This window comes from Mesoplodon densirostris, chromosome 15 (genome assembly GCF_025265405.1).
Source record: "Mesoplodon densirostris isolate mMesDen1 chromosome 15, mMesDen1 primary haplotype, whole genome shotgun sequence".
NCBI lineage: Eukaryota > Metazoa > Chordata > Mammalia > Artiodactyla > Ziphiidae > Mesoplodon > Mesoplodon densirostris.
Window position 1 is genome coordinate 19,822,932 of NC_082675.1, and position 287,075 is coordinate 20,110,006.

Here is a 287,075-nt window from a genome sequence, read left to right on the forward strand (position 1 = left end):
AGAACACTTGCTTAAATTAAGGCTTGACAAAGCCACCCCAGTAGGATTGGCTCCTGGCCCTGGGTCAGTGGGGCTGGCCTGGTGCCTTTGAGGGGCAAGACAGGAGGAGGAAAGGGCTGAGACTGAGCTCTCTCATTTCCCCCATGTGCTCTGGACCCCTGGGCCTGCCAGCAGCCCGGTTGAGGACAACCCAGACCGTCAGCCAGGATCCCCCCTAGAGCCTTGAAGCTGAGGGAGATTCTTGGGAAGCAGCCACTGACCTGGGCGGGCCTGAGCCAGATGGGAAGTGTTGCAGGGAGGGCAGTGGCCAGGGCAGCAACCTCAGGTCAGGCCTATTCATAACCTGGGCTCCTGTGCCCAGGCGTGTAGCAGAGTGAATTCTGGCTGTGAGTCACTCGGGTCCTCTCCAGTGTCTCCTAAGGGGATGAGTGGGGAGGGGGTCTTCTGCCCCCTTCTCTCCCACAGACCCTCTCCCCAGAGATCTGGCCTCCTGCTTATTCTCCAGCTTTATTCACCTCTTGTGCCTCTGCAACCTGGAGAGCCCACATTATGGGGCCTTCTTCTTAAGGCAAAGACTTGGCTGTTTTCACTCGAACATGTTTTAAGGGTCTCCCGTGGGCACGTAACCTCATCAGAGCTAAAATATCCCTTCTTGGGTCTTCGGATCTTGTGATTTCATCGTTGCCAGGCCCTGCAGGAGCGCTGCAGTGTCAGCCAGCGCTGTGCTGGTCAGTGTTTAACGCCCGGCTCGGGAGCAAAAGCCCTGCTTTGTGGTATTTGCCAGTTTCTGTGGTGTAAACACTCCCTTGGCTGATTTCAAACTATCATGTGACAGCACCCCATGTGGAATTGGAAAGCGAGGGCCACAATGGGCTCTCGCGAAATGATGAGAGTCACTTGACATCACCTCACGTGGGGGTTGAAAAGCGAAGTCACGGTGGGCTCTCGCGAGATGATGGGAGCGGCTTGACCTTGCTCCACGCGGAGCTGGAAAGTGAGGGCCAGAGTGGGCTCTCGCGAGATGATGGGAGCGGCTTGACCTCGCTCCACGCGGAGCTGGAAAGTGAGGGCCACAGTGGGCTCTCGCGAGATGATGGGCGTGGCTTGACCTCGCTCCACACGGAGCTGGAAAGTGAGGGCCACAGTGGGCTCTCGCGAGATGATGGGAGTGGCTTGACCTCGCTCTACGCGGAGTTGGAAAACAAGGGCTGTGGTGGCGTCCGGCGAGATGGGTTCAGGTCAGCACCACCCCGTGAGGTTTGTCTTATCAGCTTCCAGGATGTGCAGTTGTCTCTGCGTGGGGCAGGGTTTCCGGGAATGCTGCCCAAGCCGTCTTCTATGGATAAGTCCCTGAAGGCAGCTCTTTACAGGCCAAGGGGACCTCCGAAAATTCGTGAGCCATGGCAACTCTTTGAGTGTTGAGGATGGGGTTATCTTCCAGGAGGGGGCTGGGAGGGGTCAGTGAGGGATTCTGCTCAGAGACAAAAGTGAGAAAAGCCGAAGGGGGAAGAAAGAGGCTCCTTCCTCCCCTCTTGACCCCCTTCACTAAGATCTTGCTGTATAGTCGTCCCTCGGTATCCCTGGGGGATTGGTTCCAAGAACCCTCCACAGATACCGAAATCCATGAATGCTCATGTCTCTTATATAAAATGGTGTAATATTTGCACATAACCCAGCACAGCCTCCTTCATGTACTTTAAGTCATCTCTAATGCACTGTAAATGCTATGTTAGAAGTTATAAATACAATGTAAATGCTATGTAAAAACAATGTAAATGTAAATACAACGTAAATAGTTGCCAGGGCACAGCAAATTCAAGTTTTGCTTTTTGGAACTTTCTGGAATTTTTTTTCCCCAAGTTTTTTCGATTCACCCTTGGTTGAATTCGCAGATGCAGAACCTGGGCATATAGGAGGGCTCTTCATTTTCTGTGGGGTGCTTTCTTAATTGCCTATTTTGGGTAGTCTTTGTGTGTGTGTGTGTGTGTGCACGCGCATGTGCCATGTTGCCCTCTGCCTCCTTTACCTCACAAGCTAATTGGTGCACCTTCCAGTGTGATTGCAAATGCTTCCCAAATGGGCCTGAGACACTGCAGGCAGGATGGGAAATGACTGCAGCCACTTTGGAAGACAGTTGGGCCAGTTCTTAAAAAGTCAAACATAAAGTTAGCAGACAGCCCAGCAGTGCGACCTCCTGTGAATCTCCCTAAGAGAAGTGAAAACACATGGGCACACCAAGGCTTACAGGACTATTCATAGCAGTATTATTCATCAGGGCCCAAAGTGGAAACAACCCAAATGTCCGTCAGCCGGTGAATGGATAAAGAGGATGTGGTTTATCCATACAGTGGAACGCTGATATACGCAACGATGCAGACAAACCTCAAAAACAGTATGCAAAATGAAAAAGGACACACGTAAAAGAGTGCATTCTCTAGGATTCCATTTATATCAAAAGCCCAGAAAAGGCAACCTATAGAGGTTAGAAAGTAAATTAGTGGTTGCCTGGGGCTGAGGGTGGGAACAGCTAGCGAGGCAAATAGGCATGAAGGCCCTTTTGGGGGTGATGGGATTCTGGTGAGGGTTGCAAAACTCTATAAATTTATTTAAAAAACTAAATTTATCAAAAAGCATCAAAGTGTATGCTCACAATGGGTGAAGCTTACGGCTGGCATAGAAATTATACCTCAGAGAAAGCAGTTTTTTATTTTTACTTTAACAATTTAATCTTTTATCACTGACACCTGGATATGAGGCTGACAGGTTCTTTCCACTTTGGGCTTGCTCATTTACATTCCCCCCCAACACTTCTATTTATAATACACGAATAAAGGAGACCAGAAAACTCTCTTGAGCAGGTTTGTACAGACACTGGCCTTCTAGAAGATCTGACGTGGGATGAATCAAGCTGTTTTAAAATGTTTCCTAAGCATCCTTTTCAATGGGTTCATACTATTCCTTTAAGTCCGACATGCTCTCATTTATTCAACTTCTCTAGTTATCGGAGACTTAGGTATTTTAGTCGTACAAGCAACACAGTGGTGACGTTTTCTGGTTGAGGATCACTTCCTCAAATTTGTTTTCCAGAAGAGGGCTTTCTAGGTCAGAAGTTATGTAAAGGCTTTCAAAATGATGCTAAAAATGCTTAATCTTTTCCCCAAAGCTCTGGGTCAGTTAATAGTCAAGGTGTCCTACCCTTCATTTTCACGGTCAAACTGTGGAGCCAACCGCTACCTCACAAAAGAAACACACACTCTTCTGTGGTTTTAGAAGTCAGGAGAGTGGCTGTCCTCAGGGGAATAGTTACTAGAAGCGGGCATGAGGGATTGTCAAGGGGCTGGTAATGTTTTATTGTTTGAATGGAGATATTTAATACAGTAAAATTTTCAAGCTTAATTGTACAGCTGGATGAATTTTTACACGTGCTATACTAGTGTAACCAGCACTCTGTCAACCTAAATAAACTTAGAAGGCAGTAATCCAACAAAAATTTTATTTGGGATTAAAGAGTTGTAATTTGGGCACACAGATTTCGGTAGCAACGACAACAGTGTCCTGCTAGGGAGTAAAATTCAGAGGCTTTTAAAGGCAAAGGGGGGGAGGTTTGCATTACAAAGAATTTTAATTGGAGTTGGAGGTCGAAGTTGGTCTTCGATTAACGTGATTGAGCGCTAAGGCTATCACTAGAGGGAAGTAACATTTCCTCACTGGGACAAATCTCAGGTGTTCTTGCAGAGTCCTTGGAATCTTTGTGGTTTGGACCAGTTCCGAAGTGCGTGGTTGCACCGGGGGAGGATGTGTGTAAGGTCCCCCTCCTTGATGGCCTGCCGGCCCCGTTGTAAAACCCCTGACATAAGTGACTCCATTTTATTTCACATTTCACAGCTTGCATCAAGATACGGGACATTTCCATTGCCTTAGAAAGTTCCACTCGTGGTGCTCCCACCTCCATCACTATAGATTAGATTAGATTTTGCCTGTTTATTATTATTATTATTTTTTTTTTTGCGGTACGCGGTCCTCTCACTGCTGTGGCCTCTCCCGTTGCGGAGCACAGGCTCCGGACGCGCAGGCTCAGCGGCCACGGTCCCAGCCGCTCCGCGGCATGTGGGATCTTCCCGGACCGGGGCATGAACCCGTGTCCCCTGCCTCGGCAGGCAGACTCTCAACCACTGCACCACCAGGGAAGCCCTTGCCTGTTTATTATTTTATTTATGTTATTTATGTATTTATATAATATGTTTACAATTTTATATACTATAATATAAATAAAAGAATATTTCAAATTAAATTCAAACGTACCTTTAATAATTTTAATTAAAAGTGTTATAATTTTAAGATTAAAATTTAATTTTAATAATACTTCAAATTCAGTATACTTTTAAATAAAATCATGTTTTTATTTTAAAAGTTTAATAGTTTTAATTTGGTCAGGGTGCTAGTTATATAGTTGTGTTCTTTATGTGAGAGCTACTGAGCTGTACACTTACTAGTATGTACTTTTCTGACTGTGTACATCAAGAGAAAGTTAAAGTGCGGGGTCAGGGGGCAAGGATATCAGGGCACTGTCCACTCCATGGCCAGCACCTCCCTGCTGACCGCATTCCTCCCAGATGTAACTGACAGTGAGTTGTGCCCGGCTTTGTGGTCTTGGTTCGTGGCATTGGTGGGGGTTAGAGCTGGGCAGTACCCACAAGCTAACCTGTCCCTCTCTTCTCTCCCCTCTGTGTCTCCGTGGGTCAGTCTCGTGTCCATCACCTCATGCGCTGCGTGTGTCCATAAAGCCGTATTCCGTGCTGCCCGGCAGAGAGCTTCAACCCATCCCATCTCATCTCATCTCATCTCACGGTTCTGGCACTGCCTCAGCATGGCCATCTCATCACGCCTTGCCCTGTGGGAGCAGAAGGAAAGTAACGGTCAGGGCTCGGGCTGCAGCCACCTGGGCCAACTGGACCCTCCAAGGACAAGTCATAGCCCCAGTGGCCCAGGCTGCCCCCTCCCACCTGGGGCCACCTGGGGCAGGGATTCTGACATCCAGAGCCTCCCTGGGGCATGTCCAGTCCCCCTTCAGTCTTCTGCCTCGGTTAGCCAAGGCCTCTCCAGCCCAGCCAGGCATTAGTGACCATGCCCTTGACTCCTCCCATTTCTGCCTGGTCTCCGTCTGTTCCACAGTAGGTGGCGGGGGAACAAGGGTAGACCAGCTGTCCAGTCTCCATCCTAATGGCAGATCTGATGAGCATGAGGGTTGTGTGGGAGAAGTATGGGTGGGGAAGCGGGGGGTGAGGGGGCAGAGGCAGGGCTGTTGGCTGCCAGGTTTATGCCATGGGGATGGGGTTCTGAGGTCCCAGCCTTGTGTCACCATGGAGAACTGGAAACGGGCCCTTCTTCCCAGTGATTCTGCTTTTCCCTTTTGTGTTTCTCATAAGATTCAGTGAAGGGCCGCCTCTTTCTTTGATGCTTGTTTTCTCCTCCTCACCTCATCCCACCCTGTGGACACGATTTAATGAATTGGAGGCTGAAGGGTGGGGTGGTCGAGAAGCTTCTTTCTGGCCGCCTCTGCCCCTCCCAGACTGATCTGGGTGTAGCATAGAATAATGCTGGAGGGAGTGGAGGTTGACACCTGCTGAGTGTACCTTTCACTCAGGTTTCAGTCCACGTGAGTGTGGTGTAAACGTGAGCCCACTCTCCGTGTGTCTCTGGCTTCTCTCTTCCTAGGCAGAAGTCTGCCTTATCTCCTGGCCTCTGCTTTGCCTCCTGGCCTTTCCTATCTCCTTTAGATTCCCTTTTATCAGCAGGGCTGCAGAGATCAAGTCTTTGCCACCCTCTTGAAGAGGACCTTGATAAGGAGCTTATTTTAAACCAGTGTGTAGCTCTGCCACAAGAAGCGCTGGAGATTTTTCTCTTTTTTAAACTCACAAGCAGTCACAGTGATGCTGGTTAAAGACGCACCCCAGTCGGTCACAGCCAGGCCCAGGTCTCAGGCTCCAAGTTCTCTGTGGCGAGTCTCAGCCGCAATCCAAGTCCAGCGAGCTGGCTTAGACCACATTTCTGGGGTAAAATGCAGGCTTTAAAGCCCAGTATTGGGGAGCCCCTGGCTGTCCAGATTCTGGCTTAAGGACCATCAAGAAGTCACGGCACTGGGTCAGCGGAGCAGGCTGTAGCCATAGGGCTGGATCCTTATATAAACCATGGCTTCCTGCCCTTCTCTCCCTTACCATCCTCCTGGCACAGAAAGTGATTAAAGTGATGAATTAATTCCTTAATCTATTAGCTACAAGCTGAGATGGGACAGGAGAGTGTGGATGGTTCCCTGTGATCCATCCCCTTCTGGAAACCTGGAAAAGCTCCTTCTGAAACAGGTCTTCCCAGAGATGGGTCTTTCCCACACCAAGGAAGGGAACCAGTGGCCTTGTTCATGCAAATTCGTATTATGAGGAAACTAGGTCCAGGCAGAGACCGCACCAACTGGAGTAACCTCTGAAGCGCGTGCATTCCATTTTCATACGCTGTCTCGAGGCTTCCCAGAGCCTCGCCGAGCCTCTCCTGCTTTGCTGTGGCGTCTTGTACATGAGCTTGGTTGTGTATGTCCTCTTTGGGCTCCTCCCTGGCTCTGTTGCAGATTCTTTAAAGGGCAGCTTGCCTCCACTGGTTCATTCACTGAGCTTTCTCCTTCCTTGCTTCTGCAAAACAGATTCGGGAAGAGGACAGGAGCCCTCCACCATCCTCGCCCCCTCCCCTTTTCTCTGTCATCCCAGGGGGCTTCATTAGGCAACTGGTCCGGGAGACTGAGAAAGAGTCGAAGGAAGCAAGACGGAAGAAACAGGCAGCGCTTGCCTCCCCGGAACGCGAGGTAAGTGGCCCCACAGGAAGGGGACCAGGCGACTTTCAGTACCTACCATTCTGGGGACTTCCCTGGTGGTCCGGTGGCTAAGACTCTGCACTTGCACTGCAGGGGGGCCCGGGGTTCAATCCCTGGTCAGGGAGCTAGATCACATGTGCATGCTGCAACTAAAGATCCCGCATGCTGCAATGAAGACCTGGCACAGCCTAAATAAATAACTTAAAAAATACCCACCATCCTGTCCTGTGAGCATCCTTTGAGTCACTTGCCAGCCTTTGTTCCTGCAGTCCCCACTTCAGCTTGATCTGTTGAACTCCTACACCTCTGTCAAAACCCAGTTCAAATAGTACATCTCTGGAAAGCTCTCCCATTGCCTTCCTTTAATTCCCACTCCACCCTCTCTGCCTGTCTTAATTGTGGTCAGCATAGTAATTAGTTGATCATGTGACTTATTTGACTAGGCGTTCCTTGAGAGTAACAACTCTCTCTCTCATTCGACTCTTTATCTTGAGCGGCTCTCATAGAACTTGACCCATAGTGAATGCTCAAAAATTTTTGTTCACTGAGTGAATGGATGGTAACAGTTGATGTACGAGGGGATCATTTTGCCACTACTTTTGTAAAAAGGGAAACCTAAATATTAACTGAGGATGTATAGATAGTTTGCTTTCATTTAAGCAGAAAAGATGTTCAGTTGGTGTTCTCTGATTATTGCTGTATTGGTTGTTAAAATTCTAAAACCCATAGCAGGTGGTAAATGGCCACGGCCCCAAGTGCCCCAAGTGCCCCCCAGCTGCCATGCTCACCTAGGCCCCTATCCTGAGTCCCTCAGAGTGGCCACAGCCAATGATGAAGGGTTCACTGCTTGGCACAGGAGGGACCTCAGGGCCCTGCTCCAGCTGGCGTCCCTTCTGACTGGTGGGTGTCCACTTACACGTTCTGAGCAGCACTGCTGGATGGAAGCAGTAGGTGGACGAGGTGCAGTCCCTGTGCTTTAAGGACTTGCAGGTTGATCCCTGATGGCGCCCAGTGCTGCCTCCCTCCTTTCCCCCAGCTCTTCCGCCAGGGAACCCTGGCAGGATGATGAGGCTGGACACCAGGGAGGCAGGATGATGAGGCTGGACACCAGGGAGGCAGGATGATGAGGCTGGACACCAGGGAAGCAGGCTTGGGGTGCTTGCACCTTGGGCGTATCACAGTGTTAGCAGAAAGGGCATCTCCTTGCATCTCTGCTACGCCCTCTTGAGGCTGGGTGGATGCTGCAGCGATTGGGCTGAGAGATCTGGTGGCCTCAGGGCCTGGAGTTGGCTTGAGCCCAGTGGCCACCCTGGCTTTGCCTCCCATGCCCCTTCAGCTGTTGTTTGCCTGGCTGGTCCCCCACGTGCCTGCACCTGTCCAGTCACAGTGACTCTGATGCATCAGCGAAGTCCTCTAGCAACTGAACGGCAGCAGCTGCTGAAACCCCCCTGCTGAGCCTTTGTAGGGGTGATGACAGGGAGGGCAGGCTCTGTCCCCAGCCCTGGCTGACACAGGCGTAAGTGGGGGCCAAAGTCCACCCCCACAGACCGCTGTTAGGTCGTGATGCAGTGTTACTGTGTGCCGTTTATCACTCGACAAGGTTCACTGTCTGCTCAGGGTCTCATTTGATACCCTGTACAGCAAGGGGGTGGATGGGATTATACCCACTTATCAGAGGTGGAGACTGAGATTCAGAGAGGTCAAGGCACTTGCTCAAGGTCATGAGGCCAGATAGAGGCAGACCAGGACCGGAGGCTGTGTGTCCTCTGCTCTGGCACGCTACCTGGGAAAGGGCCAGTCTGGGGAGTGAGGTGGCTGGTATGGTGGCCACAGAGGCCTGGGGAGGAAAGGGTCCCAGGAGCCTGCAGGCTGTGCTGGCTTTGCTGCACACAAGTTGAGAAGCAGAGCTAAGCAGAGGACAGGGATAAGCTGTCACTGCAGGGCATGGATGGAGCTCTGAGTATGATGGATGGATAGGCCTAAGATGACAACAGGTGTCTGGACCATGGGCCAAGATGTTCCCAGGGCTGGAGCAGGGCAGCCTCAGGACATGCTCCTGTGAGGCAGCAAGCCCTTGCTGGGTCCTGCCAGTTTAATTTTCTTGCCCTGATCACTAAATAACTTTGGCCTCTCTCTCCTCGCCCCAGCACAGCCATTTCATTGGAGCCTCATATAATCCTTGCAGGGAGCCATTAGAATCCATCACCATTTTGCAGAAGTGGAAAACGAGACTTTGGGAGTGACTTGGTTTTCCTAAGGCCACCCAGCCAGTGAGGGACGGGGAGAGACTGGAATAACATAGGGGCAGAAAGAGATCCATATCGAATGTCAGGAGAATTGGGTTCTAGCTCTGGCCCCATCACTCTGTGTGTTCCAGGCCAAATCCCATCCCTTCTCTTGGCCTTAGTTTGTACATTTTTGTACATAAAATGGTTGGGCTGTGAGTTTCCTCTCAGCACCAGTGATTCTAGATGTTCTTCTTCCCCCTTGTACTAAGAAGGCTGCAGATGGGATCTGAGGGTTTTGGTGACTGAGAAAATCTGAAGGAAGAGAGTACACAGAGCAGAGGGGAGGGAGGTTGAGATGGGTTGTCTTGCTTGGCCCACCCCTGGGTTACTGTCTCCTCTACGGGAGTTTGGTTAAAAATAAGGCACTGACTCACTGTTCAAAATGGTATGGACAGTGGTGAGATTTGCCAGCTGCAGCCAATCCCCTTTCGAAGGCGGTGTCCTTCCTGGTCCCAGAAGGTCAGACTGAGCTGCCGGGCTCTGGCGTTCTCAGCCCCGGTTGCATGTTGCAGTCCCCTGGGGGGCCACCACCCAGACCAGCTGCATCAGACTCCCTGGGAGTGGAGCCGAAGCGACAGAATTTTTTTTTTCTATTTTTTTTATTAGTTTCTGCTTTATAACAAAGTGAATCAGTCATACATATACATCTGTTCCCACATCCCCTCCCTCATGCATCTCCCTCCCTCCCACCCTCCCCATCCCTCCCCTCCAGGCGGTCACAAGAGAGGCATGGACATATATACACTTCCAAACGTAGGGTAGATAGATAGTGGGAAGCAGCCGCAGAGCACAGGGAGATCAGCTCGGTGCGACAGAATTTTTTTTTTTTTTTTTTTTTTGCGTTACGCGGGCCTCTCACTGCTGTGGCCTCTCCCGCTGCGGAGCACAGGCTCCGGACGCGCAGGCTCAACAGCCATGGCTCACGGGCCCAGCCGCTCCGCGGCATGTGGGATCCTCCCAGACCGGGGCACGAACCCGTGTCCCCTGCATTGGCAGGCGGACCCCCAACCGCTGCGCCACCAGCGACAGAATTTTTTAAAGCTCCCAGGAGATTCCAGTGAATCCCAGGAAGACAAGCAAGGCTGTCAGTACTCGACAGTTAAGGGCACTGGCTTCAGACTCAGAGAGAGGCCTGTGTGACTTTCCTTTCTGGGTTTGTCTCTTGGGCCCCCTACATGTCTGTGTTTGCTCCCTTATCTATAGAATGGGGAGAAGTTCAGAACCTACTTCACTGGGTTCTTTATTAGGTTAAGAAGGATATTGCATTATGGCAATGTAGGGCCCATTGCAAGATCTATAAATGATAGCCATTATTATTATTATTATTATTATTATTATTATTATTGTCATTTTTACAAAGATGAAGATTGAGACTGTGCTCTGGAGGCATCCATCACCTAAAACAGGAGAGCAGCACAAATCAGAGCTAGAACGGGACGCAGAATGTGGTCATGGTGCAGATGGTGCACGAACAGACAGGGCTCTGGGACTCTGGGGGTCTATGAGGCAGTTTCTGATTGAGGTCTTCAGGCACAGGTTTGTGGAGGAGGGGGCATTTGAACTGGGTATAGAAATACGAGTAGAATGTGGACGAGTGGAGAGGGCAAGGGCATTCCGGGCAGCAAGCTCAACATGAACGAACGCATGGAAGCTGGGAAGTGTCAGGTGTGGCAGGAGATGATGCCAGGTGTGGCTGAAGCATGGAGACGAGCAGGGACAGTGAGACCAGGTGGAGGTGGAGGCTCCTCTTCAAGAACTTTGAATGGCAGATGGCTGTGCTGAATGGCTTTCCTGGAGGCTCTGGGCAGCTTCCAGAATCTTTTGATGAGGTTTTAAATGACTGGCAGCAAATTGACAGGACATTAGCTCAGCGGCTTGGCCATGGCCCAGGTGAGAGAGAGTGGCCCTGGGTTTGGGAAAGGAGACTCAGGTGTGAAGCTTTGCAGGTGGAATCAACGCAATCCTGGGACTGTTCTGGATGCAAAAGGATCAGAACCCCAGGGCTTCCCTGATGGCGCAGTGGTTGAGAGTCTGCCTGCCGATGCAGGGGACACGGGTTTGTGCCCCGGTCTGCGAAGATCCCACATGCCGTGGAGCGGCTGGGCCCGTGAGCCATGGCCACTGAGCCTGCGCGTCCGGAGCCTGTGCTCCGCAACGGGAGAGGCCACAACAGTGAGAGGCCCGCGTACAGCAAAAAAAGAAAAAAAAAAAGGATCAGAACCCCAGATGCTCAGGCACAGGTGTGTGGGAGGCTGGTGTTAGCAGGGTCCAAAGTGGCAGAACCCAGACTAGGGCAGATGGTGCAGCCAGGCATCAGGGTAGAACTCCCTCCGTGGTCTCCTTCTGCAGAGGCAGAGGCAAAGTTGGCTCTGTGAGCAGTTCAGGCCACGGCCAGGCTGGTTTAAGGATGGAGGGCAGGGCGGGGCTTGCATCACAAGGCAGTAGAAAGACATGGGAGAGGAACAGGCAGTGGAGACCCCTGAGTGTCGGGTACCCAGATGTCTCGGCCAAGCGAAAGTGGAAGACCTCAGGGCAGATCCAGAGCCCTCACCTGGTGTGCAGGTGTGGTCTGGGGACCAGGGTGGTGAAAGTAGCAGCCGATCACTTTGTTCAGTTCTCTGCAATGTCCACATCTCAGCCTACAAAAAATCTGGATGGTCAGGTGGTATCTGCCTGCACTGAGGGAAAACCAAAGCTCAGAGAGGATAAGCGATGTCGTCTAAGGTCACCGAGCTGGAAAGCATCGGAGCCAAGGCTAGAACAGGTCCTCTGATGACAGGCTCCATGTCCTTTCCCCATCCCTTCCTGGCCCAGCAGGAAGAATCAGGCATAAATAATAGTAAGAGCAGTGACAGCAGCTCCAGTGAGAGCAGCAGCAATAGCTCCTGTTACTGAGGACATACCAGGTGCTGGGCTCAGCTTCCATACGCCACTGGGAAGCCTCACGCCCACCTGGTGAGGTAGGACATGATGCTTCTCATTTTATTGGTAAGGAAACTGACTCAGAGAGGGGAAGTTGTTTTGTGTTTTGTTTTTGTTTTGGCTGTGCTGCACGGCATGTGGGATCTTAGTTCCCTGACCAGGGATCGAACCTGTGTCCCCTGCAGTGGAAGCGCAGAGTCTTAACCACTGGACTGCCAGGGAAGTCCCAAGGGGAAGTAATTTATCTAAGGCCACACAGCTAGTGAGTGGCAGAGTTCGGAAGTGAATTTGGGTCTGTTGGGCTCCAAAGTCCACTCTCCTTTCATAACGTCACTTGGCCTTGAGGTTCTGAGCCAAAGCCTAGGGTGTAGGGTGCTGGGGTTTGGCCCATTGCCCGTAGATGTTTGAGGGTCTTTGGATGAATGGATGGCTGGCTGAACAAATGAGTGAATGAATGAGTGAATAACAAAGCTGTCTGGTCAGCAAGCAGCTAAGTATGGTTGTGGTGTCTCTTCTAGACCCCAGAGATTTCCACCAGCCAACCCAACAGTGGCACCAAATCTGGAAGCCAGCCCATCTCCCAGGACGACCAGTCGAGCTCTCCTCAGAGCTCAGACATTCTGGGCAAGAAGAGTGAGGGGGCTGGCACCATGGACCCGGTGCTGATGAACAGTATCAATGGCGAGAAGCCCCAGGAGTCGGGCCCCAGCGTGACACCAGCCAAAAAAAGCCTGCCCTTCAAGAGAGGGACGAGGAGGGGTGATGTGTTGCTGATGGTGGCCAAGCTGGACCCGGACTCAGCCAAGCCAGAGCAGAGGACCCAGCCCCGGGATGGCCCCGCTTGCAAGACCCCAGCCACAGACCCTGGAGGGGAAAAAAAGGGGGAGACCCCAGGGACTCCTTGCGGCCCCCAGGCCAGCACCAAGGATGCAGCTCTGAAGGCTGAGAGGACCCAAACTGGGGATCTTGGGAACCCAGGAACTGTGCTACTGACCAAAGGCGAGAAGGATCAAGGCACAGTGGGGAAAGGGGGCGGGGCCCCCCAGACCAAAGGGGCAAAAGGGGGTGAGCCCCAGGGCAAAGAGGGGCTGGGTGAGGGGGGGCAACCGGGGGCAGCGGAGAAAGGGAGAGGGGACCCCCCAAACAAGGGAGCAAAGTGGAATTTCTCCAAGGATGCAGCAGGTGAAGGGAAGTGGGCTGGGGCCCAAGCCCAGGTGAGAAAGTGGGGAGGTTCCCTGGGCAGAAGGAGCAAGTGGGACGGTCCCCAGAGTAAGAAGGACAAAGAAGGTGTGCTCCTAAGTAGGGCGGACAAGACAGACGGACCTCAGACAGAGGTGGAGAAGACGGGCACAGTGCAGGGGAATGAGGGGGAAGCTCCTGGAGTGATGGAGAAAGCAGGCGAGCCTTGGAGTGTGACTGGAAAGGCAGGTGAGCCCCAGGGGAAGGTGAAAACGGTAGGACAACCTCAGAGCGAGTCTGGGGAGGCAGGTAAAGCCGGGAGTAAGACAGAGAAGGACTCTAAAGCCCCCAAGGAGGTGGATGCACATGGAGAGACCCCAGTTACAGCTGGGAAGGAGGACCAGCCTGAGAGCAGAGGGCGGAAAGCAGAGGAGACCTGCGCTAGAGCAGGTGATGGGGCTGGGGCCCTGGAGATGGAGCCGCAAGGACCCGGACAGCCTGCTCTGGAGAACCGTGAGGAAAGGCCTCAGAGGCAGGAGAGCCAAGAGGGTCCAGCCCTGCAGGAGGGGAGCAGAGGAGGCCAGAGTGGAGTCTCAGACCAGGTGAGGGGGCTGCGGCCCTGGGGGCGGGGAGGGGCAGGCCAGGGAAGGAGGGGTGGGAAAGACCTGCCTCCTGGAGGTGGACAAGGCAGGGACCGGAGACGGACCGGGAGTGGAGGGCATGGCCGGCCTAGAGAAGGGAACAGGCACTCCCCCGACCACAAGCAGGGGTCTTGAGGACCCTGCAGCACCTGTCCCGGGGTGAGATTCTCCACAGAGTGAGGGAACGTCCCAACCACGTGAAGTGCCCTCTCGAGCCTGAGCTTACGTTGTCATACAACAGTTCTTCGTGCTGGGTAAACAGCAGATGGTTCGAAATGCAGATTCCAGGTCCCCACCTTGGAGCTTACCATTCAGAAAGCTGGGGTGGGACTGTGGCTTCTGCATTTAAATAAGCACCCTCACCCGCACCGGGAGATTCTGATTTCGCTGGTGCCAGACGCACTGTGAGAAGTGCCCACGTAAGGGGTCTGCCCCTCACACGGGTTGAGGGAGGCAGCGTCATCTTGGCCTAATTTATGTGATCTTTACCCTCAGGCTCCTGAGGACAGATGGTATGAAGCGGAGAAAGTCTGGCTGGTTCAGAAGGATGGATTTACTCTTGGTAATGAGGGGTGTTAGCACACCTGGGGGCTCAGCCTCTCCCTCTTACACCCTCTCCTGCTACCAGCTGTATTTGCCAGGTCCTGATCACAGTAGTCTTCGGAGTAAGGGGAGGGAAAGGGTAAGGGGCAGCTGGGACTGGGATGAGGACATGTGGCTTTGGGGTGGGAAGAGGTGGATGTCATTTCACCCTTGGCAGCTGGTCTGTTGGGTGCTGTTTTCAAAGGCATTTATTCCTTGGTAATTAAGTAATTTAATTTATTAAAGCAGCAAGCATTGTTTGGTTCCTACAGTGTTGCTCAAGGAACTTGGAGTCTAGTGCAAGTGGGTAAATGGATTTCATCTCAATGGATTTCCTTTCATTTCATCTTTTGCTGGTGATTTGGGACTAGTGACCAAACGCTACTGAGAAGTTACTCTGAGTCCCATTCAGAACACGGCTGGGAAGAGTGATTGATTAGTGATGTCTGTCATGGGCCCTGGAAAGAAAACCAGCAGCCTGTATGCCATTATCTGCCGTCCCAGGTCTATATATGCATTGGGTCAGAGCACACAACCATCTGGGTGCCTGACATTGTGCCAGCTGATAAAAGCCCCAAATGACTCAGACCCAGCCTCTCTCCTCAAAGAGTTCGGGGTCACAATTCAGAACCCTCCCTGTAAATAGGCTCCAAGGGGAGGTGATGCTACCCATTTCTGACATGTCTCAGACCTCTCCACGTCCTTGGCCTGGCTCAGCAACTCAGAATCAATCTCTCTTCTCCTTTCTTTTCCTCTCCTCCCCACCTGCCCCCGTCTTCTACCCTCCCCTCCTTCCCTGCTCCTCTTTTTCTCTCCCCGCACCGCCCTCCCCTTCTCTCTCCGCCCCCCCCCGCCGCCCTCCCCTTCTCTCTCTCCCACTGGGTTGTCTACCAGCAACGGTGCTGAAGCCAGATGAGGGAACAGCCGACCTGCCGGCAGGAAGGGTGCGACTGTGCATTGATGCCGACAGAAGCATCACTGAGGTGGATGAGGGTCACGTCCACCGGGTGAGCCCCCTGTCCCCTCCCTGCCTGCTCTGTACCCCCTTTCCCCACCCCTGGGAGAGACTCCTCGTGCTGGACTGCACATGATACTTCGGCCTGACGCCCTGGGGGGCGGGGATTATAGGGAAGATCACCATTGAAGTCATTACTCTGCTGGAGGTGTATTGTTAAGGGCTCATTGCTGTGTCCCATGGTGTCCCCTTTATGAGGACACATTAAGAGATGTGTTTGTCAGGTCTTGGGACTGGGAGTTCTGCTTGATCCGAGAAAGGGATTGTTTTCCTTTTTATGGACATTGCAAATCATGCTACAAAGCATGCTTCCTTTTTCACCCTGGCTGCCAGGGAATTCAGAGCCAGATGAGCGGTTTGCCATTAACCATAGCATAGGTTCCAGTGGCCTACCTTTTGGGCATCAACCTTTTGTTTTTTTTGTTGTTTTGCATAATTTTTGCACTACACCATGACTCTACTTGCGGATAAGTCGGAGTCTGATGATACAAATAAAAGGTCCCATCTTGATCCTTTCCCACCCCTCACAGCCTACTAATTGAGAAGGCGTTTCCTCCAGGAGTTGCATGTGGGCCTCGTTCGTCTTCATCCCTCTTTGCTCCTTCTCTGCCCACCTGGGGCCTCTACTCCCACCAGTGTTGGGAGTTTGCGAAGGCCAGTGTCCTCAGAAGAAAAACTGACCCGTAAAAGAGCTGAGGGTTGACCCAAACGCCAGAGCATTAGGCCCCCAAAACTCCTTGAAGCTGGAAAGAATGGTAGGAAGGTTTTTAGAGTGGATGCCCTAAGGAGAGGCTGCAGTCATCCCTTGCTTCTAGAAGGGTTTGGGCATATTTCCAAGCGGTCAGTGTACGACGGGCTGTCAGAAACGGGGCAGCTAGGGCATTGGCCTCCACCCTCAGCGTCACAGAGCACACGCAGAGCTCCCCGGCAAGACCCAGAAGAGGAGGAAACAGCAGAGGACACCTCCTCACTCTAGAGCACCACCCATCTTCCGTGTCTGAGAGACAGAAGGTGCTTGAGTCTTGCTGTGTCGTCCTGAGAGCATCCCCCCTCCCAGTGCCATGAGCTCAGGGAGGAAGGACCATGCGGGGAGGGGGCGGCTGCACAAAGAGCGAAGAAGAGGTGCCCTTGTTTTGTTTGTAGGGTGTCCTCACTCTTTCCACAGTCCTTGTGTTCTGTTCTGGTCTTTGGCACAGAGTGCTCCAGGGACAGGATCACCAGGGCTGTGTGTGTGTGTGTTTGGGGGGGGGCGGGGCCCAGGAGGCCAGAGAACACTGTGATGGTTCACAGGCCAATCCGCCGGAGCTGGACCAGGCCGAGGACCTGGCCTCCCTGGTCAGTGTCAACGAGTCCAGCGTGCTGAACACGCTTCTGCACCGCCGCCGGGCTCGGCTGCTGCACACCCGCGCTGGGCCCGACCTGATCGTCCTTCAGCCCCAGGGACCCACGGTGCCCTCTGCGGCCAAGGTGAGGGGGGACCGTGGGGCCAGGGCTGGGGGACTGCGCAAGAGGGGTGGGGTGGAGGGGTTCCTCTGCATCTCAGGGGAGAGCAGGGCAGCCAAAGCCCCCTGCAAACGTGTCTGTGGGCAGCATCCTGCAGACGTGGATTCTGGGGCACCGTGGGGACCACATGAACCCCCCTCCTTAGAGGGGAAGGATGAGTAACTGATAGAGACAGCAACAGGAGCGTGAAAGACAGTAATAATAAGAGAGAATATTGACTGGCTATCAACTGTGTACCAGGCACTGCTGCAGGCACCTTCGCTTGCATCTCCTCAATTCTCAGGCCCACCTGACAGGACAGGGCCCATGACCAGCCCCGTTCCATGGATGAGAAGCTGGGCCACCTGCCAAATGAGCTGGGGTGAAACCCATGCCGCCGGCCTCTCTGTGCTCTGGGCACCACCCTGGACCCGTGGGAGTCCCAGACACCCATGTGAACCGGCAAACAGAAGCCTCGGTTCCGCCTTTATTTATTTTTCCCTGTGGAGTGTAAAATGGCCCATTTTTTGTTAAGACAACAGTCAAAGCAAAGGAAACCTGTCAGCGCCACCTCATGGAGAGGTCTGCAGCTACAGCCGAGTCATTTGCACCCCATCCCCTCCATTCACTCAGTGGCTCTTGATTGAGGTATCGATTGAGGGTCCCGTATGCCAGGCTTGGAGGGAGGAGCAGGCAAGAAGGTGGGCAGATAAATCTGCCTTCATGGAGCTTCCATCCTTCGTGGGGGAAGACGGGCCCAACGTGACAGAGAAACGTGTGGAGGAGACAGCAAGGTGGAGGTCAGGAGGAGCGGGGACGGGTCGTGCTAGGCCTCATGCGTGGTCATAGTGACTCCGCTTCTCTGAGCATGATGGAGATTTTCAGCAGAGCAGTGATGTGGTCTGATTCTGTAAAAGGACCCTCCTGGCTGCTCAGTGGAGGTTAGATAGAGGTGGGCAAAAGTGGAGGCAGGGAGACCCACCGGAGGTCAAAAGTCTTACCTGTGCTCCATTCTGAGGGCTTGCTGGTGGGAAGGTTCAATGCGCCGCAGGTACCTTGGAGAGATGAGGACACCTCTCTGGCCTGGGTGTTCTCTCATCTGTCAATGGAGGATGGAAAGCTGCACCTTGCCCTTTGGCGTCCCGTGGGACAAAGCCATTCTAGCCCCCGAATGATGCTAAGTCCATTAAAGAGGGGACAGTGGCCCTGCACCCCCTCCCCAGGGCTTCTCTTCTCCTGGACGCCCTGCCCCCCACCCTTAGGTCGCCCTCCAGGCCCCTCCCCAGCCTGGCTGTTCTGGCCAGGGGCTTGGAAGGGCGACACTGCACTCTCCCCTCCCTTGCCAGGCAGGCTGTGCTTCTGTTACTGCAGCCCAAGGCCCCGAGAGCCTGCTCTGGTTCCTTAGGGGCCCCTGGGAGGGGTGTTCGTCACAGGTCTCTCTGCAAGCCCAGTTCTCAAGACTGTGACTGTCCTTGATTGCGGTGTCTGCTACACGGCCTGGGTCAAAGAGCCTAAAAGTGCGGGGATTGGGACCCACCCTGGTAGGAGGAACTTGAGTCCCGTGACCCCCCTAAGCCCCTGTAACCCTGCGGTGCGTGTGGGTCCCCCTCAAGTCACGCTGCCTCCCACACCCACAGCTGCCTTCTGTCTTTGGCTGAGTCTCCTTTGGTTCCTCAAATGGCCACCAGGTGGGAGCAGAGTCCTGCGGTGAGGCTGGGACTGAGGCCACCTTGAAGATGGGCAAGGAGGGGTCCAGGCAGGGCTGGGGGCCTCTCTGGCTGGGGGTCTGGGCCTGCCGGGTGGTTGGGAGCTGGGTGTGTGCCTGGGGGTGCAGGCCTCTTTTGGGGTGAGTGTGCTGTGACTGCGTGGGGTGTAGATGGGCACACCTGTGTGCAGAGGCCTCTGCAGCTGTTGGGTGCGTGTGCCCTTGAGCGTGCCCGTGTGCAAGCATGCAGGGGTACCTGTGTGTGACTGCGGGGCCTGGGTCTGCAGAATCCTTCCTGTTCCCCTGCAAGCCTGAGAAGGCTGACAATTGGGATAGCCTTGCCCTTGAACTTTATGTTTCCAAAGCGGGAGATGGCTCCGAGGCTGAGACCTCAGGCCCCTCTGCCTGCTGCGTTGCCTTAGGCTGTGTCCCGCCAGTGTGGCAGCTTGTCCTACTTTGCCAGCTTTGGGGTCCTGCTGAGCCTTTTGATTTGTGTCAGGATGGGGACTCATTGCTGTTCCTGGGGGTCTCGGGGTAGGAAAGGCCAACAGTGCACTGGGGGTGCTCCTTAGCCCCAGGCTGGGGGTTTGGGGAGGGGGAGGGCCGCCCCACCAGAGTCTGTGCCCCTGGTCCTGCCAAGCCACTGGGAGGGCGGACGTTAGCCCACTTGTCACCCACTTAGCATCCTGGGCTTCCAAGGTCCTCCTCCAGCCAGGCCCGTTTCCCTGCTCCCTTTGGTGCTTTTCCACTGCCCTCACTACCTCCACCGCCCTCTTCCGTTCTCCCTGAAAACCACGCTAAGCAGACATTTGTCAAAGTTACAGTGACCTCCATGCTGCCCAGTGGACAATTCTCGGGTCTCCTCTGACTTGACCCTCAGCAGCACTTCAGGGGCTGGTCCTTCCCTCCTCCTGCCATCACTCCCTTCCTTAGCTCCGGGATTCCGCTCTCCTGGTTTTCCTTCTGTCCCGCTGGCCCTCCCTCTCAGCCTCCTTTGCTGGTCCCTGATCTCTCCAAGTCAGGGTGCCCCGTCCCTACGCCTCTTCTCTCTCCCTCTTTAAACGCCCACTTCCTTGGTGATCTCATCCAAGCTCATGGCTTTAAAATGACTCCCCGTTCAGTATAATTTAATTAGTTGGTTTTTTTTTATCATCTGTCTTCTCCCAAATGAAAGCAAGCTCTACAGGCAGGGCTTTTTTGTCTTAAGTCAGGTTTATTAAGGTATAATTTACATACAGTTAATGTCACCTTTTTTAGTGTTGACTTCTGTAGGTTTTTGACAAACACGTATATTTGTGAAACTGTCTCCACCATCAATTACAGGACAGTTCCCATCACCCCCAAAAGTTCTCCATACCCTTGTGGCCAACCCTTCCCCCATGTCCCGCCCTTGGCAGCCACTAATCTGTTCTTTTGTCCCTTTTCCCTAGTTTTGCCTTTTCTCAAAAGTCATATAAATGGAATTGTACAGCGTGTAACCTTTGGAATCGGCTTCTTCCGCTTGTCACAATGCACAGCGCATTTGAGATTCACCCATATTGTTGCAGCTGTGAGCCCTTAGTTCTTTTATTCTATTGTATTTTATTGCACAGCTTTGTTTATCTGTTGGGAGGGGGACCAGTTGTCCTGGTTTCTGTGGGAGGGAATGGTTTTTCTGGGACAAGGGACTTTTCAGTGCTAAAACCAGGGTGGTTGGTTATCTTTGTTCTTTAGTTGAGGGACATTTGGGTTGTTTCTAGTTTGTTGATGATTTTGAATACATACTCAATATAACCAGTGACAGAGAGGGTTTTCTGGTGAACACAAATGTTCATTTCTCTTGGGTAAATACCTAGGAGTGGGATTGCTCAGTTGTGTGACGAGTGCACGTATCACTGTAAAAAAGGCTGCCAAGCTGTTCTCCAGAGTGGCTGTATTGTGTAGCATTGTGGGAGAATTCCACTTGCTCTGCATCTTAACCAGAACTTGGTAGTGTGTCAAAAAAATTAAAAACAGGTTTTTTAGCCATCTTAATAGGTGTATAATGACATCTCCTCACGGTTGGCAGAGACTTCCTGTATTCGCCTTGAGTAGTGTTGTGCCCCCAGTGCCTGGGAGAGTGCCTGCTATGTAGTAGACACTCAATGAATGTTTTTTTTTTTATTGAGTGAATGAATGTGTGGATGGATGAATGAATGAAGTCAAAGGGGCTTCCGGTATTTAAATCTGTTACAGCAAATACATAGCACACGTACCGCCAATTCCCCCATGCCCCATTCTGTTTCCATGGCAGACGTCACTAATCAGTTGAGCCATTTTATCCACCTGCTTCATTTCAGACAGGTAAGATCCAGTCCTTTGTGTAGCAAGTAAGATGAGCCCCATGAGCTAATGCAGCTCTAGTTCCAGCCTCTTCATTGGCGGAAGAAGAGGCCAGGCTCAGAGCAGGGTCCGAGGCTGCCCAAGGGCTCACAGCGAGCCAGTGGCAGGACTAGATCTCCAGGCTGGGCTCTCCCCAGAAAAATGCATGACGTCTCTGACAAGGCTGGAGTAGGATGGGAGGCATGGACGTGGATCTGGGCTTGAGGCCGGGTTGGAGCACTGTGGAGTGCCCCCTGGGCCCCGGCTGGGTGGGAAAGCTGATGCTGGCGATCTTCCTGCAGGTGCCCAGGAGCTGCCGGGATGACCTACCTGCCCACATTGGCTCCCTGGCCCAGCGGGCGTACTGGGCTCTGCTGAGCCAGCAGAGGGACCAGAGCATTGTGGCCCTGGGCCGGAGCGGTGCTGGCAAGACCACCTGCTGCGAGCAGGTCCTGGAGCACCTGGTGGGGATGGCAGGCAGTGTGGATGGCAGGGTCTCAGGTACAGTGGTCTCCAGGTGACGTGCAGCTGGGACGTGGCAGGGGCAGTGGTGTGGGGGAAGGGAAGGGAGAGTCGGAGGGAGTGCTGGGCGGCTCTTTCTTATATCCGCTCAGCTAGCGTTCACTGAGCACCTGTGTGCAGACCCTGTGCTGGCTTCTCAGCAGGGCCACCCCTAGTCTGTTGGGTACTTTTGTGTGAATTAGAAACAGGTACTCCTTGCCTAAGACACTCACTGCCATATGTGGAAAAGTCATCACACATTGACATTGTTAGAACCAAACGCTTGACCGCCACGTTCTGGGCCATCATCCTAATAAGCATACAGGCCTATGACTATCTGATAGAAATGCTGTGCCCTTAGGTGTGGCGTCCTTCTGCAACGCACAGACCACTGGACTGTGTGGAGGACCTGATAACTAAAAGACAAGGAGGCGCTGACAGCCAGAAGGGAGACTCGGCTGCACATCTGTGCCAGACTCCAATGCTCTGGACTGCTTGCTGGCCGAGCTGGGGAGGGGAGAGGCAGAGGGAGCACAGAGAAGGGGCTGGGGGGCTTCCTTGAGGAAATGATGTTTGAGCTGGGCATTAAAGAAAGAGTGTCAACATTGTAAATCAACTATACTTCTATAAAAAAGAGTGTCAATTGATGATGATAATTACAATATTGATGGTGATCGTGGTAAATGCTTGCTGAGGACTTATGCGCCACGCTCTATTCCAAGTGGGTTAACTTATTTATTATTTAAAATATCCCTATAAGGTAGACATTATTATTATTTGCATTTTATAGATGAGGCCATTAAAACGCAGGGAGGTTAACCAGCTTGCGCAAGGCCACACAGCTCATACATCCTAGCACCGAGATTCAAACACAGACAGTTTGGCTCCAGAGCTGTTACCCCTGGGCCAGTGTTCTCAATGTATTGTTGCCCCTCTGAGGAGCCTTTTTAGTTGTTCTTTCTCGTAGTCGTCTCCCACCATGAAAATTTAACGCCATAGATTCACCATATATTTGTTTATGCAGTGTGTGTGTATATACATACAGACACACACATATATATATATATGTATCTGCTCTAATTTATACATAAGAAAGGAAAACTGCCCCCATTCTCAAGAATCAGTTTCTGCCCCCTGCTGAGAATATATGGCCCAGGCAGTATTGCTTTTCTAATAATAACAAACATAATACCACCACCACATTTGGAGCATGTTCTGAGCACTTTACATTATTAAATCTTTTCATCTTTGTGGCAACCACATGAGGTAGGTAAGTACTGTTATTACCCCCATCTTATAGATGGGGTATCTGAGACACAGGGAGGTTAATTAATGCGCTCCAAATCAGGTGACTAACAACGGGGAGAGGCCATATTCAAGCTTGTTTAACCATTGTACTATCCTGCTTCTCCACTGGGGTTATTCCAATGCTTTATTGATCACCTGTTCTGCACCTGGCCCAGGTTAGAGCCCTGTTAGGAGCTGGGAGTACAGCAGGGAGAGACACCAGTCTTGGCCCTCCCAGAATGTAGTTCTGCTGAAAGTGTGTGTTGGGGGTGTGGGAGTCAGGCTAGGCTGTATCCAGGTGCCTAGCACATAGTGGGTGCTCGTTAAATAGTTGTGTGGGGACTGCAGGGCTTTTTGAGCCTGCTGTGATGGAGTGTTCCTGAGAGCAGGTCCAAGAACGTTAATGCCCTGCCCTCCTCCTAGACTCCACCAGGCCAAGGAGGCCCTAGGGCAGCCCTTATCACTCAGATCGTACCAATCCTAGGTGTGTGTATCTCCCCTTCTGGGCTCACTCTTGCTCCCCCCGCGCCCCTGCTTGCAGCACAGGGCCGGCCCAGCAGCGGAAGAGGTGTGGCTTAGAGCTGAGTTGGGGGAGTGGAGGGGGCCCCTCTGGGGCCTGGGGCCGGATTGGGGTCCCGTGAGAGGTGGGGATGGCAGCACCCGGGCCACGGGTGATGCCCTGTCCATGCCCCACCAGTGGAGAAGATTCGAGCCACCTTCACTGTCCTCCGGGCCTTTGGCTCTGTGTTCACCGGCCACAGCCGCTGTGCCACCCGGTTCTCCATGGTGATGTCACTGGACTTCAACGCCACAGGCCGAGTCACGGCCGCCCAGCTCCAGGTGAGGCCTCTGGGTGGGAGAGAGAGGGGGCTCTTTGGGGCTGCAGTAGCCTCAGCCCCACTCAGCAGGGCCCATGTCTCCAGCTGGAACCCTGGAATGTCTAAATGGTCATCGCTCCCCAGGCCAAGGCCAGCTCCTCCCCACCTCGCTCAGTGCCCAGGCATCTCCTCCCCGAGCAAGCGGGCTCGTCTGTGCCTCGGAGTATCCCAGGGATGAAATATTCACGAGTAGATACATAATTCAGTTGCTCATTAGCTGGACCTTAAAAGCGTAAGCTGAAATTAAACAGACGCTCACTGGCCTGCCGCGGCAGCCCGTGTGTGACAGGCACATGGCCTGTTTGTTCCTCTCTCTGAAATCACCCGGCCCCTACCCTTCCCCCCCCCACCCCGCAAACATTCTGTTTGAACAGAAAATAGGATTAGGTTATTAGAAGGGTTGTTTGTATGTGGAGCTGGGAGAATATCCAGACTCGCTGGTGCCCGATAAATCCCTTTCTGTCCCGGTCCTGAAAGTCTACCGTGCATCACCATGTGGGTCAAGTTATTAAGGGCTTCGGTTGCGTACGAGTGCGTTGGAGGGTGGCTGTAGGCTAATTGTTAGTACCCTTGGATTCCTTCATTGGAATGAGCCTGTTGGCATTCATTGATTCCCTGTGTGGACTCTGAATCAGTGAGACAAAGGCCTGGCATGTTTTGATTTGGAGGCGTCCAGCCAAGTTGGGGCCTGAGGTGCTGCCTCGAAGAGTTGGCCTGGGGGTTGGTGGGGGTGTGCGGGCAGCCTAGCGTGGCCTCGTGCTGACCGGGTGCCTGTCCTCTCCCCTGGCAGACGATGCTGTTGGAGAAGAGCCAGGTGGCCCGGCAGCTGGAAGGGGAAGGCAATTTCGAGGTTTTCTCCCAGATGCTAGCCGGATTGGACTTGGATCTCAGGTGAGCGACTGGGCTGAGCAGGGACGGCTGAGGGTAGTGAGACAAAGGGCCCCCGCTCTCCAAGGCCCCAGCCCTACCTCTGCCTAGAGCTGAGGGGTAGTGGAGTCCAGTGGTTAGGAATCTGGCCTCTGATTCCAGCTGCCTGGTACTGCTCCTGGGCTGGGTGAACCTGGCCAGGTGTCACCTGCTCTGAACCTCCGTTTCTTCCTCTGTAAAGTGGAAATAGTACCTTGACTGACCTTACAGGATTAAGTGAGATGATTCACATATGGCTCTTTATACACGTTGGGGGGTGGTGGAGGATGTCTACTGTGACGGTGACATTTCAGTACAGGTTCTGACAGCAGCGTGGGAGGTGGGCAAGGAACAGCAGACCCCAAATCTTCCAGAAGCTCCTAAACTCTGTGAGAGCCTTGGGTGCACCTGAGGTAGCTCAGGGTGACGAGGCACCAGGTGGAACAGCAGAGAAGCCAGAAGACTCATCTGGGAGGGCCTTCTGGGGGAGGTGGCCCAGGGAGTCATCTCTGCCCCTCGCTGACTCCTGGGAATTCTTGGACATGTGGCTCCCTGTTTCTGAGCCTTGGTTTCCTCATCTGTTGAACGAATGCGTAAGGTTCTATCTAGTGAAGTTCCAGGGAGTGCTCACCCCAGGTGAGGGATGATAATTTTCAACTTCCCTCTGCGTCCCCCATCATTTGTCTCCTGCCTTCCACCCCAGTCTGAAGGGCAGGCCCAAGCTGTCCTGAGCCTCCTGGCTAAGGCCAGAGGGGCACCTTACCCTTTGGAGAGAGGGCAGATTAGAGAGGAAACTCCCAGTTTTCAGAGCAGGGTAACAGAGGAGTAAGGAAGCTTTTGGAAGGCCTTCACTTAAGAAGGGCCCAGTGAGGGCAGCAAGTGAGGAATATTCGGGAGGTAGGGCCAGGGCCTGAGGCAGACCCTGGGGCACTGTGTGGAGCCCCATGCCATGATGACCACCTGCCCTGCCAGGCCACTGGTGTGGGTGGGTCCTCCCTTACTTCTGGTCCCTTCTCTGTTTCCAGGACAGAACTGTACCTGCACCAGCTGGCAGACAGCAGCTCCTTCGGCATGGGCGTGTGGCCTAAGGTAAAGAGGAGGTCCTTCTGGGTGTGAGTGGGTGTCTGTGTCCCCGTGGCCAAGATGGGAGGGTCCCCTGTGACTCGTCCCTCTGCCACTGGAGTGAGTAGTTGGCAAGGGCTGGTCATGTGGGGGAGTCAGGGTTGCCTTTATGGGGCCTGAGCTTGTCAGGGAAATGAGTTTTGTGCAAATAAAGGGAACCAGGAGGTGGTTTGTGTAGAGGTAGGGATGCGGACTCCGGGACAGGCTGTCTGGGTTCAAACCCCGGCTCTGACACTTACTGGATATGAGATCTCAGGCATGGACCCTAGCCTCTCTGAATGTCTGTGTCCTCTTCGGTAAAATAACAATAGTAGCAGTATCTGCCTCATGGACCTGTTGTCAGGATTAAATGAAACGACGTGCAGAAAGCAGCTAGCACTGGGCTTGGATTACATCAGTCAGTGGCGGTTTTCTTAGGAAATATTGTGGCTTCCTGGAAGATGGGCCCTGTGAGTAGGGCCTTGTGAGGTGGTATTCAGTTGTTTAAAAAAAGCACATTGTTCACTTGTTTATTTTATTTATTTTTTTATATTTTAAAAATTGTTTTGAGTCACCCACCCCCACCCCCACCCCCACTCCTACCATTACCCCCTGTGCCAGGCCTGTGCTGAGTGCTGGGATTATGGTCCTCATACCTGAATTTTCATCCTATCAAGAGAGAGAGACTTGGGAATTAATGCAATCATGTGGGATAAGAGAAATGCCAGAGTTTGTACAACATTCTGTACACCAGTGGATAGATGAAAGCTACTTGGCCTCAGTCAGGGAAGGCTTCTTAGCCAAGGGGACATCTGACCTGGGTTTTGAAGGATGAGTAGGAGTTAACCAGGCAGAGGGGAGTGAATCATTTCTACTCTGAAGCCCTTTTCCAAACATACATGTCGGGGAAACAAATGGCACTGGAATAATTTGGTATCATCATGCAAAAAAAAAGAATTTCAGTCCACAGATTCACACCATGTACAAAAATTGACCCAAAAAATGGATCATAGACCTTAATGTAAAACTTAAAATTATAAAATTTCTAGAAGAAAACAGGAGGAAAATTTTTGTAACTTTGGATCGGGCAAAGGCTTCATAGATATGACCCCAAAAGCACAGTCCATGAGAGAACAAATTGATGAATTGCACTGTGTTGAAATTAAGAACTTCTGCTCTTTGAGTGTCACTGTTAATATGAAAATACAAGCCACAGACTGGGAGAAAATACTTGCAAATCACATATCTGATAAAGTCTTTGAATGCAGAATTTATAAATGACTCTCAGAACTCATAAATAACCCAACAAAAAAGATGGGCAAGAAATTTCAACATAGACTTCCCCAAAGAAGGTACATAGGTGGCATGTGAAAGTATATTAAACATCCTTAGTCATTAAAGAAATTGAAACTTGAACCACGATGAAATACTACTACACAATTACTGAGTGTCTACACTTGAAAAGATTGATCATACCAATGCTGGTGAGAATGTGGGGTAACTGGAACTCTCATACCCTGCTGATGGGAGTGGAAAATAGTGCACCATGTTGGAAAACGGTCTCTTACAAAGTTAAACATACACCTCCCACGTGGCATGCTAGTCTACTCCTAGGTATTTATGCAGGAGAATGGAAGTGTACATCCATGCAAAATTTATTTTACATGAAAGTTCATTAGCAGTTTTATGTGTAAGAGCCAAAACCTAGAAACTACCCAAAATGTCTATTAACAGGTGAATGGATGAATTCATCGTAGAAAACCATAAAGGTAGTATACTACCTTAATAACTAGTATAATACCTTAATAACTAAAGGTAGTTATTACTACTAAAGGTAGTAATAATGATGAACTGCTGATAAATCCAAGAACATGATGGCTCTCAAAATAATTGTGCTGAGTGAAAAATCTGATGAAAGAGTACAACCATATAACCCCATGTATTTGAAACTCTAGAAAATGCAAACAAATCTGCTGTGACAGCAAACATGTCAGTGGTTGCCTGGGGTTTTGGTTGCAGGAGGAGGGGAGAGAGGATTATGAAAGGGAACTCTTGCGGGTGATGGATGTGTCTATTGTCTTGAGTGCTGATGCTTTCACGGGTGTATATGTCAAAGCTTATCACGGTGTGCTTGTTAAAGATGAGTGGTTTATTTTTGCTGATTACACCTCAGTAAGGCTGTCTCACACACACTCTCTCTCTCTGCTGGGTACTATCCACAGAGTGACTGATTAAGTAGGTCTGGGCTAGGGCCTGAGAATCTGCACTTCTCACAAGTCCCCAGGTGATGCTGAAGCTGTGGGTCCAGGGACCCCATTTTGAGAACCACTGTAGGTGAGTCTGTTTCGCCAGTGAGTGGAGTGGGATGGAGTGAGGTGATGCGGCTCCCCCAGCTTCACCTGCCTGACAACCCCCTCCACTGGGGGGACTCGCAGTATGTTCTTCTTTCATGCCTCTTCTCCCACTGGTTTCCTGCCGCTAGGAGCCCAGACTGGCCCCAGGATGGCAGGGGATGCGAGGCCATCCCAGTGCTGGGTTTTCTTTAATGAGGTTGGGCCACATGTATCCATTTGAATCAGCGAGAGCGTTGTTGTTTGTTTTCTTGGTTTTGAGGAGGAGGAGGGCTCAGGCCAGGCCCTCGTGAGCGTCCCCGCCTGACCTGTTTGTTCACAGTCTGCACACAGGGACGGGGCACAGTGTGAACCCAGTCAAGGAGGTGTTTGAAGTGGCTTTCTTTTTTTGTGTGTTTCTGGGGGTTGTTTTTTTTAGACCAGTTGGTCTGTGGGAACGGGTAGGGTATTTCTTTGTTCTCACCCTGCTACCTGGCAGGTATGGAGAGTGTTTTCTTTGTTCTCTAAGAGCAAAACTACAAGCTGGAAATGTGTCGGTCTTTGATACAAGCCTGGGCTAGTTTTCTGGGATTGGACCATCAGGTACTGGCTCAGTGAAGGAATTCGGTGGTCAGGAAATCACCCCAAGAATGAGAGTTGCTAAGTACAAGCCCCTGAAGTCGCCAGAGTCAGCAAATAAAAATACAGGATACCTACACCATATCCACCTTGTAACTCATCTGGCAGCATGGTGACGGTAGTTAATAACCCTGGACTTACTGTACCTGTGAAATATCCTGGGAGAGTAGAACGTACGTGTTCTTACCACACACCAAGAAATGGTAACTATGTGAGGTGATGGGTGTATTAATTAACTTCATTGCAGTAATAATTTTACAACGTTTATGTACATCAAATCCTCACATTGCACACCTAAAAATACACAATTTTTATTTGTCAATTATAATTCAGTAAAGCTGGAAAAAATACACGATGCCCGGTTAAATTCGAGTTTCACATAAACATCAAATACTTTTTTTTAACTTAAGTCCCAAATATTATATGGGCAGGCCTGGAGGGTTGAAGTTGTATCAGAGAGGGCTGCCTGGAGGAGGTAAGTACAAGCTGGTCTTGGACTGTGAGAGAAGTTAGGCAGGTGCAGTGAGGCCAGCCTTCCTGCGGCACGGAGCTCCCGATGCAGAGGCAACGGCAGGGGAGAGCCAGCAGTGCAGTGGTTGCAGAGCACAGGGTGAGGGTGTGGGCCCGGGGAGCCGTCAGCTGGAGTGGGTCCAGGCTGTGGGGAAGCCGGTCCTCGGGGGCCAGGCTGTGGGGAAGCCGGCCCTCGGGGTGGTGCTGGCCCTCCATGGCCACCTTCGCTCGCTGATGGCCAGCTTCCCCTCCTGGTCCCTGAGCTGCGTCCTCCCTGCCTGCCACGTTTCAGCTTTTACTTATTTATTTATAAAATTTATTTATTTTATTTTTGGCTGCATTGGGTCTTCATTGCAGCGCGCGGGCTTCTCACTGCGGTGGCTTCTCTTGTTGCGGAGCACGGGCTCCAGAGCGCAGGCTCAGCAGTTGTGGCGCACGGGCTTAGTTGCTCCGCGGCAGGTGGGATCTTCTCTTCCCGGACCAGGGCTCGAACCTGTGTCCCCTGCGTTGGCAGGCGGATTCTTAACCACTGCGCCGCCAGGGAAACCCCACATTTCAGCTTTAAATGGAACTTATTTGAGATCTGTTAGGGCACCAGGACACATTTGAAATCACAAAGCTTTCATATTATTTTCTTCTCTATAATTTATTTTTCCGCAACCTAGACTGATGTTTTAAAAAAGTACCAGCAGCAGTGGTCATAATAATAATAATAATCCTTGCCTCCCAGCAGTTTGCTTCTGGCTGGCAGCAGCCAGGCTTTGGCCCGAGACACATTAATTTTTTATGACCCAGGCATCAACTGTGGAGGAATGGGCTCCAGACAGAAGGATGGGGGATCAGGCACTCCTGCCAGGGGCTCTGCCAGGAGCTTTCTCTTACTTAATTCTCCTAAGGACCCTTTGACAGAAGGGATTGTTATCACATCTCTTGGTTGGGAGGAGTGATCAGGCTCAGAGAGGTGAAACTACTTGCTTAAGGGCACAGAGCTTTTAAGTGGCAGAAGCAGGGAATCCAGGTTGGCCTGACTCCAAATGGTCTCTCTTGTTCGTCCCTCGCTGTCATCTCAGGTCTGTGCCCTGGCTGAAGACCGCGTGCTCTGGGATGTGCCCCAGTGTGCACCCTTGGGTCACTTCTTCTCTCTCAGCTTCAGTTTTTCCCCCGTGGAATGGGTGGAGCAACACCCTGATCCTCGGTCTGCTCCTAGGGTAGGGGCTCAGTAAAGAATCTGGCGTATAGTGACTCTGTCCCTCCCCACCTGGGTGGCCTTGGGCAAGTGCCTTAGCCTCTCTGAGCCTCAATTTCTCCTCTGACAATTGGAGAGACTCACAGCTGCCTTACAAGGTCAAAGCACCTAGTGCAGCATTGTAGGTGCTCAGTTAACCCTTCTCTTCTCCCTCCTTAAATGGACTTGAGTGCCCGGAGAGAACGTGGACCCATCAGTGTTGAGGTAAAGGGAGCCCTTGGCTCTGGCTGGACACCTGTCCTGCCCTCCCCATGGTCTCCATCAAGTTCACCCACCTGTGCAGGCACCCACGTTTCTTTTGCTGATGAATAGAGTCAGTGTTCTGCATTTCCCTCCCAGATCCGGCTCCAGATCCAGGGGCTGGAACTGTGGGAATCCTTCCAGCTCTGGGTTAGTTGGTTGTAGAGACACGGGGGACCCCACCCTGGCCCTGGAGGAGGGGGTGTGGTTTACATCCCCGTGAAGCAGAGTGTGACCCTGGGCCTGAACTGTGCTTATAACCGGGGCAGAACTCCAGGGGCTGGTTCCCTCGGCCAGGGAGGCCCCGGTGCTGTGCCCTCCACCAGAGAGCAGCGCCCAGCTGCAGACCGTGGCTCCCTGCGGCCCTGCACCCTGTGAGAGAGGCCTGCACATGCCCCCTCAGGGGGCTTGGCACCTGACACACCATGTCTTCCAGCCCCATGCTCTTCTGCTAGGAGACCCTGCCTGCCTGCCTGCCCAGCACCCGCTTCTCCTGTTCATGCTGGTGGCTTCATACAGTGCTTCTTCCCAGAATCGCCTCCTTATCCCTCCCCAGAGGCCCCCAGGCCCAGCACTCACCCTGTGCTGTCAGTGTCTGTCTGCACATCTGTCCCCCTTATTGGACTGGGAGCCCCTCAAGGATGGGCCACACCTGATTCACTTGCCAGGGACTGCTGTGCAGCAGCAGGGAAGGTGTCCCTGGAAGGCCTGACAGCCTGGGCAAAGGCATGGGGTCGAGCCCAGCATTAACTGAGTGCCACTGTGTGCCGGGCACTGTGCTGGTGCTTTACACACTTCAACTCATTTAATCCTCACAGTGGCCTGGGAGGAGGTTTGGCTGCTATTTTCATTCTACAGTGGTGGAAACTGAGCCTCCAGCGTGAGGGCAAGAGACTTGTGCAGTCACACCGCAGGGACGCAGAGCCGAGAGAACACGCAGTTCTGTCTGCCTCCAGATCCAAACCTGGCCCTTCTCTGCATTGTGGGAATCTCCTGGGTGCTCTCAATGCAGCCCGGTTGAATGTGGAGAGAACAGTTTGGATTTTAGTTTTTGCACTAAATTACATGCCATCTTGGGGTTAACCTTGAGTCTTTAATTGCATCAGACAAAGCCTGGGCATCTTCTGAGTCAGCTTTTACTTTTTTCACTTTTTGTTTTCAATTCAGTTGAGACATACAGTCAAATGTTTATGAAAGCACTAATTTTAAGTGTACAACTCAGTGATGATTATATTCTTACATGCACCTGCGACCCCACACCAGCTCAACATCTAGAACATTCCTCATTCCAGTAAAGACTCCCTTGAGTCCCCACCCCATCAGAGGTATCCCTCCCACCTGAGTCATCATTTTAACTTCTCTTCCCATAGGGTAGTTTTGCCCACATCTGGACTTCATGTAACCAGAATCCACAGTGCGTGGTCTTTTGTACATGGCTCCTTTGTCTCACGTGGAATTTTTGGGGTTCATACACGTGCTTGCAAGATCAGTGACGTGATCTTTTTCATTGCTGTGTGGTACCCCATCACTGTGCCCTGGCTGGACCACCCACTGTTTATCCATTCTCCTCTTGGTAGACATTTCGGCCGTGAGTTGATTTATCCCACTGATCTGATTTCTGTTTTCGTGATTTTGAGGCAAGGACTGGCTTTTGTCAGGGCATTATGCAGAGCTGTCTGGCTCCCTAGAAGTTTAGGGAACTGTAAACATCCTCGTGATTCTAATTGCTTTAGATCAGAAGCATATATATTCATCCCTCCCTGTCTTCTGTTACAGCAGAGACCGGGGGAGGCAGGGAGGAGAGAAAAAGAAGCAAACGAGCTTTAGTGGAAGTTTTCTAATTCTTCTGTTCGTATGAGCTAAGTGGCAGATTATGGAGTCTGCCTGTAATTTAAAGTCAAATGCTCATGGCTGACAGTGGGAGCCATAATAAATGTGTTGCCACTGTCCTTTTGGTGTCCTTTCTCTGCTACTTTGAAATCTCATAAATAACCAAGAGCATGTTGGTAAGATGCCTTCCTCTCCTCCGTTTGCTCCAGCGGAGCAGCTGCAGTTGCTAGGTTGAGCTCCTTGTTGCTAGGGTTTTTGTGGTCCTGTGGTGCCCCAGAAATATGATGGATCAGTGGAACATGTCTTTGCTATTAATTGAAATGTTTCCACAGCGAATCTCTCAATGTCACTGCGTGCTTTGACGTTGTCCCAATAGGTCGATGATCCTTGCAGGTTTCTTTCCCAGTTAGAAGAAGTGGCTTGAGTGGAGAGGACAAGTGGCCTGGACGGGGAGTCAGAAAGCCTGATTCTAATCCTGTATCTGATACTAACTTGCTGTGTGACCTTGGGCAAGCGTTGTCCCCTCTCTAAGCATTGGACTCCATAAAATTCAAGGACCTTCCAGCTTTGACAGCTTACAGTTCATCACCCAAGCTCTGTAAACAGGCCAAGTGCAGATCAGGTCCTCATTATCTGTTGGAGGATTATTGACAAAAGAATTCTCATCGCCAGCTCACTTCCTCTCAACCCAGCAGGCTTCTGGGTCACGTCTCCTTGGCCAGATGGCGTGTGTGGAGTTAGGAGTTTCAGACTAATTTTAATATTCAATCAGACATAATTGGGGGAACTTCCCTGGTGGCACAGTGGTTGAGAATCCGCCTGCCAGTGCAGGGGATGCGGGTTTGAGCCCTGGTCCAGGAAGATCCCACATGTCGCAGAGCAACTAAGCCCATGCGCCATAACTACTGAGCCTGTGCTCTAGAGCCCATGAGCCACAACTACGGAGCCTACGTGCCACAACTACTGAAGCCCATGCGCCTAGAGCCCGTGCTCTGCAACAAAAGAGGCCACCGCAATGAGAAGCCTGCGCACCACAACGAAGAGTAGCCCCCGCTCGCCGCAACTAGAGGAGGCCCGTGCACAGCAACGAAGACCCAAGGCAGCCAAAAATAGATAGATAAATAAATATATAAATTTATTAAAAAAACAAAAAGCAAACATAATTGGGATCATAAATCTGAAAAAGGAAAAGTGACACCCTACAACCCATAAACATCTGCTCATACTATTTTCTCTTTCCTCCTGCTTAAAAATCTTTGGCAGTTTCCCTCTGCATGCCCCGGGGATGGCAGACAGGGTCTGTTTCAGTTGCTGAGGCAGATCATTGGGTGGGGCTGCAAGGGGGGACATCCTGAAAAGAATCTGGACTCGCTGGTTTGCTGTGGGATCTTCATCGATTGGTGGTGTCCGCCACGGGTCCAGGAGTGTAAACAGGGATGCGTGTTTGTCCATCGTGGCTGGAGTTTTAAGCCTACGCCCTTTAATATTGTGTTTGAGGCCTTCTCCATGGCACTGGCCAGCTTCTCTTGCTGATTTCCTCCCCCACTCTGTCTGCCCCACCTCCAGAAATACCTGTTTCTCTGTCCACGTTCAGTTGAGCACCTGTTGTCGCCAAAGATGTCCTTTGTTCCCTCTGCCCGTCAGGCCTTTTCTTCCATCCGGTTGGTCAGCTCTGCCTATTTGTCTTTCAGACTTCAATCACAATCTTGTCTCATCTTCTGCGACATTCTCTTTGACTCTCTCGAGCGGGATTAATTGGCCAGGCCCTCCTCTGAGATCCCACAGTCCCCCACTTAGCCTGTTTTGCACTTAGTTGTTTTTAAGTCTCTCTCCACTTCTAGCTTGAGAGGTCCTCAAAGTCAAGTTCTGGATTTCGCTCACCTCTGTCTCTCCAGAGCCCAGCATGGTGCAGAGCCTCAATAAATCTACTGAATGAATACACAAATCAATAAAAATCCTGTCGCCTTCCAAAGTCAGATAGAAATGATTTTTATAACTTTCCCAGCAGCCTGAGTTCTATGTGTCAGTACCCCCCAGCTTACTCGTGGGTAATTTACCATGGTCATAAAATGACCACACATTTCCCCGAGACCGAGCCCTGCTTCCACTTGCAAGTTTGCATTTCCTCCACCGTGACGGCCTGTTTGTCTTCCTCTCTCCCCTTGCTCTCAGCCTGAAGACAAGCAGAGGGCGGCGGCTGCCTTCGCCCAGCTCCAGGGCGCCATGGAGACGCTGGGCATTTTGGAGAGCGAGCAGAGGGCCATTTGGCGGGTGTTGGCGGCCATCTACCACCTGGGCGCGGCGGGGGCCTGCAAAGGTACGTGCTTGCCACCGGGCTCACCTGGGCTGCCGGCTGTCTCCACCAGCAGGTGCCTGACAAGGCCCTTCTTTCCGTGAGGTGGGACAGGGTCAGCCTGTCATCTTCCACATCTCTGGGACTGCTCTCGGGGAGGCTGCCGAACCAGGCGTGCCGAGAAGGAAGCGGGCTGGGTGTTTCAAGCAAACCGCGTAACCCAGCACTGTCCAGTGGAACTTTCTGTGATGATAGGGAGAGGTTCTCTGTCCAGTAGCGTGGCCGCTAGCTGTACTTGGCTGTCGAGCTTTTGACATGCAGCTGGTGCAACCGAGGCGTTGAATTTTTCATTGCATTAAATTCTAATTAACATACATTTAAATAGCCACATGTAGCTAGTGGTTACTGTGCTCAGAAGAGACACCCTGAAACGGGTGAGAGGAGGCTGGGTCCACGCACTGAAGGTGATGTTTTCCTGTCTAGACATCTTGGAGATGCTCACACCATGTGGGCTGGAGCTCACCCAGCTCTCCTTCTCCTCCCTAACCTGCTCCCCAGCCTTAACTGTCTGTTTGCTTATTGTCCCTACTTCAGGTTGGTCTCCCTCCCCCATCCCTATCCAGTCATTGACCTTGCCCTGTAGATACTTTCTGTGACAGCATTTCTGTCTTGACTTCTCTATTCTTACTATTATCACCTTAGACTAAGTATTTGCTAGTCCTTTTTTTGTTTGGACTATTGCGGTAGCGTCATTGCATATGGCTTGGCTCCACCCTCGTTGTGGCCACTGGGCTCCTTTCTAAAATGTAGACCTGTTGTACCATTCCCTGCTTAGACTCCTCCCGAGGCTCTCTCTTGTCTGCTACATCAAGTAAAATTCCTTGACTTGGCATTCAAGGCTCCTCGCTTCCCTAACCAGACTCTTGTGCCATTGCTTTTGGCACTATGAAAGGTCCCAGGGAGACGGTCAATATCAAGGGCAGTGTGGCTCCACCTTCATGGGGCTTATGGTACCTTATACTCTGATTGTGTCTTTGTCTAGCTGTTTCCTGTAGAGAGTGGCTTCCTTTGGGCCCAGAACATAGAGTTGGCATTTACTGTTTGAATGGATACACATGTGCATGGAGGTCTGTCCTCTAGAGCTATGGGTTGACTCTGGCTGACATTCTGGGCCACTCCTCTGTGGGGCAGCAGACTTCTTTGGAATATGCTGGCATGTTATTCCTGCCATTCCCATACCCGTGGGCCTTGTGGCCTGTTCTTTTGATTTTCATACACTTGAGCTGCACTGGTCCACCGATTTGATTTTGGACATTTCTAGAAGTTATGCTGAGTCAGAAATAGGTAGGGTAGAGAGTCCACAGTTGGTCCAAGCCAAGGGCAGACATGCTTAACTGGGCAAACATGGAAAAATCAAATGCCACTTGCCTTTTCCAAAAATCAGCCAAGGATCATGCTTAACGCCCTGACCATTTGGAAATCAGCCAGCTTTGTAAATGTATTGGGATTGGGGATGTCATTGCACAGTTCAGATGAGAAAAGCTGTTGAAGGTTTAGAGTTAGGGCACAGGCATCTATAGATGGCGGATGTGTGGAAGGAAGCAAACCTGTTTTACAGAATAGAAAACTGAGGTTCAGAAGGTCTAGGTGCAGTAAACTCCAGTCTGGGGCTTCCCTGGTGGCACAGTCGTTGAGAATCTACCTGCCAATGCAGGGGACACGGGTTCGAGCCCTGGTTCGGAAAGATCCCACATGCCACAGAGCAGCTAAGCCCGTGCACCACAACTGCTGAGCCTGCACTCTAGAGCCCGTGCTCCGCAACAGGAGAAGCCACCACAGTGAGAATCCTGTGCACTGCAACAAAGAGTAGCCCCTGCTCCCCGCACCTGGAGAAAAGCCCACGCAGCAACGAAGGCCCAACACAGCCCCCCAAAATAACTCCAGGCTATGGGCGCTTGAGGGAGGCAGATTTGAGTTCAAAACCAAACTTCTCTGAGCTTCAGAGAGGCCTTCTGTTTCATTGGGCCAAGACTGGGGTTGGTGTGAGGATTAAATGGAGTAAAGAAGAGAAAGCTGAATTAAGCTGCTTTCCCCGGAGGCACACCCTGAGACCAAAATTGCATGTAGGCTTTGGGGGAGGGGGTATCAGGAGGAACCAATAGGGAAGAAAGGCAGGTGATGCTGGAGCCTTAAGGAGTGGATTAGCTCTGGGAAGTGGGGGGCCAGTATCTCTGGGGACCTCTGGGAGACTCTGAAGAACATGTCTCTCATCGAGTATTATCCGAGGGGCGAGGGAGCCGGGATATTGATCTATACCGCCTCCTGCTTCTCCCTGGTTGAAGGTTGCTCCTGGGAGCATTCCCCCGTGCCCTTCCAGCCTGCCCAGTGCATGAGCTGAGCATGTTCTGGCAGCCAGGAAAGCAGAGAGGTGCAGACAGGTACCTGCAGTGACGGGCCAGGGACACGTGTGGGGTGGTATGTACGGAATGGCCAGGGCGGGGGGTGGTGGACAGATCATGCTTCTAGCTCAGGGCAGTCCCCCAGTAGATTGTGTTGTTGAGCCTGGGTTAGGTGACCCTCCCAGGGTGTCTCAGCCACATGCCTCTCTGCTTTGCTCAACTCTATAAATAGTCTTGCTCCCTCCCGGCACTCAGCAAAGCCTAGGGAGAGAACAAGGCGGTTGGGACCTACCTTCCGATTTCCATTGTCACACTTGAACCCTCTCTGCCTCTGATGTGACAAAACAGAGGCTAAGGGAGCCCCTAGTCTATTGACCTGTCACCAGAGAAGTTTGATGCCTGACTTTCTTCTCCTGAGGCTCAGGGGGCACCCCCTCTGATGTGGGCTTAGGACTCATACCTGTAGCTGCCTGTAATGATAAAAGAGAAAGGCACATTTATAAATATTTTATTAATACATGATTATGGCAATAATTCCTCCCAGCCTCCTCCCATCCCACCTTATAAATTACTTTAAGAGGAGCTGCTGTCAGTCTGCCTGAGAGGCCTGCTTGATGATTTACTTACTATATATTCTGCTTTGGAAGATTTCATAATAGGTTGCTCTAAAATCAGCTATTAAGAATTTCAAAGTCATATATAAATGTCTTTGCTTTGTGTCATAACAGATCATTTCGAAATATATTAAGAATCATTTCCGTTAATCAGGTGTTTTTTCATTAAAACAATGCTCTCCTCGCAGCGCACCCAGCTTCCTTAACTTATTTTGAAAGTCCTGATCCTGTTTTTAAAAACCAATATCAGGGGGCTTCCCTGGTGGCGCAGTGGTTGAGAGTCCGCCTGCCGATGCAGGGGACACGGGTTCGTGCCCCGGTCCGGGAGGATCCCGCATGCCGCGGAGCGGCTGGGCCCGTGAGCCATGGCCGCTGGGCCTGCGTGTCCGGAGCCTGTGCTCCGCAACGAGAGAGGCCACAACAGTGAGAGGCCCGCGTACCACAAAAAAAACCAAAAAAAACAATATCAGTCCCTGTGGGTAGATTTCAGGCCTTATAACTGGACTTGGGATTTTTGAACTGTTTCAGCAGTAACGACAACCACCACTAATATTGGTTTAGGGTTTGATGGTTTCAAAAGCACTTGTACCTGTCTTGTGCCTTTTGATCTGATTGGATTCATACAGTAACCTGGTGAGGAAGGATAGTGCCATGGGCAAGAGTCAGCCTCCGGGCTTGGCTTCTCTGAACCTCAGTTTCCTCCTCTGTAAAATGGGGCTAATGATGGCACCCACTTTTTAGGCTTGTCATGAGGATTAAATAAGTCAGGGCCAAACGTGTGGAGCACAGGACTTGGCTCACGGCTTTATACGAGGAGGAATGCGGTTTACCTGACGTCGCACAGCTAGCATGTTCCAGAGTGAGGTTTGGAACCACGGCTGGTCTCCCTGCAAAGATCACTCCCCTTCCCTAGACTTTGCAGAGGGCTGTTAGGGTCACTCCTTGCTGGAGAATTGGCCTGTTTTCCTGGGCCCTGTGCTGAGTTCTTATAGACGTGATGTCACTGCACTGCCTTAGACTAGCCCAGGAGGAGCGAGCACTATTAGATGCCCATTTTACAGATGAGGAGGCTGAGGCCTGCCAGAGCGGTTCATCCTCATCCCCAAGGGCACACAGCTAAAGCCAGAGTTGGGATTTGGACCCAGGTCTGCCCAGGCACTGAGCCTGACCTCTGAGACGACACCTCTGGTCTCCCTGGCCCTGTGTGCTGCTGCTTCTGGCCTCACAGGCTCCAAGGGCTGGTGATGTCACTTTTTCACTGGGGTGCCCTGCTTTTACTCATGACACTTCTGACACCAGATGTGTGGGGTTTTCCTTACACCAGCCAGTCCTCTGGTCCTCCGGACACCAGCTGGGTGTCCTACAATTTAGTCCGCTCCTGATACTACTTGGAGTTAGTGCAGGTTACGGGCTCGGTCCCACAAGACTGCACCACTTCAGACATTGTTCATAAGTTTGGGCCACCTGTACTTCTGATGGACCAGCTATAAAGTTGGGCTCCCACAGACCCCTCCTTGGTTTGATAATTTGCTAGAATGACTCACAGAACTTAGGAGGGCTTGGACTTACCAGTGCCTGTTTATCGTAAGGCATACAACTCAGGAACAGCCAGACGGAAGAGATGTGCGGGGCAAGTTATAGAGCAAGGGGCTTCCCTGCCTTCACTGTGCGACCCTCCCGGCACCTCATTGTGTTCAGTGACCCGGAAGCTTTCTGAGCCCCATTGTTCGGGGTTTATGGAGGTTTCATTACACAGGCATGATTGATGAAATCATTTTAATCAATCACGGCCCCAGCACACTCCTGGGGGCCCCTGAGTCTCCTCTCTTGGGGGAGTGGCATTAGGTCCCCACTGACCCCTGAGTTCCTGCAGGGCGCTGCCACTGTGGCCTTCCCCCACCACCTTCTGGGTCCCTCCAGCCCGTATGACTTGGTGTTCTTGACCCCAGGAGTCTGGCTGCCTGTGGGGCTCTGGATCACCCTGTCATCAGCAGTGCCCTGGGCAGCGTCGGAGTCAGAGAGGGCACCCCCCCTAGAATGTGGCAGAGCAGCGACACGGGCACCTCAAAGTCAGCCAGTCCTGGGTTCAGGGCTCAGCTTGGGCTCTTACTTAGCTGTGTGTGACCTCGGCCAAGTTCTGGGGCTCGCCCGAGCCTCCTCTGGGAGAGGGAGAAAGGGCGGCAGAGAGCCGTCTGGGGTGTCACGCATGGCTGCGGTGCTAGTAATGCTCTCGCTCTGGGCTGCCTCCCATGGGCAGGCCTGGTGGCTCCTGGCTTGGCCGGTCGGTCATAAAGAGGCTGTGTTCTTCCCTCTCCCTGCACTGCCTCCACCTCCTTTCCGTTTCTCAGGCTCACTGTCCCTGCTGGGTTCCTTGGGAAGGCCGTGGGAGGGGGCACTGGGGGCTGCTTCGGTATGGCAGGCAGAAACCCCTGGGTGATTTGACGCGGGATGGTTTGCTGTGAACGAAGACTCATGGCCTGGGCCGTCCCTCAGGAGCCATCAGGGAACCATTTATCCAGCCTCGTGTTTCTTTCCTTTGGCAAAATGTGGCCCATGGAACAGTCAGCTGGCACCCATGTGTTTTGAATGGCAGCAAACAGATGTTCTCTGGAGCTCACTCGACAAGGAGAGGATGGGGGAGGAGGGACACGCTGGGCCTTGCAGTGGGCGGAGCCGGCCTTGAGTTCAGGCTCCTCCACCTCCTGGCTGTGTGATTTAACCTGTGCAAGAGACTTCACCTCTCTGGACCGCAGCTTCCATGCCTGTAAAATGGTAAAACCCTGTCTACCTTCTACATCGTTAGTCAGGTGATGGCTGCATCCTGCCCACCTGGCACATGGGTGGGGTTCAGCAAGCCCTGACTCCCTTCTCTTTGCAAAGTGCTTTTTGTCATCTGTTGGCATCAAAGCCTGCCCTGACGTGGGCCGGGTCGGGGTGGAGAACTCAAGCCCCCAGGGAATGCAGCTCATTGCTTAAGGACACATGGTGAAACCTCTGTGCTAGTGAACGGCAGCTTCAGAACCGGGGTCCAGTTCCGGACTCTCAGTCCAGTGCTCTTTCCACAGCTTCGAGGAAGGTTCTGAGGGCCAGGGAGACTGTGGGGTAGTGGTCAGAGCAGTCAGGAGTGACACAGTCTTGTGCTCAAGTGGAAGTGAGGATTCCAGCACTTGCTAGCTTTGGGACTGGTCACGTGACCTTGCTGCATAATAAATCAGCCCATGTTGTTCCGTGGCTTGAACAATGATCATTTTATTATCTCCCCAAGCTCCTGGGGATCTGCAGTTTGGAAGGGCTTGGCTGGGCTGCGGTCAGAGGGTGGCTGACCCGGAAACAGTGGGGCTGAAGTTGCCGGGACTAGCTGGGCACCTCCGTCTCTCCGAGTCTCAGGTCTCGGGTCCCCAGCGTGGGCCTCTTCGGGCTTCCTTGTGGCTTGGCGGCTTCAGGGCTCCAAGGAAACGTCCAGAGAGCAGCATGGAAACTGCATCACCTCTTCTGAGCTCTCATGCAGTATCACTGCTGCCGTGCTCTGCGTCACAGCTTCAGGGGCCAGGCAGTCTAGACTCTAACCCTGGATGGGGGAGCGACGAGGTTCGAGAACACGTAGGGTGAGAGACACTGGTGTGGCAATATGTTGGTCTTGAGCAAGGAACTTAAGCTTCCTGAGACTCAGTTTTCCGACCTGTAAGATGGGATTGGAGACAGTAGTGACTTCACAGGTCTGCTGAGCAGATGAAGTGAAATGTATGTCAAGGGCTAAGCTCCGTGCCAGGCACTTGTCAGAGCTGCTGTTGTGAATTAGGGCATCACAAAGCTTGGAGATAACTTCCTGGCTCCCTGCTGGGATGGCAGGAGGATGCTCCTGGGATTTCTGCTCCTACTTTTATTACCAGTGCCCCCCAGTATCCTCTGATGCCCCTAAAGACCCTTTTCCCACAGGAGAGTAAATCAGGGAGGAACTCGGAGCCCTTTTTGCAGCAAGAAACAATTCTCTGTCTCAGGACCTCTTGGCTGTGTGAGATTAAAACCAGTCACGACCCTCTTCTCAGGAATGTTCCCTGAACAAAATGCTCCCACGGTCTTGCTGTCCTGCACGTCAGCCCAAGGGTGGGAGTCACTTACCTGTGTTCTCTCCTTTAATTCCCACAGCAACCATGACAGGTAGGTAGGGAGGGAATTCCCACTTGGCAGTTCAGGCTGCTGAGGCTCAGAGAGGTTATGTAACTTTGCCGAGGCCAAACGGCACCGCGCGGTGGAGCCAAGGTTAGAATCAGTGCCTGTCTGCCTCCAAAGCTAGTGTCCTTCTCCTCTATGAGGCCGCTCATCTGGCCCAGTCCTTGGGTGCATTTTGGGTGCTCGGACCTCCACCTCCCCTCTAAGAGCAGCTTCTCAGCTCCATCCCCAGTCTCCAGTCTCCTCCATTCCCTCATCTGGAAAGGCATCCGCTAAGCAGAACCGAGGCAGGAGAGCTCGGAATCGAGGCTAACAGCATGGGCTCTGGGGCCAGGCAGACCTGTGTTTCACCCCAGTTCTCCTGCGTGATCTGTGACTCTCTTCACCTCTGAGGCTCCGTGTCCTCATCTGCAGAATGGGGATAGCAGTCCTTGGGAGGCTTAAGTTATTCAGTTTGAATGTGTAAAGCTCGGCCACCCTTGTGTTATTGCTATTATTATTGTTAATGGAAAACCTGCCCACCATCCAGGCATTTCCCTGGCAAAGCTTGAGTCTACAAAGATGTCTCGGGCTGGTCTTTAATCCTCTCCAATCCCTGTGGTCCCGTGGCTGTAAGAGATGTACACCCTCCCTAGAAAGTCTGAGACTCTTTGTCACTCTGCCCGCTGTCCCTCATTACTCCATAAAAATGACAGTACTGCTCAGAATCCAAAATAACAAGGATGTGTTATCTGCCTTGATGGCCGAGTTGCTTTGCTTTCCTTTGGCTCTGAAGGCTGATGGGAGGTTTAATTTATTTGTCTTTTACTAAATTTGCCAGTCTACTTGTTGCTGACCCCATTGCCTAATATATGATGCAGTCGGGCCCATGTGTAACCCGGGGGGGGCCCTGTAATGGAGTGATGGAGGGAGGCTGCCAGTCGGCCACCACTCCGCGCCTGTCCTAGTAAAGACATCAGTTCCTGAATGGATAGGACCGTGACTCGGGGGGCGCCGAGGGGCCTGCAGGAAGAAGAGACGATTGTAATGATGACAGGGACCCAGCCCCCTACCTTCTGCTGGGACCCCGCCCGACATCTAGCAGCCAGGGGAGTCCGTCCAAGGATAGGAAGAGGTGGCCTGATGCTTCCCAAGCCCGGATAAGACCCTGAGCACAGAAGGCCACGGGGAGTAGTAACAGTGATGCTGTCAATGCAAAGCAATCACCATATATTCAAGCACTTGGTGAGTGTTTTACTCTTTTTATTGTTTTAAAACAACTGCACAAATAATACTGTAAAGTTGTCTTCCTATGAAAAATGGAAACAATACAGACGAACACAGAATGTCGAAAGCAGGTCCCCCCTGACTCCCTTGATCCTCCTGACCTTAAAGGTGACCGTTGTTAAGGTGCCAAGATGACATTTATTACAACTGATGAGCCAATACTGATGCACAGTTACTAACCGAAGTCCTCGGTTTACCTTGGGGGTTGCCCTTGGTGGTTACATTCTCTGGGATTTGACAGATGTGTCATGTCCTGTCCTGTGTCCACCGTGACCGTGTGATCCAGGCTAGTTCCACTACCCTAACAGGCTGGCTTTGTTTTTTCCTCTTAAGCTTTTTAATTTGGAATCATCATAGATTCATAAGTAGCTGGAACAGTAACACATCGAGTCCCTGACGCCTTCCCCCAGTTGTGGCTGCGGACATGGCTGCAGTCCCTCTCAAAAGCAGAGAGTGGCCGTGGCTGTGTCACTGTGTCCCCAGTGTAGGCCTCACCCTCAGGCCTTGCAGACTGAGCATGAGCTACGCCTGTGCACATGACAACTACGGGGGTGGCTGGCTGTCGCTGTTACAATATAAACAAGTTCACACCGGCTCCATTTCCACGTGCTCTGCTTCTCCGCGTGCCGGGGCCTCTCTGCCCGTGGCTCACAGCAGCGCCCCTGTTCTCTCCCCTAACTACAGGGCTTGCCCGGCGAGGGGGCCTCAGTCGGTGTCGCACTTCTCCAGTTGATGAGCGTTTGGGCAGTCTCCTGCTTTGGGGGGCATACATCCCTGTATGTAGAGGCGGTGCAGGGGTGAGCGTTCTGGAGCCGTGGTGGCCTGGGCCTGGGCCTGCTGGACCAGGGGGCGTGTTTGAGGTTGAACATTTCCATGGACACAGCTCGATTCCCCTGCCTGTATTCACAAGAGTCGGCTCACTGCAGCCTCACAAGCCTGGGGGGGATGTGGGACTGGAGTCTGGGTCTCTGAACACCTGGGCCGTGTCTGCATTCATGCTGCTCCGTCTTCCCCACCCGCCCCCCGTGGCCTCCTTTTCTCCATCCTTTACCTCCTCCCCCACTCCTCCTCCCCCACTCGCCCTCTTCCCCCTCCGCTCCCCCCTTACTGCTCTCCTTCCTCTCTCTCCTCTTCCTCCTCTCCCTCTTTCTCTCTTCCTTTTCTTCTTCTCCTCTATGCCTATTGGATGGTAGGCCCTCGGCAACGCCATTCTTATATTCCAAGACGAAATTTCCATCTGATCAAGGGAGGGAGACCCAGACAGGTGCGTTGGAGACGCCAGAAGAAAATTCTAGGCAGGAGACACCCAAAGTTCAGAGGGGTCAGCCCCACCCAAGGGGTCCTAGGGCCTGGGACCCTTGAACCAAATCTCCCAAACAGAGCGGAAATCAGGGAGGATGCTCCAGACAGAAGAGCCTCGGTGAGCAGAGGTGTGGTGGCCCGAGCAAGGCCTGGGGCCTCCGTGTCCCCGTCTGCGAGGCGCTAATCCCTGGCACCGGTGCTGCGGGATTGAGAGAGGATTACCATGTGGCCCTAGAGCAGGCCCCACACCCCCGAGGCTGGTCCCCGCCTGGACCCTGTCCTCCGCCTGCCTTCCCATGCCCACAGGCCCCCAGCTGGTGGCTTGGCTCTCTGCCCGACAGCTGCCACAGCTGGGCCTATTCTGGGCCACAGGCAAGGATTGAGTCTGCATTTTCTAAGCATATTGAATTCATTTGTTAAGCTGGAATGGCGGCTGTGGGATGTAAACAGTTATATTATAAAAGCCACAAGTCCCTGAAGTGGCTGATGCTAGAAGGCTTCCCTGCCGGCAGTCCCGGGCTTCAGGGGGGCAGGGGGAGGAGGATGGAACCCCTGAGAGACCCGACTTCAGGTTGGCTTAGCCACTCTTGCTGGGTGGCCCTGCAAAAGCCCCTCCCCTCTTTCTGGCCTCTGTTTCCCATAAGAAATAACAGCAGCTGACATTTATCCAGTGCTTACAAGGTGCAGGTACTATTCTAAGAGCTTTGGCCATCTCAATGATCCCCTGGAGTAGGCACCATTACCCCATTTTACAGATGAGGAAACTGAGGCTCAGAGAGGGGAAAAGACTTGCCCAATGGGGATGTATGGATACTCTCTGGCGTCTCTTATAGTCTTGCTTATCAGAGACTCCAGGAGGCTGTGGCTCAGTGAGGACCTCACCGTACATGCATGTCTCACCCTTCAGTGACAGAGCATAACAATACTGCTGACAGCAATGATGACGATGCTAATGATGGGGTTAGTAAGCGTTACTGTTTACTGAGAATCTGCTCTCTGCCAGGCATGATCTAAGTGCTGTGCATGGTTATTCCATTTAATCCTTGTAACCCTATATGGTGGGTTATACCCATCTTATGGGTGAGTCAGTGGAGGCTCAGAGAGATAAAGGCAGTTATCTAAGGTCCTGGACTCAGGAAAGGGAGGAGCTCAATTTGGGACTGAGGAGTTCTGTCTTTGAAGCCTTTCTCCCTATTCTTCATGCCACGTTCTGCCGGGTGGTCCACAGTGTCATCAATAAATGGGGAATTAGTAATCATACCTTTTCATATGGTTCTTGCACTGATGAAATTAAGTGCCAGGCATGTGATGAGTACTCTGGAAACACCAGCTGTTATTCCTGGGCTTCCCTTGGGCCCCAGCTTCAAAGGAGACAGTGTGATAAGTTGAGGGGGACCCCTGCTCAGTCTACCTTGGTGAGGGACCCTTGAACATGGAAAGAGCATTGGACTGGGGGCCAGCCAGAGCCGGGTTTAATCCTGGCTTCTGCCTCACTAGCTGTGTGACCTCACACAGGTCACTCACCGGCTGTTGGTTCCACCCCTGAGCCTTTGCTCCTGCAGTTCCCCCAGCTGATGAGTGATGCCTTCGACTGAGGTCTCCCTGGTGACTCTGCTTCTCAAGTCGGATTACCTGCTCTAGGGACACTCCCAGGCAGTTTCACACCCAGTGTCTTGTTTCATCCTTATAATGACCCATTGGGAGAGGAGCCATCCCATTGTACAGATGTGGAAACTGAGCCTCAGAGAGGTGAGTTTTCCTGTTTGAGATCTTGCAGCCAGGTGGAAACTGCCTTTGGATGCCCAGCCTCTGGTTCTTTCCACAACTGCCCAACATCCCAAAGATGCCACGCCTTTCCCCTTAAGCCTCTTGATCAAATTAGTCCAGGAGACCCCTACCCATGCTCCCCTTCTCCTGTCAGCTCCCGATGCACGTTGGCATACTCAAGATTAGAGCAGTCCTGCAGGGAAGCAGCCCATTTTGGTTGGTTTAATTGGATGCTGCCCCAGCTGATTTGTCCAGCAAGCAAGCCCTCTTTGTCCAGAATGCTAGAGCATCAGGGGTGGTCCACGTGTTGTCTTTCCAGTTGATAGGGCGTGAGCAGTGATTTATGTTGGATTATGAGTGACTGAGCAGTGATTTATTGACGGCTTGTTGGCCAGGCCTTACGGGGTGCGCTGACTGCAGATGGACAGGTGATTTTCTCTAAGGTCTGTCCAGGTTTGCAGGGCTGTGTGGCACCCGGGAACAGCAGGAACAGGTGGGAGCCCTAAGAAGCAGGAAGAGACTCAAAGTTTTGGCCTTTAAGACAGTCCCATTTTCCAGGATCCCAGCAATTGAACTTGACCTGACGTCCCTGGGCAGAATTCTCAGAGTGTGATCATAATTCTAGACATTTATCCAGCAGATCCTGTGCTAAGCGATCTGCATCTGGAACCACGCTGACGCTTCACAAGGACTCCATGGGGTAGATTCCCATTTTACAGGGGAGGAAACTGAGGCACAAAGAGGTGACACGGTTTCCCCAACATCACGTGGCTTTTGGCAGCGGAGGTGGGATTTGAACCTGTGCAGTCTGTTTCTGGAGCGCTGCCTTTTCTCGTAGCACCCACAGCCTTTTAGGCTTATCTGTTCCCTGCAGGTGGCCTCCTCCTTCACAGGCCTCCGAACTGTAAACCTCTGTGTGAGGAAATGTGAACCGGGTGCGCCGGCGTTATAACTAAGTCACATAACATTCAGTAGTTCAGCAGCAGCATGGCTACTGTTGGAAGGAGAGATAACTTGGTTATTCACGAATGTAGGAGGTCACAGTAATTGATAGCAATTGAACTCACGGTGCATGAGGGAAGAACGGTCATGTTATTTTTTCCTCTTTCTCTCTTTCTCGTTTTTTTTTTTTTTTTTTTGTATTGAGCATAAACAGAAAAACCTGCCTTTGCAGGTGGATCTGAGCAGTTCAGAAACTACAGTTGCATAACTTTCCCTTACTCCTTCCTTTTTTTCTTTTTCTCGTTTCTCCTTTATTCATTCTTCTATTCAAACCCCCGCCTGCCTCTTACCAGCAGAGTGATCTTGGGCAAGTGACTGAGGTAAAGCAGATTGCCCGCAGTCACCTGGTTGATGGAGGGCTCTCTCAGCTAAGCCAGTATTTCCTAAACCGGTGTCTCCTGGGACATTAGATCAAGATACTGTATAAAAGCATTCCAAGGCCAAATAAGTCTGAACAGAACATCCGCTTCTTGGAACGTCGTATGATATACTTTAAAGGCTCTGAGATGGCCCAAAGTTAAGAAACTTGTTTCACCAAAGCAATGACCAAATTGGTATAATACAGAATTCATTTTTCCCTAGTGACACTGATGAACTATGGAGCAACCGCTATGAGGAGCCCCTTTGGGAAACTCGGAACCCCAGCCGCGTGGCTTCTGTGCCCCGCTCCATATCCCTTTGGCCACCCGGGGAGTTTCTGACTCAGCCCTGCCCTTGGTAGCACATTGGCTGGGGCCAGGCCTCACCTCAGATGTGCAAATGGCTTCTGAATGACACATAAAGTCGCACACACAACAGAGCAACGTGCCAAGAACTTGGCTCCCTTTCAGAGAACCTTCTGAGGCCCTCTCTGAGCCTTGGCACTTTAAATGGGTGCAGCTGCTGAGACAAGGGTTCAAGGGATAGACTTGCATGTGGGAGGTGATCCCAGGAAGTACTGGGAGGGGCGTGAGGAAGGGAAGTAGGGAAGGAAGGCAGCCAAAAAGAGTGTCACCAGGGCTTCCCTGGTGGTGCAGTGGTTGAGAGTCTGCCTGCTGATGCAGGGGACACGGGTTCGTGCCCCGGTCTGGGAAGATCCCACATGCCGCGGAGTGGCTGGGCCCGTGAGCCATGGCCGCTGAGCCTGCGCGTCCGGAGCCTGTGCTCCGCAATGGGAGAGGCCACAACAGTGAGAGGCCCGCGTATCACACACACACACACAAAAGAGTGTCACCAAAACCAGCTGCCGCTGTGAGCAACTGGGGCTCTTCCCACTAGGGACCTCTGGGGGGCAGCGTAGAGCACGCACCCGAGTTACCGCACTCAGAGGGCCTTACCTTTGTCACTGCTTGAAGGCTGGGAATGTTAATTCCGTGCCACATCCCATGCCCTGTGCTTCAGCAAATGCCAGTACAAGAGAAGGCCCTCAGCTGTAGGGAGCACAGGAAGCCCCAGGGGACACTGTGGGGCACAGCAGCTCTGCTCTGGTCCACCCACCACGTTGCCTTCTGAAGTCTGCCCCCGTTTCCTTTTGACCTGACCTACAGCCCACGTGTGTGCTCACGCTAGGTCTAACATGGGATGTTGGGAGTACCAGAGCCGTCCTTAACCCCATGCCGTGACCTGGGGGTCCGGGGACCTAGACTCAAGTTCTAGCTCAGCCGTTTACCAGCTGTGTGACTCAGGGCAGGGCGGTATCCCTTGCTGGGTCTTGGTGGCCTCGACTATAAATCAGGCCTAAGAGTATTCAGCCTGCAGACCTCGCAAGGCAGTTGGGAGATCAGCCAAGGTCATACAAGCGTCCTCCCGCCCCGTGTAGACCTGTCCAGGTGTGCATCCTCCAGGCCATGGCGAGATGCATGGGCCATTTGTCGCTGAGCACAATAATAGAGCTGGTATTTGCAAGTAGTTCTTTAATATAGAACTGTTTCAAGGGTGGGCGGTCCTATCAGACATGCATTGTATTTATGTAAATCCAGCCATGCAAAGGCAAATGTGAGGCCAGTGGTTACAGATACATACTTTTTTCATATGTCATGGGCCCTAAAGGCAAGCGACCCATTTCCTTTGGTGTTCCACTGGAGGGGAAGCTGGCAGTGTTGGACTTAGGGAAATATGCTACAGTACTGTACGTTATGGGCAATTTAAGAGACCCTCAGGGTAATTTTAAGGGTACTTGATATTTCACCTTAGACTCTGGTTTCGGAACAGTACCCCCTTATGAGAGAAAGCTCCTCTGCACGGACCCATGCTTAGCATATTGAGAGCTGGAGTGAGAAGGCTTGAGTTCAAATCCTGCCTCTGCCACTTACCAGGTGCATGACCTTGGAAGGTCACCCTCTCTGCGGCTCAGTGTTCTCATAAGTCAAGGGGCGATGTTAGCATTGACCTCGTAGGGCTGCAGGACGGGTTAAATGAGGCGGCGGTGTCCAGTGCTCAAGCCCAGTGCCTGGCCCTGGGAAGGGGTACTGTAGGTGCTGCTGTCTGATGCTGTGATGTTAAGGTCGCCTTTGTAATACTGTTGGGCATTTGCGTTCTGAATCTTTTTCTTGGATGGGTGAGACAGAGGGTGGGTGACGGGTGGGGCACCAGGGAGCATTTCCTGCGGTTCACCATCACATGTCCTTGTGTGATGTTTGCAGAAGAAGAGGCCGAGGATTCCTAGATGGTGTGCATGAAAGCCCATCGCAGAGCCGAACCCTGGGCCCGCCTGCCATGGGGTCCTGTTTCCCACCAGTGACCAGCAGAATGGCTGCAGCCAAACGCACATGCCTGAAATGATCTCTGCACTTGGCATTGGGATCATTCTGGGCACAGCCTCCTCGCCTCCTGCTGTATGGCAAGAAAGCATCCTAATAGAGTGTGTGATCCCCTACGGGGTGGGCTACGAGGCGGGGAAAAATCCACAGACCCTCCCCTGCAAAATTTTTTTGGTCCTGTCTGTCTGTTTCCATCTCTGGCTCGTTGCCTTTCCCTCTCTGTGTCTCTCTGCCTCTCTCCCTTTTGTTGTATCTTCTATTTGATCTTTCCTGTTAGAGAAGGCGGCTCTAAGGTTCAGATGGGCTGGTTTGTGGGGGAGAGGGAAACAGTGTTTCTATCTCCCAAGTCTTGGAGATCTGCCACTTTGGGCAGGGCTGGCCATCAGTAAGAAATGTTCATTTCGTCGTTGACTCCTTGTTTCATTTCATCACTCACCATATTAATGTTTATTGAACGCTTCCTCGTGCCAACTCTCTTAAGCCAGAGCAGTGACCACACAGACCTCTGCTGGCACAGAACAGCGGGCGGCTGCACACGGTGTGACATCAGCACGGGAGGGTGGGAATCCCCCTCTGCCCCTCACTCCTGGAACCACCTTGGACAGGAAACGAGACCTGACCTCCTCCGTTCCATATCTGGATGATCTCAGGGGCTTAGAAGAGGAAAGCGATGAGGCGGGGGGCGTGCTAGCACAGTGCCTGGCACACGGCACACGCTCCCTGCTTGGTGGCTGTCCTCGCTCGTTTGGTGATGGCTTCACGGGGGCTGGAGCCCTCTGTATACTGGCTTCTCCAACCTCGGTGGCATTCCGAGGATAGCTCTGTCCCCGGCTTTGGGTAGGTTGGTGGGAAGTGCTGAGCCCAGCGTGTGTCCGCCTTTCCTTGGAGGAGAAATGACCTCGGTGGGCTTGGAGTCCCTGGGCGTGACCAGCATCCGGAGTTCACCAGTTCACTATCCCTTCCACACATGCTCTCGGTGAAGCAACAGACAGATCTTGTGGAGGAGTCCCTGCAGCCCCACGACGGGGCAATCCGGGTTGGGGTGAATGGTGCCCTCTTTAGTTTTGCAGGTGGAGGAGGAAATTCAAATTTGTCCAGCACCTTCTCAGGGCCAGGTGCTCTGCTGAGAGCCTCACGTGCCACCATCTCGCCCAGTCCTTGCAGCCCAGTGAAGAGGTGTTTGAGGTTTTATGACTCCATTTTGCAGATGAAGAAACTGAGGCTCAAAAAGGCTGTGAGACTGGTCCAAGGGCTGACAGCTGGGAATGACGGGAACAGGACCCAGACCCTGTCTGCTCTGGCGCCTGTGTTCCTGTCCAGTCCCCTTTCTCCTCACCGCAGGTGCTGCCCCAGAGTTCTCAGCCTCCACCTAGGTGTGGACGAAGACAGAGGGGCCCACGGGGTTGGATTTGGTGCCTGGCCAGCCTTCGGGAGCTGGAAGCAGAAATACATTTTCCCAGCAGAGCTCCCATATGCCTCCTGGGTTTCACCAGCGGGATGCTGCTCAGCACACTTGGAAATATGCCCCTTAAGTTAGGCGGGACCTAAGGAGTCCTGCCCAGTCCATTTCCTGCTCCTCTTTTCAGAAACAACCATTGCTGAACCCCTTCATGAGCTCTCCCCAGCTCAGTGAGGCTATAGGTCACTGTGGGCAGAGTGTGGGAGACTGTTTGAGAGGGTGGTAGTGGAGATGATGGGGCAGGAGAGGGACAGGATGTTGCCCACCTAGACAGTCATCTCCTGTTTAATTCACTTTCAACCCCATCACAGGAAGAAGGAAATCTCATTCAGGGCCAGTAGCCTTTAACTCCTCTCTGTAATACTTGCTAATCTCTCTTTTTCAACAAAGAGAAAGCAGACCTTGGACTCCCAGGTAACTGTATCTAATTAGAATCTAATGGTATTTCTGTACGCGTATTGTATTTATTTCTATTTTCTATCTGTGACAAGTGATAACAGTGTTGGTTCAGAAACTGGCCCCCACTGTGGTGGAGGGCAGGGAGAGACTGAAGAAAGAGGCAGCCACTCCAGATTGGTGGGTGGCAGGTGTAATGTGCAAGGGAACTGACATACAAGGCTTGTCTTGGATGCTGCAAGAAGGGTAGGTCTCCACCCCCGCCCGCCAGAGTCGTAAAGTTTATAGAGGCCTGAACTGGGCTCAGTCACGGAGACCTTCTGGATGGTCTCAGTAACACCTCGCTCTCTCAAGGCTGTGTCCTTGTAACAGCTGCCACCGTGGGAGTCGGGGAGGGGCTGAATGTATATTCCAAGGGCAGGGGAAGGGCTGAGGAGCTTCCAGTTGCCCAGGGCCAGCTCGCAGGTCACCTGGTGGTCATATCCTCTCAATGACCTCCTTCAACAAATGGGTTCTTGTTTAAGTTAGTGCTATAACATTTCCTTTCACAAGGTATTTATGTACGTGAAAAAGATTAGTGAGTCCATTTAAAAGAAAGTCCTACCTGGGGACACAAGGATTTGACAAACTTCCTAAAGGTGACATTGCAAGGATTGATTTTGGGGAAATAGTTCTTCCACTTAGTTTGATTTCTGGTGACTTTTCCGAATCAGTTTTCTCATCTGTAAAATGGGAATAATACTGCTTTCGAGGACTTTTGTGAAGATTCAATAATAGTAATGATAATAAGTAATTACAACTTGCATGTATTGAGTTTTTTTCTGTGTCACACCTGGAACTCCAAGACAGGCTTTCTGACTCCAAAAGCCATGAGCTGAACAAAGATGACATGTTGAATAAAATGGGGTCACTGAGTGGTAACTACTATCATCACGATCATCTTATCTCCACCATCACCTCCACCATCACCACGTCATCACCACCATCGTTGTTACCTTCCTCACCATTTTTTAAAGTGGCAGGGGACTTTGCTGGTGGCTCAGTGGTTAAGAATCCACCTGCCAATGCAGGGGACATGGGTTTGATCCCTGGTCCGGGAAGATCCCACATGCCACAGAGCAGCTAAGCCCATGTGCCACAACTACTGAGTATGTGCTCTAGAGCCCGTGAGCCACAACTACTGAAGCCCACGCACTCTAGGGCCCACGTGCTGCAACTACTGAGCACATGCGCCGCAACTACTGAAGCCTGCATGCTCTAGGGCGCGTGTGCCGCGACTACTGAACCCACACGCTACAACTACTGAAGCCCATGTGCCTAGAGCCCATGCTCCGCAACAAGAGAAGCCACTGCAATGAGAAGTCCGAGCACTGCAACGAAGAGTAGGCCCCGCTCACTGCAACTAGAGAAAGCCCGCACGCAGCAACGAAGACCCTATGCAGCGCCCCCCCCAAATCAATTAATTAAAAAAAATAAAAATAAAGTGGCAGGACTTTTTTACTAGCCATGTAACCTCTCTGATAAAGCTGAGATTTAGTCTCTAAAATGGAGGTAATAAAATGCTGTTCTTGAGATAATCAATGCTGAATAACTGGCATGTAGGAGGACCTCGATAAGCAGTGGCCAGAACTCCTTCTTCCTGGGTATTGTCAAGTCCCCAGATAAAGTCTTTTTCCAAATTTCCAAATTTTTCTTAAACCAGGAATCTAGATTCTTTAAGATGTCTGTTTGAGGAATTGGGCCCTTAAGATCTCTTTCTGATGGATTGAGAAATCTCTGTTGGTACCTGTGATTCTTATTTCAAAGAACGAAACACATTTATGGGAAGATAGGAGTTGGGAGAAAATTACTTAAGGATGGAGCTAGTGTTTGCTTTAATAAGTCTTTTTTTTTTTTTTTTTTTTTGCTGTACACGGGCCTCTCACTGTTGTGGCCTCTCCCGTTGCGGAGCACAGGCTCCGGACGCGCAGGCTCAGCGGCCATGGCTTACGGGCCCAGCCGCTCCACGGCATGTGGGATCTTCCCGGACCGGGGCACGAACCTGTGTCCCCTGCATCAGCAGGCGGGCTCTCAACCACTGCGCCACCAGGGAAGCCCCTAAGTCATTATTTTTTAAAATTTGGATTACAAAGTTAGTGCAGAACCACTTCAGAAAGTTTGGAAAATAAAAAATTCCCCTACCCTGTGATTGTTCGTATTTGGATATATTTCCTTTTCGTTATTTGTTTTTATAGCAGTTTAGAGTGATTTACACAATTGATGTCATACTGTGGTGTGATTTTCTAGTCCATTTCATTTAACATTTTGAAAATAAGAATTGACCATGTTGTACGGTCTTTGTTGCTGATGTTAAGTGGCATTATAATAGTCCATAGAGAGGTTCCCCATTGCTTCTCCAGCCTCGTCTGGTTACTCCCCTCCCCGCTTACATCCCAGCCATGCTGACCTTCTTGGCACTTCCCTAACACATCATGCTCATTCCTGCCTCAGGGCCTTTGCACCACCTCCTCCTTCTGCCTCTAAAGCGTTTCCCTGGTTCTTTGTGTGGCCAGCTCCGTCTTATCTTTACCCCCAGTCCACCTATCACATCCTCATATAGAGCCGCCTCTGACCACCTTGCATCCAAAGCCACTCCCTCAGTTTCTCTTGACTCCATCACCCTGTTTTATTTTCTCCTTAGAGGGAAAAAATAACTTTATAATTTCATCACCTGAAATATTTATTTGCTTACTTGTTTATTGTCTCCCTCTCTCAAAAGACTGTAAGCTCCGTGAGGGCAGACACTTTGTCTTGCTCATCACCGATTTCCCAGAGGCTGACACAGTGCCTGTCCCATAGTAAGAGCTCCAGAAATATCTGTTGAATAAAGGGGAGGGTGGTTAGATTGTTGGATATGTGGCTGGGTGGGTAGCTGAGTGGCTAGGTCAGTGGGTGGCGGGGTGGTGGATGGATAGGTAAGTGGATATTTGGGTGGGTAAGTCATACTCTTACCATTCCCCAGTCCCACGTTTAGAGTGTTCCCCATGGTATTTTTAATTGCTTTGGGAAAGTGAGCAATGCAGATGGCAGGGAAATGGGACAAACATGTCTCTTGGGAAAGCGTCTCCTGCCCAGGGCCATCAGCTGGGGTCCCAGGCCTGGGCAGTTGTTCAGGCTCTTGCTGAGGGTGGGAGGTGGCGAGATTCTCCGAGGTGTTCTTGGATGCCCGCCCACCACCCGCCCAGGACCTCACCACCCTCCTCCTGCTCTGTCCCCTGCACAGTGGGCCGGAAGCAGTTCATGCGCTTCGAGTCGGCCAGCCACGCGGCAGAGGCCCTGGGCTGCGAGTACGAGGAGCTGAACACGGCCACCTTCAAGCACCACCTGCGGCAGATCATCGAGCGCATGACGTCTGGGCCGAGCCGCCGGGACCCGGAGGGTGAGGAGGCCGGCTCAGGTACCACGCTGCTGCCCCTCTGGGTGGGCTGCATCCCCGCGGGGCCGGCCCCTGGGGACACACCAGCACCCTTTCACCATCCATCGAGGACTTCCTGAGGGTCTGCAGTGTGCAGACCTTCTAGGTGCAAGGGAAGCCACCCCCCTGGAAATGGACTTGGCTCCTTCTGGCGCGGTGCTTATGGTCAGATAGGTAGCTCTGCTCAGGGTTCAAAGGCTGCTGAAACCCAGGAGGGGGCCCTATGCTGCAAAGAGGGGACGTTGTGGATGGTGCCAAGGGACCAGCGCGCTTCCAGTGGATGTTGTATTTGCTGAGCCCCTACGCTGTAGGCAGAAGACTCACCTTCCAGTTTGAGGAACAGAAATAAGGGCAGGATGGTTGGCCCAGCTGGGAGGACAGTAGATAAGGTTGGAGAGCTCACTGGGGTCAGCTCACACAATAGTCTGTAAACTAGGGGTTTTCTGCTCAGACCAAGGGAAGCCATGGAGGCACACAGGCAGGGGCATGGCATGATTTGTTGTATTCTTCATGAAGCTCAGCCTGGAGGAAGATGAGGGAATGAGTGGGAATGGGTACAAGTCACCTTGGTGAGGTGATGGAGGTGGGAACAGATGGGATGAGGTGGACCAGTTCAAGGTCTAGTTTACAGTTAGAGCTGATGGCATGGGCCCTAGGTGGAAGCAGGGGGCCAGGACACCTTATAGGACTTTGGCATGAGCAGCAGGAGGAATGGGGGTGCTTGAAAAGACCCGGGGGAAAAACAGGAGCTTTGTACTGCACCTGTTAGAGTGAGGTCTGCTGAGTCCCAAGTCTGCAGCCTCTGCAGCCAGGTGCTTTGGCTGCAGAAGGTGAGGGCAGAGGGACCCCTTGGAGCCCCAGGGTTCACTGAAAACTCTCTAAGAGAAGCTCTCCCAGAGACCACAGAGTCTGGGCTTAGTGGGTAGCACTGTTTGGAACTGTGGTTTGAGGGTCCTTCTCTTAGAGGCCCCTCGGATCCCCGTGGCTGCTCCACCTGCCAGGGACTTCAGCTTGATGGCTGATGTCACTGAGACTCCACTGCCTTCCAGGTCTGTGCTCTGGTGTAAGCTGGGGTCTGCTTAATGGTTATACCTCCTCTCAGACACAGGCACACACATACAGGCACACACACATACCATGCACAGGCATGCGCATACATGCATGTGCGTGCACCATCACATGCACACAATGCACATATACACACACACACACAAAAGCACAGATGTGTGCACACGCTGCTTGGTGAAGCTGAGTCACCCTCTCAGGCTGAGGTCTCAAGGGTAGACATTAAGCAGGCAGGGGACTGGCAAGCTTTTGAGAGATGCTGGGAGGCTGTGGGTTGCCTAGCAACGACCCAGGTTGGGGGCAGAGTTAAAGCAGGGATGGGAAATGCTTTGGGGTTGCAGTGGGCTGCCTGGAATGTACAAGCAGAACTGTTTCTCTAGACACTAGTGTGTGCAGATTTGGAAATTGTGTTTCCAATTCTGTGGATGGAACCAAAACCTAAGGGTCAGTATTTATGATCTGAGCCCTCCACTCATCCCGCTTTGCTCAGTGACCCCTAATCAAGGCTGGCTGTTCTAATGGGACCAGCGTGTGTGTTTATACAAAATTGGGGCTGCCATTATAATAATTTTCTAAGCTTTTTTTATTCCTCCTAATACTATAGGCAGGCACTTTTCCATCTCATTCAATATTCTTCTAGACCTGACTTTAAGTATTCCTTTGTATGGATGGACTACAAATTATCTAACCCATTTCCTATTGTTGGATGTTCAGGTTGTCTCAAAAAAGTGATTTTTTTTGGCCAATTTAAGCAACAATTGGGAGAACATACATACTTAGAAGTCTTTGTTTCTCTGAATTATTTCATTAGAATAAAATCCTAAGAGTGAAGTTATTAAGTCCAAGTATATGAATATGTTATGGCTTCTACTATAAAATTGTCAAATTTCCCTCTAGAAAGAGAGAACAACAGATATTTACTGAGTAACTACTACGTGTCAGGAATTGGGGATTTGGAGCCAGCAAACCCAGAGGTAGTCCTCATCCTCAGGGCGCTCCCTGCCTGGGTGGCGGGGTGGGGGAGACGCAGGTTAACGAAATAACCACGAAGTGCAGGTGTGCTGTGGTCAGTGCTGTAAAATCAGCGTAGATCTGTCCACCTGTGTCCGGTTTACTTCACTTGGCATGACGTCCTCCAAGTTCATCCGTGTTGTAGCAAATGGCAGGATTTCCTTCTTTTTTTTTTTTTTTTTTTACTATTGAATAATACACTACTCACATCAGAAATCTCAAAAAGTCAAACTCATAGAGGCAGAGAGTAGAATGGTGGTTACCAGGGCGGTGGAAGGAGGGGGAAACGGGACATTTTGATCAAAGGGCACATAGTTTTATTTATGCAAGATGAATAAATCCTAGAGGGTAGATGAATAAAATGATCAGTAGATGAATATCTCTACTGTACAGCAAAGTCCCTGTAATTAACAATACCATATTCTATACTTAAAAATTTGTTGAGGGCCTCCCTGGTGGCGCAAGTGGTTGAGAGTCCGCCTGCCGATGCAGGGGATACGGGTTCGTGCCCCGGTCTGGGAGGATCCCATATGCCGCGGAGCGGCTGGGCCCGTGAGCCATGGCCGCTGAGCCTGCGCGTCTGGAGCCTGCGCGTCCGGAGCCTGTGCTCCGCGACGGGGGAGGCCACAACAGTGAGAGGCCCGCATACCGCAAAAAAAAAAAAAAAAAATTTGTTGGGCTTCCCTGGTGGCGCAGTGGTTGGGCATCCGCCTGCCGATGCAGGGAACACGGGTTTGTGCCCCGGTCCGGGAAGATCCCACATGCTGCGGAGCGGCTGGGCCCGTGAGCCATGGCCACTGAGCCTGCGCGTCCGGAGCCTGTGCTCCGCAATGGGAGAGGCCACAGCAGTGAGAGGCCCGCATACTGCAAAAAAAAAAAAAAAAAATGTTGTTAATCTTATGTTAAAAGTGCCTATCTCACGCGTGCGCACGCACAGACATGCACACACACACACACAAAGGGAGGGAAGAAAATTTTAGAGGTGATGGTTATGTTTGTGGTGTGTTTATGGTGATGGTGTCATGGGTGTATACTTCAAACTCATCGGGATGTATACGTTAAAAATGTACAGGTTCTTTCGTATGTCAATCATTACTTCAGTGTGAAAAATAAATAAAATTTTCAAAAAAACAAGGTAGACCTGGGAATTGGCTTAATGGGGTGGTGTTGGTGGTCAAGGCAGGCTTCCCTGAGGAGGTGATGTTGGGTTGAGCCCTGAGGGTTGAGCAGGAGATCACAATGGAGGTTAGGGAGGTAGGGCCAGGTTACACAGGACCCTGGAAGACTTGGTAGGACACTTGAACTTGATCCTAAGAACGTAAGTAATTTCAGCAGTAGGGGGACGTGTGTGTGCGTGGTTGGGGAAGATGTGCTAAGGCCAGTAGTGATGGCATTGGAGCAACGACCCTGGCCCCAGGCATGGTCCTGACCACGGGATGCCAACCTGCCCCTCTTCCCCACTGTAGGGCTCAAGATGACAGGAGTGGAGTGTGTGGAGGGCATGGCCTCGGGCCTGTACCAAGAGGTCTTTGCCGCCGTGGTCTCACTCATCAACAGGTAATGGCAACCTTTTCTCAGTTACAGAGGTGGCCTGTTTGCAGTGTATGAACGAGCCCAAACCCGGGGAGTCTGGGGAGTTTAGGAGTGGGCTTTTGTTGAGCTGGAGAGGGGCTTGTTGAGCCGTGTCTTATGGTGCTGGGTTTAAATTCCACCTTGGCCACCCGTGGGCTGTGTGACTTCGGCACATCAGTTCACCTCTCTGACCTCCCCTTCTGCATCTGTAAAAATGGCTCTTTCCTCAGGGTCACTGTAAGGATTAAAAGAAATCAATAAAAAATTAAACAAAGTAAAAAAGAAATAGTGTCTGTAAGCAACTCTTCCTAATCGTGATCATAAAATACTGCAGGTATCTGCAGGTAGTACCGCCGGGAAATCTTTAAGCAGTTCCAGTGAGGCCAAACCAGAGCTGGGGCAAGGGCTTCCCTCCCTCCTCTGTGAAAGCAGGAGGCGTAATTAGGCTTCTGACATCCTGTTAAGGGGATGAGGCTGATGTGTAGCAACAGTGCAAGTGGGGTTCTCCACAGACACAGAATCGGCTCCCTCTCATGCTGCTGGAGTAATTACCCTCTGAGACCACAGACACATTATCTAGAAACCAGGGGGATCATGCGTGCTTAGGGGAAGAAGGATTTATTGGGGACCTGCCAGTGGAGGGCGGCTGCTTCAGCCTGCAGAGGGTGGCTGCTGCCTGGTTGGTTCTGGGAGCCCGCCTCCATAAAATGGGTGTATTGGGGATAACGATACCCACTATCCTTACGTTTATGAGTACCTAGCAGGCGTCTGGCTTTCTGAACATTAACTGATTTAATCTTCATGCATGTCTATGTGGTGGCTGATCTTATTGGCACCATTTTACAGATGGAAAACCTCAGCAAATAACAGCAAAGAGCTCAGGTTCAAACTAAGGGCCCTCCAAAGTGTATAGCTGGTCACGCTAAGGACAATAATAGCAGAAAACACTTACCGCTTTACCACGTTCAGAGCCGTGGATATCTTATCACATCCAACCCTCCCAACAGCCTTCTAAGTTCATCTCCATCATTAGCCCTTTCACAGCTGAGTTTCAGAGAGGTCAGGCAACTCTCCCAAGACACACAGCCCCTCCGTGGCTGAGCAGGGGTTGGAGCCCCCATGTGACTTTCTCCAGAGTCTCTTAACTCCTGCATTTTGATGTGAATAATCCCTTCTCTGTACCCCTGATAGATTTGTCAAGAGGCTCCAAGGAGGTGATGACTTGAGAGATCTTTGTAAACTGAGGCAGGCACTGAACGAAATTGTTTTTCTATAGCAGCATATCACTAAGCAAAAAAAGGAGACTCTAGTCCTAACTTTATAGCCAATTTGTGGTGCGACTTTAAGCAAGTCATTTCTCCACTCTGGGCCTGGTAGAGAGCACGTTTCCTGAAGACCTGCGGTGTCCATGGGAGGCACTTTCCATACTTCAACTCCTTCTCTTCTTACTGCATCCCCTGGGGTCATCCTACTCATTCCTACCACCATTTGACAGTGGGGGGAACCCACGCTCAGAGAGGTTAAGTAACTTTCCCAAGGTCACACAGCCTGCAAGTGGTGAGATCTGCTGGATTTGCAGACCCGCCCAGTGTGCTGCTCCGGTTTCTCCATCTCTGTGATGCAGGGGTGTGGGAGGCTTGGACCAGCGGGGTTTTAAGAGTCCATATCCTCTCAGGGCCCCTCTCCTTTCCCCCCAGATCCTTCTCCTCCCACCACCTCTCCATGGCCTCCATCATGGTGGTGGACTCCCCAGGCTTTCAGAACCCCCGACACCAGGGCAAAGACCGGGCCGCCACCTTTGAGGAGCTGTGCCACAATTACGCTCATGAGCGCTTGCAGCTGCTTTTCTACCAGCGGACCTTTGTCTCAACGCTGGAGCGATTCCGGGAGGTATGGCTGGGCTGGGGCGGGGCCTTCGAAGGGGCTCAGTGAGGGCGTGAGGCTGGGCGGGGCAGGGGAGGGGGTGGTCGACTGGTCCTCTGGTAGGTTTTATTTTTTATTTTTTTATTTTTTTGTTTTCATAAATGTGCTTATATTTCTTTTAAAAACTGGACGTTTTGATATACCCTTATCCACCCCCCGCCAAAAAAAATGTGTCACTCTGTAAAATACAAATACATAACCACTTCCTAATTTGCGTTACTCACTTAAAACATACCAGTTCACACCCCAAAGATCTTTGGACTCCAAGAACTCAAGATAATTCATGGTGAAGGGACTTTGGTAGGACAATGGCCTAGAGCCCTTTTTTCCCCTATAATTCAATTTAATCTCACTATTCCTATGTGAATAGTTTCCCCTACTGTAAACTACTTGGGGAGGGACAGTTAAGTGTTGTTAATTATTATTTTCCAACAAGGTTGCAGTTACCTTGATATATCTGTAGGACTCTTAAGTTTCCGAGTCCAGGACTGAGTCATTGCTCTGCTGATAGCACTCATGCACACAGTTAGCTCTCTTGCCCATACCACTGGGGACTGATGTTCATCACTTTCACATAATTGTCTCATAGTTTCATACAGTTGTCATTTAGTCGTCTCATTTTTAAATGAGGGCACATAAAAATTTATTCACTGCCTATAACACAAAATACTGTTCATTTGAATCATAGATCTGTTATTATCTATATTTTGAAAGCATTCAATTTGTATATCATTTTTAGTGGTCAGAGGGAAGGTAAAAAGTAAGTATGGAAGATAAAATCAATAAATAGTTATAATCAGTCTTTCAGTGATCACTACTGAATTTGCTTTAAGTGATTTTCTTTGAATGAGTTTTTCATGATTACTGATAGTTTTCTTCTTTTTTTTTCTTCTTCAGCAAATATTTTTATTATTATTATTACTTTCACAGCTTACCCTTCCCCCTCCCCATATCCTCAAGTCCATTCTCTAGTAGGTCTGTGTCTATTCCTGTCTTACTCCTATGTTCTTCATGACATTTTTTTTTCTTAAATTCCATATATATGTGTCAGCATACAGTATTTGTCTTTCTCTTTCTGACTTACTTCACTCTGTATGACAGACTCTAGGTCCATCCACCTCATTACAAATAGCTCAATTTTGTTGCTTTTTATGGCTGAGTAATATTCCATTGTATATATGTGCCACATCTTCTTTATCCATTCATCCGATGATGGACACTTAGGTTGTTTCCATCTCCAGGCTATTGTAAATAGGACTGCTATGAACATTTTGGTACATGACTCTTTTTGAATTATGGTTTTCTCAGGGTATATGCCCAGTAGTGGGATTGCTGGGTCATATGGTAGTTCTATTTGTAGTTTTTTAAGAAACCTCCATACCGTTCTCCATAGTGGCTGTACCAATTCACATTCCCACCAGCAGTGCAAAAGTGTTTCCTTTTTTCCACACCCTCTCCAGCATTTATTGTTTCTACATTTTTTGATGATGGCCATTCTGACTGGTGTGAGATGATATCTCATTGTAGTTTTGATTTACATTTCTCTAATGAGTAAAGATGTTGAGCATCCTTTCATGTGTTTGTTGGCAATCTGTATATCTTCTGTGGAGAAATGTCTATTTAGGTCTTCTGCCCATTTTTGGATTGGGTTGTTTGTTTTTTTGTTATTGAGCTGCATGAGCTGCTTATAAATTTTGGAGATGAATCCTTTGTCAGTTGCTTCATTTGCAAATATTTTCTCCCATTCTGAGGCTTGTCTTTTGGTCTTGTTTATGGTTTCCTTTGTTGTGCAAAAGCTTTTAAGTTTCATTAGGTCCCATGTGTTTATTTTTGTCTTTATTTCCATTTCTCTAGGAGGTGGGTCAAAAAGGATCTTGCTGTGATTTATGTCATAGAGTGTTCTGCCTATGTTTTCCTCGAAGAGTTTGATAGTGTCTGGCCTTACATTTAGGTCTTTAATCCATTTTGAGCTGGGGCGGGGCCTTCGCAGGGGCTCAGTGAGGGCGTGAGGCTGGGCGGGGCAGGGGAGGGGGTGGTCGACTGGTCCTCTGGTAGGTTTTAGCTTCATCCTGTCTGGTCCGTCGATGATTAAAACCCAAACTGCAGGCCTGGCTCCTGGGCCTCTGCTGCTCCCCCGTCTCTCTCTACAGCCCAGCCTCCAGCCACGGCCCCTGCCCCTTACAGTCCAGAACTTGGGGTTCCCCAGGCCTCGCTCCCACTGCTGTCCCTTGTTTGCGCTGACCTCTTCCTCCTCGCCCACGTACCCAAGCTGAATCCTCTTCCAACAGTTAGTTTGCATCTTCCCCGTGGAAGGGCCTTCGTGCCCACTTGTGGGTGAAAATAGTGGGTTTGCACACCTTTTGGATCATAATGTGGGAGCATCTAGGAAAGGTGAAGATACAGTTCCTTTTCTAGGAGGCCCCCTGCAGAAACTCTGTATATGTGAACCAGGAAACCTGTACAGGCACGTCCCTGCCTGCCCTCCTTTACTTATACTTAAAAAAATTTTTTTGAACTATAACATTTACACAAATAAGTGCCTGACTCAGAAGTGTACAGCTTAGTGAATTTGTCCAACCATGCACACTCATTGCAGCTACCACCCAGGATAAAAGGAGAGAACATCGCCAGCACCCCAGACGCCCACTAGCATCTGCTCCCTCCTTCCTCCCTGAAGGGGACCCCTTTGGCTCCAGCAAGTGCTAATGGCAAAATACGAGAAATGATCATATTGTTTATTAGTAGGATAATGGGTATTAAAATTATGGTCATTTCTTTGGTTGGAGCCCACACAGCAATAAATATGAAAACATCAATATGAATAAATCTTAAACACATGGCATTGCTGAGACCTAGGTTCTCACCCTAACTCTGTCATTTATTGGCTGTGTGGCCTTAGGAAAGTCACTCACCCTCTCTGAACCTCAATTTCATCACATGTAAAATAGAAATAACAATACTCCTGTATCAGTTACCATTTCCCACAATAATTCTGCATAATAAACTATCCCAACACATAGTAGCTTAAAAAATAACCTTTTGTTATGGCTTGCAGGTCTCTGGGTTGCCTAGGTAGCTCTTCTGGTCTTGGCTGGGAGAGCATGTGCCTGTGGTCAGAGGCAGGTTGGGTAGATGGCTCTTGGCTGGCTCTCCCCTGTGTCTGGAGGTCAGCTGGCCATGAGCTGATCCAGGCAGCCCTTTGGCTAGGATGACTCACCTGTGCTCCAGGAGTGCCCTGTCCTCCAGCAGGTTAGCTCAGGCTGTTCTCATGGCGCTGGGCAGGGGTCCAAGAGAGCAAGCAGGAGTGCTCAGGGCCCCTTGGGACCGAGACTTGAAACTGGCAACGTCACCTCTGCTGTAATCAGTTAGTCACAGCAAGTCCAAGGCTGAGCCCTGACTCACAGGGCTGGGAAATGGCGTCCACTTCTTGATGGGAGAAACTTCCATATCTGTACAGAGAGTGTGGATACGGGGAAGGGGAGAGGTGGCGCTTATTTTCACAATCATTTTTACCGTACTGCCTAAAGGCGCTGTTGGAGCATTTGATGAAGTGGGATAAAGAAATGCATAATCTGTATTAGGCATGCCACATATAGTAGCAGCCATCATATTTCTTTTTCCCATAGTATTTCACATATTTCTGATGATCAAAGTAAAACATGTTTTTTATTTAAAAACTGGAAAGTGCGTATAAGTGTCAAGAAGCAGAAAACACAATCTCTTTTAGCCCCACCACCCAGAGGCAACCACTGTTACCACTGTCTGTATCTTATACCAGCCATTTTTCCATATATGGTCTTCTCTATGGATTTCCCATCCATCTGTACACACGAGTTTATAGTCTTTTTCCTCATAGCATTATGTTATTCACATTTCCTCACTCCATTCATAGCTCTTAGTAAGGATGCATGTTTGTGGTTATGTCTGATTCTGTCTGAACTCTCTTTTGGCCATCTGGGTTATTTCCACGTTTATGCTGTTATAAACAACACTGTGATGAACATCTTTGAGCATAGCATTATCTGGACATTTCTGGTTACTTTTATATGCCAACTGTTACTATCCATAGTTTTTTTGCTCCATCCAGCACCCAGTACTCAGCCCAGCACTTATTAGGTATTCAGTAAATATTAGAAAAGTTTGCCCTGAATTATCAGTTCCTGGTAAAGCTCTCACCATGATTGCTGACCACCCTGAGGATGAACAATATTAGGATGTTATTGGGATGCTGGTCTGTATCCTTCTCACACAAAGGCTAAGGGGTGATGATAAAAAACAAAACAAAGAACCCGATTAAAAATGGGCAAAGGAGTTCAATAGATATTTCTCCAAAGAAGATATACAGATGGTCCATAAACACACAAAAAGATGTTCCGCATCACTAGTTCAGGGAAATGCAAATCAGAACTACATTGAGATACCATTTCACACCCACTAGACTAAAAATGTAAGAAGTGTTGGGGAGGATGTAGAGAAGCTGGAACCCTTGTGCACAATAAAAATGGTGCAGCTGCTGTGGAATACGGTATGGTGTTTTCTCAAAAAATTAAAAATAGAACTATCATTAGATCCAGCAATTCCACTTCTGGGTATCTACCCAAAAGAATTTCAAGCAAGGTCTCGAAGAGATATTTGTATGCCCATGTTCACAGCTGTATTGTTTGTAATAGCCAAAAGGTAGAGGCAACCCAAGTGTCCATCACTGGATGAATGGATAAAGAAATGTGATCTCTTCACACAGGGGGCTATTATTCAACCATAAAAAGGAAGGAAATTCTGACACATGCTACGACTGGATGAACCTTGAGGACATTACGCTAAGTGTGCAATAACCCAGTCACAAAAGGACAAATCCTGTATGATTCTCTTCATATGAGATATTTATAGTAGTCAGATTCATAGACACAGAAATACGGAGAGGGAAATGGGGAGTTGGTGTTTAATGGGTGCAGAGTTTGAGTTTTGCAAGGTGAGAAACGTTTTGTAGATGGATGGTGGTGACAGTTACACAACAGTGTGAATGTACTTTACACCAATGAACCGTGCACTTAAAAATGATTTAAATGTTAAATTTTATGCCACCTCTACTCTTACCATAATTAAAAAAAATAATAAAAAATGGCCAAGGTGTGACGATGGAAGTCCTCACTTTTCTTTGCTCCTTCAGAAGTTTCTTCTCCTTCAGCTCATGGGAAGAGCTAATGCTGAACTTCTGTGACTTTCTAGGAAGATGTTCCTGTGCAGTTTGACCTCCCGGAGCCGTCCCTGGGGACCACGGTGGCTGCTGTGGATCAGAGTCCTTCGCAGGTAACACGGCCTCTCAGATGCCGCACAGCCTTTTTAGAAATCCTGGCAGATTTGAGCCTTTGAGCTACTAGATCTCAAAGCTGCCTGTACCTAGCATGACCCAGGGATTGTTAAATACACTGACGCCTGGGACCCACTCCCCAGTTCTGCATTGATTGGTCTGGGGGGTGTGGCCTGGGCAAAGAATATTTAAATCCCATCAGGTTGAGAATCTGAGTCTGCATCTTAGAACACGCCCACACCTGGACTGTGGTCTGAGCTGAGTGGAGTCCAGGGCCAGTGACCAGTGGTCTCCAGCCACTGTCACCTGGAAAGATGGGGTGTTCAGATGAAGGTGCTGTGCCCAGCAGAGACTGGGACAGTAGGGGCCCCTGGGGGATGGAGAGCGGGGGCGATGGTGGATCCAGGCCCTTGAGCTTCTTGGAGGCAGACAGGCTTCAGTTTGGGGGATACCTGAGTCGTTATCTCCCTTTCCCCAGCCCCAGAACCCACTGTGCTGACCCCAGATCTGCACCTATGCTCAACCGTCTCGCAGAGCTGCCCTCGGCCATTGCGCATCTTGGTGTGAAAGTGCTTGGGCCATGGAACTTGCTGGGCTCCGGTCCAATCTTGGTGACCTTGGGCACGTCACTTAACCTCTCCAAGCCTCAGCTTCCTCATCACCCAAGTGGAAACGATAGATGGTATCCCCGGGTTGTCGTGAACGCCCGTGGTATCTGGCACCTAAAGCCCCTACAGGGTGTGTGGCACACAGTAGGTGTCCCGCAGGTTGCGTTTCTCCTGCACTTGGACACCTTGTCCTGGTCCCTTGGCTTATCTGGGCTCACAGCGGGCTGTACCTGCCCCTGCAAAGCTCTCTCAGTCTGTGAGCCCAGCCGGCCCTTCACACCTGCTGCTACTTCTTGCTGGCACCTCTCGGGCTGGTTCCCCGTCCCTGTCCTGCTTCCTCACCTGGGAGGGGCAGGCCTGAAGGGACCACCCGGGCAGTGCAAGGGGGGAAGGACCATGGCATCCCCGGGACGCCTGGGCAGTGGCTGGAACAACTACCTTCTGGGGATGGGCTGACTGTAGGTTTCAACCCCAGCAAATAAGGCCAAGGTAAAGATCCAGGATACCAGGGACCCAGGTCCACTTCAGCCCCTGGGCCTCTCCATGTGACCCTGGACGTGTCCCTTCCCCTCTCTGGACCCCTCTCAGTGGGGCGTGGACTAATACTCCTGAATTAGGGTGACCAACTGTGCTGGTTTGCCAGGGACTTTGCTGGCCTCAGCACTGAAATCCTTACGTCCTGGGAAGCCCCTGGCCCCAGGCACAGTGGCACCGTTGGCCATCATATGCATCACATTCCCACTTTAACCACTTGGCACCATTTTCAGATGTGTCAGCCCACTGTGGGCCCTCAGATAAGTCCCGCAGACTCTCCAGGCCTCTTTCAATTTCCCGTATGCAAAGCTTCAGGGTCGCCTGGATGGTCTCTGATGCTGGGGGCTAGATTTAGAATTCCGCGTCTGTGCCCCTGAACCAACTTCACCTCTACCATGTGCTTTGGGAACTTTCTTTTTTTTCCCTCAAGATTTTAGTTTAAAAAATACAAAGACGGGCTTCCCTGGTGGCGCAGTGGTCGAGAGTCCGCCTGCCGATGCAGGGGATGCGGGTTCGTGCCCCGGTCCGGGAAGATCCCACATGCCGCGGAGCGGCTAGGCCCGTGAGCCATGGCCGCTGAGCCTGCACGTCCGGAGCCTGTGCTTCGCAATGGGAGAGGCCACAACAGTGAGAGGCCCGCATACCGCAAAAAAAAAAAAAAAAAAAATACAAAGACTTCTAAGAGGAAGTGATGTGGATGGGATTAATCCTTTCATGTTTGGCTGTGCACGAATAGACCAGCTGCCTGTGTGGAGCCAGAGATGTGTAGTTTACAGAGTGCTTGCCCTTATTAAACCCTCACGACGGCCCTCAGAGGAAAGTATTACCACTCTCCATCTTGCAAAAGAGGAAAAATGAGGCTCAGAGAGGTGCAGTTAAGTTGCCCAAGGTCACCCTGGAAATGAAGACAGAGTCAGGATCTGGACCTCTGGTAACCAAGAGGCTGTTAGTTTTGTGGCTTCGACCCTGAGAGTCTTGCAGTGAGTGGGAGTGTGGGGTGTAGAGAGTGTGGATCTAGGCCTGTGATGCCTGGGAGGCAGGCCCCCCCGACTCTCACGGGTGGGAAGGGAAACCCGGGCCTGGCCTCCATCAGGGAATCAGGACTCCTCAGTGTATCCTGATCTCCTGCCAGGTCCGCTTGTCAGCCGGAGGAGGTGCTGAGGATGCCAGGGGCCTCTTCTGGGTCCTGGATGAGGAGGTCCGGGTGGAGGGCTCCGGGGACGGCGTGGTGCTCGAGCGCCTCTCTGCCGCCTTTGAGAAGAAAGGTGCTGAAGCTGAAGGTGAGGGAGCAAGTCAGGGGCGGGGTGCTGAGTCCAGCCTGGGGTTAGAATCTGTCTTTGTCAAAGTCCCGACAAAGCCTGCACAGCAGGGTTGGGGAGTCTGAGTGCAGAAACGTCTGTGCATATGCCTGGGTGTGCTTTCATTCACTTGTGTGTTCATTTGTTCATGTATTCCTCAAGCGTCCTGAGCAGCTACCACGTGCTGGGTACCATTCTATGTGGCGGCAAACGCACTGATGGGATCCATGTCCTTGCTGGGGGGAGTCGGGGGCAGGGGGAGATGACAGGCTAACACATAAGCACAAGTGTGGCCGCTGAGCCTGAGATGGCAGACTGGGGTTTGGTGGTAGGCAGCAGGCAGACCTCATTTCTCTGGGAGCCGGGGGCCCTCAGCGGGAGAGGTGTGCAGGTAAATCTGACAGAGAGCAGGGAGCGCAGTACAGGACAAGGCAGGAGATGTCCTCTGGGCTCAGACCTCAAGCCCTTGCAGGCCTCACAGAAAACGTTGGTCTTAACCCAAGAGCAATGAGAAGCGATGAAGGATTCTAGGCAGCGGGGGGTATGGTCAGATTGCTGTCCTAGGAAGTTCACCCAGACTGCAGTGTGGAGACACGATAGGAAGGAGGCCAGGGAGGTGAGAGCGGAGCTGCCTGCCTCGGGGAGGTGGGCAGACTATGGATGTACCAAGCAGGCAGCGTCCCCAGCACTGGGTGATGGGCTGGATTGGCAGGAGGAAAAGTGCGAGGCGAGATGGACACTTCGAGCTGGGACAGCGAGATCAGAGACCACAGGGTTTAGCACGTGTCAGCGTCAAGTTCAAGTCTGGCTATTCGTACTTTCACCAACGTGGCACCGAACAAATGTCATGTAGTCTTGAACAGTGGGGTTGGAGCTCGCCCTGGCCTCCCTTTCACCAGAATTTCCACTGCTGTGACTGGGTGAGAGGATGTACCTGAGGAGCTGTGTCATCAGCGGCCAGGTGTGATGTCATTGATGAGGCTGAGGCTGTTGATGTGACGAAGAATATCATCCCCGTCGTTCCACGGGTTGGAGGAATGCTGTCCGCATGCCATGCAGGGCCCGTGCTCTGAGCTTTGTGCAGTGTCTGGTAGAATTCTGTCACGTATTTGGAGGTCGATATTCTTACCCCCCAGGATGAGGAAAGTGAGCTCCAGAGAGAGGCTTGTAGAGACGCTTGTCTGAGATCACGCAGAGGGTGAGTGTCAGAAGGCAGATTCAACACGGGCCTTGTCTGGATCTAAACCTCTGTGAGCCCCCCTCACCTGGACGGCCCCAGGCACATAAGAAGACAAATACACTCTGAGGTCTTTTAGGTCCTAAGTGACATGGTGGTCAGGATGTGGGCTCATTCATTCACTGGTTCATTCAACAGATATTTCAGGAGCACCTAAAATGTGGTGGCCACTGCCCTAGGCCAGGAAATACATCTGTGAACAAAAGAAAAATCTCCACCCCAAGGGACTGACATTGTAGCAGAGGAGATGTATGATAAAGCAAAAAAAAAAAAATCTGTTAAGATGTTGAGGACCACAGTTCTGGTTTAGATCACTAAAGGAATGAGGGTTGGCAGTGAAAATAGCCAGGGATTCAGCCCTGGGACGTTCCAGGGTCAAGGGGCCAGGGACAAAGCTTGTGTCCAGCAAAGGCGGCTGGGGAGGAGTGGCCGGGGCTGGAGGAGGGGAGTGGGAGGATGTGGCACTCTGGAAGCCGCAGGAGGAGGGACGGACCAACCGAGTTGAATGCTCCTGAAAGGTCAAGTGAGGCATGGCTGAGGAATGGCACTGGCTTGGCCTGCGTGGAGGTCACTGACCACCAAGACAAGTACAACTGCAATGGGAGCGTTGGGGGTGACTGTCTGACTGGAGTGGCTTATGAGAAATTGGGAGCAAGAGTTGGAGAAAGACGTGTGACAGCTCTCAGTGCCGCTGGGCTGGGGCCTCTGTCCAGGATACACCGCCAGCACTCCTGCGCTGGATTTGCTGACAGTAGCAGAAACAGCAGTACCACCTGCTGGCTCCAGCCGCTCTCCCTGGACCGTGCCCAGAGCGTTAATACCCTGATGGCTCCTGGAGAGCTTAGGTCTGCGGCGAATTGCCCAGGGCCGACTCCTCCACCAGGCAAGAGGGGCAGTGCCTGGGGCCCGCGGTACCCTTAGCGGCCCGTGAAAGTCTTTTGACTTCTGTTAAAAGTAGAAGAAAAAAATGAACGTTTAGGTTAAGTACATTATTTTAAGTATATGTTATGGACTGAATTATATTCCCCCGCAAAAAAATTTATATATTGAATTCCTAACCCCTAGCACCCCAGAATATGACTTTATGTAGATACAGCATCTTCAAAGAGGTAATAATGGTTAAATAAGGTCATTGAGCTGGGTCCTAATTTCATGTGACTGGTCCTTAGGAGGAGAGATTAGGACACAGACATACATAGAGGAAAGATGCAGGGAGAAGGCAGCCATCTCCAAGCCAAGGAGAGAGGCCTCAATGAAACCAACCCTGCTGACAAGCCCTTGATCTTGGACTTCCAGCTTCCAGCCTCCAGAACTGTGGGAAAAGTAATTTCTGTTGTTTAAGCCACCCAGTCTGTGGTACTTTGTTATGGCAGCTGTAGTGAGCTAATATAAGACACTTATATATTACTAATATTAATCTATTTGCTTTCATACCAACAGTCGTGAAATGTAATTTTGTGTGTATGTATACGTATGTATTTGTATACACACATATATATACACACACACGATACATATCTATCTATATCTATATCTATATCTACATCTATATCTATATTTATATATATGGAAAGAGAGAGAGGAAGGGGGTCATGAAAGCAAAGTGCCCGGGGCCTGGGGAAGTCATAGTGCAGCCCTGGACTGTCCTCCCCCGGGGCGGGGAGGGGGCCCTAATGCTCCATGTGATGCTGCCAATGATCACCTCTGTTCCTGAAGGTCACCTCTGTTCCTGAAGGTCATCTCTGTTTGCTGAGGTACGTCCGCCTCTGCCAGCCAGTGAACGGGGATGGAGGGGCAGATGAAACTGCTGTTTGTGGAGCCCTTAGTCTGAGCTGGGCATTGTGGGCTCCACTACACTCCACCTCCCGGGGGCATCTGGGGCCTTGGAGAACCCATGTGGCTGACCGGGGCCCCGTAGGCACAGAGAACGGAGCTGGCGCTGCGCCCGGGAGGCCTCACTCAGAGAGCCAGCCAGACCCCTGACTTCTCCAGGCTATGAAAGGAGCCTCTGTCTGCAGGAAATGTCTCCAGGGTTCTGGAATGGTTTTTATTTTTCCGGGGGACGGTAGACCCACAGGAAGCCAGGAGGCAGATCTGTTAAAAGCCCACCCAGGCTTTGGACCCCCGAGACCTGGGTTGGACCCTTGCTCCACTAGTTAGTTGCAATACGTGTGAGTTCTGGGAAATCGCCTCCCTCTCCCGTCTGTAAGGTGGTGATAACCCTGGGGGCCGGTGTGAGAACGGAGGAGCTTGTGTGCGCCTAGAAGCGTTCGTACATGCTCCCTCAGCTCCCTGACCCCTGTCTGTAGCTGTCCCCTCTTCAGCCACGTTGTCCCATCACAAGATGCCCTGCTTATTTCCTTCAGGGCCCCTTTTGGGCTCTGGGATGTTTGGTGACCCGTTTGCTTTGCTTGCTTCTCGTCAATCCCCCGACCGCCCTGTACGCCCCGAGGGTGCGGGGTGCCCCTGTCTCGTTCTGTGCAGTCTCCCCGGTGCCCGGAGCGTAGCCGGGCCCCGTGGACACCTGCCGTCTTCCCTTCCCCACCCCTCGCTTGCTCCGCTCCAGTCACACTGGTGATCCAGAATCAAATGAAGTGCAGTTCTCGAATGGAATGGTTTCGTCCTGATGTTTCGGCTGAAGACAGAGAGTAGGGTCAGAAGTGGAAAGTGGCCTGTAGGGTGTGGCTGGGGCAGGACCCTCGGCCCCTCTCCTTTCCCTGTGAGGCCTGACCATGCCGGTCCCGGACACCCCGAGCAGGATGCTGCAAGGCTCTCGGTTCCCAGGGGAGAGATTCTTGTCTAGACCGACTGAGATAGACACATTAACTCAGACATTTTGGTAATAAAATATATATATATATATATATATATATATATATATATATATATATTTTGCCTCTAGGGCTTTCTGATGAGCTCTTATCATTGTTCCAATGTTTAATGGGAACGTTCACTCAAGCAGAACACATGGGGCTTTCTGGCTGACCCAACTCGCTGTTTGTTGCCTCTCACCTAAGGTGCATACTGGGCGCCAGTGACGCTTACATCACAGACCAGAGTGAGGACTGAGTGATGGAGGGTGGCCAGGGCTTAGCACACATGAGCAGCCTTTCTTCACTCTGGGCCTCCTCCCCCTCCCCAGATTCCCTTGGGGTCATCATTCAAAGCAAACTCTGTGCTAGCTGCTGGACATCATGCTGAATGGACACGACCTTTGCCCTCATGTTGCTTCCAGGGCAGGGAGGCAGCCTTGCAAACAGACACCTGTGGCGTTGCAGGGCATCGGGGACATATGTCCCAGGGCCGAGTGTCTGCTCTGTCCCTTGCTCTTCTCTCTCTCTCATTTTTTAATCTTTTGGCTGCACTGCATGGCATGTGGGATCTTAGTTCCCCAACCAGGGATTGAACCCGGGTCCCCTGCATTGGAAGCACGGAGTCTTAGCCACTGGACTGCCAGGGAAGTCCCTTGCTCTTCTCTCAATGGAAGGGCAGGGACTGCACGGCTCTGAAGGGCTCATGGGTCGCTCTTGACGCAGTGATACTTCACTTAACCAGAAATGTGCCTTTCTGGTAACTTTAATGATCCAGAACGTAGAGGAGATCCAGGAAGTGAGCACAAAGGATTTCCAAGCAGCCAAACAGACGGCAGAATCCATGCCCCTTACTTATCAGAACCTGAAGACTGTCGGACTTTATTTTGTGCAGAGTTCTGAGAAACGCAGGTCCTTCGTTTCTTAGATCAGTGAAGTGTAGAGGAAACAAATTAAGATTTAAGGGAGGCAGTCGAGATCCTAGATACATGTTGGCCCATTGACAATCACGGGATGAGAAAATGTAGAAAGATCGTTCAGAGTAGATACAAGAACCGAGATGGTACTACACCTTCTGATGATAATTGGTCTGGAGCCAGTACTCAGCCTGAGAGCATCACTGCAATGAGAGTGATATGAAAAATGATCAGGAATTCATTCATTCATTCATCCATCCATCCATTCATTCATTCCACAAGCACTTCCAGACTCCAGTCATGTGCCAACCATGATGCTGGGCTCTGGGGATGTGAAGGTCAACCTTTTGTGATTCCAGAACATCAGCAAAAGTTTCAGTGCAGGAAATGGCAGTGACACCCACTTCTGCTGCTTCCTGAGTGACTGCTCTGGCACCCCACCAAAGTACATCCCACACCTTGTCTCCTTCAGACCTTATGCCACCCTGGGAGACATGTATTATTTAATCCACATTTTGGAGAGGAGGAGACTGAGGCTCAGAAAGGTAGGTGGCTTGGCCCCTGTCCCACTGTAATAAATGGTCAAGTCAGGATTGGAACACAGGTCTTCTCAACTCCAAGCCCATTTGTTTCTCCCACTCTGTCCCTTGGAACTAGGTGTCCGCCAGCATCTCCCAAGAATATGCTGTGCATTTATTTGGTAGCTGGTATTCAAGACAATTTCAGGTGGTACACATATTTTCAAAATATTTAATGTGTATTTATTTCCACAAATATTAGAAAATAAATATGGCTGGCACACCAAATCTGCAGTATAATGCTTCTGTATAAATACATTTTACTGGTAAAAATGTGAGTCGATTGAAAGAAAACATTAAGTGAATAGCCCAGGTGATAACATGGGTATGGCAAAAATCATGGAGACTGTGTGTGCTGATGGTAGTTGGGAAAAACAGGTATCCTGCATTTAAGAAAGCAAGGAGGAACAGAATTGAGGTTGGATGTAATGCACATAAATGCACAAAGCAGGAGAAATATGGGTGCCCAGAACTGGTAGCTTCAGCTAGGTTGGAACATATTAAAATGGGAAAAGCGTGTTCTCAGTGATGCCAAGTGATGACAGAGTGTCCCCACCAGGTCCCAAGACTCATGCCCTGTATCTGCTTTCAGGGACCTCTGCCCTCCGGACCTGTGAGCAGCCCCTGCAGTGTGAGATCGCCCACCAGCTGGGACATGACCCCGTGCGCTATGACCTCACGGGCTGGCTTCACAGGGCCAAGCCTAATCTTTCAGCCCTGGACGCCCCCCAGGTCCTGCAGCAGTCGAAGAGGTGAGCCTGGCCAGGGCTGGGGACGGGCCGGGGCATTCGAGGTGCTGGGGCCGTGAAGTCACAGCAACCCAGTGATGGAGAGCAGTACAGGAACCCCTCCTTAATGACTCAAAGACCCGTACTCAAATAGAAGTAGTTAAGTGTCTCCCAGGGCCAGCCTGAGTCCAGCTGAGGAGAAAAGCCGGCCTTCTGGGGAAGTGGAACAAAAGCTAGGAAGCTGTGACTTCTTATTTTGGCTTCTGGCCTTTCATTAAGTATTTGGTAGATGATGTGACCGGAAGGACTTTTATGGACATCTTCAAACTAGGGGGTCGTAAAACCAAAGTGATAATGTCTTGTAGCATTAAAAACAGCTCACTGCATTTCTTGACTGCTCTGCTCAGAAGTGCTAGCAGAGGGCTGCTTTGACTTCAAAGAGCTATTGGGAAATGTTTTTTGTGTGTGTGCGTGCATGCACGCATGTGTGTGAGTGAAGCTCAGACCACAACATTTACTAACCGCCTGCTATGCATCTGGCATCAGGGTGAACGCTTTATAAGCATCTTGTAAATTCTTAAAACAACTGTATCCCTGGGCCCATTTTATAGATGAGAAGACTGAGGCCCCAGGAGACCAAGTGGTTTGCCTTTGATCACATAGCAAAAAAAAAAAAAAGTGGCAGAGCCAGGATACAATTTGGGTCTAGGTGGTCAGAGTTGATTGGAAAGCCTGTATCTGGGGGGGCTCAGGGGCGCACAGCTCCTGGAGAGACATCAAGTCGGGATGGGGCAGAAGGAAGGGTAACGAGCACATGGAGGGCTGTGTGGGGAGCCAGCAGACCTGGGTCAAGTCCCAGCCCTGCCCCGTGTCACCTGGGTGACTGGGGGCAGTCGCTTTCCCTCCTCTGGGTTTCTCGCTTTCTCCACCATGACATAAGGGGTTGTTGGGCAAGGCCATGTTGCACAGCTCTGGAGTCAGGCACATGTACAAATGCTGCTTTTCCCTTTTTTCAAACTGCGTGAGCTGGGTCACAGTTTCACAATCTGAGAAATGGGAATGATGCTGCCAAGCTTACACGTGTGCTGTCAGGCTTTGGTGATGGTCACATAACAGATGGCTTATTAAGGAGCCTGGTTCATAGCTGGCCCTCAACACACGTCTTGTGGCCTTGTAAGTTTCCTTTCTGCTCTAAAATCCCATGGCTCAAGCTGAGTGAGGGGTGTAGGGTTAGGGAAGGGTGGGCACACCTTGGTTGATCAGATGGCCTGGTGAGTGGGGGACTTTCTGGGAAAAAAAGAGCAGCGTGTGCCTGGAGGTGAGAGAGCACGGCAGGTTGGAGGTAAATCCCAGCAGGGTGTCTTGCAGGCTTGAGAGCCAAGCGTTGGTGATTTTGAGAGCAAACGGTGCTTCTTCTGAGCATGTGGTTCTGCAGCCAAGGTTGCTGATGCACCAGGACTGCTGGTGTCGCTTTCTCATTCCTGGGCCCACCTAGTCTCTCAGGTGGGGCTTCCCAGGAGGTTCTCATGCCCACTCAGCTTTCGCTTTATATATACGGAGTGGAGGTCCACAGAGGACACGTGACTGCCCAAGGCACAAAGTGAATTGGAGACCAGAAGTCAGGTCTCCCAACCCCACAGATGGGGCAGTCCTCGTGCAGGGGTCAGGGCTGTGGGCCCGACCTTCTCTCCCTGTACCAGGGCTTGGTGCCGACATCCTTCTCTCTCAGGGCTGCTGCTTCCAGGGGCTGCATGCCCCCCACTGCTCCCTCCCCAGATTTTTATTTCAACGTGAGTGTTTTCAAGCCATTGTTAGTCTGTGCACTCTGCCATGCATCTAACCACTCTCAGCACCCTTGGTGCATCTGGCAAGACTCTTTTCCTTAATATTGGACAGTGGGGTAGGCGTAGAGGCGGGTGGATAATGGGTCTTGAGGGCTGGGACCGGGGTGGGGCCTGGACTTGCAGGGAGCGATGGAAGGTGCCTGCAGGTGTCCACTGGAGGGGATGGGCTGGTGCGACCAGAGAGGCACGGGTCCTCCTCTGGGCCCCCGCTTCCTCCTGGGGCGCAGTAGGGTCTGCCTGGTGCTCAGGCTGTCTGTTCGACAACAAGCACAGTAAGTGCCTGCTGTGTACTGGACCTGTTCTCGGGAGAACCGAGATGATTTTGCCCTCTGAGGAAGTGCAGGCGGGGTAGAATTCCTGCAGGTACGTAAGTGATGGAAATGTCCAGTAGAAGGAAAGCTGCTCTGAGGTCAGGGGAGGGAGAGAGGCCTGGAGGAAGGGGCTGACATTTGTCATCGAGCAAAGGCTCATGTGGCAGAAGGGACCATGAATAGAGTACGCAGTTAGGGTATGATTCGAGGGGAGGGCTCAGGAGGCAGATTAGCAGGAAGCAAGGGGGGTCCCCTTTGCTCCACCCTGTGAGCCCCCTGAAGCACCTCTCTCTTCCCCTCCTACCTGCCAGGGAGGAGCTGAGGGGCCTGTTCCAGTCCCGGGCCAAGCTGTCCCCTGTGTGCCGGGCTGTGGCCGGCCTGGAGGGCACCTCCCAGCAGGCCCAGCAGAGGAGCAGCACGGTGAGGAGGACGTTTGCCAGCAGCTTGGCCGCGGTGAAGAGGAAGGCCCCGTGCTCCCAGATCAAGCTGCAGATGGTGAGTGGGGGCCCTGTCCCCGAGGAGTCATGGCCTCGCTGCCCGCCTCCAGGGTGGCTTACCCACCCACATCATCTCTGAGCTCCCCAGCGAGCCTGAAGGGGCGGGCAACACCCACGTTTCACCAAGGAAGAGACCAAGGCTCAGGGAAGCAAAGAAACTTGGTGGAAAGTGATCCGTCCAAGTCTGAGGCCAAAGCCTCAGCTTCTTGGTTTATTTAACTTAAGCAGCTTCAGGAAGTTTGCAGGAACCACAGTTGCCCTCTTGACCAAGGTGACAAATGTCACAGCCAGACCAGCCCCGCCTGCGTTCCACACCTCTCTCAGGCCTGCATGTTTACCTCTAGGCTCTCCATAGCGGAGGCGGCAGGACCCAGCACTGGCTGTAGAGATGTTACCTGGACACCTTGATCCGAAAACAAGTGGTCAGGCTGAGTCAGGCTGAGCTCAGGAGGGTGGGATGTGGGAAGGATTGGTTTGAAGAAATGACTCATAGCGTATTATACTGGAAAAGCCCGTGGACCAGGTCCTGGGTTCTAGTCTTCCTTTTTGGCTAGTGGTCCATGCGGCCTTAGGCCGCTCGCTTGTCCTCTCCATGTCCCAATTTCTCCATCTGTTACAATAAGGGTTGTTATAAAGGTCCTTTATTTCTTGTGAGTACAAATCAGGCCATGGATAGGAGGTCCTTGGTGTAGGACACAGGGGCCCCACAGAGATGCCCAGGCCAGACTGTATATACATTTGGGGAATGTTCAGACCCCTGTCTGTCTCACCCTGGCCCTGACCACGACCCCGTCTCCTCTCTGTCCTAGGATGCATTGATCAGCGTGATCAGGCGGTCTCAGTTACACTTCATCCACTGCCTGGTGCCGAGCCCAGTGGTGGAGAGCAGAGGCGGGCAGGGGTCTCTGACTCCACCGCAGCCTGGTAGAGACAAGCCCGGGGCAGGCGGGTCCCTGCCCTTGGACATCCCGGCTCTGAGGGTGCAGCTTGCAGGGTCCTACATCCTGGAGGCGCTGCGCCTGCACAGGGCAGGTAAGAGGCAGCCTGGGAGCGAGCACCTTGTCTCTGATTCCTGGGACACGCTCCTGGACCAGTGGCAGCCAAGGGACAAGAGCATCAGCTGTGTGCCAGGAGCTTTCCATGCAGCATCCCATCGAAACAGCCCAGCAACCCTGGTTGGGGGGAGGCTATGATTACCCCATTTTACACATGAAGAAACTGAGGCTCAGAGAGGAGAAGGGACTTGCTTAGGGTCACACAGTGGGATGCAGCAGAGCCTAGGTTTATGCCGAGGTCTCTTTGAGTCCAAAGCCCATCTTATTTCCTGACTTAGTTGTGAACTCCTGGAAGGCCACGGGTGTGTCTTACTCATCTTCCTTTCAACAACAAACATCTCAGGGGCATCAGCCTTGGAGTAGAGGGTGAAATTTCCACAATGATTAATATTTGGTCTTCAAGACACTCAGCCTGGTTTGGGAGATCCGTGTGGAAACAAGCTTGGTCCATGATGGGACCAGGGCGTGTGTCACATGGGGATGCCCAGAGGAGGAAGCAGGGAGACTGGGAAGACCTCCTGGAGGAGATAACATCTTAATTGAGTCTTGGAAAGAAGCAGGTAGCTCACCTCTGGCCAGTGCAGGGAGAGGAAAAGCTTGGCCGAGGGATCACCATATGCAAAGGCAGGGAGGCATGGAGGAGCCTTGGTTTTCAGGCAGTCGGGTTCAGAATGAGTGGGGGATTGTGGGAGATGAGGGGCGGATCCACCAGGAGAGACAGCCTATGAATGCTGTCTTTGGAAGTTTGGCTTTCCCGGGTCCAGCTGAGGAGGTGATGGAGTGATAGGGGAATAAGGGGTTTCAGCCAAAGGAACGAAGTGTCAGGCCTGTATTCGAGAAAGCAAGCATGCACCAGGGTTCCCCCATTAGCTCATCTTATGCGTTGAGTTTGATCTGAAATTTTCCCATTCTCTTCTGCCTCTGAGACCCCACAGGCCACCCCATGGATTCCCCTCCCTGCCAGAAACAGCTCAGGCAAAGTCAGCCGATGGGGCGGCAGGGCTGGCAGGGAGTCTGGGTGGGCACCCATTTGTTTAATATTCCTGTGGTCACTGACGCCTCAGCTTGTGGTCGCTGCCCCAGTGTCCTCCCACTGCGTTAATATGGAGCCCTGGGCATGAGGTAGTTGACGGAGAAGCCGGGAGCAGCTGGAAGCAAAGATGAGTCCCTTGCTCCCTTCAGCATCACATTGATTTTCCCACCGGTCCACGCGACCACAGGCACAGGAAGACAGATACTGTCACACTGGAAGAGCGAGGTGGTCACAGCCCGTGGCTGATCGACTGCGCCCCACTGGCCGGAGGCACCCTGGCACATGGGTTAGAGTCCCTGCGTGCAGGCATGGGTCAGCGTCCCCTTCCTCCCTGTGGGTCCGCCCTCTGCGTTCTCAGTGCTGCCCGACTCAGAGGGAGCTTCCAGCTCAGTGAAGGGTTGAAGTCTTGTGGTATAACTTCCCAAATTTCTGTCTCCCAGACCTGGTTCATTTCCTCATTGTTTTCTTGTTTTGTTTTTTTAATTAATTAATTTATTTCTGGCTGCATTGGGTCTTCATTGCTGTGCAGGCTTTCTCTAGTTGTGGTAAGCGGGGGCTTCTCATTGTGGTGGCTTCTCTTGTTGCGGAGCACAGGCTCTAGGCGTGTGGACTCAGTAGTTGTGGCTCACGGGCTCTAGAGCGCAGGCTCAGTAGTTGTGGCACATGGGCTTAGTTGCTCCGTGGCATGTGGGATCTTCCCGGACCAGGGCTCAAACCCATGTACCCTGCATTGGCAGGCGGATTCTTAACCACTGTGCCACCAGGGAAGTCCTCCTCATTGTTTTCTGCTCTGAGTCACTTCTGTCTCACACCATACAAGCAATATTTACAAGCATACAAAGATTCATACACATGTATCACATATTTATGATTTGAATCTGTGCACATGTAACGTATACACGAGCAGACGTTTTATTGTGCTTCGCTTTATTGCGCTTCACAGAGTGCACTTTTTTACACATCGAAGGTTTGTGGTAACCCTATGTCAAGCCAGTCTGTTGTCACTGCTTTTTTCCTACAGCATTTGCTCACTTTGCGTCTTTGTGTCACATTTTGGTAATTCTTGCAATGTTTCCAACTCACCACCAGCAAAAATTTACAACTCGCTGAGGGCTGAGATGACGGTTAGTATTTTTTAGTAATAAAGTATTTTTAAAAGTATTTAATTTATTTTTATAAAAACACAGAATTATAAATAGTGTATCAATTTACTTATTCAATTAATACCCTTTAAAATAAAGTGATTATAGAATTCAACAGGAAAATACTAGTAATAAAGTATTTTTTAATTAAAGTATGTACATTGTATTTTAGATGTAATGGTATTGCATGCTTAGTAGAATATAGTATAGTCTAGGGACTTCCCTGGTGGTGCAGTGGGTAAGACTCCACGCTCCCAGTGCAGGGGGCCCGGGTTTGATCCTAGGTCAGGGAACTAGATCCCGTGCACATGCCGCAACTAAGAGTTCGCATGCTGCAACAAAGATCCTGCGTGCCGCAACTAAGACCCGGCACAGCCAAAATAAATAGATAAATAAATATTAAAAAAAGATGAGTTTAACATTGAAAAAAAACGAATATAGTATAGTCTAAAGATAACTTTTATACACACTGGGAAACCAAAAAGTTTTGGGGATGCTTTCTTGTGATGTTTGATTTGTTGCAGTGGTCTAGAACTGAACCTGCAACATGTCAGGTGTGCCTGAATTCATATACACATGCACGCATGATGCACACATACATATGCTGTTTCTCAGGTACCTACGATATGCTGGGCACTGCAGTTACGCATACTAATTGATGTTGTTCTCACAAAGCCCTTAACACAATGCCCGGAGGAGAGTAAAGGCTCAGCAAACGTTACATATGGGGCAGACTGGTGGGCACAGGCCAGACTCTGGAGCCAGTTGGCCTGGGCTTGACTGTGGCTGACACTGGCAGGTCCCTAGATCGTGCCTGCCTTTTATCTCCTGTGATAGCTCAGGTCTCAGAGAGCTGTCGTGTGGGTTGATGAATTAATAAGGGAATAACAGAAAAGTGCCTGGACCTGGGAAAGTGCTCAAAACACATTAGCCTCCTTTATTGGGTTGGCCAGAAAGTTCATTCGGGGTGGCACAGCAAAACCCGGACGAACTTTTTGGCCAACCCAATACAACAGTCATCGTTGGATTTAATCCTCATCGTGACTGTGTGACAGGAGATCTTATTACTCTCATCTGACAAGTGAAGAGCTTGAATCTCAAAGAAATAGGGTCACTTGTCACTGGTCAGAGGGCTAATCAAGGCGGATGTGAGATACGAACCCAAGTAAGTCTGACTCAAAAGGACAGACCTGTAACCTCCCAGCCCCCAGGTCTCTGTGTGGTCAGCATCCTTCCAACCTGGCCTGAAACCCTCCTCTTCCCCCAGGAAGGCTTCATGGATTTGCTACATGTACCCACCATGACCCTTCCTCATTCATGCATTTGGCTTATTGTAAAGTGAAGTCTCAAAATGGAGTGAGATTTCACCAGACCTTCTCCCATGCAGCCACTTGAGGGGTCTTTCTAAGGCAGCTGAGGGTCTACCACGCCCCTTGTATCCATGATGAAGTCCAAGCTTCGAGGTCTGGAATTTGATTTCAAGTTCCTTGGGGACCCAGTCCCTGCTTGTCTTTGACCTCATTGTTGGTTACTCTCCACTGGATTCGTTATCATCACTCTCTGGGTTTGGATCCCATCTGGGAGAGTTAGGGTTGACTTCACTTTGGGCTACATGACTTGAACTCTCTGGGCCTCAATTTCCAATCTATATAATGGGTGTAATAATACAGTCCCCAGTGTGTCTGTAACACAAGGAAGTCGTTATCCTAGTGTCTTGCACACATAAAAGCTCAGTAACTGCTTTTGCTATGACTGTGAAACAAACCTTGTATTTTCCTGCTGTGGCTCCCTCTGCCTGGACTTCCTTCCACACCAAATCCTCTGGCACACTCTCACGGCCCCTTCAAAGGCCAGCTCGAATATCACCTTCTCTCAGTAGCTTTTCAGATACCACTTCCCACACAGAAGGGTGCAGCTGTGTCCATCCTACATGTTAGATTTAACATGTAGATACCGTCTGATGCAGCATTTCCCACATGCAGTCTGTGGGGCGGTAAAAAGTATTAAACCAAAAAAAATTTTTTTCCATGGTCCAACAGGTTTGGAGAACTCTGGGTTAAGCGAAGCTAATCAGGGCATCTTCCCTGCAGAGGGTCTGGAGCCTTTGACGTCAGTGCTCACGCAGATTGTGACCTTCTGAAAAGCAGATGAGGGGGCAGCTTTTTCAAACTTTTATTGGAGCCTGTTATAGGGTCCTTGTTCTGGGGAATGCAGTTGGGAAGTGCTGATTGAACCCAGTTTCTTAAATTAGCAAATGGGGAAACTGAGGCCCCAAGACATGAGGGCACACAGTGAGTAGCAAGGCTGGGAGCAGACCCCTGGACCCCTGGGCTGGGCGTCGCACTTGGATTCTTTGTTCTTCTGCTCCCCTCACCCCAGGCTACGCTGACCACATGGGGCTCACTCAGTTCCGCCGAAGATTTCAGGTGCTGGACCCTCTGCTCATGAAGAAGCTCATGTCGGCCCGCGAGAGAGTGGATGAGAAGAAGGTATGTGGAGCCAGTTGATGGGGAGGTGGAGGCCCCAGTGCTTCTGCTCTGTAGGGGATGGCCCAGCGGGCAGCTGGGGCAGCTGGGATCTGAGAGCTGGGCCTTGGGGGCTAAGATGACAGTGGCATGAGGTTTGACTCAGACCCCTGCTCCAGACTTCACCCCCTGCCATGTCACTTAGGACACTGCCTATCCCAGAATGGTCCTTCTGAAACCCTGCATGAGGAGGTGCAGGGAAAGAATTAGAGCCACAAAAAGAGCAAGTCCCAGCCAGGAGGGCTCCTAGCAAGATGAAAAGTCATCATTCCCACCCACGGGCGTGTTCCACTCGGCACCAGCACCCTGAGATATAGTCTGTGAAAAGGGGGCTCTGTGGTCCCAAACACTCCCCCCTCAGGGCCTTTGCACTAACTGTCCCCTCTGCCTGGAGCAGTTTTCTCCCCAGTCCTTGCCTGGCCAGTGTCACTGTCATCTTGCTATTCAGATCTTGGCTCAGATGCTGTTCTCCATCACATCATCTTGTTTTAATTGTTTGAGCACTTATCCTTATCTGAAATTATACACAGATTGCCTGTGTGTTCTCCAGCTCACAGCAAGTGTTCAATAAATGTCCCGTTGGATGAATGAATGAATACACGTACCTAACCTTGTTATTTCTGCCCCTGGGTATCTCCTTCCTCCATCCCTACTGTAAACCTCTGGAGCCGGAAGTCTCCGCCCCTACTGCCAAAGCCTCGGTAAATGTTTCTATTGAGAATGGCCACCGGCTAATCAGTGATGATAGAGCTCTTCAGAGTTTGCAAAGCCCTAGTACATCCTCACAACAGCCCTGCAAAACAAGAGCTGTTACATCTCTTTTATAAATGAGGAGACCTAGGCTCACGGAGATGAATGATTCCCTTGAGGCCACACAGCCGAGCATTCATGGGTTTTGTCCTTGAACCCAAATTTCTTGATTCCAGGGAGCCCCTTTGAGAAAGCCTGGGCTCCAGAGTCAAACAGACCTGCAGTTGACTCCCAGCTGGGGCTGTGTGAACTTAAACAAGTGAATCCATCTTTCTGCCTCAGTTTCCTCATCTGTAAAATGGGAACAACAATAATACCAACTCCAGCGGGGCGTTTGGAGGATTGTATGTAATAGTATAATTGATGTGCTTGATGCAGGGCCCGGCATATAATAAGGGCTCCTTATATATGAACTGCTGTCAGCAGCATCAGCACCACCATCATCATCTTTCAAGGCCAGAGTGATGGCAGCCAAGCCACACAGACTGGATATTCACAACCGTGTTGAAACTCCCCCTCCAAGTGAGCGTGCCCGTGCGTGCCTGAGCTCACTGAGTCGTGAGGCAAGAAGAGTGAAAAGAGTCACAGTTCTTAAGTCCTCTCTGGGCTCTTTTCTGCAGCAGGGGCCAGGGCGCAGGCCACCTCTTGCAGACAAGGCGGCATTTCTCTGTGGCCCTCCTGAGTCACTGTGGGGAGGGGACCTCAGACCCAAGCTGGTGTGGAGCAAGGCTGTCCCTGCCAACCCATCTTGGAGACCACGAAACTCTGCCTGGCTTGGTGCCACCAGCCACTCTGTACCAAGCTTCATTGGGGTTCTTTATCCTAGGTCCCCCCCAGTCTTAATCTCCGTTCAGAGCATCTGGAACGGAACCATTGAAAGGGGCTTGGGCTCCTCTGCAGTTGAAAACAGCACAGAAGTGGGGCGTGGGGGAGCTCTCTGCGGGGGCAGTGGGGGTAGCATATGGAGGCATTTCTATTCTGGACGACTCAGCAGTTCTCTCTTGTAGCCAAACCGAAGCCACCTCCATACACTCGCTGGAGGCCTCGGAAAGTGGAAAATTACAAGTGGAATGGACTTGGGAGTTTTTGCTGCTTCTTCTCTTTTTATTTGCTCACAAATTTCATTTGCTGCAGCATAGGATTTTGGTAGCAACAAAAGGAAACGCCATCCTGCCTCTTATGAAAAAGCTGATAAATATTCATTTGCCAGGCAACATGATATGCCATGAATTATACATGAACACGTGCTCGGGTGGGCAAACTGTCAGCCTCTGTGTGCAAAGCATTTAAGACCTCAGGATTTAATAAGACAAGTTTGACAGCTAGAAAAGGTCAATATTATCATTAGACACTAGACAGCAGCAGAGGGAATTCATTGTCAGGGTGTGAAATGGGCCTTGGTGTGTCCCCTGTGTGCCCAACATGCACATGGTGCTTAAACAAGGCTCTTTCCCAGTGAAGTACTCTCATTTGGAGGGTCCCTGATGGATATTTTGTGCTCCCGAAACAAAAATAGTGTGGTGCCTTTTACCACAGTTGTACAAACCCTCATCACAAAATATCAGGCGTAATGTGAAAAGGTTACAGCCCTCAGTAGATAAAGCCTCCCTGCTCTGGGAATTATCCCCATTTTACAGCAGAGGCAACTGAGGCTGTCACCCCCCAAGCTGGGCAGTGTGGCAGTGGTAGAGCTGGGATTTGAACTCAGGCTCTCAAATCCCTCACATAGGGCTTTTTACTGTTTATTGTGGTAAAATACACATAACATAAAATTTACCATCTTAACCATTTTCAAGCATACTTAACCATTTTCAAGCATAGTGACCTTAAGTACATTCATATTGTTGTGAAGCCACCACTGCCATCCATCCATCCATGGATCCATCCATCCATCTCCAGAACTCTTCATTTTCCAAAACTGAGACTGTCCTTATTAAACACTAACTCCCCATCCCCCGCCCCCCAGCCAGCCCTTGGCAACCACCATTCTGCTTTCTGTCTATGAATTTGACTGCTCTAGGGACCTCATATAAGTGGAATCATCTAGTATTTGTCCTTTTTTTTTTTTTTTTTTTTTTTGCGGTACGCGGGCCTCTCACAGTTGTGGCCTCTCCCGCTGCGGAGCACAGGCTCCGGACGCTCAGGCTCAGCGGCCATGGCTACAGGCCCAGCCGCCCCGCAGCATGTGGGATTTTCCCAGACCGGGGCACGAACCCATGTCCCCTGCATCGGCAGGCAGACTCTCAACCACTGCGCCACCAGGGAAGCCCTAGTATTTGTCCTTTTGTAACTGGCTTATTGCACGCAGTATGATGGCCTCAAGGTTCACCCATGTTGCAGCACATTCTTAAAAGAAGAATTTCCTTCTTTTAAGGCTGAATACTGTTCCATTGTGTTTATGTAGTACAGCATTTTGTTTATCCATTCTCTCTCAGTGGACACTTGGACTGCTTCCACCTTTTGGCTATTCTGAATGACCCTGCTATGAACACAATGTACAGATATCTCTTTGAGACCCTGTTTTTGATTCTTTGGGGTGTATACCCAAAGTGGACTTGCTGGATCATATGGTAATTCTATGTTTAATTTTTTGAGGATCTTCCAAACTGTTTTCCGTAATGGCTGCATCATTTTATATTCCCCCCAACGAGGGTTCCAGTTCTCCACATCTTTGCCAGCGTTTGTTATTTACTGGGTTTTCTGTTTGTTTGTTTTGCAGTAGTTATCCTAATGGGTGGGAGGTGGTATCTCATTGTGGTTTTGATTTGCAGTCCTCTGATGGTCAGGGCTGGTGAGCACCTTTTCATGTTCATACAGGACTTCTGAACGGGAGCCTTTTGAAGACAGAGTATTCGGTGAAGTTTTGTATAGAATGTGCCATCCGTGATGTTAATTTAAAATAATTATTATTGATCCCATCCAACTGTAACCAAGTGCCTGCCTTGCATCAGGCCCTGTGCTAGCTGCCAGAGAGACAGGAATGAACAGGACACAGCTTCGTGGGGAAGAAAGATGAAAATGAATAATTTCCAGACAGAGGGATAGTTTTGGGATGCCCCAGGAAGCACATCTAAAACTTCGGATTTTTGCAGCAGGGGTGAGGGTGGGACATTCAGGGAAGACACCTCAGAGCAGATGATGATTGAGTTGAGCTTTCTGGGACAATTTTGAGGAATCAAGTAAGAGAAAGAGTACAGGGCAAGCCACATTGGGAATAGCATGTACAGAGATCCAGAGTCACGAGGTTACATGGCCAATCTAGTGTGGCTGGAGCATAAATGCTGCCAAGTGTCAAGAAAAGGGTCTGAGGTTGTTGGCAGGGGCCACACCATAGTCACTGTTAGCAGAGATAAGAGTCTGGGCTTTATTAGGTGATCGGTGATGGTTGACCAAAAGGTTACCAGCAGCAGCATGGCTTTGAAGACCAGATCGTTATTATTTGAACTGGCTTAAGCAAAATTATGAAGGAAGTCAAGTCCACTCTGGCCATTCCTTGGCCCTCTATAGGGAGCAGTGTTCTCACGCTGACTTCCAGCCGTTGAGGATGCCCGTCTCTTCTAGACGCTCAGGCACCTGCTCCTGTCTCCAAAATGACCCTGTCTCCCCTCTCTAACCGTCGTTGGTCCCATTCCTCTCTCCCAGGTTATCCCATCTGGTTAAGATTATGCCTTAACCCACACTGAAGCCCTCCCAGAGTGACCTCAGGCAGGTTCCTGGAAGAGCTCATTCGGTTCACCTTGGCTCTATCCCAGATTCTGGTCCCTTCAGTCTCTCTGCTGCTGAGGCAGGAATCGCTAAGTCTCCCTGATCCCATGATAGGAAAGCCCTGGGCCCACCATCTTCCCCTGAGTCTACAGTGATGATTGATTTTAGCCAACCAAATCTGTGTCCCTGGGGACTTGATCTGAACACACCTAAGGCATGCCAGTCTGTCTTCTCAAAGGCAGCCACTCTTGTTCCGTCTTAGACTCTGGTAGACACTCCCGATTTCCTCTGAATTTGTCTCAGAGTCATTTTCTGCTGGGGAGAGGCCCCTGTGAGCCCGTGACTGGGGTGGAGGGGTGGGAGGAGGGAGAGAGGGAGCTGTCCGTTTTCACGATGCTAAAAGATTTTTACAGGGCCTTCCATAGCCTTAGCCCTCTGGAATTTATTCATCATCCTTTTCTTTCTCACCGTGCTGTCCTCCTCCAGTTTGGGTCTACTGTTTTTAATAACTGTACATGTTTTCCATTTTGTGTTAACCAACCCAATTATATAAATGTGTGTGTTATTTATACGTTCGTCCATATAGTTTATGGTTTGTGCCAGACATTCTATTTACAGTCTTGAGCCTATAGAGTTAAAGAACAGAGATATAGTCCCCACCCTTACGGAATGATTTGATCAGTGTGTAAGTGAGAGTTTTCAGTGGTTAACAGCATGTGGTTTAGAGTCAGACAGACTTGGGTTCAGATCCTGGTATCTGCCATCTCTCTTTCCATTCATCCATGCCCCATGATGCTTGATAGCTGTATGACCCGGGGACAACATGTGATAGGGCATAGCAAAGTGCCTGGCACATAGTAGGTGCCCAAACACATGGCAGCCATTGGGTCATGGTGTGGGTTCCCTGGAGAAGGTGCTGTACTGACAGCAGCCAAATGGTTTACTAGGAGAGCATCTATCTCCACAGACGTGGGTTCCCTGCATCACACTACCTGCTGAGGATTGAGTTGGGGAAGCTCTTCCCAGCCATGGCTCTTTGTGGTTCCTGGAGTCTTCCACTGCTTGTCTGGCATGTTCAGCTTAACGTGAGATGTCAGACTGTGTGCTTTTTATTGAACATTGGAGAGAAAGCTCTGTGCAAAATTCTAGGACACAAAAGGATTCTGCAACTGGAGGCATGAATTGGGTTTCTCCAAGGTACATTGAAGGACTCATAATTTAAGCCTAGAATGGTAAAGGTGGAGGGTGTGTCATCACTCCACAGTGCCAGAGGGGCTTATAACCTCAGAACCTCTACCAGTTATTAGTACTTATTGAAACTCAGCATGTGCCAGGCATGATATTAAGTACATTATGTTCATTGTAAGAGCTGCTTGGAAGTCTTTAAGTCCAGCATCCAAGCCCACAGAGGGTTTCTGTTGACTGCTTTTTGTTTGTTTGTTTTCTTGAGTATAGGTCACACTTCCCAATTTCTTTGCGTGTCTTGTAGTTTTTTGTTGAAAGCTGGCCATTTTTAGTAATATAAAACTGCATCTCTAAACTCTGCTCTTTTCCCAGTTACTTGGTAACTTACCTGAACTAGGGTTATGGAGTCTGGCTCCCCCATGTTGTGAGACTGCTGCCATCTCTCTTCAGTTTGTTTCACTCTTGTTTTTATTATAAATTGTGGTTTCTCAAGAGTTGCCCCTGTGTCAGCACAGCTTAGTGGTCAGGAGAGGTTGTGGTCAAACATTTTGAATCTGTGAAGCTTTTATCTAATCCTTACGGTACTCTGTGTGGGTTGGAAAATGTATTCAACATTCAGGCATTTACAGTGTGCCACAGATTTTACTTTCTGTGTGGCTCTTTCACATGTTTTCTGCCTGTGCACGTAGCCTTATATTTAAGTAGGGCTATTTAGATGCCTAAGGCTCTCTCAGTCCCTCCCGTGCATGCGTGTAGCTTTCCAGATTGCCAGGAATATATGGGAGGTTCTCAAGGCCCACTATGACTGTCCTGTTCCCTATATCTCCTTGTTATAGGGACCTGGCTAGTCACTGGCCCATTGCTTGCCCCTCTCGGGATAACAGTCTTAGGCTAGCTGTGCCATTGACTTTCTCCATTTGTTTGCTGCCAAGAGCACTACTGTTTCTGACAGTGTTCCTTGGTGTGGGATTTCCCCTTACTTTGATCCTTGTAAGTGAACCCCTTCTGGCAGTGAAGTGGATGGTTTTCACAGCTTGCCTCACCCTGGTAGGACCTCTGCAGTGACAGAGCTTAGTGGGGAGTGGAAGGGTCTTGGCCATGATTGCCATAAACTCCCACTGTTCTTAAAGGCCCAGTAGTTTCTCTTGAATAAATGTTTCTCAATTTGCTGTATCCTCTTGCTCAATTTCCAGAGTATCAAAGCTGGTGTTTTTGAAAACTGTATCCATTTCTATCATTGTTTTGGGGGCAGAGGATTTATCAAGCTCCTTGTACGACATTCTGGAAGTCTCACTCCTACACACTACTTTCGTGGTCTCATTAAACCGCCACCACATCCTTGTAGCATAGGCGTGACCACTCCTATTCTAGAATAGGGCACCAAGAGGACCCGAGAGGAGGAGCGGCGTGCTCAGGGTCACACAGCTTTCGAACGATGGAGCTGTACTGGATCGCAGCGTCCGAGGGCAGAGAACAAGCTGAGTTCTCTGATTCCCTGGGGTTGTGTCCCCCTCCATTACTTCTTAGCATGTGATGTTTGACAAGTCCTTTCATTGCACTCGACCTCACTTTCTTTCTCTACAAAATGGGCATAAAACTTCCTAAGATAGTCACAGAGGTTTGATAATTAGATGAGTTATGGGTAAAGCACTTAGAGCAGTGCTCAGACCCCAAAACACAAGGGAAAGGGAAAACTCTTTTTTTGGAAGGAAAATGGTCCGCATTTTACTCAGCCTTCCATGCCGAGAGGTTTTACCTCAACTGTCGGGACGATTCAGATGGGTTAGCTGATTCCATAAAGATGCGGAACAAGGAAGAAATTTCTTACAGTCACCTGGATTCTTGCCCTGTCATCCACCAGCTGGCTGTTGGGCAGTGATTAGATTAGGGAGAAACAAATGAAATCACTGGTATTTCACCTAAGCAAGTGACAGTTTCATATGGTTCGATCTAAGAGTAATATTAATGTTGATAATGAGAGCAGCTGAGTACAGAGTCACTGACAAAGTCATTTTCATGTACATATTCTCAGTTAATTGTCCCAGCCCCTGTACAGTCTAGGCAGGGAATGTTAGCATCATTTTGCAGGTGAGGAAAATGAGGGTCAGAAGCACAGTTCAGTGCCCGCAGCCACCTGTTCACTCTGTCACTTGGACCTAAGCGTCCTTATCTGTACAATGAGGTCAATGGGACAGAATATCTCTGTGAGGCCTAATGTGCTTGGCTACACAGACATCTAAAGGGCTCTACGAAAGCAGGGAGACGGAGAAGAATCCTTGGATCTTGTGGGGCTGGTTGTGTGTTTTGGCTGTGTTTGGGGTACACCTGAGAAATGGAAGCTTAGTCCGCATTCTGCAGCACCACTGCCATTTTATCCAAGAGAGAGGCCGGTAGGACCAGCTCTGGGACATCAGGACAGGCTCAGAATGTTTACTGAGTGCCTACTGTATGCAGCTATTTTGTGAAGCCCTCCACAAGCACAGCCACAGCGTCTTCCATAATAGGCGCCATTATTTCCCCCCATTTTTCTGAAGAGGAGCCTGCAGCTCAGAGTAAAATGCTTGTCCAGGGTCACACAGTTCGTGAGTGGTTAAACGAGAATCTCAGTCCAGGATCTAACTCCACATCCTGATTTTTTTCCTCCCACACGTGGACTCTGGGCGTTAACTCCAAAGTAGGTTAGAAAATTGTCACCAGCTGTAGGCTTCATTTCTTTTCCATCCGTCCATCTTGTTTTCAGCCAATGTTTATTTTGTTTTCCTCTCGTGTAGAGAAAAAAAATGTTGTAGTCTGGATATGTTGGTTTTATGCATTCTGCTGCCTATAGCTCCCTTGGAACATTTTTGGCTAAAATGTAATAAGTGAAACCACTGAATTTTTGGAGGGGGCGCTATGGAATGTTCCTCTCAGAGGTCAGAGGAGAAAACTTCCCCCCAGATTACAGCCTCAGAGTAGACTTTTAATAAGCATTTTTTTTTTTTTTTTGTATCTTAGGAAGTTTTCTGTGATGCCGATGACCCATGGAATTGAAACTCATCTACCAGATTACTCTGTCCCATAATACCTTTTGCGTCTTTGAGTGTCGCAATTACTTTTCTGACAGCTTATTCTGAAGATAGGCTTTGTGATTTCCGGTGAATGGAAGGTCCGTGAGGGGTGGTGTGAGGGTGCAGCGGGAGGGGAATTGGCAGTCACCAGGGAACCAGGCACGACCTGCATTCATCTGACAGTACGGATCTCTGGCAGGCTTGTTTCAGAGCCTGCAGGGCTATATGACAAGAGGAAAATTCCTTTCAATGGCTGGTGGTTTGGCTAAGGCTGCATCCAGGGATCTCTGAGTGAATTTGTTTCTCCTGGAGGGGGTGGCCCTTCTCCACACTCCCCCCCAACCCTGCCCCGCTTCTGCCCTCACTGGGCGTCCCCTCATTCAGTCGTCATAATTATTGAGCTCCTACTGTATGCATAAAATAGTACCAGGTGCAGTGGAGGAAACAGGTGAATTAAACACAGGCTCTCCCTCCCTAACCTAGGTCAGGAACACAAGGTTAAAGGCCACGCCATTTATTCACATATTTGGGAGAGTGAGGCCGTCTCTGACACGTATGATGAGAAGGACAGGGTGCTGGGGAGGCTGTCATGGGGGACACAGCAGGTAAATTCCCCAGTAGCCTAGGGCCCTCTGCAGATGTCTTGGGCCTGGGAAGCAGTCGAGACATAGGTGTTGCAGTGTGGCCCGACACACCTTGGTTCGAGTCTGGTTCGGCCCATGTGTAACTTATAGCCTTGGAGAAATGCTTTCATTCTGTTTTTCTTAAAATGGTGGTAAAACATAGGTAACAAAATTTACCATTTTAACCATTTTTAAGTGTGCAGTTCAGTGGTATTAAGTATATTCACACTGCTGTGCAGCCATCACCACCATCCATCTCCTGAATTCCTTCATCTTGTAAAACTGAAACTCTGTACCCAGTAAACACTAACTCCCCCTCCCCCTCCCCGAAGCCCCTGGCAACCACCACTCTACTTTCTGTCTCTATGAATTTGGCTGCTCTAGGGACCTTATGTAAGTGGAATCATCCAGTATTTGTCCTTTTGTGTTTGGCTTATTGTACTTAGCATAATGTCCTCAGGGTTCATCCATGTTGTAGCCTGTGTCAGAATTTCCTTCCCTTTTAAAGCTGATTAATATGCCGTTGGGCGTATACACCACATTTTTTTATCCATCTGTTGATGGACACTTGGGTTACTTCTACCTTTTGGCTACTGTGAATGATACTGGCATGAATATGTGCGAGTGTGTGCGAGTATCTGTTCAAGTCCCTGCTTTCACTTCTTTGGGTATATGTCCAGAAGTGGAATTTCTAGATCATATAGTAACTGCATGTTTAATTTTTCGAGGAACTGCCATAGTGCTTTCTGTAGTAGACACATCCTCCATTTAGTTTTGCATCTGTGGTTTTCTCCTCTATGAAATGGCCATGGTAGTATGACGACCCGCCTAGGGTTGCTGTGAGGCTGAAACGATGTGGTGTCTGTGAAGGTCCCAGCAGAGTGGATGGCACACAGTAGGTGCCCAGTACGTGCTCATCCTCTACACTTACCTGGGGAGGTGGAGCTCTGTTAGCTCACAGACATGTGGGGTCACCCTCTCTCTCTCGGTGTATCCCTCAGCCATGCAGCCAGCTGACCTTCCACTTTGGGAGTCTCCTGCCCTCAGTCTGTCTTCCTCTCTAACTCTCCTCTTTTTCCCAGGCTGTGGCAGAGCTCCTGCAGAGCCTGGATCTGGAGAAGAAGACAGTGGCCGTGGGGCACAGCCAGGTGAGTAGAGCTTCTTCCTTTTGCCGTTCTACCCATGACATCAGGGACGCATGTGAGACCTGAGTCTTGTCCTTCCTCAGCATCCACTACTTCTGTGTGTCTCCTTTCCACCAGACAGGACTGAACACAGGGCTAAGTGATCTCTGCCCTTGTTATGTGACAAGGCTGTTAAGACAAAATGTTATAATGTGGGAGGAAATAACATTGGAGAATATCATTTATTAGAGGTAACACTCCCAGGGACCTCAGTGGTCTGGAGAATTAACATCTGGACTTCAGGTAGGACTCTCGAAACCTCAGAAACACCCATCTTCACTCCAAGCCTTGTAACTTTTGCTTTGCAACCAACTGTAACACAACAGGTCCTAGCGGATTAACAGCAGTAAGTGAAAGGAGAGGGCATGGGACGAAAGTACATGATTTTAAGGCTGAGAGACGTAGATTTCTCCAAGCTGGTGTTGCGCCAAAAGCCCTTCCAGAAAAGTTGAAACGTTTAGAGAAGAATTTCATGGAGCCCTAATATGCTCATACATCTTGTAAGTTTTCAAGAGGGAAAATATAGTATTTAGGGCTCCCCAAGTGACCTGACCCTGGAACCCTCACCCTTTTGTTTTTGTGGAAGACCTATTACCACCTCCCAGAACTAGCGTTCCCTGGGTCATGGTGTAGGGAGTGCGGAACAGAGGTTGGAAACTCAAGGACCAGGAGGAGGGCAGGGGAGTAGGGACAACGTTTAGAAATACAAACTGGAGAGAGAAGAGACCAAGGGACCACCTCCCCACTAAGTTACCTACGGATTGATTAATGGCACCCAGGAAACCTTTGTCAATTAATTGCCTTCCACGTTCAGGTACCGTGTAAAGCGTTGGTGGCATTATTGGCCATTAGTACCTCTTGCAAAGTGAAGTGTGCTGCCCCATCACACCTCTTTCCTCGGAGAGCTCACAGTCATTCACGCTGGTCATTGCCCCCTAGACACACTAGCCTCTCCCCGCAGGCTTCTTGGTCCTTTGCAGCCTATGGTTGAAGCTATTAGTCTGCTGTGGTTCCAACCTGACTGATCCTGCTGGGAGCTGGCAGCAACTCTGTGGACATTTCCAGCAGAGGAGAGAGAAACCCCTGGGTTACTGGGCTCCCACCCCAAGCCTGGTGCTATGCTAGGCAAATTCATATATTATTCCTCTTTTCCCTCACAGTCTCTCTTGAGATAATTACAGTATCCCTTCTCCACAGATGAGGAAAATGTACCTCTGGGAAGTCAGCCCCTTTTCCAGGTCCTCTAGGGAGCCAGGAGCACAGCTCCCATGGAAACCTGTACTGGTCCAACCCCCAAGTTCTCTTCAATACGCTGTGGGTTCTATTTTTTATTAATGGAAATACACAGCAAATTCTTTACACACAGGTGTTTATGGTCTTGAATCAGAAGAATTTTTTTTCAGCTCCAAGAACTTCATCCTTCTAGACCAGTGGTTCTCAAAGTGTGGTCCCTAGACCGGCTGCAGCAGCATCACCGGAGAGCTTCCTGGAAGCAGAACTCTCAGGTGCCACCCCAGCCCTACTGATTCGGAAACTCTGGGGATGGAACCCTGCAGTCTCGGTTGTAACATGCCCTGTAGGGGATTCCAGTACATGCTCAAGTTTGAGAACCACTGTTTAGATAAATTACTTAGTTATTTCATGAATTTCAAAATCAGTCCCTGTGATCCCATCATCTATTGCAGAGCAGGGAAGAAAACAGCAAGATGCAAAAGTCGCTATACAAAGTCTCACAGTGGCGAGGCAAGATGTCTACCAGCCAAAAACATCCCCATAATAAAACATTATTATTATTAATACTTGGCATTCACTAAGAAACTGTCCAGGGCAAATCAAGGTCACTGTGCCCTTTGGGAAGCCAGGCAAGGCAATAGACTGAGATCTTTAAGGGCAGATGCAACTCTCATGCTTTTCAGGGTTCGGCACTTAATAGTTGGGAAGGCTGTGAATAGGGGAAGAGAACAGGCTGACCTGGTCCACACCCAGGCCCCACCACCGCCTAACTGTGTGAATCTTGAGTAAGTGATTGAGCCTTTCGGAGCCTCAGTTCCCGCATCTCTAAAATGGACCCACTGCTCTCTACCTCCCAAGCTGGCTGTGGGAATCAGTAAATTGTCCTTTAACAGGGGCTGGCTGTCATCATTTGTGGCAGGCATTTGCCAACGGGGTCAGGATGCTTGTCAAACAAGATAGCATTTTAATGTTTAAAGAATTAAACTCCTCTAATCTGGAAAAGTACTAAGAGGCGGGTAGCTAATTCCTCAGCAATACCAGAAAGGAGAGCGGCTGCCCTATTAGATTTTTAAACCTTGGCTTGCCTAACTGGCTTCCAGAGATCCCTTAAAGATAGGGATGTTGGGATGTTACACTCTGCGTGGGCCCGATAAGCAGCTGGACCCCGAAAAGGGAATAATTTAGATTTTTCTTTGTGATTCTCAGCCCCCGGTACCTTATCAAAGCCTGTGCTGAGGGCCATGACATTTATGAAAAAGTGGGATTCCACATGCCGTCGGCCTTCTGGTCGGAGTACGCTCTTGAAAGGAAAAGAAAAAAAAAATCAAGCTAAGGTTCTGCAGCGGCGATGACTTATTCCCACTCTGCGTGTGGTCGTTTCCAGTTATCTTTTTAATGAAAGCCTCATACTTCATCAATAACGGTTTTGGCAGCACTCGCCGCCTTTTGTAATACACGGACTAACGCTGTCATCACTTTGATCATTGATTTTTTTATAGCAGCTTTTGGGACTCACTAGCTTGTGAAATTAATACAGTCATTATTGAAGCAATCTGATAGGTAATGAGTCAATCGTGCCTTTATTTCAATGAGGCTAAGTGTCCTGGTGGTCCTGGCTGATGGTGTTCTGTAAAGCGATGGAGGGTTGCAAAACAGAGTCAGCACCGATTGGCTGCGCTAATTTCCACTTTCCCTCTGAGAAAAAGTTCACTGTGGGATTAGCAGAGTGGTCTTCATTACAGAAAATAGGTTTAAGGGAATGGAGAATCGATGGAAACCCTTTGTTCCACCTGGAATCAAATTGCATTTCAGCCTCAAACTCCCGGTGTTTGGACCATGGGAGCGAGGAAATGAAGCTTCTCGCCGATGTTGAGAACGGGTACAGGGCGTGGACTTGAGGTTCTGGGTTCAAGTCTCAGCTTTGCTGACCACCAGCTATGTGAACTTGAGTCAGTGACACAGCTTCCTTGAGCTGACAGATTCCTCGTGGGACTGTTCTGCGTATTAAAATGGGACATAGGAGAAAGAGCTTTGAAAAATTTAGATGCCATGCAAATGTTAATTACATTCAGTGACAATTGTAGTCTCGTCTGGAGTCAGGGGGAGGGAAATAAATCCCGGTGTTACCACCTGCTCGTGGAGGGTTGTTGGCACGTGCCTTTTTTAGCCTTAGTTTCTCTCTCCATGAAATGGAGGGATTGTTGTAACTACCATGTAAGATTCTGCATGTAAAGTGCTTTGCCTGCATACCAAATGGTTAGTTCAGATCCAGAACACAGGAGGGCTCCATCAATGTTAGCCATTGATTGGTAATGTCATGGATTACTTGACAGTATCACTGATCAAGGTGGAGCGCACCAGTGACTCCAGAGAAACTGAACACCTTTGGGGCTACAAGCCACATCTGGCAAAGAAACGCACAGGACTGTGCTTAGAAATAAGCGGCACCAAGGCGTCTGAAACGTAACCCTCCCGTGTCACCGACTCACACATATCCCAGCAGCAGAGTGTCTTTCCTTTGCCTCTGGGGAGGCGACACCAGCTTTAATGACCCCACCGCGTTGGCTGGAGCAGGCCTGGCCCCAGAGCTTCAGGTTCTTTCTGAAAACCCTTCCGTGTTCCCTGCAGTGTCTTGGGGGCAGCCGCGAGGGTGCCAGGGAGGCAGTGATCACTTTGCTGCAGGGGCCCTCATCCATTATTGATGCACCAAGGCCTGGAAACTGTGTTTTCTGCTGTGTTCTGCTCAATGCCTACACCTCCTGCCGGTGACACCCGCCAGGCCCCATCCCCTCCTGACCAAGGAGGGCTGCCGTCACTTCCCCCACATTCTCTGCCCCTCCTTATAAGGCAGGACCAAGTATTTCTGGGGTGGCACTTGTCTCATGGCCAACAGCATTTATCAAAAAAGAATGCACACCCAGGATTGACGCCAAGCCCATGATTCTGCATATCCTGGGGTGGGGCCTGGGAATGCGCATTGACCACCTTCCCTGGGTGATTCTGGTGCACAGAGATGCTTAGGCAGGTCTGTCCTACCAGTGGTTCTCAAATGAGTGTGTGCATGAGTCCCCTGGGGATTAAATGAAAATGCCAGTTCTGATTCAGCAGCTCTGGGGTGGGGCCTGAGATGCTGCGTTTCTAACAAACTCCCAGGAGGTGACGGTGACCACACCCAGGTGCGTGGACCACACTCTGAGCGTCCAGGGGCCAGAAGAAGGGAAAGAGGAGGCATCAGGAGACAAGATGCTTTGACCATTTAGACCCCCCAAGTCAAGGGCAGCTACTGACAGATACTTAGGGTAGATCTAGGAGAACTGGGGTCCTGAGTGGCAGCCCCTCCCACTTGAGGCAGTCTGATTCGGTGGCAGCGAAATCACCTGCAACCTTCTCTCCTTCCAGGTCTTCCTCAAGGCGGGCGTGGTCTCCAGGCTGGAGAAGCAGCGGGAGAAGCTGGTGTCTCACAGCATCATCTCGTTCCAGGCGGCTTGCAAGGGGTTTCTGTCCCGCCAGGAATTCAAGAAGCTGAAGGTGCGGGAGCCCAAGTGCCTTGTGAACCTGGCAGGGGTGCGGGATCCTGGAAAAGCACCATCTGTGCTGGTCTGGGGGCTGTAATCTCTGCTTCTCACACTTCCTCTTGTGCATGAATCTCCAGGGGGATGTTAACGTGTGGATTCTGGTCCAGTGGGTCTGGGGTGAGCACGGGGGTCTGCCCGTCTCCCATGATGGTGCCAGTGCTGCTGGTCCACAGACCCACCCCAAGTGGTCAGACTTTAATAGACACTTTGTAAGATGATATGACTGTTCTAGGATACTGACATCAAATCACCACCGATGTTAGCCTTGGTCAGGATATCCACGAAGTTGTCCAAGCCCTCCTGGGTTGGAAATGGTTTCAACCTGTCCCATCTCTGGAGAACTTGGCTTTCATGGGTCAGCAGAGAGCACATGGGCAGGACCTGGCCACAGAGGCCTTTGGGACCAAAGGGCAAGGTCAGAGTCCTCAGTCCTGAACCACCCTGGGCCACCATCCTCAGACATATCTGGAGACTGAGTCTCCTATCTGTAGCCTGCATGATGGAGAAAAGCAGCACGGCTCTGGAGACAAACAGGAACCATGTTCGAATCCCATCTGTACCACATAGGACCTGAGTGGAGGTGACATGAGATAACGTGCATGTAGTACAGTACATGGCTCATCGTTACTGCTCGGTAAATACCAGCTGCCGTTGCCTTAGTGTTGTCGTTGCTAGTTACTGCCACCAGAATGAGTCTCAGTGCACGTGCCTCCAGCTTATGTGAATTGGTGAATTCCCTTGTATGTACTTGGTAAGAACAGAAAAAGGCAAGAACATAAATAGTGAAAATATTGTAGGCAATTTTACCAGTGCACTGCTCTCAGGTAGTTTATGCCTTGGGATTATTTGAAATAGAGGTTAATTAAGCGCCTGGGCTGTGCCTGCAGCCAGACTGCAGGGATTCAGATCCTAACTCTGCCACTGAGAGGCTGTGTGGCGCTGGGCACGTGACTGTACCTCTCTGTGCCTCAGCTTTCCCATCTAAAATGGAGATAATAACAACACCTACCTTCACAGGGCTGTAGTGAGGACTAAGCTGGTGCGTGTAAGATGCTCTGGGTAGTGTGTGGCCCGTAGGAGGCGCTGTGCCAGCTGTGCGAGCCTTGGCTGTTGTGATGGTGGCAAAGGGAAAGGACCTCTGGCTTCTTAGTCAGCTTGATTCCCACCTATGATAAGAATGCACTAGGTCAGCGGTTCTCAAAGTGTGGTGCCTGGACCTGCATTGTGAGTAATGCAGGTTCTCGGGCCCCACCCCAGACTCACTGAATCCGACCCTCTGGGGTAGAGCCCAGCCGTCTGTGTTTTAACAAGCATTCCAGGAGATTCCGATGCACACTGAAGAGTGGGAAGCATGGAACTTGTGTTTAAATGTGCTTAAAATAATATCCCTTCCTTAAATATCAACTAGCGACATAATCGTGGCCGCTGTTTCTCGCGGGCAGTGTCAGGGATTTTTGAGGATAGTTTTTGCCTTGCACAGTGACTTCTGAGCCTGATCCCCATGTAAGAGGTGACTCTGTTGTGTTATATAATTTTTTCTTTTTCTTTTTCTTTTTTTATTAGTTTCTGCTTTATAACAAAGTGAATCAGTCATACATATACATCTGTTCCCACATCCCTTCCCTCATGCATCTCCCTCCCTCCCCGCCTCCCCATCCCACCCCTCCAGGCAGTCACAAAGCACCGAGCTGATCTCCCTGTGCTCTGCGGCTGCTTCCCACTATCTATCTACCTTACGTTTGGTAGTGTATGTATGTCCATGCCTCTCTTTCGCTTTGTCACATATATAATATTTTCTACTCCTTGTCCTATTATTATTATTAGGTGATGCAAGATTAAACTGTGGCCTAATATTGATGCCAGGAGCCTGACTCCATGAAAGGAACGTTTTTTGTTTTTTGTTTTTAAGTTTACCCAATCCCTTCCACTAGGAAAAACCCATTTTCTCTACCCCCTTTGCCACCCTCTGCTTCCTTCAACTGGGCTGGGAAAGGCCCTTCAGTTTCCACTCTCCCTCCCCTGCAGATTCACCGGCTGGCTGCCCAGTGCATCCGGAAGAATGTGGCTGTGTTCCTGGCGGTCAAGGACTGGCCGTGGTGGCAGCTCCTGGGTTCCCTTCGACCCCTGCTGAGTGCCACCATCGGGGAGGAGCAGCTCCACGCCAAGGAGGTGGGTCCACGGGGCAGGCAGGGCGCCTCCCTCCGCCCCCTCCCACCCCCCGCCCCTTAGTGTTTGCATCCAGACCCAGTGCCCCACCCCTTGAAATTCTTCATCTGGGAATGCTCCACCAACAGCCCTCGCTGCCCCCTTGCAGATATCCCTCTGTTCCCTTCGACACAGACCGCCCTCCACCACGTGGCCAGCTCCTCCGTGGGCTAGTGGGTGCTGGTCAGAGGCGCCATCACCACCCTGGGGGCGTGCAAACGCTGGCTTACTGTTCATCCGCGAGACTCAAGGGGAGAGTTTTTGAGTCCTTTATCTTCTTACCTCTCAGGGGGCACTCCCCTTACTCTCCCTTCTACCCTATTAGCACCCACCTGGTATAGATAACTGCTCTGATTGGTTTCTGGTTTATCCTGCCTGTTGTTCCTTTTTGCAAAAATTAGCAAATACAGGCATTTCTCGGAGATAGTGCAGCTTCAGTTCCAGACCACTGAGATAAAGTGGATATCACAATAAAGTGAGTCACGTAAATTTGGTGGCTTCCCAGAGCCTATAAAAGTTGACACTGTACTTTAGTCTATTAAGTGTACAATAGCATTCTGTCTAGAAAAACAGCGTACGTACCTTAATTAAAAAATAATGGTGTTGGGCCTCCCTGGTGGCGCAAGTGGTTGAGAGTCCGCCTGCCGATGCAGGGGATACGGGTTCGTGCCCCGGTCTGGGAGGATCCCATATGCCGCGGAGCGGCTGGGCCCGTGAGCCATGGCCACTGAGCCTGTGCGTCCGGAGCCTGCGCTCCGCAACGGGGGAGGCCACAACAGTGAGAGGCCCGCATACCGCAAAAAAAAAAAAAAAAAAAAAAATAATGGTGTTGGAAAAAATGCACCAACAGACTTGCTCAACACAGGGTTGCCACCAACCTTCAATTTGTAAATAAATGCAATGTCTGCAAAGTGCAGTAAAGCCCAGATCAATGAAACAAAGTATGCCTGTAGAACACACACACACACACACACATGCGCGCGCTGAACTAATGGTTCCTTTCTTTTTTACACAAAAGGTAGCATACTATGTTTTCTTCTGCAACTTGCATTTTTCACTTCAAAATATATTTTAAGAATCACGGCAAGTCTATCTTTTTGGATTTTCTTTAAAAAAATGTTTTAACTGAAGTATATTTGACCTGCAACATTGTGAATTTAAGGTGTGCAACATGTTAATGTGATACATTTAGATATTGCCACATGATTCCCATTTTTAAAGAAGTCTTCCTTGTTCTCTTTTCATGGCCACATAGTCCTCCTTGGTGTGTGTGTTTCATGGTTCGATCCACCAGTCTTCAGTGGGTGGGCATTTCAGCTGCTCCTAATGGTGGTATTGTAAACCTCGTGCTGACCCACTGGCCAAAAAGTGATAATTAGGGAAGATGAAGAGCTGAGCACCTGTCTCACTCGGGCGTGCCCAGTCTCAGGATAAGCAGCGGTCCTGTTCTGAGTATTTGCATTCAGCCCCTAGACTGGGCTGGTGTAGACCAGACTTGCGTGAGCAGAGACATTGATATTCAGAAATGGTCAAAGAAAACATCCCTCGTAGGAACTTAGCATCTGGGTGTCATCACAGATAGGCTGCTGAATTGCCTACTTCATTCCCTGGCCACTCTTTATATACATGGAACCTATATCTCCAGTCCAGAATGGCTTCTGTTAAGGTGTTTGCTTTTGTAGGCGGAGCTTACAGCGCTGAGACAGAAGCTAGAAAAGTCAGAGAGGTGTCGGAATGATCTCCAGCAGAACACAGACCTTCTGGAGAGCAAGGTAGCCCCGTCCCTCCTATGTGGGGTCCTTGTGCAGGGGGAGGTATGCTGATGGAGAAGATGAGGAGGAGGAGCCTGGCGTTGTGCTAAGTGCCTTCAAGCCTCCTCAAAATAACCCAGTGAAGTGCATGCTGTTACTGTCCTCGTTTTACAGAGGAGGAAACTGAGGCTCTGGGGTATTAGGTACCTTCCCCAGGCCACACGGCCAGCAAGTATAGAGCTGAGATTCAAACCCATATCATTTGGCTCCAAAGGGAAGAATTTCTTAAATAAGTCACAAAAGCACAAATCACAGGGGGAAAATGATCACTGTGACCCCAGTAAAGTAATCAACTTCTGATTGTCAGGGCATAAAATGGAGACACACCACATACTTGGAGATGAAATTTGCAACACATATAACTGACAAAGAGTAACCAGAATATGTAAAGAATTTCCTCAAATCAACTGGAAAAAAGGCAAACACTCCAGTTAAAAAAAAAATGGGCAAAAATTAGGAATTGCCAGTTCCCAGGAACAAGAGTTCTGATGATCAGGAATTCAGATGGCCAATAAACTCATGAAAAGATGAGTAACTAACTAGCAATCAGGAAATGTAAATTAACACGACAATAGGTGTCATTTCACGCTTCAGATGGGCAAAATCCAGAAGTCTGATGTATCCAGGTGCTGGCAGGGGTGCGTAGCAGCAGGAATTCATGCTGCTGGTGGGAGTGTAAATGGATCTCATGGCTCTTGAACAATCTAGCATTATTTCTGAAAGATGAAGCTGCCTGTATCCTGTGGCCCAGCAATTCCACTTCTAGATACACATGCAGGAGAAACTCTCTCACCTAAATGAAGAGGCACGAAGCTTATAGCAGCAACATTTGTCATGTTGAAGAAATGTAAACACCCAAAAGGGAGTCTGTTGACAGAATGGATGAATGGATGAACACATTTTGTTATACTAAAAACTGAGTTACCAAAGTGAAAATGGATAAAGAGGCAGGCAAACTGTGGCCCGTAGGGCAAATCCATTTCACCACCTGTTCTTCGTAGTTTTATGGGCACACAGCCATGCCCATTCATTTGTGCATAGTCTCTGGCTACTTTCGTGCTACAAAGGCAGAGTTGAATAGTTGTGACAGACTGTATGACCTGCAGAGATTAAAAATATTTACTATCTGGCTCTTTATAGAAGACGTTTCCTGACCCTTCAACCAGAGATACATGAACCAACATGGATTGCCTTCAAAAACAAAATGCTGAAGGAAAAGGATTAATTTACAAAAGAATGCCTAAAATATGTTACAGTACATATCAATTTTTTAAATGTGCACAACAATACTATACATTGATTGGGGAATATACCTAAGTAGTTATGGTGTAAAGATATTCATGGGAATAATAATGCCAGATTCTGCATAGTGGCCAACTCGGGGGGATGGAAGGGACGTGTGACTTGAGGAAGGTTGGGCTGGGGTGTGTGTGACTGCAGGCCGGGGTTTTCTCTCTTTGGCTGGGGATTGAGTTCGTGGGCTGGGGATGAAGACGTGAACCGGATGGCCCTGCCCCCAAGGAGACGATCTCAGATTACAGACCCTTACACGTCTTCATTCCGTATAATGTGGGGTGCGGTCAGTGAGCTGTGGGGAGACCACGAAAGAGCTCTCCAAGGAAAACTTGCCATCCCATTCAGCTCGCGGGGCCCGGTTGAGGGTGAGGAGAGGAAGGCACGTGTCTGGGGCACAGAATTGAAAGGGGCACCAGAAAACTCAGCGAGATGAGTAATATTTAATGCAGTATCTTTTAAGAGGTAAATTGAATGCAAAAAATCCAGGATGAGCAGAATATCAGAATTGTAAATAAATGCAGGGTTTTGCGGGCCAAGATTAGGGTGAGGCAAGGGACGAACTCTGCACAGTGGGATCCTGTCTTGATTCTTTATTTAAAAGTTTGATATTTTAGTCATCACAGATTTTTGGCATTAATTTTGATTTTCTTAAAGATTACGTTAACATTTTTAATTTATCTTGATTTCTGAGGTTTTCGGTGCTCCCTTCAATTTTGCACCCTAGTTGAATGCTTCGCTGCCTTTCTTCAGGAAGCCCTGGGTACCTCACAGGCTTCTGGTGGAGTTCGGGTGAAGCTTATTTATTCCCTTGTTCATCACATACTGTGTCTGAGCACCTCCTGTGTGGCAGACAGTCAACCGGACCCCTTGGATACAGCCAGGGACAAAGCAAAGTCCCTGTCCTCACAAAGTCTCCAGGCCAATAGAGGGAGACAGATCACAAGTAAATCAACACGCAAAGTAGTTTCAGATCGTGGAGTGCTGCAGGTATTAAGCAGAGCAAGGTGATAGTGGAGGGAGGTCGAGGGGGGGCCAGTATTTCCTGAGTGGTCAGGGAAGACTTCTGTGGACGGAGATATTTGAATCTAGATCCGAACGATTTGCTGTACCCGTTTCTGTGCAGATCTGGAGGAAGGGTAGAAACAGCAAGTGCAAAGGTCCTGAAGCAACATGAGGTAAAGCTCAGTCCAGAGCAAAACTAGAGCTTTCTCTACCGGCGAGGCTGTGATGTTATCGTTACTGGTAATATTGCTTGGTTTGGTTGATGGCTAATGGAGACTGTAATTAGATTCACCATCAAGCCAACATAACTCATCCTTCCCTCTATGTTCACAGCCTGAGTTGAGCCTCGCTGGCTCGCGTGGGGCACGGAATGAAGTTGGGGTGGGGGGCTGTCTCTTTTCCACCCTTCTCATCCTCCCCATGATTGTGTCCACTCTCCCCACCAAGGGTCCTCTGTCTGCTTAATCCACACCCACTCCCATGGTCAGGCAAGAGGCAGGGGCCCCTGGAAGGGAGAGTCACGTCTGCACACACAGTTAGGAGAAGCTGGGTGGGCGGGGCTGCTGCGCCGTGAGCCGGTGCTCCTGTCGTGGACGAGACTGTGAGGTGGAGACGAAATGACAACTGAGAGTGCCTTACGTTCTCCATCGAGGCTCCAGGGGGCCAGTGGCCTGACCTCTCTTGCCGGAAGTAGCCATGAGTAGAGCAGCAGAAGCAAAAAATCGGAGCTCTGTGGGTTGGTGGGGAATATCGGTGACTTCCCGGTAGAAATTCCTTCCCGCCGAGCTGACACTTGATGCAGTAATTCATCTCGAGCTGTCAGGTTGGACTTGGGGGTTTGCGACGTGTCAGCTGCTGTGGGGGAGACTTGGAGAGAGGGATGCGGTGAGCATCTTTAGCATCTAGAGTTCCAGCTTATGGGACCCTGGGAGGAGAGAGAGAGGGAACCAGGCTTCTGAGACCTCAACCAAGCATAGACATGTCAGCACCTATGGAATATTCTGTCCAGGCTCTTTTTGTCTTTGTATCACACACGGTTGAATGCATGGGGCCTTGAAAAAATAAGATAAAAATTTAAAACTAAGAAAATCAGAGCAAAGGGAACTAAGAGTTGAGGAATATACAAAACCAGGGAAAGAGTTAGAATATAGACATTTACCGTTGGCCTCAGACTCACTGTGACTTCACAGCCTTTGCCTGTGCTGTTCCCTCTGCCTGGAACATTCCTCTGCACCCTCTTCACCTGGTAAATGTCTGGTCATCCCTTCTCACTTAGTTCAGGTGGTGCTTCCTCCAAGAAGACTTCCTTGACCCTCTAAGGGTGGGTTAGGCCCCCACTATATTCTGCCACTGGCCCTGTGCTTCCTTCCCCTCACAGCATTGATCGGTGCAACCTAATCACCTCCTGTGTCCCAGCTAGACTGGGAGAACCAGTCCAGGGATGTGTCTTGCTCATCACGTCAGCCCGGCCCCAGGTACAGAATAGACACAGAATGGGTGAGTGGAACCATTAAAAGTGGGCCGAAATTTTGACACTGAGCTTCCTAGCAACCAAAGCAAAGAGGAAAACAGGATATTCCATAGACATGTTGTGCCTAGGTTAAACACACACACACACACACACACACATACACACATACCTGTTGCTTGAGAAAAAAGTAACTTTTCAGGGTATTGAGATAATCTAGATATTAGAGAAGTTTCTCCCATGAATCCTCATTAAAAGGGCACCAAGGGCACTATTCAAACAGTAAATACAAGAGGGGTCTGTAGGAATGCTTTGGGTAGTATCTCCTTGAAATGCAAGCCAAGGGTGTGATGCCAGTGCCATAAAGAGAATTCATCCAGGAGTCAAAACAGCGCTTTATCCAGGAAGCACATTTAGATGACTGAGTGTCGGGATTTCTTCCTCTTCCTCCTCAAACCCCCCTTTCTGCCACCTCTTCTTCTTCCTCCTGTTTCTCCTTTCCTCCTGCCTTTTAGACTTTATGTTAAGGTCCAGCATATAAAAAAGTGCCCACATCTAAAGTGTACAGCTTAATGAGTTTTCACAAAGTGGACGCACCAATGCAACCAGCACCCAGAGTGTGACACAGGTCACTCCCAGCTTCCCTCAGATTCCCCCCTGGTGCCCCCTTTCAGCCACTACCCTCCACCTGTAACCACCAAACTGATTTCTGACACTATAGGTTAGTTTTCTCCCTGTTTTTGCACTTTACCTAAATTCATCAAAGATGTGTACTCATTTGTGTCTGGTTTCTTTCATTTGACATCATTTGTGACATTCATCCACCTTGTCGTGGGTGATGGTGGATCACTCCCTCCCTTTGCTGTAGAGTCGTCCATTACACACAGAGACCACTCTTTACCCCTTCTACTCTAAAGGAACATTCAGTTGTTTCTGTTTTTCAACTATAAAGAACAAGCCTGCTGTGAACATCCTCACACGTGTCTTTTGGTGCACAGGTCATACATTTCTGTTAGGAATACACCTAGGGATGGAATGGCTGGGTTTTAAGTTGTTTCTGTGTTCAGTTTTCGTAGATGCTGCCAAACAGCTTGCTACAGTTTTTGTGTCAGTTTGCACTTGCACGTGGCCACAGGTGAGCATTCTGCCTGCTCCACATCCTTACCTGCACTGGGCATTATCTGCCTTTTTGATTTAGAGATTGTGGTGGGTGTGCACTTGTACAACATTGTGATTTTAATTTGCACCTTTTCACATGTTTTTGGCTATTTGGTTATCCTCTTTGGCAAAATGGTTTTTCATGTCTTTTCTATTGCTTTTCTTGTTGATTTGTAGCAGTTCTTTATATGCCGTGGATATAAGGTCAGTTGCTCAATGTAAGTAGTACACATGCCTTCCACTCTGTGGCTTGCCTTCTCTGATGCAGTAATTTGAAGTGTTTTCTGAAGTCTTGCGTCTCTTCAGACCCACCAGAACGCGAGGAGGAGGTCAGAGGGCTCCAGGACTCCCATACCTGCATCCATTACAGTATATGCACTTTTTTGGTTTCATTCTACGTTTTTATCGATTCTCAGATGCACATTATTTTCTCCCTCTGTACATCTCTGGACTCAGGATGCATCTTAACAATCAGTGGCAGCTAACACTAAAAATTGGCCGCATGTTCATTTCTTACATTCTGTAACGGTGCATCTTACAATCGATGGCAGCTCAGATTTGGTGAAATATAGCATGTTGGGGCCCAAGTAAGATTCTATTTGAAGAAAGGGCTCTAATTCCCTTCCCTCCCCACCACCTCCCACCCACGACCTGGGTAAAGCTACTGTTGATTTATATTGGTTGCTTTTGCACTTTAAAGAGCATTGGAATCATCCAGAGGAGCTGTTAACCCTGTAGCTTCCCTGGTCCCATCTCTCAAGGCTCTGACCCAGGAGGGAATCTTGGAGGTGTGGGTCCTTCAGTGCTTCTTCACCAAGCCTTGAGGTGACTCTGATGCGGGAGGGTTGTGCTGTGTTAGAGCAGTGGTGAATGTGTGTCAGAATCCCTGAGAGGACGTGTCAGGATGTAGATCACTGAATCCCGGCCTTCGAGGTTCTGAGTCGGTGGCTTGGGGTGGCCCTGGAGCTTCTGTGTTTCTAATAAGTTCTCAGGTGATGCTGAACCTGCTGGTCCAGGGATCACACTTTGAGAAACATTAATACGAAGTGTCTCTTGCCACATCTCCTTCCACACGGTTCTCCTTTCTTGGAAGCAAGTTCCTGTTGACAGTTGGGGAGCAGACACTCCTTCAGGGCTGTGCCTCCTGAAGACCCCCAGCACCCCTTCACCCCCTGCACCCCACCCTCATCTCAGCAGGGGGGAAACAGCCACAGGACCATGGCTGAAACACGGTGTTGCCTCATCAGTGGGAACTCCATTTGACGGGGCTTCGTCAAAAGACAGCGTTATGGCAGAATGATTTGAGCGCTTCCTTTGCGAAGGAGCGGAAGAGGAGACGAGGAACCTCTGAGTCGCTGGCTGTACATCTTCAAGCGTGCAAAATCGGCCTGGATGCCAAGTGGGGTTTTTTATTTTCACAAGGAAGCAGCCAGTCTGGTAGGGAGCCCCTGGCAGGCTGAGGGAGCACGTGGCGGTGCGTGAGAGAGGGGCGGTCTCTTCTCTCTCTGGAATATATCCAGAACCTTATTTACGGCAGGAGACGGAGGCCCATGCGCTCCGATGTCTGGCCTCATTAGCCCAGGAAGTTTCACTTCTGGGTGAGGAATTGCCGAGAGAATCACCAGGATGCAGCGGGGACTGGAGACTTAGGGCAGAAGTGCGTTAGCATAGCCCTGAGGGAGGTGGCTGTGATGGCCGTGACGGTGTCCAGCAGCAGCTGACCTCTAGGAGGGGGCAGGAAATGGCTTGCTGGGGGTCACGGGCCTTGACCTCGTCCCAGCTCTCCTGACGCCTGGTTCGTGCTCTGGCACGGCGCTCTGCCTCTGAGGTCGGGATGTGGCAGCCCCTGGTGCCCAGGAGAATAAAACAGCCTGGTTTCCTACCTGACTCAAGATGTTAGGGTCTCTCGGGCCTTCAATGAGGGCATATGCCGGGGAGGGCATCCTCCCGGCGGACAGCCAGCTGCAGAGGCTCTGCCGGGTGAGCATGTTTAACGATGGCCACGGTGGGGTGAGCCAAAGCCCCACAGAGGAGGGCTCGGCTGGTAAGTCCATTCTGTGTGCCTCTGCTTCCCCAGGTGAAAATGGGGCCCGTCATCTCTACCTGCCTTGCAACACAAATGCAGAAGCGGGGGCTGTACGAGGTGGGGACGAGGACAGTGACCTGCCCTGGTGCTCTGGGACAGGAACGGAGGGTCCATCAGGACGGCTGACCTTGTGCCCTTATTGCTGTGGGATTATAGGCAAATTCTTCAAGACTCCGAGCCCTTGTGTCACCATGAGTAGGACGGTGAGAGTAGTATTACGCATCCCTCTGTGTAGGGCTGTGTGCGGAGGTGCCTGTGAAGCAGCCATCACACTACCTCTGATGCATCACCACTGTGACTAACACACAGTTGATATTTTTTACCTCCCTCCCCCCGAGCAAACTGAGTTCCTCGAAGATAATGATACATCTTAGCTATTCCTGCACCCCTCCAAGCATTCGGTGGGCATGGAACGAATGAGTGGAATAGTGCCGAATTTAGTCATTAAAGTAACATTTAATGAGCAGTGTGTGTGTGCCAGGTGCTGTGATAAATACTTTACCTGCATCATCTCATTTTACCTTCCAATCACACTGTGAGGGAGGTGTTAGTACCCCACGTTCTAGATGAGGCAAGTGAAGGTCGTAGAGGGGAAGTGATTTGTCTGACATCACACAGCCCGTGAGTAGCAGAGCTGGGATTGGAACCCAGGTCTGTCTGGGATCGAGGAGGAGCATCTACCCAGACTGGGAATGGGCTCAGGGAGGGCTTCTCAGAGGAGGGGTCTTGAAGGATGAGCAGGCCCAGACAGGCCGTGGGGTGGGGAGGCATTCCAGGAGGAGGGCAGGGCAAGGGCAGAGACAGCGGGGACCTGATCTGGCACCTGCAGGCCTGGCGGTTGCAGTGTCTCATGGAACGAGGGTGATTACGGGGTGGGGGTCAGGCCATGAAGCTGGGCCGGGTCACAGGCGCCGTGAGAAACATGTTAGAGGGTTGAACTCCATCCTGAAGGTCGGGGCCGGACCAAAGAACCTTCTCAGGATGGGATGTGTGAGTGACAGCATCTGAGGGGTTACTATCCTTTTGGGGGGTGCTAGGGTTCCTTGAAGACCCTTTCTAAAGCTCGTGAAAGCCCGTAACTGTCCCTTCTCCCCCCAGGGCGAGTCGGTGGCGTGTCCATCCCCATGTGTCCCGCTCAGGAGATGCCCCTTCTCTCAGCATTCTTAAAGCAGCGGCCCATCTCCACCGACATTTGCTCCTTGGTTCACGCACATGTATTCGTTCACTCAGCACATGTTCTTTGAGCCCCCAAGAGGCAGTTTGATGGTGTGGTTAGAAGTGAAGGCTCAGGAGCCAGGCTGCCGTAATTCATAGCCCAGCTCTGCCCCTGGCTGGCTGGGTGTTCTGGGCCGCCTGCACCCTGGTGCCTCATCTGCAGTCTGGAGCCGTCAGTACCCGCCTGTCTGCGTTGCCGTGAGGGTTCTGTGGGTTAGCCTGTGCTGGGCACGCCGTCAGCACTGTCTGTGGTGGTGATTGTGACTAAGGTATTACTTTTACTGTCACTGTCACTATTACTGTTACTTACAAGCAGGTGGCGTCCCCAGCTGGGAAGAGAAATACAGTGGTGCCTGCACTGGTGTCCGCCTGCGTCTCTGGGGGCCCCCGGAGACTTGTCCTGAGTCGTCCCTGATGCCTGGGGCAGCTTTAGGGGCAGGTGCCGTGAGACCTGCTTAATCTCCTTGACCAGCGGACAACGCCCCCCCCCCCCCGCCGCCGCTGGCCTTGCCGTCAGGCCGCCCTTCACCTGTCGATTCATTTTCTCGCCTCTCTCTCTTTTCTCTCTTCTGATTTTTTTTTTCCATTTTCTGTTTTAGCCACTCAGGTTGATGGGAATGGGGGCTTCCCTTCCACGGGGGGTCCACAAGGCTCCCTTTGGCCGTGGCCCCGCGGAGTGGTTGGGGTCCAGGTCTTAGCAGGCTGTTGACCTGCACCCGCTGGCTGTTCCACGTCTGCTCCAGGAGGATGACAATTCCTGCCCTGCTGCACCCAGGGGCCCAGGGGCAGGGGATTGAGTTGGACAGTGGATGCGGGACAGAGGACCGTCTGGACGGACGTCCAGCCAGGAGCCGGGGGTGAGGCCGCCCCGGCGGACTCCCTCCGAGACTCATCATCTCTGATTTGAGTACATCGTTTCACCTCTCAGTGCCTGTTTCGTGTCCTGTGCAAAGACCCTCCTCATAAGGCGTCTGTGCCCAGTGCTCAGTAAGCTCACGTCTGTCCTCAGCGGTGGATGAGTGAGCTGTTGCTCATTCAAGGGCTTATTATGAATAAATCCTTTTGGTTAAACTGAAAAGTGCAGGAGGAGAGGGAAAGGGTGCTGTTTGCTCTCGACGGGAAAGGTGACTTGGGGTCAGAGGGTCCTTGAGTATAAGAGCCCGGGGCAGGGTGGAGGCAAGACACGTGGGCGCCTCACATGTGGTTTTCTTCTCTCCCCAACTCGACAGTGGAGTCTTTGAGGGCAGGGGTGCTTGTATCATGAAGGGCAGGTGACAGTGACAGCCCACGGGACCCCACATGTGCTCGGCACTTAACGTCCTTCAAATCCCCGTTACCCACTGTTGCCCCAAACTGCGCATGGTGTCAGCGTGCAGGATATATTATTTCTGTTTGTGCAAAATGTACAGCAGATTAATTCATTTCTGTCCCCCCCCCCTCTGGCAGGCCCTTGGAGTCATTGTCCCTAAGTAGAAAGAGGGTTTCTGATGACTTGGCCAAGTGATGGACACAGGGAGGCTTCCAGAATAATTGCTGGTTAACTGGTCCTGGAGCAATCTGCAGAGGACCCTTCTGGCTTTGCAGACCAGGCTCTCCCCTCATTAACTTGGCCTTCATTTTGCACTCACCTAATAGCTCTGGGCGTGGTGCCTACCCCTCACCTCACGGACAAAGCCCCCAGACCCCAAAATGTGTGAAAGGAGAGGGCTTTGTGGGGACGGGGAGGTCAGGGGCTACTGTCTCTATTAAAAGCGGCTGTCGTTTCCCCAGGTTGAAAGGACTAATTGTCCTTTTGTCTCCAGACTTGGGTCTGTGGAACTTAGAATTAATGCATTAAATTAATTTTGTGCTCCCTTTGCTCAGGCCCATTAGCACAAATTAAATTTCATACTAATTGGCTAAGGCAGAGGGAACACAGTTGTGTTTGGGATCAGTGCTGATCTCTGGGATGCGGGGCGTGTTTAGGGGTGTGATCTGGGGCGCTCCTGGATTGCACTGGCCTGTAGCCGGCACCCACTGCAAGTGATCATTTTTCCAGCTTGAATGCCTTTGCACATCCATAGGCAAATCTAACCCATCTAAAGCCAAGTGAGCCCAAAATTAGGAGGCAATCCTAGCTATTTCTAGGGCAGTAATTCTTTTTTTTTTTTTTACATCTTTATTGGAGTATAATTGCTTTACAATGGTGTGTTAGTTTCTGCTTCATAACAAAGTGAATCAGTTATACGTATACATACGTTCCCATATCTCTTCCCTCTTGCATCTTCCTCCCTCCCGCCCCCCCCCCATCCCACCCCTCCAGGCGGTCACAAAGTAATTCTTAAACTTCGTGGTGCTGAAGAATCACCCTGGAGTGTGTTGAAATTCACATTCCTGGGTCCCACCTCAGAGACTTTGGTTTGGGGGATCTGAGGATCCTGAGATTTGTATTTAAACAACCGTCCAAGGTCATTGCAATGAATAGTTTAGAGACGACAGTGCAAGGAGTAGCAAAGGAAGCCCCCACCCCAAAGACAGCCAGGAACACGGCCAGAGAGCCCTTTCCCCTTTAACGGGTGGTCGGTACTTGGATATCAGGGACCTGGGTCCACATCCAAGCTCTGCTGCTCACTTGCTGTGTGACTTCAGAACACTCGCCTTAAGCCTCGTTTTTTTTCTCTGTTTATTGAAAAATAAAAATTGACATTTTGGCCTGAGCTGTCACTGGTATGGTCAGCAAGATGGGAGGGAAGCTGATGGGCTGGAGGAGGAAGAAAGGTGGGGGACATAGAATGGACAGGGCAGCCCCAGCTCAATCTATGGTTTAGACTATTTAAAAAAGATATTTTTGTTTTGTGTTTTTCTTATTACAAAAGCGGCTTAAAAAGTCACCAGTACAGAAATGCATCACAAGGAAATTGGAGTCCTCTGTGAATCCATCCTTCGGGGGTCCGTGGGGGGGAATCCCCATTCACAGTTTGGGAGTGCCTTTTTCTGTGCAAGTACAGACAAAAATGGAAACATGCCAAACGTTCTATTCTGCAACGTTGCTTTTTTTTTTCCCCTTGGCAATATAATTTGGGGATTTTTTTTTTTTTAATGTCAGAACATATAGATCTGCATCCTCCTTCTTCACGGGGCAGCTGAGTGGTTTTTGAGGCCGCCTGTGAACTGATAGTGTTGACGGGGGCCGGATTCCACACCAGAAGGGCCACCTCGAGTCTGTGTGGGAGCACCACACAGCCGCCCCTCGATACCACACAGAGGGTCTGATGGGAAACTGTGGTGTTTTGACATCTTTATATGCAAGATCTATGGCATAGAATGGGATTGCCAGAAGGACAGGAGACATCACCTAATTCAGTGCATTTTGTAGCTCAGGTGACCACAGCCCCAGAGAGGAAGAAATTCGTCCAGGGTCACACAATATGTTGGTTGTTGTGTCTGAACTTGAACCCTGTACGGGATTCTTACCTCTATTTTTTTTTCTTTTCGTTCTCTCCCTCTGGACTTGAGCCACTGCCTCACACAAGGGGTAGCCTCAGTTTCATGAGGACTCTTCTGTACAAGGTCAATTCTATGCCTCTTGGTCTAAACTGTCCACTCGTATGTTTCTCTCCTCACTTTCTTTGGCATATCCTTTAACCCAGAAGGCTGTATTTTGGAACAATAAGACCGCAGAAGCGCAGACCCGTTTGGTGTTTGTTGTTGGTTGGTTATTTTGTTGGGGGGGGGGGAGTCAGTGCAAGTGGGAATTCATTTAAAAATAAACATTTTTATTTTTAACTTTAAACGTGTCTACCTCAACTCACTGAGGTAGGACCAAAGCCCTTTGAGGATAAGCGTCTGACCCCAGATCTACTTTTTTGGACCACACCCCTAACACACAGCTACATGATTTCCAGTTTTGATTTCTTTAAAGCAGAGCAAATGGCAAAGAAATTTGAATGCAAAAGCCTAAATTTTTTATTTCTGTTTTTTTCTTTATAGTTTTTGCACCTACACATGTTTGACAGAATTTTAAGAAGCAACTCACTTGTATTTGTTACCTCCAAAGCATTCAGCCTAGTTTTCATGGAAACTCTTTGACCAGTCACATTTTACAGGTTTATGTAATAGCTAATAGTACAGGTAATGGCGGTAAAAGTGTATGAGACATAAACAGGTTGGGAGCACACACAGTCGATACCAGGTGAGCGTGGCTGTCACCTGATAGGGGCAGGTGGACCCTGGGGAACCATGGAGGGGTTTCCTGGCTGAGAGTATACCTGGGGGTTGGGCACCTGTGAGTGTGTCTTACTGAGGGAGCCTGTTGGTTGGTCCAGTGAGATGGCTCCCTGAAGGATGGCTAAAGAGAGTTTCTACTAGAATTAACTGGTTTTTAATTGAATGCTTACTATGTGCTTGGCACCGTGCTAAGCTTTATGTGGATTATCTCAGTTCCCACAACAATTCTATCAGTTATCCCCACCCCGCTAAAGCTGAGAAAACTGAGCATCCGAGAGGCATCCTGCCTGGTTCAGAGTGTTGGGCCAGGAATTCTAACACCAAGACCAGTAAAATTCTAGCATCCATGCTCTTTACCACCTTAAGATCCAGTGATTAGTCCAAGGGTGGTCCTGTGGAGTGTGTGTGGAGGCGGAAGGGCGTGCAGCGCCAGCAAGTAACCCTGCCTTAACCCTCCCCCTCCCAGATTGCTGAGTTGACCGCAGAGCTGGCCGAGGAGCGCTTCAAAGGGGACGTGGCCTGCCACGTGCTGGAGAGTGAGCGGGCAGAGAGGCTGCGGGCCTCCCGGGAAGTTCAGGAGCTAAAGGCGAGTGGTCGGGAGTGCTGGGGGTGGGAGCGGCTGAGCAGAGTGGCTGGGAGAGGCGGGCCTGCCCCCCCGCCCGCCACGTGCTCACATCTGGGATGCACAGGCTTACTGACTCCCATACTCGGAGTCCTGGGGGACATTTGAGTCTTCCTAAGTGTTGGCCTTGAAGGTGTCCTGGGTGAAGACTGTGCAGGGGGTAGGTGGCCAGTACTGGTTTGGAGGCACCTTAGGTGAGATGGTCTCTGTCTAGCTCCAGTTTGAAACCTTGAGGCCTCTCTTCCAGAGCAAGTATGAGCAAGTCCAGAAGAATTTGGGAGAAGTGGAGAAGCAGTTGGAAGAAGCCCAGCAGAAAATTCGCTTGAATGATTTGGAAAAGAATCACACTGGAGGAGGTGAGCCACTGGGACCCATGGGATTAGACGCTGGTGGAAAAGCTGTCCTTTTATTCCATTCATTCACATGTACTGCGCACTCATGAAGTTCTAGGCGCTGCATTAGGGGCTGAGACGTTGGCGGAGAGAAAGGAACAGTCCTTGCCTTCTCAGCCCAGTGGAAGACACAGCTATTAAACAGATAGTCCAACAATATCCCAAGTAATAAATTATCAGTGTGGCAGGTGCTGTTTAGTAATAATGCAAAGAATGATTTAAAAATATAGTGGTTCTGGGCTTCCCTGGTGGCGCAGTGGTTGAGAGTCCGCCTGCCGATGCAGGGGACGCGGGTTCGTGCCCTGGTCCGGGAAGATCCCACATGCCGCGGAGCGGCTGGGCCCGTGAGCCATGGCCGCTGAGCCTGCGCGTCCGGAGCCTGTGCTCCGCAACGGGAGAGGCCACAACAGTGAGAGGCCTGCGTACCGCAAAACAAAACAAAACAAAACAAAAAATAGTGGTTCTATGGATGGGCAAGGCACCCTTATATTTATATGAGTCTTTTTAATATAATTTTTGAGGAAGGCAGCTCAGTGGTTAAAAAGTGAAATCTATAAAATCCCATTTCTGGATTTGACTCGATTCCATAGCTTATTAGATGGGTGGCTTTGGGCAAAGACATGTTCGGGCCTCGGTTTTCTCATCTTTCAGATGGATGTAGCCATAGATGATTAATGGAAAGTGTTTAGCCACGTGCATGATACAGAACGCTGAGTAGCTGTTAGTTACTTTATCATTATTTCTGCTGTTACTGATAGCGGGATCATTATCCCTGCTCATCATCCATGGAGCAGCGGCTACTGTCCCCATTTAAAAGTGATGTCAGGCACTCAGCAGTTACTGAATGAATGGAGAGAGGGTGAGAGGACCCCTGAATTGCCCAATGAGAGGCATGTTCGGAGGAGCCAGGGGTTCCTGGTGGTGCCCGCCTTAGACGGTGACCTGGGGACTCGCATCTAATGGTTGGATGGGCAGGATGACATCTTTGTCACCTCCTCTCCCCAGTCTAAATGAGTCAGCTGAGGAGGATTCCCAGCGTGTCTGTCAGCCTTTATGAAACATTGATACCATTCCTTCAGTGACCCCAGAGAATCAACGCCCTAGAAACATCAGGGGCACTCAGAGGAGCCAAGGTCGGAGGTGGTGGAGGAGAGGCAGGGCACACGTGCTTCCTGCTCTCCTCTCCTTCTCCTCTCCTCCTGGCTGCCCCCAGGGCAGGCATTTACCAGGGAGGTTAATCCACAGGAGTCTGAGGTTCTCACATACCTGAGACCCAACAAGGCAGGGCCCACGCAGGGAGTGGGGAACGTGTTGGCCCAGAACCGCACAATTTCCCCAGAAGAACATCAGCTCCAGTTCCATCCCGACTGTGATTTATGTCTGAATGATGCTCCCCGGCCATTTGTTTTCCTGTGCAAAGATACGGGAGTCGGACGATGGGGGAAACGCGCTTAGCTCATGAGCACATTAGCTGTGCAGGCTTTCTGCTCGGGATGCTTATTCCAGGGAGCTAATCCACAAATACTTTGTTTTTCATTATGAAAGTAATACATACTCATTACAGAAAGTTTCTAAAATACAGGAAAGTTGAAAGAAGCAATAAAACGCTTTAGTCACACCACTGCAGTGGCACCACAGCCTCTTCTATGGATCAAGGTGGAGTAGAAATTACTAAAAATACATATGCTTTCCCACTATATACATGGTGAAGTATTTAAAGAGAACCTTTTACGGTGTGCGTCCAGCACTGAGCCAGACCCTGTTTTGTGTCGGGGGGTGGTTTATAGAAGAATTTTAGTTGGGCCCTGCTCTCGAGGAACTTGCCATGTAAATGGGGAGGTCAGAGAAACCAGGAAAGATGTGACTGGAAAATGAAGGGCTCATTTAAACGTACTGGTGAAGAATGGTGCCCATGGGGAGGGAGGCTGGAGGTGGAAATCAGCCTTGAAGAATGGAGAAGTTTCCTCATCTGTTCGTGTTGCCCACTCCCACCCCTCTCTGGAGCGCAGAGTCCACAGGCTGCCTCAGAAATCCTTTCTGCTGCTCCTTCTGCAGGCTGTGCTGTTTGCTACTTGAGACTTTTTACCTGGTGGGGAGATAGGATTCCTTTCCTACCGTGATATTATTTACCTTGATGGAAACTTGAAGAGGCTCTGACTTCTTACAGTTATATCATTCTTCTGTTTTATGTGAGAATCCCTATTGGGGTGAACTCCTACAAGACCTCGGCCCTACCGTCCATTCATCCATCCACGTACCCACCTCTCCGTGCACCCTAACATCCATCCACCCACCTCTCCAGTGAAAGTCATGGAGCGTTTATGATATGCTGGGCATCGTAGTAAGTCCTTTGGACACAATCGTGAACAAAACAGAGTTTGCTGCCCTTATGAGTTTGAGTCCTCTTCTGGATTTCCTTAAGTTCCTTTATGAGACTACTGGTCATGCTGTGTTGAAGCTGAATTTTTACATGTTTGTCTCCACAAGTAGATACTTCCAGAAGATAGAATGGTTTCTTATTCATGATCCCTTGTGCCTGGTATGGAGTAGTGTGCCCAGTGAGTGTTTGGATGGATGGAAGGTAGATGGAACAGTGGATGATGGATGGAGAAATGGATGGGTCTGTATCTTAAACTGTTTGTGCAGTGTTGTCCACATCTCCATTACCTTAAAGGATGTTACTCTATTATTCAGTTAAAAGATATCACAACTTACTGTAGCCTGTTCTCTTCAGCCAAACAGTTTTCATCACACCAGCAAATGATTTTTTTTAGATTTTTACCAAATCAAGGGATTGTTTTGCTATCACATAGAGACATCTTGTGACCAGTGTGTCTGTTGCTCTTCATCTAATAGACACTTTAATTATTGCTCATTGATTTATTTGTTAATTAATTCAACCAACAGCCACTGATTTTATACTCTTGTCACCCAGTGTGGTAGGCCAGTAGGATGACTCCAGTTGGTGAACTTGTGTTACCATGTGGGGGGGAACGGCTGTGTGTGTGGGACTCTTCTAGAGGGTGTGGAGAAACCCGTAAATGACTAAAACAGCTCCCCTACCCTCAAAAATTATGGACTTTCCTTGGGGAAAAAAAGGTCTTTGCACACTTGTAGGGAAATTGAACAGTGTAAAATGACCAGGCTTAAAATAGTGAGTGGTCAATAACGTTAGACACCTGGAGGTAGTCAGGGCAGGCTGCCTGGAGGAAGTGGTTTTTAAAGCTTGGACTTAAAGTGGGATTTCCTAATCTGAAGCCTGAGGTCGAGCCTCAGGAATTCTATTAACACTGTGAAATTGTGCACAAAGAGCTAAGACTGTGGGAGAGAACCACCCTCGTTCACTGAGCCTCCCATCCTGGCCTCTCTGACTCTGTTAAACAGCGGACGAGTGGCAGATGCGCTTCGACTGTGCTCAGATGGAGAACGAGTTCCTCAGGAAGCGTCTCCAGCAGTCCGAGGAGAGGCTGGACTCAGAGCTGGCGTCTAGGAACGAGCTGGAGCAGAAGGTAAGGGGGGGGGTGGAGATAGTCTGGGTTGCAAAAGTGGCAGCGATTGGTCAGGGTCCCACCTCCCTCTTCAGGATGTTGGCTGAACCCAGGAAGGGAGAGAGGGCATCACCTGTTCCGTGCTTCTCCACCTCCACTGATATTACACATGCAGGTTGCTATGGGATATGGACGATAGTTTCTCTACATGCGAATGTTCTACACTGTGGACTAAAGAACATGAAAGTGAGCTCGGGATACCTGAGTTCCGGTTCCCTTTCTGCTCTGACCTTGTGGAAAGCACTTTTACCTTTTGGGTCTCAGGTTTCTCATCTGTAAAATGATTGTAATGTGCTCTTAAAATAGTCAAATGATATCAGCCCCCATTGCCTCTAGCCTAACCTGCCACCTCCATCTCTCGTCTAGATCAGAGCAACAGCCTCCTAACTGGTCTTATTGCTTCCAGCATCTCCCCTCAACCACACAGCAGCCCAAGGGATCTTTCAGCATCTCTTTCAGATTGTTCTGTTATCGCAAGTTAGACTGATTATCGCTGGGAATTGTTTGCCTGTGTGTTCTATAAATTTTGATTGTGAGTTCATCTTCCACAGGCGCCTCCCACACGCCAGCCCCACGTAGTCTGCATTGTAGATGTTCCTTTTTTCCCTTCTGACTCTCATGGTGAGATTTTATGTGTCTTTAGCTTTTTTTTTTAATTGAGTCTATCTTATTTAAAAAATTTAAAAAACCTTTTTATTGATTTTAAATGGAGTCTTATGTTTTTGGATGTGTTCCTCTTAGAAGAAGCACTTTTGCACTTTTTCTTCTGCAGCAGCCCCTAAGGTTATGCTAAATAATTCTGCATTTCAGATTTTTGCAGCATGTCCAAAGTGTCAGGCTGAGCTTTGAACCCACATGAGGCACAGACCTGGGGTTTTGATTTCTCACGGGAATCCTTTCTCCCTGACTGGGAGCCAGAGTGGCAGCAAGCGTTCTTACCACCTTCCAGGCCATGGGTGGAGCTTTCCTTGCCCCCTGTCACATAGGTGCAGCTCTTGCAGGGTCCTGACTTAGTACAAGGGTCTTCCTTCCAAGCTCCCACCTTCCATGGCCCCAAGGCCTTGTCTCCTGTCTCCCTCTGGGCATTTGAACACAGCCTCTATCATTAGGGATATTTCTGGATCTTTCTGCTGCTCTTCTCCTCCCCCACCTTGACTGCCATAGTGTTAGCATCTACCATGAGTGTTCTTGTTTTGTGTCCTCTGCATTTCTGACATCCTACAGTTTCCCTTTTTTTTCTTGAAAGTGCAGCTGGACATTACAAATATAATGTAACCTTGTCTGGCATGTCTAGATGAAAGTAGTTTGGCCTCTGTTTTGCATTGTCTCCAGCCACCGCTAGTCTGCATTCTACCCAGTCTACACTTTAACCTGTGGTGTGCTGATAAACTGTCGCTCTAAAAACAGACCCTGATATGTAACGTTTGCCAGTTGCCAATTTCCGCGGTGTAAATGTTCCCACCATGGCCAATTTCAGGCTCCCACTGTGATGTCACTGAATGTGGAACTGGGGATAGATGTGCAGAATCAGCTCTTGTAAGTTGGTGCAAGACAGCTCCAGCACACCACTGAGTCCAACCAACTCAGTTGTTTAAGGCTCACAGGAAACTTGGGAGGAAGGTACAGAGGTTTCCCATCTACCCGCTGTCCCTACACTTGCATAGCCTCCCCCATTGTCAACATCCTCCACCAGAGTGGGACATGTGTTACAATCGATGAACATTCATTGACCCATCACTAAAGACTGTAGTTTGCTGTAGTTTACATTAGGGTTTACCCTACTGTCATATACTCTATGGGTTTGGACAAATGTATAAGGACATGTATCCATACTATAGTTTCATACATAATAGATTCACTGCCGTAAAAATCCTCTGTGCTCCATCAGTTTACACTTGCCCCCAACCTCTGGCAAGCACTGATGTTTTTACTGTCCCCATAGCTTCGCCTTTTCCAGAATGTCATGTAGTTGGAATCATACCATATGCAGCCTTTTGAGACTGGCTTCTTTCACTTAGGAATATGCATTTGAGGTTCCTCCACATCTTTTCATTTATAGCTTGATAACTCATTTCTTTTTAGCTCTGAATAATATTCCATCATCTGGATGTATCACAGTTCATTTATCAGTTCACCTACGAAGGACATCTCAGTTACTTCCATGTTTTGTCAGTAAATATCCATGTGCAGGTGTTTATGTGGATGTAAGTTTTCAGTGCCTTTGGGTGAATACCAAAGTACATGGTTTCTGGATCATATGGTAAGAGTATGTTTAGTTTTGTAAGAAACCATCACACTGTCTTCTAAAGTGGCTGTACCATTTTGCATTCCCATCAGCAATGTGTAAGAGTTCCTGTTGCTCCACATCCTTGTCAGCATTTGGTGTTGTCAGTGTTCTGTATTCTAGTCATTCTAATAGGTGTGTAGTAGCATCTTGTTTTAATTTCCCTGATGACGTAAGGTGTGGAACGTATTTTCATATTCTTATTTGCCACCAGTAGCCTTCTTTGGCGAAGTGTCTGTTAAGGTCTTTGGCTGTTTTTTATTTGAGTTGTTTGTTTTCTAATCAATTGGATTTTAAGAGTTCCTGGTATGTTTTGGATAAGTTCTTTATCAGATACGTCTTTTGCAAATACTTTCTTCCTGTCAGTGGTTTTTCATTCTCTTGATAATGTCTTTTGCAGAGCAGAAATGTTTAGTTTTAATAAAGTCCAGCTTATAAATTCTTTCTTTAATGGGTTGTGCCTTTGGTGTCATATTCAAAAAGTCATTGCCAAATCCAAGGTCATCAAGGTTTTCTCTGATGTTATCTTCCAGGAGCTTTATAGTTAGTTTTGCATTTTACATTTACGTCTGTGATCCATTTTAAGTTCATTTTTGTGTAAAATCTCTGTCTAGATTCATTTTTTTTGCATGTGGATGACCAGTTGTTTCAGCACCATTTGTCGAAAAGATTGTCTTTGCTTCACTGTATAGCATTTGCCTCTTTGTAAAAAATCGACTGACTGTATTTCTCTGGGTCTTTTTCTGGACTCTCTATTCTGTTCCATTGCACTTTTTTTTTTTCCCTTCTTCCAAAGAGCCTTATTCTTTCTCACCTCTGGGCCTTTGCATATGCTGTTTCCTTTTCCTAGAACACTTTCTTTCCCTACCTAGATATCTCCAACTAACCTTAAGATCTCAGCTTAAATGTCCTTCCCTCCAGAAAATCTTCCCTGACACAGATTGGGTTGGGTGCCCCTGAATTATTTCCCCAGATAGAAGCTTCATCATGCTGTGTTGTAATTATCTGCTTACTTCTTGGTGTCCCCATTAGAGGTAAGCACAATAAGAGTTGAAGTCATATTTCCTGTCCCGCTATTTTTTTTGTGTGTGTGTGTATATATATATATATATATATATATATATATATATATATCCTCATTGTGAGAGAAAAGTATCATGGAATCAACTTGCAGAGGTGGGCCAGGATGAGATCACACAGGATTTTATAAACAGTGGAAGTGAAGCTCACTGGAGATGGTTTTAGGGGTCACTTCCAAGATGGACATTGTCTCATGATCCTCAGAAGACATAGATAACCAGCGAGGGACAGCCACAGGGGAACAGCCTAGTTCTTCTATAACAAATTATAAAGTCGGGTCAGCCTCCCCAAGGAAGGAGGGATACTCATGCTACATTAAAAAGTAATAAAAGTGCAACCTTTTTCTGAGCAGCAGAATATATGAAAACATCCCATTTGCCTTCAAATACTGAATTTAGAATTACAGGCTTCATTAACTCAGAGTTTCGCTTATTTAAAGCAATTCTTTAATGAGGCCATTTCTTCAAAGCGAGTGTGCTGAGTTGCCCTCTCTCCCAGATCTAAACTAGGACATTTGAGAGGGTGTTTCCTGGAGGAAGATGCAAGTGCCGTGGCTTTTCTGTTTGTTTCCAGCAGCGCGTGTCCCTGTGGAAGTCAGCCCATCTCAAGTGCCAGTTACTGCCCTGACCTTTAGAGCCTGTCTCAGGGGTTTCCTGGTCAGATTTTCTCCATGTGCCATTTTGGCTGCTTCGTGGCTGATGCGCATGCATCTCCCCAGATTATGCCCACTGATGGGGATATCAGTTATGCATAGTCCTCGAGGTGCTGTCGAGTTGAGGCAGGGCATGTAAGGAATCTGGGGGCACACTGGCAGGAGGATTATTGAGGAAAATTAAAAACCCCAAGAGAATGATAGACACCCCCGCCCCGTTTTATCCCTGAGCAAACTGAAGCTCAGAGAAGTAGCTTCCTCATGGTGACACAGGTGAAAAGTGGTCAGGACAGGGTCGCTCCAGCCCCCGTGCCTATTCTCTTCCCATTACACTCACACTGGAAACAGCAGCTACTTGACCTAGAAAGTAGGGGGCAGTTTGGCGCCGACAGAGGTGGCTGATTGGTTCTACTCCTCCCACAGCTTGGGGAGCTGCAGAGTGCTTACGAGGGGGCCAGGAGGATGGCCCAGCAGCTGAAGAGGAAGTGCCACCATCTGACCTGTGACCTGCAGGACACCCACTTCCTGCTGGAGAACCAGCAGAGCCGAAACCACGAGCTAGAGAAGAAGCAGAAGAAGTGAGTCGCGTTCCACGTCATCACCTGGGTGCTGGGGTCTTCTGGGGTCTCCGGATTCTTCCAGACCCCTCCACTTCAGTCAGGGCTCTTCATCCATGGAGCCTACCATCCTTGTTCTGCTCTAATTTTCCTCTCTCTCCCCTCACACATTCCTATATCGTTCTCCCAAGAATCCAGCAAGAAATAATTCTTTTCTGTTATCCAGTCTCAGCTCTATTACCAACTGACCATGTGAGCTTGGGGAACTTGCTTGGCCTCTCTGGGCCTCCGCATCCCCACTTATCAAGTGTAGAGTTCGTTGTGGAGGGCAAAGACAGCCTGGCCTGGTGGTTAGGGGTGCAAGTGCTGGTTCAAGTCCCAGCTGGGCCTCTTCCTAGTTGTGTGACCTTGGACAAGTCATTCAACCCTTCTCAGCCTGGTTCTTCTCCTTAGGTGGAGCGCCCCCCTTGTGGTGAAGACTAGATGATACAGTTGGTAGATCCCGCTGGACTAGAGTCTGGTTCCTATTCCCACTGTCGAAAATGGAGAGGAGGCCAAAAACTTGAGTCAGTGCCCTTTTCATTTGAAGTTTAGACTCTCAGCTCACGTGAGCAGTTCTGGCAGGGACTGGGCTCTGTGCACAAACAAGATGCCAGTCTTGAATCTGCACACTGGTCCCCGTGCTTGCTTTCCACCGGTGCTGTCACAGGTTTCCGTGGGTGGAGCCTAGACCAGGAGCCCAGGTTTACACTCACAGGCCTCCCTACGTGCAACCTCAGTCCTGGGGTGCCTTCATCCCTGGACTCCGTGGTTGTGTCCAAAGCTCTTCAACTCACCTGGTGAGGGTAAAGGTGTGCAGGGGTCTTGTTCTGAGCCAGATAAGCCTTAATGGAAACTTCCTAGGCGGCAAATAGATGAAATACAGCCTCGTTGAGAAGGTCCAGGATAAAAATACAGAAAAGCCTTGCTTTGTGTGCCAGGATGTGGTTTTGCCGAGGTTGCCTATTTCCAACAGGTAGCAAGCTGAGTTATATTTCCATGGGACTGGCACAGGTTTTGAACTTGATCTGCATTAAATATTGTTTCTCTCATTTACCTTTGAGCTTTCCTGAGCTGGCTCCTTCATCTGGGGGGAAAAAAAGAAGCTCTTTGGGGTGTTATTAGTACGCCCCCCAAAACGAGAGAAGTTTATTCTCTTCTCGCTGAGAGCTGACTCTGTTTCCTTTTCCACCTTCCCATGGGTGCTCTGGCTAAGCCTTGTCCTTGCAGTGGGGAGAATGGCTTAGTCCCACCTTGGTCATTTCCTGGGTGACCTTGTCAAGTGACACTACCTGTCTGGGCTAGACAGTGACTGATGTTTCAGAGCCGTCCTTGGACTTAAGCAGGCCACCTGGTGCTGAAGAGGGGCTCTGACAGACCCCCATCTGTAAATTGAGAAGTGAGACTCCATCAGCCCTCGGGTTTCTGCCAGCTGTGACTATTCTGGCCTTTATCTGTGGGTTCCACTTCTGAGAGGCCTTTTGAGGGGGTTTCAGATTTCTGATGGGTGGCAGGGGTCAGGGTTCTGCCCTTGGAGTTTATGCAGCCAGAACATTCCATCTCTCTGGTCTTTCCTGTGATCGACCCCCTTGGGCAGAATCCTTCATTCCAGGTCCTCAAGAACCTCCCCATGATGGCCACCGGGAAAGTCCCCATTTCATCCTACTTACATTTCTGCTTCTTAAGGCTTAACCTGCCCTGTCATGCTCCCTACTCCACGACCATATCTTGGCAGAAGCTAATTTATGTTTTGATGCTCATTGCAAATAGCAGCCATTACCTTTCTAGGAGGGCTAGCATTTTAGCAGGGAGCCCATAAGGGAGTAGAAGTCTCTGTCTAACGGTGGAAATTCAGGCAGCATGCCTTTGGTGAGGGAGAGATCTAGAAGTTAGTGTTACTTTCTCACACCTCTTTAAGCTTAATTGAAGTGTAGACGCAGCTGCCTCCTTAGTTTGCTGGGCTCTGGGTGGACGGATGTCTCCATGCTGATAGAGTTCCCTGCCCCACCTTGGCTTCTAAGTTCAGAGTGGCCCAGAACGGCTCCATTTGAGGTTGGCTTCTTGTTGCCATGCTCACTCATGGGTCACAAAGCTCAGTTCCGAGGGCTGATGGAGCTCCCAGCTGCTTCCACAGGGAAAAGGCCTGTGCTGGAGCCACAGGAGGTTGGACCCCCCAGCCCGCTCCTAATGGGGTGAAGGGTGTGAGTCCCTCTGGCCTCAGGCAGTTCGTCGGTCAGTGTGTTCCAAAAGTTAGGGTCTGTTGGAGGCATTCTTTGGCGTCAGGTGGCCCAGTAAGGACTCCTTTAAAACAACCATCACTGTCTGGCCCCCACTGTCTTTCCTTCCCTGTTCCAGGGCATGAACAGGTAGATGGGGGACCAGCTAAATCAGCAGAGAAGCTGGCTCAAACCCACTTTGGGATTTTGGCTGAATCACTTCACCTCTCTGAACTTCAGTTTTCTCTTGTATGGAATGGTTATAATGTGTTTCTTACTGAATTGTTATAAGGACCCCATGGATCCCAGCTCAGAGCCTGGCACTTTGGGATTGCTGGACCATTATCATCATCACAGTGTTGCCATTTCAGAGGCAGCCAATAGTGCCTCTTGAATGATGTCACCAACAGCCAATCAGAAAACCTCTGGGCCCTTCCAACAGTAGGCCTCCCTCATATAACCTGTAGTTGGCTCTTTCAGGAGTCTTGAGGCTTTGAATGACCATCTAGCGTTAAGGGACATTGGATAATCTTGTAACAAGGGAGACCTTCTTCTCACCAAGGCCAAAACCCCATGCCCAGTTCAGCCATCTGGCCACACCCAGTTCCCTGGAGCATGTGGCCTTTCTGTGTGGGCTGAGGGCAAGTGACCAAAGTCACATCTTACTGAGGCTTGTCAGAGCCTCTGCCAGTTTCCTCGCCTGTGACAGGGACAGAGGGTGATGAGTGGAATGATGTCCAGTCCAAGAAGCACTTCCCACCCAGTGGTCACCATTGTGGAGGGGCAGGTGCCCTCCAAAGTAGGTACTTCCTAATTCCCCGATGGCCCCCATAGGACTGTCCAATGTCTGTGTTGCCTGCTTAGGAACCAAATGAAGACAAGATGGAATGTATAACTGTCCAGCATTCTATCAGTAATAACCGTGCTCTAATATGGCTAATGAGTGCATGAGCCCCACAGTATCATGCACAATATGAAATGTTGAATATCCCTTGTTTGTGCTGATAAATATATTCATGTACCAATCAATGGATGTTAGATGCCAAACCTGGGCCTTGTAGAATTAAAGGTCCTTGGCATATGTCAGCAAACCTGATAGGTTAGTTTTTTCTATATGTATATATGTTCTTTGTTCTTATTCTCTATTTGTATAGTTTTATTCTATTTTTATTTTTGTGTATGTGTTTTTATCACATTTTAAATAAGTGTCCGGTATTTTTGTGGAGACTATAAACCCTCAGCGTCGCTCTCTGGTGTTCAGGATTCCTACCCCACATCCACAAACCCTTCATCATTTAATTCTCTTTCTCTCCCTAGCGGTTCTCAGCAAGCTAACTGCCTCTCTCCAGCACCCGCCTTCCCTCCCCCCCGCCGGCCCAGGCACACCCGCCTCGGGGTCGTGACCCGTGTTCTGCTCTGACAGGTTTGACACGCAGCTGGCCCAGGCCCTGGGAGAGTCCGTGTTTGAGAAGGGCCTCCGTGAGAAAGTGGCCCAGGAGAACACCAGCGTCCGGTGCGAGCTGGGCAAGCTTCAGCAGCACCTGAAGGTGAGGGGCGGGGGCACAGCGCCCCCCTGGCTCTTGGTTGCTGGGTCTCAGGAAACCCCTCGTGCACCTGCTGCAGATGGTGTGGGGCGAGAGCTCTGCGTGTGGCCGTCCTGGTTGGCCAGTGCCGGCGTCATGGAGCCCAGCACGCCTGAATCAACAAACCGTGGGTGGCAGGTGATGGATAAGCAGGCCTCCCTAGCTCCACGTCCCTCAGGATATTGCTTCAGTCACCTGCCTGACTTCCGAGCTGCCCACCTGGGCGCGGGGAGAGGCTTGGCTCAGGATGAGTTAGCTATAGACCCAGCTAGGGGCAGTGCCCTGTCCCCTGCAGGTGCCAGTGCAGAGGGATTTGATTAAAATATGACACAGGCACCTCCCTCAGCTGCTGCTCAAGGCCTGCTGTGGCTCCCTATTGCTCTGGGAGAACCTCTGCACCTCTTAGCCTGGCGGGCAGCTCCTTCATGATGTAGCCCAAACTCCTTTCACCCTGGAGCTGACTTTCTAACCTGGAAGAGTCATGCCTGGCCACTTGGCTTCCCTGCTCCAACATCTCAGGCCCACCCTTGGCAGGTACACAGCTTTCAAATGGGGCAAACACCTCCTGTTGGTGCTTTGAGGTCTAGCTCTAGGGGCAAGGGCCTTGCTTCCCACAGACTCCCCGCCCCAGCCTGTCTGAGCTGTCCCAGGGAAGGGCCCTTGACGTCCCACAGGGGGCACGGCGGGGGGCCGCGAGATCCAGGTGGAGGTGGCAGTGGAGATGACGTGCACTAAACAGTGGAAAGTGCCCTCCCGCAAGTTGTAGAGGTGTCCCGGGGGAGCAGGAGTATGGTCACGTGACTTCGGATCTCTGCCCACTTTGTAGCAAAAGGAGCAAGAAACCTTGCAGCTGAAGCAGGAGGTGGAGATGCTGCAGGCCCAGAAGCAGGAGCTGCTGGGGTCACCCTCTCTGGGGGAGAATTGCATTGCGGGCTTGAAGGAGAGGCTCTGGAAGCTAGAATCCAGTGCCCTCGAGCAAGAGAAAATCCACAGCCAGCAGGAAAACACCATCAAGCAGCTGGAGCAGGTAGGAAGGTCCTGTCCAGGGCGATGCCCTGCCCCATGCTGACTCCAGTGCAGAAGGCTGTTATCAAAATACGACACAAGCGCCTCACTCAGCTGCTCCTCATCCTTCTGTGGCTCCCTAGTACCCCAGAGAACTTCAACCCCCCTAGGTCTGACATGCAGACCTTTCATGATGTAGCCCCCTCCTACCATCCTGCAAGCGTCAATGTCAGCTCCTCCGAGAAGCTTGCCCTGATCTCCTTGAAAACAACCCCACCTCCACACCGCTCCTTAGCTGTTTGGTTCTTCTTCATAGCACCTGCCATCATATGCCATAGTGCTTTAAAAAAATGTGCTCAATGCTTCTCTCCCCCATTAGGATATAAGTTTCAGGGAAGCAGGAGGACTTTTTGGTTGATCTTGCTTATCAGGGCATCCCCAGAGCCTGGAATGAGGCCGGCGCATAGTTGGTACTCATTAAATAACTGTTGACCCAATATCTGGTGTTTATTGAGCACTGTCTGTGTACCAGACTTAGCCCTAAGCTCTCCTCACATCTCACCTCATCAATCTCCACAAGAAATTTATATGCTGAGATATTAGTATTATCCCCACTTTATGGATGTGGAAACTGAGGCTCAGGGACAGGGAGAAAATGGCAGGGACGGGATTTGAAGCCTGCGCCATCTGACTCCACAGTGCCTCGGATACCTGTGCTGTGCACAGCCTCCAGGGAGATGGGAGCCCTGATCTTTGGAAAATGCAAAATAACTGAGGGGAATAAGGCAGGAATCCAGTACTCTAGTACCAGCCCCCTCAACGAAGCACCTGATGAATATTTTGTCTGCTTGTTTGTTTATATGCCCAACTCATTCCCCAAAGAATTTGAGGCAGCTTATAAGATGTGTGCATAATAAAATAGAAAAATAAATAAAACAAGCCAAACCAGAAAAACACAATTTAAAACCGGTGCTAAGGAACGGTGGTGTGGTGAATGAATAAGCAGACACGCAGAAATACGATCTTACACACTTAATAGGTTTAGCTCTAAAATTCCTGGTGGCCAGAGAGAAAAAGGAAATGTGAGTTACATGCTTTTTTATCATCCCCAAGATAAAAACAAGCTAGGTTTTCAAGGGGAAGCAAGGCTTTTCTTGATGCTTAGTTCTAAAAAAATTTCTCACGTGGGATTTCATAAGGGGTAATTATGTTGAAATGGTTTTAAGGTTGGAACTCCTTTTTCAAGAACATCTGACCAGGCAGCATGAATACGTAAAAGCAAATAAACTGAGCTGCTCTGGTGAAGTGGGGTGAGGGAGTGGGGGCGGTCGGGGGGAGGCTGGGGTGCTGGCCTTTGCTTCTCACTTATCCCCCTCCATCGGGATAGAGTCTGCTGAGTATTGAGACATGGATGTGGCAGGTGTGGAGGGACAGTCTGGAGTGGTTCAGAAAACAGCGTCTTTACTCAGTCAAACCCATATTTATTAAGCACCTACTGTGTGCCAGGCACAGGGTGGATGCTAGGGAAGCAGCTGTAAGCAAGACGAATGTGGTCTCTGCTCTGCTGAAGGTTATAGTTATGCTGAGTGTTATGGGAAGGTTTAACTTGCAGATCTGGTTTGGGGAGCAGGTTTGGAACAGTCAGGGAAGACTTCCTGGAGGAAGTGATATTTACTGAAGCTGAAAGCTGAAGGATGAGTCTGAGTTGGCTGACGAGGAGAGTTCGAGGCAGGGGGAACAGCCAGTGCAAAGGCCTGGAGGCAGGGGAGTCACGTGGCATTTAAGGAACTGCAAGATGGTCACATGCAGCTGAGGTCTGTGTGATGTTAGGCGAGCCCCCTGTTTTCTCTAGATTTTAGTCTCCTCATCTGTACAATGAAGTCGGAGCCTTATCAACCCCCTAGCCTCCCCCTAACCCCAGCTGTGAATCTGTGAAGGTTCATGAAGGAGGTGGGATATCTGTGCAGGTTGTTCTGGGACGTAGAGGGTGGAACAGCGTCACAAAGCAACCCAGAGTCAAGAATAGAGTGAGCACTTTGGAAAGTTGTATTACCTCTTGAAAATGCCACCAGGGGACCACTCGGTGCTCGGAAGCAGAAATGTGCTACGGTGACCTCAGGGACCCGAGGCTGAATGCAGCTTCCCAGTACCACCGTCAGCTTACACAGGAGGCGAAGCTGACTCAACCCTTTCATCCATCTTCAGCTTCACCCATCACCTCACACTGCACTGGGCTATTGTAGACATCCAGGAGATATTTATTGATTACAACATAGCACTTTTTCCAGGAAATTTTATGTTAACTCATATAAGCTTGACATAAATGGTATTGCAGATGTCAGGAGTGTCCAAGAGGCTAGGAAAAAGATGAAAAAGAAAGATTACGTTTACTTGCTTTAAATGCTCCTCATTTTGGATTATCTTCCCATAACCTCTGTCATTTTAAAGGAGGCGGGGAAGGAAGTTGGCGTTTAAAGTGAGCCTGCTTTCTGCCGGGAGCTGCAATAGGGGCTCTGAGGCACACCATTCTTCTTCCTCTTCACCACAGTCCTACGTAGTAGAGAGTATCATCAACGTTGGGAAAGACCACAGTTGTCTTTTTTCGACTGCGTGTCCATGTTCGAGAGGCAGCCATCGTAGCCTCATGAAAGCTGCTGTGAGGTGCCAGGGCAGAGCAGCAAATGGTCAGGACGTTGTAGTTTCTACAGTCTGACCCTCTGCACTGGTGGGTTCCATGCTGCTCCATGACCAACAGCACTGAAGAGGATAGATCAACGAAAGCTTAACAGTATAGGTTCCTGAGGCCCGTATCCTGGAGATTCTGACCCAATAGGTCTAGAGTGAAGCCCTGGAATTGAAATTTTTTTTTTTAAAAAAAGCACCAGGTAATTCTAGTATGCCACAAAACTTGACAAGCAAGAGCTTGGATCAGTCTCTCAATTATGAAAATCAAGAAAGTAAACTCTTGAACTAGAATTGGGTCCCATGACTTCTGCCTCCAGTTCTAGAGCCTTTTTGAAAGATGGCACAGCTTAAACATCACACGCAGCTCTTTTCCTGCCCTGAGCATGTGGTGGAGGCTCTCATTGAAAAGGCTCATCTCCTTAATGGGAACACAGTTCTTGGTTATGTCAGGCTTCCGGGAAGGGAGGGGCCAATCCTTACTCTGTTTTCAAAATAATGGGGAAAGAAAACGTCATCTTTTTGTGCCAGGTGTTGTGCTAAGTGCTTTATATGTCATCTTATTTAAATCTCACAAATGTATTTTAAGAAGGCTGTTTTCTACAGAGCAAGGTAACTAATCAAAGGCAAAGTGAATTGTCAAGGTAGCATCTTGGGCAAGTTATCTCCCTCTCCAGGATTTCCTGTCTTCATAAGTAAACTTTTATTCTACCATCCATTCACCCACCTATCCACCCATCTAGAAGAACTTCCCTGATGCCTGCTCCAGGGATGACAAATTCGTTTCATCCTGAGAGTGTTGAGCGGGATTCCAAAATGATATCTAAACTCAGTGGCAAAGAGTGTGATTGATTAGTGACGTTATGTTACGACCACAGAAGGGATAGAGGCAGTATTGGGGCTATTTATCTACCATTTCTGACCTCCCTGGGTGCCTGGGGCGGGATGGGGGGGGATAACTTGACTCTCATCCATGCAGTCCCAAAATGAAAAGTGCAGCTGAAATGCTAAGAACGACATGGATGGTGTGGGTCACCCTCACGCGCTGTCCTTGCCGCCCCCAGCTCCGCCAGCGGTTTGAACTGGAGATTGAACGGATGAAGCAGATGCACCAGAAGGACCAAGAGGACAAGGAGGAGGAGATGGAGGACATCCGCCAGTCCTGCCAGAAGCGGGTATGTGAGTCACGAGCACAGCTGTGTCCTGGGGTCCCGGCAGGGTCAGTCTGGGTGCCTCATCCTTAGAGTGAGGGGAATCCCAGGGCCTGGGGACAGTCTCTTCAACCACCTGAGACCTTAGCTTCCTCAGTGCTTTCAAGGGTGCTGGAGCAGACCTACCTGTCCTAACTACGATGCTCTGAAACTGTCTAGCATAATTACCCCAAGATTTCTACCAAGAGCCCACAGTGCCATGTGACTGATGCTTTGGGTAAGGATTTATGTGTTTCAAGATAGGGACCAGTCCCTTCTGGCTGTTTGCCTTGCAAATCATTTCTTACATTTTATCCAAGCTCTTTGCAGACATTTCAGACAGTGTGTAAGAAGGCAGTAAACCCTTGAAATCTTACCACCAAGGCACCATCATTATTACTATTTTTAAATGTTCTTTCCTCTTGCTCTTTCATTGTACCCACACGTGCATATTTGTAGAGATATCGTTTTACCTAAATGGGGTCATGCTGCTTTGAAGCCTGCTGTTTTCACTCGGAAGTTTGTCCTGGGCCTCCTCTCATGTCAGTAAATGCAGATCTAATTTACATGTTTAATGGCTTATAAAAGTATTCCACCTTAGGCATGTGCTCTCATTAATTCTCTTGTCATTGGACATTTAGGGTTTTCTGTTTTTATGGCCAGTGCTGAGACAAACCTTCTTACGGATGCATTCACTGATGTGAATGTGAGATGAATCTTTAAAATGGAATTGCTGAGAAGCTTTGGGTTAAGTCTCATTTAACAGGTTTTGTGTGGGTAGGATCTCTGTGGGCCTTTCATAGCCTTGGGTACATTGTGAATCTCCAAGAAGGGGCCGAGTAGCATTTCCCAAGGTTGACTCCGATTATTAGTTCCCTAAACAGAGTCTCTACAGAGACCTCCAAACTGCAGGACCTGAGAGCATGGGTGCTGGAACTCATAGACTCTTGGTTTGAATCTTTGCCCTTCCAGCTTAACAACTGTGTGATTTGGGGAAAGTGATTTTAAACCCTCAACCCCAACTAAACTACACTCCATTCTCTGTATCCACCGCTGGTCACTCAGAGCCAGTTTATAAGACACACAAAAAGCCAGTGTTGCTACTTTATTTGGAGTCACAGAGGCTTGGATCAAGTCCCAACTCCATCCGCTATCAGCTGTGGGGCGTTGGAGAAATCACATAACCTTGCTACTAAGCCTCACTTCTCTCATCCATAAAATAGGATAATGATGGCCCCCTGCAGGGTCACAGGGAAGATTCAAGGAGATCACAGATGGGGAACTATTGCACAGAGCTTTGTAATGGAACCCTTGATGGTTGGAAACTTACGAGCAATACCGGTGTGTGTGTGGATTTTCAGGTAGCTGATCCTTCCAGAGGAACCAGGGAACAAACGTGGTGGTTGCCTTGCTCTTGGGTGTGACTAATCCATCCAGGAGAAGGAGGGTTCAGGGACTGGGTGCTCTGCTGATCCCCGCAAGAGCATCATCCTGGGCGGGGCTGGAGGAGGCCTCAGTGGTGTCAGGACCTTGGCGGAGACGGGACTCTAGTGAGCAGGTCCTGGGCAGATGGGGTCGCCTCGGCACCGTGTCATCGCTCTGGGGGAGGACGGGAGTAAGTAAGAGCTGAGCCCCTCTCCACTCCCAGTGGTTGGTGCTGCTGCATCTGCTGCCCTTCCTGCTCCTCAAATACTCCTTTTGGGGCCCCTTTAGAGCTCAGCCCCTCTGGGGGTGTACATGGATCATCCCAAGGGGCCAAGTGCATTCTCCTCAGAACTCCCCAGAGTTGGAAAAGAAGAGTCATAGACTTTAGGTTCAACCAGAGCTGTGTGCCCTTGAGTAAGTCTTGTAACTTCCCTAAGACTCAGTTTTCTCATCTACAAAATGGGAGCAATAAGAGAAAATGTTCTACCTTACCTACGCTGTTGTGAGAATAAGATGAAAGAATGGCATATGCCTTATAAACTGTAAAGTGCCGGGAGTCATCATTGAGGGGCCAATTTCTGCTTATTTTCCATTATTGCATATTTGGGAGAAATGAATGAGATTCTTTGAATACCCAGTGGGCACCATGTTTCAGGCTGGGCTCTTTATGTCTGTCAGCTTATTTAATTTTCATAAGCACTCTGTAAGGTTTATAGTCCTGGTTCTACAGATGAGGAAACTAGAGTCCCAAAGGTGAAGGGTCTTCCCCAGGGTTACCTCACTGGGAAGTAAACGAGCTCAGACTTGAACTTAGGTCTGTCTGACTCCAAAGCCCAATCTCTTAACCAAAATAACTAGATTTTTAAAGTTTTTTTTTAGGGGCTTCCCTGGTGGCGCAGTGGTTGAGAGTCCACCTGCCAATGCAGGGGACACAGGTTCATGCCCTGGTCCAGGAAGAGCCCACATGCCACGGAGAGGCTGGGCCCGTAAGCCATGGCCGCTGAGCCTGCGCGTCTGGAGCCTGTGCTCTGCAACAGGAGAGGCCACAACGGTGAGAGGCCCGCATACCACAAAAAAAAAAAAAAAAAAAAAAGTTTTTTTTTTAATTTTGCAAATGTTTGGACTGTGGAAGGCCATTTAGGAGGCACTTGATGGAAGTCAACCTTGGGCAGTGCTGCATCCTTTAGCACTTCCTGCACATGAACTCACCAAAGGCTCTGATAAGTGCTGCATGGAAGACCCTATTAACTCAGTGGCTCCCACACTTATTCTAGCATGGACTTGCCTCCCTTCCCCCCCCACACACACAGTATACGTGTGAACACTATGTGGAAATGTTCTACAGAACACACTCCAGAAAACTTTGCCTTGCTTGATGCATAATTTTTATTGTATATTTTTCAAAACGAGTTTCGCTTTTGCAGTCTTCATTTTAAGCAGGTGTGAGCAGAGTGCCTTGTGTCTCTCACTCTTAAAAGAAAATTTTGAAATGAACTTTCTTCTGAAATGACCATCCATCAGTACTTTTTTTCTCTACATGGGTCAGGAGATGGAAGCCCCCAGTCCCTGCCCATGTGCCCTCAGGTGAAGGGAGCACAATTTCTAGTGCATTCCAAGAGTGCCTCAGAGCATCATGAGTGCCCTGAGCCAGGACCCTGATGAGTTGGAGGTGTAACCCAAACAGACCCTCCTGAGGCTTTTCCATGGACAGATTTATAAAGGGGGAGGGTGAGGTCAGAGAAAGGTGTTTTTCTCCTATGACAGATACTAACATTGACTGCACATCTAGTGACTGCTCTGCTCAATCTGTCTCTCACCATGGCAGGAAATCAATCGTTAGAGACCTGGGTGGGAATGCTGATGGCTGTTTGGTGTGGCACAAGAGCTGGGGCCAGTAGACAGAATGCTGACTGTTCTCAGCAGCAGTTGATGTAGGAGTCTATGCTTCAGGACCGCTCTCTGACTCAGTTTGCCCGTCTGTGAAAGAAGGTCATTGAGAGCACAGGATGGAGAAAGGAGGAAGGGGTGAGACAACACACATGAGAGAGTCTGGTGCAGAAGAGGATGTGCAAAGTACCATTATAGTGGGGCGTCCACTTTAGCAAGGAGTGCCTGCCATTGCTGGGTGATTACCGAGAAATCAGAGCCAATTGTAAACTAACTGAGTTGCTCGTAGCCAAAGGGTTTGGGCTGCTATAACAGAATATCATAGGCTGGGGTCTTGGGGTGGGGGGAGCTTAAACAACAAACATATATTTCTCACAGTTCTGGAGGCTGGAAAGTCGAAGGTCGAGGTGCTGGCAGATCTGGTGTGGGGTGAAGGCCCTGCTCCTGGCTTGTAGATAGACGGCTGCCTTCTCACTGTGTCCTCACACAGTGGAGAGAGAGAGGAAGCAAGGTCCCTGGTGTCTCTTCTTATAAGGGCACTAATCCCAGCATGGGGGCTCCACCCTCATGACCTCATCTAAACCTCACTATCTCCCGAAGGCCCCATCGGCAAATAATACCGCGTTGGGATTAAGAATTTTGGAGAGACAAACGTGCAGTCCAAACACCAAATAATCTCAAATGCAACATTTTTTTTGTTGTTGTATCACAGTGTATTTAATAAGCGAGGTGAATGCATTTTATTATGCTGGATACAATGTAGTGCAGAGTCTTAAAAAGTCAGAGTGCCAAGACTTGTAACTATTCAAGCTGGGTCGTGGCAGAGGAGGGAGACATGTGTTAGGAAATGGGAAGGGAACTGGGGGCGGGGACTTCACAGTGAATGGCAGGGGGCTCCCTGTAATTGGCCAGCTCTCCCCGTAGTTGTCCGGCTCCTGAGCTTTTAGGCTCCCAAGTTCTCTGACAGAGACACCCCCTCCTAACTGCTAGGTGAGCCATTGTGGAACTGGGCGAGGGGCCATGAACTCCACCTCCCCCACCCCATCCTCCAGAGGGTCCCTGCCTCGTGGGGTTTGTCGGGTAGAGCTCTTGTATCCTATGCCCGCGTCTGACCTTTGTGCCCACAGCTCCGCCAACTGGAAATGCAGCTGGAGCAAGAATATGAGGAGAAGCAGATGGTCCTCCATGAGAAGCACGACTTAGAAGGCTTGATCGGAACCCTGTGTGATCAGGTAAGAGGGAGACACCAGCAGGCATTTGGGAAGCGCATTCCCTGCCTCGGGGGGGCCTGTTAGAGAGCTGGTTCGTGGGGAGACCCGCTGGAGGGGTCTTAGGATCAGCCCAGGGTAGACCTTTCAGCTGGCCTCCACCTGCTCCTCCCAGGCGCCTTCTTCTCCACCAATTCTGTCTCTGCCCTCACTCACTGCCTCTTCAGAGGGCACCTTCCGTGGGGGGAGTCTTCACACAGCAGGGTTCTTGGAAGAACCCTTGAGAATAAAGAGAGTGGGCCCAGCCACACGTGACAGACGAGGTCGCCTTGCCTTCAGCCGCTGTCGCGGTGAGAGTGTAGACAGCCTTTGCTTTGATGGGGTGACTGTGAATGGCTGCTGTGCTCAGAGCTGGCCTCGTGAGAACAGACTTTTGCTGAAGGCAGAGTCAGGCCAATGGCGCTGTAGACCCTTAGCTGGGCCACTTCTGTCTCCTTGGCTTTGCGTGATCTAATGAACTGCTCTGAGCTGCTGGAGAGCAGAGCCTTGTGGGGTTGTTGCCGTCGTCGCCGTAGACCAGGGCTGTCAGCTGCAGCACTGCAGACGTTTGAGCTGCGTCATTCTTTGTTGTTGGTGGCTGGGTGTGCGGGGTGGGGGGGGATCGGGGTGCTGGGGGGAGGTGGCGCTGTCTCATCTTAGGCTGTTGAGCAGCATCCCTGGCCTCCACCTCCTAAATGCCAGAAGCATCTCCCCCAGTTGTAACAACCAGCAGTGTCTGTGGACGTTACCACATGTTCCTCCAGGACACAATCAACCTCCCTCTTTACAGACAACCACTGCTGTGAAGGAAGCAGCCAGCAGTGCCCAGAGCCAGCTCCCGGTATCAGAGTTGGGGGGAATCGCTCCTCCATGAAACCCCGACATTGGAGAGGGATGCTGGCGGCTTCCGTGATTTCTTTTTAAATATCATAGGAGTGTTTTTTAATATATCTGCTTAACTTGTGTTCATTATCTTTTAATTAGTAACGATCTTGCTGTCAATAACCTTCCCACAGTCATTCCTCTTGTTCACAGAGGCATGTGGGCCCCCTCCAAATGGTCATCCAGGGCAGCCAGGCTTCGGACAAATAGGGGCTCACTATGTTTTGTTTTGTTTTTTTTAATTGAGTAAATGAGTGAATTCTAGAGTGGGACCCCTACAGCCGTGAGAGTGAGAGTCGGAAGCTGAGGACATCAGTGGGAAGACTACATGATCTTCCTTTTTTGGGTTTTCTGGATTTTCAGCCAAGCAAACTGGGGCCACTGAGTGCAGAGCCACTGAGGCTCCTCTCCCTTTGGCATCAGTGCGAGAGAGAACACCCCAGGATTTGATTCTAGAATGATAGTTGGAAATTGTTGGGAGAAGGTTGCCTTCTATCCAGGATGGTCTGTTTAAGACAACAGAGGAATTAATCCTGTAAAGAAAGGTTTTTATAAATACTGCTAAAATTGTAAGTTTTACATGCAAGGAGAAGGTAACTTTAAGTGAATGAGAAGCTAATTTTGTGTTAGTCACCAAGCTGGAGGCTTTGAATAACTTGTCACATTGGATACTTTTAAATGTTTTAGTAAGACATTTGCCACACACATGGGAAAGTAGAACAGAGTAATTGATGCTTGTGCATCAAGAGGACAGGGTTCACATAAATTAACGTTTTGCCGCATCAGATGCAGATGTTTTTAAGGAAGCAAAGCAATTCAGAAACAGTTGGTGGCCCCTTGGTTTCTGTTCCTCGTCTCCCATCCCTTTATCCTTCCATCTTTTCGTCCTTCTCTCCCAGAGGGGACTGTTCTCCTGAGGTTGGAGGCTTTAATTCCCCTGCGTGTGTATTTGAACTTTAACTGTATACAGTACATGTGATTCTGCCTTTACTTCTACTACTCCCCTTCTGTACTCTGTTTTTGAGATTCCTCCATGATAATACATGTAGCTCTAATCCGTTCTTTTTTAACTGCTACACAGTATTCATTTTCTTTAATCCTACTCTTCTGTTGGTGGGTATTTAGCTGTTTCCATTCTAGGACGCAGAGCTACAGTGCATATTCATATACATGTCTCCCTGTGCACGTGGGAAAGAGATTCTCCAGGGTATGAATCTAGAAGAGGAATTGCTGGCTGTTAGGAATGTACCATTTTGGAATTATTAGATGTTGCCCAGATTGTTCCTCAAAGTGATTGTGGCGGTTTACATTGTCATCAGCATTTTTTTCTTTGCTACCACCCCCCCACTGACACGTGGCACTGTCAGACATTTAAAATCTTTACCAGTTACTGAGTGTCAAGTTGTGCTGCTTGTCCCTCATGACTAGTGAAGTTGTGCATTTTTCACGTTTATTGTGGTTTTCTCTTATGTGAGTTGCCTGTTTATAGTGTTTTGTCTTCACCTTTTTTTCTATTCATTATTCATGATCCTTATCCAAGATGCTAATCCACTTTTGGTTGTATATTTTGCAAATATCTCCTCCTCTATAGATAATCATTTCACTTTGTTTATAATGTTTTTTACTTAATAAAAAGGGTTTTTTATATAGTCCTATTCATCAGTTATGGTTGATTCTTTTAAGGTTTCTTTCCTTAACAGAGTTCATAAAGATATTTCACCATATTTCTGAAAACTTCTAAAGTTTTGAGCATTTTTAGGCCTTTAACCCACCTAGATTTTATTTTATTTTATTTTTAAATTAATTAATTAATTAATTTTTGGCTGCGTTGGGTCTTCATTGCTGCACACAGGCTTTCACTAGTTGCGGGGAGCGGGGCCTACTTTGCGTTGCGGTGTGCAGGCTTCTCATTGTGGTGGCTTCTTTTGTTGTGGAGCATGGACTCCAGGCACGCGGGCTCTGGAGCGCAGGCTCAGTAGTTGTGGCACACCGACTTAGTTGCTCCACGGCATGTGGGATCTTCCCGGACCAGGGCTCGAACCCGTGTCCCCTGCACTGGCAGGCGGACCCCCAACCACTGTGCCACCAGGGAAGTCCCACCTAGATTTTATTTTGGTATGTGTGAGGTAGGAATCTGTATTTTCCCGATATAGACGACCTTTGTTTTATTTCGTGAGTAATTTTTTCTACAATTTCCGTATATGTATGGCTGTGTTTTGGGGCTACCCATTCTGTTTAATTGGTTTATTCTTCAGTTCCTGCACCATGTGGTCGTAATGGCTGGGTTTGATAACTTGTAAACAGATTATCTTTCTCATTTCTAAAATTGTCTTATCTACTTGCGATCCTTTAATCTTCTTATAGAGATTCCATAACAAAGCCTGCTGGGGATTTTCAAATGCATCGGTTTGTAAGTTAGTTGGGAACAAGTGACATATTTTTTTAATGTTGAAGTATTGCAATCATGAGCATGCTGTGTTTCTTCATGTATCTATGGCTTTCATAAATATATTTTATTTTTATTATAAATTAATACCTTATAATAATAAATAATAATATTTATTTTATTGTATATTTTATTATTTTTTTCCATATAAGTCTTGAGCTTTTCTGTTAGATTTACTTCTAGGAATCTTGTAGTTTCTGTGGCTCTTATAAGTAGAATATTTTTCTATACTTCTATTAATTATAGTGGTACATGGGGATATACTTTGTTTATAATTGTGTTACAGTTTTCTCTTTATATATTTTGAGGTTATATTTTTAGGTGCATTTAAGTTTGTTATTGTTTTATTTCCTTGGCACATTGTACATTGTTCTTTTCTAATTGTTGTATGGTGTCCCTTTTTTCTCTGTGAATTATTTTTGCCATATTTTATTTTGTGCGATTTCTTTTAGTTTGCCCGCAGGACCTTTTTTATCTCTTTGTTTTTCACCTTTCTCTGTGTGTGTGTCCCTTAAACAGATGGATACTTTTTAATGCAATATTTTAATCTCTAACTTTTCATTGGAGAATTTAGTTCATTTACATTTATATAATGACTGATATATTTGAAATTATTTCTGTTCTTTTGTGTTTAATTTTTTTGGTTTATTGCCCCCTTTCTTTGCTTCTTCCTTTATTCCTTTCCTGCTTTGGGGTAGATTGATAATGTCTTCTATGATCTCTTTTGTTCTATTAGATACTATCAGTTCCTTCATATAAAAGAATCAAATGAGGCTCAAAAGGTAAAGCACATTGCCCAAGATCATAAAGGTTGTTAGTGGCCTATGTGAATTCAAAGTGAGGTCTATCAATATATTATTTGAAAACCTGTATTTTTTTAAATTAAATCTAACACCATGCTGCTTTAAAAGTGATTAAGGTTTTAGTTAACTAGAATTATCCTTTTCTGGACCATCTTTTTCCCTAATGTTATCAGGCAATCCAGATCTGCCATTAATTTGCTGTGCAACCTTCAGCTACATACGTTCTCTCTCTAAGCCTCAATTTCCCCATCTGTAAAGTGGCTTGATTACCCCAATAACATTTTTAGATCATTTGTTAAAGTGCTTAGAGAGTTCTTTGATGACAGACATTGAACAACTGCCCCAAACAATTTACCCTTAATGATAAATGGTGAAACAATCCAGGTTGGAACAGAGTTTCCCACAACAACACTAAACATCATTTAGTTTTATTGGTTAATTATTCACCAGCTTTATCTAAGTTTGCATCTTTGTGCTGCAAAATGTAAACTTGCAGAATGACATTTATTTCCCATTAACCTAATGAGTTTTGGGGGTTTTTTTCTTTCCCCTCCTCTTGTGTAGCAATTTATTATGAAGGGGAGGATGACTTGGTCTGAGGTTTTGTTGTGAATTTGTTTGCAGTGATCCCTCTGGAAAGGAGGTGGTGGCAGCATTTTCAGAGTCTTTCTGGCAGCAAGGCTGGGGTCATCCTGAATGTCCCTGATGCTGACCTGCCCCACAGGAGAATTAAAGGCACTTTAGGATGTGTGCAGAGCACGAGCAGATACAAAAATGAGGAAGGTGCAAAAGCATGTTGCTTGAGTGTAATCATGGCAAAGAATCTGGGCTCTCGAGTTAATAAGTCCCGGCTCAGATTTCACCAGGCACTCTGGTGCAATGGTTAGAGACGAATTCTAATACTGAGCTGCCTGGGTTCCAGTCCCTGGGTCACCACTTAGGAGCAGTGTGGCCTTGGACTGTTCACTTACCCTCTCTGTTTTATTGGTTGTGCCTCCATTTCCCTATGACAGTACATACTGAAGAGCTCCACACAGCTCACAAGACGTGAGCTGGCCCCAGGGAACTTCTCTCATTCTGTGACTTGCCCCATCCCTGTGTTATATACCCTCATGCTAATCACCCAGAACCGCACATTCAAGATGGTTTCTCAGCTGTGCGCCTTCCTGCACCTCACATAACCAGCTCCTGCTTACCTGAGACTGTGTCTAGTCCTGTCCCAGCCTTGGCTGGGATGCTCCTCTGTGCCTTCATAACACCCCCTTTTTTTTTAAAATTAAAGAGCAAAACATAACCTCTTTTATTGTATATTTTACTAAAATTACCTCTTTGCAGTCGGAAAAGTTAGGTTCATATCCTAACTCTGCCACTTATGATTAGCTGTGTGATCTTGGGCAAACTGCTTCACTTTTGTAAGCCTGTTTCATCATCCATAAAATGGGAATCATAATACTTCACACCCCATAGATTCACCATGCGGACACCATGTGTTCATACCCATAAAGGGTTTAGAACAGTGTCTGACACTTAGCAAACCCAAAATGTAAGCTATTATTATTTTAATAAAGGCAATAATAATAATGTCATTTTAAAGAGACTACCACAGGAGTAAAATGCAGTAATATGTGACAAAGGGCCTGGCACCATGCCCAGTCCTCAGCTCCTCAGCTCAGGAGGAGATATATATATATAAATACACACACACACATACACCTCAGCATTTTAAACTAACAAAGCAATAAATCTGAGAACTAAGAGGCTATATTCTAAGAACCAACTCATTTTTCAAAGAATTCAGAACTGGCAGTAGAATAATAACACAAAGTCTAGAGGAATACATTCCAGGTCATCAGACAGTGCTCATAATCTTTTATATTTGTAAAGCATTTGACAGCGTACAAGGTGCTTTTCGATCCATTATCACATCTGATCCTTGTCTTATCACAACATGGAGGATAGGGATTTTTTTTTTTTTTTTTTACCTCTTCCTTTATAGATGTGGAAACTCAGGTTCTGAGAGGTGGCATGACTCAGCCTCAGTCCCACTGCCAGCAAGTGGTGAGCCAGGGTTTCAAGCCTGGGCCACCTCATTCTAAATCCCAAGTTCTTTCTAGAATATTCCGGGGCATTCTGAGCATCCAGGAATTGGTTGCACTTGGTGTGGAGGCACAGATGTCCAGGGGTGTAGGAACTGGGTTCCATGGATGACACACCTGCACCCCATTTTCTTGAAAACTCCCCATCTGATGAGTGGTGCCATGTTCCTTCCTCTGGTCTCCTGCAGAGAAAGGGGCTGTTAGTTTCTTTCCGAGACATTAACCTCAATGCTTTTGAAGTAGGTGTTGTGTTTCTAGGGGAGACCGTGGGCTGTCAGGGTTTCATTGGGCCCCTACCTGATTCTGCACCTCCCTTGGTTTGTCTCGGCCTGTACTGTTGGCCCCTGGGAGTTGTTAACGAATCTAATTCGCCCTCCCCATGCCAAGTCCAGGCTGCGGCTTCTTCAGGATCCCCGTGATTACTCTCTCGGAGGACAGGATCCTGGGGGAGGGACCTCTGGGCAAGGTCCCTCTGCAGAAAATGGCCTGTCTTTATCCTGGCAAAAGAGACGCGCTCAAGGGACAGAAAAGCTTGATTTAGACCTTCAAAAGCAACACAGGTATTTCTAATACCATTTACTGATATGTAACATACATGCAGGGAAGCACACCTTATCCCACCTGTACTGCTCATTGAATTTGCATCAGCTCTTAAAGCCTGCACCCAGATTAACACCACAAACAACCCCCCCTCCTGTATTATCCCGTCACTGCCCGTCTAGGGTAACTGCTGTCCTGACTTCTGTCAGCAGAGGGCCTCGCCTGACATGTAAGCTCTTGCAAGGTGATGGCTGTGGTACAGATTATGAGACAGAATAACTTTGGATCCTTACAGGCTGTGATAACAGTCATGACAGCAGCTCAGATTTGTCGTGCCTTTACTATGAGTCATGCTGTGGGCTAAACACCTGTTTAATTTCCACAGCAGCCCTGTGTGGTTGCTGCCATTTTTTTTAACATCTTTATTGGAGTATAATTGCTTTACAATGGTGTGTTAGTTTCTGCTTTATAACAAAGTGAATCAGTTATACATATACATATATCCCCATATCTCTTCCCTCTTGTGTCTCCCTCCCTCCCACCCTCCCTATCTCACCCCTCTAGGTGGTCACAAAGCACCAAGCTGATCTCCCTGGGCTATGCAGCTGCTTCCCACTAGCTATCTATTTTATGTTTGGTAGTGTATATATGTCCATGCCACTCTCTCACTTTGTCACAGCTTACCCTTCCCCCTCCCCATATCCTCAAGTCCGTTCTCTAGTAGGTCTGTGTCTTTATTCCCGTCTTGCCCCTAGGTTCATCATGACCTTTTTTTTTCTTTCTTAGATTCCATATATATGTGTTAGCATACAGTATTTGTTTTTCTCTTTCTGACTTACTTCACTCTGTATGACAGACTCCAGGTCCATCCACCTCCCTACAAATAACTCAATTTCGTTTCTTTTTATGGCTGAGTAATATTCCATTGTATAGATGTGCCACATCTTCGTTGTCCATTCATCTGTTGATGGACACTTAGGTTGCTTCCATGTCCTGGCTATTGTAAATAGAGCTGCAATGAACATTTTGGTACATGACTCTTTTTGAATTATGGTTTTCTCAGGGTATATGTCCAATAGTGGGATTTCTGGGTCGTATGGTAGTTCTATTTTTAGTTTTTTGAGGAACCTCCATACTGTTCTCCATAGTGGCTGTATCAATTTACATTTCCACCAACAGTGCAAGAGGGTTCCCTTTTCTCCACACCCTCTCCAGCATTTATTGTTTGTAGATTTTTATTTTTTTTTGCGGTACACGGGCCTCTCACTGTTGTGGCCTCTCCCGTTGTGGAGCACAGGCTCCGGACGCGCAGGTTCAGCGGCCATGGCTCACAGGCCCAGCCGCTCTGCGGCATGTGAGATCTTCCCGGACCGGGGCATGAACCCGTGTCCCCTGCATCAGCAGGCAGACTCTCAACCACTGCGCCACCAGGGAGGCCCCACTGCACCACCAGGGAAGCCCTGTTTGTAGATTTTTTGATGATGGCCATTCTGACCAGTGTGAGATGATATCTCATTGTAGTTTTAATTTGCATTTCTCTAATAATTAGTGATGTTGAGCATCCTTTCATGTGTTTGTTGGTAATCTGTATATCTTCTTTGGAGAAATGTCTCTTTAGGTCTTCTGCCCATTTTTGGATTGGGTTGTTTGTTTTATTGATATTGAGCTGCATGAGCTGCTTGTAAGTTTTGGAGGTTAATCCTTTGTCAGTTGCTTCATTTGCAAATATTTTCTCCCATTCTGAGGGTTGTCTTTTGGTCTTGTTTATGGTTTCCTTTGCTGTGCAAAAGCTTTTAAGTTTCATTAAGTCCCATGTGTTTATTTTTGTTTTTATTTCCATTTCTCTAGGAGGGGGGTCAAAAAGGATCTTGCTGTGATTTATGTCATAGAGTGTTCTGCCTATGTTTTCCTCTAAGAGTTTGATGGTGTCTGGCCTTACATTTAGGTCTTTAATCCATTTTGAGTTTATTTTTGTGTATGGTGTTAGGGAGTGTTCTAATTTCATACTTTTGCATGTACCTGTCCAGTTTTCCCAGCACCACTTACTGAAGAGGCTGTCTCTTCTCCACTGTATATTCTTGCCTCCTTTATCAAAGATAATGCTGCCATTCTTGTTTTGCCGATGAGGAGGCTGAGGCTTGGGGAGGAGAAAGGTCTTGTCCAAGGTGTCACAGTGTGAGTGGTGGAGGCACGATTTGAACTCAGGGAGCCAGGCTCCAGAGAACTTGGACCCTGGCCACTACTTTGTCATTTTAGCTCACGAGAGCTTTCCCTTGGCTTCCAGATCGGCCATCGGGACTTTGATGTGGAGAAGCGTCTTCGGAGGGACCTCAGAAGGACTCATGCACTATTGTCAGATGTGCAGCTCCTGCTGGGGACCATGAAGGACAGCAAGACGTCGGTCAGCAAGGAGGAGCTGGAGAAAGTGCAAAGCCAGGTGGGTGTCATGGGGTCCTCTCAGAACCCCATAGGGAGGATGCTGCGGCCAGCAGGGGGAGAATGGTTCTCGCACCCAGATGGGCGTGGCCACAGCCCTGATTTCTGACTTTCACAGACCTGCGGGGCGGTGGAGGGCATTGCGGGGCTGGATGGGTCACATGGATATGGTAGATGAGGAAGGGGGTTTATAAATGACTTAGGAGTCCTGGTCCCTTCTTTAGGGCAGAGTGAGTTTGAGTCTTTGGGCAGATCAGGGCCCTGGGGCAGAATGGCTGAGTGCAGCACGCACGCGTGCCTGTGTGCCTGTGTGCGTGCATGGTGACCAGCGGGGCTGGATATGAAACAGATAGTGCTGATAATGCAGATCCTACATGAGGATCAGCATCTCCATTCACAAGAGAGGTGACTCACCCAGAGTCCCACAGCTAGAGGGTGGCAGAGTCGGGATTCAAACCCAGGTCTTCAGGCTCCACCATCCCTGGCTGCCTCAGAGAAGAACGGGAGGCGGATGAGAGGTGAGGCCAGGAGGGAGCTGAGCACCTCAGGAGACGTGATGGGCTCAGACTGTCCTGGTTTAGTGCTAGAAGTCCTGTGTCCCGGGCAAGCCCTCAGCCCCAGGGACACACCAGGACAGTTGGTCACTCATTTCTCTTCATGGCCATGTCAGAACATTAGAATCACTTGTGCTTGAATGTGTCCCCTCCCTCAGTCCTCGTGGTACCCCTGGGAGAGGGCAAATGATATTGTGCCCATTTAACAGATGGGAAAGTTCTGTCCACAGGTGGGAAGCAATGCACCCAAGGTAACACAGCAGGTAGGTGGCAGGGTTGGGATTCAAATCCAGGGCTCGTGATTCTAACTGCAGAATCTGGGGGCTCTTTTGCCTCACCCTGCGCCTTCCTGTCTGTCTGACCGACCAGGTAGATGGAGGACCCTGAGCCTCCTCTGTCAGGCAGTCAGGATGTCTGAGCACTCAGCCACCACTCAGGCATCTTGGGTTCATGCGGCCCCCTTGGCAGGAGGCCCTGTATTCTGCCTGTCTTTCATCAAAATATTCCTGATGCCATCCAAGTCCCCCTCTCTCCGTAGGTGAATGTTCTTGAAAAAGAACCACAGTGGTTTTGTTTGTTCCTCTTTTCTTTTTTCTTTTTTTTTTATTATTCATGAGAAATCTCCCTCTGCAGGGTTAAAATGTATGTTCTTGGAAAATAGTGGTGTTTAGTGAAGGCGCCTTGAGCTGAATCAAAGAGCTTCATTCTTCTGAAAGTCCTTCTTCCCCGTCTCTGCATCCGGCTCCTATCAAAGAGAATTCACAGCCTTGGCTTTCTGTTGCTGTTGTCATGGAAATTGTTATAAGGATGGGATCGTGTGGACCAGAGGTCAGGGTACAGTTGCTTTGGCTCCCAGCACACGTGTCCCGCCTGCCAGAGTCAGAGCTAATCAAATAAAGTAGCGATGACATTGGGCATTGCTCTCTCTCCTCTCCCGTGTATGGTATTTGTCCTTTACCTGAAGCCTCCAGGGACAGAGGCAGGGAGAGCAGACGGGAGGGGGGAAGGGAGAGGGAGCTAACTTTGCTGCCGGCTGTGTCTTCACTGCTGGGTATGGTGCTGGACTATTCCATTCATTCCTTCATTCAGTATTTATGCAGCATCTACTGAGTGTCAGGCGATGTGCTACATCTAAGTATATTACGGTTAGTAAGACAGGCATGGTCCTCTCCCTTTGAAACTGATATCTGCTGGAAAAGAGGACAAGCAAACAATGATACAAATAAACAGAAATATCCCACACCTTAATTCAGGTAGTAAAGGAAATAAGTGGGGTTATTATAAATAATAAAGGGAATAGGGAATTGCAAGGGGTCTCGTTTAGCTTGGGTGATCAGCTAAACTCCCCTGGGAGAAGGAGAAGCATGCAGAGACCAGAACGTGCAGGGCCTGGGAGGTTTGGATTTTATTCCAGGGGTGATGAGAAGCCGTTGGGACGTTTTGAGCAGAGCATGACGTAATTGGATTCAGAGGATCACTCCTCTGTGTAGGGAGGGGATTGTGGAGGGGTGAGTGCCTGCCGTTAGGAGGCTAGAGTACCCTCTAGGCTGGAGGAAAGGGTCTCCTGGGTTAAATGGTTGTGGGGGTGGTGAGAGGAGGCAAAGTGGGGGCTGGTTTGGAGCTGACAGGACTGGTAGATGGTTGGTGTGGCAGCTGGAAGTGCGTTACTTAGATCATCCTCACCAGAACCCTAGGAGGTGGCTATTTCTATTTTTGACCCATTTTACTAATAAGGAAACAGGCTCTGAGAGGTTGAATAATTTACCCAACCGCACACAGCAGCGTATATCTTAATGCCGCCAGCGCCGACAGTTCTGTACCCACAATGTTAACATTTTTCAACCACCTACTATGTATCAGGCTTTTCCTTGGAATTTTCGGGGTCCCCAAACTTGGCTGCACATCTGATAACTTAAGTACCGTTCAAAAGTCACAGATTTACAGGCCCCCCTCTTCGTTTTTTCTTCCCATTGAGACCCAGGATCTACATTTAAAAAAAATTAATTAATTTAATTTTGGCTGCGTTGGGTCTTCGTGGCTGCGGGTGGGCTTCCTCTAGTTGTGGCGAGCAGGGGCTACTCTTCGTTGCGGTGCACGGGCTTCTCATTGCGGTGGCTTCTCTTGTTGCGGAGCGCGGGTTTCAGTAGTTGTGGCACGTGGGCTCCATAGTTGCGGCTTGCAGGCTCTAGAGCACAGGCTCGGTAGCTATAGCACCCAGGCTTAGTTGCTCCACAGCATGTGGGATCTTCCCAGACCAGGGCTCGAACCCGTGTTCCCTGCATCGGCAGGCGAATTCTTAACCACTGCGCCACCAGGGAAGCCCCAGGATCTACATTTTCAACAGTCACATGAGGGGATTCCAGTGCTGGTCTTAGGACCACCATTTGGGAATCATGGGCCTCGTTTACCCCTCAAAACACACTTTCAGGTTCCATGGCATAGGCCCATTTTGCAGATGAGAAAACTGATGGTGAGGTTATATTAGTATGACAGAGCCTAGTTCAACCAATTTTACAGTTCATTAAATATTGAGTCAGGAGAACTGGATCCCACACTTGCTAATGTTGTGACCTTCGCCGTGTGACGGGACCTCCGTGAACCCTTCTCCTGAAGCGGAGCATCATCATCGCCTAGTGTCCCAGGCGCTTGTGGGGGTGGGGGCAATGAGGTCTAGCCCGCGAAGGCTTGAGAAGCTGGAACACCCTCTGCAGCCTCTACAGCTCGCTAACCATGGTGCTGGGTAACCTAGAGAAAGGTTTTCTCTCTGAGGGCAAAGATGAGGGAATGAATGTGTTTGAAAGCACCTGTTAGTGAACTGTGTGCGTTCAGCTGATACTGATAAGGTGTCCACTCTGGACGAATTCGAGGCCAGGCTGCGGGGATAAGGAAGAACCCTTCCCGAGAGGGGCTCCCAGTCTAGGCGAGAGGCCGACCTAGAGCAGACTGTGGCCAGCAGGGTGATGAGATCTTTCCTGGCAAAATGTTGGGGTTTCGCTGAAGAGGATGCCCTTGATTTAGCTGTGAGAGGGGAGCTGGTGGCTTCAGCTGTCTCCTTAAAGGTGGGAACGAATGGCTGGCTGGGTAAGATGCACATGGGAGTTGTGGGAGGGAGCACCAGGGCCAGGGGCGGGAGGAGACAGGGAGCGTCTTCCGCTTGGCCTACTGTGGCTGGTGTGCAGCATTCCCCGGGGAAGAGCAGAGAGGGTAGTGTCGGTCAGCGAGGCTAGAGTCGGCTCGTGAATGGTTTAGTGAGTCCAACTAAGGAGTTTGGGTTTTATCCCAAAGGTGATAGGGAGTCATAGAGAGCTACAGAGCGGGAAAGGGCACGGTCAGAAGTGCTTGTAAAAAAAAACGGCAGGGGCTTCCCTGGTGGCGCAGTGGTTGAGAGTCCGCCTGCCGACGCAGGGGACACGGGTTTGCGCCCTGGTCCGGGAAGATCCCACATGCCGCGGAGCGGCTGGGCCCGTGAGCCATGGCCGCTGAGCCTGCACGTCTGGAGCCTGTGCTCTGCGATGGGAGAGGCCACAGCAGTGAGAAGCCCACGTACCGCAAAAAAAAAAAAAAACCAGCAGGATTCTAGGCCCAACTGAAGCAGTGATGTGTGGCATGCCGGGCTCAACCAGAGGCATGGGAGGGTTCCCCTAGGCAGAGCATCTCACAGTGCCCCTGCCTTCTTCCCAGATGGACAAGCACTCCCCTCTGCCCATTGCCCTACCATCTAGAATCCCGGGAAGATTATTTGGCTCTTTTGCCCAGTTTCCCTCCATTGGGAGACTTGGCTCTGCCTCAGCTAACACCTGAGGCTGAAGACTGGGGGATAAAACATGCAAGACTCCTGGAGGAAAGACACACACCTTGTGAGTTCAGATCCTGCCTCTGCTACTTAATTAGCTGTACGATTCTGAGCAAGTCACCCTGCCTTTCAGAGGCTCCTTTTTCTTACCTAAAACAAAAGAGCCTGATATTCCCAGCTATTGGGCTGGTATAAAGAACCCTACACCCTGGATTCAAAGGAATTCTCTAAATTGAAAACTACAAGACAATGATTTTTAAATGTAGAGCTGCCCACTGGCCCCTGCGTCCCACCCCCCCGAGTCAGCTGGTGGAAGACTTTGGATCCTGGGCCCAGGGTTTCACAAGACCTCGTGGACAGGTAGACGAGGCCATGTGTGGCGTGGGTCTAATGACACCTGTTCTTCAGGAGCAATTACTAATTAATTCCCGTGGAATGCTTCCACTGGAAACAAAATAATCTGGAGACAGAAGCAGTTCCAACAACCGAGATATATCATTGAGATAATCGCTGTGCATAAATAACATCTGTGAGCAGCAGATGCCGGCACCTGGCTCTGAGGGGAAAGTGGAAGGTGATGTCTGCTCCCGGGCAGTGGCGGCTTTTTGTTTAAATTTGATTCACGCCTTGACCTTTGCCTCCTCCCTAAAGGAACTATGTTATTTGCTTTTGTTGTTTTGTTTTGTTAAATGGAGAAGAGTTTGCACTGAGCTTTTCAGTTGTTTACTTAATTCATGCCAGGGGGCCGTGTTCCCGCCTTCCTTCTGAGGACAAAGCTGTTGCTGAGTCTCAGCCATTGTGCCCCCTGAAGAGCTCTGGAATCTAGCCCCTCCTCGCTTCTCCCCTCTTATCACACACCACCTGCATCTCTCATTTGGAATTCTCTCAAGTCTGCTGGCCTCGGTCTTGTCCGAGCAATCTTTCTGCCCCCTGATCTTTGGAGAGAGATTTTTTTTTTTTTTTTTTTTTTTTTTTTTTTGCGGTATGCGGGCCTCTCACTGTTGTGGCCTCCCCGGTTGCGGAGCACAGGCTCCGGACGCGCAGGCTCCGGACGCGCAGGCTCAGCGGCCATGGCTCACGGGCCCAGCCGCTCCGCGGCATATGGGATCCTCCCAGGCCGGGGCACGAACCCGTATCCCCTGCATCGGCAGGCGGACTCTCAACCACTTGCGCCACCAGGGAGGCCCTGGAGAGAGATTTTTAAAATATAAACACAATCATGGTTCTTTGCATTCAGGATCCATCAGTGGCTCCCCATTGCCCTCAGAGTACAGTCCACGTGCCTCAACGCGACCTTTAAAGATGTACAGTCCAGCTCCTACCTTCCCGTCACCTCTGACCAGCAGCTTAGACCGTCTTGGGGTCCCCACACCAAGCCATGCCTTCTCCCGGACACTCGCTTCTCCCACTGAAACCTCTTTGCCTGATGAGCATCTAGTCGTCCTCCGAACTTGGGTTTGGGCCTCGTCTCTAGGAGCCATCTCTGACCTCCAGGGTCTGGGGGAGGGGCCCAGCTCCTTTCTCTCACAAGCTCCTGGGCTTCCCCCAGGACAGTCCAGATCATTCTATCACAGTTACCTCTTTGCTTGAGTCACAAAAAGGTCAGAAGAGATTGAGGTGGGACTGGAACCCGCAGAGTCTGACTTCAACCCCTGGCAGTATGATAACCACCCCCACAAAACTACCAGTTTACCTCCTGTTGGCCCGCTGCCCACTCTGGGCTCTCCCAGCCCGTCTGGAAGCCCCAGTGCTCCTGTCGGCCCCTCCACTGGGGGATTCCCGCTCCGCTTCAGTGTCCCTCAGGTGGGCCGTTAGGCCTGGTGCGTATCCCACACAGTGAACCCCCAGCGGTCCCTGCTAGTGCGCAGACGACTGAGGATCCCCAGTGCCCTTAATCAGGATGGTGGTCACCAGGGGTCACCCGCGCGTCCGTGAGACGTTGAAGGTAACCAACAAGCTCTGGGAGGACGATCCTGACAGTAGTCTTTCGTGTGAGCGAGCACTTAGGGAGCACTTCTCTCCAGCCCGGAACCACAGAACAGGTGGCTTGGATGTTTTATTTGAAGAGACTTTTCTAAAAAAAAAGATTGTGTTGGAGTGAATTGATTCAATATTAACATAACCTCCTGTCAGAGGAGATAAAGTCCAAATTGTAATTGGTTAAAAACATGGTTATCCGGAGCCTGTTCACCCCACAAATACTGACACTTCCAGGGCTGTGATGAATGATGTGGGAAAAGGCTGGTTTCCTTGCAGACGGGGAACACCACCTATGCGTCTCTCCCAAAGGGCCTGGTACTATTCAACTATGGAGTGCCAGGCCCCCAGAGCAGCCTGGCCACCCACCAGGGTAATCATAACCACGGGAACGTTGATGGCAGGCACCCGTGGCTTACACCGTGCCAGGCACAGGGCCAAGCACTTAGAGGTCATGACCGAATCTTATGCCCCCAACCCACTTGAATGTAGTGAGCTCCATGAGTAGAGGGGCCTTTCCTCTCTGGGGCCAGAGTACAGAAGCGTGTCTGCACACAGCAGTGCTCTGTGCGTGAATAGGGCCCCACGGGGTGGGGTGAGTCTCCATAGGAAGCAGCTGGTATTAGGCCCATTTTATGTGGGAGGAAGCTCAGCGTATGAGAATCCTGCCCAAAGTCACAGAGTTTGGGGGGCAACTGGGATGGATTTTAAATAATGTGCTTTGAAAGAATTTCAAATTTACCAAAAATTTACAGAAATAATTCAAAGGACTCCTTTGGATCCTTCACCTAGAGCCCTCACTTTTTAACATTTTGCCACATTTGCTTTATCATTTTCTCACTAAATCACATTCTCTGAATTATTTGAAAACCAGTTACAGACGTGAGGTTCCTTTACCCTAATCAAAATCAGAAATTTTAACATTGATAAAATACTGTTTTCTAATCCAGGGGTTAGTGAACTATGGCTCACAGGCCAAATCCAGCCCATGCTGCCTATTTTTTCATTGTTGTCTTGTTTTTGTTTTTCTTATTACAGCCTGAGAGCTAAGAATGGTTTTCGTTTTCAAACGGCTACATTTACAGTTAGATAAGTACCTGCATATATACTTCAATTTTGCCTCTTGGCCTGCATGGCCTAAAATATTGTCTAGCTTGTCCTTGAAGGAGAAGTTTGCTGACCCCTGATCTTATCTGCTGACTATTCAAATTTTGCCTGTTGTTTTACTGATGTTCTTTGTAACAATTTTTCTCCCTGTTCAGGATCCAACCTAGAATGTGTAACAGCCTGTGCTCAGTGATACCATCCGTAGAGCCTCAGTCTGTCTTTGTATTTTATGACGCTGGCATTTTGGGAGAGTTCAGGCCAATTGTGTGGTGAAGGTTCCTCCATCTGGGTGCCCTGGAATTTGAAGCTACGTGTTTTTCACTCCAGAGCCATTTGGATTTGTGTGGGTCTGAGCGTGTTCCCGGGACACGGGACTTCTGATTTTAAAACCAAAAAAGTCCCAGGCAAACAGGGGTGAGCTGGTCACCGTAGAGCCAGCGCCTCAAGCCCTAAGTAATTCGGGCCTCTCCGTAAGGCCTGTTCTCAAAAGGTACCCATAGGTTTAGGGGAGAAGCCAATGAACCAGATGCGCATTTAAAAGCTGTTCCTCGGTTACCCATCCGCTCATGTTACCCCTTGGCTGAATTCCCATCCTCCGCCTGTTCTCACGTTGTGTCTAGCTTTCTTTGTTCCATCGATATAGACGAAACTTGCTGATGTTACCATACGTCTTAGCCGCTTCATTCTCCTTGCTAGTTTATGAGACTGTATCACAGTTTAGCCACTTTGCTATTGATGGACAAGTAAGTCATCTAGATTTTGGTTGTTAGGAATAGAGCTGCTATGAACGTTTCCCCACGCTCTGTTACATGGGGGAGGCACATGTGTGTGCATTTCCGTAGGGTGTACCCCTGGAGGCCATCCAGCCCCTCCCCAGTGTGCACTGTCTCAAGCGGGCGGGGAGGGAGGGCGGCTTCAGAGATTTCTTTTGTAAAGTGAGGAAGGAAGACTTAATCTCTCCTGGTGCTTTTCAAGTATGTGTGTATTTTTGTGTGTGCAAAAGAACCCTTTTATTAAAGGGAAGTCTCGTGAGAACACCCTCTGCCCGGCCCACCCGGAAACTGGGCCTTGACTGGGTTGCCCCCGTGTGACCCGGACAGACTTCCTTCCAGCTTTACAGAAAGGGCCCGCTCGGGGCCCCGGGGTTTGCCGAACGTGTCTGTGGCTGCTTTCCCCGTCCAGCTCGTCTGCTCCTACAGGCAGGGTCCTGCCCCCGCCCCTTGTCCTTCCTGTGAAGCCTCTCTCTGGACACTGCTGGCATCGGGGTCAGAGATCTGTGCTCAGGGGGAGCCGGGGGCAGCCAGGCAGCGGGTGGCCTCCCGAGGGGGCATTCGGGGCTCTTGCGAGCCGCCGTGGGTGGTGGGCAGCTCAGGCTGCAGACGTGGGCAGTCCCAGCAACAGGGGCCAGCTCAGTGATGCGCTGAGCTGCCCTCGCAGCCTTGCCTCAGCACGTGGGTGTGGAGTCCCTACTGTGTGGGCCCCCAGAGGTGAGCAAGACCCAGTGACCCTCCAGAGCCCGCTGTCCAGCGGGAAGACAAGACGTGGAGGCCTCAGACATTGTACTAATTATTTAGAGGAGCACTGGAGAGCTGGAATATAATTTAAAAGGGGGGGGGGCGTGAATAGGATGGGGGCAGGGAGAACCTTTTTTGAGTATTTTATCCTGCTTTTCCAAGTGTTGTTGTTGTTTTTTTTTTTTTCTTTCTCTCTTTGGAGAGCACCTGTGTGTTACAAATCCATTGTCACCAGAGGGAAGTCAGGAAGGAAATTCTTGAAGTCTGTTCTATCATGTAGCACCTGTCCCATCCTTAGATCCTATGATACAAAATTAGAAAGGACTCCTAAACCCTCAAAGAAGCACACTTAAAACAAGTAAAAGGAGACCTGCTTTACTCAGCAGGTGGTAAGCACATGCCACAGGGCTCACAAAGAAAAGCTGTGCGTTTAAAAGAGACCTCAGTTCGTGTCCTGGCTCCAGTCACCGTTTAATAGCTGTGTGACCTTGACAAATTAACTGACCTCTCTGAGCCTCAGTTTCCTCATCGATAAAATGAAGATGAAACTGTGTACTTCATAGACGGGGTACATGTTGCAAATGAACAGACACGTGGTCAGCATCCACAGAAAGCAGTTATTATTATTCCACTACTCATCATGATTATTATTACTCTGAAGATGATGATGATGGAAACAGTAAATCCTCAGAAAGCATTTCAGTACATCCATACACGATGGTTGTCTAGCACAATGTAAGGAAAATCATGGAATGTTTAGTATATGCCCGAATAGTTGGAGATCAAGGACACAGAGAGTAACCACCATATGGTCTGAGGAACTTTCCCTTGAGGCCACTGTCATCAAACTTCTGAGTTGGACAGACCATTGGTGGACCTGACCTGACATCTTTAATATGTTGCATTTACTAAGTTTGTTCCCTATCAGGGCCGTCTGTAGTTTGAGATATTGGTGATTCCCTTCAGGGAAAGCCTGAAGGTTGACTCTTCCAAGTACACTGATGGGATGTTAAGGCATGTGTTGAGATCAGCCTGCCAAAGCCACCATTTCTTAGAGCACTTCCCTGTGACGTTTGCAGTGTGGTATTTTTAAATCTTCTGAGTTGTTCAATCAGACCCAGAAATCCAGGTTCTAACCGCTGTGCTGAAATATCAGAATTTTCCCTTTTTCCCCACCTCATTCCGTGTGTCAGGCCAACTCATCTCGTAGCCTAATAAGTCCAGAGCAAACATTTTACCCAGGTATTTAAAGCGGGCAGATGGCATTGCATAGGAAAGTAATGCTATTCATTGGTTTGTAGTTGCTGTCTGTGTGCTGAGAATCTCAATCGCCCTCCCACTGAATGAGAGGGGGTGGATGCTGGGGAGAGAATGCCTGAGATGAATTCAGCAATAGAGAAAGACTGTGTGCAGAGGGGGCTGGTGGTGGCCCAGAAACAGCCTGGGTTTAGAGTCTCGTGGACTTGACTCTGACCTTGGGCAAGTCACTCCCCTGCCCAGGCTGATTCCTCCCTTGCAGGGCTGTTGTGGGCTATGGTCATAATAAGCATCAAGGCTTATACCGTGCCTGATATGGTTGGTGCTGAAGAAATCCATCCCTCCTCCTTCTCCCCATTGAACAGTCCAGAAGGGGGACTGTTTATCCCCCATGAGGAGGGATCCATACACAGAATAGTTAAAGAGATGTTTGTTATTCTGTCACAGGGTTTTGGAGGGAGCTACTTTGATCCAACTTGTGACAGAAGAGCATCAGCAAACACTCTCACCACAGTTCTGATTGTTTACTCTGTGGCTGACCCTGTGCATGTATTAGCTCTTCTGACTTGCTCACTCATCCTATATCTGGGTTCTGGGTAACAGCAACCCAGCTCTGATTTGCTCAAGCAGAAAAAGGGATGTCATTGGCCAAAATATCTGAAAAGTTCTGAGGCTACGATTGCCTTCAGGCTTGGCTGGATCTAGGTGCTCCAACCATGTCATCAAGAATGTGTCTCTTGCCTCAACGGTCTTGATGTCACCTTGTATTCTTAGGCAGTCTCTTCCTTCTTGGTGGCAGGAGGGCCCCCAGACACTCCAAGCTTACATCCTGCATCAGAAGGAGCCAATCTTGTGTTGTAGTCGCAGACAAAATCCTGGTGTCAGTCATGCTGTTGTCCCACGACCAACTACTATGGCCAGCAGGAGGTGGTGCTCTGCCTGGCTAGGCTGAGTTACATGCATCTTCTCTGGGCTTGAGGGAGGAGGGTTGGCCCCATCATGGACATTTGGGGGGTGGACCTTCTTTGCAGAGAAGATAGGATGCTGCTGTCAAAAGAAATGAGAGCAGGCGTGTGCAGTCCCATCACCAGATTTCCCCTCTGGAGCATGCGTGGTGGGCACTGCTGTTATGGGAGTGCAGCATAACAGCCTGGTGGCCAGGCTGCCTAGTTCCATTTGCCAGCTCTGCCACGTAGTACCGGGGTGACCTTAGGTAAGTCACTTCACCCCTCTACCCCTCAGTTTCCTCAGCAGTAGCAACAAGAATGGCCATTGACCCCAGCTCTGCGTGTTGTTGTCAGGGTTAAATGAGTGACGGCGGAGCCACGCCTGGCAACGTGTCAGAGCGCAGGCTCCTAACCCCTGAGCACGGCAGCCCCCGGGCCGCTGCAGCGCTTCGAGCCTGCATGCCGCTCGTCTCATCTTGCCCCCCAGAACCCAGACTTTGAGGACCCTCACTGTCCTCCCACACTGGTCCAAGAGTCAGGACCTCACCACATGTCCCCAGGCCAGAGCTTCGACACCCTTTGTTCATGCACAAAGGTGTCCATTTGGTAGAGGGCTCCTGGCTCAGGGGCTGGAGAGGAAATGACAACCTACCTTTCAGCAGCCCCTGGGGAAGGGTGGCTGATCTAATAAGTGAATGATAGCGTGACCGGACGTATGCAAGGGGGAGATGAGTTTCTGGCTGTTAAAGGCATTTTGGTGCCTTGTACCCACATACTTTGCAGGTTATTGTATTGATTTTTCAAGAAACAAGATATGGAAGGAAAGAAAAACGTGAACTTGTACGAAAATCAAATCAGTTGTGTCATTGAGAGCCCGTTGTGGGTCCTGCCCCATGCTGGGTCTGGAGAGGGATGGAAATCCCGGGGGCCTTTTTCTCCCCCAGCGCTCCCCACCCCATGCTGTGGAGGTCTGCTTGGAACGTGGGAGGGCTTGTCCACGGGGACTGGATGGTGACTTGGAGCTGAAAGGGGTGTGGGATCCTCATAGCCAGGCTGGCTGCCAGGGCTGGAGGTGGGACCCCAAGAACCCTTCCTGGGGAGTCGCTTGTCAGCCGGCTGCTCTCTGACTGCTCCACCAGACCTCCTTCCGGGAAGACACTGTCAGAGCAGCGGTAGCAGCATTGCACCGCTGAGGGATCTGATCTCAGCCCTGACACCATTTGCCACCTGACTTCATAAAAACGTCGGTCAAACAGCCCCAATATGGAAATAATGTGCAGTGAGTTATTCTTACGCCACGTCAACCATAATGGAAAATAGGCCCGAGATGGCCTGTATTTCTTCCTGCTCCCTGAAGTGTAATAAATTGAAATTTTTAAAGCTCAGCATTAAGACGGCTCGCCAGCAGCAATCCCGGGCCTGCCCGGCAGAGGCCACAGGCTGGGGGATTCCTAGTGTTGCTGCAATAGCCCTAGGCCCAGTGAAAATCCGGGCCTGCTTGACTTGTGTGCCTCTGGGGTTGGCACCCTCCCTGCATACATCCCAGTCTGCCAGGAAGCCTAAAAACCCTCCCTGGGATTGTGGTCCAGGCCCTGCCTCCCCCTGGCCACGTGACCTTGACAGCTCACTTGGCCTCTGGCACCTTCACCTCTAAAACGGGGTTAAAAGTCCCCACTTCTCAGGCTGTTAAGGGCTGAAGGAGACAAACAACAGCGACGTCCACCGTTGCTTTTTTGGTGTTTTCTCAGTGCCGGGTGCTGTGCTAAGCACGCTCATGTTTTCACTGGTTTATCCCGCATGGGTGGTAGGACGTGACCGTTCCCACTCTACAGATGAGGAAACTGAGGCGTGGTGAGTTCAGTGACTGGCTCGAGAGGCAGACCCCCCAGGTCTGGCCCCAGTGCCCACGCTCTGGCCCCGCTCGTGGTTCACCTGGCGCTTAGCAGATGCCACACGGGTTGCTTTCCTGCCTCTTCCCTTTGGGATGAACTCGCGCATCCCTGGAAGGCTCCGGTCACGACGTGTTTCCTTGGCGCCACCACGTGGGTTCAGACTCCAAGTTCTGTCCGTTCTTCCTGATGTGTCTACCTCTCATTCTACAGTCCCCGCCTGGCTCAGGTCACTGTGACACGGCTTGAGTGGCTTACATGGTAGCACCAAGCCACTGGGCTGTTTTCTCCGCAGTTGGGATTCTCTCTTTATTTTATTTTTTATTTTTTTGGTACGCGGGCCTCTCACTGTTGTGTCTTCTCCCGTTGCGGAGCACAGGCTCCAGACGTGCAGGCTCAGTGGCCATGGCTCACGGGCCCAGCCGCTCCGCGGCATGTGGGATCTTCCCGGACCGGGGCACGAATCCGTGTCCCCTGCATCGGCAGGCGGACTCTCAACCACTGCGCCACCAGGGAAGCCCCTCTCTCTTTATTTTAATCCATGTTACTCTTTCCAGAGAGTGGCTTTCCATGGGGGGCAGCAGAGCCCAGTGGTTAAGGTTTGGGCTCTGGAGTTGGAACAACCAGGCTCCTCTGCTGCCGGCCGTGTGCCTGTGAGCAAGTTGCTTCCCCTCAGTGAGCCTCAGTTTCCTCCGAGGTCAGTTGGTCCTCACGGTGGCGCCTTTCTTCTAGAGGGGTTGTGGCGCTATTGTGAAGCAAGGCAGCTAGAGCCCAGTGCCCTGGAAATGGTCCCCAAGCAACAGTAGCCGGTGTGGCCACTCATGCCCAAACCATCAGGGCCAAGATAATCCTCTCTCCAGCCCGGTGGGAGCTAGGACTAATGCCAGCAGGCCCTCCACTGCCTGCATGCTGTCTCTGCGCTCCTTTCTGCCTGGGGATAAATCGTCCCTCTCCCTGCTTGCCCCAGAGAGACTGGGGAAAGGAAGGAGCATGTCTAGGTGTACCATCTGTAAAATGGGGATAAAAATAGAGCCTTCTTTCTCCAGGGGCTCAGAGAACCAGCAGCATCATGTTGATGAAACCCTCCTTCAGCTGAAGGAGGGGCTCAGCAGATGGGAACTGCTGTTGTCTATCGGCTCTGCCCTGTCGAGCTACTCACAATGGCTCTCACCTGCCTCCTGGCCCTGGGCCGAGCAACTTGGCCTGGCAGCGGGGCCCCGCTGGACACCTCCCTTCCACTACTAGTTATCTGACATCCTCTCCCACGCTGGCCCATCTGCTCCTGCCTGCCCATTTCTTTTGTTCCTTGCACACCGCCCTGTGCAGACCCTTCCATTTCTCTCCACTTCCTCTCCTTCCTCTCCGACTGGAGCACCTCCACCACCCTCTTCCTGGAAAACCACAGCAGCATCCTCTCTGGCTGCCCTGTTGCTACTCTTTCCACCAAAGCCCCTCCTCCCCACAGCAGCCAGAGGGAGATCATGCCACCCTCCTCCTCAGTCCTCAGAGAGCAGCCGTGGTTCTCCTACAGTCTAAAAACAAAGCTAAGCTTTGCGTCCTGGCTCACAAGCCTCACTGATAGGATCCCCATCCACTTTCTCAGCATCGCCTCCTCCTGGCCTTCTCTGTGTAGCTGGCCAGCTCCACTGGCTGTCTTTCTGTTCTGCAGCACCGAGTTCCTTCCTGTTCCTGTCTCAGGACCTTTGCACTTGCTGTTGCCTCCACTCAGGGCACCTTTCCACTTAAAGCTCTACCTGGCTGTCTCCTTTGCATCATTTAGGTCTTAGTTTAAATGCCTCTCCTTAGCAAGACCTCTGACTTATGCATGAATCCAGGGCTGGCTTTGGGCAGCCCTCTATCCCCAGCCCACCGCCCCCCCCAGCGCCCCCCTTCCCAGAGGCCCTGGAGTCACCTGGGGGGAAGATGAGACTGCGCCTGACTTCTTATTTCCTCTGTCGATTATGCTCTAACAACGCCAGTTACCTCCCTTGCTCCACATCATTTTTCTCAGTGTGTCTTGATCCCTTCCAGTCGCTGAGGGAAACGGGCCACCGAGCCCTCCTCCCAGGCCCAGCACGGAGCCCAGCTGCAGAAATACGCTTTCTTTGGCACCTTGAAGATGGGGCTTTTGTGGGCTGAGGCTGCTGGCAGTGGGGTGGGGCTGGGATTAGGGTGCCATGTGGGGAAGCTGCGGGAGGAGGCTGGGGCCTCGGTTTCCCAGCTTGCGTAATGGGGGTATTAGCAGTGCACACCTCCCAGATCTGCCAGGAGGACTGACGGGCGATATTGGAATGAATGGCAGCCTGCCTGCTCCCCACCTCCTGTGTCATTACTATTATTCTAGCATCTGGTATGAGCTCCTGGACATTCCGAGGAAGATGTTCTCTGCCCAGTTTGGAAGATGAAAACGGTCCCAGGCAGACTCTCCCCACAGAACCCTGTCTTGGTCAGCTGTCCTTGGGGCATCCTTTGCCCTGGCTCTCTCATTTTCCTTTCATAAATCAATGTGCCCCCTTCACTGGGTGGCCTCGGGAATCAGATTGTGTGCATGTCATTTCAGTAGGAGTCTAGTTGGCTTTTCTTTTTCCCGTATCTGTTAGCACCAGCCTTAATGTCATTTACTATTTTGGAGGGACAGTGGCCTGGCAGTTGAGAAAGCGAGCTGGTCTGGACGATACAAGTGGTGTCTTTGTTTCTTGTAGCTCTGTGACTTCAGACAAGGCGCCACCCCTCTCTGAACCTCAAATGTTTGCCTTCAGTGATTTATAAGGTGGTTTTCTGCTTGGAGATTCTAGGGTTCAGAAATCAGGGGGAAACTCAATCACAGAACGAACTTAGGGTTTGTGCGTGAATGTGGTCTCTCCGGGGGAAAACTTCTGTCTTCTGGGGCCACACAGGTCATTGTACCTATCTCCATGGCCCCACTTTGCTAGGATAGGAGGCCTACTGTGTCCATATGGACAGAAGGAAGAGAAGGAAAGAGTGAGGAGGAGAAACTTTGAGTCAGTGGCTCTTAACCGTCGAGAATCTAGTGAAAGTCATGTACCAGGAAATGCTCACACACAGAATATTTTGCCTTCCATTTAAAAGGGGGTTCACAACTCTGGTTAAATATGTCTACTTGGCAAGTCCCCACTGAACGAACTATGAGCACCTCCTCCAGGAAGGCTTCCCAGCCCCCATCCTGTGTTCCGGGGTCCCCATACACTCCCCTTCCTGGTACCCTCAGAGGCACTGTCACTACCTGTCCCTGCCTGTCTCCCCAACGGGAGGGCAGGGGCCACCTTGACTGTTCTGTGCATGCCCCGTGCCTGGCACTGAGTGGGCGGCAGCAAATATCTGCTGAACGGAAGTGGGGACTCGCTCCTGGCACTGAATTGGGGGTGACCTGGCTTTACTTCTTGGGGCAGTGCTAGTTCCGTTTTGAGTGGGCTCAGAACCCAGCTGCCCCTACTGCAAACACCTCTGCTTCCCACTCTGTGGGTTGATGAACACCCGTGAAGAGGGGAGGGTTGCCTGTAAAGTACTCTTCTGCCTGGGAGGGGCCGGGCTGGGCTGGAGGGGAGGGACGTTCCAGGAGACAGTGTCACAAGGCCTCTCTCCCTTTCCCCTCCCCCTCCTGCCTCGTCCAGCTGCAGCAGAGTGAAGCCAAGTGTGAGGATGCCTTGAAGACCCAGAAGGCGCTGACAGCCGACCTGGAGAGCATGCACAGCGAGCTGGAGAGCATGACCCGCAGCAAGAGCCTGGTACCGGTCCCTCCTGGGGTGGGCAGCCTACTGTGTGCGCAGCATTAGAGGAGGGACCGGGGCACTCACTGTACTGTTCTTGGAGGTACAGATATCCATTGTAGACCTACTGGGTGCTGGCCGCTCCGAGAGCACAGGCAGCCTACTCAGAGCTGAGTGTTACAAAGGTGTAAGGGCACACATGAGGGTCAGCTGTGTGCTCACCTGTGCGAAGGGAGGCCAGGAACCCTGCTGTGGACCCAGTGTGTGCTCAGCCCCATGGGGATGCTTCCAGTATGAGCCTGTTGTTCGCTCAGCACCTGAAGTGGGAGCACAGCTATCTATTGTGAGCCCACACTGTGCCCCCCCCGGAAGCAGCTCCCAGCCATCTATTGTAGACCTACTGCACACGCACACGTACACGCACGCACACACACACACACACACACACACCCCACCCCCGAGAGCACTTGGTCACTATTGTTGGGCTACTTCTTCACATCCTTTCTTCTAAGAGCCAAGGGTAGCCCTGTGGGCCCACTTGGGCTCACTCCTAAGAGCTGTCTGTAATGGGCCTACTGTGTGCTCAATGCTGAGCAGGAAGAAATGAACATATATTATGGATCTATTATGTTGGTGAAGATTGGGTGTGGGTTTCTAAGTGCCCCGTCTAGATGTACAGGGTTGGCTTAAATTTATACGCAACATGTGAAATCCGAAGTTTAGACAGAGCTAGAGATTTATTGGCAAAAGCTTTTCTCAGGATCCCCATTGGCCCTTTTGTCCCAGATTTTATTTGTGCTAGATCAAGGGGAACTTGCCCACAAACATTCACACACATGCGCATGCAAGGATGAATGTACACACTCACATACAGAATCACCAGACCCACATATAAAATAAATGCTCTCGTAGGTAAGATATACATTTAAGTTTACCCATATTTATTGAGGTCACTGACACATGTGCACCATGCACACTTAAACTGTAGGTATGTAGATTCCCAGGTAGGCTTATACGGTCATATATCCATTCACGTACACACATGCTGCATTCACGCAGTCACAGGCAGGCCCAGCACGCACACACACACACACACACACACAGCATTCATTGACACAGCCATGGCCTCCCTTACAGGCAGGTGTTCACTCACCTGACACACCCACAGGCAAGTCCCCCTTTGTTCTTTTTTTTTTTCTTTTAATTAAAAAAAAAATTGTTTGGCTGCGTGGCACGTGGGATCTTAGTTCCCCGACCAGGGATCAAACCCACGCCACCTGCATTGGAAGCGGGGAGTCTTAACTGCTGGACTGCTAGGGAAGTCCAGCCCTGCCTTTGCTCTTCATCAGCCCCCTGTAGTCCCCCTTTTACCCCGCTTTTTCTCGCCCACCATCGTCCTGCCCCCGCAGGTGGACGAGCAGCTGTACCGGCTGCAGTTCGAGAGGGCAGACCTCTTGAAGCGCATCGATGAGGACCAGGACGACCTGAATGACCTCATGCAGAAGCACAAGGACCTCATCGCTCAGGTAATGGCCTTCGGTGGAAGAAGGCTTGGTGGCCTTGGGTGAGTTAGGTGGGGACAGTGAGAAGGTAATGTGGTCGGGCCACTCTCTGGTGCTAGGACCTTGGAGGGATAAGTGCCACACAGGTAAATAGCAACTGTGAATCACACTTTTGTTCAAAATGGAAGTTTATTTGTTCATTTACAAAAGCAGTAGATTCATATGCCCATTATAAATAATTTAAATAATAAATACCTGTGGAAAATAGAAAGCTAGCGGCCCTCCTATCCTCTGGAATTCTTTTCTTTGGGGATAGTCACGTTAAACAGTTTGGTTCAACTCTTTTTTAAAGGACCTTTACTCTCCATTGCCTCATTTTAGTCTCTGGACAAACCCTATGTAGAGGGTCTCAGCAGACACTATCAGCCCAGTTTACAGATGGGGATACTGAGGTGCAGAGTGGTTCTGTGGCTTGCCAAGGCTGGTATCCAGGTCTAGAATCCCAGTTACCTGACCTAGAATAGTGCTCTTCCCTCAGAATTCTGGTCCTGGTGCCGCAGCCAGCTCATTCTGTCTGGGCTCTCAAGGGTGTATAATAAAGCGCTGGATAGTTGACCGAAGCTATGGGCCTGTGTAGTGGGAGTGACTGGGTGCACACCGAGATGAGGGATACTGGGGAGAATGTGAGGTGCCCTTTAGAGCCACCTGTTGTCATGCTCTGTGATACGTAGACATCTGTGGGCAGGGGAAGAAGGGACTTGCAGCAAAGCCTGTGGTTTCAATGTGACATTTTTCGCCTTACCAGTCTGCTGCCGACATTGGGCAGATCCAGGAACTGCAGCTGCAGCTAGAGGAAGCCAAGAAGGAGAAGCAGAAGCTTCAAGAACAAGTACGTATACACTACCAAACGTAAAATAGATAGCTAGTGGGAAGCAGCTGCACAGCACAGGGAGATCAGCTAGGTGGTTTGTGACCACCTATAGGGGTGGGATAGGGAGGGTGGGAGGGAGGGAGACGCAAGAGGGAAGAGATGGGGATATGTGTATACATACAGCTGATTCACTTTGTTATAAAGTAGAAACTAACACACCATTGTAAAGCAATTATACTCCAATAAAGATGTAAAACAAAAAAAAGGACAAGTACGTGCTCAGAGTCTCCGTGTTGTGGGGGAGGATCCTGGGAACTGTCATTCATTCACTCACTCAACATCAGTTGCATGACGGATTGAGGACAATCCCAAGGTGGGTGGGAGAGGGGGGTGGGGGGACAGAGGAGAGAGAGAGGGAGGGGGAGAGAGGAGAGAGAGAGACACACACACACACACACACTCACACACTCACACACACTCCTGCCCATGCTTGTTCAGGATCCATAGATGCCCCACGCAGTGAGGCTCAGCAGGGATTCCATGCAGGATGTCTACCCCTGAGAAATGGCCCAAGGAGAAGGGTCTGGTCTGTGCAAGACAGGATCACCATCCTTTGTGACATCTTCCTTTGAAGTCATGGTTCCTCCAAACACCCCTAAATTTCCCTCATTACCTAGTGGGTTGCTATCATCCATGAAATTCTCAAAGCTCTTCTAGAACCATTGCGTGTGCCCAGTTAGAGTGGCTGTCAGAGTGACCTAGTCTCCAACAGTATCTTTGGGCACAGAGTGACAACAAGTGGAACAAAAATAATAGCAGGAGTGGCCACTTGCTGGGTGCTTGCAATGTACCAGGCACTAATCTCCTTCACACACAAAAATGAAGAAACAAGGCTAAAAGAGGACACTGACTTGCCCGACACACCCAGCTAGAAAGTGGGAAGCCAGGTTTGGAACCCTGAAATATGTGCTTGGCTCCCGAACCCACTCTTGGTTGTGTTCTTGATGCTAAAGCTTGCTGTCCACAGACCAGCTTGGTGCTTCATCAGGGCAGGAGGAAGAGGTACGAGAGGTGCTGACTGGAAGGGCTGTTTGGAAGCTGAAGGCACAGGAAGGGGCAGGGTCCCATGTGGGGTCCTCAGCTGGGATCCAGCAGTTCGTGCTTGTGCACCTGAGCTGGGAAGGAGCAGCGTGGATGGGCCCGGGGCTGGGTCTTGCTGGGACCCCCGATTCTGGGACTCGGGGCTGCCAGGTGGTCAGTGGCCTTCTTGGGTGTGTCCCCAGCTGCAGGTGGCCCAGATGCGCATTGAGTACCTGGAGCAGTCCACCGTGGACCGAGCCATCGTCAGCAGGCAGGAGGCGGTCATCTGTGACCTGGAGAACAAGACGGAGTTCCAGAAAGTGCAGATCAAGAGATTTGAGGTACTTGTTGGCGTGTAAATATTGCTCAGGCCTAGAGCTATGAGGGCTTTCGTGTAAACTCCATCCATCTGTCCACTCATATGCCTTTGTCTGCATCTGGATCACTCATCCATCTCCTGAGTTCCCTTCCTCCATCCCTCCTTCCTGTCTTCAATCGCACTGTCCCACAAGCTCCCCATTCACTCAGCCTAGTCACCTCCTCTGTCTCCATCTCCATCCACCATCATCGGTCCATCCATCATCCCCCTTTCCATTTGTTCTTCTTCCTTTCTCTATTTTTTCTTCTCTTCCTCTATTCTTTTTCTTTCCTTCAGACCTTGACCCCTCTGTCTGTCCATGTTTTTATCCATTGATCCAGTTCTGCCCATCTCCATCCACCCACTCATCCACGTATGTACCCGACACTTGTTTTGAGCAGAAATTTATTTTGCCCCTAGTGTGTGTTAGGCTTTGTGTTGGATGTGTGGAAGACGGATGTATTAAATAGATTCTGCTTTCCAGAAGCATAGAGCTTTGTAGGAGACGTGGGTAAGATATGTACATAAATACCCATACTAAGGAGAGAGGGCTGTGAGGTTTGGAGGATGGAGGTCCTTTCAGGCTGGGGAATCAGGAGGGTTTACAGGAGGAGGTGGCTTTGGTGCTGGACCTTGAAGGACAGGTAAGACTTGGATGGGCTGGGGTGGAGTTCAGTGACTGTATTCACATTTAGCTCTGTACACCAATGGCATGGGACATTTACCGAGGAGATCCCCATTGCCAAAACCTTCCACATCAGCTACCCCACGTGATGTTCATCACAGCCCCATGGGGCATGCAGGATAGAATGAGAAGATGGCCCCGGAGAGGTCTAGTGAGTTATTCAAGATAAAGCCAGGTAGAGTCAGTGACAGGAGGAGATTGACTCTTGACCTTCGCTCCATCCTGGTCTCAGGTTCTAATCTCCCTGCAGCCAGGGGGCTTACCCAAAGTATGACGGTATGTCTGAGCGATGGGAGGCTGCTCTTCTCATTCCGAAACATTTACTCCCAATCCCCTATTGGGCTTTTGGTCTCTACGAAGGCTGCTCTGAATGAAGACGAGAGAAAAATTCTTTGCCTTGGCCCTCAGTGGTTCTCGGAATTGCTCAAGGGATCCCTCAAGGCATAATTGTCTCTGCAGATCACCATGAAACTTTGATCTACTATATTTTAAATGACTAAATACATAATTTGAGCTATATCACATATCATTTTTTGCTTGATTCTAGCATGGTCAAGTGATAGCAGAGAAGAATACAATTGTAGAGTAACTTTAAATGGCAGATTCTATTTCCAAATTTGCTTTTCCCTCTGCCATCATTATTGGAATTTAGTAGAATCCCAGATCCTTGAGATGGGGTACCTTGAGGACACAATTGGAGGACTATTCTTATGACCCTCCTGTTGCCCTTTGAAACCGTTGCTAAACTCCAGTTGAAAGGGGAAAGAGGAAACAAATCATAAAGCTTTTCTTTTAGCCCATTATTCAGTCTCTGATCTGGAAGGGGGCTCAGAGTCCTTAGCAGGGACCTAAAATATTCATGTGGGTTGCATTTTATGTCATCACTCGAGTATTTACCCATCAGAATCTATTGGTTCCAGACTTGTTGGCCAACTAATGAATTCTGCAGAACAGCCCTTGGGTTGGTTTTCTGTAGCACTGGTGATGCTCACGGCTCTTTTCTCTCTATTCATAGTTTCATTGTGTCCTTGTGGATTTCCACTACCACCCCCCCACACACACACAAAGAAAAATGCCATGATATTAGAGCTCAGGCTTACGGGAGATTATTTGCTCAAACTTCCTCATTTTACAAATCGGGAAACCAGAATCCATGTTGGGGAAGGGATTTGGACCCCCCGGCATAGTGTCCTTTCCACCGTGCCACTCCACCACCCAAACCTTGAGCTGAATGAAGGTCGCTGTAAATCTTAATTCCCAGCCCTTACCCAGCACATCCTGTGTGCCAGGCGCCAAGCTAAGCCTTCCGCATAACTTAACATGTTCAACCCTGACAGCATCCTGGACATCATCCTGTCACTCAGAGAGGTTAATAACTCGCCCAAGGTCACACAGCCAGGAAGAGGTAGAGGTAGGATTTGAACCCAGAACGTGAATTCAGCATCTGTCACTAAGCTACACTGCCTTTCAGAACAGCAGCTATCATTTTCTATGTTTCCTTCATTTTTGTACCAGAAATCAGGATTATTACCCTGATTACTTTAGAAAAATGCACAGAGACTCAGCAAAAGATTTCTTTCTAGAGCCTCCTGTGTCGGGCCCCAGGCTTCTAACTCCAGGGTGGGCGTGTTCTCTCTGCCTGGGCTGCAGGTCCTGGTGATGCGGCTTCGGGACAGCCTGATGAAGATGGGTGAGGAGCTCTCACAGGCAGCCACGGCCGAGTCCCAGCAGAGGGAGAGCAGCCAGTATTACCAGCGGCGTCTAGAGGAGCTAAAGGTGGACATGGAAGAGCTGGTGCAGCGGGAGGCCGAGGCCAGCCGGCGGTGCGTGGAGCTGGTGAGTGTGGTCCTGTGATGGAGGGTTCAGGAGGGGAGCCCTCCTTCCTTCTGAATGGGAGCCTCAGGGCCTGGTCCCTGGGGCCTTTGGGGGTAGACCGGAAGCAGGGAAGAAACCAGAAGGGGATGGGCTGTGAGCCGACACTGCCATGGGCTGCAAACGCCGGGGGCAGGTCCAAAGTGAGCCAGTCGCATTCACTCCTGCAGGATGACTTCCAGCCACCTTTGTGTCTCACACTCCAGACTTTCTCTTCCTGCCTCACACATTCTCCTCCAGAGGCAGGGCGGCCTCGTGCAAAGAGGAGAGAACCAACGTTTATTAAATGTCTCCCTTGCATGGAGTCTTAACACCCGTAATGCCGTGTAAGCATCGTAATAACCCTGTGAAGTCAGTATTGTTATCCCATTTTACAGATGAGGAAACTGAGGCTTGACAGAGCTGAGATAATTTGTCAAAGTCATACCTTGTAAATGTCAGAGGTCTTTCTGGGCTGTTAACAGCAACCACAAAGATGAAAGATAAAAACGATCATGCTAAACCCACCATTTATTAAGCACTGGCTATGTGCCAGGTTCTGGGTTAAACCTTTCTTGTTTAAATCTTCCTGACAGTACTGTGAAGTAGATGGGAAAACTGAGGCACGGGGACACACGTGCCAGATTGAAGCCCAGAGTGGTACATTCCCCTGCCTGAGGCCACATGCAAGTAAGACTTGGAACCCAGGTCTGTCCAACTCTGTAGTCTCTACTTTTATTCACTAAGCCATGCCTGTCCCCTGGTGTGGCCCAAGGTGCATTTTAAAATTTGTTTCCTTCCAAATGGGAAGGTTTCTCCATTGTTCATTGTATTTTTCTGAGAACAGTTTCCTGCAGGGATCACAGAGCATCTGAGAGTGCCCACTCCTCCTTTTCCCCACGAGCCCAGATATCCCCGAGCCTCCAGGTTTCTGCTTCTGCAGCCTGGGAGGCATCTGGCACCCCCTTTGCCCTCCACCATAGAGCCTTCTCTGAGACAACCCAGAACGTGCTGCAGTTCGGCCCAGAGGGCTTTAAATCACCATCGTCATCTCCTCCCTGCCCTGTCCACTCTGGTTTTGTGACAGGTCTCACCACCTTGTCCTCCTGCAGCAAGTATGTTTCCCGGGCCACTGCCTCCCGCGGCCAGTGTCATCCCCATAGCTCTGCCCCTGACAAGCCAGCAGCCCGGCTGTCGTGTCGGGACGAGGTGAGGCTCCACACAGAGACCCAGGTTCCCAGACAGATCCAAGCCCCGTGACTGGCAGTGCCTCCACCCGCCTTGGCCCTGGGAGAGGGAAAGGCTCTTTCTTCCAACTGACGGGCTAACTTCCTCATTAACCAGCCCTGCTCCTCTTGCAGCTGAGCCCCCTCCTGCCACCTCTGGCTGCAGTGAGAGAACATCCCCAGCACTCCTCCTCCAATGTCTTCTTCAGCTGGCGGGACACCAGGCTTTCCCGTCACATCAGATAGTGGTTTTCCTCCTCTCCTCTCTGCTCTTTTCCTCGCTCTCCCTCCCCTCCCCTCCCCTCCCCTCCCCTCCCCTCCTCACTTTCCTCTCCCTACCCCCATTCCCAGGGATATGTTCAGATCTTTAAAGGCCCTAAAATCTGGAAAAGGTTATAATGCAACCCCCATATATGGGTCAAAACTGCAAAGCACAAAGCTTATGTGTATGCTAAAATTAGACCTGCATCTTTCTCTGTTTTCTCATTGTAAGATTCTGGGTAAGCTTACCGAGGCTGAACTATTCTTTTTATTTTGGTGTGTGTTTGGGGTTGGGCGGTGTATCGGTTTTCCAGGGCTGCCTTAGAAATTTACCCCGAACTGGGTGGTTTAAAACAAGAGAAATTTATTCTCTCACAGTTGTGAAGGCCAAATGTCAGAAATCAAAGTATTGGCAGGTCTATGCTCCCTCTGATGGGTCCAGGCTAGAATTCTTCTTTGTTCTTCCAAATTCTGGTGGTTCCGGGTGTTCCTTGGCTTATGGCCGGGTCACTCCAGTCTGTGCCTCTGTCTTCACATGGTTCCTCATCCTGTGCGTGTATGTCTCAGATACCCATCTGCCTTTTCTTCTAAGGCCACCTGTAATTGGATTTAGGGCCCACTCTAGATCCAATTTGATTTCATCTCAGGGCCCTTACTTTAATTACATTCGTAAACACCCTTTTGCTGAATAAGGCCGTATTGACAGGTTCTGGGAGGACGTAGCTTCTGGGGGACCACCCTTCGACCCGCTACGGAGGGAGGGCGTGTTCCTCCACAGCCGGTTTCTGCAGTGATTCCGTGGATGGGCAGGGCTCACGGGGACATTGTTAGGCTGGCAGACCTGTCCTAATAGGGGATGTCCCGAGCTCACCAACCTACCTGCCCTCAAGTAGGCCCCTTGCCTTTGAGCCCTGGGATATTTCCTCTGGGGGAGGAGAGGATATCATATTTTCTTACTTTCTCATTTATCTATTTATTCATTCAGCACCAGCTCTGGGCCTGGCACGGGGATGGGCATTGGAGGGGAGGGGCGGGGAATCATAACGTCCCTGATTTTTACACACTCACAGTCTGGACAGAATGCTGCTCAGTGGGAGAGTTCAGCGAACACTGTCATTTTCAGAGGAACCCTGTTGGTGAGGCCCCTCCCGTTGCGTAGCATCCTGGCACTTTTCCAGGTATCAAAGGAGGTGACACCTCACCTCTCAGGTTCGTGTCTGTGCCACCAATTTCCCTTCCTCCCACCTACCCCTGTAAGGTAAGGGGGGAGCTGCTCCGTGCTATGTGTTCTCAATAAGCTTCACCTGCAAGGCAGTCAGTCAGGGTTCTAGTTCTTTCATTCATGCGATTGCTGTGTATCCCTAGGTTTTACTCTGGGCCAAACCCAGTGCTGGATGTTGGGGACCAACAGGGAACAAGACACACACCCTTACCCTTGAGGAGCACGTGCTGAAGGGAGAGATATTGCCAAGGCCGTTGCTTGTGTATTTTATATGTTTCTCTGCAGTGATCGCTCAGAGCTTTCACAGGCAAAACAAAGGGTCTGTGTGCTGGGATTTGGAGGGTTCTTAGAAGACCAGTTGACATCATGCTCCCGGTCATCACCACAAATCACTTCTTTGAGTAAACCATTGCCCATTTCATCTTCTGTTTTTAAAGTTCACATCTCTCTGGGAGGGATAGTGAATTTCTGAACTCCCGGGGCCAAGCATACCTTCCTTCATTCATTCATTCCTTGGACAAACATTGATTGAGTCGCTCTGGGCTTAGGTTCTTTGCAGATGTCATCTTCTTTCACGCTTACGTCACCCCAGCAGGTATGGACGCAAGGGGTGCCTGGCCCAGGGCTGCAGAGTCAGGAGTGGCAGAGCTGGGATCGGCTTCCCTGCGTGTCCAGCGCTAAAGCTTTCGCTGGGACATCACGTTGCCCTCCCGACCCAACCCTGCTGAAAAATGGCTCTGCTGTGGAGTCCCCAAAAAGGATCCTACACTCTGGGCCCCGGTGAGAAGCGGGAAGGATATTGATGGATCTCCCCTCAGTGTTCCTTTCCACCTGTCCCACCCTATCCCATTTGTCACTGTTGGTGTTGGTTTAAAGGGCCGCAGGTTGTTCCGTGAGAATGATTTACACCCCTGGCTGGCAAACCGGCATGTCCAGATCAGGATCAATTACCCGCCGATGGAACTTCTCTTCCCAGAAAACAGAAAAATGAGGTTTTGCCATTAATTTTCATAGATGCACTATTCCTGGCGGCTCCAGGAACCATTATGGAGAAAAGAATACTCTGGCTCTAAGTCATTCAAGTCCTTTTTCCACTGGGGTGGCAAGACAGCTTATCCGTGGATTTATATCCTGTTGTTTTTCAATAGTTACAGAGCTCAGGGGAAACCACCTCCGCCCCAGGTCAGGGTGATGAAGGGCTGTCAAGGACAGTTGGAAGAGTTAGAGTTGAGGGTGACAGGAAGGCCTGCCCTCTGCCGGCTTTCAGCCAGGTGCACTGGCTTTGGACGCTACACCTGTCGGGTTCCCCTTCAGCACCTTGGCCTCTCTATAGTCTTAACTTTCCCCTGAAAACCTTAGATGGCGCCTCCGCTCACTCTTAGCTCAGCACTCAGTGACCCAAGCTAGAAATCACGGTGGCCCATCTCTCTCTCTGAGTCATACAGATTAATGGCCACACCTGCTGATTTTATCCTACTGAGGTATTTTTCAAATCCATCCTTTCCAGTCCCAGCCCTACGTCCTCCCTCTCTGTTTTAATCTGCAGCCCCTCTGGTCTAGGCCTGTACAGTTACCTTGTATCCTGGCTCCCCACTTTTCCTCCACTCTTGCTCCTCCCTCCCAAAGGTCATTCTAGAAGGGACACATCTTACTGTGTTGCTCTTCTGCTAAGAAATCTTCCATGGCTCTCCACTGCCTTCAGAGCAAAGCCCCAAGTTCTTCCCAGAAATCTAGCCTCTGTAGACTTCTCTGCCTTTGGTTGTCTGCCTCTCGTCACCTCGCGTGATCTACTCAAGCACAGAGGTGTCAGGCCCCGGTGCCAGGTCATTTCCGGGCTCATCACCTTTGTTCTCCTGCATCCCTCTGCCTGCCTGCTCAGCCTGTAACAGGTCAGAGCTCACCTTCAGGAAGCCCTCACTGTTACCTCCACCCATCACTAAGCTATGTACCTCCTCTGTGTTCCCACATCGCCTTGTGTTCACCCCATTCATAAGGGCTGTTGTCATTGCTTGTGTTCTTGTCTTCCTAGACAGGGAGCACCTGAGAGAGGGGAGTGGGTTTTATTTGACTCTTGGTCTCCAGTTCAGGGTTAGGCACAGGTAGATTCTCAGAAATTGCTGAATGAATAGTTTCCACAGTGTTTTGGAGTTTTACCTTTTGAGAGAACAACTCAAAAATTATCTTAAAAATTGGAACTTTCAGATCAACACACTTTACTTTGTGTCCTGCCATGTGCCCGTCCCTGTGCCTGATGTTATGGGAGATGCAGACGTGAATGGACCAGGGACCGTGCCTCTGGAGACCTCAAGTTCCAGAGGAGGAGATGCATGTGTCTCTAAATACTTCTGGTACAGGATGGGATGTGCGAGCAAAGGAGGAAGTGGTTTGGTAGAACCGGGAGACGTGGAGAAGATTGCATGGAGGATGCAGTGCTGGCCAGCGCGTGGTCGTCTCAACCTCATCATCATCTCTGACCTGCATTCAGCAGACGTCTAGGGCACACCTGCCATGTGGCGGGCCATGTCCAGGTCTCCAGAAAGGCAGAGATAAACCCACATATCGAGATGTAAACACAGACTCTTCACCTCCGCCTTCTTTTTTTTTTTTTTTTTTTTTTGCGGTACGCAGGCCTCTCACTGCTGTGGCCTCTCCCGTTGCAGAGCACAGGCTCAGCGGCCATGGCTCACGGGCCCAGCTGCTCCGCAGCATGTGGGATCTTCCCGGACCGGGGCACGAACCCGTGTTCCCTGCATCGGCAGGCGGACTCTCAACCACTGCGCCACCCGGGAAGCCCACCTCTGGCTTGCTTTCTTCTCTTCCTTCTTTCTCCTTGCAGCTCCCCCACTGGCCGCCAGCTGCAAAACCCCTCCCTCCCCCCACTGCCACCTGCTCTCTCCTGCTGCTTCTCTTGCTTGACAAGTGCTCACTTGACTGGGTGTGGACATGTGGTTTCTCTCTCATTTCCTCACACAGTTCTTCTGGCTCCCCTTGGAGAGGAGGAGGGTGTGTATTAGCCTCTCAGGGCCGCCATAACAGATTGCCAAAAGCTGGTTGTCTTAAAACAATAGAGACGTGTTGTCTCACAGCTCTGGGCGCCAGAAGTCTGAAGTCAGGGTGTCAGCAGGTGTCGGAAGGCTCTAAGGGAGACTCCTTCCTCCTTCTGCCAGCTTCTGGGGGCTCCGGGTGTTCCTTGGCTACGGCCACATAACTTTACTCTCTGCCTCCGTCTTCACATGGGCTTCTTCTCTGCCCTGTCTCTGTGTCCTATCTTCTCATAAGGACACCAGGCCTTGGATTTATGGCTCCCCTAATCCAGTATGACCTCATCTTAACGAACTACATCTGCAAAGACCCTGTTTCCAAAAAGGTCACATTCTGAGGTTCCAAGTGGATACGGTTTTGGGGAGGACACCTCAGCTCACTGCAGGCTGGTGGAAAGAGCATTGGACTTGAAGTATGAGACCTCGGGTGGCTAAGTTAACACTGCAGAACCTCAGTTTCCCCATCGGTAAATTGGGAGCAAAATACAACCGATCTCATTGGGAGGCCGTGAGGAGTAAATGAGATGGTGTAGGTGAAAGTGCCCAATGATAGCACACAGTAGGCACTTAATAGATGCTCCCTTGTTTTCTTTCCCCTTTCTTTTCACTCCTCCCATGACTCTTTCTTAGTCCACTCAGACTTGTCACAAGTCTGCCAGCTCTGCGGCCGCATCCCGTGCTACACGCACGTTGGCTGGGGCAGTGTTGATGAGAGCCAGTGCTTTACTGCTGTGTGCTGGGCATTGGGTTAAGGACTTTACATGAGATCTCTCTTTTAAGCCTCTCTGTCTGAGGTAACTATCCCTGTTTCACCAATAAAGAAACTGAGTTCAGAGAACTGAAGCAACTTCTCTCTCCAAAGTCACAATCCCAGTTAAGTGGCTGAATTAGAATCTGGACCAAGATCTCACCAGCTCAAACCCATTCTCTCCCTTAGAAGATTTAGACACGTGGTATTTCCTCATTCAAGTACCTTTTTTAAAAGCGAGTCATAAAAATTAATACTGCCTTTGATTCTGTACTCTAGGGTTGCTCAGTCTTGGCATTATTGACATTTTGGGTTGAATAATTGTCTGATGTGGGGCTGTCCTGTGCTGTGTTGGAGATTTAGCAGCATCTCTGGCCTCTACCCACCGGATGCAAGTAGCTCCCCACCCAAGTCATCACAATCAAAAATATCTACCCCCGCGGTGGTGGAGCGGTGGATTACCCTGGGCCCGGCAAAACAGAGCTTGAGGACATGAGCAGATACACCAGCCCAGTGAACCCGGCTGTCTTTCCGCATCTGACCGTGGTGCTGTTGGCCATTGGCATGTTCTTCACTGCCTGGTTCTTCATTTAGGAGGTCACCTCCACCACATCCACTCAGGATATCTACAGAGAGCCCCTCATCTCTTTAGTGGCCTCACTCTTCATGGGCTTTGGAGTCCTCTTCCTGCTGCTCTGGGTTGGCATCTACGTGTGAGCTCCCAAGGGTTCCAACCAGGCGGCTTCACTGAATCCCTGCTTTTGTAAATTAATTTTTTTTTTTTTACTATGCCGGAAGTGTCCCATCGGCTGCTCACAATAAAGGCAGATGTGTGACCAAAAAAAACCTTCAGACCTTGCCAGATGTACCCTGGGGAGCAAAGTCACCCCATTAATAATCACTGCTCTGATCTCATCCTCACAGTAACCCTTAAGGTAATGCCTGTGATACTCCCCATTTTACGGATGGTCAAACTGAGACTCAGGGCAGAGGGGTGATGTGACGTACCCCAGGTCACAGAAAAACTGGAGTGGGGGTCACATCAAAAGAGAAAAATTCAAGGGTGAGCGGAAGAGGCAGCCTAACACCCTCCACACGAAGGGAAAAGGCAGTAGCAGTTCCAGCAAAAGCCAGTCCTAACCTTTCCGAGACCCAGAGGTGATTTCGCAGCAGAGTCTGATTCTAAGTGGAATGGAAGGCCTCGCTGCAGGCTGTGTGCTTTTAATAATGTTTAAATAAAACATGGGAGCATGGGTGAGATCTCCGCACCAAGCCTGGCTTGTCAGCAGCCCGAGCAGTCATAAATAGTTAATAGACAACCACTCATGGATCTACTTCTTTTAAACCTAGCATCAATTATATATGGTTCGTGAATTATTTATTTGGTGTTACTCTGGGGTATATTTTCCACTTTCGGGGGGAAAAAATGAAAACAGTGTGAGGCCTAAAAGAGATGAAGGGATGTCTCCCTTCTGTGTTGGTGAATTTTCCTGTGAGGAGAAAGCCTCCCATGGATGCAATGGAGAGGTTCACTTTGAACTGGGATGTGGGAAGACTCTGCCAGATCACCAGGAGGAGAGCTTGGGGCGGCGGTGTTCTGGCAGAGGGTTAACAACCGGCTCTCCAGCGTAGGTGGAATCCCAGTTGGTCTGTAGTGTTTTCCAGTCTCTGTGGTGTAAATCTTCCCCCGCGGCTGGTTTCCAGCTAACGATGTGCTGTGTTGGGAAGCCACGCCCAGCAGTACTGTTACATGGCACCTCCACTGGACAGACATGATAGACAGAAACAACTTCAAAAGCGTGGGCAGAATGTTAGTAAAATTAGGAAGCAGTGTGTTTTGAGTATGTGTTACCTTTGTCTTTAATGTGATTTATTTAATTGTAAGTTGACATTATTCGATTTTTAATAATACGTATTTGTGTAACAGCTGGCTCGCAAAATTCCTGAAAACTCAGCCATCAGCTCTTGCCAGTCTGTGGGAGCTGGTTCCAGCGCATCCCAGGCTTGGAGCCTCCTTGGGGTGGGGTCGCCCTGCCCTGGTTTGGAGTAGAAGCAACAGAAGCGTGGAGTCCGAAGGCTCTCACGTCAAATCTCATCGCTCACTGTCTTTTTTTTTTTTTTTTTTTTGCTGTACGCGGGCCTCTCACTGTTGTGGCCTCCCCCATTGCGGAGCACAGGCTCCGGACGCACAGGCCCAGCGGCCATGGCTCACGGGCCCAGTCTCTCCGCGGCATGTGGGATCTTCCCAGACCGGGGCACGAACCCGTATCCCCTGCATCGGCAGGCGGACTCTCAACCACTGCGCCACCAGGGAAGCCCACTCACTGTCTTTTTTAAAGCCAGATTACTTCACTGTGAGAACTCTGCCCTCTTGAGGAGGACGTTCTTTCACCTCATGTATGAAATGGGTGTGATCAGATCTACTCAGAAAGACTGAAGCGAGTAATCCACACCATGCTTCTCGCTCCGCCTGTCACATAACTGTCCCTGCAGGCATGCTGGCTGCTCCGTCTTCCCCTCTGGTTCTCTTTCTTGTGTCTTCTGAGAATCTGGCCGTAGCTGGTAAGGGCTTCAGGAAGCCCAAAGCCAGATTCTGTTTAGTTTTCGTGTTTGTTTTCGCTTTTGGTTTGTTTTTTGGCTGCCCAAAGACCCATGTTTCCAAACTCTAGGTCAGAACACAGATCCCTCCCACCACCTGCCCCCGGGGGTATATCCACCAAACCCAGAATTAAGGGTTTCATTTAAAAAAACTCTCAGTGTTTTTCTCCCACCAATGGCTCTGAACTTCAGAGCATAAAGATGAATTAGTTTGGCTGGGAACTGAAGTATTTAAAAAGGCATTCCATGTGGAGGGCATTTGGGGCCATGAGCAGGGTATAAATAACACCTTTTATAGCTCTCTTGACAGGGAGATAGCTCTCCTAATTACTGTCCCGTTATCTCAGTGTGATCCAAAATGGCCCAGCGTGTTTATAAACTCCCTGTTCACACACTGCTTCCCTCCCCACTAGTCACAGCCTCCTGTGCTCTCAGCTGGCAGGGGAGAAAGTGGGCCTTTGTATCATCCCCACTTCCAGGCACTGTGGGCTCCTCTGCTTGTCTCCCCACAAAGGTTTCCATACAAAAGAAACTTGGTCCTAAAAGGGACTTAGAACTGGGTGTTGCCAGCCCCAGACGTATTTCTGAAACGGAATTTTTCCAATCTCTCCTGATCCCAGGTGGTGAATGTGCTTGTCTCAATTCAAGAGGTGTTACCATCTAACGAAATGAGTTTCTTTGCGTCTGCCTCTGGGATGAGATATCTAGATAACAAAATCTATTACCAAAAGCCTACCTAGGGATAATTGGGTCTATTACTCCCTGACTTTTGGCTTTGTTTCTGCATCAAAAACAGACGCTCCAGTAATTAATCAGAATTGAAAGTTGCTAATACCAATTACAAATAACGCGTGGAGTCTGGAGATGGCAAACAAAAGAGCAAATACTAATCTTGTCCCCAGAGACTTCATCAGTTGAACTTTTGTCACCTTAGACGTGTGGAAATTAGAGTAACTTAACCTCCCAAAGTTACTTAAAAAAAAAAAAAAGAAAAGTAGGAGGAGACATTGATTGAGCGGTGCAGGTGTACATTAAATTATTAAAATAAATCCAATTGGAATTGTTTAGATGAGATTAAGCCACACTTAATTGCATGTCAGAGAGGCTTGGGAAGGTTAATCTTCACTCCTGAAAGCACAGTCATTGTCCCAATTGGACATCTTCAGGAGGTAGTGGTCCCAGGGAGCCCCAGATCAGATTCTTAATGTTTTAAATTCATCTCCAGACTATAATTTGGTTTGAAAAACAATTCATCTCTTTCTGGTGCCCTTTTTCTTTTTTTTGTCTTTTTTGGCTGAACTTAAACAATGAGAAAGTAGATGGAGACCTCAGAACTTGAGGATAGACCAAGCAATGGTAAAGAAAATGGTTCTTTGGGGGAGAATTGGCTGATTTGGAATTGCAAGCATGTGGAAATAGAAATGGATGAGTGAATTGGTCTAAATTACAGCTCTTTTGGTTGTAAGTGACAAATCTCGAACTGGCTTAAGCAAACGGAGTTTATCAGAAAAAAAAAATTTTGCTTACTTTTGCCCTCAAGCATTGTTTGGCACATAGGAGGCGTAAAAAATGCACGCCAAACGAAGTAGAAGCTTGACAGAAGTGGCAGAGAACTAGGAGTCAGGAGACTGGGTGAAAATCTCAGTGCCATCACTTCCCTACTGTGTGCCTTTGGTCAAGATGCTCACCTTCTGTGTCTCTGTTATCTTATAAAATAGGATAGTCATTGCAACTCCATCACATCATTTCAAGGCAGATTTAATGAAATAATGCATTTAAATGCTTATCACAGGGCATAAAGCAAACTCACTGTCACATCATCATCATTATCACTGCCTTAATTTGTTCAGGCCGCTGTAACAAAACACCATAGACTGGGTGGCTTATAAACAAGAGAAATTTACCACTCACAGTTCTGGAGGTTGGGAAGTCCAAGGTCAAGGCACCAGCGTTTTGGCGAGGGTTCTCTTCCTGGTTCATAGCTGGTTCCTTCTTGCTGTGTCCTCACACAGTGGAAGGGTCTAGGACTGTCTCCGCCTTCTAATCCCATTCATGAGGGCACTGTCCTCATGACCTGATCACTTCCAGAGGCCCCACCTACTCATACCATCACCTTGGGGGTTAGGATTTCAAAATCCGAAGGGAGTGGAGGGCCAACATTCAGACCAAGCAGTCATCATCACTGTCACCTCCATCATCATTCACCATCATCATCGTCACCACTACCACCATCACTGCCGTCACCATCCTCGTTCTCATCACTGTCATCATCGTCACCACCAGCATCACCATGAGAGTGAGACCCAGAGCAGAGAGCACAGAAGAGCCCCCTCGAGAACAGGCAAGCTCTGAGCTTTAGAGCAGAGGTATAAGCCGAGGCAGTGGTTAAATCATTTCCAGTTGGACAGTTCTGGGACTTCTGTCCCCCACGTTCTGGCCCCCCCACCCCCCCACCCCCGTGACCCATGGGTTCATAGATGCCTCCTTTTTTGTGCTCAGTGTCCTGGGCACCAGCTTCATTGGAATTCTGTTCTTTGCCCAGTCTTGCCTTGGCTGCATTCCAGGTAAACGACCTGGAGCCCATCCTGCTGCATGTCACCCCTGCCGCCTGCCTGCTCACATAATTAGAATCAACACATTCATTTCCCTAACAGCAGTCTAATCTTCACCCTGAAAAGTTTTCACATGGAAGAAGAAAGGCAAAGACAAGCTACATCTGTCCTTGTTCAGGCAATTTGCAGCTGTCCGCAACTGACATCCACCCAGCTGGGCAGCCGAGTCAGGCTTCCTGTTCGCTTTTGGTGGGAGGTGATGCAGTCGATGCCGTTATTAAAATTTGGCAGTGGTTTAGACATGCATCGTCCTGCTGGAAGGAGGCTTATCAACAAACACTCAGGGGGAATCGTTTAGGCTCCAGCCTTTATGAGCTAATTGCTTGGCAGGTGGGGAAGAAAAGACGACTGATGTGACTTCTCAGCAAACAAAAGGAAAAGAACTCAGGAGATAAGATGGTTTTCACTTCTTCTGAGAGGGTGGCCAAACCTCACGAGGTTGTACCCAGTAGCAATGAAATGTGCTATGCCAGGGATCAGCAAATGTTTTCTGTAAAGGGCCGGTAGTAAATATAGTTTAGACTTTGCAGGCCATACTATAGCTGTTGAAACTACTCAACTTTGCTGTAGCACAAAAGCAGCCAGAGACACTACCTCAGTGAATGAGCATGTGTGTTCCAATAAACCTTTGTTTACAAAGCAGACTGGTGGTGGGCCAGATTTGGCCCCTAGACTGTGGTTTGCCAGCTGCTGCTCTAAGCTCTTTTGGAAGGAAAAGCAGAGTTGGGAATGCATAGCAGAACTAGATTTAAATCATGACTGTATCCCTTCCAGACTGTGTGTACAGGGCAAGTCACCTGCTTTCTTTGAGTCTCAGTTTCCTCATCTGTAAAAAGGGGTCTAAGGTAACCTGGATATTAGAGGAGTGTCTTGCACATATTAAATGTCAATAAAGTGTAACTCTCCCTAGTGCCCACCTCCTCACCCCTGCTAAAAATCACGAGGGAGTAAACCTGATGAAAGACGGCTGCCTGGAGCTTTCCTGTTGACCCCTGCTATGAGGACAGGATCGGTGATGCCAGTCTTTCTGTAGCTCATTTGAAGGTCTAGCAGCTCTGAGTTTCCCAAGGATGGTCCTTCTGTTGTCCGTTTCTACCAGGGCCCTCCCACGCCAGTATGCCGCCCCTGGCTCAGCCCACCCATCTGCATCACAAGGACACAAATCAAGATTCTGTGTACACACATCTCTGTTAGAATGAGTAGCTAATGAGGGTAGTTTAACGTGAGGCCAACATTGAAGACTGTGTCTGCAGGTCAAGGACACTGTGTTTCAAAGCCAGTATTATCTCTGTGTTTTAACTGGTGCGATTTTTAGGGTCTTCAGGATAGTTCTGACGTTTGTGTGATGATGCTAATAGTTAAGACTCACTTGAGTTGGGGGGGGGGGGGAGGGGAGGAGATTGCTCTTTGTAGGAGAAGGGTAAACACAACCCTGCTTTGTGACTCTGTGGATTTACATATTTATTGTTTCTGTTATGGACGTCAGCTGGAGGTTGATTTTAAGTTGGGTTATGTATAGTTTGTATTTACTTATTATTGTCATTGTTGTGGCTGTTATGATTATTATTTCTATAACAGCCTACCATGTGTGCCAGGCCTAAACATGGTTTGTACATTCTGCCATTTACTTTTCCCAAAGTCCCCGTGACCTACCTCCCAATCAGAGTGTCATTCTCAGACCGACAGCCTTGGCTGCAGGACCTCACACCTCTGAGTCATGATCTGCATTTTAACAAGACCTTCAGGTGACTCACACAGACAGGAAGAGCCCTGATGTAGGTGCTTCACCTTGACTCTGTTACAGGTGAGGGTCAGGAGGCCGAGAAGGGTGAGAGACAGGGCTTCTCCCATCCAGACCCTAATCACACAGTCTACTGCCCAGTGTAGCTTATGGTCCCTGCTTTTGTATCAGTGATTTGGTGGTTTTGCTTCTGTGTCTTTTTCCCCCAATGACACCCTCTACTTCCTTTCTTCTTCTTCTTCCTTTCTTCTGATTCTTTAAGAAGAATCACTTTCTTCTTAACCCTTCCAGGGCAGGGCCCAAAAGTTAACTACACACCCAGGAAGGGTTCAGCTATCTACTGCGGTGAGACATTTGCATATGCAAAACTGAGAACCTGCTGTTTTTTTGTTTTGTTTTGTTTTTTGGCTGCATTGGGTCTTCCTTGTTGCCTGCAGGCTTTCTCTCACTGCGGAGAGCAAGGTTACACGGGCTTCTTACTGCGGTGGCTTCTCTTGTTGCAGAGCACGAACTCTAGCCACATGGGCTTCAGTAGTTGTGGTGCGTGGGCTTCAGTAGTTGTGGCACACAGGCTCAGTAGTTGTGGCTCACAGGCGTAGTTGCTCCGAGGTATGTGGGATCTTCCCGGACAAGTCCTCGAACCCGTGTCCTCTGCATTGGCAGGCGGATTCTTAACCACTGCACCACCAGAGGAGTCTGAACCTCAGGATTTTAGAACAGGGGCCAGGTAGTAAATACTTTCAGTTTTGTGGACCACAGAGTCTCTCTGTCTCAACCTCTGAACTCTAAAAGCAGCTGTAGACAAGACAAAAAACGAGTGTAGTTGTGTTCCAATAAAACTTTATTTACAAAAACAGGTACAGGCCAGACTTGATCCCAGGAGCCAGAGTTTGTGCCTTGTTTGGAACATAAAAGTTGAAAGGGTTTCCTCAGGTGCTGGGATTTGCATAGTAAACTCACAGACCTACTTTAGAGGCTCCTAGGGGCCCCACTCGGACATGGGGCCGTTTTGAGGATGGTTTTGCCTAGTTCAGACCATGTCTCTCCCAGGACAGCATCTGGCCTCCAGGGAGGGAATGAGGGAGGAAAGAGCTTCGAGGGGCTGTGGCTGACGTGCTCCCTGGCCCTGGGAGAAAGCCAGAGAGCCTGTCTCTGAACGGACGGAAACCAGCGAGAAGCCGTTGGAACCACGCCTGCCTTCCCCGGAGCCAAGCCTCTGGATGAGAAGCAGGAGATGACCCTGAGCGGCTGCAAGGGCAGAACGGACAGACCCGGGAGAGCCCTGGGCCCAGCTGCAGGGCGGATGTGATGAGGCTGTCCCTCCCAGAGGCACGTGCCACCAGGCCGTAACCTTGAGATGTGCAGGGGAGAGAGTGCGCAGCGCTTGGAGGTTGCTTTTCCTTCCTGCTGGGTCAATAAAGGATTAAATGGACCACGAGCAACCACGTGGCTTTTGTAATTCTAGACTCCATCAAAGGGAAGATCAAAAAAGTGCACAGAGGGAGCTTCCTTCCGCATCTCTGAGTCTTCCTGCTGGGTGCCCGGGAGCTGACATGTACTGCCTGTCCGTGCTGTGGCCCACCTTGTGCCCCATCTCATTAAATGGGCACTTCCAATCCTTGGAGCGAGGTGGTATTTTTATCTCTGTTTTACACTTTTTTTTTTTTTTTTTTTTTTTTTTTTTTGCGGTATGCAGGCCTCTCACTGTTGTGGCCTCTCTTGCTGCGGAGCACAAGCTCCAGATGCTCAGGCTCCAGATGCGCAGGCTCCAGATGCGCAGGCTCAGTGGCCATGGCTCACGGGCCCAGCCACTCCACAGCATGTGGGATCTTCCTGGACCGGGGCACGAACCTGCATCCCCTGCATCGGCAGGCAGACTCTCAACCACTGTGCCACCAGGGAAGCCCTGTTTTACACATTTTAAAGATGCTTACATAGAGGTGAAGTGACTTGCCCAAGGCTGGATAGCTAGGAAAGATTGGCACCGGCATATGGAATCAGTCTCCTGACACTAAAACCTATGCTCTCAATTGCAGTGCTGGTGTTTCTCAAACATCGAGTGCATACAGATCACCCTTGGATGTTGTTCAAAGGCAGAACCTGAGTCAGCAGGGCTGGGACAGGGCCGGAGAGCCTGCATTTGTGACCGGCGTCCTGGTGATGCTGGCACACGGACCTCACTGGGAGTGGCTGGCCCTACATGATACCCTCTCCTTATTCCAGAGCCTCTGAAGTCACAGAAAGGGGAGGTTTATGTTTTGTAAGATGAGGTCACACAGCAGGAAGTGGCTCATTCAGGATTCAGATTCATAGCAGTGTGATCCAGAGTCCGTGTCTTCTAAATTAATGTCTCCCACCTACCATTATGCCTTTAGCTTGGCTCTCACCTGGGGTCGATCTTGCCTCTCAAGTAATAATATCTTACAATATCTAGAGACATTTTTGGTTGGCACAACTTAGGGGCCGGGTGCTGCTGATGCCTAGTGGGTTAGAGGCCGGGCTTGCTGCTAAGCATCCTGAAACACCCAGGACCACGCCCTTCCCCCCGCCAACAAAGGTTCATGTGGCCCCGATGGCAGTAATGCTGAAGTTGAGAAACCCTGCATTTTAGCTCAGCCTTCTTCAGTCCAGAAAATCAAAATCCATCCAGAACCCCTCTCCGGAGGCCACATGGTGCCCTTGAATTAGAGGAGTTAGCATTTGAAACAGTCCCACAAAAGTGGCATGAGTAAGTGAGAATCATAACTAGCAAAAATGTCCATTTCCCAATGGATGGGTGGAAATTTCCCCAGGTCTGAAATGCGGCCAGGGTGTTCGTGTCTCTGTTAACATCCTCTTGCCTCTGCAGATGGAAGCCAATCAAGTCTAGAGAAAAGTCTTCATCTCTGGTCGTTATCACGCCTGGCCACCCGCTGCTTGTCAGCGTCTTTTGCTGTTTGTGCTGCCCGCGCCGTTTTCTCTGACAGTAGCTCCTTCACCTGTTTCTCAGCGAGACAGCATTGTCTCTGGTCCAAGCACAGGGAAAGCCAGGATGGCCTTGATCGCCAATACCAATATCTCTCTGGTCCTTGTTCTCCTTGATCAGTTCTTGCGGGGAACGTATCTAATAATACAAGACCATTAATGGGGGTTGATTTACCTCGGAGGGATTGCTTTCCCCGCTCAGCCAGGTTCATTCGCAGTGGTACTTTGGTTTGTTGAGAACGCCGGCCAGGGCTTTAGTTGTGATGAGGCCATCAGATGTGTCTGAAAAAAGAAGGAGATCTAAAGAGGGAAGAAGCAGTGTGATAAATAATGTCTCATATGCGCTCAGCTCTTCACAGTTTACAAAGCACCTGAATGTGACTTGAGCCTCACAGTATTCTGTGTTGAAGATCGGGAGGGAACTGATATTGATGGAGTTGAGGGGACAGACTCAAGGGTTTGCTCGTTGGTGCCTGGGGAGCCACTGCGATGCCAGGTCTTGAGTCTGGTGTGGGTCTCAGCCTCACCCCTGTGCTGACTCTCGCTGGCTGTGCCTACCTGGCATAGCTGCTGGGATGTGGTCACTTTGGTCACTGCTGGCTTGGGTGACTTTATTCAGGGGCCGTTTTCTGACTCCTGTATCTGTGGGCAGTGTCTGCAGTCTCTTGCCACGTCTTTCCTGGGACGCTCTGGACACGTATGGATGCTGACAGGGATGAGACCTAACCTGCCCTGGGGGGTTGGCACTTGGGCAGTCAGGATTTTATCTGATGTGGGGGCATGTTTGTGTGACTTGGGACCTGGCAGTGATGGAGTGGGACAAAGCATGAACATGTTCTGGTGGAGAGGGGACTGGAAGGATGTGGGGGACCATGTTTGGGGCAGTAAAATGGTGTGGCCAGTGGGGCGTGAGACTGAGGTCACTGGATGCCTAAATGAGGCATGTTGGAGGGCCAGGAGAAATGGGGGAGTGGGGGAGAAGAGACCCCCCCAAACTTGCTGTGTTTAACAAGGTGTCACCCAGTAGTTCTGAGAGCAGGAAAGAGGGCTGATGTTTATCGAGCATAAAACTTGCTGTTTTATCCGACATTTCAATCACCTTCCACCCATGAGTCCTCAGCTAGTCCCACAGCACAGTGATGCTGTCAGTACTCCCACTTTACAGATGAGGAGACTGAGGGTCAGGGAGGTGGGTGACAGGCTTGCTCATAGTCATGCTGCAAGTGATGGAGCTCGGTTGCAAGCCCATGTCTGTGTGAGTTGAAGACCTGTGGTGGTCAGACCCGCTGCATACGGACCCCACTGTGAATGTAGAGCTGGGAGAATTTAAAGCTGAATGTTTATGGGATGACTTCTAAGTTCCAGCTACTGCATTAGGCATTTGGGATATTAGGCTGAGTATAGCCCTACTCATAATGAGCTCAGTATAGCAGGAAATTAGAAATTGGAAATTAATTACAATCTGATGGAGGTGTGTGCTTAACTCAGTGACTTGTCCCGATACACAGAGATGAAAGTGGCTGATTCTACCCAGGGGAGCCAGAGAGGCCATCCCAGAAGAGGTGGCTGTGGAATGGGTCTTGAGGGATGAATAGGAGTTCATTTGTCAGAGTAGAAAAGAGCACTCCAGGTGGAGGAGTGGTAGGTCCAAAGGCACAGAGGCATGGAAGGACAAGGCATGTTTGAACACTGTGGGAATGACTGATGTGTGGGTGCACTGTTGGCCGTGGAAGGAGAGGAACCTTGGAAGATGAGTTGGAAGAAAGACTGTGAAAGCCTTGATAGCCTCAACTGCACAGTCTGGACTTGGGGAGGTGAAGAGGCACTGAAGTCTCTTAAGCAGGAGAGGACTTGATTGGATTAAAAAGATTCTCCTTTGGATGCTGTATGGAGTGTGGATTGGAGAGGGGGCTGGATTGAAGAGGAGGACCAAGATGATGAGAACCCTCAGGAGATGGTGATGAAGACTAAATTTACAGGGGATGGAGAGCAGGGGAAAGAGGCAAGAGATAAGCCCACTGTGTTGATATGAGATACTGTACTTGAGGATCAGAGAAGGTGCCCGGGGTACATAGGAATAAGTTGTTCTCTCACTTTAACTTCTTTGGATGCAAAACCTGAGGCCACTTGGGAAGTTTCAAAGTCCGGTTCAAAAGTTCAGTAATTCAAAGTTCAAAGTTTCAATAGTTTCTCTATTTCTGCAGTCATGTGGGGTTGTGGGCTGGGAAGATCTGTGAGCTTCATTTCCATTTAAATTGAAATAAGACATGTCAAAGGTGGCTTGATAATTACTGCCTGGAGCAATGGCCCTCTGATGGGGGAAGTGCGGTGTCAGTGTACATGGTACAGAGAATTTCCGCATTTGAGGCTTAATTACATTGATATAATTATTTGTCAGGAAAATCAGGTGGCACAGATATGTCATATTTGCACTGGAGCAGAAAAAATGAAATGCCTTTCTTCCTTTTTGCAGGAAGTAGTTGGGTGGGCAACTCTGGGAAGTGGGGAGTGGGGTGTTTGGATTCACACCAGGTCAGGCTTTCTTTCTGTGGCTGGAGGTTTTTTCAGGACGCTGCGGGTGCCAACCTTGAGAGATTTGCACTCCGGTGACAGTTCTTTGTCCATTTCTGAAGACGCTGCAGCAGAAGTCACAGGCTGGGGCGGTTCTAGGGCTGGGAGGGCTACGAGCTCTGAGTAGTTAGAGCTGTAAGGAACGTTAGAGAGGTTTTTTAAAAGTTTTATTTGCAAACCTTGTGACCCTAAGACTCACAGCCCACTGGTGCCTTGAAGCCTGCTCACCCTGCCCTCCCCACTGCCATCCTGCTGGCTCCAAAGACCCTCAGCCGCATTCCCCTTCTGTGTGTGAGGGTCTCATGCCCTTCCAAGGAGGCTGTGCCTTCTGCCACTCCCCACCCATCAGGAGAAACGTGGGACCACAAGAATCAAGTTCAGAGCCCCCTTCTCATAACTGTAGCCCCAGCCCGTGGCACTGTTATGACTCGAGTAGCTGGAGCCGGGGTTTAGGCAAAAATGGCTCATCCGAAGTGTGAGAAACAGAGAAAGGAGAGAGGCACACACTTGCTGACAGAGAGATGACCTGGGTAGGAAAGACTCCAGTTCTACTTCTGCCACCCAGTGGCCCCAGCAACCTTGGCCAGGTGGCTTCCTGCCCTGAGCCTCAGTTTGGGCCCCTGGTATATGGTGTGTGCGTCCACAGATGTTTACGTGATGCGTGGACGTGCGTAGCAAATACATCTGAGACTTTCTGCAGGCCGGCTCTTTATCATCTAGAACAGCCCAAATTACCTAAAATATTAGCTTTCCAGAAAGCTATAAAGGCCCTCAGGTAGTAGCTAGGGGCATTTTAAAACAATCAGCTTGAAAAATGAGAAGGGAAATGAAAGATAGCAAGCAGGCGCCCGGAGCCCCACGCATTCTTCTGCCTGGAGATACCGGAGAGTCCTGGCAGGACAGGGGCGCCACGGTCCCCTGCTCGTCCGCCTGGCTAACTCCATTCTGCCTTTCCTATAAAACTCTTTTGCCCCAGTGCATGTCCAATAGATGTGTCTGTACACACATGAAGAAGTGAACACAGGATGGAGACACACCAACATACTCATCAAGAGGGGCTGTCCTGGAGGTAACAGACTGAAGGGCAATTTTTAATGTTTTTTTTTCCTTTGGCAACTCTATTTTCTAAATTCTGTGTAATGAACCCTTTTAGAACCAGAAAAGAAAGGTAATGATGTATAAAAGAAAAATAAAAGATCACACGGTGTTTTATTAGTTTGCTCGGGCTGCTGTAACCAAGTACCACAAACCAGGTAGCTCGGTAAAACAGCAACGCATTGTCTCACATTCTGGAGACTAGAAATCTGAAATCAAGATGTCGTCGGCAGGGCCTTGCTCCTCTGAAGGCGCTAGAGGAGGAACTGTCCCATGCCCCTCTCCTGGTGGTTTGCTGGCAATCTTTGATGTTCCTTAGATTATAGGTGCATCTCTTGAATCTTTTGTCTCCACACGGCGCTCTCCCTCTGTGGCTTCACATCATCTTCCCTCTATGCGTGACTGTCTCCATTTCCAAATTTCCCTCTTGTCATAAGAGCACCAGTCATATTGGATTAGGTCCCTCTCTCATGACCTTGTTTTAACTTGATTGCCTCTGTAAAGACCCTGACTCCAAATACAGTTGCATTCTGAACTACTGGGGATTAGGATTTCAACATATCTTTGGGGGCAACATTGTACAACCTATGAACAGATGTGTTCCAAGAAACGAGAAGCAGCTCAGGGTTCCTACAGGGTTTTCCTTTGTGGGTGAGGGAGTCACTGGAGATGGGGCCTGTGGGTGAAGAAGTGTCAGTGTTACTGTGAGGGCCAGCCCCCAAGATGGTTCTCAGCGGTCCCCATCTCTGCCTTCACACCCCTCTGTAGCCTCCTCCGTACTGTATCGGAGTTGGTCTGTGTGACCAGTAGATGGTCAGGGGCAATGGAATGTCAATTGGAGGCTAGGTTATAAAAGGTCTTTGGCATTTGCCTTGCTCTCCCTTGGATCACTTGGCTCTGGTAAAGCCAGCCACCATGTCATGAGGACACTCAAGCAGCTCAGTGGGGGCCCTCGTGGCAGGGAACTAAGGCTTCCAGCTGATAGCCATGTCAGTGAGCTTTCTAAAAAGGACCCTCCAGCTTCAGGGTGGCCTTCAGACAACCATGGCCCTGGCTGACATCTTCACTGTAACGTCATGACAAATCCTGTGTAGGTTTCCCATGGCTGTTGCAGCAAATTACCACAAACACAGTAACTTTAAAATAACACAGTTTATTCTCTGATAGTTGTGAAGTTCGGAAGTCCAAAATGAGTCTTAAGGGGTTAAAATCAAGGTGAAAGGAGGGCTGGTTCCTTCTGGAGGCCCCAGGGGATGATCCATTCCTTCCGTCTTCCAGCTTCTAGAGGCAGCCAGCATTTCTTGGCTTCTGGCTGCATCACTCCTATCCATGATTCCATCATCACAGCACTATTTTCTTCCCCACTGACCCTCTCACCTCCCTTTTATAAGGACCCTTATGATTACATTTAGGGGCCACCCAGCTTATCCACATAATCCAGGATGAACTCTCATCTTAAGATTTTTAATTTAGTCACATCTGCAAAATTCCTTTTGTCATCTAAGTGAACATATTCATATGTTTCGGGGATTAGGACATGGACATCGTTGGGGGCCTTATTCATCCAACCATAGACCATGAGCCAGAACCACACAGGTGAGCCACCTCTGAATTCCTGACCCACAGAAAACCATGAGAGAGAATGATATTTGATATTTCAAAAAGACTAGTTGTTGAGGCAATTTGTTATGTAGCAATAAATAATACAGACTGGGGGTTGTAATCCAGCATTTGGTTGTAACACTTGACAATCGTAATTCTGGATTTATTGTAATGTTTTCCTTAAAATATACAACTAGAAGAGTACAAATCTTAAAAGTGTACAGTTGGATGAATTTTTACAGACTGAAAACACCCTCATCTGTTTTTAATAATGAAGCCTGGATATAGCCCAGATGCCTCTGTGCTCTGTTTGCTCTCAGATTCATTCCCACCGTTTCTCTGCTATGTTCTAAACTGTTTTAAGAGCTTGCCTTCTGGTAGGTTCAGCCAAATGAACGGCAGTGAGGGACAGTTGAAAGACAGGAGGAGTGGAAGAACCAGCGTATTTCTCCCTCTCTCGCACTGCCTTGGGGTCAGGGAGAGGGGACATCCCTGACTGCAGCCCAGCCTCTGTAATTCCGGATCCCATTTGGGACCCTCCTCCCTGACTGCAGCTCCCATTGGGCAGCCCTGCTGTTGCCCGTTGGATGGCCCAACTTCTTGGCTTTTCCTTCCAGCCCTAGGTTGGCAGTGCCTTCCTGTAGTTGTTAATCTCTTCTGGCTTCTCATCTTTTCCATCACCTGAAAAACCAATTCCCTATATTAAATTCCTTTGGTTGAATGATCTAGAGTGATTTCTATTTTCCTGACTGATACAGGCTCCTTGGAGGCATTGCATTAAATCCTTCTGGTTTCAACAAAAAAGTATCAGGTTCATAGAATTCATTTTCTGAGAAATGAGGCTATCCTCACTATACAGTTCCTGCAGGTTTCATGTTTTCGGAGTCTTTACTTTGAAAGAAGGAAATGGGAACCTTTGTTAGGTATCAAGTACATGCCACAGTATTAGGTATACCAGATATACGCAGTTTTACGTTATTTCACTTGTTCCTTGCAATACAGTCTGTCGCAGAATAACACTGTCATTTTAACAGATGAGGAACTGAAAGTAAGGAAGGGTTAGTAATTCTTCAAAATTCACAGAGTGCTTCAGGGTTCATCTCGTCCTAAAGCCATAGCTGCTCCTGCTGCTCCCATGTTGGTAGTTTGCATCTCCCCCTCCCCACCAGCCAGGGTCCCTCCCTAAGTGTGGTTGGGCTTCAGCTTCCCTCGGTTTCATAGAGCACTCATCAATTTTCAAGGAGAAATACCAGAAGTACCAGCCCCACCCCACCCCCACAACCAACTTATATAAGTGTCTTCTTTGAGGATTCAGGAGCCATTTCCAGGAGGATTGAGATCATTTGAAGTGTGACAGAGTTGGGAGTTCCAGTTGATGCTGGTGGATGGCGCACAGGGCAGTACTGGGCTGAAGCACTTAGCTTAGTGGTTCAGAGAAAGGACTCAGGCCCCACATTGCCTGGGTCTGTGCAGTGATTGATTAGGCATGCCTGCCACAGGAGAAGAAAAGGACAGGAGGAGTCGTGAGGTGTTTCCTGACCCTTTGGAAACAGGGAGGCCTGTTTCCTGTCACTGTTACGTGTCACTGTCTAGGTGGGTGACTTTGGGATCTTTGATGAGTCTCTCTGTGTCTATCACCACATCATTAAAATAAAACACTTTGCAGGATGATTATGAAGAAAGGACATTGTCTAGTGACAACTACCTTCTCCTTAGTCCCCTTCCAGCTGGAAGCTGGGCTCTTTTTCAGTCTTAAATAAGAGAATCTGATGCATCACTTGGGGTTTTCTAAGGGGCACCCCAACTCTTTCCCAAAATGGGGCTGAACGCTTCCTGCTAATGCTCACTCCATTGCCAGTATGGCCTTGGAGCTCTTGCCAGGACACAATGCACAGGGCTTTTACTTTCCCCCATAGCCTCCTTTCCCCCAGGCAAGTGACCCTTGGACAATTTGAATGAAACAATGGCAGTTCCTCATAACCTTGCTTTCTGGGAAGACTCCCCCCAGCTCTGGAGACACAGGCATCCTTGGATGAAGCAGGAGCAAATAGAGGCAAAGGGGAAAATAGCTGTGGGCTGGAGTCAGGAGACCTGGGTCCACTCTAGCCTGTCATGTCTTGGGTGCATGTCCCTGGGCAAGTGACTTAACCTTCCTGAGGCTCAGCCTGCTCATCTGTAAAATGGGGATAATGAGGCTGCCATGAGAGGCATTGAGCAGGTGGACCAGGGGGTTGTTGATTGCAGTGCAGAGAGAAATGAAGTCCTGTATTTTTAATTTTCTAATAACAAAAGTAAGTCATATTCTTTGCAGAATATCGGAAGAACTATAAAAAGGGGGGGGGGGAATCACCTGATATCTCACTGCAAGAGATAATAGCTCTGCTACGAGTTTGTTGTAATGTTCTCGCGTTACTTTTTATGTGTTTATATTGTATGTGATTCTGAGGGTTTTTATTAAAGATTGCGTGAGATAAGGTTTTTTTTCAAACATTTAGTAGCATGCCTGCCCATGTGAGAAATAGAAATAAATACGTTCATTTATTAACTATTCACAAATACTTATTAAGTATGTGCTATATGTCAGACTGGGAATATTTGTGTGTGTATCTGTAAATACACATGAGAAAACATTCACACGTATACATATTTATGTATTTACATTTATACATTTACATTTCTATATACTACATGAATACTTTATATAAACATATATTTATACACATTTACACAGCATATGCAGGTGCGTATAATTTTTTCTTAACACCAGGCTGTGTAACATGAAGTTTCTATTTGTCATTAGCACATCAGAAAAGAATAACAAGGTGAATTTTCATCAGGTTTTGAGGATGTTTTGAGATAGTCTGATCTATAATATAAACTAGGTGAAATTAACTTTGGCAGGCCTTGTGGGACACCTCCAAAGTTTAGAGAGGCAACCTCCAGAGCTGCAGAAAGTGACATAGGAGAGTCCTGTGCATGCAGGCAGGAGAGGGTCCTCTGAAGGTTGAGATGCCTGGGGGCAGAGAAACCAGACAACAGTTTTAAATATTAGCCTCTAATGGAACATCACAAGAGGAGATGACTTTAATTGCAGCCACTGATTATTGTACACACTGCTCCCAACACGGGCAACTCCACACAGCACGTTCCAGGGGGAGCAGCTTGGGAGTTTAACAAGGGTTGATGACTCTCTCACGTGATGCAGGGGAGGCTGGCGCGTACACATACCTCGTAGTCTTGTGTTGATCTCTGTGTGTGTGGTGAGTATTACGTGTGCCTTAGTGTGTGTCCCTCCTTCATTCACCTCTTACAGTCATCCAGTAATGCCATTCACTCAATCCCAAGACATATTGAGTGCCTGCTCTGTTCTAGATGGCAGCAATACAGAAAGATCAGGGCCCTGAAAGAATGATGCTCATGGAAGTTAGGATTTTATCTATACTGCCTGTGCCTAGATCAGTGCTGTTGGCACATAGTTCATGCTCAGTAGATGCTTATTGAATGAATGGTATGACAGTATATATATATATATATATATATATATATATATATATATATAAAATGAATATATAATAATCTATGTTAGTATGTTGTGTGTCTATTACCGTGTATATCACTACATTGTAGCTGCGGAGCAATATGGACATATGGTATATTTATTAGTAGGTTTCTATTGTACACATCTTACTGTCTAAATACTTTTGTTCCCTAATTCCCCCCCGCAACTTCTTCCTGCTCCAAGCCCCCAAAGAGAGAGTAAAACAGAGAAGACCAAGCTCATACTTGGCCTCAAAACACAATCCCATTTGCGTAGCAGTCCTGACCCGATCCTGAGCGCTGCTGGTCATGGAGATGGAAGAAGGCCCCAGAGGGGGCCTCCCCTGTGCCCCCTTCTCCTGGTGCACCACCCTCCATGTCTCTCAAGCCATCTCTGGCTTGGGCCTTGTTTTGTCTGCCCCCAGGAGACTAGTGTGTGCACCACATCCATTTCGCCTAATGACTTGGTCTGGGCAATCAGCAGACTAGTTGGTTTTCAAGTTGAAACAGGAAAGGTTTGCTGATTGCTGATTACACAGACTCTGAATTTCCCTAATCTGCCTCCCTGGGAGGTTCCTGCTGAGCCTGAGGCGCGTCCCCAGGCAGATGGGGGTGGGGCGCGGAGGGCAAGGGGCATAGTGGAGGGTGGCGGTAGCGGCAGGTCCCTGGCACCACAGGCCTCACCTGTGTGTTGATGGTTTTCTCGCTCTCAGCTCTCCTTGCTCTGTCTAGCTAACTCATCCTCTAAGCTGCCCTTGCTTTCCACCCGTCTTTCCTCTGCAGTTGGTGAGAAAGCTTTCAGAGCCCTGCATGCCAGCCTCCTTATTCTCTGAGTGACCTTGGCAAACCCCCCCGGTGACGTGGGGACACCCACCCAATTGCTCGTCGTTCTCCTCTGAGCGTTAAAACGTAGCGATGCCACCGCTGGCCAAGCCTTTCCTCTCTGCCAAGCTCATTCGATCCTCACAACAGCCCTGGGAAGGGCACTGCGGCTGCCTCCATTTTACCCGTGGGGGTCAGAGAGGTTGAATAACTTGATGAAAGTCTCACAGCCAGTGAGTGGTAGAGCTGGGATTCGAACCCAGGCATCCTGGCTCCAGAGCCTACTTTCACTTTCATGATATTATGGATCTGATGCATCTCAGGTCCCTATTCCCTCTGCTCACTTGCTTGGTCCTGGCTCAGAGCCACCTGTCCCTGAGACCCAGCATCCCTCCCCTCCCTGTCCTCTGTCCGCCAGGAGGCTTCGTGCGGATCGAGACTGTAAGACCTCGTTGCTCCCTCCGTGTGATGTTGATGTGGGCCAAGGTCACCCAGGCACAACCAGGAGGGGACATCTGGGCTCTTCTCTCTCAGCTCGTGTGGCCTAAGGGCCTCACCTGAGAACCCAACACTTGGCTGCCCAGTTTTGTGGTCTCCCGACTGCATGACCTTGGGTGGGTCTTTTTGCTGTTCTGGTGCTCAGTTTCCTCATCTCTAAAAGAAACATTCACCACGTGCCTGGAATGGCCCAGACATGGACATGGGTAGCATCTCCGTGTCTTACAGATACACAGGTGCCTCGTCCCCTCGCCTCCCAGGGACGCTGTCATCCTGGCCCACTAGCAAGAAGCAGTGCTCGGTTGGTGCTCCTGTAATCTCCTGGGATTGTGTGCCCAGCCATTTTCCTAGATGTCTTTTTGAGCTGACAGGCTTGCATCCTGGGCGAGCACCCCCCGCACACCCCCCGCCCCCCTCCCGCCCCCCTGCCGTCCCACGGTGTGTTATTTCCTCTGACAGTCCACCGACCTCCTGCCTGGGGGCCCTACCTCCTGCCTGAGGGCCCTGCCGCAGACCGTTTCTCACTTTGTCAGCACCAAGATGGGGATTTCACAGCTGGCAGTTTCAACCAGCGGCACCGCTCCCCCACCTCTCCACACCACTCCTTCTATCGTCAGCTAGGCTTGCTTCTTTGGCTTTCTTGGTCTTTGCTCGCTGTCTCTCTCAAATTGGGGAAGACTCAAAATCAGCGTAAAGGCACAGATTTACAATACCATGAATGGACAAGCTGGTCTGCTATGCAGAGCTGAGCATGTCCCCGTAACGAGGAGCAGCCCTGGTCCCCGCTGGCTTTCACTGGGGCGGGCAGACAGAGCCCCAGAAAGATCACTGGCCTGGGAGTAGGGCAGACCGGGGTTCTGCTCCTTGCAGCCTTGAGTGACTTCAGTGGCCTCGGTTTCCTCATCTACAAAATAAAGAAAAACAATCCCAGGCTCAGAGAGGGACTGTGGACCGTTCACGGTCCCGCAGCTAGTGGGTTGCGTGGGGAGCTGGGAGGAATTGTACTTAGATTGACCCTCAATCCTTATGTTTTCACCCCTTCACACTCTCATCAGTTGGTATATACAAGTTCATTAAAAGACAGCAGTCAAAAAAGAAACGTGACATAATTAGAGCAGCTCAAAAGAAAAATCCTATCCGTAACCCCTCTTTGCTCCCATCCATAAATATTCTCAGCTCTCCAGGTGTTTTCCCAGCTGCATGTGTGCTATTTGCGTGTAGACTTGGGCACGATATTCTCTGTTCTCTCCTGCTTGCTTAACGTTACTTCACAGAAGGCGTTCCGTGCTGCCACCATCCTTACTTCTAATGTTGACGTCTGCTTAATAGCATCAAAGTGACGCGCTGTGATTTCCATAACCAGTCCCAGTTGCTGGGTGACAAGGCGGCTCTCAGCCTCTCGTGTCATCAGGAGCACTGCCCCAGGCATCCTCGGGTACAGAGCCTTGCTCTGTGTTTTGCTTTATACCCCATGGGATTAATTCCCAGAAGGTGGGTTTCTGGGTTTAACCCCGGGTTTCTCAGGCTGGACACTGTTGACATTTGTGTGAAGTAACCCTTCATGGTGGAGGTTGCCCTGTGCGTTGTAAGATGCTGGGCAGCGCCCTTGGCCTCTACTCTGCTAGATGCCATCAGACTCCCAAGTGTGACAACCAGAAATGCCTCTGGACGTCGCCTGATGTTCTCTGGAGGGCAAACACACCCTCAGTTGACAGTCATTGTGCTAAAGGGGAGGAGTGTGGGAATAACGTTACAAATGAAAGAGATTTTCCAGAGAGTCTGGACAAATATCCAGTCAGGGCAGAAAGTAACGGGATGGGCATGGAGAGTCAGATACACCAAGCTTGGGTTCCAGCTCGAGTTCCAGTTCAGGCTCGCGCTCCCGCAGGCCTCATTTCCTCATCTGTGAAATGGGATCAGTAATAAAGAGCCACGTGCCAGACTTGTGAGGAGTGAGTGAGGCCAGGAGCATGAAACGCTGAGCACAGTGCTGGGCGTGGAAAGGTCTCAGTGAACACCAGCGGTGCTGGCCGGCTCCGCGGGGATCCCCACTGGGGTTTCCACCTTTGCCTTCTGCTGCCTTAGAGGATGGAAAGTTGTGGGGGTCTAGGTGACAGAGTTGTGAGGGACCCGTTCTTGTTCTGCCCTCCCCCCGATCTCCCGCTCCACATCCATCCCTGGGACAGAGGCTCCGCTTCCAGAACCAGCCTCCGCAACTCTCCTGGGAAACTTTCATTGACTCATCCATTGACCCATCTATCCAGGGTGTCCACTTGGGGCCGGCACCCCTGGTGTGGGTGAGTGAGCTCTGTGTGGGGCCGTGCCCTGGAGCCCCCAGGCATCCACTTCCTCCTCTGTAAAATCCAGAGCATCTGAGGGTCCACAAGCCTGTCCATAGAGAGAGCCCCTCGTGGGCACGCACCACGTCACAGGGTCCCAGTGAACGCCAGGCTCCTCCCCTACGAGAGCCCTCGTAGGCAGGTGGGGGTCTCGCCCAAGGCGAGACACAGCGTGTGCTATGGTCTCTGTCTCCAGGAGAAGTACGTGGAGGAGCTTGCCGCAGTGAGACAGACCCTCCAGACAGACCTGGAGACGTCCATCCGGCGGATTGCCGACCTGCAGGCAGCCTTGGAAGAGGTGGTGTCCAGCGACAGCGACACGGAGAGGTAAGCTACCAGGAGCTGGCTGGGGCTGGGCGTGGCAGGTGGGCTGCAGCCTGGGGAGCTCTGCAGTCTCTAGTGGACAGTGCTCCCCCTCTCAGGTCTGGGGTCTGGGGGTCCGGGGACTCAGGCGCGCCAGGGTGTGGGAGGAATAACTGGCCACCTCACGCGAGCAGAGACAGGATGCTTTGCCGCTGGTGGTGACGTCTCTGTGTTATCGCCAAACGCCTAGAGCCCAGCTCACCGAGGCTTTGGGGAGATGATCTGGAGGAATGGCTGCAAAGTGTCCTCCAGTGTGTGATCTCGGGCAGGTCACACATCCAGTCTGGGCCTAATTCCCTCATCTGTAAAGTGGACATAGCACTACTGGGCAAACCACATGAAATTGCCAAGAGTTGACCCCTTTTGACCTACAGAGGGGACGTTCTGTATACTCCACTCACTCCCCACCTCGTAGCTTGTGACTTGTCACTAGGTGACCAGCGTCGGGGCAGGTAAGTGCTGCAGGAGTGTGGGCCGTGTCTGCACAGGATAATGAGCGTTATTTCACAGAGGCAGCAGCTGGTCAAGGGTGCAAGATTAGAGCGCTGGCCCTCAGCTTCAACGTCAGGGCTTCTCTCCTCCCTCAGCAGACAGATAGGCCGCCTCTCGCCGACTCCAGCCAAGTCTCAAGCTGCACAGGCCACGAGTGGGCCGCCCCGCTGGGAGGGGTTGGAGGTGTCCCAGCGGGCACACAGCCCTGGCTGTCACCCTGCGGACGGCCCGTGGCGTCCTGTCGCCCTGAGCTCCCTCTGTAGCCTTGACACGTTATGTCTCTGGAAATCATAGCTGCCCATATTGCTGCGGCGTCTCCACCTCCATCTCAGCCTCTGCATCAAAGCCTGGGCGACAGGGAGAGACGTTTTCTTTGTGGAGAAAATGAGACGGTGAGGGGCGGGATGCCCCGAGTTACCCGTCAGGTGTGGTTCCTCCCAGGACCAGCCAGCCACCTCTTACTGGGGTGTGGGCAGGGCCAGCTGCTGACTGGCGGGAGGTGTGGGTGAGCCGGGCAGCAGGGGAGGGGAGAGAGTTGTGTGTGGGCTGTGGTCCAGCCCGTGGGAAGAACCAGGCGTCTGTGTTAGAGCTGACCACGAAAAAAGACTGGAAGGAAACACACCAACGTTCTAATACATTGGGAAGGCATTACTGGTGACCTAAATTTTTATTTTTTTCAGGCTTATATAGATTTTCTCAAATTTCTGCAACGAACATGCACACACATCCCTAGCTGTACTGGCGTCCTCTTTGGGACATCTTGCGCATATAAGTCATGTACTTTATACCCCGATAGGAGGCCATGAGCACATTCTCTCCTTGATGCATTCCTGGGCTGGTGACAGCTGCTCAGCAGCGTGTAGCCTCCAACTTTCCCATGAAGATGTTCATTCTCAGCATCAGTGTGACAGAAACCCAGTGGACTTGCCATGTTCTAGCCTCTAAATCAAGAGCTTTATCTCAAACGGCTTCAGTTTGTGCAAAAATGGCTCCCACGCAAATATTGTAAGGATTTCTACCACACCCTGCTAGTTTCCACAGCTGCCAAATTGCTGGTGAAATGGCTACTACTGATGCTGCAGCTGCTTCCAGCTCAAGGTCACGTTCAAGAACTCCCTCCGCCTCCCCTCCTCCCGTTTTATTAGTGTCATAACAGCACTAACATCTGTAATTACAAACCCCTGGCGTCAGTATTACCCACTCGATGCTTGGCTGGCCTCTCCGTTAATAGAAAGGCTAGGGCTTTTGCATTAATCATAATGGGAATTAATGGCTATATATATTAGTATTTTGTGTTCTTTTCTTTGTGTGTGAATGAGCAAAACTTTTAAACCATTTTTACTTGCATAGCAATAGATTGCTTTTCTAATAAACAATAAAAGTTCTAAAAATAACAAGATTGGAAAGAGGCAGAGAGTCCGTGCTTGGAGGTGCGGGGACAGGCTGGACAGAAGGTGTGACAGAGAACAGGGAGCAGGTTCTCACGTGGGGCATGAGGTCCTGGCAGTGAGGTCACAGGTGGTTAGAGACATCACTCCGGCCTCTGTTTATAGGGGATCCCCTCAGGCCTTAAAGGGACCCTGCCTGCACCCTCCTCCTAATCGGAGATTCTTTTATCTGTCTTTGCTCCAGGTGACAAGCCTCGTGCTCACCCCCTGGTTCCCATCCAGCTTTTCTGAGCTCTAGTCCCTGGGCCCCCAGGGATCCAACCTGAACCCTAGCTTTCTGTCTGCATTTTCATGATCTTTTGTCTCTGGGGCTTTACATCTTCATCTCAGCTGGACGTCTGGTGCCTTTTCCTCATCTGAATCTTCAGTGTCCGCCCAGTACCTGACTCATGCTTCCTGACATTGGAGGGGCCCTCACCTGTGGCTCAGGGTTGTGTGAGGGGTGAAATGATCATAGAACCCCAGCTGTGAAGAAATGCATCTTGTACCTGGAAGAGCCCAGGCGATGCATGGGATTCTTGCAACTGGAAGTGGGGGCAGCTTGGGGAGGGCTCAGGCGCTGTGTTTCAACCAGCCTGATTTCCAGTCAGGAATCCAGCGGTTCATGTCTGCATGACCTTCTGTGAGTTATTCAACCTCTCTGAGCCTCAGTCTCTTCATTTGTAAGACGGGTTGATAATAAGAAGTAAGTGAAAAAATCTGACCCAGGTTTAGTACCTTTTACCTGGCAGGGGCTCAGCCGTCATCATTTCTGTTCATTCATTCATGTAATTGATTCTACGTGTTCCACACCAGACACTGTGCTGAGTGTTTGTCTTATTCCACTTGCTTCTTGTTATGTTTCTCCATCTTACAGATACAGGGAGATTGAATAACTTGCCCGAGGGAGGAGAGCACAGGTATGGTCTCTGCCTTCGTGGAACCCACATTGTGATGGGCGAGTGCGCACGCATGCGTGTGTGGGCATGTGTGTGTGTGTCCCTGCCCATGAATACAGTGGACAGACTGACGAATAAAATGCTAGGGTACAGTAGGAATTACGAAGACAGAGAACGCAGAGCTCTGATGAATAACACGGGAGGTAGACATGGTCTCTCTGAGAGGAAGAACTGAACTGAAACCTGGATTAAAAGAAGGAGCCAGGGGCTTCCCTGGTGGCGCAGTGGTTGAGAGTCCGCCTGCCGATGCAGGGGACATGGGTTCGTGCCCCGGTCTGGGAGGATCCCACATGCTGCAGAGCGGCTGGGCCCATGAGACATGGCCGCTGGGCCTGCGCGTCCGGAGCCTGTGCTCCGCAACGGGAGAGGCCACAGCAGTGAGAGGCCCGCGTACCACAAAAAAAAAAAAAAAAAAAAAGGAGCCAGGGCTTCCCTGGTGGTGCAGTGGTTGAGAGTCCACCTGCCGATTCAGGGGACGCGGGTTCGTGCCCCGGTCCGGGAGGATCCCATGTGCTGCAGAGCGGCTGGACCCATGAGCCATGGCCGCTGAGCCTGCGTGTCCAGAGCCTGTGCTCCGCAACGGGAGAGGCCACAGCAGTAAGAGGCCGACGTACCGCAAAAAAAAAAAAAAAAAAAGAAGAAGGAGCCAGACGCGGGAGCTCTGGAGAAGAGTGAGGGCAAATGAGGAATGTTTTAGGAAGTGAGGGTTGACCAGTGTGCCCGAGTGAGATCAGTGGGAAAGAAAGGCTCTCTTCCTCTTGCTCCTTCCCTCTCTCCCACCTTTCTTCCCCTTTTGAAGTGGCCCATGGAAGCCCACAGTGTCCCCGTGAAGCACCCCAGAACCCCAGGCAGGATTGACGGGCACAATCTGGGGGTCCACCGTGGGATGAGAACGCAGGGCTTCTTGTTCAGAATAGGTTCGGAATTCCAAGGCAGTCACAGCAGAGTGTCACACCAAGCACAGGCCCCTCTGGGCACGGGCTGTAAGCCTGCGAAGCCAGCCCTGAGCCCACGATGGTTTTCGGGAAGCATCTCCTAATGCTCAGTAGGCCTTGGTCCTGACTCGCTGTCTTGTAACTTAGATTTGAAACTTCCACAGGGAGTGGGTTTCAATAATAGCATAGGAGTAGGGAAGACTGGGGAAAAGTGGCCACAGACAAGCCTCAGCACTTCTCAAGTCTCAATTCCAAAGGATTAGTGTCGTGCAAACCATGCTGTCTGGCCGCAGTGCAGCTAAGTTGGTTATCAACAATACAAAGAAATACAGTGCGCCACTGGGTTCTAGAGCCATGTCCAGAGCAGAGCCCCAGCTCCTGCCCATCCTGACAGCTCAGCCCTGCAGTCCCCTCTTAATTGCCTCATCGCCTGGGGAAAGAGGGTTGGATTGGAGCCTGAGCTCTCAATTAGGATTCAAACCCACTCTGGGAGAGAGAGAGTGAGCAGTGCTTCAGCTGGAGGTGAATTTCTTTGGGAGACTTGTTCAAATTATGAAAAGTTGCATTTCCCCATGTTGGGTATTAGATCCGAGTGTAACGGCCCTTCCAGGCTGGAAACGTGGCTACGTGCTCAGAAAGCCAGGTGGCCGGTGCGGCAGCACTTAAACGCGCACCCGCCTACACCGGGGCCCTGGCGGTGTAACTTAGACTGTGGCGTCAACCTCTTTAGATTAATGGAGAAATGCTTTAAGCTGTTCCCCCAGGCCTGGAGCCTGCTCATTACTCATGGAGGGAGGGGTGCATCAGCTGACAGCCCCATCGATTCCTGGCCCAGGGTCTGCAGCTGCTCTGTCATCACCTTGGCTGGGAGTTCGGAGCGGGGGGGTGGGGGGGGCGGAGTGTGGAGAGGTCAGTGGATGAACCCTGACTCCTGGGTCAGCCAAGAGTGTCTCCACGCCAGCTGACCCCATCTGAGATGAAGGCCCTGGAAAGGAGTCCTCTGTTGCTGTGTTGAGTGTAAGTTGTACATTTTCCAACATACATCCTTTTTTTTTTTTTTTTTTTTTTGCGGTACGCGGGCCTCTCACTGCTGTGGCCTCTCCCACCGCGGAGCACAGGCTCCGGACGTGCAGGCTCAGTGGCCATGGCTCACGGGCCCAGCCGCTCCGCGGCATGTGGGATCTTCCCGGACCGGGGCACGAACCTGTGTACCCTGCATCAGCAGGCGGACTCTCAACCACTGCGCCACCAGGGAAGCCCCCAACATACATCCTTTTAACTTGGCTAAAACAAGGCTGCGGCAGGACACGTAGAAAGATCTGGGTCTAACCAAAGATTGCAGCTGCCACTGAGGGCATAATTCTGAGTTAACTTACTCATCCGTGGGCCCAGGCTCTGGTCAGACTGTAACGGTCCCTGCTACGAAGTAGGACGGGCTCTGGGACTGCCCACATCTCTTTTCCCACAGCTCTCTTACCTTCTAATTTTGCTTAGAAGGAAGAACTTAAAGCACTTCTCCATTATTCTAAGACATCCAAGTTACATCACAGGGCCCTCATGCCGAGTAGCACATTTAAATGATGCCACAGAGGACACCTGTCTTTCTAAGCATCTTTCTAGCTTGGAAGGCCTGGGTACCCAGCTAGTGGGGGTCGTGGGGAATGAGGGCTCCAAACTGCTTTATCCACTCTGGCATTACAGGGCACCATGATCATTGTGCTAATACTCTTTCCTGAGGACTTACTTTGTGTCAGGCCATGCAGCCTACCTGTCTCACATACATAGTTCTCACAACACCTCTCCGAGGTTGGTAACCATTATCACCCCCAGTTTACAGAAGAGGAAACTGGAGCTTAGAGAGGTCAAGAAACTGGCCCCAGCTCACACAATAAGTGATGGGGCTGGGATTTGATTTCCAGGTTGACCCCATCACCCACAACTCCAGTGACTAAGCTCTGCTCTCGTGTCAAACATTTTTGCGCGGGCCTCTCACTGTTGTGGCCTCTCCCGTTGCGGAGCACAGGCTCTGGACGTGCAGGCTCAGCGGCCATGGCTCACGGACCCAGCCGCTCCGCGGCATGTGGGATCCTCCCGGACCGGGGCACGAACCCGTGTCCCCTGCATCGGCAGGTGGACTCTCAACGACTGCGCCACCAGGGAAGCCCCATACCCCATCTTTCCCCTTTCCGTTGTCAAGGTCTTTGTTCTCTGCAAAGGAACTGGTCTGTCATCCTGGTGAACTTGTGTCTGTCACTGTGATGTGGTGCCAGTGCATTCATGTGTTACTTCCCAGGCAATGTTTGTATTCAGGCTGGAGTTGCCTAGCAAAGACTCCCCTGAAAGGAATACAGCAGAAGACTTTTAATTACTTCTCTTGCTCATCAGCAATCCCCCTGTCCACAAGTGCCTGGCCCAAGTTCCTCTTGAAAAGTCACATGCACCAAGTCAAGAGAAAGAACCACTGACCACATGTCAGGAGATGAGGGGAAAACCAGGCACCACATGTCATGTTCCAGTGCTGGCTGCACTGCCAAGGAGATCAGGACCATGGACAGGTCACCTGCCCTTCCTGGGCCTCTGCTTGCCCACCCAACAGACAAACAACATCATCATCATCATCACCATCATCATCATCATCAATGAGAACCTCCCATGTCAGGGCAGGAGGTATGGTCGCAAACAGGCAAACGTGGACCTGCCTCATGGAGCTTGAAGTCCAGAGTCTCTTTCTTCTTGTGGTGGAAGGGTCAGTGGGTTTTAAACTCCTTCAAGAAGAACCCCATCTTTTACACCAAAGCAAACTCCTGTAGAAAATTCTAGCTTAGGTTGAAGTACAGCCATCCTCTGATCGGAGTGAGAGAGGACGTTTCCCCATGGGTGGACTCGGTGTTTGAATTTGCTCCCTTCTGAAAGGGCTCTTTCCCCCAAGGCTAGAGACTCATTTACTTTGAGATGTCCAGTTGTGCCAGTTGAATTAACACCAACCTGCACCTTGGTTAGTTGCATTGTGCTCTGCAGACATTCCTGTGCTGGGTTCAATTAAAGATCGAACCAATGAAGTGGGTGAGGAAGTATTCCCAGCTGCCCAGACTTTGTCTCCTGCAGAGTTCAAGGCCAGTTGCCTTAGGATTATGGAGACATTAGCTTGCCCAGGCACCCACCAGGATCTCTGGGCACACCCTCTTGTAATCAGGGTCATGGACTCCTGGGGTGGGAAATAGGCCTGAAGCCCCTCCCTCTCTATCATCATGCCTCAAGTCCCACCCCCACTGCGGCCCGTGTTTGCCCTTCCTCCCTGCTTGCGGGCATGAGAAACCTTGTTCCAGGTACAACTCACCCTCTCTGTTTTTTTTGTTTTTTTGTTTTTTTTCCGGCACGCGGGCCTCTCACTGCTGTGGCCTCTCCCGTTGCGGAGCACAGGCTCCGGACGTGCAGGCCCAGCGGCCATGGCTCACGGGCCCAGCCGCTCCGCAGCATGTGGGATCCTCCCGGACCGGGGCACGAACCCGCATCCCCTGCATCGGCAGGCAGACTCTCAACCACTACGCCACCAGGGAAGCCCACCCTCTCTGTTTTTAAGGCGCATGCCATACTGTTTTGAATGCTACGGCTTGGGCCGCAATACCCTTCAGTTCTTTTGTCTTTCTTTGAGCGTTTCAGAAGATGTAGCCCTGTTCACGCAAGCCCCTCCCTCCGCTTCCCAGGGCCCTTGCCTACCACATTTTAGCTTTGTTGATCAGCTGGAACCAGTGTCCTTAACTGGGGCCTGTGAACTAGTACGTCGAGGGAGGGGGTGTCCACACACGAGTTCTAGAAATTATACTCTGAACCCTCAGATACTGCACTAAAATTTGAGTCTGTGTTTGTGCATTTGGGGAAATGGAAGTTCCATGGTCTTCATAAAAGATGCTCATAGGGACTTCCCTGGTGGTCCAGTGAGTAGGACTCTGTGCATGCATGCCACAGCTGACAATTCACGTGCCACAACTGAAAAAGAGGATCCCGCGTGCTGCAGCTAAGTCCTGGCTCAGCCTAAATAAGTAAATAAAAATAAATCTTAAAAAAAAATGCTCATAAAAGGCCCAGGACTCCTGCTCTAGGGGCCTAAGTGCATCCTCTCCATTGCACATAATTTTTAAGCATCCAAGCATCTTGGCTCAAATGCCTCATTTCACACACCGGACACCCTGAACAGAGAAGAGAGGAGGCCAAGGCTATACAGTGAGAACACGAGGATTCAGTTGCCTTTCCTCACAGTCTGGTGTTCCTTCTGCAGCCCCAGCACATAGAGCCTTAGAAGAGACTCGGGCCACCAGCAGGAATAAAGCTGGTTCTACTCACACTGGCCACTTCAGTTAAAGTTTTTAAGTATTTTTAAATAGTTTGTTTAAAAGCTGTATCAGAAAAAATTTGTATAGATCCTCAAGAAGATTTAGGGTCACTCACAAAGATACTTTTATTCTATTGCAGGGGTTTTCTATTGCTGTCATAGCAAATTAGCTCAAATTTTATGGCTTATTAACTTACAGTTCCATTCATTAGAGGTCAGTTTAATCTCCCTGGGCTAAAATCAAGGTGTCAGCAGAGCTGTGTTCCTCTGGAAACTCTAGAGGAGAATCCATTTCCTTGCCTTTTCCAGCTTCTAGAGAATACCCACATTCCTTGGCTAGTGGCCCCTTCCATCCTCAAAGCCAGAAATGTTGCATCTCTGACTCTTCTTCCATAGCCATGTGTTCTTCTGACCACATCTGGGAAAAGGTCTCTGCTTTTAAGGATTGGAATCATTAGACTGGCCCACCCCAGTAATCCAGGATAACCTCCTTGTCTCAGGATCCTTAACCACGTCTTCACAGCCCTGTTTTTTTTTTTTTTCTTTATTGGAGTATAATTGCTTAACAGTGGTGTGTTAGTTTCTGCTTTATAACAAAATTAATCAGTTATACATATGTTCCCATATCCCCTCCCTCTTGCGTCTCCCTCCCACCCTCCCTATCCCACCCCTCCAGGTTCACGGCCCTTTTTAACGTGTCAGGAAACACAGTCATAGGTTCTTGGGTTTAGGGATTAGGATGTTGACATCTGTGGGGTCATTATTCTGCCTCTCAAGGGGTCGTTCACAAAAGGTGCTTTTTGTTAATACTGGAGAGGTCGACAAATTTTTCTTTAAAAGGCCAGATAGTAAATATTTCAGGCTTTTCAGACAATGTGGTCTCTGTTGCAACTACTCTGCTCTGCCATCGTGGAGCAAAAGCAGTCGTGGACAAAATGCAAATGAGTGGGGGTGGCTGTGTTCCAATAAAACTTTATTTATAGGAGCAGATGTGTAGGTTAGGTTTGGCCCTTGGCCGTCATTTACAGACCCCTCTTCTATTGGATTCACCAGGCATCGTCTGAGAGAATTTCTGCTCTAGCCTTTGCCCTGGGGCTAAAGGGACGAATAAGATGTGTTCTTGGTCTGTGAGGGACTCTTTCAGTCTGGTGGGGATGAATAGGTGTTAGTAGAGACCCCGAGAGTGACTGGCCCTTGAGGGTTAAGGACCAAGGAGCTGCAGGTGCATCCTTCAGAGGAAGTGACCAGGGCTTCTGGGAAGGAATTGCCCAGATTTCACTGAAGAATAAAGATGGGAGGTCCCGGCCTGAGGAACCAGGATTAAAATGACGGCTCAGGTGTCTGAGGTTTGTGGTTTGGGTGTCTGCACCCGTACACTGGGTGGTTGCACTCTGATGAAGAGCATGAGCTGAGTAGCTCTTACAGACCTGGGATTCAAAGCTGCGTGACCTGGGACAAGGGTGTCAGCTTCCTCAACTCCAGGAGGGAGACTGGCAAGGTAGTTAGTGGGATCGCATGTAATGCGTATTTGCTGAATCAAGGGATGCTCCCAAGAGAATAGCTACTATTGTAATTAGCTCAGAGTTTCCCAGAATGCACTGGGAAAGCCAACCATCGCATCCCCGTGTCTGATTTGCAAGCACTCACAAAGAATATAGAGCAAATGCTGTGCTCATTGACAATTACGATGCTATTAATAGCAGTACTAGTTGTACTAAAACAAGAGGAGTGGTAATGGTTGCTACCCTTTAATTAACATTGCTTATTTGCCAAGAACCATGCTGAGATCTTTATAAGGGTTATCTCAGTCTGCTCCACAGCTCTGGGGGAGGAGGCCCATTATTAGCTACATTTTACAAAAGAGCACAGGAGGCTCAGAGAAGACAAGTGACTTGCCTAAGATCACACAGTGGCAAAGGTTGGAGGTGGGACTCAAGCCCAAGTTTATTTAACATCAAAGACTGGGTTCTTCCCCAGCCCCTGGCAGCACAAGGATAACAGACTCTTTCTTGTGCCTTCTTCTAGTGTCCAGACAGCAGTGGATTGTAGCGGCAGTGGCAGAAAAGAGACGTAAGTTAACCCTGAGTAGAACTGAGCCAATTACAGCAAAGCCAAAGACGAGCCCCCAGCCCTCTGTGTCCAGTTTGCAGAAGAAACGTCCACGCCCACCTGGAGAGTTATCCGCAGTGCCCACAAGAGTTCTGACTCCACGGTCATAACATACAGCCCCGGAGATGTACTACTGAACCGTCCAGCTTCTCACAGACAAAGAGCAGCCCATGACCTACCTTTGTCAGTGGCTCCCCGTTGCCTCAGAAGAGACTTTTTAGACTGACACTTGAGCCCTGCACATTCTGACCCTTACTTCCCCCTCCACCTGGGACTCCTGCTTTCCATATCATCCGTGCCTTCCATACCTATGTGTGTGCTATTCCTTCCAGGCCTGTGTAGCCAAGCCCTAACCTTCAAACAAGATGTAGTTCAACTGCCACTACTTGATTCCTTCCCTTATGCCTCCAAGAAGCAAATCAAGGCTGCCTCCTTGTCCTCCTTAGAACCTATCTTGTCTTTATCTACAGCATTGATAATTTTCTTTTATGGTTATTTATATAGATGTCTACTCTGCTAAAATGGGGTCTTGAGGGCAGGGCCATTGTTGGGTTCATGTTTATACTTCCTTCTCATGGTGCCTGGCATAGAGTGCTCTATAAGCAAACAAACAAATTTGTGTATATATCAATGTATAAATTGATTATATATTATATATAATAGATATTTGAGTGACTATATCAACCAGAAAATAAAATAATCATTGAATACCCACAGCAGTGAGAGGCCCACACAGGCCTCTCCCTGTGCTGCTTTCAGAAATAGGGGGCCTACAATTAAGTCTCTGTCCCCAAAGACATTCCAGTTTAGGTAGGCAAGGAGTTAAGGCCTTCACACTTGACATATTCCATGACCATATCATTGGGTATGAAATTCAGTGCCAAACTTTACTCCAAAATTAGAGATACCACAGCATCCATATTAGAGTGTTCATCTTCCCAAGGAAGAGCAGTGGTTATTAGCACGGGCATTGGAATTGGGTGACCTTAGTCAAGACCCAAGCTGGCCTCCCCAAATCCCGTTACTCTCATCTATGTAAGAGGTACAGCACTGGCTCCCACCACTCAGGGACGGTCTTGTGAGCACTGATTAAAAGTTATGCATGTCAGCACTTAGCACAATGCCTGGCTCATGCTAAGGGGTGACTATCTAGTTACTGCTGTTCCTGTGGTTGTCATCATGTTGACAATATCTTGCATTCTGGTTCTAGAGATAACGTCTCCATCCTCAGCTCCCAGCCAGAGGGCAGTCTGCAGTCCTGGTTGAGTTGTACTCTGTCCATGGCCACAGACACGGTGAGGACCCCCTCTCGACAGTCAGCCATCAGCAGCTGTATCCTCAGCCCCAGGTAAGAGTATCTCCCTGCTGCCTCTGGATGACCAATAGCTGAAAGAATCTCAGGCTTTGAAGGTTGCTGTTCAAGTCTTCCATTTCCTCTGTCCTAGACAAGGACAAGCATGGTCCAGTTTGAGGTATGACCCTGCCACTTCCTAGCCGTGTGACTTTAGGCAGACCAGTTACCCTCTCTGAGCCTTCACTTCCTCACCTGTAAAACAGGAAATATAATTGTATTTACTGCTCCAAACAGGTGAAATGATGAGAATCTAATACAGCCCTCCCTAAAGCACAGTTTTCCAGATGATTTTAAATAGCAGGGGGTGAACATTTTAAAAAATAGCTGTGGATTTATTATAGTTGTTTTCTATCTAAGGCAAATCCCACTAGTTTTCCACTTATAGATAGTTTTGGATTTAAATTTTTCTCTATAAACATATTAAAGTTTTTTGGTTTTGTTTTTCTTTTAATGGGGAGTCCATATAAAAACTGTTAGGCTGGATGATTTCCTCCTCAGAAATTTCAGCTTTGTTTGAATGTCAGAATTTTATATTTTTTTCCTACCATAGAAGGAGACAAATTCAGTCACAGCCTGAGATGGGACCCTCACAAATCTATAGGATTAGCAACAATAAGTTGCTCCAACAAATGGGCCCCGGGGCTTAGCCTTAGCTGTAGGACTTAAATCCATCTTTCCTCTTGCTTTTCAGCTCCATTCCGCCCAGCTCGTTTGGTTTTCCTTTTCAAGGGCAGCCCTCTTGTAATTAGGAGCTAATGGCCATAAATCAGAAATTATGGATTAAGCAGATGCGTAATTAAGATGAAATGCACACTGCTTGTGTGATAACAGAGGAACCAATGTGATAAGGTAGAAAGAAAAATCACAAACTAATGGAGCAAACGCAGACAACCCCTTCCTGACTTGAAACGTGTTTGCTCTGAAGCAGGGAGTTGTCTCTACAAAAAGAAAGGGGTGCAAGTACACTCCAAGCTTTCGGGCACATTCGGGAAATGGCAAATGTCTGGCACGTGTCTGCTGATAATCTTAGGCTGAAAGGTTTGATGTCGAAAATATCAAAGGGAGGCTCTGAGAATGGGGTGCATTGGGGGAGTTAATTAAAGCAAGCTTATTACCGCTCTTAATTAAAAACAAAGACCTGTGTGGAGAAAGAGTCATGTCCTCTGTGAACTCCAAATGATGAGGACTTTTTCTCTCCTGATAACTGAATACGTCTGTTGTTCCCCATCAGCCAATGTATAAGGCAGCAGAAGCAGAACTGGAGGCAGCCAGAGGTGAATGTGAAAGCTCATTAACATAGTACCCAAGTTTCATAACTATAATTATATTAGGGTGCATGATAAGGAACCCATTTGAGTGGGAGGTGGGAGGCCGCAGTGGTTTCAGTACACGGACTGAAGTCAGAGCATCTGGCTTCCAATCCTGCATTCGCTCCTCTGAAGCTGTGAGATTTGGGGCAAGTTTTTGGTTTTTCTTAAATAATTTTTATTGGAGTATAGTTGATTCACAATGTTGTGTTAGTTTCAGATGGACAGCAAAGTGAATCCGTTACACATATACATGTATCCACTCTTTTTTGGGTTCTTTTCCCACATAGGTCATTACAGAGTATTGAGTAGAGTTCCCTGTGCTATACAGTAGGTCCTTATTAGTCATCTATTTTATGTATAGTAGTGTGTATATGTCAGTCCCGATCTCCCGATTTATCCCTCCCCCCCCCACCATTCCCCCCACCGGTAACCATAGGTTTGGGGCGAGTTGCTTAACTTCTCTGTTCATGTTTTCTTGTGAGTAGATCATTGTCAGGGTTAATGAGAGAATGCACTCAGAGCCCTAGAAAGAGCTCAAGACAATTAGCTGCCTTATTAGTGTTGGTATCTATTTGATGCCCAGAGTAACCCCAGGAGACTGATGTCATTACCCCCATGTGGCACAAGAGGGATCTGAGGCCCAGAGTTTAGGGAACAAGTGATTGAGGCAAAGACGGCCACACCCCAGTTCCTGTAGCTGCGCCTCGGGCAGCGCCTCCAGGCAGCCCTCTCTAGAGCCTGGTACCCCTTTTCCTGCCTGCTCCCCCTCCAAGTCCTCAGGCTTGTCCAGCTGCAGTTCAGAGCAGAGGGGCCTGCACCAAGGACAGCAGTGGGGCAGGAGGCAAGAAGAGACCGTAAGCTCCTTGTCAGTTTTCTTCATGTTGGTGTCCCTTGGGCTGGCACACAGATGGTGCTCTATAAATGTTTGTTGAATGAATAGCTGACCATAACATCAACACTTGAGCAGAAATACTAACTGTACTTGGTCACAGCTCATCGTTGACTGTGACTCAGGGTCAGAAATTTGCTCCATGTCATTCAGCAAGTAAGTGAAAGAGGCAGGATTTGAACCCAGGTTTGAACGCCTCTGAAGCCTATATTTGTGTTTGCCACACTGCCATGACTCTCTGACTTTTATCCAGGAGTTGGATCACTCACCTGGCAGAGTTTTACTGGCAAAGAGCTGGCCCATTACTAATATTAAAACTGTAGGGCTTCCCTGGTGGCGCAGTGGTTGAGAGTCCGCCTGCCAATGCAGGGGACACGGGTTCGTGCCCTGGTCCGGGAAGATCCCACATGCCGCAGAGCAGCTGGGCCTGTGAGCCATGGCCGCTGGGCCTGCGCATCCGGAGCCTGTGCTCCGCAATGGGAGAGGCCACAATAGTGAGAGGCCCGCGTATCACACACACACAAAAAAAGAAAAAAAAAACCTGTATAAGGATCCTTATTCAATATTCAACATCCATCCAAAAGATATTTATTAAGTGCCTACTGAGTGCCAGATTCCATGGCATTAAGCCTTGAAAATTTTAAGCCCTGTCCTTGGAATACATTTACAATTTAAAGGTTCTAGAACTTCTGAGTTCAAAGGGACCACCGGATTATTAGTCCAATTCTCTCATTATATAAATGGGAAAAACTGAGGTCTGCAGAGGGAAATATCTTACCTAAGCTTATAGTAAGGACTAACCCAGAGTTCAGGTGCCTTGACCTCCAGCTTTATAATCTGTAAATCCTTCTCCCTTTTAAGAACTTAGACTATATCTGAGAAGGCTACAGTCCTCTTGGCCACCACCCCAACCTCAGTTCCCTTCCCAAAGGTATTCATCATCTTCAGTTTGGCATGTATCCTTCCACATCTTTCTCTGTGTATTTATAAGCATAAATGTACTTGTAGCAAATACATAGCATTTTTATGGGCTTTTAAAACACATAAATGGTATGATGTTATTTTATGTATATTATGCTCTACCTAAATTCTTACGAAGTGCTTCTTTGCCTCAACAATATACCGTGGAGATCTCTCCCTATCAGTCCACATAAGTCTATCTCATTCTTTTACATTCCTGCAGAAGATCTTTAAATGATGCCATGGGTTTATTAAACTACAGTCTTCTTGTTTCACTTTTAGTTGAGTTCAGGATATTTGCTATTAACTTGTAAGCCTTTTTTAAAAAAAGCACACATCCTTATGCACACGGGCAAATGATTCTCTGGGTCAAGGGAATTTGCATTTTAAACTTGACTAGATGCTACCAGATCTTCTGGGTGTTGTTTGTGCGAGGAGGCAGGATAGCATACAAGGCTCCTGTGTGCTCCCGCCCCCCGCCCCCCGGATTCCCTGGCCCGTCAAAGGGCTCAAGAAATGAGTCCCTTGGGCATTCCCAAACTTGACTGAGAAAGAAGGTCACTCTAAAAAGAGAAGAGAGAGAGAAAGCAGTCTTCTGCCAAAAAATAAAAGCATTCCTTGTATTATTTATAAGGGGATGTCAGCTCAAGAGAAATACACCTAAAGCTTTATGATTTCCAGCCCAGGAGTCATGCAGCTTCCGCTGATAAATGCAAAAGCTTCTGGTGACGGAGATGCTAAATTACCTCCGTGGCCCCCGGGGAGGGAGTTTATGGGCTTGGGGGTGGCAGCCACGCTTGGCTCAGGAGTCTCTCTTGACGGCCGGCTGCAGGTGGTACCAGGGTGTCCAGGGCTGGTATGCTCTCCCCGGCCTGCAGGGTGCCTGGCCTCTCCCTCCTGCCCTCCAGGCCATTGCCCTGCCAGAAGAGTGCTCCAGGAAAGGCTTCTCTCCTCTCCCCTCTGGGCCTCACAGCACCTCAGGCTTTCCAAGGCAGGTCCAAGCCCCATTTCTGTCTAGACCCCCATCCCCACGTCCCACAGAACCCCAGCCTTGGTCACTCACACAGTTCTGCAGGGTCCACGCACTGATGGGCATTAATTGAACCAGCTGTTCAGATGCTGATGTCTTATCACTGGTCCATTGTTTCTTTCATTTTACTGGACAGTTATTCCAAACCATCCTGACTTTCCTCTGGCCCTGATTCCTCACTCTAAGGAGACACCCTGAACTCCTGGTTCATTCAAAGAAAAGAAAATCATGGCCTGAACTTCTGTGGTGTCTCTAAGTCCGTCTCTCTCTGCCCTCGTCTTCCCTCCGGTCTCAGAAGATAAGATCGAGTCCTGTTCAAGTCAAATCCGTATCCCGCTGCCCCTTCTCCCCTGCAGCGCGCCCAGCGTCCCCTCTCCCTCCTGCATCCTCAGCTTCTGCCTTTCTGGTTGTCCTTCCTCCACAGGTTATAAGCACCTTCGGGTCCTCCCCGTTCTAACTGTGTCCTCACCCATCACCTTTCCCTTCCCTTTGGAGCCAAGCTTCTTCAAAGCAAGGCCCACATGCACCGTCTTCACTCACCTCACGTTTCTGCCTCACTTTCCTCCAGCCCTGAGCCTGCCCCTGCCACTGCACTGAAACTTTTCTCACCGTGTCAGCGGCTCCCAAAGGGACACACCAGGGGACGTTCTCCAGTCTTGATCTTTTTCTGGACTTCTCTCCTGCACTGGCCTCTGTCAGACACTTCTCAGAACTCCCTGCCTGCCCGGCCTTGTAGCTGTTTCTGTTCCTTGGAGCTCCCCAAACTTCTCCCCAGCCCCGCCAGTGCTGGGGATCACAGGATGCTGCTCTCACCTGCTGTTTTTCTCTCCACCTGGTCCCAGGCAGTCCTGTTGTGATTTTAACTCCCTCACCGTAAGCGGATGACCCCCAAATCTAGCCCTCCAGCTCTTAACGTTCTCCCAGGTTTCAAACGCGTGTATCATATCTAACCGCCTACCTCTAGAAGCTCGCCACCTGGATGTCTCCCTGGTGTCTGAACTCAGCGTATCCAAGGGGAGACTCCTCCCTTTCCCCCACCAGTGTCATCAGTATCATTTGGTGGTTCTGTCATCCACAGAGCCACCCAGGCTGGCGCCCTCGACTCCTCTGAGGCTCTCATCCCTCTTGCTCATCCCCGGTCAGCTGATCCCTAAATCTTGCTTATTCTGCCCCTCCCCGCTTTAAGCAAGTGCTTTTTTGTGGGGGGCTGGGCTGCGCGGCATGTGGGATCTTACTTCCCCAACCTGGGATCGAACCCACGTGCCCTGTAGTGGAAGCATGGAGTCTTAACCTCTGGACCACCAGGGAAGTGGCCAAGCAAATACTCTTGACCCTTTTTACTTCTCTCCATCCTCACTGTCAGCACCTTGAAGTCAGGCTACCATCATTTCTGTTCTAGACTCTGGCAAAGACCTTCCAACCCCACCCTCCTCTAGTCCCTCCTCTGAGCTTCAGCCAGGATGATCTTTCTCAAATGAAAATCTGGTTTTGGTGGCTTCCCGTCACCTACAGCAGGAGTCAGCCAACTACCACCCACAGGCAAACTATGGCCCTTGACCTGCTTTTGTAAATGAAATTTTATTGTATCAACAGCCATGCTCTTGTTTTTTTTTAAATTTTACATGTTGTTTATGACTGCCTTTGCATTATGATGGCAAAATCGAGCAGTTGCAACAGAGATCGTGTGGCCCCAAAGCCAAAAATATATGCTATCTGTCCTTTATAGAAAACCTTTTGTGACCTCTGCCTTACAGGATAGAACAGGATGGAATTCAAGCACTTTAGTGGGCTTCCCGTGCCCTCTGTGACCTGGCTCTTGTCTGCTTCTCTGGTCTCATGTCCCTGTATCTCTTCTTCATGCTTTGTGCCCCAAATGGTTTATGCTACTCCCTCATACGCTGTGTTGTTTCCCACCCTTGGCCCTGTGTCCATGGTTTTCGCTCTGACTGGACCCCCTTCCCATGTTTCTTCACCTCATGAACTCTTATTTGTGACTCAGCTCAAGTGTCACCTGCCTCAGGAGACTTTGCTGACTCCCTGGCTGGATCACGTGCCCCTCTGCCGTGATTCTGCAGACCCCACGATTCCCTCTCCCATAGCACTTTCCATAATACGTTAGGATCATCTGTTCGGGTGTCTGTCTCCCTCATTAGGCTGTGAACCGTTTAAGGACATAAGCTTTCTCTTTTCCTTCTTACCTCAGCACCCACCACAGTGTCTAGCACATAGTAGGTGCTCAATAAACATGCATTGAGCAAATTAATGACCAGTGGATGGAAGTTAGATGGCCTCTCTAATCACTCCGATAGGGTGATTAGAAGGATGATGCTGATATGAAGAGCCAAGTGTGGCTTTGCCAGACGGGGTAACTGTCTTGTATCACAGAGCAAGTTGCTAGCAGCATGGAATAAGGCTTTTTGGAATATAGTGGGGGAACCTGATGGTCTGGGGCTCCCTCTGTTGGGGGAGGGATGGGGAGTGTTGGAGTGTTTGGGATCCCCATTTGGTAGCCTTGGGAAGTCCAAATAAAATTGTGTGTATCCTGGTCAGAGACTTTATTTATCCCCAATTTCAATGACCGATCTGTCACCACATAATTAGAGATGCTGTGATTTGAATTTATTACCAAACATGGCTCTGCACTGTTGCTATTGGACTTGTACCATATTGCAGTGTGAGCGTGGAGATTATTGTATAAATTATTCTCACTCACATAATCATCGTGATTTTAATTACTGTGTAATCTTCGCTAATTACTGTTGTACGTATCATTTGCTTTGGTACTGATTTAACACAACTGCTTTTTCATTTGGCTAAAAGACGGCATTACAACTTTTCCTTTTTCAGGGAAAAATTTGCTTTCTGTAAACATCTACAGCCCCATACTCTTGGCTTGTGGTTCTTAGTTTAAAAGCAAAAGAGGGACTTCCCTGGTGGCACAGGGGATAGGACTCCGTGTTCCCAATGCAGGGGGCCGGGGTTCGATCCCTGGTCAGGGAACTAGATCCCACATGCATGCCGCAACTGAGAGTTCGAGTGCCCCAACTGAGGCGCCCGAGCCACAACCAAGACCCCGCGCCGCAAACGAGACCCCGCTCAACCATATAAATAAATTAAAAAAAAAAAAAAAGATTTAGACACCACCATCCTCCTTTGATCAGCCCCCGTGGATTTTTATGTAGGATAAGGCTGGCCTGAATCAGTAAAAAGGTCTAAACTATAGGGGGTTTTTCGTTTGTTTTTTTGTCTTTTTTTGGCTGCGTTGGGTCTTTGTTGCTGTGCGTGGGCTTTCTCTAGTCGCGGCGAGCGGGGGCTACTCTTTGTTGCGGTGCGCGGGCTTCTCATTGTGGTGGCTTCTCTTGTTGCGGAGCACGGGCTCCAGGTGCGAGAGCTTCAGTAGTTGGGGCACGTGGGCTCAGTAGTTGTGGCTTGCGGGCTCTAGAGTGCAGGCTCAGTAGTTGTGGCACACAGGCTTAGTTGCTCTGCGGCATGTGGGATCTTCCCAGACCAGGGCTCGAACCTGTGTCCCCTGCATTGGCAGGTGGATTCTTAACCACTGAGCCACCTGGGAAGCCCTAAGGTATTGTCTTTCAAATAAAGTTGTATTACTTTCAAGGAAATGCAGTTACTCTACTGCAGAAGTGGGGGCAAGGATGGGTCATGTGAGACCTGCTTAAATGATTAGATAAGACTCTTTGTAATTAGTTCATTAATTATGTAAATGTGAATGGATGATACTTGGCGTTAAAAACAGCTTGTTCTCAAAGTAGGTTAAGCATCAACTGCTAATCTTATTTCAATAGCACATTTATTTACTGGTCTCTGCATTCTTAGAACCAGAGCTCAGGATTTTTTTTTGTGGTACACAGGCCTCTCACCGCTGTGGCCTCTCCCGTTGTGGAGCACAGCCTCCGGACGCGGAGGCCCAGCGGCCATGGCTCACGGGCCCAGCTGCTCCGCGGCATGTGGGATCTTCCCGGACTGGGGCACGAACCCGCGTCCCCTGCATCAGCAGGCAGACTCTCAACCACTGCGCCACCAGGGAAGCCCCAAGCTCAGGATCATTTTAATCCATCCTGAATGTACTTAATGAATGAGCCTCTCATGAAACTGGTTTTATGTCTTCCTAGGACAAAAGGGTTCTTTTCAGTTTTATCAGTATTAAGAAGATTAGTGGGCCAGATGTGGAAACTGGAAGCATGGAAATTTTCAACGCAAACGTACTAACCATGGACCCAGGGCCTGAGCAAGTGAGGGGCAGGAGAAGCCTGGCTCTGTCCGGGGTTTATCTTTGGAGCTGGCATCAGTCTTGGACAGGCTTCCATGGGAAGGAGGGCTGCTTTCTGTCCAGAGCTACAGGTCTCATACGATAGATCTGCAAATCTTTCAGGAATTTTGAGGCTCACCTAAGTTAGATGCAAGTTTGCGTAAAACCATTTGGATTAATCACTCATAGTTCAGAACGTTCTTGTAGTATCTGCGGTTCTCTAACTGAGCTAAACTTCTGTTAAGTAAACTTATCAAAACATACATACTGGAAACTGCATCTTTTGAAATTTTCAAAAATTGGTCATACCTTTGTAATAACTACCAGAATCGAAACCAGACCGTTGCTAGCCCCCTAACACCTTCTTGTATCTGGTCCAGTCGTGACCTCCTCCTTACTCAAAGGTAACCACCATCCTAATTTCTGCTCTGAATTTAGATAAGCCTATTTTTTGAACTCTCCAATGCCTTTAAGTTTAAATTTAGCTTTTCTGTTTTTCCTAAGTAGCAGTTTTCTCTGATGCAAGCTAGACTATCAAGCTGGATGCTGAGTGAGACTTTTCTACTCCTTTTGCTCAGTAAATGTTTCTTCCTTAGTTTCTGTGCCCAGGAGGACATGAAGGGTCACTCGGTACTTACCTCCAGTCATACGTTGGTGAACTGCCTTCCCCTCTAGAATATAAGCTTCTTGAATGCAAGGTTCATTCACCTCAGTGTCAGCAGCAGCTGGCGTCATGGCACTCAACAAATGATTCTGAATGGCTAAAAGGAGGAGTGGATGGACGGGTAACTTCCATTCGCTTAAAGCTGCATTTTTATGATGAACTGGGTGCTGTTATGAATAAGTCAGAGATTTTATGTGGTTATTGCCATTGTACAGTACTCAGCTGAGCTAATGTCTATGCATAGAAAGTGAAAGAAAGCATTGAAAATTTATTTAAAATCTGTTGAACCCAAGTTGAATCTCTAATCCAATTTGATTACTTTACATACGCAGTGTGTTCTTTCAGGACACTGTGGAGGTTGTATCAGAGGGCAGGCTCAAGTTTGAGAGCCAGTACTTTCCCATCTCATCAGATTGTGAACCCCGGAGGCTCTCTCCTTCTCTGTTTTTCCAGGGGGACAATGAGGGGTTCAAACCAGATGTGGTTCCAGCTCCCTCTCAATTCTGAAGTTGATAAAATTCTTTAGAAATAAAACCAGGCTTTGGATTGGGTTTCGACATAGGAGGAATCCCCTCTAGGTTGTGTACTGGAAGTTGGTTTTGAATCTCTTGGTTTTAATCTCAGAGAAGTGGGTTTGGCTGACCCATAGTGGGGCTGCTGGGGTCTGAATGAAGCAGCTGGATGAGCCAGATGGAGCCTTTGGCCCCTCTTTCTTCGTTCCCACAATCCCTCATCTTTCTGTTCCTCCATTCCTTCACCCTTTCCACTCCACGGACTTCCCTTAAGGGACTCTTCTAGATCCTGGGAATTCACAGAAGAAAAATACAGTCTAGTTCAGAATTAACAGTCTTGTTGGGAGTTACAAACAAGCAAGCAAACAATTATAGGATAGAGGCTGGGGGAGCACAGGGGCTGTAGGAACCAGAGGAGACCCCTAGCCCGGCCTGGGAGGTGGGCGAAGGCTTCTGGAGGTGGCTGCAGTGGGGCTGAACATTGAAGGGCGAGTAAAAATGTTTGCTTTTCTTTTTTTGGTTTTTATCAGTCAATAGAATCCCCCGTAAAGTGTCCTTTCCTTCCCCTTTCCCTCTCTCTCTCCTCCTTTCCCCTCCTTCTTCTTCTTTTTTTTTTTTTTAAACAATGAAGGTGTCTGAGCAACAGTTTTTTTTAATATTTATTTCTGTCTTTACCTTCCTCTCTACTTCTGTCTATATCTAAACACATTTTTTATGCCCAACAATGTGAAAGTAAGTTGAAAACATCATGACAGTTCTCCTTAAGATAATTTCACATCTTTATCCTGCAAAGAAGGACGTTTCCTAACTATTTGCACCATTATTGCAGCTAAAACAATGAACAAATCCACTGAATCATCCAAAATACCAACATTCATATTAACCCAACCGTTCTGAAGTTGTATCACTGTACTTTTTGAAAGAAGAATCCTATTAAGGGCACTCATTGCATCTCGTTGTTTTGTTTCTTTGGGTCTGTCTCTTTAAAAAAAAAAGTAAATAGACTTATTTTTTTAGAGAAGGTTTAGACTTACAGAAAAATTGAGCTGAAAGAACAGAGCGCCCATATTCCCCCGTCTCTGTCTTCCTACCCTCAGTTTCCCCTCTTATTAACATCTTCCATTAGTCCTTAGTCTCTTTTAAACTAAAATGGTCCCCTTACCTCCCTGCCCCGATTGAAACGGATTTTTTTGGTAGAATTTCAGGCATGATTCTGATGGCAACTCTGTTCAAAACCCACTGGTCGGGGCTTCCCTGGTAGCACAGTGGTTGAGTCCGCCTGCTGATGCAGGGGACACGGGTTTGTGCCCCGGTCCAGGAAGATCCCACATGCCATGGAGCAGCTGGGCCCGTGAGCCATGGCCGCTGAGCCTGCGCGTCTGGAGCCTGTGCTCTGCAACGGGAGAGGCCACAGCAGCGAGAGGCCCGCGTACCACACACACACAAAAAAACCCACTGGTCCTAGTACCTGGTGGCCAGTAAGAATGTGTGGGTGAGGGCCTCCCTGGTGGCGCAAGTGGTTGAGAGTCCGCCTGCCGATGCAGGGGATACGGGTTCGTGCCCCGGTCTGGGAGGATCCCATATGCCGCGGAGCGGCTGGGCCCGTGAGCCATGGCCGCTGAGCCTGCGCGTCCGGAGCCTGCGCGTCCGGAGCCTGTGCTCCGCAACGGGGGAGGCCACAACAGTGAGAGGCCCGCATACCGCAAAAAAAAAAAAAAAAAAAAAAGAATGTGTGGGTGAGACAAAGCAAATTCTGGTGACCCGCAGGAGATACGTGGGCAGGTGTCCACTGAGGGCAGTTAATGGGTCATTTTTTTTAGGTGTCAAGGGCTCAGCACCTGCTTAAGATCAGAGAAAACAGTAAGCAAGCCTTAAGAGTTATCTTGCCTCATAAAAACATTATACTGGGGTTTCCCTGGTGGCTCAGTGGTTGGGAGTCCGCCTGCCGATGCAGGGGACACGGGTTCGTGCCCCGGTCCGGGAGGATCCCACGTGCCGTGGAGCGGCTGGGCCCGTGAGCCATGGCCGCTGAGCCTGCGCGTCCGGAGCCTGTGCTCCACAACGGGAGAGGCCACAGCAGTGAGAGGCCCGCGTACCGCAAAAAAAAAAAAAAAAAAAAAAAAATATATATATATATATATATATATACACTATAAGGAATATAGGGTATTTACAGAGTCTGCTTCCTGACTCAAGTCTCTGCACCTTCAGGCCAGAAATAACCAGGCGGAGGGCCTCTCTGCTGCTTATTCCACAGCTTTCCTGCTTGCCATCAAGCAGGGCTCCCTGGGCATCGCACCCCCGTGGCCTCCTCCTTGTTTCAAGTCTTTCCCTTCAGCCAAGTGGCCTTTCTAAGCCCTAGTGTCTCTGCCTGTGAAATGTAGACATCAGCCCTTGCTGGTCCAGGGTTTTGCAGAAACCACTGAATAAGCTGGTAGGAGGGCTCTTCTACTTGGGGTGTCTTCCTCAGCCCCTCCCCCCCAGACCCTACCCCTCTTCCGAAAGCCTGACTGCGCCCCGCCGCCTCCAGAAAGGCTGTGCCCTCAGGCCCCAGCCCCTCGCCTCTCCCTTGCCAGCCTCCTGCCGCGTTTTACCGTCCACGGTTCCTAGTGCACCTGGAGCTGCTCGCACTGCTGACTCTCCTGCGTGGGTTGATCCCGAGTCCACACCCGCAGTGTGCCCTCCGGAAGGCTGCGGCAGCCCGTCTTCTGCTGTGAGGGGCTCAGCTGAGCGCCGTGGTGATACGTGGTCAGCGAGGCCGAGGTGAGAGCCTCGGCTCTGCTCCCTCCTCCCCACCTGCCCTCCGAGCCTCCATGTCTAACTCTGTAAAATGGAACAGTCAAAGGCAATAGCGGGCAGCAGAGTTGAGTGGTCAGGACACATGAATCCGAAGCTGGATCCCTTGGTTTAAATTCATGTTTCTCCCGTGTATTCCATGACAAATTACTTAATCTTCCTGAGCCTCATTTGTGAAATAGGAAGATTATAAGAGTTGCTGACTTAGAGGACTGTCGTGAAGATAAAATTGAATAACGTCTGCAGAGCCTGAAGGCACAATATACAGTGGCTCTCATGATGCAGAATTCACCTGCACACTCTAGGGACTTAATAAGTGTCTCGTGTTTCCTACCGCATCAGGCACAGTGTTGGGCACCATGTCAGCTTCTATTATAGACCATCAGCTGCTGTGTTGGACTCGGTTACAGTACCTTCAGGCCATCTTCAAAGGACATCTGGTTTCCCATCCAGACCTCGATGTTAAAGAACATCGATACATTTTAAATTTCCTCTTTAATTTCAAGGTGTTGATGAAGAATGGGGGGGGTGATAGCATGTCTTTGGGGATGATTCATGGCGTCATTAAATCTGCATCGAGTTTCCTGTAGTTACCGTTGGCTCAGGCTCTGCTCAGACTCCGACCTGGGAATTCTGGTTTTTATTGTGTGATTGTGACTAATGCCAGTGAAGCCAGCGTCTCCCCGACTTGGGCCTCTCTCTGTTTTGCTCATTGTGTCTCAGTGGATTTTGAACAATGTATGTGTGTAGACATGAGTTCCAGTGGTTGAGGTTTCCTCTTAGCTTTCTGCCTGGGGCGGGTGTGATGTTGTGGAAGGGCAAAGCAATGGCTTCAGATCCAGGCCCTGCCACTGAGCAGTGTGAGCCTCGAGCAGATGGCTTCTCACTGGTGAGCCTCAGTTTCCTCATCTGAAAGATGGGGTGATCATCCACATCCTGATGAGATGATACATACAAAGTACATGCATTTTTTTCTTCACCCAGTATTCATGGAATGTCTATTGCTATGGTAAGCACTAGAGAGAAAACGATGGAGCCGCATTCACAGGATGGCCTGTCAGGGGAGGGGGTGTGGCCCGACTTGGAGACACGTGAGTCAGCATCTGGCTTGCTCTGAGGCTGAACAGACCGCTTGGGTATCCTCACCCCTTTTCTGTGCTGCTCAGAGCAGGCTCGGACCTAGGAATTGTTTATTCTTGAACATCTGCCCTCGATCCTCAATCTAATCTAAGCTGATGGGAGGGGCCATTAATTGAAAAACAATCGTTAAGATTTTAAACATATATTTATTAGTAGTAATGTTTTGAAATGAATAAGTAATATATATGCAAGTTCAATTGCACCAGAATCCACCTGGCATGAAGAGCTGGGGGCAGGTGGAGGTGTACGTGGGCTACACTCATGTGTACTGACTGTCCCGATGACGTACGTCGTCTCTGTGAGGTTGGGAGTTACTGTTCCCACTGTCACAGCGAGGCTTCACAAGGTACCTGGCTAGGAAGGGACAGAGCTAGGATTTGAACCCAGGCCTGTCTGCTTCCTGAAGCCCGGATTCTTAGCCTTGCAGGTTAGAAAGAGTAAAAATCCCAGCATTTCTGCATGATCATATCCTGATTTATCTAATAGGCCTTCATACATGTGAGCCACCAATACTTAGAGAAAAAGAAATAAAAGGAATCCAAATTGGAAAAGAAGTAAAACTGTCACTGTTTGCAGATGACATGATACTATACATAGAAAATCCTAAAGACGCTACCAGAAAACTACTAGAGCTCATCAATGAATTCAGTAAAGTTGCAGCATACAAAATTAATACACAGAAATTTCTTGCATTCCTATACACTAACAATGAAAGATCAGAAAGAGAAATTAAGGAAACAATCCCATTTACCATCACCTCAAGAAGAATCAAATACCTAGGAATAAAGCTACCTAAGGAGACAAAAGACCTCTACTCTGAAAACTGTAAGATGCTGATGAAAGAAATGGAAGAGAACACAAACAGATGGAAAGATATATCATGTTCTTGGATTGGAAGAGTCAATATTGTCAAAAAGACTGTACTATCCAAGGCAATCTACAGATTCAGTGCAATCCCTATTAAATGACCAATGGCATTTGTCACAGAACTAGAGCAAAAATTTTTTTAATTTATATGGAAACACAAAAGACCCCAAATATCCAAAGCAATCTAGAGAAAGAAAGACGGAACTGGAGGAATCAGACTCCCTGACTTCAGACTACACCACAAAGCTACAGTATTCGTATATATTCTTTTGTTCATCAATTCACTTAATGGACATTTATCAGATGCCTACTATGCACCAGAGGACTCAAGGTCCACTCATTCATCCAATACATATTTAGTGAGCACCTACTGTGTGCTAGGGCTCTGGCACTCCACTCATTCACTCAACAGATGTTTACCGAATGCCTACTGTGTGCTCAGACACTGTTCTAGGCACAGGAGTAGAGCAGTGAATGCAACAGACAAAAACTGTTGCCCTCCTGGAGCTCTCTCTTATCTCCGCAACATTGCAGGGTTGACCTGGTTTCCCCCCCTTGTACAGCTGAAGAAACTGAGGCCTGGAGAAGCTAGGTGACTATCCCAAGGCAAGTGAGTGGCTAGTGAGTGGCAGAACCAGACTAGACTCCAAGGGACAGATGTTACCTGGTAAGGTGACATCGGAGATACTTCTTAACCCTGTATCACATCACAGAGTGTGGAGGAAGTTTCCAGAGAAGGGTGCTGCTGGCTGTGGGGTGGGAACCCCACCTCTGCTACTCCCAACTGTGTGTGCCACCCCGCCTCACTGTGCCCAGAGCTCACAACTCCTACCCCACAGGGTGGGCGTCGAGGTTATAAACGGACGTGGCGGTCAGCTCCATGCAGGCAGGTGCTTGTTCTCCCCTGTATCCATGGCAGCAGCACGGCGCCCAGCACACAGTAGGTGCTCTGCCAGGGGTAACTCTTTCAGACCCAGCCTGGAGCCTGTGTGGCTGGATGCCCAGGAATGCCGCTGGCTCCTTATCAGGCAGGTATGCTAGAAGCCTCTTCCTGTTGGGATAGACTGAGGGGCAGGTGCAGAAGTTCCCAAGATGTTTCTGGAGTCCTTCTCAGAGAATCACAGTGCCCCCACCTAGCTCGTGTCTGCACCGTCTCCCAGAGCCTCGGAGCACCTCCTGTGCACCACATCTCTCCCTGGCTGAGGCAGGCACAGCAGTGTCTTGATTAGCCACCATCCATCCATCACGCGATGCCGATGGAAGGGAGTTCCACCTGAGCTGAGCCGTCCCGTGAGGACAACTGGGAAAAAAAATGAGTCTTCCCAGGCCCCTGGAGGAAGACGGGGGAATGTGCTTGAAGTGTCCAGAGCCAGGGCAGAAACGGAGAGGATCACTGTGACCCAGACAGCAGAGCTAGAACCCACACACCCTGAAGCTTGCAAGAGGGCGTCTGCATTCATATTCAGTTCTGCGGTCTCCACACAGAAAGGAGTGGATGCAGCAAACTTCTCCCTTGGAGTGGTGGAGCAGACAGGAAATCGAAAAAGATGCTGCAGAGGCGTGGGTGGATTTCTGGGTGGTAAAGCCAGGAGGCAGCGCTCAGCCGAGACGAGGCCTCTTTCTTTCTCTCCTCCTCCCCCACCCCTTCCCCATCTCCCCGCCCGCCCTCCTCACCCTGCCCCCTCTCCCAGCCCTCTCTGCCCTCCCCCGCTGAGTCTGCACTGCCTGGACTGTGTTCTGGTTTCAGGCCCACCAGCTGAGGCTCTGAAGGCACCAACCAGACCACTCCAGAAGGAGGGACCCTGCCCACTCCACCCCGTGACATCAACACTTGGGCCCCCAGCAGGGCTCCGTGATCAGTAGTTGGTGGCAGCCAGGTGGGCCCTGAGTGGCTGTGCCTTCTGGAAGATGCTGCTCCTGGTGGGCCTTGGGGAAGGCGGGCACATCTCGGCTGGTCTGGCCCAGCCGAGGTCCCCCATGGCTCCAGCCCAGCGAGCCTGTGTCCCCTGCGCCTGGACAGCAGCACACATGGGCTGCGACCTCCAGACTCCACTCCTGGGCTGCTGACGGATTCGTGTGCCCCCAGCCTGTCCCACCTTGTGGTCAGAGATGAGGAAGGCCGGTCCTCAGCTGCCAGCCCACACCCCATCTGCGGCCCTCCCCTCTGTCCCCCTGGCCTTGGCCTCAGCCTCCCTCTTCCTTCGCCACCTCCATCGCCACCGGTCTCTTCCTCTCCATCCCCACATCCGTTCTCACTTCACCTTCTTTCTTGTTGGTCCTGCTTCTACTTCTCCCCGCTTCTTTTTGCTCCTCCTCCACTTTCCTCATCCTACCTACTTTCTCTTCCTTGGAGACTTGATTTCCAAGGTAGACTTGACTCAGTTCGACAACACTTACTGAGCACCTGCTGTGTGCTGGGCACAGTGCCGAGTCAGGGTGTAGAGATGAGACTCGGCAGGGTCTCAACAGCACAGGCTGGAGAGCTGGGGTTCCCCTCCCTCTCCTTCTGCCCTTTTCCCCTGCTTCCTCTCCTCCACCCCCCTCCACTCTCTCCTCCTGTAGCTTCTCTTCCCTCCCTGTCTCGGCCTCTGCAGCCAGAGGGGAGCTGGGGTGAGTGGGATGGCAGAGTCCCAGGAGGCCCGGCAACAGGAGCCCTGGGTGCTGCCATCCCCACGTGACAGATGATGGAGGAGACCGAGCGCCCAAGACACATTCATCACGTCCACCTCCTTTCAGGGCCAAGACAGGACGGAAATGACTTTTGTCAGCTCTGCAGCAGCCCAGTGCCCCTGGCAGCTCCAAGCTGTTTATTAAAAAAAAAAAAAAAAGATGAAGAAGAGAAAGAAAGAAAGGCATGTGAATGCCATCTTGCCATGTGTTAGGGGAGCGATTCTAAAGTGATGATGTTGACAAACACCCCTTCCGGTAATCACACAGGAGCTCTCCAGCTCCCTTCCCGGCCTGCGTCCAGCTGTGACGGAGATGGAAGGTGACAGGCAAGAAATAGGAAGGGAGCAGCTGCTCTGGGCAAATTGCGAGGCTTTTGTTTGAGCACATGGGGGCCAGCCTTTGCCGGGAGTGATGGGACGCAGGGTCACCTGCCCGTTCATTCTCCTGCCCACTCCTCTTGGGACTTCACATGAGGCTTTCGTGGAGCCCGGTGGTGGGTTAGGCTCCAGAGGCCCAGAGGTTGTTAGCAGTAATCGTAATGAGCCCTAACGACTAATTATTGATGATTAATAGCCATTCATTATCGATTATTATTCATCATAACCGTTAACAGTTACTTGGGGAGCTAGGTGCCCAGCGCGGGGCCCAGGACTTTTCTTCCCTCCCTTTGATCTTCTTGTGAGATCAGGACGGTGACCTGGGCTAGGAGGAGGGGGAAGGAGTGCATCCAACAAAGGGAGCAGCAAATGCAAACCCCGGAGGCTGGAAGAGCATGGCCTGTCCCAGGAGACCCGTGTGGCTGCAGCAGAGTGAGCCAGGGGCTAACTCAACAAGACAGGAGGTTGGGGAGGGGGTCGGAAGCCTGAGCCCCCTGGAAGACTAAGGATAGTGAGGACAGTGCGTGATGGAGGCAGCGCGTCTACACGCCTACCTTGGGATCCATCTCGTGGTCTCCTCCCCGCCCCCAGACTGTTACACTGATCCTCTCCACCTAGCTGACCTAGGGCATGAGGAGGGACAGGTGAGCGCAGCCAGGCCTGTGCCTGTCACTCATGGAACCTTTTCACAGAGTATCATCGCCATGGTCCTGGGTCAGGGGAGGCTCCTGCTAGCATAAGAGAGAGGCTTATGGGATGGTGGGAGCTCAGGAAGGCAGTGCCTAGGTCCCCACCCAGGTCCCTGAAAAAGATCCCAACCCCCTACCCTGTCTGTACTCTCCACTCCTGACATCACCTCCAGGGGCCATGGGCTTGGCTCCTCCTGAGACTGAAAAGTCCTTTGGGTCACTGTGGTCGGCTCTTTTTCTTCTAAACTATCCTGCATGGTCCGGGGATGGAAATGGTGGTCATCAGACTGTGGTGAGCAGGACACCTTCCTCAGTCTTGTGCCAGAATTCCAACCTTTATGTGTAGGAGGCTGGCTCTTGTAATCATTCCTGTCGTGACAGAGCAGCAAGCGGGGGCTGACGGCTGGGAACCGGCATCACCGTTGCTCCCACCTTCTTCAGGCCGAGCCCTGGCCCTGGCCGCCACGCCCGAACTCTGACATTTGGCGCCCCTTCTTGCTTTTTTATAAATTACAGCTTTGCTGTTGTCTGGGAAGGAGGTTGTTGGTCTTAGAGGGAGGACAAATAGATTTTATTTTTTAAAGAACAGTGGATGGGTTCCAGTCTCTCTCCTTTAAGCCCTGCTTTTCGTTTTACAGTCTATAATTTTGCCCCACTGCGAGATTCCCACTCTTCAGAGGCAGAGTGGTTTTGGCTCAGCTGCTGCAAGATGCCTCTGCCTGGCAGTCCCAGAATAGAAAGCGTCTGTCCTCTTGTATATAGTCTTGGTTTCAAGTTGATTTGATGTAGATGTTTCCCTTTTGAAGGACCACTTTTTTTGTTGTTTGTTTGTTTGTTTTTAATCCTACCGCCATCCCATGAAACAATCAGGAGTGTCACGGAGCATCTCATTCAGATGCATATTTGGGTCACTGGCTCTAGCAAGCTCTGCTTGGTGGGGCTGTCCTCCAGGCTTGGCCCTAAATAAATAAATAACTTCCCGTAGGTGCCCCTGAGTCTTCAAGAAGCAAATTACCTATTTCACAGCAGGCTGTGTGGTGACAGGTCCTATCATGTCAGAGATGATGCCTCGTAAATCTGAGTCATCTGTCAGAGGTGCAGTTTTAATCTTCTCAAACGTACTTAGTCAGGTTTAATTATAGACAGAAATTGCATTTCAGAAAGCGACGAGAAATCATTTACACGGCTTGAGTCTGCACATTAAATCGTACGGTTCGTTGGAGGGTGCAGGTGGGGTCAGCATTTCCAAAGAAAAATAGTATTCGTGCCCGCGCTCTGGGGCTCAGTCGCGCCGACTGTGGAGATGGCACGATGTCCGCTGACGGCGGGTTTCTTCTTGGCGCAGGATCCAGGAGGAGGCCAGCGACGGGGCCCGGGACGCCCACGGCAGGACCTCGGGGGACAAGACCGCCTCCCCGCTCTCCCTCCGCCGAGGAAAGTACGGCCACTTCGGGGACGGCAAAGAGTGTGGCGTCCAGAGAAAGCCCCCGGAGAGGTCGGGTGCGCTGTCCTCCTCCCCGTCTTCCCGGAGTGGAGACGCGTCCCCGCGGCCCAGGGACAAGCTGCCCAGCCCGTCGGCCGCCCTGTCAGAGTTTGTGGAAGGGCTCCGGAGGAAGAGAGCACAGAGGGGCCGGGGGTCGCCGCTGGGCCTGGAGGACTGGCCCACCCTTCCCATCTACCAGACCACCGGGGCGTCCACGCTGCGGAGGGCCAGGACCGGCAGCGACGAGGGCGCTCTGGCTCTGAGGGCCGGGGCCGAGTCACCCCTGGACGCGTCGGCCGGGCTGCTGCGGTCCACCAGCCTGAAGTGCATCTCCTCGAAGAGCGTGGGGGGCCCCAGCCCGCCGCCCGAGAAGCTGAAGACCCGCTTCAGTTCCTGCGAGTCCCTTCTGGAATCGGGGCCCGGCTCGCGGAGGACCCCGAGCTCCCCGACGGCGCTTAGGCGCTCGTTCTTGTCGCCCACGCTGCGCCCGCGGAGGCGCTGTCTGGAGTCCTCGCTGGAAGATGCGGGCTGTCCAGAGCTCGGGAAGGAGCCGCTCGTCTTCCAGAACCGCCAGTTTGCACACCTGATGGGAGACCCCCTGGGCAGCGACCCATTCAGCTGGAAGGTCCCGAACCTCAACTATGAACGCAAGCCCCAAGTGGGTTTCGATGACTTCCTCCCGGCCATCCGGAAGCCCGAGACGCCTACGTCCTTGGCCCGAGCAGCCAGAGATGGGCAAGACAGTTCACAGCGTTCAAGCGTCCGCTTTGAGACGGATGAGGCCGACAGGGGCTTTCTCTCAGGGATCACCACCGTTTTGAAAAGGAGCCTGGAGTCCAAGGAGGACCCTGCTCACCTCTCCGACTCATCCTCTTCCTCCAGCTCCATCGTGTCCTTCAAAAGCGCCGACAGCATCAAGAGTCGGCCGAGAATCCCACGGCTGGAGGGTGACGGTGGTGAGAGAACATCCCCCGAGATCAAAGAGCCGGGGACAGGGAGGAAAGAGGAGGATGTTGAGAGCATCATGAAGAAATACCTACAGAAGTAGGAACCAGCTCAGGTAACAGCGACAGGCTGGCCTCTCCTCCTGGGGGGAGGAAACGAGGTGGTCCACCCAGGTCTGGCAGCCTGGAGGCAACCGGTTGCTGCTACTGCTTTTAGGTTTTCACTGAAATAATGTGTTGCTATTTATGCAAATAATGTGTTGCTGGTAAATGCAAAACTTATCAGAAGCCCTCACTAGGTGCCACCGGTTTCTCTGCTTTTGAAAATACAGACCCATCAGAAAGCGTGAGGGTCCTGTGGGGGGCGGGGGGGAGGGTGCTGAAGGAGGCGCTGGGCTTTTAAAGTTTTCCCACCCTTGTCCTGTTCTCTTTCCAGCGCTCTTTTCACCTGGTGCTGGGGGAGCCATGGAGGCATCTGTCCACACAGTGACAGGAGAGCCCGGGTGGATGGGGGGAGGGTCAGGCTAGCGTAGACAAGGCCTTGATGTTAGTGAAGTCCAACTCTTGCATTAAATATGTAAAGAGAACCTGGGGCCCAAGAAGGGGGAGGAGGGGACAAGTACAAAGATCCCAGAGCGACACTGTGGGAGCAGCAGTGCGTCCCTCTGCCTTCTCCTCCTGTCCCGATCCTGGCACTTCTCTGCAGTAAAGGTAGGAAGAGACATTCGTTGCTAATAACAGCTCCAGTTGATTGAATGTGTTTATCAGGCAGTCATTTGGTGCCCACAGTTACCCCAAGAGGTGGTGAGTATGATTTATTCCCATTCTATAGGTTGACAAACTGAGAATCATATAGGTTAAGTCACTTGTACAGAATCACCCAGGCAGAACTGGGATTTGAAACTCCAGCGTCCCCACACTTTTGTTGGTGACACTTTTCCTTAGGCACGTATTCCAGGCCTCTTTGGGAGTAAACTCAGAGCCACACTGATGGAGCGGGGTCTTCAAAGGGGTTACCTCTGTGGAGGGCAAACTGAGGCAGAGCTTAGAATCGCACATCTAAAGGGGGGGGTTGGAACTCGCAGACTCCAACCTCACTCTTGGACAAGTAAGGAAGACCTCAAGATCAAGGTCACCCAGTGAGTCTGCCACAAACCCAGCCACCCTGACTCCCAGTCCAGTGCTCTCTGCCCTGAGGCCAGGCTGGCCCCTGACTGCGCCTCGTAGTGCATGTTTCAGACTCCAGGGCACTGAGTGTTCCACTTCACAGCTCCTGACTGAAATGCAAAGCCCCATGAGGCAGGCCGGGAAGCAGCGGAGGGGGAGTTAGAGCCTCCCTCCAGGTTCAGATGCAATGCAAACCCACATCCCAGTGGCAGGCCCCCCACCCCAGCGTCTGTAAATCTCCACGTCACTGAAGCTCAGAACTCGCAGCGGCTCAAGGCTCAGGTGGTCAAGTGGTTGTGCTCAGCCCACACCTGGCTCAGCCACCAGCCCTCCTTCGAGAGGCCTCCCGGACCCAAACAAGCCGCACGTCCTGTCACTTTGAGAGTCACCCTCAGCCCATCAAAAAGCCATTGCCCCTTCCGCGGAGATGGGCTTGGACTGTATCAGAGCAAATTAAATTGACTTAACATGGCCTTCTCTCTGCTCTCAATTACTGAGGAGAGACCTGATATTCATTTACATTATTATGCTCTGGGGACACAAAACGCAGTTTCAAAGGCCAAGTAAAGGGCACACGTCCCGAAGGGGAACAGTGCTTAGCAGACGTCGTCGCGGAACATCTTGTCTCTGCCATTTTTTTTTAAAGCTCAGCTCCCCTTCCCCCCTCCCAGCAGCGCTCGCTGTGATAACGGAGCGCCTGCCTAAAAATCTCCTCCGCCTTTGACTCGTATGCTGGAGTCTTGAGCTCGACCATACAGCTCCATTGCCCACAATACAAATATGTTATGGGATTCGGAACCACTCAAGCCCCCAGAGCTCAGTTCTTCCCTGTAACTGCCGAGCGATGCAACCTTGCTGAGTGTCTGTGTTCTCAGCTGGAAAATGGGGGTAGTAATGCCAACTACCCGAAGTCGCATTGTGAGCGGCATGTGAATCAGAGACCCCAGCCCAGAGCACTGCCCCAGCGGCCACAGTGCATGTCCGGTACCTGCACTTGGAAATGGTGGCCCTTCAGGATGTCTCTCAGGCTCCCTCCGCTCGTTTCCCTTCTGCCCGCTCCTATCTCATTCCGCTCAGCACATCGCTGCAGTAACGCCACCTGGGAATATGGGCTCCAGGGGCTTCCACCCACCAAAACACACTCCCCAGGCCCCATTTCTCAGCTCTGACCTGCATTTGTTTCCAGCCTCCTGCGACACACTGCCCTCCTTGAAGACTTCCCGACCCCACGACGTTCCGGAGAGAGAGATAAAGACCAGCCAGGCTCCCTGGGGGCCCCGAGTCCACAGCCAGTGTGGCCACCCTCAAGAGGCCAGGGGGGCCCAGCAGAGGCACATCCCGTGGGGTGTGGGGCTCCCAGCATGCTAGGTCTGTACCAAATAAAGTGTTGGCTTCTTGGTATCTGGGCTTTCTCTCTATTCTATGATCCTGTTACCTAGGACTCTGGAGGATTGATGGTGTGCACCTTGGGGTAGAAGGGTTCCGAGGAAGGGAATCAGTGCACACTGTAGTTTTGGGTGCACACTGCTGTTTCTTTCCCTATGTGTCTACATGCAATGGCCTTGCTCTCTTACTTGGCCAAGTTCTGATCAAATGTCACCTCCTCCAGGAAGTCTTCCCTGATACATCAAGCTGAAATAAGTGCTCTTTCTCTATTCTCCCTTAATTCCCATGCTTCTATCATATTTCCCTTGTCTATTTACATATCTACATTGTGTGTAGATGTGCGGGCATTCAAGAAATTTTGATGAATGAGTGACTGAACAAGCAAATGAACCACGGAACAAGTCAGTGGCTCATACACCCTGAATACCTGGGACGCACTGACATATATGCATCTCTACAAATGTCCTCCCACAACAATGTTCAAGAACTTGTGACCATCTGTTCCCACAGTCCCCCATACACCTCACATACACAGCCTACCATGCACACACAACTATACACGTGTACCAAAAACTACACTCACAAAGGCACACTTACAGCCTGGACACCTGCTTTATCAAACATCCTTGAAGTGTCAGTAATCCTAAAACTATAGGCTTATGTTTATTGATCACATACTGTGTACTGACCACCGTGCTAGGCATTTTACAGTGCATCTCACTCCAACTTTATAAAGTCCCAAGCGATAGATCCACTTATTTTTTCCTATTTACAAAGGCATAACTAGCTTATGCCCACATTCAGGTAGCCAGTGCTGCTTCTTAAGTTTCCACTAGCACAGACTCCACGTCCTACTCCACGTGCCTCTATTCCTAGGGCCCCTCTGGTACAGCCAATCACAGCTGCCATCAGGAACGAAAGTCCTGTTGGGATCACCGGTGTGTTAATTTGCTAGGGCTGCTATAACAAAGCACCACAAACTGCATGGTCTGAACAACAGAAACTTACTATCTCGAAGTTTTAGAGGCTAGAATTCCAAAATCAAGACGTTGGCAGGGTTGGTTCCTTTGGAGTATCTTAAGGGACTCTCTCTTGGCTTATATGTGGCCGTCTTCCTCCTGTGCATATTTGTCTATGTGTCCAAATTTCCTCCTTTTATGAGGACACAGTCATAGTCAAAGTCAGTCAACCCTAATCTCTACTTGATTGCCTGTGCATAGACCTTATCCCCAAATAAGGTCACACTCTGAACTCCTGGGGGTTCGGGTATCTTGGGAGGGGGTGGGGGACACAATTCAAGCCATAACAACTTACTAGTTGGTGCTCACCCCAAGAAGGGGAGATCGCAGCTCTGACCATCCTCGCCAGAGGTTGTGGGTAGGGGAGGAGAGGAGAGATGGGGCAGGAAGGAAGTTCACCGGATGCCCTCCCTGGAAGACCTCACCATCTGCCCGTCTCTCTGGTGGAGAAAGTCAGTGGAAGAGTGGACTGTGTTTTCTCAGATGCAGGAGCGTTCTCCCGCTTGGTGAGTCTATAGACGAATACATCATATATTTATATGTATTTAAGGAACATCCCCCACCAGCCTGTTATGCACACGAGTGGCCTCAGCTCACCAGAGAGAGCTGGGGCATGTGGAGGGGACATCCGAGATCTCTGCAGGGAATCAGAGGTCCTGGCAAGGAAGAGGGTGCTGTTCAAAAGCTTGCTGACGTTTGGGTGTGGGGTAAGGATGGGAGCAGACACAGCCCTGTGTCTTCCTCCGGTGGAACCCATGGAGCCTTGGAAAAGCCACTTCCCTCACTGGGCCTCAGTTTCCTCATCTCAACGGTGGGAATACTAGTTATTAGAATCTAATGGGATTTGGGCATGGGAGAGTGTAGCAGGCTATACTAGTTTGCTAGAGCTGCTATAACAAAATACCACAGGCTGGGGGTGGGCGTGGTGCCTAAACAACAGGAATTTATTTTCTCGCAGTTTTGGAGGCTGGCATCCAAGACCATGGTGTTGGCAGGTCTGGCTTCTGAGGCCTCACTCCTTGGCTTGCAGACGGCCGCCTCCTTGCTGTGTCCTCACGTCGTCATTCCTCTGTGCCCATGCATCCCTGGTGTTTCTCTTTGTGTTCAGATTTCCTCGTCTTATAAAGGAGCCCAGTCAGAGTGGATTAGGGCCCAGCCCAGGGGCCTCACTTGAACTTAGTCACATCTCTAAAGGCCCATCTCCAAATGCAGTCGCCTTCTGAGGTTATGGGTGTTAGGACTTCAACATATGAATTTTGTAGGGGTCATGATTCAGCCCATAGCACATGCTATGCCAGAGAAGGTGACCGGTTAGTTTATTAATAATGATCATTATTATTATTATTATTTTTTTTTTTTTTGCTATACGCGGGCCTCTCACTGTTGTGGCCCCTCCCGTTGCAGAGCACAGGCTCCGTATGCGCAGGCTCAGCCGCCATGGCTCACGGGCCCAGCCGCTCCGCGGCATGTGGGATCTTCCCAGACCGGGGCACGAACCCGTGTCCCCTGCATCGGCAGGCGGACTCTCAACCACTGCGCCACCAGGGAAGCCCATGATCATTATTATTAATGTAGTGATCAGAGAAATATGTCCCAAGCTCCCAGCTTGGTCCCCAAACAAAAGCAATAGTGGAAATCCAGAATAGAGATTCTCACTGCCTTTCTGGCATTGGAGTTTTGCAGACATTTTTAGGGCCTGGAACCTGTGTGTTTCCATGTGCTTCTCCTTCTGTGCCAGCAGGATTACTTATCCAGCCAATATTTGTTGAGCACCTGCTAGGCACCAGGCACTGTTCCCCACATGGGGGAACCATGGAGGGCAGGTGGAGCCCCCCCTGCTTTTCTGGAGGCAACATCCTCGCTGGGGAGACAGACAATGAGCAAGAAAATAAATATGTTGTCAGAGAGTGAGAAGTAGTATAAAGGAAAATAAAGATGAAATTATCTCGTAAGTTTCCTGTTAAAATTTTTATGGACGTTTATTTTACAGAGTACCTTTTAGTAAAGGAAGAAAGCCATCATTTTTCTTCAGTCGTGTGAGCGATGCATTCAAAAAAATTAAACCCAGATAACAACAGCAAAGCTTTCCTCATCATGCATCAGGAAACGGAAATCCTGAAGATGCTGTTAGAAATCAATTCAACATTCTAGAAGATAACCACTGTCCCCCTGCCTCTCGAATCCCCCAACCCAACACAGCCTGATGCAGGAGATTCTGACCCAGCTGGGTCCTCCTCCCTGCAAGCTCACTCCAGAAATTCTAGTATGGATCCTGGTGTCCCATCAAGCTCAGCCCAGGACCCAGTGCAGTAAGCACCGTGCAAGCCTTCACTTCTCTGACTTCTGCTACCCAGGGTAACTAAATGGCTCATGCCCTGGGTTCTGCCTTTCATCCGTGCATGACCTCGGTCAGTTCGCCTCTTTCTGGTCCCTCCTTTGCTCATCTGTGCAATGAGTCTAGAACTGGTACCAGCCTCCCAGCATCCCATGAAAAATCAAATGCTCAGGAAGCACTTAGCACAGTGCCTGGCACGTAGCCCACGGTCCACAGTGGCACCATTGATCTTTGGGCTCAGAAACACTTCTCCCTGGTGCCCAACTCAGAGGCTCCATCTGCACAGCTGTGCCCTGTGTGGTTTCCCTGACATCATAACCAAAGTCATTTCAAAGGTGAGGGTGTTGCAGGTCTCACATCCAGGTGGGTTGAGTGGCCGCCCCAAACGTTTCCTCTTGTTTCTGGGCCCCGGGGCCATTTCTAGCAGCATGCGTCAGTCTTGAAACAAGTCTGAACTCTCAGGACTAGAAGAAAGCCTCAAGGTAATTGTACAAGTGAGGAAATGGAGGCTCAGAGAGGGAAAAGATCTGTCCCAAGACAAAGGTAGATCTGAATTCAGAACTCAATTAACATTTTCTGATTTAATCAATATTTATTAATCTCTCTACCACCCCATGTCCAGGGCACTGAAGATAAAGCTGAGACTAGGATGGCCAGAGGGCCTACCTTTGTGAAGCCTGTGGTTTACTGCGGGAGACAGGTAATAAACTGGGAGACATATCCGTCAGCTGGGCCTGCTCACCTGATGGCCCTTCAGTAGCCTGCCTGCTCCAGGTCATCCTCCCATGTCCGTCCCATCCCAGCCCTGCCCAGAGCCCTCCCCAAGCCAAGAGAGACCCAGCCCTGTCCCAGGCCCCCTGGCTGTCTGCACCGTTCAGGGCTGAGGAGTTGCATCCTTGCCCAGTCCCAAGGATTGCGAGTGGGAAGAACAGGCGAGGGAGGCCTGTGGCAGCTGGGGACGTGGGTGCTGGAAGGTACTGGTGTAGCCTCGGCAGCTCTAGATGTGATGAATGGCCTGGCGGAGCTCCCGCTGTTGTCTTCCAAGAGTGATGGGCGGCCTCGGCTGGGTTCCCACCCCCAGAACCGATTGCTTATTTACCTGTCAGCAACCTTCAGAGCTCAGGGACAGATGCTAGGCAGCAGGCCTGGTGATGAGGTGAGGCAGTGACCTTGTCACCCTTTGTTAAGAACCATTGCCACTCCCGTTCCTTGTATGTCTGCAAGGGGCCAGCCGCTGTGCTGGGCGGTACTCAGACGTCACTGTTAAGAAGCGGTGTTGGGGGTCTCGGCCCTATCAATCACGCCATGTGTTCTACACCTGCAAGAAAACATTTTGAATGACTCGAAACACTGCTTTGTAAGTAGCTGCACGAAGGCTCTGTAGCCCTGGGCAAAATCCTGCTCACGCACGTGCCTTCAGCGTGCAGAGCTCAGGGCAGTGGCTTATTTAAGCCTCTCCATCCTCCACCCCCCATCATCTCAAGTTGGTGGTCTTCCCGCTCGGGCTGGCGCAGAGGGGAGGGGGAGACACAGCTGCATTTGCCCAAAGCCCTTGCCCTGGCCCTGCCCCTGCCCCCAGCTGATCCTGGGCAGTAGTCTCTGGCCCGAGGTGGAAGGAGGCTGGGGGACGCGATCCTTTAAGGCACAGTGGCCTCGTCCTCGGTCAGCTGAGTCCAGTGGCTGCAGCTGACTCTGAACAATTCAGTAAACAGCAGTTCTTCATCGCTCAGCATGTGGGGAGAGCGAAACAAACAAGGGGTCAGGCAGAAGGTGGAAATGAGAGGGTAGGGGATCCCCCACCCCAAATCAGGTGTTGAGGCTCAGAGAGGACGTGAGTGGTGACGAGGGGAGCTGGGATGTGAACCCAGAGCTCTGCCTCCAAACCCAGGCATCCTTGATGATAATACCATGGGCCAAGCTTGGCAGTGTAGATAGTGCTTTTCTACAAGGTCAACTGGTAGAACGGGTCTGTGGATCATACGGCTTCACCTTCACCATCTCCCTCTGGCAGAACTAAGCCAGCCCTGCCTGCTCCACCTGGGAGGTAATGGGGCCCAGACTCTTGGAACAGGCTTGGATTTATTCCCGTCTTCGCCATTTTTTAAACTGTGACCTCGAGCAGTTTACTAAACTCCTTTGATTGGAAGAGGAGACACTAATTTTTTTTTTTTTTTTTTTTTTCTTTTTGCGGTATGTGGGCCTCTCACTGTTGTGGCCTCTCCCGTTGCGGAGCACAGGCTCCGGATGCGCAGGCCCAGCGGCCATGGCTCACGGGCCCAGCCGCTCCGCGGCACATGGGATCCTCCCAGACCGGGGCACGAACCCGTATCCCCTGCATCGGCAGGTGGACTCCCAACCACTGCGCCACCAGGGAGGCCCGGAGACACTAATTTTTAAAGCTTGTCTGGCTCACAGAAGCATGAGGACAAGGGCCAGTACACCCATTTTACAGATGGGGAAACTGAGGCTTTGCAAAACTAAGTGACCAAGTTAGCAGTGAAGGAGCTGGGATTGGAGTTCAGAGTTCCTGACTCGTGGTTCAGGTTCAGTGGCCTCCTGCCAGTCTCGTGACCTGGTCGTCTAGCTGGTTTGGGGAAAGGCTAAAAGGGGGTTCCAGCTCTGTCACAGGCAGGGACACACTGAGCAAGCGCCCCACCCTAGCAGTCGATCACCTCTGCTGCCAGCTCCGATCTCAAGCAACCTCCCTCAAAGGTGGGGTGGAATGGGGGGCTGGCTCCATGGGTGCCCGGCCTCTCTCCTGTCTTTGAAGGAACCCAATTTCATGCCTGATGGGTTGAGTGACTTATACCTAATTGCCGTGGCCCAAGAAGCCATCAGATAGATTTAAATGTGTCTTCTCCTGAAAAGAGAGAGGTAACTGAATTTATTCTTGCTGCTGATGGCTCATGTGGTATCTCAGAGCTGGGTGGGTGCCATGGCTGATGGTCCCTGGACTGTTGCCCACTATACCTGTGCGTCGGAATCTCTAAGGTGAGTTGGAAGGGAGGGGCATGCAGGGATGTTCTCTGTAGCCGAGGAGCAGACACTGCTGGAAGGGCCTCGCTGGTACCAGTGCATTGGACTGGCACATTATTTTTCATGTGCAGAAACAGGACCAGAGAGCGAGCGTCTATTGCCCAAAGTCACACAGCAAATTGGGAGCAGACCTGAACCTGGTGTTTTTCCCTTCGCTTCTTGCTGCTTCTTGGAGCTGGAGAGAAATGATTCAAGGCTGATTCAGCCTTTGGGTTGACTGTGGATAACCTAGAGTGTACTAGAGAATCCTGATGGCATCTTCACATTCTTGCCTCAGAGATTTAGGTCCACATGCTTGCTTTCTCTGCAGCCCCGAGGGGTCCACATTCTTCTCACTGTGTGTCAGGACTGCTGGAGGCATGGTGGGTGAGCTCTTTAGCCTCTCGATGCCTCAGTTTCCCAGCGACAAAGGCAGGATAGCAGCGATTGTATTGGATCCATCTCCCAAGCTTTCTCTGGTTTCTCTTGGCCCCATCAATCTCCTGGACCCTCAGCTGCTGTCTGAATTGCAGCTACTATTACAGCAACATACATGCAGGTCAGAGAGCCAAACGCCAGGCTCTGTGGCTCCTCCTACTCCGGAGAGCACTTACACCAGTGAGAGGGGGTGTGAAGGACTGGAGGACACGCTCCCTCTCCACCCCTCCCTGTGTTGGACCACGCAGGGCAGTTTTCCTGTGCATTCTAACAGAGACAGACCATGGAGCCCAGCAACCACTGTGGCCAGAACTGTGACTGACCTTATAGCTTATCTTTCCTGCCTTCCCTTCCCTCTCCTTCAGTCTCACTGCCCTGAGATTGTACCTTCCAGTAACATAGCAAATGTTTAAACCTTGCCCCAGGTTTATATCCTCAGGAGCCTGGGCTAAGACTAAAACTAGGGCAAAGGTTGGTTGTGAGAATTAAACGGATACATGAAAAAGCACTTGGAACCCCTCCTGAACTTTACAGTCACTCATGGACTTGAGCTGCCATCATGATTGACATGCTGTTCATATCAGTCTTGAGTGATATTGTCCCCAAGTGCTTTGCCTGCCCCTGTCCTGGCCACTGCCCCAACCCCACCCGGTTCCTTCTCCCTTCTGGGCTTTCTCATATGCTTTCATCTGTGCCTGGCTCACTCACTCATTCATTCATTCATTCAAATGGATTTATTGGGCATCCACTCAACAACCTGAACAACCCAGACGCAGTCCCTGGTCTGAGACTTACATCTCATTTCACCTGTCTTCTCACCGTATGAATCGCCCTTCCTCCTACAGTTCTCAGTCATCCCTAACTTCCGGGCAGGGTTGGGGGCTCTGCCGTAGTCTCCCCCACCTGTGTCTCCCTCCATCATTATATATGTAGCACAGCATGAAGCCCTCTGTTCACCCACTGCTTTCCCTCACGCAACTCTGAGATGCAGGACCCAACCTGTGGTTGATGCTGAAGAAATGCATTCACTCAACCAGGATTTATAAAGCGCCTTCACTGGACCTATTCTAGCGCCGGAGATGGAGCAGTGACTAAAACAGACAAGCATTCATGCCCTCATGGAATCCACATACTAGTTGGGGGTAGGGGCAAATGGTAAACAAGAGGAGAAAGTAAAAGATTCAATGTTTTAGATAGCAAAACGTGTGGGGGAGAAGATGAAGCACGAGAGGGGTCCCGGAGGCGTTGAGAGTCGTGTGGAGAATATTTTAGGTGGAGTGGGTAGAGCAAGACTTCTTGAAAAAGACACATTAAGTAAAGATCTGAAAGGAGCGAGGGATGAGCCATGTCTGCAGCTTAGGGAAGAGCCTTCTAGGCAGAGGGAACAGCCAGTGCAAAGGTGAATGATGTGTTTGAGCATCTGCAAGGAATCCAGTACAGCTGCAGTGGGGTGAGTGAGGGGGCGAGGAGTAGTGGACGAGGTCAGAGAGGTGATGGGGGCCAGATGATGTAGCACTTTGTAAAGATGTTGTCTTGAACTCAGATTTGGGAGCCATTCAGGGTGATCAACCATCCCAGTTTGCCGGGACTTAGCTCCCAGGACACAGACGTTTCAATGCTAAAACGGGGAAGTCCCAGGCAAACAAGGGCAAGGCGGTCACCCTAGAGCCATTGCAGGGTTTGGAGCAGGGCTGTGACACGATCTGACCTGGGACTGATGAGGATCACGCCGGTTGCTGGATGGAGAATAGAGTCCAAGGGACAAGAGCCGAATCAGCGAGATCAGCTTGGGGGTCACTAATCCAAGGGAGGGATGAAGGTGGCTCAGACCAGAGTGGTCGCCGTGGAGGTGGAGAGAAGAGGACAGATTAGAAGGCAGAGCCAACTGGAAACGCTTGATGGAGAAATGAGTACCTGTTCCCTGTATTGGCAACCTGGCGGCTGACATACCCAGCTGCTCTCAGTGAGATCTCTGCCTTCCCTTGGCTGCCTCTCTGCCTCACCTCTTCCTTGTTGGAAGGGACAAAAAAACTAGTGACTACCTGAACCTTCTGAGGTGCGGTCATCGTGGCGGTGAACTGGGGATGCAGACAAGGCAAGGCATGGACGCCTTTTTTTTACAGATAAGGAAACTGAAGCTCAGAGAGTAATATGCCCCTGGGCACCCAGCAAGTGACAACAGCCTGAGTTAACACCCCCTACTGGGTGTCAGGCAGGCCTGGGTTTCAGTGCCAACCCATTCAGAGAGTGTAATTCACCTGGGGCACTTCTGAGCCTCCATTTTCTCATCTGTGAAATAGAGTCAGTGACTTGTCAGCTTCATCATCATAATAAAGGAGACAGTGTGTGTGAAAGCGCTCGGCTGGGCCCTGACACATAGTAGACCCTCCATGATGTCAGTTTCTCTTTCTTTCCCTGGATCCTTCTCCCAGCCTCCCCCATACAAAGCCTTCCTGAGTGAGTTAAAGAATGTTCTCAACGACTGTTTTCCAGGAGCCCAGTGGGGCCATTCTGTTCAGCCGAGTGGGGAATATTTACATCTTTTCTAAAGGCAAATGATTTCCTTGAGATGCTGAATTAGTTCCCAAGCAGCCTCCAAGCTGTCTTGTAAATGCATAGATACGAGTGTTAACGGAGCCCCCATTTGTCCAGCAAACCAGAACAGAAATGTTTGAGGGCGGTAAATATCAGGACAGCCAGCAGTTTCTTTCACTCCTGCTGTCTCCCTCTTCAAACACTCCCTCTTTTGTTCATTCATGAATTCATGCAACAAACATTTACTGAGCACCTGTTATGTCCCAGGCACTGTGCTGGGCACTGGAAAACCAGGCAGGAGGAGCAAGGGGGGCTGGGTCCTGCCTCCATAGCACTTACAGTCCAGTGACTACAAGACAAGACTCGTAAGTGTCAACCATAGTGCTTGGTGCATTTTTAAAAAATGACAATAATAATAATAGCTCATATTTCATTTTTAACTGACATCAACTTTACACGCAGTGAAATGCTCAGATCGAAAGTATGCTGTTCAGACTTCCCTGGTGACGCACTGGTTAAGAATCCTCCTGCCAATGTAGGGGACACAGGTTCGATCCCTGGTCCGGGAAGATCACACTTGCTGCGGAGCAACTAAGCCCGTGCTCCGCAACAAGAGAAGCCACCGCAATGAGAAGCCCGCGCACCGCAATGAAGAGTAGCCCCGGCTCGCCGCAACTAGAGAAAGCCCGTGCGCAGCAACGAAGACCCAACACAGCCCAAATAAATAAATAAATAATAAAGTGTGCTGTTCAGTCTGTTTGCAGGGTGTCAAACAGTCACCCCAGAAAGTTCCCTCATGAAACCCCAGAAAGTCCCCTATCTGGTCTGTTAAGCTTTTGATCGGTCCATCAAATCTGAAGGAGAGCCTTGCTGGGTAGAGTACATTCTTGGCTGTAGTTTTTTCCCTTTCATCACTTGTAAATATATCATGCCACTCCCTTCTGGCCTGCAGCATTTCTGCTGAAAAATCAGCTGATAGCCTTACGGGAGTTCCCTTGTATGTTATTTGTTGCTTTGCCCTTGCAGCTTTTAATGTTGTCTCTTTTCATCTTTAGTTTTTGCCATATTAGTTACAATGTGTCTTGGCGTGTTCCTCTTCGGGATCGTCCTGTATGGGGCTCTCTGAGCTTCCTGGACTCCGGTGACTTTTTTTTTCCCAATAAACATGTAGATTTATTTTAAATCAGTTTGATACATGATACAGATTGGTTTTGCAGTTCTTAATGAACTGAAATAGAAATTTCTAAATACAGCAGTGTCTGTGTGTGCAACAAATATCTGTAAGGTAAAATAAGGGATTTTAATAGAACCACAATCTACATGAACAAATCAGATGAAAAATCTGAAAAGGTTTCTATATACTTTCTGGATTTAAAAAAAATTATTAATGGATCAAGATACTAAACTGCTAAAGGAAGAGGGGAAAAGACTGAGTTCTGTTGTAAGAGCTCTTTTTGTAAAATCTAATTCCATATTATGATTCTGTTAGAGCATTATTCAAAATTACAGAAGATGAGAGGCTTCGTCAGCTACATTTTCACAAAAATAGCTATAGTGTTAACATTAATGTGTGGCAAAGTATTCCTATCTAGGTAAGTGACAATTATACCATTGTAGCTAATTTTTACCACTTTGGGAGAATGGAAATTCTGTATATTTTCAACTGAATCGTGTATCTTAAAGCACTCACTAAAAACTAACAGCCATGGCACCATAATAAAATTTTTTGTGAGGTACCTAAAATATTACTACTGAGGGAAACAAAAATGTGAGGTAAGCCTACCTTTCCCCCCAAATCTTTGAAGCCAGAGATTTTAAACAGTTAAGGCACTTGAAAACATTAGGTATATGTACAAACGTACAAGTAAAACAAACTTCAGCTCTACCAGCAAGTAAAGAAGAAACAGTAAATCTTCATTTTAAGAACATTTAATTATGTAAATGTAAGGAATTTTGGCTTATGAAATGGACCAAAGCAACTTGTCATTTCTTAATATAAAAATTGGAACACCAAGTGCTAAACTCAGCCACTGTAGGCTAAAGAAACTAAAACAAAAAACCTTAATGACCTAGAAAAGCAAAAGCTCATTTTAAACTGATTTAAGCCTCTGAATTAATCCAATGTGTCAAAGGCAGGGAAGAAGTATCCCTCTAAACCTGAAAAAATTACTGCTTCTTAAGGAAGCTAAAGAAAAGTATGCATGCTTATCATACTACAGGAATTGAAACTAAGAAGAAGAAAGGATGGAAGAGGAGACAGAAAAAGTACAGTTTTATCCAGGGCAATCATCATTAAAAATCTACAGTAATCTGATCAACTAAAATTTTTTCTGAAGTTACACTGCTCACATTTGCTGTCTCAAAATGATTGTCATTTAAAGAGTTAGTACATGATTCTAAAACAACTTTTTTGCCTTATAGAAGTTACTTTTCAAGAAAGTTTGGTGGAAATCCTTTTAAGGTACAACAGTGTTAGGATAATTTTTGAAGTACAAAGGAAAATATAATTAAATCAACTTTATACTTTTTAACAGCCATAAGCAAAATGTTGGGAGGTTCAGTAGATGAAGGCTTTCGACTTTGTATAACATCCTTTAAGTTACTCAGGCTTGAAATAAAATAGGTAAGTTTTCAATTAAATACTAACAGTATGGTATCTAAAAGCAGGTTTACTACTGCTCACATCAACAGTTACATCCTCAGACCAACCTTTCCCTTCAGTAATGTGAAAGAACAAGTCACCAACATTTTAAGTTACAGTCTACCTTTCAGTCTGTCTTTTAAGGCACCTTTATTTTCTCAATGATATGAGGTGCTTTACAAGTATGAACAATAACCTGCTACACTTTAATGTTTTGTATCCTTTCCATTCATTCTTTAAATCTGGAATGTAATTCCCTGTGTGGCATATTTTTTCTAATGTAGAAAAAATAACATGAAGCACAAAATTTTACTCTGAGGATACTAAATTTATAAATTTATTCCACTTTTGCAGTGATAGCCCAAAATCCACCTGATTGACGCTCATTTGGCACATTCTTCTGGTCACTAAACTACATCCTGAGTTAGGATGAAAATAACGCAGCTTTCAGGCTTTAAAATGACTACATTTAAATTGCCAAAAGTGTCATGAGGTTGTCTGCTCAGGACAGTGTTTTCCTTCTCCAGGTTAGGAAAGGTTTCAGCTCTTGTGTCTGCAAATATGTTCTCAGGCCCTTTCTCTCTCCTCCTTCTGGGACCCCTATGATGCAAATATTAGTGCCCTTGCTGTTGTCCCAGAGGTCTCTGTCCTCATTCCTTTTCATTCTTTTTTTTTTAATCTATTCAGCATCAATGATTTCCACTTCTCTATCTTCCTGCTCACTGATCCATTCCTCTGTCATTCAGTCTACTGTTGATTCCATCTAGTGCATTTTTCCTTTCAGTTATTGTAGTCTTCATCTGTCGCCTCATTTTGCCTAAGTCGCAGTTGGTATTTTTATGTATCTGGTAGGTTAGTTACGTTTCCTGACCTTGGAGAAGTGACCTTCTATAGGAGACGTCCTATAGGTCCCAGCAGCACACCCCCTCTTCTACACTCAAGCTATATACTCTAGGGGTTCCTCCTATGAGGGCTGCGTGAGTCCTTCTGTTGTGGCGGGCTGACTATGTGGGCAGTCTGCTAGGCTTGGTTGGCCCCTGGTCCAGTTGGTTGCCAGGCCCTGCCTTGTGTGGAGGCTGCCAGCCGCTGGTTGGCGGGATGAGGTCACGAAGCAGCTGACTGCAGAACCCCAGGGGGCTCTGGGGCTAGTACTGGCTCTCAGGTGGGTGGAGGCAGGGTCCCGTAGACTCTGGGGCTGTTGCCCCCCCACTGGTGGGTGAAGCCAGGTCCTGGGGCTAGTGCCAGATACTGGCAGGCAGAGCTGGGTCCTGGAGTCTGGCGGCAGGGCCCAGGGGTCCCAGAGCTGGTGTCAGCTCACAGGTGAGGGGGGCAGTTCCTGACACAGTTGGGTACAGGGTCTGGGGTGTCCTGAAGCTTGTGTTGGCCTGCTAGTGGGCAGGGCTGGGGCCCAGCTGGTCCCAGGGCAGGGTCTGGCTTGCTGTCAGCTGGCTGGGTCCGCAGGCTGCAAGGTTGTGGTTTTCTTGCATCTGACGTCCGCCCCAGGTGGGTGGAGCTGGTACAGAGGCTCCCCGGGGCGGGGCCGGGCGCAGGGGATTCTGGGACTGTAGGCGGAGCTGAGTTCTGGGCCCTCTGGCGGGCAGGGCTGCGGTGAGGCCTCCGTGAGCTTAGGGGGTCTTAGGTCAGCCTGACTGCTGGTGGGTGGGGCTGTGTCCCCACCCAGTTAGTTGCTTGGCCTGAGGCGTCCCAGCACTGGTGCCTGCAGGCTGCTGAATGGGGCCAGGTGTTGGTGCTAATGAGTTGGAGGGAGGCGCCCATCATGGCGGCCGCCAGCAAAAGCCTCCACCTACGTCAGCGTCCACGCGGTAGGAGCTCCCGAGAATTGCTGCCACCAGTGCCTGTGTCCCCAGCGTGAAACGCAGTCACCCCCCCCGACCCCACCTCTCCAGGAGACCCTCCAAGACCAGCAGGTAGGTCTGGCCTAGGCTTGTATCAAATGACCGCTTCTGCCCCGTATCTTGGAGCGCGTGAGATTTTGTGTGGGCCCTTTAAGCCCTTTAGGAGTGAAGCCTCTCTTTCCCCCGGCCCCCTGGGACTCCTGAAACGAAGGCCCGCCCGCCTTCAAAGCCAAATGCTCTGGGGGCTCGTCTAATCTGTGCAGGGCCCCGGGCTGGGGAGCCCGACGTGGGGCTCAGAGGTCTCACCCCTGTGGGAGAACCTCTGCAGAGTAATTATTCTCTGGTGTGTGGGTCGCCCACCTGGGGGTATGGGATTTGGCTATATCACGAGTCTACCTCCTGCCCGGCTCACTGTGGTTCCTTCTTTAGTGGTGGAAGATCTTTTCTGGTAGGTTCTGGTCTTTTTCATCGATAGCTGCTCTGCAGACAGTTGTGGTTTTGGTGTGCTCCTGAGAGGAGGTGAGCGCAAGATATTCCTACCCGGCCACCTTGGTCCCAACCTGTTTCTACTCCTTTGAATATCTAGAAGTTTTAAAATTAATCTTGTGGCTTGTGTTCTGTTTTATTGCGCGGTGCTGCTTCAGCCCCTACCTGCCTCTGACATCTCATACCACTTTCTCATTCACCAACCCTGCGACGCTGGCTTCCTGGCAGTTCCTTTCCTATCTTTGATCCTCTCCTCATGCTGTTCCTTGTGCCCGGAATGTGCTTCCCCGTGATGGTCACGTGTCTGGCTCCGGTCTCGTCGCTCAGATCTCCGCTTAAATGTCCTCTCTTCTCAGAGTCTAAGTAGGTGTCTTCTGATTACTTTATACCTTACTCCCTGTGTATTTTCTTTATGACCTGAATCACAAGTTGTACTTTAGTTACTGGTCTGCTGTGTGTTGTCTGTATCACCCACCAGGCAGTAAAACCCACGAGGACAGGAACTGTTTCCTGGCCTGAAACAGGAATGCAAAGTATAATTGTTAGAGGGTTGCCCTGAAAGGACTTGGGGCACAGGCTGAAGAACCCCCAAACTCTAGACCAATGAGATAAGTGTATGATGGACCCCCCAGGTCATACAATTAAGGCTTAGATTTACATGTAGTATATTATTATTTTTATCATTATTAGCTGGGGGTTAAAGGCACAGGGAATTCTCAGGGACAAAGGAGGGCTCTTGTCATCAGCCTACAGCATTTTTCTCCATCAGCAGAAAGGAAGGTAATGCAGAAACTGACAGACTTTCTCACAGCTGGGACATCATTCATTGGCTCCCCTATCACCCTGGGAGCAAAAGAAATCTCAATTCTTTATCATGATCTATAGGACTATCCACACACAGTTGATGTGCAGTTGTTTGTTAGAGTGTTTGCTTGTTATCTCCCCACATTGTGAAGAAGGAAACTTGAAAAAAAAATGGATAGATGTGTTAAGGGAAGAGCAGACTCATGGGCTGTCCCCAGTTGTCAGTCAAACCCTGTACGTCTCCAACGTGACGCCTTGCCCCCAGCCCAGAGAACTATGTGTTCCTCCAAATGGGGTGGCAATGGAAAGCAAGTCACCCATCTGGAGACCAAAGAAGCATTTAAGAGCAGCAGAAGGCAGAGAGTGAAGTGAGGGAAAGAGGGACAGTAATTTAATTTAAATGCAATTGCTTCGAGGATGGTATACACAGCCTCTGGATTTGGAAAGATTGAGCGGAGAGGATGCACTTTCAAAATAGGCCACTCCAAAGTCACAGGTCTCATTTACCATTTGTTTAAGCGTCGGGGAGTACAGTACATTTATTCACGGTGAGATAATGAGTGCAGATGCAGTTTGTAAACTTTAAAGTGCTTGGCAAATAAAAGGCAGTGGTTATTTTGCAAGCGTAATGTGCTCCTCCTGACAGAACATAATAAAGCTTTCATAAATGCAGAGTTGTGACCATTTCGGTCAAAGCTGAATCTCATGTGCCCAGCTCTGGGAGACACTACTACAAACTTGTAGGACAAACGACTGGCTGGAGAAACAATAATCACAGGGGTTCCAGAGGGCTGTGTCTCTGTTCTGACCACACCTCCATGTGGCCTTGGTCAAGTCACTTCACCTCTCTGATAACCATAAAGCGGCCTCATAAAGCTGCCCCAAGGATTCAGTGGGAAAATGCATGTTAAATACCAGGCACAGCGGCTGGTATACAGCAAGTGCAAAAGAGTGGCAGACCCTCTTTTGCACTGCAAAGCCACAATCCAGACTTAATACCATGGAGCTTCTAAATTGAAAGAGCAGCTGTCCTTGTAAAGCCATTCTGAATCAGTGCTTGAGTTGACTTCAGTTCTTACAAGAAATGGCCTCAGAAAAACAACCCTGTTAATCTCTGGTGGGAAATTAAACTATAAAACAAATAAACAAGGGTGAACACACCCATCAGGCCACGGAGATGCGTGCGTGGAAAATGATGAGCCATCGTTACATGCACAATCCCGCCTACAGAACCACTGCAGAAATACAGCTGGCAGCACGGGGAGCACGAGCCATTTATCCGTGGCTGGAGATGGACTCACAGAGGGGCCTGGGGTGTCACCATTGTACACCGCAGTTATGCAGTACAGGCTCCAGGGTCCCGTCAGAACTGTGGCATGACGGGGCAGGGTGGCCTCCTGGGGAGTTTTGACATGTGGCATGTTCTCAGAGCTCATACAGGCTACAGGCCATCTGGAGAAGCTATTTAAGGCTCCCTTCTGCAGCCCCTTACTCTGCAGGTGTTGGGTGAAAGGACAGTGGGAAGGAGAATAACTATTTGAATGGATAAGGACTTTGTAATAGCGGCGATGGGAGACTTCCCTGGTGGCACAGTGATTAAGAGTCCACCTACCAATGCAGGGGACACGAGTTTGAGCCCTGGTCCAGGAAGAGCTCACATGCTGCAGAGCAGCTAAGCCCGTGTGCCACAGCTACTGAGCCTGTGCTCTAGAGCACACGAGCCACGACTGCTGAAGCCCGTGCGCCTAGAGCCCGTGCTCCGCAACAAGAAGCCACCACAATGAGAAGCCCGCGCACCACAACAAAGAGTAGCCCCCGCTCTCTGCAACTAGAGAAAGCCTGTGCGCAGCAACGAAGACCCGGTGCAGCCAAAAATAAATAAATAAATTTATTTAAAACAAAAAAAAGTGATGATGGGGTGGAGAGCTGCGCGTCTTATTGTATCTGAATTCTGTGGACAGGGTGCAGTAGGAATGAATACGGCAGGCAGAAGAACAGCGGGATTCTGGCACTCTCCAGTTCTTGGCAAGTTTCTCACTGTGCCTCATCTTGAGTTTCCTTGTCTTTACAATGAGAGTCGTAATGAGCCTTAGTTCCTTGGGTATTCACATGAATGAAATGTTAGAACAGTGCTAGGCTCATAGAAAATGCCCGACACACATTAGATATTTTTGCTCATGGGCAGTAAGAAGGGGGTGGTCTGAGAAGGTCCAACAGTTAGCGGACTCCATGGTAGGGTCTGAGGTTGGATAAGGTTGGGTAGAAAAGTTGCCAGAAGTAATTACAAACTGTGTCAAGGAGAGAGTGTTCAGGGCAGGCACAGTTCTGAGAAAGGGAGGTGAAGATGAGAGCTCAGGGAACAGAGTGTTCTAGACTTGTGTGATTGACAAGGAAGGCTTGGAAGCAGACTGAAACAAAAAGACTACGGTTTCTTGAGCATCTCCTATCTTCCAGATGCATGCTGAGTATTTTGTGTACATAGTGTTACTTGATTCTCACAGCAGGCGAGATATAGATCCCTGTTCCCATCTTACGGTGAGAAAACAGAGGGCTGAACGTCACGTAGCTCATGAGTGAAGAGATGGGATTTGAATCCAAGCCTATCTTTAATGAGTGCAATTTTCTTCCTAAAAAGTTTCATTATAAAGTAAGACCTGCCTATGGAAAAAATAATAAGTACCCCAAAATATGCAATAAACAATGTTTCCTTCCCGCTTCCACCCTGGGCCTGTTCCCCAGAGGTCAAAGCTCCTCATGATCTATGTTAACCTCTCCTGAGGTATTTTTATGCCCAGACAAGCATAAAGGCAAAGTACACAAGCTTTAAAATAATTAGAAAAACACAACTAGAGCAGGTTTAATAAATGTTTCCACACTTTACTTTTCGGCTCCTTAAAAATATGCCTAGGAGATTGTCCTGTATCAGCCTAAAGAGGGCCCCCAGAATATGCCACTGCATGAATCAACAGTAATTTTTAACCAGTCCTGCTTGATGGACATTTAGACTTTTTCCAGTCTTTTGCTTCTGTAATTTTGTAATGAATATCCTTGACTATATCTCTGAATACATGTTTGCAGTCATTTGTAGGATAAATCATTAAAGGTTAAATCAAAAGATTAAGTACATTTTGGGTCTATTTTGGTAGGTATTGGTAAAATCTAAAACTGGTATGGTTTCCCACTATTCTAGAGCTCCGTCTTCTCTGTGGCTGGCTAAGCTGGAGGTTGGCTTGTTAGGGGTCAAAGGCATAGGTTTGGGGGCTGGGAATCCTTCCAGCTTGGCTGCAGGGTGTTTTGAGATGGTTTTGATCATTTCACACATTATCTTCTTACAGAATAAGAAATGTCACTTCTGTTGATACAGCTGGTTACCAAGGATAGAGGTGGCAATTCACTAATTTATTGTCTATCGTGTCCTATATTGCCCTGATGCTGTTTTAACAGGAAAGATGGGACTCGTGGATGTATATTATCAGCTTCATTCCCTCCCCTCGCCGACCAAGGACAATTTTGCTGTTGTTTGTCCAGCATTCTCACCCTTCCTCCCCTGGTCCTCAAACATGGATTATGCAGAAAGAAGGAGAAATCATTTGGGGGAGAACTGAGAGGTGGGGTTGGAGAGATTTATTTGGGAGGGGAAAAAAAGTGGGCCAGAGAAGAAGGGAGAAGAAGAAAAATTGACAGATGGGGTGCTGAGTTTGTGAATAAGAGTTGAGGCTTGTAGGAAGGGTAAGAAGGAAATCACTCTGGGGCAGCTACCAGATGGGAGGATAGGAGTAACTGGGGAAGGGAGTTTTAAACATGTTGCTGTGGTTTATGAATTGGGTGTCTCCTTGAGAGAGAAAGGTAAAGGAATTGCTTGCTAGTACTCTTGGGTTGCTGGACTCTGCTTCCCTGAATGTCAGACGACTACAGAACCAGACCGCATGGTCCTCCGGGATTTACTTGGGTCACGCTCTTATTGCTGTCAACATAGTCAGTCATTCTCATCACCATTACTACTATCTGCTAAACCCATCTGTGTACATGATACAGCATTAGTGTTTTATATAGTTTTCTTTTTTATATATATTACATAGTTTTTTTTTTTTAAACAATAAGGTAGGTAATATTGCTGCCCCTGTTTTACAGAGGAAGAAACCCAGGCTAAATGTGGTTCAGCATTTTTCCCACAGCCTCATGCGTGTCAAGATCAAGAAGCCCAGATTCTAAGCCCCTGTCATCCTGGTCAGCATCTTATTAGTGTAATCTGTGCAAATACAGGGAGGAGGGAGGTGCTCAATTGGTACAATATGCCTTTCAGTCTCTTGGGAGTGAACCCAAAATTCATGGTTACTGAAAATTTTCCTGGGGAGCCGGAGAGCTCTCTTGGGAGACCGTGAAACCTCAACTCTTAAGAATTGCGTAAAGGACACCAGGGCTGGAGTGCACTGGTGGTTAATGGAAATTGCACGTGCAGCCACGTAGAGGCGAGGAGGTTGACTGATGCTCAGAAACGATGAATCCAGGGGCAAAGAGGTGAGACCGTGGAATTGGACAGGGGCAGCTCGTGAAGGGGTTTGAATGCCAGGCTAACGGATGTGGCTTTGTGATAAAAACATGAGAAGTCTTTGAAGAGTTTTGAGTAGATTTTCCTCCTAAGAAAATCACTCCGGCTGCAAAGGAGGTGATGCGTCAGAGGGGCAGAAGGAGAGGTTGGGGACAGCGGAGATGCTATTGCAGAGGTCCAGGTAAGAGATGGTGTTGGGTGAACTCAGAGAGGAGGTGATACAAAAGGTAATACTAGGGCCTCCCTGGTGGCGCAGTGGTTAAGAGTCCGCCTGCCGATGCAGGGGACGCGGGTTCGTGCCCCGGTCCGGGAAGATCCCACATGCCGCGGAGCGGCTGGGCCCGTGAGCCATGGCCGCTGGGCCTGTGCGTCTGGAGCCTGTGCTCCGCAACGGGAGAGGCCACAGCAGTGAGAGGCCTGCGTACCACACACACACACACACAAAGAAAAGGTGATACTAAAACCTAATCGAGTGCGGAGGTGGAGAAAAAGGGCGGATCCCAGGATGCCTCTGAGGTCGTCAGTTTGCGTGACCGCTATTTCCCCGGGCCACCGATGCGCATCGGCCCAGAACAGGGAGTCCCAGGACCATATACACATTCTGCAGCCCCAGGAGACAGTTCTGCAGCACCGCCTACTCTCTGGGTCTCCCGCTAATGATGATTATAATGTAATCATAAATTACATTGCCTCACCCCCACGTTCACAACTACATTTTTGCCTCCTTCTTATTCTACAGTTCTAACCTCTGGAAAGGGGATATCAGAACTTTACCTGGGCTCCATAAAATTAGCTATGTGCCCATCCAACTCCTGAGTTCTGGGTGCTTGGGTTCCCTGCCAGGAATATCTGCCCATGCAGCAGAGCCCCATGCCAGGGACACGCAATCCCCATTCCTCTGATGAATTTGGATAAACATATGTTGGAGAAGCAATAGAGAGTGATCTCTCCTTGATGAATTAGAGTGAGCCACGTTGAAACTGGATCACTCAAGCTTCAAATTTGGAGACAGCTTCCAGGGGGCATGGGGTGATGGAGGGAGCGGGCAGGCAGAGTTAGGAAATTTCAAATCACCACGGATGCTTAAAGCTCCTTGAGGGGAATCTCCACATCACACTTCTTCCAAGTTGGCAGGTAAACAGGGCTGAGAGCACTGGAGAGAAACTGAGCCTTCTTTCTTTATGGAGCCCAGAGAAAGAGTAACTGTTGAGACGGCGTAGTAAAGGCTAGAGCTTTGGCACCAGTGTCAACGACATGGGGACAGAGCCTGGCCCTGTCACTTACCATGGGACCTGAGTCCAGAGACTTGACGTCAGGGTCTCATTTTTCTCATCTATAAAATGTAAGATAATGGTGTTACCCACCTCCTCTGGTATCTTAAGGATCTGATGATGTAATAACACATAGGAAGTGCATTTCAGTAACACAAATTTTGAGCATCAGTTATGTGCCAGGCACCACTAAGCATTGATCACTGAAGAGGGCAGATCGAGACTCTGTCTTCATAAACGGACAGTCTAGTAGATCATAAGCTCTTCACCCCCATCAGGCTTTCTGACCTGGTGCGTGTCAGGCTCCACGCTAGGAGCTCTCATTTATAATATATGAGCCCCAGTAAGAAACTAAGAGGTGAGTATCGTACTAGCCCAGCCTCTTTTCTCTGTAGAACAGTAAGTTCATTTAGGAATGAGACTGACACAATGCTCCATCCACCTCATTGTTTGCCAGGTCCTTAGCTACTGAGTACCCCTGTGTAACAGAACAACCCTGCCTGCTAAGCTACTCAGGGAGAGGCTATCTTGTATCACTGGCTTTTTTTGTAACCTCATTACATTCTGTTTACTGATGTTGGAGAGAGCTTGTGTTCTGGTCTAGGCTGAGGAAGCATTAAAGAAGGACTTGTCTCCTTCAATCCTGTGAGAGCAAGGTTGCTAAGGAGACCATTGTCATATTAACTCAGTAAACACTGAGATGCTGATGACTCTAGTGAGGAGAGGTTTTCTCTTTTGAGATTGAAGGGGGAAGGCCATCATGGAGATTGTTGCCATCCTGTTGGCAAAGGGGATCAAATCACTTTGCAATTCTTTATCTTTCTGTTTGTCCGGAGGCTAGAAAGGAGTCATGGGAGATGGAGAAACTCCATTGTCATCTTTTAGCCAATGGAGAACTCTGGGCTCCCTAAGGTTACTCTGGAAACCCTGTGCCTTATACTTAGAGCAAGCTATTAAAAAAGAAAAAAAAAAGGCAGGAGAAAATAAAGAAAAACAAAATCAGGAGAGCCACTTTGGGAGAACGTGCCCGCCTCTTTGTAGCTGGGTTAGATAAACAGGTTCCTGATGAGGTGAGGGCTTGGATGTCAGGCTGGTTTGAAGACACAGAAAGGATTCCACCCTCCTGGAGGAACTAATCCTATGCCTGAGATGAGCTCATTTTGCTTGCTTAGGAGAAATAAAGTGAAAGTGTGAATCTATTCCCTGACTGATTGCAGACTTGGATTAATTTAAAAAGTGCCTAGGTATGCATTCCTTGCAATAAAGTATTTATCATAGGATGAAAATGATTGATAAGATGAGTAGTATTCCAGCTCACGGGAGATTTGAGTTCTGTACTCTAAAGGATATGGATTGATCCAAAGTGTATCCAAATCTGGGGAACTCTCCCCTGTGGTTGGTTGAGGGTCTGTTATAAGTACAGAGACTGGGTCTCTATGAAGTCAAAATAGGAATCTACCAAAGAACTCAGTGCATCCACAGGCTTTGGCTCATGGAATCATATATCCATGGATTGTAGGTGCTGAATGGAAACATGATGATGATAGCACCAATTTCAACTTGCAGAAGGATGGTTTGGGAGCCAGAAAGGTTCGATTCCTTGTTCAAGGTCAAACAGGCCATAAGTAGAACCCAGGTCTCCTCACTCCTAGTCTTGTTTTTCACACCAGGAGAGTGTTGGGTTTTTTCATGGTTTCAGGTGTCTTCATGGAATTTACTCACAGTTGTGGCATCATGTGATCTCATCTCCATTTGTGCCACAAGAAGGCGGACCAGATACATCAGCTCCTGCTTCCCTTTTCTTTATCCCCTGCACTTGTACAGTACTTAAGCATCTCCGTCCCCAGCAACTTCAGTTCCTGCTCAGCTCTTTGTTGCCTGTGGTTCCTGTTCTGGCCGATCCCTGCTGAGCGAGCCAGGGTGATAGACGGACGTGGGGAGAGAAGATGGACAGCTACCAGGGAAGAATCTGTGGTTCGGAGGCCTTTTGGTGACACGCACACACAGAGAGACCAAAGAAGAATGGCTTTTTCAAACAGCATAAATAGAAAACCATGGAGCCTCAGTGCTCGCTGCTACATAATGAATGTTCTTGCCTTTTCTTAACAACATTTTAAGTCAGTAATTGGCCCAACAGGGGACACGAACTGTATACCGACTCACAGAATAGTAGAGAAAAATCTCAGAATGGCATCGCCTCCCACCAAGAGAGCTGCCTGTGTGCCGAGCCCTGTAGAGACACGTGGCTGGCATTTAGAGGAGCACAGACATTCAGCATAAGAAAGGGCTGTGGAGGACAACCATCCCTGGGGTCCCTGGCCTTTTCTACATCAGAGGGTTCTTTGATATGTCTCCCCCTTCCCATGGGCCTCATGTTCTAAAGGATGCAGCCAGCAAACTAAACTGCTCTGATCATTTGGAAAAGGATGTGTTTCCCCACAGAATAACCACGGATCTATGTAACTAAAGATCACTCAGTTAATAGGATGCTTCTAAAAGAGAAGTGGTCCATCCCATCTAAAATAATAATGATACCAATAATGATAGGATGTATTAGATGCCTCCTGGGGCCCCACCCAGGGATTGACAAACCTTAGCTTACTTAATTTTTACTAAGTGGTCATGAGTGGTCATTTCACAGTTGAGGAAACTGAGGTACAAAGGAGTTCTGTAATTTGCCCACCAGGCTCCAAACTTGGGTTGATCTGACTACAAAGTCACTCTTAACCATTGTATGCTGCCGCCTTTTCATTAGTGTTTTTGCAATATGGACAGTCATTTGGGGAATGTTCATTAGTTTCATAAGCTTCTGCAAGGTTGGAGGTTCCAGGTGAAATATTTTTGTTTGGATCTCAACATTTCTCTTCCTAGTTAAGGCAGTGGAGGCCCAGAGGAGTTAGGATTTTGCTCAGTATCAACCCAGCTAATTAGCAGCAATGCTCATTTTAAATCCTGTCTTTTCTAACTTGGTTCTGAGCTCTTCCTGTCTCACCAGCTTCAGCAAGTACTGGTTGACCACCTACTAAAGGGACAGCAGATAAGTAGCATGTATGTCATCACCCTCCCAGCCTATATCTGCTGCAGACATTACTAATCAATTATGGAACTCTTCCTGCTGAGCCTGGATGTAGTTTGAGGCAGGCACTCCTGATCACCCAGATTTGGGAAATGAGATAAACCCTATTTACTGTTGTCACCACGCACAGCACTGTTCAAGGCCTTCCAGACAACACAAAATAGGTACGAAATGAATATCTGCTTTCAAAAATGTTACTGCTTTCAGAAAATTTTATCAGTCCAAGGTCATTTCTCTCAAAGTACTAGGAAAGACCAAGTTCAATGCTGGTGAGTTTTAGAGACAGATAAGCAGTGTTTTGAGTTGACGTCCATACTCTGCTCACAAGGCCATGATAAGCCAGTATGGGAGCGGGGACAGGGACCACCAGGAGCGGACTGGGTGCGAATGGGAGGAGCTGTTAGCTGAGGGGCCGGTCAGTGTGAGACAGCGGTAAGACTGGGGTCAACCTGTCGGTGCACGGGGCTGAGGACGGGGGTGTAAAACCTGACAAGAGGAAGCTGAGGCTGACAGCTGCAATACATACATATTCAGGAGCTCCAGATGAGAGAGCTCTTCTCCTGCCCTCCCACACCCTCTCCTCTTTTATGTGGTGGTTGTATAAATGGAAGGGTAATAGAACTAGAGAGAAGGGTCATAGAATGTTGGCCTTCACAGAATCTTTGGGGCCTCTCTGAAGGAGACTTGGACAAGGACATTTCCTGAGTGATGGATGCCGTGTGGTCAGCAAATTTGGTCAAGATTCTTCCAGCCAAAGTCTATGTCATATGGGTTGTTACTGCACCTGCCTGAGGGCCGTGGCTGCTGGGGTGATGGCTCATGGGAGCATTAGTGAAGGGGGTGAAAAGAACAGAGGGAGGAGGACCAAAATGTGGGGTGAAGGAGATGGTGGGGGCTAAAGGCTGGGAAGTCTAAAGGCTGGGAAGAGAGGGCGCATGCGGATGCCGAAATGAGTGGCTCCATTTCCATTTGGAATTCCAAGAAATAAGGGCTTTCTAAAGAAGTGTGTCTTCGAGGGAAGAATTCTATTTCATGGATGTGTCAAAGTTTTGTACCAAGCCCCTCTCCCCGGCAAGAGGAGCTCAGGCATTGTCTGCACCCAGAGCTTGGGGAAGGGGACAGCGTCTCCCTGCACTCAGCAGCTGCTCTCTGCACCATTTTGGACCAATTCCAGCTTGAATACATTGCCACTGCCTGCCTAAATCCACCCTTAAACCCCAAGAGGGCGTCTTCGAGAATTATTCTCACAATTCCAGAGACATAATGAGCCTCTTTAAACCAGTGAGAGAGCAGCCCTTGACTGGTTGTTTGTTATGTTCAATTCAAAATCAACCCCCTGCTGTTCAAGCTTCCCTCGTGCCTGGGGCTCTTGGAAGAAGAAATTACATGTTGTCCTAGAGAAGGTTGGGTATGGCGTGTGGGTCCAGGTTACAACATGTTGTCGCATCTGAAAGGCACATGGGGTGACAATGTAGTAGACAGTTGTGACAGCCTAGGAAAGGTTTTGCACATCAGAATTCTGGGGGAAACGATTTTAAGCATAAGAATATTTTTAATTTTTTTTTTTTATGAGCTTTGCGATTTGTACAGCCCAAGATGCTGTTTCTGTGGAGAGAAGCAAAGAGGTCACCTCCTGGGTGTCAGGTGCAAAGATGGTAACTGTCTTTCATACGTTGCCAGGTTCCTACATGCTGGCAGGCCAAATCTGGCCCACTGTTGTTTGTGTAAATAAAGTTTTATTAGAACACAGCAAATTTGTTTGTATACTGTGAGGAAACAGCAGAAAAGTTGAGTCATTGCATTAGAGACTGAATTGCAGTGGCCCTTCACAGGAGGAGTTTACTGATCCCTGATCTAGGGGAAAATCTGGGAAACCACGTAATCTTGTAATTTGAAGCTGAGGTTCTTTGCTAGTCCGGGACCTCTCTCACCTTTTTTTTCTGCTCAGGGAATTGCCAAAGGAGCAGACTCCTGTCGGTGCATTTGAGGCTCCTGGGTCACTGGCTTCTGTCTGGGTCCAGCACTGGCTGGTACTGGCAGGAGACTCGAGAGGGAGAAAATGGCTAATTACACACACACACAATCTGGTCAGCATCTCCAGTGGCTACCTTGTCCCCTGCTGTGACCCCAGATTCTGTTGGACTTGCCCACTGTGATGCCAGCTTCCACTGGGGGACCTCAGACTCTGGGTAACACTGTCTTCCCCCTTTTACCTCCAGCCAAGATGGGGTAGGGGTTTCCTGCAGGATTCCTCTCTGGGCCCTCTCACTGGGGTGTGTTGATGCCTCAGCCCTTCCATCACGTGTATAACCAGTTCCCTGTCTCAGATTCCCTATTCTTCATCCATACAGTTGTCTCTGTTTTCCTTGTTCGATCCTGACAGATACAAGTCCTGACTCTGAATCCTAGGCCAGAGCCTGAGAGAGCTGCTCAGCATTTGGTTTTCTACCTTGATTGAGCTGTTAGAGCTTGGCTCTGAATTCTCGGGGCCTCTGTTCTGCCACATGTTGGGAGCAGACACTCCATCCACCAAGGAGTCCTTGCTAGGACCCTGGGTTTCTCTCTCCTCGCCTGATGAGCACCTATCTGCATCCTCCAGTACCGCTCTCCTGCCCACGGTGAGATGGGCCCCCGAACCGGTGGCACTATTAGAGTTCCCAGTTTCTGGCTTTTCTGGCCAGAAAAGCTATGCCCCCACCATCCAAGAAAGGTCATCCATCTGATGCTCTTAGCTTGTTCCTGAATTGTTCGCGCTCTTAATGCACCTCTGCCCAGTTCCAGCCTCTTGGTCCAGTTAACACCAACTTCAGGTTGCTTGGCCTTGGTGTTCTTGGCATTTGAATCTTGGCCCTCTCTAGCCCATCTGTTTTGTGTTTTGTTTTGTTTTTTAGATTTTAAAATTGGTTCTGAAAAGCAAAAAGAATCTGTGGTCCAAACATTTCAGGAAATGCTGGTTTAGACAAATTTAAAGAGGTCTCTTCGCTGCAGGGTGTCTCAGAACCTTTAAAATACAAAGCCATTGAGCTTGTAGTGTTTTTCAAAGCTAATTCGAATGTGGAACTCTTCTTCTCTGTGTGTGTGGATTATCTTGTGGGACTTAGGAAGCATGAAGCATTATTTGATATTATAAATTTTGGTCATTTTTTTTCTGTCTAACTTCCATCCTTCTCCCACCCACCGCCTTCTGGTGACAGGATACTTCTCTCCAGTCAAAGACCTTTTCCATCCAGCGTTGGTGGGAAGGACACCCTTGCCACCATCTCCAGCACCAAGATTGGGAATGGGACCCAGTTCTGTTCTCAGGGCTTGGCTGAGGATAAGAATGCGGTCTAAGCTGGACCAATCAGAGTGCTTGCTAGGTCTTTTCTGGAAGAGTTTCAGGGAAGACTTGTTTTTTCTTCCACTGGAGATGTTGAGTTGCTAGGATAGTAGTGGGCCAACAGGTCACATGGCTGTCAGGTGGGTTTCTACTCTCTCTATTGGAGTAGAAACTCAAGCCAAGAAAGATAGCATAATTGAGAGATGGAGAGAGAGCAGAGTCCTGACAATACTGCCTGAGCCTCTGTGCTCAGCCAGGTCTGAAGCTAGTTCCGTTTCTTTGATTTCTTAATCCCATGAGTTAATAAATCCCATCACCCCTTTAAAATTTTATTTTTGCTTAAGCTAGTTTGAGTTCACTTTTTCTCTCTTACAAATGAAATGCACCTAATTGATGAAGAAAACCCAGCCTCCTCTGGTTCAATATATGTGCCATGCCACCTTGGGTCAGAATCCCCCTGCTGTCCCTGAATCCTTGGGATGCAGTCCCCAAGGTCAAGCTCCATAGCTGGTGTTCTGGTCTACCCATTCCGGGTTCCCCAAAGAGAGGTGGCTGTATAGAAGTGAGTGCTTGAATATGGAGCAAGACAAGAGCACAGTGTAGCTTCCATCCATAATTCATCTTTCCAATGCCAGGTCACAGTCTTAGCATCCTGGGAACTGGTCACAGGCAAACCTACTCGGTAGGCTCTTAGGGACATGGTCACGCAGCTCTGGGCCTCCCTAGGATTGTGCCATGATTCTTTGTTTGCTCTAAATGTCTACATTCTCTGCTGTTACACTGTTGCAACACCAAAGATCATTGATTCCAGATCATTGATTCTGGAATAGTTTAATTGGTGCAGCTAGAAAACAACATGTGTTGACTTGAATGATACTCAAATTAATAAAAGAGACTTCAAGGCCTTCCAGCTGAGTGGCAGTTTTAATTTGGAAACTGCTCACATGGAATGGCTGAAGTGTCAAGAATACAGGTGTAAACAAGTGGCAGAAATGAGAAGAATCAGAGGTGTGAAGAGAACAATGGAAATATTAGCTTCCAAGCTCAACACCACTCAGAGTCAGAGAGGAGCTTCCACAAACCATCTTGTTGATACTCAGACCACCCTCTGAGCGCGCAAAGATATTGAGTTTCATTTTGCAGACATTACTGAAGTGGCCAAAAATATGAAGTGACTTACCCAGGGTCACATAGCCAGAGGGAGGCAGTCAGGGCTTGACGTGGGATATCTGGCCCTGGTCTAGCTCTCTTTACACACAAGCCCGGAAGGCTGTGTTGGCTGCTTCCCATCCGTGGTCAGTGCAGGGCTCTATTTCCCTTTTTTCCAGCCAATGCCTACAGTGATTCTGCCCTTAATCCCCACCCCAAGGTCTAAATTTACCCCCCAACAGTAAACATCATTTTGCTAGAACGTCTGTGTTTTCTTTCCACCACTAGCCTTTCCATTCACCACCTGTGAAAACTGTGACTATAGATTCCAACTCCAACCATAAAGGGTCAGAGTCTGAGAATAGTGTGGCTGCAAGAATATTGTGGCTTTTCTTTTTCCCAATCATTCCTTTCTTGATTCAGTGGCTTCTGGCTTATTGGGACATCTTAACAAATCAAAGAATATATATATTTTTAAGGAGAGTAAAGTCTTTCAAAGATAATCCTTGATAACATGGTGGACATAAGTAAATTTTATCATTCTTAACAGACCCAACCAACTCCATGAAGATGAGCTAACAGACCTTAATGAAGACAGCAGCCATCATTTAAAACATTAATTATCTTTTCTTTGGTGTTTTTCTCCCCAACTCAATCATCAGCTCCAGGAGAAATTGTGCCTGTCTTGTTCATCACTCTGTATCCTCAGCAGCAGTAGAGGGTTGAGTGCATAGTAAATGCTTATATTAAGAAATAATATAGGTCACCTATCTTTGATAAAGGAGGCAGGAATGTACAGTGGAGAAAGGACAGTCTCTTCAATAAGTGGTGCTGGGAAAACTGGATAGGGACATGTAAAAGTATGAGATTAGATCACTCCCTAACACCATACACAAAAATAAGCTCAAAATGGATTAAAGACCTAAATGTAAGGCCAGACACTATCAAACTCAGAGGAAAACATAGGCAGAACACTCTATGACATAAATCACAGCAAGATCCTTTTTGACCCACCTCCTAGAGAAATGGAAATAAAGACAAAAATAGACACATGGGACCTAATGAAACTTAAAAGCTTTTGCACAGCAAAGAAAACCATAAACAAGACCAAAAGACAACCCTCAGAATGGGAGAAAATATTTGTAAATGAAGCAACTGACAAAGGATTAATCTCCAAAATTTATAAGCAGCTCATGCAGCTCAATAGCAAAAAAACAACCCAATCCAAAAATGGGCAGAAGACCTAAATAGACATTTCTCCACAGAAGATATACAGACTGCCAACAAACACATGAAAGGATGCTCAACATCTTTGCTCGTTAGAGAAATGCAAATCAAAACTACAATGAGATATCATCTCACACCAGTCAGAATGGCCATCATCAAAAAATCTAGAAACAATAAATGCTGGAGAGGGTGTGGAAAAAAAGGAACACTCTTGCACTGCTGGTGGGAATGTGAATTGGTACAGCCACTATGGAGAACGGTATGGAGGTTCCTTAAAAAACTACAAATAGAACTACCATATGACCCAGCAATCCCACTACTGGGCATATACCCTGAGAAAACCATAATTCAAAAAGAGACATGTACCAAAATGTTCATAGCAGCCCTATTTACAATAGCCCGGAGATGGAAACAACCTAAGTGTCCATCATCAGATGAATGGGTAAAGAAGATGTGGCACATATATACAATGGAATATTACTCAGCCATAAAAAGAAATGAAATTGAGCTATTTGTAATGAGGTGGATGGACCTAGAGTCTGTCATACAGAGTGAAGTAAGTCAGAAAGAGAAAGACAAATACTGTATGCTAACACATATATATGGAATTTAAGAAAAAAAAATGTCATGAAGAACATAGGGGTAAGACAGGAATAAAGACACAGACCTACTAGAGAATGGACTTGAGGATATGGGGTGGGGGAAGGGTAAGCTGTGACAAAGTGAAAGAGCGGCATGGACATATATACACTACCAAACGTAAGGTAGATAGCTAGTGGGAAGCAGCCGCATAGCACAGGGAGATCAGCTCGGTGCTTTGTGACCGCCTGGAGGGGTGGGATAGGGAGGGTGGGAGGGAGACGCAAAAGGGAGGGGATATGGGAACATATGTATATGTATAACTGATTAAATTTGTTATAAAGCAAAAAATAAAATAAAAAAAAGAAAAAGAAAAAGAAATATAGATAGAGGGCTTCCCTGGTGGCGCAGTGGTTGAGAGTCCGCCTGCCAATGCAGGGGACGCAGGTTTGTGCCCCGGTCCGGGAAGATCCCACATGCTGCGGAGCGGCTGGGCCCGTGAGCCATGGCTGCTGAGCCTGTGCGTCCGGAGCCTGTGCTCCGCAACGGGAGAGGCCACAGCAGTGAGAGGCCCGCATACCGCCAACAACAACAACAAAAAAGAAATATAGATAGAAATTTGTAATACAAATAGAAAAGCATTCTACTGAGTTAAGAATTGCCTCCAAGTAAAATGGATAGCAGGTTCCCAATCCAGTTTTCTCATTGTGGCAAAGATGGTATTTATTTTGTTGAAAAATTTTTAAAATGTCTAAATAAAGTTATATATTGACTCAAAAGAAAAAGAAATAATAGAATGATTGAATGAATAAACCATTAAGATAAGATAATTAAATCAGCACAAATGCAACTTACTCATTGACTGATCCTAGATAAACATCAGCCAATAACAAGTTCTCTGTTAATTTAGTATAATTCACTACCATTCAGCAAAGTAGTTATTGATCTCCTACTGTGGGCCAGGAGTGTCTTAGATTTAGAGCCACTTCTTATACTTTTTAGAATAAATCAATATGCAAAACACACAGACATTCAAACATGTAAACAAACATACACACACAAACACACATTCACATATGTATCTGTATATAGGTGTATAAAATGTATTTTTAAAAGTCTTAATTTTGTTAAGATGTCAATACTACCCAAAGCTATCTATAGTTTTAATGCAATCCCTGTCAAAATCTCACTGATTTTTTTTTGCACACATAGAAAAACTCATCTTAAAATTCATGTGGAATCTCAAAGGACCCCAAGTAGCCAAAACAATCCTGTAAAAGAAGAACAAAGCTCAAGGATTCACACTTCCTGGTTTCAAATCTTACTACAAATCTACACTATTCAAAATAGTGTGGTACTGACTTAGTGACAGACATATAGACCAATGGAATAGAGAGTCCAGAAATAAATCTTCCCATTTATGGTTCAATGATTTTCAGTAAGGATGCCAAGACCACTCATTAGGAAAGTACAGTATTTTCAAGAAATGGTGCTGGTAAAATTGGGTGTTCACATGCAAAAGAATGAAGCTATACCCTTACCTAATACAACATACAAAAATTAACTCAAAATGAATCAAAGACTTAAATGTAAGACCTAAAACCAGGTCCACTCAAGTGCCAAGCGTGGTCACATGACCCAGACATGGCTAATCAGAACATTTCATTCTCTTGGCCATAAGGATTGATTTAGGGATGAGCAGTGACTTCAGCTGGTCCAATGAGAGTTAGCCCTGGGGCTTTTGCTCCAGTCTTGGGATAGGGAGCTCTTTTGCCTTCTAGGGTCTTTAGCTGGAAAGGGGCAAACTTCAAGCTGTCTGTGGCCAATTTTACCATCTTGCATGTATCTAGGAATGGAGTCAACACACTGCCTTCAGGAGAGCAGAAGTGAGAAAAAGAATGTTGGGAAAGCAAAATGAACTGACAATTGGTGTAAACGTCTAGGTACAGCCACACCTGCAGATCACGCATCTTTATATATGGCAACCAGTGCATCTTTGTTTGTTTAAACTATTTTGAGTTGGGTTTCTGTCATTTGCAACCAAAAGAGCCCTGATGAATATATCTGAGACATGTAACATCTAGCATAGTGCTAAAACATAATAGGTGATCGATGCTAATTAAATGTTGTCGCTAATCATCTAGCTGACAACTATCTAAGTACCTTCTGTGTGCCAGGCATCTTGAGTTATGTCAAGCCCTGGAAATAGCCATGATATACTTGAAGGCTTGGATTCCAGTCCTGGCTTCCTCCCTTATATGTGATCTTGGCTAAGTTACTGCTACTGCCTGAGCCTCAGTTTCCCTCACTGGCAGGAAGAGGGAGTTGAAACAGATGAGCCGTTGCAAATTGGTGGTCGTGGGCTCTAGCCAGCCCTTCTTTTGGTGTTTCATTTGGCCTTCACAGTATTTTACAATTTAATTTCAGATGCAAACTCATGTATCCAGCTTCTCTAGAAAAATTGGGAGTCAGCCCGCACCGGGCCCCCATTGCCACAGAGCAACGACAGACAGGTTTTAAGCGGGGCACGTCTGCTCTGAGTTACCCCAGACTCCACCCCTCCCCATCATCTTATACTTGTCTGCTCCACTCAGCTTGTGACCTGATGGCCACAAGAAGCATCTGAGTTTGTGTTTTCCAGACCAGACAGACTCTTTTGGCTCTAACGTTTTCTGAGAAGGCAGAATGTACCCTTCATGGTCCAGGAAAAGAGATTGAAACCAAGTAGGAAAACACCCACTGTACTTGGGAAGCAGTCTGTTATTCTAACCTCTCCTTGGTCACTGAAGGGTCCCCAGGCCCAGGAAATGGCAGCAGTCAGGGGGCAGAGACGAACAAGCCAAGACTGTCTTTCTTTGCTTCTCAGTCAGACAAAGAAAATCCCTCTCCGTGCAAAGCCTCCCCAGCAGCTTTGATGTCCCTCTTCCAAGTGCACCACTTCAGACAAGAGAGGCAGGCCGGGGCAGGGAGCTGAGAACAAAAAAGCGTTTCCTGGGCTGCTAATTATTCTCCTTCTGTGTAAATAATTATCTGGAAGGGGAAAAAAAAAAAACAGTCCACAGCGAAAGAGCTGGAAAAGCAAAAGGAAGATGAAAGGGCGTTGGGGATTTGATGTGTCCCTGGGAGCAACCCTTGAAGGGAAAGCAAGGCACAGCAAAACCCCCCTTACTTCCTGTGTTTTCAACACCTAGCCTGGGACTTTCAAAGCCCTTGGCGTCGGTGCTGTAATTAAGTCATGGTTCTGGGAGCTGGTATGTGGATTATCCAACGGTTTTTGGCTCTGGCTCCTGCTGGACTCTGCTGGAGCCCTGGAGAAGTGAGGCTCTGGGGTCAGTTGAGCCTGAGTTTGAGCTTGGCTCCACTGCTAATTATAAATGGGATTATGGACAACTTGTTTCTTCTCACCTTAGGACCTATGCAGGAGCTCACCCAAGACCGAGTCTGGGTTGAAAGGCAGAAAACAAACAGCGTCAGGGAGGCCCGTTAGGAACTGGTAAATCACTTTGGTAGAGAAAGAGCAGCAGACTCATGAGGCCAGAGAAGCAGGCTGGGGGGAGAGGAAGCAAACAGAGGCCCGATATCAAAAGAAATTTGGTGAGTCCTGACCATTTTTTCCCCGAGTGCAAAGGGGCATTTGAGTTTCTCCCTGGAGGCATGGGAAGGACAGGTGAGCGGTATCTGAGCCTCCCAAACTGGCAAAGGAAGGGAACTGAGTTGGGGGCATCACTGCCCACTATCTGCTCATCTGCGCCTGACAGTGGGGCCATTCATTGGCAGGGCTTTCAGAGGCATCCATGGAGGACATTTAGAAGAAAGAATGAGAAACAGGACACCCCAGTCACCCAGCCGTCCACAAAAGACTCTCTGAACCAGGGCTGTGTATACCTGGTGCGCAGAGGAAGAAAACTGCATTCAGCTGTTTGTACACTCCCAAACCATGAATCCAAGTAAGATGACACGTTATCATCTTATCTGCAACCTGGGGAAGCGGGATCCCAAAGAGCCTATTCCGGAATCTATTCAGCACCAGAGAACTGGAGCCCCTGGCTTTGTGAGGGCCAGGGGGATTTCCTCTCCTCTCATTGGATCAAAAGACAGATGATACTCGTTGCATTGGCATGTGTTGTGGAGTCTGGGAGTGGCGATTGCATGGCAGGGCTGTTCTTTCTACACCTGATGAGACTCTGAGGCCCCCATTCATCAAGGGCAGTAAGAGAAGGTGACATGGGTCTTCAGGGGACGTGTGGGCTGAGCACCAGGAATTATTGATGAAAATGCAGAATTAGCCCAGGCCCCAGATGAGCCAGGAGGTGGATATGGAGCCAGTTTATTTCCTCTGTGTTGGGTCAGCTGGGGAATAAGATTGCTAAACTTAACCCTATCCTTAACCGTAACCCTAACCTTAATCCTAACCCTAATCCCAGTTAAATTTGAATTTCAGATTTAAAAACCCACAATTTTTAGCATAAGTATATCCCATCCAATATTTGGGACATACTTACACTAAAAAAATCATTGTTTATCTGAAATTAAAATTGGCCTGGGCATCTTATATTTTATTTGCTAAATCTGGCAATCCTAGCTGGGAACTTTGTGGAAATTTAATGTAGGAAGTGAAGACTTGTGACCTGCAGGATAAAATGTTTTGGTTTGGCCAGCACAGTGCTTCAGAAATAAGGATGTTTCAGGAATTCCCTGGTGGTCCAGCAGTTAGGACTCTGTGCTTCCGCTACAGGGGGCGTGGCTTCGATCCCTGGTCTGGGAACTAAGATCCCACATGCCTCGTAGTGCAGCCAAAAAAATAAACTTCCACCTTCTCTTGAGAAATCATAGATCAGGTCACACCTCCCTGTTGGCTACCAGTTTACCACCATCATTACTCCTGCTTGCCCACCTGGTCCGAATTTGCTCTTTTATTGTTTGCTGGTGGTTATTTCATTGGAGTTTGAGACCCATTGGCTCACCTCAGGGGACAGACACAGGGAGAGACGCTGGTTCACTCACTGCGATGACAAACCCTCCAGATCAAGAGCCTGGAGTCACTGATCAGAGGTTCAGCTTTGTCGTGGTGCACTATACTCTCCCTCTACTTGGGTCTTCATCCTCCCTTCTAGAAAGTGGAGATAAGTCCTGCCCTACCTCACTCTGGAATGGGATGAAGATGGCAGGAAAGTGTGAGTCTGAAAGTTCTCTGAAAAAGGAAGTGACCTTGATCATGGCTTTCACCAGACCTCCATTCATGAGCCCTCCACTCTACAGTCAAAGTGATCTTCCCAAAATGTACATCCTGCCATGGTTTCCTGCAAGATGCCACCCAAACTTGCTCCCATGGCCTGCAGGGCTCAGTGGTTTGGTTTACCCTAACCTGTCTCCAAACGTATCTACTCCTACTGCTTTACATGCAGTGCTGCAGACCCTGAACTTTCCAGATCCTCAAGCTCACCGTGGACATTTGAGTGTGATGCTTCTTGTGCCTGGAACATGCTCCCTGCCCCTCTCAGTGGTTGCAGCTTGAATTCCACCCCTCTTCATCCCACACTCTGTTAGGATATAGCTGTCCTTGCTATGTGTCCTATATCACTCTCCTTCCCCAGTCAAGACACTTCTCCACATCAAAAGCCAGCCCTGGCTTATTTGAACTAGGACAAGGGGTTACTAGAAGAAGCTTCTGGAAGCAGGTAAACCTTAGGGATCGTAAAAGCAGAAGTTGGAGGATGGTCTCTAAGACATTGCTGTGGGTGACACAGTCCCAACTACTTTCTGTCTCTGACAGAAATTGAAATTTCTGATCAAAATTCAAGTGACTCTGATTAGAATTCAAATTCATGACCAACAGGCTGTGATTGGCCAAATTTGGTCTCTGTACAAGCATGTGGCATCTGTGATTGGCACCCTTACCTGAGAAGAGTAAGTCTGGGGTATGGGGGTGGGGGGAGAAAGTTCTCCAAAAAGAAAGAGGAGGTGCTGTTATCTCGAGAAGCAAGGAAGGGACTCAGGTAGACCAAACCAACCAGTGTCTTGCATAGGTTGATATTGTCATTATTATTATTTTTTCCCTTTGTGCCTCTCACTACCTAGACTGCCAGTTCCTTGATATCAGCACCTTTTTCTCCCCCATAAAACACAGAGCCTCATTTTCCCAGAAACTTATTGGAACCTCCATAAAGATTCATAGAATGAATGAATGTAAGTGCTCTGAAAGGGGGTCTTTGCAGAAAAGAGTTAACATAACAGGCCTGAGGCTGTGATCTTTAGAAAGGCCTGCTTTCAGGGTTGGTCCTTAGCTGGCGTCTGGGAACTTGACTTTCAGAATGCTTCCTCTGTTCCCTAACTGATAAGGTTGATTCTCTGGGCCTGGATTATTTGTACAATGTGATTTATGGTTGCTTTCCTTCTAGGAGCCTGGAATTTTGGTAGTTCCTAGATAGAGAAATCTATGTGATCAGCCCCCAATAAACAACCTAAATTGCGAGTCTCAAACAGGCTACTAGGGGCATTACAACAAATATCACAAATGTGTGGTTGCATTTTTGATACTGGAGGGAGAGTGCACCCTGTGTGACCACCTCCCCCCACCCCCGCAGGAGGGAGAGAGCACAGGGTCTTGCACAGGGATTCCTCCAGACCCTACCTGTGCCTCCTTCCTTGCTGAGCTGCCTGCACATCCTGCCTGTGTCTCTGTAATGAACTTTAGCCGTGGAGACAATGATGTGCTGAGTCCCATGAGGGCTTCTAGTGGATCACTGGAGGTGTGGATGGTCTTGGCAACCCCCCAAACAGGACCAAACCTGTCAAGCAGGGTCCATAATTTACAAGGCACTTTACAACAGCATTGCATTAATCTTCTTAACTGTTCTATGAGAGAGGTAATGTTCTCACTTTAGAGATTAGGACCGTAAGGCTCAGAGAGGGGATGGGTTTTAGCCAAAGACCCAAAGCTAATAAAGAGAAGAGTGGTTATGTGAACCTGTATATTTGCCTGGTTCTAAAGTTACGCTAGAGCATCCTCCCTTACAGGGAGGGAGGCTGTCCCCATGATGATAACCTTCAGTGTTCAGGACTGCTTCATTCTGAGCCTCGAAAGGGGGATTGTTCCTTTGGGACCAGCCACTGGATGACTCATCTCCTCTTGTCAGTAGCAGAGCTGATATTTGCACCTGTGTCCATTTGACTCTGGGGTCCCCAAGTTCAGAACCATTACCATTTCTTGGCTGCGTGGCCTCTGACATCTCACTCATTGCTCCAAGCATTCATCCCTTCATTCATAAAATGGAATTAACTGTCATCTAACTGATTGTAATGTAAGAGGAACACAAGCATCGCCTTTAAAGCACCTAGTATAAAGCCACCAAATGCTGTTTCTTTTCTCTTCCCCACATACTTCCTACATGAGCCTGTGTGAGTCCTACCACTCTCTCTGCCTGTTTCCCCATCTATAAAATTAGGGGGCTGATTTTAATGCTACCAGAGTCCTTCTGGGGCTGGCATCATATATCAAAGAATGGGCTTTGCTCTAGAGCAGACTTTTAAAATCCCACCAGCTCTGATCATAAGAGACACATCAAACCCACCCTCTGCCACTTAAAAACGAGGCTGTGTATATGTTGCACAAAGACAGTAAGGCAAAAACATGCTCCAGCCTCTCCCAGACACTGATCCTGGAGGAAGACAGGTCATGGTGTTGAAAAGTTCTTTGTTTAACGAAGGCAAGGGCAGAGGGAAAAGGGAGGGGAGAGGATTTATAAATGTGTCTGTACTCTCTACAGCCAGGGTCATCAGTCTACTCTTATAGAGCTCTGTGGATAATTTTTATAGAGCTTGGTGGGCAAGAAAAAAATGTGTGGTCAGGAGGCAATAGGGAGTGGTGGGGACTGTGGCAAAGTTTAGGCCCTATGCCGAGCCTTGGAGAGGGAGCCTTCCAGCTCCAGCTATTGCTGCCAGATGGGAAGGCAGGGACGGTACTGCCAGCTTGTCTCCTTTTTTAAAAAAGAGAAACCAGAATTTTTTTTTTTTTTTTTTTTTTTTTTTTGCGGTACGCGGGCCTTTCACTGTTGTGGCCTCTCCCGTTGCGGAGCACAGGCTCTGGACGCGCAGGCTCAGCGGCCATGGCTCACGGGCCCAGCCGCTCCACGGCATGTGGGATCCTCCCCCTCCGGGGCACGAACCCATGTACCCTGCATCGGCAGGCGGACTCTCAACCACTGCGCCACCAGGGAAGCCTGAGAAACCAGAATTTTGAAGTAAAATATTTCTATTCTTAAGTTTTAGCTTGAGTTTTCCTAAGGATCTTTGTGAGTACAATAGAACTCTTCAGGTGGCTGAACTGGCCCACAGACTGTTTGTTTGCAGTCTCTGAGCAGGCCTCATTTGCCACACTTTGTCACTAAATTCTGAAAAATTCGTGACCATAGCATGCCTCTGCATCTTCCAAGATGGCCATTTTTGGAGGCATGGGAGGACGATTTTGAAGAAAAGCCAGCATCATTTAACTTTTAGTTGTTCCCCCCAAATACTATGTCTCTTCATACCCCTTTACTTTTGTTCAGGTGTCTCCCTCCTCAAAATAACATCTACCTAGGCAACTCCTATTGAACCTTCAAAACCCAACTCAAATGTCCATTTCCTTTGTGAAGCCTTTACTGATCATCACTCTCTTCTCCCAAGGATTAATTCCTTGCCCCAACTCTGCATCCCCACCACTCTGCTCTCCCTGTTCATCTCATGCATTAATGAGGCTCTCAGTTGAAAACACTCAAACTGGACAATATGAGGCAGCTTTAAAAAGGGATTATTTACAATGGAATATACATTACAGTGGACATGGTTTCCAGAAACCAACTAGATATAGGGCATCACCTGGGCTAAAAACACCGGGGAACCGTTACCCAAGATCTGAAGCTGCAAAGGGAGGAACAGTTACAAAACTCACAGAGGATAGAACAGTAGGATTCCCTGACAGCCTCACCTCCTAGTGATGCATCAGGGAGGGAGCCAGGAGGATAAACCCCCAACCTCACTTTCCTCCTGCTGTCCCGTATCTTGTTGGTGCCTTTCATTGGCAGAACACAGCTGGCAGCAAAAGACAAGGGGGTCTGCTGATGCAGTCCATATGGGCTGGCCTCTGGAGGCCAGAGCAGGGTGAAGTGTAGAGGGCAAACAAAAGATGCCCAGCACCCACCATCCTCTGTATGGATGTCCATTATGGCACTGTGTTTAGCTCTGGTCCCCCAGAGACTGGAAACTGCTAGAGGACAATCATAGCTACAGCCCCCAACACTGGCACATTGTAGGTGATCAAAAATTGGCTCTAGAAATTACCATGTGCATCATATAGCACCTGGTGAAATACAAATAACGATTAAGGATTATCTTTAGAATCTGCATGGGTGTCAGGCAATTATGAACTTCTTCCTCTCAGCTATATTTTATTTGCACCTGCTGTGTAATTGAGGTATTATCTCTGACCTCCAGGAGCTCTTAATCTTAAGCTTAGTGACACTTAGAGCATGGAAATTAGACAGCGTCCATTCCAAAATTTCCCTATATGGGTGCCACAGGACACTAGTTTGCTATGGTGCTCAGAGATATTATATCAGAAAAGTCCATTATCAAGTATAAGGGCCTATGGTTTAAGCAAATGTCCTTCTGGCAAGACTTGTCCGAGCCTTTAATGTACCAGTGTGTGATGTGAGTCTCCTGAAGAGGGTCATAACAGGCAGCTTTCCCCAGAATTATTTGGTCACAGGATCTTTTTCCCAAGGAGCACCTCATATATCCATTTTGTTGGAATATACTTTGGAAAGCATGGACCTTCTTTAACCAGTTCATTTTACAGATGGGAAAACTGAGGCTCCAAATCAGCTGTCACCCACCAATCTAGCAGGGAGCACAGCTTGCATAAGGAAGCAAATGTTGAACTTGCATCTATTGTTGCCTTCTGGTCTTTCTCCACAGTACCATCAGTTCTTTCTCGGTGGGAGTCTCCCCCAGACTGGGACTGGGAATTGGATGGGAAGTAGCAGGTGGTCCTTTGTACTAAACACCAACGGGCCTCTGGCCGTGGCTCCTAACTGGAACATTGGGCTCCTAACTGATGGGTCTGACCCGTTGGGAGATGTTGTCACAGGGATGAAATAGAAGCCCGTGGGGTCATGGCATGGAGAAAAGATGACAGTGAGTGAGGGGTGCGGAGGCTGGTTGAGCATCACTCTCCTGGGGCGTGACATCTCACTGTCTCTCGTGACCAAGTCCCCTGGCCGTCAGCACCATCCAGGGAAGCCCCATTCTCAATAGGACAGCCAGAATGGGTTTCAAAATAGCAAGCCTGACAATAGCTCTCTAATGCTGGAAACTCTGTAGCGGCTTCTTTTTGCCTCAAGGCAGTCTATTTCTTATCATAACCTTTACCTTTCTCTTTGGCCTCATCAGGTGCCACCAGCTTTCCCCTTGACCCTCCCCACCGCACACACTGCATGCCGTCTGGCCAGTGTCCACAGATTTCACTCCCCCAGATGCACTGCTCTGCCACCCATGTACTTTTGCTCGTGGTGTTTTACCTTGAGCTCTCTCTCACCATCTCATTGCTTGGCCAGCGTCAGCTTCGAGAGGTGGGGTAGTGGCTGGTGAATGCATGGGGACCAGACCCAGCTTTGTCACTTCTTAGCTGTGCAGCTGTGGGAGAATGACTTAATCTCTCTGAGCCTCCGTTTCCTTGTCCCTGAGATGAGGATAATAATACTGCCTGCTTCAAAACATATTTTAAGAGTTCAATGGAATAACTCTTTACCTGTCATATAGTAAGTACTCAAAAAGTCGTGGTTATGATTGTCCTCCCTTCAAATTTCGAGTTAGATGCCCATCCTCTGGGAAAGCTGCTCTGATTTCCACCCCCATACACACACCCACAGTGCTTATATCTCCCCAAGGTACCTGAACTTTCTCCAGCTCTGCATTTATCTCATGGTAAAGCAATTATCTACTTACTTTGCCATCCCTCTGCTTCCTTCAATCATCAGCTCCAGGCAGGCAGGAACTAGACCTTGTTGCATTCCCCAGCACCTAGGACAGTGCTGGACTCCGAGTCAATACATCTGACCCATCCTAGACAATTTCTGTTACTTACTTTTGTGTTAGGGAAAAATGAGCCAGAGCAGGCACTGAGTACCAGACTCAGGGAAAAGAGAGTATTTGCCTGAAGTCACCTAGCTTGTCAGTGGCAAAGGCATAACTGATCAACTCCTGAGTCTTGTCCGGGACATTTTCAGTTACTGTTGAGGCCATCCAGAGGGATCCCAGCTCCCACGACTGCTGAGAACTCAAGATTGGCATGCTCTCTCTGATTTTTGAAGGGGATAAGGAGAAGTTTACTCTGAGTTTTGTTTTGGTTTTGTTTGTTTTTGCTCAATTCCCTGAGCAAGCATTTCATTTCCATAAAGACAATGGGTCCACGTCCTTTTCAGTAGAGCAGCAGTGGTCTCTTTGCTGAATCACAGTCCCTGATGACTTTTTTTTTTTTTTACAACTTTGTTGGAGTATAATTGCTTCACAATGGTGTATTAGTTTCTGCTTTATAACAAAGTGAATCGGTTATACATATACATCTGTTCCCATATCCCTTCCCTCTTGCGTTTCCCTCCCTCCCACCCTCCCTATCCCACCCCTCCAGGCGGTCACAAAGCACCGAGCTGATCTCCCTGTGCTATGTGGCTGCTTCCCACTAGCTATCTGTTTTACGTTTGGTAGTGTATATATGGCCATGCCTCTCTCTCGCTTTGTCATAGCTTATCCTTCCCCCTCCCCATATCCTCAAGTCCATTCTCAAGTAGGTCTGTGTCTTTATTCCTGTTTTACCCCTAGGTTCTTCATGACATTTTTTTTTTCTTAAATTCCATATATATTTAAAGAGAGTGATCAGCTCAGGGAAATGCGTTGCCGAGTAAAATGACTCCTTGGGGAAATGGGGGTGGGATCCAGGAGAGCCCTCAGGCTCAGATTTCCCCCAAATGAAATGTGGAGCGCTGTCTCTCGTTTCCGCTGTGAATTGTGTCTTTCAGGCAGCCCAGCCCCCGGTTGGGTCATCAACACTGATGCCCAAGGGATCACCTTGGCTCTGTCCAAAGCAAGCATCCCTTGTTCTTTTATGTTCCACTCCTCCCTGGGAACAGCTGCAGGGGTTTCTGAAAGGACGACCTTTTTTTAGCACAGAGATTATTCATGGCACTTAGAACAGCAGGGTGGGCTTAGAAACCAATCCTGGCCACCTCTTTACCAGTAGGAAAACTAAGGCCAGGAGATAGAGAGCAATTGGCATGGGGGCACTCAGCAGGTGAGTGGCAGATCTGAGATCTGTCCACCTTCCTACGGCACCTGCACACTCTTGCTATTTCTGGATATCCTCTGGCTGATGAAACAGTCAGATTGAAATGGATTTGGAATAGCCACACAAAAAATGGCAGAGTTCCCACTTGGCAATTGTAGGTTCCCTTGTGAAACCCTTTAATGGCCCACAATGCAAAAATTAGAACATGGAGGACAAATACGTTAGCTAAGGTTTGTTGCCTAGATACCAGAAACTTTCCCAAACGCTTTATATTCGTGGCCTCATTTACCATTCCCAACGACCCAGAGAGGAGTCATCACCCTTTTACAGATGTTCAGACTGAGGATAAGAGAGGTTAAGAGACTTGCCCAAGGTCACACTGCTGAGATGCAGCAGAGCCAGGACATGACCCTGATTTTCTGACAACACAGCTCAAGCATTTAACTATTAGGCTTTCCTGACTCTTGTTCTGCAAATGTTTAGTGAGGACCACTCTGTGCAAGGCACTGCGTTGGGTGCTAAAGAGCCAAGGATGAACAAGATAGAGTTCCTGTTCTCAAGGAGCTTACCTTCATGTGGGAAAGAAGGACAGAAACGGATAATTACTAAGTTAGTTGTGATCAGTGCTAACCGTGGGGGCTAAACTCCCTCGTGTTGATTTACTTTTTCAAAGTGCTTACATCATTCTATCTATGCTTGTACTTGGACCCATCAAAAAACACAGCACAGGTTATCATCTGCCTTTGACAGATGTGGATGCTGAAGCCAAGAAAGGAGAAAGGACTGGTTCGGGCAACAGACCAAGTTGGTGTCATGCCCAAGTCTACAGCATCCAGCCCAGGTTCTTTTTCCACTAGACGACAGGGAACATCCAAACAGGCTCCGGGTGGCCAGAATTAGTCCAGATGCTGAGGATTAGTAAAAGCTGCAGTGGAGAGAAATCACTCCATTTATCCTGTTCATTTGTGAATCCTCCTTAGTTTCAGAGAAGGACATCTACGATGAAATCTCTGGGTTCAGTAGAGGTGTGGTTAAGTCACCAGTAGACCTTATTATGGTCCTCTGACTTGTCATGTTTTAGGCTTGTTCTCAGTCCTCATTTCTTGGCCCAGACATAAAACTTTTGGAGTTGTAATCCTAATGGCCTAACCTGTGAGTTTACCAACGTGCTCTGTAATTTTCACTTTTTCTCTCTCTCTCTCACCTTCTCCCCATCCCCTCTCACACGCAGACCTGTTTCCTGAATAATGAAGGATACAGAACAGTCTGCAGCCTCAGTCTCACTGCTGTTTCTTGTGGAAATGAGTTTTGACTTTAATTAACTGTTCAGGAACTGGGCACATGCTTCCCACTGTGATCAGAGCAAAGAATTAGCCCTGAAGATAAACAATAAGAGTGTAGGGTGGGGGAGTGACTTATGGAATTATAAAGTGAGTAAGGAAGCATCCAGACTCCCCCTGAAGATGCTGTTTAATTCATTGCAAGACTGATGGCGGTCATGCTAGAATGAAGTTGGTGGAATGTCACTCTGCCACTGAAGTGCTCAATTCTTTTAAGAATTCCTGTCACTGTCCACGGTACTGACCGAGCTATTGTAGAGTCCAAATAGTTGACCATTTCCAGGGACTTCCATGTTCTAGGTAGGGCATGGGGCAACGTCCTGATCTGAGAGTTAGTGTAAGAGGTCATGGCTAGAAACCCATAAGAAGACACGAATTGAGATTGCAAGCCCATTATTGATGCTGGTGACACTGGGCAGTTCTCTCAGTCTCTCAGATCTCTAATCCATGGAGGAAAATGCTTGTGCTACCCACTCCACAGAGATATTCAAAAGATTTAGTGTCATTCGGTGTATTTCAAGTCTGGTTTTGTGCCCTGAAAATGTGATGATGATGATAGTGATAATTGTACTAAACTTGCAATAAAATGGAAAATTATGCACCTGACATTGTTCTAACTAATATACATGTATGGATTCCTTTAATTGTCATACGATTACTTCATATTATTAGATTGTATTATCTCATTTTATAGATGAGGAACCCACAACACAGAAGGTTTAAGTCATTTTCCCCAGCTCATACAGCTAAATGGAGTAGGAGCTAAACACATGGAGAATACATTTATTACTGTGAAGGAAAGGATAAGCTATGAATATGGATTGTCAATTCCCTTCGAGATCCTCAGCACTTCCCAGGATGGAGTCTGGACTTCCATACTCTCAAAAGGGAAGCTTCATGACTATCCCCCAAGACCAGCTTCCACACTGTCCCCAAGGAGATTGTTGTGAAACAGTGGCCCCATTGTGTCACTTTTGTGCCTTGAAACCTCATTGACACCATTTCTGTTGCCCATTGGACCATGTCCAGGCACCTTAGCTTGACATCCAAGACCATTTACCATCAAGATTCCTGCCCCAGGGTTCCCTTTTCTCCCGCAGCTGACACTTAGACCACCCCAAACTTCACCCTATTTTCTGAAAAAGTCTTGACCTGTGCTGTTCCCCCATCAGGGGGCAGTGCCCTCCCTCATCTAACAGGATAACTTCTATTCAGTCTTCAAGACCCTACTTGAATATTTCCTCTTCAAGAAGCCTTCCCTGATTTCACTTCTCTCCTTTGTGCTTCTAGATCACTTGTAACTTCTTTCTGCTATAAGATCTAAGGTACGTTTTAACTGTCATTAGGAATGTGTGTCTTCTCTCCCTGCAGTTGGAGCGATTCCAAGGCCAGGTGTGCCTCATTCGTCTCTCTATCCACAAAACTTAACTCAGGGCTTGCCATTTACACTGTGGGTATGAAAAGATGAATGTGGCTTCTCCCAGAGGAAGAGAATGGAGACTTCAGAGCAAATTCCCTAGAGGGAAAAGAGGCTAAAAATAGCACCACAGATTCAATGTTAAAAGTCTGTGCTCAGCAGTTAAGGTCTAAGCATGGAACAGCAAAAAGAGATAAAGCTTGAAAGTCAGATGGTTTCAGGTTTGAAGGCTTTCTCTACATTTGCCTGCTCTGACCTGGGAAAGCCTCTTCTCTTCTCTAGCCTCAGTTTCCTCATCCAGAAAACCAAAAGGATTATATTCTACATGGTGGGATCTCTATAGAGATTAAATAAGCTAGAAACAACCCAAGTTTCCATCAACAGAATGAATATAATGGAATGTTACGCAGTTGTGAGAATCAATAAACTGTAGCTACACTAATTAATGTCGATGAAACTCAGAAAGTTAATATTGAGCTAAAGAAATAAATCCCACATAAAAAGCCACAGCATGAGACCATGTATATGAAGTTCAATAACCAGCAAAACTAAATGCTCTGCTGAGAGACAGAATAGCATGCTCATTATGAACTTTGGGGCCAACAACAGGTTCATGAACAGGTGTCCCTTCTCCCAGCTGTGTGACCCTAGTGAGTTAACTCGCCTCTCTGTTCCTGTTTCTCCTTCTGGAGAATATTAAAGATGGCAGTGGTCCCGACCTCAAAGAGTTCTTGTGAAGATGAAAAAAATTAATATGTATAAAGCACTTAGAAGAGTGCCTGCCTGGCACAGAGCAAACACTCTGTAAATGTAGCTCGTATTATTATTATTTTTTTAATTTTTGAATATTATTTATTTTTTTATACAGCAGGTTCTTATTAGTCATCAGTTTTATACACATCAGTGTATACATGTCAATCCCAATTGCCCAGTTCATCACACCACCATCCCCACCCCCAGCGGCTTTCCCCCCTTGGTGTCCATATGTTTGTTCTCTACATCTGTGTCTCAACTTCTGCCCTGCAAACCGGTTCATCTGTACCATTTTTCTAGGTTCCACATACATGCGTTAATATACGATATTTGTTTTTCTCTTTCTGACTTACTTCACTCTGTATGACAGTCTCTAGATCCATCCACATCTCAACAAATGACTCAATTTCATTCCTTTTTATGGCTGAGTAATATTCCATTGTGTATATGTACCACAACTTCTTTATCCATTCGTCTGTCGATGGGCATTTAGGTTGCTTCCATGACCTGGCTATTGTAAATAGTGCTGCAATGAACATTGGGGTGCATGCGTCCTTTTGCATTATGGTTTTCTCTGGGTATATGCCCAGTAGTGGGATTGCTGGATCATATGGTAATTCTATTTTTAGTTTTTTAAAGAACCTCCATACTATTCTCCATAGTGGCTGTATCAATTTACATTCCCACCAACAGTGCAAGAGGGTTCCCTTTTCTCCACACCCTCTCCAGCATTTGTTGTTTGTAGATTTTCTGATGATGCCCATTTTAACTGGTGTGAGGTGATACCTCATTGTAGTTTTGATTTGCATTTCTCTAATAATTAGTGATGTTGAGCAGCTTTTCATGTGCTTCTTGGCCATCTGTATGTCCTCTTTGGAGAAATGTCTATTTAGGTCTTCTGCCCATTTTTGGATTGGGTTGTTTGTTTCTTTAATATTGAGCTGCATGAGCTGTTTATATATTTTGGAGATTAATCCTTTGTCCATTGATTCGATTGCAAATATTTTCTCCCATTCTGAGGGTTGGCTTTTCATCTTGTTTATGGTTTCCTTTGCTGTGCAAAAGCTTTTAAGTTTCATTAGGTCCCATTTGTTTATTTTTGTTTTTATTCCCATTACTCTAGGAGGTGGATCAAAAAAGGTCTTGCTGTGATTTACGTCAAAGAGTGTTCTTCCTATGTTTTCCTCTAAGAGTTTTATAGTGTCCGGACTTACATTTAGGTCTCTAATCCATTTTGGGTTTATTTTTGTGTATTGTGTTAGGGAGTGTTCTAATTTCATTCTTTTACATGTAGCTGTCCAGTATTCCCAGCACCACTTACTGAAGAGACTGTCTTTTCTCCATTGTATATCCTTGCCTCCTTTGTCATAGATAGTTGATTATAGGTGCGTGGGTTTATCTCTGGGCTTTCTATCTTGTTCCATTGATCTATGTTTCTATTTTTGTACCAGTACCATATTGTCTTGATTACTGTAGCTTTGTAGTGTGGTCTAAAGTCAGGGAGTCTGATTCTTCCACCTCTGTTTTTTTCCCCTCAAGACTGCTTTGGCTATTTGGGGTCTTTTGTGTCTCCACACAAATTTTAAGATTTTTTTGTTCTAGTTCTGTAAAAACTGCCATTGGTAATTTGATAGGGATTGCATTGAATCTGTAGATTGCTTTGGGTAGTATAGTCATTTTCACAGTATTGATTCTTCCAATCCAAGAACATGGTATATCTCTCCATCTGTTGGTATCATCTTTAATCTCTTTCATCACTGTCTTATAGTTTTCTGCATGCAGGTCTTTTGTCTCCCTACATAGGTTTATTCCCAGGTATTTTATTCTTTTTGTTGCAGTGGTAAATGGGAGTGTTTCCTTAATTTCTCTTTCAGATTTTTCATCATTAGTGTATAGGAATGCAAGAGATTTCTGTGCACTAATTTTGTATCCTGCAATTTTACCAAATTCATTGATTAGCTCTGGTAGTTTTCTGGTGGCATTTTTAGGATTCTCTCTGTACAGTATCATGTCATCTGCAAACAGTGACAGTTTTACTTCTTTTCCAAATTGTATTCCTTTTATTTCTTTTTCTTCTCTGATTGCTGTGGCTAAAACTTCCAAAACTATGTTGAATAATAGTGCTGAGAGTGGACATCCTTGTCTTCTTCCTGATCTTAGAGGAAATGCTTTCAGTTTTTCACCATTGAGAATGATGTTTGCTGTGGGTTTGTCGCATATGGCCTTTATTATGTTGATGTAGGTTCCCTCTAGGCCCACTTTCTGGAGAATTTTTATCATAAATCGGTGTTGAATTTTGTCAAAAGCTTTTTCTGCATCTATTGAGATGATCATGTGTTTTTTATTCTTCAATTTGTTAATATGGTGTATCACATTGATTTGTGTATATTGAATCTTTGCATCCCTGGGATAAATCCCACTGATCATGGTGTATGATGCTTTTAATGTGCTGTTGGATTCTGTTTGTTAGTATTTTGTTGAGGATTTTTGCATCTATGTTGATCAGTGATATTGGCCTGTAGTTTTCTTTCTTTGTGACATCTTTGTCTGGTTTTGGTATCAGGGTGATGGTGGCCTCGTAGAATAAGTTTGGGAGTGTTCCTCCCTCTGCTCTATTTTGGAAGAGTTTGAGAAGCATAGGTGTTAGCTCTTCTCTAAATGTTTGACAGAATTCGCCTGTGAAGCCATCTGGTCCTGGGCTTTTGTTTGTTGGAAGATTTTTATCACAGTTTCAATTTCAGTGCTTGTGATTGGTCTGTTCATATTTTCTCTTTCTTCCTGGTTCAGTCTTGGAAGGTTATACCTTTCTAAGAAGTCGTCCATTTCTTCCAGGTTGTCCATTTTATTGGCATAGAGTTGCTTGTAGTAGTCTCTTAGGGTGCTTTGTATGCCTGCGGTGTCTGTTGTAACTTCTCCTTTTTCATTTCTTATTTTATTGATTTGAGTCCTCTCCCTCTTGATGAGTCTGGCTAATGGTTTATCAATTTTGTTTATCTTCTCAAAGAACCAGCTTTTAGTTTTATTGATCTTTGCTATTGTTTTCTTTGTTTCTATTTCATTTATTTCTGCTCTGATCTTTATGATTTCTTTCCTTCTGCTAACTTTGGGTTTTGTTTGTTCTTCTTTCTCTAGTTCTTTTAGGTGTAAGGTTAGATTGTTTATTTGAGATTTTTCTTATTTCTTGAGGTAGGCTTGTATTGCTATAAACTTCCCTCTTAGAACTGCTTTTGCTGCATCCCATAGGTTTTGGATCATCGTGTTTTCATTGTCATTTGTCTCTAGGTATTTTTTGATTTCCTCTTTGATTTCTTCAGTGATCTCTTAGTTATTTAGTAACGTATTGTTTAGCCTCCATGTGTTTGTGTTTTTTACGTTTTTTTCCCTGTAATTCATTTCTAATCTCATAGCGTTGTGGTCAGAAAAGATGCTTGATATGATTTCAATTTTCTTAAATTTACTGAGGCTTGATCTGTGACCCAAGATGTGATCTATCCTGAAGAATGTTCTGTGCACACTTGAGAAGAAAGTGTAATCTGCTGTTTTTGGATGGAATGTCCTGTAAATATCAATTAAATCTATCTGGTCTATTGTGTCATTTAAAGCTTCTGTTTCCTTATTTATTTTCATTTTGGATGATCTGTCCATTGGTGTAAGTGAGGTGTTAAAGTCCCCCATTATTATTGTGTTACTGTCGATTTCCTCTTTTAGAGCTGTTAACAGTTGCCTTATATATTGAGGTGCTCCTATGTTGGGTGCATATATATTTATAATTGTTATGTCTTCTTCTTGGATTGATCCCTTGATCATTATGTAGTGTCCTTCCTTGTCTCTTGTAACATTCTTTATTTTAAAGTCTGTTTTATCTGATATGAGTATAGCTACTCTAGCTTTCTTTGGATTTCCATTTGCATGGAGTATCTTTTTCCATTCCCTCACTTTCAGTCTGTATGTGTCCCTAGGTCTGAAGTGGGTCTCTTGTAGACAGCATATAGATGGGTCTTGTTTTTGTATCCATTCAGCCAGCTTATGTCTTTTGGTTGGAGCATTTAATCCATTCACGTTTAAGGTAATTATTGATATGTATGTTCTTATGACCATTTTCTTAATTGTTTTGCATTTGTTTTTGTAGGTCCTTTTCTTCTCTTGTGTTTCCCACTTAGAGAAGTTGCTTTATCATTTGTGGTAGAGCTGGTTTGGTGGTGCTGAATTCTCTTAGCTTTTGCTTGTCTGTAAAGCTTTTGATTTCTCCATCAAATCTGAATGGGATCCTTGCCGGGTAGAGTAATCTTGGTTGTAGGTTCTTCCCTTTCATCACTTTAAGTATATCATGCCACTCCCTTATGGCTTGTAGAGTTTCTGCTGAGAAATCAGCTGTTAACCTTATGGGAGTTCCCTTGTATGTTTTTTGTCATTTTTCCCTTGCTGCTTTCAACAATTATTCTTTGTCTTTAATTTTTGCCAGTTTGATTACTATGTGTCTCAGCATGTTTCTCCTTGGGTTTATCCTGATGGGACTCGCTGTGCTTCCTGGACTTGGGTGGCTATTTCCTTTCCCATGTTAGGGAAGTTTTTGACTATAATCTCTTCAAATATTTTCTCTGGTCCTTTCTCTCTCTCTTCTCCTTCTGGGACCCCTATGATGCGAATGTTGTTGTGTTTAATGTTGTCCCAGAGGTCTCTTAGGCTGTCTTCATTTCTTTTCATTCTTTTTTCTTATTCTGTTCCTCAGCAGTGAATTCCATCATTCTGTCTTCCAGGTCACTTATCCGTTCTTCTGTCTCAGTTATTCTGCTATTGATTCCTTCTAGTGTAGTTTTCATTTCAGTTATTGTATTGTTCATCTCTGTTTGTTTGTTCTTTAATTCTTCTAGGTCTTTGTTAAACATTTCTTGCATCTTCTCAGTCTTTGCCTCCGTTGTTTTTCCGAGGTCCTGGATCATCTTCACTATCATTATTCTGAATTCTTTTTCTGGAAGGTTGCCTATCTCCACTTCATTTAGTTGTTTTTCTGGGGTTTTATCTTGTTCCTTCATCTGGTACATAGCCCTCTGCCTTTTCATCTTGTCTATCTTTCTGTGACTGTGGTTTTTGTTCCACAGGCTGCAGGATTGTAGTTCTTCTTGCTTCTCCTATTATTATTTTTATCTTTGTTATTACCACTGTCATTATTATCATTATTTAGGAACATGCACATGATGGCAAAACTATAAAGCAAGGAAATGATTAAAACAAAATTCAGAGTAGTGGTGTCTTTTAGAAGCTGCTCAATTACTAATCATGTTCTGTTTCAGGAGCCAAATGGTGAGGATGCAGATATTCACGCGATTATTATTCTTTAACTGCATATACAGATTTTCACTGTTTTGTATGTACGATCTGTTTAATGGTATAAATTTTAAAGATTAAATGGAATTAATTATTGAAGAGGATCAGAACCTTCCTCTTCCTGCTCCCAGCTGAAATCTGGCCTCCCCTGCAGGCCTCTTGGTGATGGATTTGCCTTCACAAAGGGAGCCGCAGCCTTCTGGAAAGGAACTGATCTGTTCAGCAGCTTTCCCCATTCATCATCCCCCAAGCAGTGTGTTTTACATTCATCTGCAGATGAAGATAAAAGGGTGGTGTGTTGCCCTCTTTAAGATTGCTGGTGGGATAAGCGTGAAAAGGAAGGCTTTCACGTTTTACCCTAGGCTTTGCAGCACTTTCCTTCCTCTGAATTGAATAATCTTGGCTTGCTTCTAAGTGCTGTTTGAGAGGAAAATGCCCCAGGAAGAACAGGAGATTCTAAGCCTCAGAAAAGCAACACCTCCAGGTTAAGATTTTTTCACCGATGCCATCACATCATGTGAGCAGTCTGATGTTCCAGGGATTTACCCAGCAGGCTTGGTGGCTGTTAGTCCTCCATGGCTTTTGAGCTCAAAAGCTTTATAAAAATAATAATGGTAATAATTGATTAAGCACTTGCTATGCACCAGGCTCTGGGCCCAGCATTCTGTATACATGATTTCCTGTAATCCTCACAACAGCTTTATGAGGAGCTCATGTCTATCCCCATTTTGTAATTATACAGAGAGCCAGAGAGGTGAAGACACTTGCCCAAGGTCACACAGAGCCAGGATTTGAATAAAAATTTGTCTCCTTTACACTCATAATCTCCTTTGATTGCTCCGTAATTCTGAGAGAGGAGAGGCTTTCCCATCCCTGTTTGACAGATGAGTAAGCTGAGTCTCAGAAAGATGAAATATCAAGCCTAAGGTGATGCAGCTAGGAAGTAGCAGGACTCAGTCCGAGCCCCATCTGACTCCTGAATGGAAGGGCTTGACCACTCCCCACCCTGCCTTCCATTCCCATGAATAGCAAAGATGAATTTCCTGTGAGCAGAAATGCCAGTCTACACTACACTCCAAGAGTCAGTGGGGGAAAATAACTGCCTTCCATGTAGGGTTTGGGCAGAATTGCCTCGAAAACACTGGACCAGAAAAAGGATGGAATCAGAGCACAGGGGGCAGGAAAAACATTAGAGGGTGTGAAACTGAGTCTGAAAGGGCAGTGAGCAGGCAGTTTGCAGCTGCAGAAGTGAGGAAGGTCACAGGCATCTCTGAGGAAAATGTATGTGTTAAGGACATGACAAAGAGGTAGAGGTAACAGAATAGATGCAGCAAGAACATGTCATGAGAGGCTGTATGCAAGAAATCTTGTGACAGGTATGGTACCTTAGCATCCAAATGTTGGGTGTTGTAAGGTGGTCATGGGTCCCAGTTGGTCCCCCATCTTTCCTATCCATCCATCCACCCATCCACCCATCATTCTAGCTATCATTTCATCCATCCATCCATCCATTCATCCACCCATCATTCCAGCTATCATTTCATCCATCCATCCACCCACCCTAACCCTAACTCTAACCTCTAGAGTTAGAGTCTGTCTAGTCATCTATCTGTTTATTCATCCATCCATCCATCTACCTATCCATCCACTGAGAAAGTGAGGTCCTTATGAGTAGGAACTTCACCCGTATTGCTCACCACCATATCCCCATCATCTGGAAGAGTGCCTGGCACAGGGTAGGCATGAATGAGTAAACCCTTCCACTGGGCAAACATTTGCTGAGTGCCCATCAGCCACCCTGAGGAGAGAATTCT

General features: G+C 49.1%; 1 protein-coding gene and 1 pseudogene across 2 annotated transcripts; both read left to right on the forward strand.

Annotated features, from left to right (window-relative positions):
* Positions 1 to 4,867: 4,867 nt before the first annotated feature.
* On the forward strand, positions 4,868 to 231,359 carry MYO18B (myosin XVIIIB). 2 transcript variants are annotated; one of them, XM_060118779.1, is made up of 42 exons: positions 4,868 to 4,916; positions 6,702 to 6,850; positions 12,588 to 13,850; positions 14,385 to 14,451; positions 15,366 to 15,478; positions 16,777 to 16,953; positions 21,316 to 21,514; positions 23,499 to 23,641; positions 24,470 to 24,570; positions 25,611 to 25,674; positions 34,654 to 34,798; positions 55,150 to 55,323; positions 58,884 to 58,974; positions 60,687 to 60,879; positions 66,139 to 66,219; positions 68,474 to 68,642; positions 74,795 to 74,954; positions 77,397 to 77,580; positions 78,392 to 78,614; positions 83,192 to 83,301; positions 93,730 to 93,795; positions 98,464 to 98,592; positions 100,665 to 100,808; positions 102,527 to 102,616; positions 115,553 to 115,672; positions 115,956 to 116,064; positions 119,485 to 119,609; positions 124,088 to 124,242; positions 127,900 to 128,023; positions 128,886 to 129,086; positions 132,811 to 132,921; positions 137,376 to 137,480; positions 146,547 to 146,699; positions 163,369 to 163,482; positions 164,874 to 164,990; positions 165,772 to 165,855; positions 167,121 to 167,258; positions 169,611 to 169,796; positions 198,885 to 199,015; positions 209,220 to 209,264; positions 210,514 to 210,651; positions 230,174 to 231,359. In XM_060118779.1, exons 1-42 carry the CDS (start codon positions 4,868 to 4,870, stop codon positions 231,357 to 231,359), a joined length of 7,626 nt encoding a protein of 2,541 aa, XP_059974762.1. The 2 variants fall into 2 exon arrangements, with proteins under 2 accessions (XP_059974762.1, XP_059974763.1); XM_060118780.1 differs by having other exon boundaries at positions 68,495 to 68,642.
* On the forward strand, positions 176,786 to 177,026 carry LOC132503246 (transmembrane protein 258-like; annotated as a pseudogene).
* Positions 231,360 to 287,075: the final 55,716 nt, after the last annotated feature.

Coding starts and splice junctions, on each gene's coding strand:
- MYO18B (XM_060118779.1), top strand. CDS start 4,868: ATGGCCATCTCATCACGCCTTGCCCTGTGGGAGCAGAAGGAAAGTAAC. Junction 128,024..128,885: donor AGCTTCAGCAGCACCTGAAG/GTGAGGGGCGGG, acceptor CCCACTTTGTAG/CAAAAGGAGCAAGAAACCTT. Junction 164,991..165,771: donor ACAAGGACCTCATCGCTCAG/GTAATGGCCTTC, acceptor TCGCCTTACCAG/TCTGCTGCCGACATTGGGCA.